This window comes from Periophthalmus magnuspinnatus, chromosome 17 (assembly GCF_009829125.3).
Source record: "Periophthalmus magnuspinnatus isolate fPerMag1 chromosome 17, fPerMag1.2.pri, whole genome shotgun sequence".
Taxonomy (NCBI): Eukaryota; Metazoa; Chordata; class Actinopteri; order Gobiiformes; family Gobiidae; genus Periophthalmus; species Periophthalmus magnuspinnatus.
Genome location: NC_047142.1, coordinates 6,728,318 through 6,952,998, shown reverse-complemented (window position 1 = coordinate 6,952,998; position 224,681 = coordinate 6,728,318). Strand labels below are relative to the sequence as shown.

Below are 224,681 nucleotides of genomic sequence, written 5' to 3'. Positions count from 1 at the left end.
CTGGAATGAGCAAAGCACAAAATAGACATATTTCATGCAGCATACTGGTAATGTGCATTTGACTGAATAAACAAGCAACCAAACAAACAAGCAAAAACATAGTATTAAGAAGCCTGCATTATTTTATTTATTTATTTATCTTTATTCATATAGAGAAACCCAATGAGCGCACACGGACTCTCTTTTTCATGTCTCCCTTGTTCAAAATACAATACAAACAAAACAAATAAATATATAAGTCCATATAAAACAGGTACAGGTGTGTGTATACTAATGTTACCAGATTATTAAATTGCAATGGTGTCACCAGTGTATCCAATTTTGCTTTTCCTTGAAGTATATTCCATTTTGTGAGGCAAAACAGATACAAACCCTCTTTCCTATCTCAGTTTTGGTGCTGCTAGTCTTTATACAGTCATGTGATCTGGTATTAAATGTTCTGGTATCAAGCTGGTGAGATATTCTGGCAGTCTTTGAAGTAGTCCCTTATACATTTAATACAGTGCAGAATACAGTGATGGGTTTCATATCCTGTAGTGACACATTTCAAATCCATTTCCTGTAATGAAACAAAGAGCTGATTTTACTGCCATTTTTTTTTTGTTTTAAGGATATTTTCATAGCCTATTTAACATATCTTTTGCATTTACATAAAACATCGCCTCATCAGAAGACATCAAAGCATGCTGTATGAGAGCATTTTCCATCTTTGTCTCACTGTTCTTTCAATAACTGTAAGCTGTTTGTCTAGTTCTGATTCATTTGGTTAAGTCAGAGGCAGTTCACGTGTTTACCACAATGAGTCACAACACAAATCCTGAATTCAAATCCTATAGACTCTGTGTGATCTATTTTAAAGTGTCAGTAGGGTGCTAAGTAATGAATTTTTCACACATCTACAAATCATATACACAACGATAAGAAGCCAGAACAGGAAGAACAAGACTCAGACTTAAGACTCTGTGGTTTCAGACCAACACGGAGAGCAAAAATAAAATAAAATTACAGCAAAATAGGTTTGCAAAACACCAAAATATAGCATACCATAAGTATTTGTGTCGAGTGGAAGAATGTCACAAGAGGACTTCCTGACTGCAGTGTGAAATGAAGATGTAAAACTAGGTAACACAATGATAACAATATTATCATCAAAAATGTCTTTATCCTCCATCATATCTATTGCAACTAATTTTCATGTCCCTCCTACCTAGCACCTCTCTAGTCTCTTTGAGTTTATTTACAAAAAAATCACTGTCCCTCTGCTATACTCAATCATTCCTATAGTCCATCCATTTTTGTCAGTCCAGAAGATAGCAGTCTGTTAAGAATACTATAATAATTCCAGGACTTACAGACTAAATGGCAAGTAATTCACAACATACACTCCAAGAAGCTACCCAGCCCGTGAAAAACAAAGTACGACAGTGCAAAGTGGAATTAAGTGTAATAGGAAAATTACAATGCTAACGTTTGTTGTGTTGATCATTCCTTGGAAACGGACTGACATAATTAAATTCAGCTGGGAAGGGCTTGTGCATGATGGAGCATTGACTGAAAACACAAGTAATTCAGGTTTTGACTTTTGATCCTGTACACTGATTATAATTGTTTGTATTGTATATTTGAAGTAGTTATTAAGCTAAAGCAATAATCAAGTGTATATCCATAGGAGTTTTATGAATACTATACAAGCCTAAGACTATTAATATGTTATATTATCTAGTCTTTGCTGCCCAGTGGTGAAAAAGGTATTAAAAGTCATCACAAAACCATCTAGCTTCAGCGCCATATTAGTGTGCTATTCCTATTACTAATCTCAGCTTGTGTTTTTATTGCTTTTCCAGCCCACTTTATTAAAAACTGCATCTGCGTTGTCCTCAGCATGAAGGGCAGAATATAATATAGCACAGGAAATGAGAGGATTAAGTGTTTCAGTGCAGTCTGTTGTTGTATTCATTTTTGTGAGATCCCTCCAGGCTCTTGCTGTTTTCACTCACATAGTTCCCAGGTCTCATCAAATCTAATGTAAGCTGCATTGTAGAGAAATAAGCACAATGTGATAACTGTGGTAAATAGTGCAATAACAATATAGTCTGTACATTTGGGAGAGATGAAATGGAAACTTAACCACACACTTTGCACATATTAATAATACAGGGCTAAAAACAACTTCAAATGTAATCAAATCTAAGACCAGACTAAGCCAAGGATAAAGGCTTGTTTGTTTGCCCAACCTAAACAAGGAGTTAAAGATACACTATGTACCTTTTCTGACGACCCATAGAGTTGCCCTGGATTGTTCCACGGTATGGCAACTCCATGGGATAAAGCAGGTGAAACCACCAGGTCAGACCTGTGGAGCAGGGACCCCACTCACAATGAGAATGGACATTTTTCAAGATTTTTTGTGAGCAGTAAAACACTAGAACCAATGACATGTCCATGGAGCCAAGCAGGTAGCAGACTCTCCACCAATAAAATTTAAGTTTAAGTTTAAATTTAAGTAACCACGACCAAACTAGGTTCAGCAGAACTGAAAAAGCATATAACAGATCAGAACCAAGTATATTTGTCAATGTAATTTATAGATGGAGCATGGGGATTTATCTATAGTTACTTGTGACATAGCTACACAATATTACACATTTAATCTTTCATACTTGTGCACGTCTATTGCAGTGCTCAGTTACTGTGTGTTTGTCTAGCTATACTTGCCATGTCTGCATCTGGTTTTCAAAGTGCCCTTTACACGTCAGTCTGCCGAGGCGGGTGGGGTGCGCTGGGGTGGGGTGTCTGAATGTAGGTCAGTGAAGACACACCCCTCTCCCCTCGCGGTGCCCCTGCTTTCCTATCTCCTCCATTTTTCCCCCCTCTGCTCTCTCCTGCTGTGACGCAATGCAGACATTCTCAGCTTCTGCAAAACACCATATTTCCCATTAACAAATAACACAAAAGCTTGGTGAGTCAGCCATCGCCATATGGAGGGCCTAATGATGAGAATGTTTGGAGCAGTATTTTGGGCAAACTTTGTATTTATTTTTCTTTCTTTTTTGTGGAAGATTACATAATGTTCTGTTGTTGCATAATGGGTGGGATATGCACCGGTGGTGGCACATTTTGTTGAGAGGCAAAAGCTGAAAAGTGTGTCATGGCTTCTCAGGGTGTGTTTGCTATGGAAACAGATTTTTGCACAGTAAGAAAACAATGCGTGCACAGTGGTAATATACTGTGTGCAAAGTGTGTGTGGAAAACTTGAATTAGATACAAAAATTATCAGAAACTGTACTTGGAAGATATATTTCCTAAATTTACTTTAACTATAATTTTAGATAGATAAGCAATTATTTGCATGAATTTAAAGAGATTTACATTAGGGTCTCGGCATGCTATCCTACATGGTAAAGCTGTAGTGTGTTAGTGTGTGGTCTACTCTTTCCAGCTTTGACTAATGTATTTGAACACTGACACACCTTTAATTCTCAAAGCATTTTTTTTTTTAAACTTGCCCAAAACAGTTAAGCAGTACTGTGTATACATATAACTTGCAATTACCCTCTACAAATAGCATGGTGTCTTCTCTATATGGTCCACTATTACAGACCTTACAAACTATACAAAGTCTAAACCCACACCAACCTCCGTGTATTATGTAAGTGAAACCTGTTCTACCACACCATGCACACTAGAGGGCTCTGCATCAACTTACTCACACACACAAAGCTGCGTTGTGACAAAAAAAAAAAAAAAAAAAAAAAAAAAATCTATTTTTGAGCCAAGATTTTTACATACTGGATGGTGAAAGGATAAGTGAGAATTCGTGACAGACAGCAGATGGTTGGACAAAAGGTGCAAGGAAGCTGTGTGAAATCAATTCGGAAATAAAATAAATATGAGACAAATAAGACAAACTGAAATTACAACATAGTGAGGAATAGTTTGTGCAACCTCATTTATTAGTTGTGCTAATTCATACCAATTTCCCAAAGAAGCAACAAATTGTGCCATTAGAGCAATGCAACCTAAAATGTACATCACAGTATTTTAAAAATGACTCCATTTTCATAGAAAACCTACTCAGTTGTGGAACATCCTTGTGGATTGTTGTAAGAATACATAAATCAATAGTGAGGCAGCTCACATGCAGTATTTTCAAGTTAATAACAAAACATTCATATGGAGTGGCATTGTATAGTTTTACACCACACCTGACGCGATCTTCTAAGAATTGGTGTTAAGAATACATTGGTTGGTTTGTAGATCTGTATTGTAAATATTATTAATTATTGAAAACACATTTGACACAATGGTTGTGCTATGAGTTCTAAAAGCTGAAGTCATAAGTGGTTTTGAGGAGACCTCTTGGAAACTGTTACGTTTGTTGAATTTTGTCTTATATAAAGACATGTTACAAGCTGTAAGAGCGGGTGTGCAGTGGTGACCACAGATGAGGCGACAATAGATGTAGGTCATAGGGCCAAATGTGACTCAGGGCAGGAAGCAGAAATAGTGCCATGTTGTTGAGCAAATTATGCGGAAGGATGAAACATGTCTTTCCTGCTGATCAAGGTAAACATCTTGTTTTTGTGTCTGCACATATGTACGGACATGTGTGAGCCCATCACTGCTGTAAAGTGGGTCACATGGCAACGCACACAGATTGATCTTCAGATAAACACCATACTGTTACCATGACAACCCTACAGACAAAAAAAAAAGATTTGCATCATAATTTCACGCCAAAACAGATGATTGCTTATGTATTAAAATGTGTTAAATAGTGAGTGCTATAGTGCAATTAACAACACATAATTAGTCACATTGCTTACGTTAAATGTTGCGTAAAGACAACAGAATACGCCCTCTATTTAAACAAGACCAAGGTGTGGACTTCAACTTGATCTGCAACAAGTAAAGAAAAGACAAGTGAAAGGGTGGGGATGCTTTAGCATGTTGGTCAAAGCAAGCCTGGACAAACACATGAATAAGTCTCAAAGAGTACAAGATGTAGCATGTGGAAAACACAACAGGCTACACAGATGACTGGTACAGATGGAGGGAACAGACTACCACTATAAGTGTCTATAAAAGTATAGTATTGCGTGTGCAGGTTGTCAAAACATGTAGTTCCTCTAAGCAAATACAAAATTGTCAATTTAATAGCATATAAAACCAATATCAAATGACACAATTTATTTTAAGACAAAGTGTGTCATTTTTTGGCCAAAAATTGACTACAATAACAGCATAATAGTTTTTGCACTGAAAAAACATCTGTGCTTACTGTGAGTGGCTTGCATCTCCACAAACCTGACTCTTATTTTTCCAGGAGGAGTACCTCCTCCTGCTTGTTCCCATGGAAATGTTGTTCCTTTGGCTATAATCTTCCACTATATGGCATAAAACTTATGTATCTCCATGGAGAATATTCTGAAGTATGGTTTTAATTTTCTATTTCCATGGAGTCATGCAGATGAGTCACCTCCACAAAGTTACATATTCTACATTTAAGGAAGTAAATCAAGTGTGGAATTTGTTTTTGTTACGTGTGCAGTAGGTCTAATTACCTGTTACATAAAATTAATTAAAACGAACATGAGATTCTCCAACACATCAATGTAGTGTCTTTTTAGGTCCAAAGTATGTATTTTTTAAAACATACTTAGGTCTTTGCGATTACCAATTTTTTATACCTCCATTTATTATTTCTTAGCAATATTGTTTTAATTCCTGGTTTGGTCAAGAGATATTCAATAGGTACAAATATTGTTACAATACTTCTGACCTAGCTTAACCCATATCCTGAACCAATCCCTTATTGTTTTTCTTGGTGTGCTCCAATGTATCGGTGTTAGTTTGGTTATTTTTATGTAGCACCGATAGATCTGTTTAGACTTGTACTGTCAACACATTACAACAAGTGTCTGTGAATGGAAGAAAATTTCAAAGATCTTGTAGGACTTCAGATACAGACAGAAAGGTGATGGTGAACCAACAGAACTAGAGAAAAACCAGGGTCCCAGAGAAGAGCTGGAAAAGGCCTGGAAGGTGAAGGTATCAGTGGTGCCCGTGGTCACTGGAGCAGCCAGGGCAGTGACACCCAAACTGGAGGAGTGGCTACAGCAGATCCCAGGAAAAACATCAGATATCTCAGGCCTGAAAAGTGCAGTATTAGGAACAGGAAAAATACTGCACAGAACCCTCAAGCTCCCAGGCCCGAGGGTGGCAAATTTAAATTTAAATTTATATATATATATATATATATATATATATATATATATATATATATATATATATATATATATATATATATATATATATATATATATATATATATATATATATATATATATATATATATATATATATATATATATATATATTATACATATATATATATATATATATATATAAATAAATAATAGCTAGTTCATGGTTAGTTTTCATTTGATAGTGATCATCTGTTAATGATCTGACCTGTATTTTCATTTGATAATGGTCTAACCTGTATTTTCAATTCATAGTGGTCTAACCCGTCATTGTTGGGAATAAAACATGGCATTCACAAGGGCACAGTTTTCTTTGTCCTAAGTGAACTAACTCGCCATATCTATCATATTTATCCATCACTAACCGGTCTAACCAGAGTTTACATCATTGCTGCTATTAGTAGACTCTTTACATAATGGAGATTGGTGCCAAAAAGGACAGTGGAGTTGAGGCTTGAGCCTGCGTTCTTCAATGATTTTAACCTGAGTGAACCTGAATAAATAGTACATAGATCTGTATTACTCTTAATTAGATTATTTAAATTACACTACGTTAGATGCCAGTTGTTGGCATCTAAGTAAATACGCATACCCATTGATCCAATTATGAGTAGTAGTTAATCTGGTGTCTTAGTGGTTAGATTGTTTTCACTGGCAACAAATGTAAAGCCACAGAGTGTGCAAAGAGAAAGACTTTGAGAGGCTTGCCTATCTTTTAAAGCAAAGACCAATTGTAAGCCATGGATTATTTTTCAAATACAAATATATTCACAACTACAATCAGCAGTAACAAAACCAGTAATAATACAATGGTAGTCTAAAACAAAACCAGTGGCTTTAATAGATACACTAGTAGTAGTGGATGCAACTGGAAAAAGTAGTTAATAGTGCTGGTTGCATTAGTAATACTAATAATAGTACCACTAGTAGTTGTAGCCATTACTATTTCAGCAGAAGTAAAAATAACTTATTTACTGTATGCTGACAGGGGTACTTTTTACAAGTAACAGCACATTTACTTGAGTACCCTTGCCTTCACTGAACAGTACAATGTACAGTATGATTTCATACAGTATCTGAAGCATTTAGGTATTTGGGATTAATTAAGGATCAGATATAACCCTAGATTACTTTTGAACCACACAGTGCGTATACATATGCTCTGGTGGAAGGGATCCAAAAAAGGCAGAGGAAACTGAATGTCGAGCTCTTCACATTCCTTTCTGAGTGTTTCCATACATCTCATTGTACTGTACACGGACAAGTGTTTATTTTAATGCTTTTACGTTTCCACTGGATAGTGTTAAGGCTCTCATACAATATTAATTGGCGGTCAAAAAGAGTATAGGTGGAAGCACTTTGGAAGGCATTCTGTATGTATTCTAACATCACCTATGGATGTTATTGCAAATAATACATCCCAAATTTTGAAATCAGGTTGCTGTGCTCTATAGCACTCGATTAATTGTAAATGGTTGCAAAAATACAAAAAATACTATTTTACTATTTTATAGATAAAAATTCCTTAAAATTACTTCTATTTCAATCCTGATGGATTTAATGAAGATTTGCAGAAAAGATGACACTTACAGGATTAATGTGCAAGCCTAGACAAAAGGTTGAGTGTGCAGGAATGACTGTAAAAGGCATTAAAAGCCAGCAGTGAGGCGATAAAGAGAGCTGCAGAATGGAGAGTTATGGAGGAGGCTGGCTGGATGTTGTTTAGAGTCAATCTGACACACTGACCTAGTGACGCGTCAAAGCTCTCCAACTCCAGATTACAAGAGCCTCAGGCAGGGAGGGGGAGTCATGGATTAGCGCTAGCTCTCTACAAGAGAAAACAAGGAGATTAGCCACTCCGTGGATGGATCTGGAATAATCTCAAAGCAAAGTGACTGGCACGGACTATAACACAGTAAGAGGAACACGGCCTGCTATTAAAACACATCTGAGCGGTGATATGAATGGGTGTTTTTGTAATAATGCATGTCAGGGGGTGAAGGATAGCAAGAAGTGGATACAGTGTCTATGTGCACAGACTGTCCACACAGCCCGGGTGGACCATGTGCACCCAATCAGTTCCAGTCTCTCCCTCATCCCCACAAAGGGCCTTTGATGTGAACAGGCCTGTACATTCTGCCACAGGGAGTCACAAGGCCACAGTGGCTTTGATGTAAGTCAGGAGGACCGTATGCTGTTCAGGATGATGGGACAGACCGCACAATGTTTGATGGAAAATCTGTGACAAACGCAGATGGACTAAAAAGCAAATACAGCTGAACAAGTAAACCGAGACCTCTTTGCACAAACTTGATTAACAGAGGTTGTGTCCAGATTAACCAATTGAAACTTCACTGTGCAATCCTAGAGAGAAAATGACAAAAATGCTAACACACAGGCAAGTTAAGGTGCTCTAAGTTGCTTCTCCATTTTAATGCATTATTCATACACTCACCACACTTGGTGGTGGCAAATTGCTTATGTAACCACAACTGCCCTGGTGAAGTGAGGATGGCAGCCCCTTTGGCCAGTGCGACCAGCAATCACTTACTCACACACCTGATCCATTATAAAGGTGAGTGAAGAGTCTTGCCCAAGGAGACATCGATAGTATACAATGACTGATAAAGAACCTTCTGGTTTTGGTATATTTCAGCATATAATTTTAAACCACTTACAATTAGTGATCAGAGGTCTGTTCAAGCGAGTCTGTGTATTCCCTGCACAGTGGTCTGTCAGTGCCTATTTCTTTCTATTAAAAAAAAAAAACCACAACAAAGGATAATAAAGTTACACAGATATATCTGGTCTGTGGGTTTTGGTAATGCTTGCTGTGCACTTAGACATAAATCTGGACTGCAGTGCTGCTTGTTGTCACACAAGTTATGATCTAAACATCCAAACATTTCTGCTCCATGTCCCCTGGCCTCCTTCAGCTGCTTTATCCTGTTATGTTGTCATTGGCAACCACCCAAAGACTGGAAAAATCCCCTCTCTGGCTTTCTTTTTCCTTTTTCCTTTTGCTTTATGATCAGGAAAAACAAAATGTCTGCTGAGTAGAAGTATTCCTCCAACAGCCTCAAACCTCCTCCTCTCCTTCACTCTTCTCTCTCTCGGTTCAACTGCAGTTACATAAGAGCTGAGGTCAAAGTGTCAGCGCTGTTGTCAAGGGAGACGCTGAACAGAGGGGCTTTATGGGAGAGACAAGAGGAGCGGGCCATAATGTAAACCAGAGGAAACCTGGAGAAAATTATGAAAAATATCATAAAGTATTTTTTAAACCTTATTAGTTATCATTTTAGAATATATAGAAAATTAGTGTTTCCTACTAGAGAAAGTAGTGTGATGGACTGCATTCTGTGCTCATATGAATTTGCATCGAGTAACACTATAAATATGGATTAATTTCTTCATTATGTGTGTAAGCAAAAGTTATGTGGAAATGAAAAGGAAGAGGGACTGCCGAGCAAAAACAAAAGACTGTAAGAGTCTATAAAAAGTGAGAGGCAGACGGAAAAAGAATGCCTGACTGCAGCCACAGTGCGCCGCTGCTCCAGTAACCTAGTTTGAGTAATCTCTGCCTCGGCGCTGTTTCATAACACTGCTGCCAGAACATTGCATCATAAAAGCCCCCTCTCCAGCTCAAACCTCCCTCCACCTTCACCTCCTCCCCATTCACACCACATCCATCCACCCACCTCTCACCAGCAACCACAGTCACACACTGTCCCAAGAACACGGAGTAATCCAAATCTCTGTATTAAACTACAAAAACAGCCCACTGCAGTGTAGTAGGACAAAAAGGTGAGATATGGCCAAAAATAACCTCAAACTGTCAAATGATATAATCCAAAAGACTGTTAGGAAAAAAGAACAGATTAAATGAAACCAACTCTGTAAGGCCATTGGAGTGCAAAACAAAAAAAAAAAAAAAAAATTGGAAGCAGCCTGTTGTTTTATCCTGCTATGACTTTCCTGTACTAAACTGACCTGCGATAACTCTTGTGCCATTCAGCTGTATATGCAAAATTGTATTGTACTGAGAAAAACAAAATATAGAAATTAAAACATTTTCCATTTTTGTTTTAGTAACAAAATCTAGAGGCCTACTTCACAATGGCCTCACCAATAAGTAAACTGCATGACATTTGTGTAAGGGGTTTCTATTAGGCCAATAGAAACTAAATATATGATCATCAACTGTTTAGTAAATGTGATCTAGGCCTAAAGACACCAGCAAAACCTGTTATGAAAAGTACTGTAATCGAAACTATGTAATTAAGTATGGAGGAAAGAACTTCAACAACAATTTAACTCCTCATGCTTAAATTCTCAAGGACTAAGGATTTAAGAATGATTTTCTTAGATGAAACAGGATAGCAAATTAGTAGACATCAGTACATAATGTTGAGCTAACACCATTAAGTAACCACACCTTGGCCTTTTTTTTTTTTTATTGTGACTCGACTGTGTATTTCCCCAAGTTTGTTAGGCAATTGAAGTCCACCTTAAACTCGCTCCCGTGCGCGCGTTCCCGAGAGCTGCTGCGAGAGGAGCTGTCGGCAGTGAGATCATGTGAGACTCCACGCTTAGAGAAAGTAGGTTAGCAGGGTAGACTGAGGAGGAGAAGAACGGGCGGAGAGTCACAGCACTGAGGGGGGCCCGAGCGCACCACTCGAATACCGTGGGACTATTCCATCTGAAAAAAAAAACAACTTCTATCCAAATCCACTCGCGGCGGATCCACGCGCGTTACCATGCGAGCGAAAGCGTCTTTTTTGATTATTTTATTTCGCTTGGACTTGACCGAGCGATAAAGGGCACTTTGAGGGTAGTTTCTTTTTTTCTTTTTCCAGCCCTGCAGCCAGGGCGAAGTTAATATTCAGGGCTACTTGTCACCAGTTTTTGTTGGGTTTTTTTGCACGCTTTTTTATTATTGTCGGTATCGTACAATCGCCAACCACATGTAGTTCCCGTCGTGGTAAGGAACCACAATCAAAGAAAAATATCACCATGCGAGGTAAGTCTGTATTATTTTGGACTGATTCTATACGTGTTTACTTCAGCCTGTCGTTTATATGGCGTGTATGGTGCGTGCATGTGCGTTTAATCCGTGGTTGGAATGACCACATGTGTGCGCACGGGGCTTTGAGTGCGCCTGTTTTCCTCCAGTGCGCATTAATCCCGCATGACTGGATTAGTGCAGCTCTGAGCTTCAGTGGTTGTATGGACGTCGTGCGCTCATACAAAACTTGAACACTCATTCACTACTGAATGATTTATTACACTGGTTTTACTAGTTTACTAACTTGTTGCTAAATGGTTTGGATAAATGTATGTGCTAAACTGCGATATGGAGATTCGAAACAATCGCTTACATCTTTGAACAAATGCCTTCTATTACAAGAGAGTCTGCTTCTCTAAAATTTGCAAAGGGATCCATGGTGTTATGCAACGTGGAGGGGAGGAGCGTAAGAGGGGGTTGTTGTTAACCAAAACATGAATTATGTAATCAAGAAATTATTGTACTCAAAAGTGAATACAATTTCTACCTCAATGACCAGTGAGCCCTGCCTGTGCATATGAAAGATATAACTTTTACGTGTACACTATGCAATGACAATAACATTACATTTTCAGCATAATTTGGGTCTAAATTAATCATTTTAAATAAAATGTCTTAATGCATTTATCTCATAAACAATGTAATGTACAAGTTTGTGACGTTCTCGTTATTATGTGGTGGTGACACAGTGTCCGCATGGCCAACAGTGTGAGAGCAGAGAGGGAGAGAGGTTCTGGCTGTTCCACTGACCTAGTTATGTCACCAAACATTATACAGCAGTCAGCGGCGGGAGGGGAGGGCTGCATTTGGAAGCGCCATGCCGAACGTGGTGCACTGCCATGTGCTGAGAGTAAGGCTGGAGGGCTAAGGATGGTACTACATTATGAATGGAGAAAAGGGGGATTAAAAACACATTTAATGTAGCCTACCCTTATTTCTTTGCATAAAATTGTAAATTGCAACTATAGGAGATAAGAGACTATACCTGGACAATGTTGTACACTGGAATGTAACTACATGTCTTATGCTGGGGAGTAGCTTCATCAGTCAGAGCATAGTGTCCTGTCAGAGGGAGGAAAGAGATGAATATTTGAGACATAACTAAGGGGGCCTCTGGTGGAGGGAGGGAGCCAAACTCTCAGGATATCCAAATGTAAACAAACTATGGCCTAGTCTGAGCTCACTGTTCTCAAATGTAGGTTGTTCAATCAACCTGTCCATTCTTGATTAGAATGCCCAAACACATTTTCAGCCCAAGTGGAGTTTGATTTCACACATAAGCCTTCATATTTGTTTAATTCAGAAGAAATTAGTCATTCTTACAGACTTGACCAGCGGACATCTTGGGACTGAATAAATTATCTTCATAAGAGCTAGTTTTATGGAGTCAGGGATCACAAGACAAGTTGTTGTCACAGACAAACCCCTGTACAGGAGGCCCATGGACTCCTCAGTCCTCTCCTAATCCCCCTTCCCGGGCCCCAGCCTGGCCTCTGCTGGTATTTGCATCTTTGAAAGTAAAGGCTCTTTGATTTGAATGCTGGGGCAGCTGGCCAGCTAACATGATTCTTTCAAACACAGTGTTAAATATCATAAGAGTCAAATAATAAAGTTATGATTAGTAAATGCATTTACAGAATTGAATTCAGCTATGTGAAAAATATTTTGATATATTTTGGTTCTTGTTTTTTGTTCCATACTTTCTATTGAATCATGTTAATTGAAAATAGTGAAGACCATATTCAAATGACCGATGTGCTTTGTCCTTGTCTTTCACAAACTCTTTGAAAAAGTCTAACAGAGGAGAAAAGACCCCTGAGCCTACACCCAACAGTGTAGGCATGACTTAACAAGTGCCCGGTGTAACATGTCAAACTGACAATCTTTCTAATGACAAAAGAATGAACTCAACATGCAACAATGGGTGCCATTAACCTGTTGCTGGAGGCCAATACTAACTACACTTGTTTAATAAGCAAATAAGAACAGCTTTATTTTTTAACTATTGCTCTACATATGTACTTGTCAACACTGTGTACCAAGGCTATGGAGATGACATAAACTGAACACTTAGTGAGAATGTGGAGGGTCAAAGGTTGTCTCTCCTGACACACTGACATACTGCCTCTTAAAACAACGTGGTCTAGAGAGTTACAGAGAGACTGCCACACCTCTGCTGAATTAGTCCTTTGTTCAAAGATCAGGTACAGGCAACAGTAAAACAGGCTGATTGCACGGGGCCCTATAGCTGAAAAAATAAAGGGTCCATGTCATTTTGTAAAATGTTTTGGGTGTGGCATGCTAACTCTGTAAACATTCTCCTCAGCAAAGAAAATGTCTGTATTGTAAACTTCTTCAATATTTGCGGCCTTAGTTCAAGATGACAGAGAAGCGCTCAAATGGTTAGTTGGTTGTCGCTCTAGGAATGTATGCCAAGGGAGCAGATTGCTGAAACTGATGTTGTAGTCCAGGTCAGTGTTTAAGATAAATAATAATGCTAATATGTCAACCCTCTTGTGTCAGCATGAGCATACTGCTGAAGTCTATATTACCACAATTTACAAGATCAGAGCAGTAACTTGCTGTAAATGACTTTTTTATGCCTAGTTTAAGACAGACTAAAGATGATATAGTTATCAGGACATCATTTCTTATTTCTGTTGGTTGACATGGGTGTAGAAGCAGTAGACATGATGTTTGTGTGGTTGTGGCAGCAGGGACATTTGGGCCTCTGTGTAATTCTGTCTCGCAGCAAAGACCAGAATAGACTGCACCAGAGCAGAAGCTCAGTGCCATTGCCTGGGCAGAGGGTGGGCCACAGAATAAATGACATTCACTCCAAAACTCCTCTGCCGGGTGCACAGAAGCCAGCTGCCAGCAGCAGAGTCAGAAAAAAGGTCAAATTATACAAAGAACAACAACAAGCTATAGTTTCAGGCTAATGGCTGTATGGAAAACAGTATGTTTGTGTAAAACCTAGTGAACTTGAGAATCTTGACAGTAATCTGTTAATATTTTTTGTTATTATGTAACAACCAATTTCCAGATGCAGGCAAGGAGCCTTTGGGGAAATGTTTTATAGGCAGTCTGATGGTGGTTCCACCTTAAAACTAGTCTGCGGGTAGTCGGGATTGCGCCTGACTCCCTCCTCCCTCTCCCCCTGCAGTGGGAAAGTGTGTCAGTAGGACAGAATGTCCACATGGGCTGACAGGCTACAGGAGGTGAGTGACATATGAGTCAGCCAATAGCAGAGCGAGTCGGAGGAGTGTACAGCCAATTGGAAGACAGAAACCTGGGGAGGGCAGGGACTTGGTGTAGCTAGAGTGAGCTTGCTGAATGAGTGTTGTGAGGAATGCTTGCAGACAAGAGTTATATAATCATGAGGTGCGGGAGGGGTAGGGGAACCTGAGAGAAAGACAGGAAGAGAAGGGAGGGAGCCATTTTTCCATTGCATGCCTGCAGCTGCCCTCATCAGTTAGAGTCCTTTAGTCAACACTTTTCAGAAACAGACGGCTGTTTTATAAAGATGGAAAAGTAATGGAAATTATTATTTCAGTTCTTAACCAGAGAACAATGGCATGCTGATGCCAGACATGAATGCACTTTTCACTAGTTTCATAAAATAGATTTTAAAAAGTCTTAAGTAAAAGCAACAATAATCAATAACATGGTTGCTTTGTTACAGGTCAGTAGAGGCAGCGCCTGTGTTTGTATGTGCAGCTATCATGTGATTGTCTGTTTGTACACTGTGTACTTACTATGGGGGCCACACTCAACACAGACTTAGAAGAGTTCACAGCCTGATCACGGTGTGAAGAATAAGGCAATCAAGGTATAGAAAATATAATATTCTGAATGTGTACAGTGTGCATTTTTTATCTTAATATTCACGATCTATTCACTCAATGTGCAAAGAAAAAGCACTGTGTTCAGACTAGAAGGAACTCATAACTAAACACTTAGTTGAAAGAGATGCTGTAATCACTCACAGACAGCGAGTTCAAAATAGGGATGCACCAATCTAATACTGGTATTGGATATCAACAGCAATACTGAAAATTTTGCTGTATTGGATACTGGTTTCCAAATATCGGTTCGACAACCTGGTTGGATTTATAAATTGGTGTAATAAGACTATTTACTATTTTAATGTTTGAATTCATATTTATACAAAGTTGTACTGTAGTTACATGAGGAATAGATAAAAGCTAAATAACACATTTGGATCAGTTCAGTCTTATTTCATTTTTGGAAACTGGGAATTAAATGCTGTTACTAGTCTCTGCCCTGGTATCGCTTAATATAGGGTATCGGCAGGTACTATACAAAGGTAGTATCATAATAGGGATGCACGGATGCAGCTTTTTCAATTCCGATACCTAATTCAAAATGAAAAAAATTAGCTGTCTTTATTGTGAAGGATATAACTAAGATGACTCAAATGAACCTATGACCACACTCAAGACACACAAATTAATGGGGCCATCTCTCAGTGTGAGGCTCAAAGAAGAGTACTAAGAAAACGTGACACCTTTGGTCTGGCAGTGCAGCAGGTCGCACTTGCTCAAAAGACTTCAGGACATGACTTTCTAATAATAAAGCTACAGAGAATAATAAGTACACAGAGTGTCAGAAGTCTGACTGTGATGAGATAAAAGCATCATGACCTTTGCAAGGCCACTGCAGATAACAACGGCCATGGTTTTGATAAGAGGCTGTAAGTGAAGAAAAGTCAAAGATACTGAATAATTAAGCTTAACTACTCAAAAATAGGTCTCATTTGAATTAGAATCCATGTGCTTGGAAACATTGGTAACATTATATTAGGTCATATTCTATCATATAACACATGGTGATTAATAGATTGTAATAAGTAATTCTACATTTTTTTGTGTTTTATACTTACAGCCCAGATTGAGGTCATCCCCTGTAAGATCTGTGGGGACAAATCCTCAGGAATCCACTATGGAGTCATCACCTGTGAAGGCTGTAAGGTAAGGAAAAAAAAAAAACAGGAAAAAAGATAAGAATTTAACTGTTTTTCAAAAGGCATCTAACTTTGCATCATTCTTGTGCAACTGTGTTTAGGGTTTCTTCCGTCGCAGCCAGCAAAACAACGCAATGTACTCATGTTCCAGGCAAAGGAACTGTCTCATTGACCGAACCAACCGTAACCGCTGCCAGCACTGCCGTCTCCAGAAGTGTCTGGCTTTGGGCATGAGCCGAGATGGTAAACATGGCTAATCTTTGCAGGGACTTTATATATTATTTACAGTTAATGTATAACTATAGCTGCTGATAATGCCTCATGTCAGTTGTCATTAACCAGCCTCACTGTCAAGCAGTAAATAAGTATTCTGAAAAGTAAATTCTATGACTGATAATGCAAACACAAAAACAGTACCAGCTTTCCATCAAATTATAAAAAGAACATTGTCGTATTCTGATGATTGAAACATTGCCCAAGACATTTCACCCACATTGCCTGCTACTCCATGTGTATGCACAGTACTAATCCGCCAAATCACTGAGGAAGGGAGAACATTTTAGAAAATAAAAGTAATAATATAATAACAATGTATTTAACTATTTTAATTTGTTAATGCTCTCAACAGCGGTGAAATTTGGGCGCATGTCAAAGAAACAGCGTGACACTTTGAACGCTGAGGTCCTGAAGCACCAGAATTCGCAAGAGTGTGGTGGGTCTGGAGGAGCAGGGTCCACTGCTCTGTCTTTACCCAGAGAGGAGGGCGTCTGCAGCAGTGCGGGAGAGGACGTAGAGGAGGGTCTGAGCCGCTCCTACAGCAGCGGAGGCTCCAGCTCCACTCTTAGTGACCTAGACGACATTGCAGCACTGCCAGACCTCTTCGACCTGCCGCTGACGCCCGAGGAGGCCAGTCAGTACTGCAGCCTGGACCTGCTGGGCGGAGGAGGTGGGGCTAGTACAGGCAACACCTCCAACTCCTCCTCAGCGTCATCCTCTTCCTCATCCCTATCCAATCAGAACTCGCCGCAACAGACCATACTAGATGGCCCAGACAGCAACGGCATCCAGCACTCTCATTCGCTGCTGGACAGTCTGCCAGACGACTGCTCAATAGCAGACCTCGGTGAGTGGGAACAGATGGACAAGAACGCCAAGGGTTGATTGTGTAAATTAGGATGCCTGCGATCCATTCTTTCAGAGAAGCTTAAAGACATTTTAAATGACATCATTTTCAAAATTGAATATGTGGCTAATACCGTTCACAAAAAGAAAATCTGCAAATCACCAAAACTTGCAAAACTTATGCACAGCCAGTGTAGATTATATTATTTATATATACTATATATATTTTCCATTATGCCCCAAGGTAATGACATTTTTGGGTCCGATATTCAGTAGTTTGATAAGTCAATGCAGTGCTTAAGTGTGGTGTGTAGTGTAAATAATTAGCTGTGGCCCATTGCCCCTCTTTTTAAAGAGAAGCAGGTGACTTGATTGTTTTGTGACATTTTTATCAAATACCAAGCTGCATTTGATGGATGAGGCATCAACACAAAACATTAACTACAAAGTGACACATTAAGTAGAGCATAAGTAGTAGGAATGTTTTGGTTAAGACAAGCGAAAGGGCACAGATAGAAAACCAGGCTTGATTAATAAAAAAGCCTTGAATAAATTGAAAATAAACTGATGGGAATGACTCCAGATATGAAACTTCACTTCAAGGACGTGCAAGTGAAGACTGATGAGATAGTGAGACCTTGACATACTATATGTAGCTGTATCTCTATGGTAACAGGCATTAGTATTTTGCATTCTGAGTAAATGTTGATTTGAGAGTAGGACTGCAGCGAGAAATTAAATGCGTTTGTGACCAAGCTGATTACAGTAACGCAATAATAGTATTGGCGGTACAATGGCTGAGTGGTTACCACTGTTGCCTCACATCAAGAAGGTTTCAGGTTCATCAACCTCATCAACCCAAAACATGCACAATAAATCCTCTAGCTGAGGTAGTTCCACTCAAGGATAGCTCAAGATCTAGAGATGGGTCCCTGAGCGCTGCACTGACAGGTTGCCCAGTAGCATTGAAAGATGGGTCAATGCAGAGGTCAAATTTCCCTATGGGGACAATAAAGGCTAAGCTTAACCTGCCATGGTCTAGAGTTGGCAGCACAGCTTGTATCTGAGCAGGCCTTTTTGGTATCCACTGTGATCATCAGTGTACTTATTTGTGTTCTTCACAGAGAGAATCACTCAGAGCATTGTGAAGTCCCACTTGGAAACATGCCAGCACAGTGCTGAGGATATGAAAAGATTCACCTGGGTGCAATACACATCTGAGGAGGCACGGAGTTTCCAGAACAAGGTAGATAATGTTCTTGGAAGTGAAAATATATGTATTACTGTTACTACTGAAACTTATATATATGGTTTCTTTATTTCTCTAGTCAGCAGAGTGGATGTGGCAACAATGCGCTCACCACATTACTAATGCTATCCAGTATGTGGTAGAGTTTGCCAAGCGCATTGCTGGCTTTATGGACCTATGTCAGAATGATCAGATAATTCTCCTCAAAGCAGGTCAGTGCATATTCTAAAATTGTACTGTCATATTACTTCAATAATTGTAGACTTGCATTAAGTCAACTCAAATGAAATATGCTAACTTAAGTTCCCTTCTGTTTTGTCCCCAACCTTCTATCTACACCTATTTAAACCATCTTTTATTATTTTTGAAACTGGCTAAAAACATGATTTAAAAACTTAAAATAATGTATGAACTGCATATATATGACAATGCGTTTACTTACCACAAATGCTTTGAACTGAACAAAACTTGACGGATATACTTAATATTCTGTTATTTGTCAATTTTTTAATGGTTCAAAAACGTCTAATATATGCTCCAATCTGGGTCAAAATTATTTACATTTTGTTGTGTTGTGTATTGTGTGCATGTTGGAGTATCTTGGGCGTTCTGTGTCCCTTCGTCCCTCTGCTCTTCTTCTTCTATCTCTCCATCTCTCCACGTCTTTGCCTCTATCTGTGGCTCCCCTTTCAGGATGCCTGGAGGTGCTTCTCATCCGCATGTGTCGAGCCTTCAATGTCAACAACAGCACTATCTTTTTCAATGGGAAGTTCGCCCCAGCACACTTCTTCAAAGCACTTGGTGAGGACATGTATATAGTTGCACTATTAAAGCTACCATTACTGACAGCTTATACAGATTCCATGATACTCTACAAAGTCAAGTACAAATTATGTAGTTTATAAATGAGAAACACAGACTAATAAAGACTATGGTATTCGCCTGTTGCCTATTTTTTACCCTCATAGTCTAAAAGCATGTTGAGAAAAAGTTGGTAAAGTCCCTTTTGTCATATCATATGTTGTATTAAATCATCTTTGTCCAAACCTGTGGGTAACAGTGCTAGTAGCAGTAATTAGAAGCGCAATAGCATTTCAGTGTCAATTATGAATCTTATTCTAAACATGTTAACAGTTACCACCATTAATGAATAACTGAATATTATTTTGGTTTGCACAGGTTGTGATGATCTGGTCAGTGCTGTGTTTGACCTCGGTAAAGCACTGTGCCGTCTACAGTTATCTGATGAAGAGATGGCTTTGTTTAGTGCAGCCGTTCTCTTATCACCAGGTAATTATTTCTGTTCCTCTTGTTGCCTGAAATTTACAAGAACATAAACACTTGACCAGGAAGTGTCTGCTCATGTTACACAAGTATTTCATTATATAGTCCAGGGCCTTGTGGCCATTACAAAAAAATAAATACACCTACAATAAATGCAGATATACAGATTAACTGAAAAGTTAAATGGACACGTATCATTGTATGTTTTATGTTATTCTTTAATTAACATTCATCTATATGTTTCTTGCTGTATTTAGACCGACCTTGGCTGTCAGAAGGCCAAAAGGTTCAGAAACTTCAAGAGAAAGTCTACCTTGCTCTGCAGCATAGTCTAAACAAAAGTGGAGCCCCTGATGAAAAACTGGACAAGGTAAGAAGAGACTGTCACTGGTTGTACTGGCTTCATATCGATAGATGTTTGGAGCACAGTTTCTAAGTAAATAATTTGTTTTTCCTCTTCTTCAAGATGGTGTCTAAACTGCCTATAATGAAGTCCATCTGTAACCTTCACATTGACAAACTGGAGTTTTTTCGATTGGTCCACCCAGAGACCGCCTACAATTTCCCACCACTTTACCGGGAAGTGTTTGGCAGTGAGATGTCCCTGCCAGACTCTACAGACTGCTAGATGCACAACTAGAGCTGAAAGTGTATTAAGAAGAGGTAGTGAGGCGAGGTGAAGCAGAGAAGGACATAGATGTTGAAGTTAAACAGCCAGCAGTACAGAGACAATCCAGGACTTTAAAAACTCCTTCTCCTTTGATCCCAAAGTAGTCCTTCACTTTCCCAGCAGGCAAAAGCACCTTACACTACAGACCACATAAACTCACGGTCCTCTGCAATGTAGCACTAACAATAAGTCAATGGGCATGTGTATAATAATATATTGCCCTTTATAGCACTAGACAGCTCCAAGCTCTGATCCACTGCAGATCAACCATTTGAATGTACCTCAGTCATAAGCAGCACCAGTGGGCATGTCAGATTACACCAACCGTGAATGTACCAAACCTGAACTTCACAAAATTACAAAGTGTTTTGTAAAAATGCACAATGTGGCAGCCATGCAACAATTACCTTGTATCGACCACCATAGGGACCAATATTTACTCATTATTCTTTAGATAATACAGTTATGGTTTGACACACGGCTCAGGCTGATTCAAGCTCGCTAACATTGAAACAGTGTTTGGTGCTGCCTTTTTATAGGCTCTTGTAATGCAATGAGAAACCTCAGTCCCGCATACCCCTACCCTTGTAAATGCCACTTAGAGACAGGACAAAATAAAATTAACTTTAATTTATATACACATTTATAAACAAATATTTTAAGTAAGAATGTAAATAAATGATTATATATAAGTATATGGAGAGTGTTAGCTTGTGTGATTTCAGAGTGGAGCGCGAAGAAAAGCAGATAGTGAGATAGAGAAACCAAGATGGATCAAGAACGATGATTTTGTGGACTATTGTTTTTATGGACTACTTTCCTGTCTGACAGTACTCTCAGGTTTCTATGGCAACAACCCCTCTTATCCTGAGGGAGACCCAGCAGGGCAAAGCAAGACACTTGGATGAACATTTGTTGCAGATGTGAGACATTGGACTGGGGTATTATGCAGCCAAGACAATCCGTTGTCTTGCATAAAAACTAACAAGCTTTGAATGACTGCATCACTGCTGCCCCCAATAGTAAGAAGACGAAAAGGACAGGAAAACAAGAAAGGGGTGTATTCTAACTCCATGGACCGTAGAGTTGAAGTGAAAAGACAGCATCTCCTGCTAGTCTCTAACCAGCACTCTGTTACATCAGTGTGGTAAAACGGTATATCACTTTTGTTGTTTCTGTTGCCATAACAAACCAGTCTATAAACCCTCCAAGCTGGTTGGAGCAACTGTATTTTTATGTACATTTGCTGTTCCTCTTCCTTAAACCCAACACTTGCCAGAAGAAAAAGCACTTATTGTATTCCTCTTTCTCAGTGGACACTTCACCAGACAGAGTTACCAGCTGCCCCCTGGGTTGGGCATCAATGCCAGTAAGACTTGAGTAAATCCTTTGTTTTTTGATTCTGCATTTGTCGTTCAGCTGTACACTTGTAACATACACAGATAACTCACTTCTGGAAAGTTATGAGATGATGATGATGATGTCTTACCTGAGTGCTGTGATGTTGAGAGCAGAGTCCTCGGACCTGCTGCCTGCCTCTCAGGGAGCTAGCTGTGATCCTGTCCCTTTATAACCAGTGTCGTCTTTAGCCTTGTACTTTTCACACCTTTTGCACCTAAGATGAGACCCATAACCATAATCACTGTGGACGTAAGCTCTATTTTTGTGAATGTTACTCACAAAGTGTCAAAGCCCTTTTCCTCTTATCCTAATATTGTAAATGAAATTTACGAGAAATAGGAATAAATAAATAAATCACTTAGAGTTCATGATAAATTTCAATATTGGGGTTTATTGTTTGTTTTGCTGTGATTTTCATTTATTTGTCAGTCTTATATCCACAATTCTCTTTATGTGTCACCACTCTGTCTTGTAAAGTCAGTGATTTTTTTTTTTTTATTGAAAGGTTAAGAAAACACACATCAAAGAAAAGTTTGTCCCCCTCTTCTTACTGTATGACAAAATGTACAAAAAGTAGGCTATATTACTATTCCAGGAGTAACGGAGTCACACAAGTTTATATTATATTGTCGTCCATCAGGATACATATATGTGGTTTTAAGAATGTAATAAATGGTTTCCTTTTCTTTTGACTCGATTCTACAGGAGTACTTGTCTTATTGAAAAAGCAAAAGCAAATCCAGGTCCCTGAAGGGATGTGGAGGTTAAAAAAAAACTGAAATGTAAGTTAGTTTGTGTAGTTGACTAGCTCCCTGCACACGTCAAACTAGCTAGCCATAAGACACGTGCCAAACATCTTACTCAAAGTTGCATCAAGTGACTGCTAACTCTTTAATAACGTTATTTATGTAAAAATGTAGACATATAAAACTTAAATGCCGTCCTTACTCACAGACAGGCTTGCTTTGTGACCCACTTTGGAGAGCGCGTTGGAGCCTCCCACATGAAGTTGAGTCCAGGAAATTGTGGTTACTTGGCGAGTTCCGCGGTGCAAAGTGAAGACGCGCTGCTCTACTTCTCTTTGGGTCTACGTGTAGCACAACTTTGAGGAGAAATTCACCTAAACGTGTTACCATCAAGGCTGCAAGATGTCAGTCGCGGGATTTAAGAAGCAGATCTATAAAGCGACTCAGGTAAACACACGACTTTTTAAAGATTAGCTTCTTGCTAGCTTAACTACTAGCCTGTTAACTTCCACAGCAGCAGCCACCCAAGTTAGTCAAAACTACAGTTCTTAATAAAGTCTTGATGACCCGAGCATTTTATGTCATATTAGTTAAATAAAAACAAAACCTACAACTAGAAACTGCCTTAAATGTATTGCGCATACACTTTATGAACAGTAAGCTATGGTACTGTATCATCACTTTCTTTTCTGCTGCTGTGTTGAGGCCAGACCTGTAGTGCTGCTTTATAATGATCCATGGGATTTATTAAATACATACAGTGGCACATAATTTATCATGTTTACGACCTGATTGTGCTTATTTCTTGCAGATTGTCCAAAATTATGTATTAGAATCAAATAAAACAATTGTAATGGCCATTCACTGATATGGCTGTACTTTAACTTTATTTTTTATTATTATTTTTTTAGTTGTTTAAGTGGATTCTGGTCCTGATATTGGGCGTGTATGTTATAGTGGAATTTGAGTCATTTGAATACTCTGCTCTAACCAGTTCCTGTCACTTAAAAAACAAAACATACATGGTCAATGCAAACATGAGTGTGCAGAAATCAGTCAACCCGAGCAGCAGTGTACAGTGGTTAACCTTACCTAGAACAATAATGCCAGATGCCTTATCTTATCTTATTATAAAAATCATGTATCAATACAACTGAACGTTGCATAACAAGCGACATGATCACAGTATTGCATGTATAAAGTTCATGGTTTTTAACATCCTTGATAACTAGTTTAATAACAATCTCATAGTATTACTTAATTGGTTTGATTGTATTACCAACATCAATCGGTGTGGATAGTGTAAACACTGTCTGAGGTAAACATAGTGGTATGGTGGTACCCTTTAGAGTGGACATTTGGACAACATTGAGTTAACAACAACGTCGCCTGGCCCTGTGTTATGTTCCATTCAATATTCCAAATGGAAAAAAAAAAAAGTTGTTACTTACTAAGTGCATGCATGGATGTATGCAAGTTGTTATTTTATATTATATGTAAAAGTGAATGGAATTGAATATCAATAATCCAAAAATTAAAATGTACATGATAACATCACAGTAATACTGGCAATTGAATTTTATTTTTTCAGATGATGAGTGAGAAAGTTGGTGGAGCAGAGGGAACCAAACTGGAAGAAGATTTCCAAGAACTTTTGAGAGTAAGTTCATTCTTTTTAAAATAGGATATACCAAAGTTTTTCTTTCTATTTGTCAGTTTTAATTATTTCATTAAATTTTTTCAGAAATCTGATATTACCAGCAAAGCCGTGGTTGACGTCATGACTAAAACTTCTGAGTATCTGCAGCCAAATCCTGCTACAAGAGCAAAATTGACAATGCTGAACACGGTGTCAAAAATTCGAGGGCAGGACATAAACCCTGGGTACCTTCAGCCTGAGGGGGTCCTGGGTGATTGCATGATTAAATATGGAGAAGAGATGGGCAATAACAGTAATTTTGGTGAGAGAAAACACTAGATTTTAGATGAATTTACAGTAGTTAACCATTTGTTTATGTTCTAACTTTTCACTTTATCTACAAACCTGATGGGAATGTTAACAAAATATCCTACATTTGTTCATGCTGGTGTTCTGAATGTGTGAATACAGGAGGGGCCCTAAAAGACTTTGGAGATGCAATGAAGAGGATGGCAGATGTCAAGGATTCCTTGGACATTGATGTAAAGCACAACTTTCTTGATCCACTGCAGGCAGTTGCAGAAAAGGATATCAAAGACATTCAGGTAGAGACACAGTTACTGTATGCATCTCCATCTGCAACATTAGGGTTTACTAGGCTGAACACTGTTTAAACATACCACTACTGTACCAAAAACAAACAAAAAAAATGATACAGAAAAAAAAATCTCTTCTGATCTCTTTTGGTGGGTCTGGGAGAGCACAAAAAGTACATGAAATGGCAATTGAATTTATGATTCCGTTTTGTGGTGTTTTGTGGAAGTAGAAGTCCTGTAAATGCCAGTAACAAAAAACAGATATTGTATGATACCAAAAACAGGGAAAGGTACCAGCCCTCGGACTTACTCCTAATTGTTTAGTAAACCTGTCTAAATCATAATCTGACCACCAACCGACTGCATCTTATTCAAAATTCAGCTTCACGCCTTTTTACTCACACAAAAAGAGGTCATTACAACTGCTTTAGCCTCCCTAGACTGGCACCCTGTTGTTTTTAGAATTGCTTTTCAAGTACTTTTAAAAATTTTGAAAATAAGAGATGCAGCTTTTATAATTTACGCCTCAATGTTGTAGAAGCCCCAGATATTTTTATTTTTAAAACCAAGCTTAAAAAACACTTTTTTTAAATTAGCTTTTTATTACTTACTAACTAAACATCAATAATTTTAACAGTTTAATGCCACCATTACCGTATTTATTGTTGCACTGTGTGTTGTTCCCACTGTTCAATATTGAATATAATACTTGAATATTATTCATTCAAATAATAGTAAGAATAAGAATAATGTATTTATTTATAATATTTAATTAATTTAGTTTTTATTATTACACCACTGACAAGAAAAAGTTTTGTGGCTGAAGTCAGTACTTCACTTCTTTTTTGTTAATTCCACAGTTTCACTTGAAAAAGCTGGAAGGCCGGCGTCTGGACTATGACTACAAAAAGAAACGTCAAGGCAAGATACCTGATGAGGAGATCAGGCAAGCCCTGGATAAATTCCACGAGTCTAAAGAAATGGCTGAGAGGTCCATGCACAACCTCCTTGAAACTGATGTGAGTCATTAGTAGCCCTGACTACAGCACACATACATGGCATCTTTTTACACTTAGATTACATTTAGATCAGTTATTTAGCAGACATTTGGTTACAAACAACTACATTTTCAATAAATTCTCTTAAGTCTTATTGATTTCATTGTTTGGTGAAAGGCTCAAGACGTTCCATTATAAATTGATCTGCTCGGTAAATGGAGTTAACCAATCTCATTGAAATGTAGACGCTCAGAAGAGACCTACTGCTTGGTATAATGGTTTCAAACTCTGTATGGACTCTGTGTGGTCTACTTTCAAATGCTGTCTATTATTGGAGTTATACAGGCCAAAACCTAAAGAAAACTGTTTAAATTATGAAATAACATTTATTTAAATTTTGGGATGGAACATCAAAAAACATCTGTTACCATAGAAGTTGGCCATGTTTCTAGCTGTAGTGCAAAACACTCAGAGATATTAGGCAAGATAAGTTAATTTGTATAGCACAATTCGCAGGAAAGACATTAAAATCACAATACAACAAATGAAAACATAAATAATCATTGTAAAATGTACATTAAAAGAGAAGAGTACAGATTAAAAAAAATATTCAGTATATGCACAGCTAACCAAACTCTTTTGAGGCTGGATTTAAACTTGTCAAAGTAGAGGCCAATCTCACATCATCAGGAAGACTATTCCAGGTTTTAGCTGCATAAAACTGAAACGCTGATTCCCCAAGTTTAGTTCTGACTCAAGTGATTAGGCTCAAAATTCTATGTTGTGTGACGTCACAATTCTGAGCTCTATTGCACAATAAGATATTGACTCCCAGTGTTCCAAACCATAATATAACATAACATAATTACGTAAGTTAATATCATGACAGGTTAATTGCATCTTACATGCTTACTGCCAAAAAAATAAGCATTTCAACCATGATTTATCCTAAAGTCTGTGACAAATACAAAATCCCTTCTTGCCATCAGGACCCTATTTGAATGACCATTTGCTTTTCCTCTGATAGATATTGTGAGTCTGTAAAATAACACATTTTAGGCTACTTCAGCTGATTATGTTTTTATCTTAGTCGCATTTTCCAATGCCTTTTGAGTAATTGAAAGAACAGATTTTCTCACTGCTGTTGCTCCAAATGCTGTGACATCATGTTATTGACTGCTGTTGTTGTTGCTTTTTAATTATTATTTTCCAAATATCTTTCTTCTCAGCTTTACAAGAGCTTGTGTTGGCTGATGCACCTTGTTACCTCCTATAATAACGTGCAAAACAAGAAGTTGTTAAACCAGTTTGGTTTGTTTTGTATTATCCCAAAAAATACAAGCTAGAAGTTACATGACCATACCATAAATAAGTTTAGATTCATGTTACATGTTGAAATGAGTACAAAAACACCAACATAAATAAATACTGTGGTAACATTAGTGTCTTCTAGCTGTAAATAGACTATGTGTTTGTGTGTAGGTGGAGCAGGTGAGTCAGCTGAAGTTCTTTGTGGAGTCTATGCTGCAGTACCACAGACATGCCACAGGGATCTTGGAAGACCTCCAAACGGAGCTCACAAAAAGGTCAGTGATGCTGAGAATGTTTTGTGTGCTGGTTATGAAGGGTGATACTGTAGATTTTAAGAGCGAACGTTAAAAATCTGATATCTGACATTTTAGAGCACTGAATAAAGTGAAAAATGTATATGTTAATGTGCTAATTTTAAACAGGATGGATGAGGCTTCTGCACGACCAAGGCGTGAATACACACCAAAACCAAGGCCTTCCTTTGATTATGGTGAGGTGAATAACTCCAATGGTGGCTACTCACCAGCTGTGTCCAGCCCTCCTCCTGCATACTCTACAGGTAAACCCCATGTTGTTTTTGCACCAATTGCTGTGTGTAAGGCTCTGAAGTAGAGCCTGTCAACCACTTTTTTATTATTCCTATTTGTTTCATTTTGTGGCATTAATTGACTCCAGTTCAATATCCAGGTCCTCCATCCTTCCACAAAACATCATTCAAGAACAGACCACGTGAGTGAGGCATATGGGAACTACATATGTGGATTGTTGCTCATAAACAGACTCATTCCTTATTGGGATTTCGGTCTCTTATGCCATTGTTAAACACAGTACTGTGCAAATGTTTTGGACCTTAGAAAATGCTGTTATCCCTCACTAGCAACATCCATAACATTTGCAATAATATTTAATATTCCTTAATAGGATTGGTATAGTAATGGCAATTGTGAATGTAAAAAGATAAAACCATAGATTGCTTTGTTCACGGTTATTAAAGATTTTTGCACAGTACTGTCTAAACGTGGTTGGGTGCAACATGTTTGCAACAAGCTGGCACTTTTTAGATTACTGAAAATCTAAACAAGGGAGCTGAGGTATAGAGGATTTGGCTTAAAAACATGTTGATAGTTTCTTAACTGCCATACCTATGGGCCATACCTGCCTTAAGTAATTTTGCATATAAAATATTGTATGCAAACTTGGATATATTTGTTCTTGAGCTCTAGATATGTGCAACTAAATTAGTTGTTTGATTTGCTGTCCTTTTCAAACCATGGTTCAAACTAGCATAATGGGTTTGGTTGACTGATTTATCAAAGTGATTTTTTTTCCCCAAAAAGTTTAATTTTTGTATTTTCTCTTTGTGTTTTCTGTGCAGCTCAGCCGTCATGTAAAGCCATGTTTGACTTTGAACCAGAAAATGAAGGAGAGCTTGGCTTTCAAGAAGGCGACGTCATCATCTTGACCAATCAAATTGATGAGAACTGGTTAGAAGGGACACTTCATGGGAAAACGGGGTACTTCCCAATAAACTATGTTCAAATATTGGTGCCACTGTAATGCTGACAGCACAAGGTGTATGAATGAGGACCAATGGCCTGGATACAAAAATCATATCAATAGGGAAAATGGTGATCTAAAAGCAGGGATCATTTTAAGTGGGACCATTCTTGGTGAAAGTGGAATTGTTTTATACAGATTAATTTAAACATACCAGGGTCATTCACTTGTAGGTGCCTTTTCCACTTGCCAAGACATTTGATAATGCACTTTGTACACTACATGTTTATGACACTCCAGCAGAAGAGCTGTTTCTTTTAATAATATAATCATGACAACACAGAACACATGAAGTGGCTGGTCACAACCATGTAGTGCAGTTTTACATTTAAATGTTGTGCTATATGAACCCTGTTCATGTCATTAGACAAGAAACACTTAAACTATATCACATCAACAGCAACAGATGCAATTCAAATAGAATTTAATGCTTATTTTGTGTTAGGAAAATGTGCCTCCTAAGGATACTCCTTCTGGTATGACATGTGCATGCATTTTTCTAAACACTAGATTTATGCCTTTTGCTGCTTGGAGTCTGCTTATAGTGATCATATGCTACCATCTGGTGGTGGTTCACTATACAATAAATAAATTTGCTTTAATTTTATATGCTACATTTTAAAAATATATAGAAGTGGTTGAAGTGCAAAACCACAGCTATTTCCTCAGGCTTGGATACTACAGCAGTGTTTCCGGTGTTGTTTCAAGCATAGAAATACCCCATATTTTAAAGGATAGATTGTTTTTGCCATTGTTTGAGGCATAAATTGTGAGCGACACCTCATTCAAAAGGCTCAAAATAGTGGACTTCACCTTTGATAAAGCCCTACAAAGATGCAGGATGAGATTTGTTCCTCTTTTAAAACAGTATCTCCCATTCCACTCATCCCGAACATCACTGTTCAGACTAGAAGTGGAACAGACAGGCCCTTTGAGCAGAGGAGGGCCCAAAGCAGTGGATTATGCCCTCCCCCACTAGTTTTTATTCAGCACCTGCCTCTGTACCCCTAACCCCTTTCTCATTATTATCCCCATCCCTGTCCCATGGTGCCTTGGGAGCTCAGCCTCACTGGTTCATCTCCAAAATAGCCACTTTCTTGGTTTGCTAGCATAAGACCATATTTGGTTCCTGTTGTGTGTTGGGTCAGGGCATTGGCTCTCATACCAAATCATTGCTGTGGTTCAGGTGTACGTTTACATGCCTCATTACACTAAATCAAAAGAATATAGTTATAGAGGGGAGAGTGAGGGCAGCAGGGGCTCAGCTTTGGCTATTATCCACCTTGTATAATATTGATGGAAAGCGCTGCTGAACAAAAGGGATAAGATCAATTTGACTCTGCTGCTGCCATGGTTAAAATAGTTGGTCTGAAAACTGCAGCTGTCATTTATAATAACACTAAAATAATGATAGTGATAAAAATCTATTTAAACAAATGAAGTATTTACATGAACTTTTTCCTTTCTGTACAATGTCATTATATGAACTGTAAATATGCTTTGCATGTGTCTCACAGCACCCGCTCTCAATTTATTTCCTTTGTGGCAATGATGCTGGAGATTATTCTGGATTATCTGAGCAGGATCTACAGATTACCTCTGTAATCTTTAGTGTACTATAATAATATTATTGTAAATGGGACTGTTTGTTATTTTTGTTCCAATAAACATTGCAATTTACACTACACTCAAGACTGTTTCATTCATACCGTTGTATATTATCAGATTTGACGCACTATCCTTATTAACGGATTGTAAACACATCAGCCACATTTCAGTTCAGTTATGTTCAGAGATTTGCCTGATTTATGTGAATGAGTTAAATGAATTTCCTCTCTACAGCTATAAACGTGAATGAGCCCCTCGGATATAGACTACACCAGCCAGCTGTATTATAGCCAGAATTATAACCACAGCTCTATCTCATCGGGGAAGGCGTGTCACTCCCCGAATTACTCAGCGCCCCTTTGTCCTCGGTGGATGCCCAGCCCGCGACACTCATGGCGGCAGCACCCGTCAAGAATCGCTCCGGGCCAGGGGGACCCCGGGCTCAGCTCCCGCCCTGTTATTATGAAGGCTACCTAGAGAAGCGTGGACCGAAAGAGAAGGTATGTCGGGACGGTGAGCGTGGGGCGAGTGTTCTGTTGCAGTGCGCGCTGTAGACTGGTGGTCGGTGCAGGTTCATGGTACCGGCTGATCCCCCATTCCCAATGAGCTGTCAACTTCCTCATTGTGTGAGAATGGGCGAGGCGTCTGTTCACTGCCTCTGCACTGGATTTTTACATCCACATTATCGCTTTTTCAGAGTAATTATCATGCCTCTCATTTTACGCACGAATTGCATCGATGATGGCATCCACCACTGTCCAACTTGTCATTGTTGATTATATCAAACAACAACCAAATTTCATGTTTTTATAGACTATTATGTGTAATTCATTGAATTGTTTGTCAAACAACTTGTATTTTCGCCTAGGGGAATTTCACAAAAGATATTTTGTAATTGGAGCTTTGCTCGGGTGCTGGATGCAATTGCAGATTGGCGGAAAATATTGCCTGGTTATCTCATGGGACCGACAATTAGACCCATAAAAAAGATACTCTACATTTCACAAATCTTAACAATGATACGGCTGTATCCACATCGACTTATGTATTTTTCTGGTAATGTGTTATAGGCATCCAAGCGTCTGTGGACCTGTCTGTGTGGAAACACTCTGTATTTCTTCAATAATGCCAAGGACACTCATGTAAGTTTCCAGTAAATCACATGGTTACCTTACCTTTTGCTCCATAGATTGCTGCTTCTCTGTAAATGCTCTTGTATGCTGCAGTATGTTGAGAAGCTGGACCTTGGTGGATTTGTGTCTCTGAAGGATGACTGCGGTCGTGACAGAAATCTGGAGGCAGCTCGTCTCATCCTGAGGATGAAGGATGGGGAGACCAAACTTACTGTAATTAATATGCCAAAACCACTAGACCTTCATTCATTTATGTGTAGGCTTCTTGGTAACATGTGTTTTCTAGGCCCCTAATTTGGAATCTAGAGAGCTATGGAAAGGATTCCTCTACTCTGTTATAGATGTAGGTTTATTGCTTATTCTTTTTTGTTTTTTGTAAATTGTTCACCCTCAGACCATGTTTTCTCTTATTCTTATTTAGTTGAATGTACCATCTTGTCTAACATTGCTACCTGGTCAGTTGCAAATGCTTAAAGAAGTTGTGGAGAAAGAAAGATCCAGACGTAGAACTCGTACTCCAACGCGAGCTCCTCCATCACCGCTCTCAGTGCCTTTAGTTGGGGAGATCCCAGCGTAAGTTACATTACTTTTTAAGGCCCATAATAACTAAGGACAAAAGCTATACTCTTGTTTGTGCCACGCAGGTGCTTTCGACCAGTTTCTCGAACAGAGGCAGAAGTGCTTTTGGAAAGACACCCTGATTGTGGTAACATGTTACTGCGTCCAGGCAGAGATGGATGCTCACTGGCTGTCACGACACGCCAAGACCTTAATGGGTAATTCTCAACCAACCACTTAAAAATTTATATTGAGTTAATGCACTGCATTTAAATTTGTTTTTTTACATTCATTGTGAAATTAAGGTTAGATTGTTGGGCAAATCTGAATACTTTCTGTACTTTAGGTCAGTCTTCAGACATTATCGAGTGACTCAGAGGGATCAAGGTGGATATGTCATTGATGTGGAAAATCCAGTAAGTCTTAACATTATGATTGTTCATCATGTTAAAATAATGGACAGTGATTGCAGAAGATTTTTTTTGCTTTCAATTAGATTCCATGTGCTACTCTACATGAAGTCATTGATGCACTGGTTGAAAAAACTGCTGGAACACTGCAACCTTTCTTACTTGAAGAGCCTTATGAAGAAAATATCAGTGAGTAGCTATGCACGTGTTTTTCGCACCTTATTACTCTTTTTTTTTTTTTTTTTTCCTAAAGCTGTTTGTCTCATCAGCATATGTTACGGCCAATGATGAGAATGGAGAGCACATGCTGCACACAGCTCCTACGAGTCCTCTGCCAAGAGCTCCTGCTCTGCCTCCAAAACAAGGTACTCACGGTAAGCCTAATATAAAACAGCCAACTGCACTGCTGAGAACCGCCTCTGTTCTTGTGTAGATCGCTGGTGTACGAGCCCCCTGTCCCGATCACCTGCTCCAGACCGGCGGATTCTGACATCGCCTGTGCCATCTTCTCCCACCAACCCAATGAGACGACTCGTCCTCTCTCCGTCTCCTCTCACCCAGTGTAAGTAATGGCTCACGCTTGGGCTTTATTTGTTAAGAGATGCAGATCATTTGTATTTGTTTTTTTCTCCTTAACAGCTCTCAACGAGGAGCTGAAAATAAAGCTGGAGAAAAGACGCGCCAGTCAAGACTGATATACTTCAGTGTCAGTTTAAGTACTGCATTAATGACTCTTGGACATCAAGATTGTTCAGATCAGTGTTGAATCTGTTTTCATGCGGATTGCTCTGAATGTGATTTTTTTCATTCATGTTGCACTTATATTATGAACTCAAGTGAAATGGTCAACATTTTGGTTTGTCTGCAAGCAAGAAGTGCTACTCTTGAAAAATCTTTGCAACAACCTTTTAGAAAACATATCAGAGTCCAAGAAACTGACGAATAGACCCATGGACCCCTGACTGAGCCTTTTTTTGTCCAGATGCATTCATTCAAGACTGTGAGCCGAATTTACGGATTTATCTTGTAGCTTACATGACAAACATTTTATATTCCAACCAGTAACTTGCAGAGTTTGTCTGCTCAGATTTATTGCATTATTGTTTGTGACTGATAATGTTACCACTGCACTCAAAGTGGTAACTTTAAAGACTTGTTTACAGCGTCATGCTACTGTAGGTGCTTCTTTGTTGGGATTCTCTTTCCTATATTACCACTTCATGCTGCTTTGTTGACCAGTCCTCCCAACCAGTCTTTATAGGAGTCATTGTACTGAATGTGATGGCGCCCTCCAGTGGGTTACTGTTGTAAAATCTGATTCATAGAGGGACGATGGAAGTTGTATCATTATTGGCACACACGGTGCACACAAAAAAGAACAAAGCAGCCTACTTTTTCATTTTTACACGGATTTCCATTATACCATTGCAGAATTAATATGGTAATCTTTCCTATATCAAAGAGCAGCTTTTGTTTACTCTAGCCTTGTAGGCAAACAATCTGTTCATAGGTTTCTTCATCATGGTCAACTTGAGTTATAAGTGATAGATACAGTGATCACGTATCTTTGTATTTTTATCACAAACTATTATATGGTACATGACATATGGTTAAATCACCATATAGAGACTGGAGGGATGTGTAAAGAATGGGCATTGTAGCATGGACCTATTCGACTGGCCTCACTTATTGCAATGTTTTGGCAATGGCCATACAATGATTTTTGATTAGACTCTTATGTATTATGCATTTTTTGGTATTTATTTATTTATTATTTTAATATTTTTATGTGTCCTTGCCTTCTACTTTAAATAAATTAGGCAACAAATTCCCACAATACACCGCTCACTTGTTTCAACTTGAGTGAAGCATTTCCACACACATCTCCTTCACACTCACATGTATCTACAGTGTATTTGTTCTGACCAAAGTGAATGAGCCTGGGTCAGGTGGTGAACTGGCAGAACACACTCACTTCACTGGGAAAGCGGAGGTGACGGAGGATTAGCCCCGTGAGGAGGTGACGGAGGAGGTGACGGAGGAGGTGACGGAGGATCAGCCCCGTGAGGAGGTGACGGAGGATCAGCCCCGTGAGCCTCTCTGCACCGCGGGCTGTTTGGAGCGCTCCTCTGCATAAGTGTCTGCAGATCACACGATGAGAGGCGTGCTACTAGAGTAAAGGAAGTGTTCTACTACTAGAGTAAAGGAAGTGTGAACCTGTTCTATTTCCTCAACTTTAAAATAACAGGAGAATGTAAGTAACGTTGTGCCCTTTGTGGTGCGTGATTTACATTAATGCGCTTCGTTTAAACATAAAGGACGCTCACTTGTGTTTCCGGACTCGCGCGGTGTTTTTTGATCATTTTGACACAGCTTTAACATATCTGACAGGTGCTTGTGACATTTTAAAGCGTGAGTAGTTCTGGGTGTGTCTGTGCTCAGGTATTGTTTAACTAGCTGTTAAATAAGTGCGTTGTTTTAACCTTGTGGCTAATAATGAAGTGCGCTAGCATGTGCGCGCTTTTCACTGTTGTTTACAATAGGCTCAAAACGGCAGACACCAGAAGCTTTAACAATTGAGTTAGTTTCCACAATTTTAAATATTTGTGCATTTAAAGTTGTCTTTGTGCTCTTGGAGGGCTTTTTCTTGCCAGGAGCCTTTTGTGAGCGCAGTGCATGTGTCAAATACTGGAGTCCTTTGGCCCCAGGCGATATGTGAAACATCTTATAAGGACTGCATTCTTTGACAAGCCACAGCAGCTCATCACCAGCACAAAGCACAACTCACACATTTGCCAACTCGTAGTAGAAGGATCACTTTGAAGGATAGAGTAAAGCCAAGCCCTGGCACTGTGTTGGTGCAATCAGTGACCTAACATTTTGTATGCTGATAGTAGGCTATGTTGTGTTAGTCTGGAGGTAAAGGTTGTTTCATTGGCTTCCTGTATAAAGCATTCATTGTGCGCCTGTGTTTGGTGCTGGAGAAGAGTTAAAGTTGACGTCCTTGCGCCCTGCTGAATGCCTTTCATGGCCCTGCATTAACATCACTATGGCACTGACAGAAATATTGCTGTCTTTGTGTCTTTTACTTTGTTCTTTACCTTGTAATTGTGCCAGCATTTTTCTTTTTCTGCTGGTTGTTAGATGCACAGTATGTTCATATTTCAAAGTTTTATGTAATATTTCACAGCTTTGTCCATTTCAGGTTGTCTCTTCCTTGTTTTTTGGGTCTAAGTCATCCATCTCACCATGGGCAGCCTGCTGAGCGGGGCCAGTAAAGGGGCCAGTGGCATTCAGTCGGCACAGACCTCATCACGTCACATGTGCCACTCGATGCTTGATGAGAAACAATAAAGCTAAAATTCCCGCTGCCCCAACAAAGGAACCATGCATCCGCTGCTGTCCCTGTGTGTTGTCTGGCTGCTGTCCATGGCCTTGGCACTAGAAGAAGACTCCCCAGTGGACTCTTTTCCCCGTAGAACTGTCCCCTATCACCGTAAGTGGTTTCCTTTTCATGTGAAATCATCTATTTTGTTCCAGCAGCTAACTTTGTTTATTGGTTATGATACAAACTGATGAAGGCTGTTTGTAAATCAGTCATGTTTTGCCTTCAGGGGACACTATTGGCTTGTTTCATGAGGAAGGTGTCTTCAACTATTCCACTATGCTGTTAAGAGAAGACTTGGGCCTGTTGGTCATTGGAGCCCGGGAGGCAGTTTATGCTGTAGATCTCCATGATGTCTCTAAAAAGTTGGCTTCAGTAGGAAAACATTTTGTTAATACCAAAAATTGTCAATGACAAAAATAACGGTTCTAGGAGCATAACAATTCTCAATGGCAACACGGAAATTGCAACAGTTGTCCTTGATTGAGACTAACCACTGTTTAAATGTACACTTAGGTGAAATGGGAAGTGACACAAAAACAAAGACAGGATTGTGGAAACAAAGGGAAAAACCCAGAGGTATGACATTGTTCTATTTTGCTCTTATTTTGGCACATGGAGGTTTTTTGTTTTTTTTATCAGAGATGTTTGTGCCACAGACTGAGTGCAAGAACTACATTAGAATCCTCCATGAAATGGAAGACAACAGAATGTATGTGTGTGGCACTAATGCATTTGACCCAGAGTGTGACTACATGGTGAGTTATATTTAAAACAGCATATTTTATACTTATTTGATTTATTTTATTTAATTTTTTATAAATTAAACATCAAATAAAATGTGACATAAAAACAAAATGTGGCTTGTGTTTACCAGTCCTATACAGATGGGCAGTTGACTCTTGAAAAGAAGACTGAAGATGGAAAAGGCAAATGTCCATTTGATCCATATCAAAAATATGCTTCTCTTATGGTTGGTATGTGGCATTCATAACTTGTTACAGTAAGCATAAATATTTGAATGAATCTAGTATTTTGTGGATTTTCATAACACTGCTCCCATGTTTTATAGATGATGACTTGTACTCTGCCACTTCTATGAACTTCCTCGGCTCAGAGCCTGTCCTTATACGGAGTCCTGAAGTTATAATTCGAACTGAGTTCAAAACCTCATGGCTCAATGGTAATTTCTTACCATTCTTACCCTCTGAAGAGTTTATTTGTATGAGGATTTTTTTTTAAATGACACTGAACTCAACAGTTATGTTACACATTTTACTATCTATGACAGAGCCCCACTTTGTGTCATTTGCCCATATGCCTGAGAGTGTTAACAGTATTACTGGAGATGATGACAAGGTCTACCTTTTCTTCAGTGAGACAGCAGTAGAGTGTGACTGCTATAATAAGCTGGTAGTGTCTCGTGTGGCCCGTGTGTGCAAGGTAAAAGTATCTTCTCTTTTGACAATTCTTTCATAAATCAAAACAGATGTGGTCAGTGGCAAGTGTGCAACAATGGCACTTGTGCAACAATGCCATCTGCAACAATGGCACCTGTCCACCATGTGACCTGTCACTTGTGCTTGGCTGTGTTCCCTCACACAGGGTGATGTAGGAGGGGAGAGGACCCTGCAGAAAAAGTGGACTTCTTTCTTGAAGGCTAGACTAGAGTGTCCCGTTCTGGAGTCTCAGCTCCCTTACATTATCCAGGATGCTTACAGCTGGTGTGACCCAGAACAGCCCTGGACTAGCTGTTTGTTCTACACCATCTTTGCCCCGCAGTCGTATGTTGCAATCCTTTGTGGTTGGTACATTTTGGTGCTATATGCTTCACTTCTGTAATCCTGTAATTCTGTGTTGTAGAGACACGTCAGATTTGTCAGCTGTGTGTGTGTACAAAGTGTCGGACATCAGCAAAGTGTTTTCAGAGGGCAAGTACAAGACCCCTGTCACTGTAGAGACGTCTTTTGTTAAATGGGTGATGTACAGTGGAGAGGTCCCGTCTCCCCGACCTGGAGCAGTGAGTTTTGCCCAGCACTTGCAAAAAAAACTCCTCAAAAGAATGTTTAAAGCAGGCAGTTGTCTTTTTGTTCTCTGATCCTATTGTCTCTGTTCTTTGCCAGTGTATTGATGATGCAGCTCGTAAAGCGGGCATAAATCAGACTTTAGACCTCCCAGATCAGACACTTCAGTTTGTCAAAAATAGGCCTCTCATGGACCAGGTTATTCAGCCAGTTGGAGGAAAACCCAGTTTGGTGCGAAAGGGGGCCATGTTCACACGAATCATTGTAAACCAAGTGCGGGCTGAGGACAACAAAACATACAACGTCATGTTTATAGGCACAGGTTTGTCTAAGACAGAAAAGAACTTATTATCTGACTATTTCTTCAACACATTTTGGTCAATATGTAGCAATACATTACAGTATATTTTATGCAATAAATGCAGAAAATGGCACCATAGTGAAAGCTGTGAACTACAATGGAGAAATGTTCATCATTGAGGAAGTACATGTCTTTAAGTCACCAGAACCCATTAAGATCCTTCGTTTTTCCAGTGTCACCGTAAGTCTTCTGACATGCTTGTCATTAATTTGTTCTTTTACAATGAATGAATGAATCTATCAAACATTATATGGTTTATATGTACAGAATCAGCTCTATGCTGGCTCAGACTCTGGAGTAGTGCAGATACCTCTGGCCACCTGTGAGAGGTCTTCCACCTGTATGGACTGTGTTCTTAACAGAGACCCATATTGTGGTTGGGAGAAAGAGACAGGGAAATGTGTGGCTTGTTCAAAATCACAGAAGTAAGTGGCTGTGTTCTCATACAATCTGACTGAGAGAGTAAATATATACCACATTTATTTACATTTGCTTAAACTTTTTTTTCTTAGTAAAGTCATTCAAAGTGTGCAAGATGGCGATGCATCTCTTTGCCCAAAACCAGGTGAGTACAGTGACGGAAACAAGGATAATATTTCGGTATAATCACAATGCATGCACATTTTATACTGCTGTTAAAGAGGTAACAAAAGTACAAGTAGCAGTGTCAAAGTGTCAAAAGTGTCCAAATAGAACACATTAGCTCCACTGTTGTATCAAGCAACAAGTGTTTCCAGGGAGCTGGAGGGAACTGTTTCACAAATGGCATTCCATGTTTGGGTCTTATGCCCATTTTTGTACAATTCCCTTGCCATCAGTCCCCAAAGAGGTTTTAGGTAGCGGCCTTGTCCAGGAAAAAGCGATGCTGTTATTCTGTTGAAGAGTGTGGCAACTTCCAATCATGGAGGTTTATCAGCAGCATGGGCTAGTTGGGGGAGGCTCAGCAATTGTCATATTGTCTGATAAGTCAGAACATTTTCTATCACAAAGCATTGCTTGCATGAGCACGTCACAAAAGTAAAGATAGATCTTATCAGAAATTCCAAGGGCTATAGTTTTGATTTTGATCAGTTGTAGAAGTCTATCGTTACATTTAAGAAAGTATATGGCAGCTTCAAATTGATTGTTTACTTAAAATGGGCGAAAGTGGCTCAGTGGTTAGTGTTGGTCCCCCAACCCGAAGGTTGGAGGATCGAGTCCCGCTCGGACCAAGTTCTGTCGTTGTCCTTAGGCAAGACACTTCACCCACATTGCCTAGTGTGAAAGTGGTGTGTGTGCGAATGATAGGTGGTGGTCGGAGGGGCCGATGGCGCAGATTGGCAGCCTCGCTTCCGTCAGTCTGCCCTAGGGCAGCTGTGGCTACAATAGTAGCTTACCATCACCAAGTGTGGAAATGAATGAATAATGACTATAGTGTAGTGCTTTGAGAGGCTTTGAAAAAGCACATTACAAGTGTAAGCCATTAAAATCTCTTGATCCAGCAAAGCAGAATTGAAAAATGTATAATTTTCCTGGATTTTAAGATGTTTATTGATATTTTATTAAGTTAACGCTGGCTCTGGTTACTTTCAGCTCCATCTACACCTGTTAATCAATCGGTTTGGGTTGGTGGAAACCTCAAGCTTCTCTGCACTAATCCATCCAATCGTGCTGCGACCATTTGGGAGCAAGACAGACAAACACTAAGCCCTACACGTCGTCACCATTTTTTAAAAGATGGTTTGCTGATTTTAAACGCCTCAGACTCAGATGCTGGTGTGTACCGTTGTCTCTCTGTTGAACGTTCCAAAACAAATGAGTACACAAGCACTGTAGCTGAGTACCAGGTTACCATAGCCTTGTCTGGAAAGGGTGATGACATTCAGTTTCCTCATGCACAGCGGGATGGCCCTTCTGTTGCAGGTTTACAGGTTGCCATTGTGTTCTTTGCTATTGCTTTTTTTGGCCTACTTTCATGGAATATATACAAAGGACACTTTACTCGGTCATGCATATGCAGAGACAAGAGTGCACAACTGTCTCCTGAGGTCCATGAGGAGATGGCCTTAGACTCCAGTAACAACAAGCAACGGACAGGGGCTGAAAGTAAGCCCCTAGTGTGTGACACAAACAATAGCAGCAGTAATAATAACCACAATAATGGAGAAGCCACATAGTGTTACTTGATATTTTTAAAGTTTCACTTTTAAAGCATCCCTAGTTCTAATAAGTTAAAAATGTTTTTTTTATACAATGAACAAATTTTTATTTTCATCAATGCAACTGCTTTTTTTTATACATTAATGTTGTGTTCATGTGTGTTATTGCATATTTACAGATACTGACTTGGACTGTAAAAAATGAACAGATATTGCCTCTTGCTGTTCATATTTGTAGTTATTTTGGGTTTCAGTATATGTTGATTAAAATTGATTTGGTGAGTACATGAAAAACTTTAATGTTATAACTTTATTTGAACAACAAATGTGTGTGGTATAAAGTCAAAAGTTCTTGATTTTGAGGGTCTGGGATGTTGGTCTTGTCTTATCTTCTGTAGCGATATCTCTTGAAGTGGAACCACAGCTGAAAGATCCCATTGGCAAACTGACAGCGGAAGCCATGTCTATGGGAATATTCCCATTCTCTGTTAACAATCTTGAACGCAATATCCTCGTACGGAGGTCCGGCATGAAACCTCAGAATCCCAAAGTCTTTATTATCTGGGCATGGCTCGAGGAAGTACTGGGGAGTAGAGCGTTTATCGATGAGATCTGGGTAAAAGATATTGAATTTGTAACCCTGGACAATCTTAGGTGGAGGATTGTCAAAGTCATAATGTGTCTGGTTGTATTTGTTCCACTCAAAGCCTGTGTGTACTCTGTTAAAGAAGCGCGGTTTTCTGGGGCGGTATTTATCTGCCCACAGGTACATTTTTCCTGTGACTGGAAATTCCACACTGAACTGGGCCTCATCGTTTCCCATTCCCTCTCTGGCGCGCCGTACAAAAGCGTCTTCTGCACTTTCACTGGCATCACCTGGAAATGGACATTACATTAATGTTTTCAATTATACAGTGGTTGCTCAATGTTTGTGTGAGACCTCTTACCTGTCACCTGTAACTGTCGCCGTGCCAACTGCAGCCTGTGGAGGTCCTCTTCTGGGGTGGTGGTGTGAGAGTCAAGGGGCAGCTCTGAAGAGGTGAGTAGTGGAGGACTATAACGACCAGAGTCATATTCTGCTTGACTCTGTTGAATCAGGTCCTCCTCAGTCAAAACTGCTTCTGCCTCCTCTTTATTCTCCCCTTCTTGATTGTTGTCATCTCCTCCCTCATGCTGATTTTCTGCAGTAGATGTGGATGGGCCCTCTTCTTCTACCTGATGTGGTTCATTGACAGTGGTTGGGTTTTCCTCAGTCACTCTCTGCCTGATATAAAAACATTTAGTACAAAAGTGATTTTACTCTTGGCATAATCATTTCTAAAGTACATACTCATGCTCTGTATCCACAGGCTCATCTTTGATAATGGGAAACAATGGTTCACTTTCAACACCCTGCTCCTGCTTCAGCTTGAACAGCTTCTGACGCAGCACATCTTGGTGGCGCTCTCTAAGCCTTAGATAAAAGGAATTTTACAAATCCATTCACACTTTAATTAAGGTAAATGTTGATGCATGATTTAGTGTTTGTATTTATACCTGGCTCTTGCCATGTAGACTCTGACTTGTTGCAGCAAGCTTTCCCAGTAACCAATATCAAGATTGGAACCCCCAGATCGAATTTTCGATTCTATGTTCAGGTGCAGAGCCTGCAACTGGCTGTAAGTTTTTCCCTTGAATACAGTTTGGACATCTGTACTCACTGCTGTGTTGATGCCCTCACGACGATCGCCTGTATCATATTTTCAAATTTCAGTTCTATGTATAACTTAAAATTATGCTATTCTATGTATAACTTAAAATTATGCTATTCAATATTTTAATATACAGTACCTGGTCCCTTTCCAGAGGCTTCAAGTTTTCTCAGCTTGCAAATCTCATCCTCTGTGATGGTCGTCATGTCTCGCCAGAAATCTACATTTTTTCCTTGTTCCAACTCCATATAAACCTGTGTAAAAAGCAACAAAATTATTTATTCTGCTGACACTTTGTGCCAGCTAATACTTTTTTGAAGTTATATGTATCTAAATGTTTTGAGGAACACATGCCTTGATGTCTTCCAGCAGGTCGTCCATGTCAGTTACAGTCAGGCCATTAAGAAAAGTATATGGCTCATGCATTTCCACAGCAAGATCATCATCTTCTGCACTAATGTACTTTGCCAAAAGGTCAATGGGTTTAGCGCGACCATCACGAATGCGAATCTTTGACCTAAACATTTGTTTAAAATAAGTAAAAAAAACCTCACACATTTGTGCCATTATAACATTTTTAAGAGCCTTGTACCGTAATTTTGCCTGTTGTAAATGGAAATTGTCCTCTTGCTCTGCCCATGTTTTGAAATGCTCTGCCTCCTTCTCTCTCTGCAGCATTTCCAACTCAGTTTCCCTCATGGCCTTTTCTCGTTCCCTCTCTAGTCGCAGCTGTTTCACCTGTAAAAATGAAAGGGTAAATCTCAGAAAAATATTTACTGCACACGTATTGCTTTAGTTTTAACTCCATAGTAGTAATTTGTATTCAATCAGACCTTCTGAAGTTCTCTGCGGTTCTCTTCTTGAATTAATTTATTTCTCTCTTTAAGTTCTTTTTCTCCTAGGTGGCCGATACCTTTCTTGTCCAATGCCTGAGAAAACATACCAGTTTCACTTAATCATTCTTACATACAAGAAAGGGCTTTCTGTCAATCTTAAACCTTGCCTTTTGCCATTTAAATGTGCCCAATAAGTTGTTATCGCCGAAGGGATTGTCAGCATTGGTGTATCCCATGTACTCCTCACTCCAGCCCATCTTTTCCCTTCTTTTTTTCTCCTTGGTTTCCTTCTTGGCTAACCTCCTGGCTCGCTTTTCTTCAGGCGTTTCAAGGGCCTTCATCATTTCTTTTTGTTTTTTCTTTGCCTCTTTCTCTTTGCCCGAACAGCTGGGCCTGGTGCCTGAGCTGTCAGAGGACTCTGAACTTGAGCGTTGTCTCCTCCTGTCCTTCTCTCTCCCCCGTCGTTCCCTTTCTTCACTCACTCTCCTCCGCTCCCTGCTACTTTTTCTTTCTCGGTCTCTCCTTTCCCTGTGTCTGTCAGAAGTCGATTCTCTTCGTTTTTCTCGGGAGCTACTACCATCAGATGAGCCTGAGCGGGACCGCCTCCTTCTGTGTGAGGTTGTCTTCTTCTTTACATCGGTTTCTGTCCTTCTTCCTCTCGAATCATCAGAGTCGGTACTGGAAAGAAAATACGTGAAGTTAAACAACTTTGCATCCGCTCAAAGGTAACGTTTGGCCCACGAAGAGCCAGTTTGTGTGCCCTATGTCTTGAAAAGAATGGACAGAAAAGTATAATTTTGAACCTGAAAAAATACCTTGTAGTTCGATCCCGGGGCTTGCTCCTACGGCCAGTATTTCGTCTTTTTTCATCGCCATCTGAGCCACTTCTGGACCTGCCGCGGTGCTTGTGTTGAGGCCGCCGTCGATCAGGGGAAGCATCGCTCGAGCTGCCACCGCTGCTGTTGGATCTCCCGTGCGGCCGGGAGTGTCGTTTGGGCTCTGCAGAAGATGATCTACTCACTCTGGATCTGTTTCGCGCCTCTCGGCTCCGGTTTCTTGAATTGGAGCGGGACCGACGTCGAGACTTCGAACCCATCATGAACTTTCCGTCAACGCTGGGTCCTTTGAGCTTTGAGCAGTTGTCGCGTAAATAAGAGGCACGCAAAACCAAACGTATGTCCTTGTAAAAACAGCCATAGAAGAAATATTTGTAACTATGTATAATACAGATAAAACAGAATCATAGTACAGCCAGTCCCGAGGGCGTAGTTTCAATGTTTTTGTTTATTGTCAGGCGGAGAAGGGACACCTAAGCTTGAAGGTTTGTCGCACAATGACGTCACATAAATATGTTTAATTAGTACAGCCTACTAAAATCTAGTGTTCACAGATTGTGGTTTTGTCCACTAAGTGATTTGTGTTTAGATGAGTTTTGCATTAAATGTAAATTACGAGGGTTCGGGATTCATCTCCATGATTTGAACATAGCTCATTGTTGTTATTGAAAAACACTTAAGATAACCATTTTTATAAATAATGCTCTTACACGCCCTGCATATTTTATATTAAATATATACCCCACTTAAGCACTCAATTGTGTTTAATTATGTTCTTTGCTTTTGTTTCCTGTATGGACTACAAATCCCATGTGGAGGTGGTACTTGATAGAAGAGACTCCTCTTTCAGCAACATTCTTCTTCCAGACACTTGCCCTGGACGAAAACGTTTCGCCCGTGTTAAGTCGTTTGTTTCGCTTTAGTAACGGATTTTATAGCACTCGCAAAAAGGGTACTGTGAGTTATAACCAACTGCTGCTTGACTGGTTGTTTATTTCGACTAGGCACAGCTGGTCGGCTAACGTGCTAGCAGCTACTTGTAGATTTATCCTACCTACGGCTTATTCGTGGCCGCTTTGCCAGGTGAGCCAACATAAGCTGAAAACGTCACAATGGTCTGATACAGGTCTTTTGTGAATTATATCCAGTATTAATAGGCGGTAGGTCGATATTGGCAAACAACACTGCACGGTGTTTTGAGTGTTCGTTGATTGTGTAAGTTGGCCTGTTTGTATTTGGCATTAAGCATTGTCTCTGTTGACAGGCTACGTAGAGTAGACTCAAAACACAAACACTGTCCCTGTAAACAAACTTCTCAGCTGTTGACTTCGGATAATCTTGAAAAATACCCGATTCAGTATGGCGCAACACGACCCCTCTCATGTAGCCAGCTCACAAAAAGCACTTATGCTGGAAATGAAGAGCCTCCAAGAAGAACCCGTGGAAGGATTCAAAATAACATTGGTGGATGAAGCAGATTTGTATAACTGGGAAGTAGCCATTTTTGGACCCCCTAACACTCATTATGAAGGGGGGTATTTCAAGGTAAGAGATGTTAAAATGTATTAAAGTTCCACTGTTAAACAAGCAACTGTGTAAATAAAAAACCTTAATCCAAAATGATGCTAAAAAAGATTCTATTTGTTACCCGCCTTATGAATGTTCAATTATCCAATTAAGCACAGTAAAGTATACGTGAAACCTGCTTTGTCTCCCAGGCTCGGATCAAGTTCCCAATAGATTACCCATACTCCCCACCTGCGTTCCGTTTCCTCACAAAGATGTGGCACCCAAATATTTATGAGGTGAAGTGTCACATTCACATGTTGATTGCTTTAGGAGTGGGATGGGTAATCTCACTAAAATATAACATCCTTTTGTCAGAATGGAGATGTGTGTATTTCTATATTGCACCCTCCTGTGGATGATCCGCAAAGTGGAGAACTTCCTTCTGAAAGGTGGAATCCAACTCAAAATGTCAGGTATGTCCACATTTATTAATTGCAAAAGAAATAATATAAACAAACATGCATGGTTTAATACTTTCAAAGGGGGGTATTTAGTTTATTAATTTTGAGTCATGACATGATATTTATAAAATGTAAAACAAAAATGTAAACATAATTGGCTACAAATATTTGCTTATTGGTACTGACTAGAGATTGTATAGCATACTAATCACGTAGAAAAAGAGAATTTAGAGTGAAGATGTTTCACCGAAGAAGCCAATTGGGTGGGGAAATGTCTTCACTCTAAAACTTGTCCAGTTGACAATTACATTTTCTTTTGCTATGGAACATACCTGAACAACTAAAGGATGTACACAGATATACTAATCATGCTTATCCTTTTATAGAACCATTTTATTGAGCGTGATCTCACTTCTAAATGAGCCTAACACTTTCTCACCGGCCAATGTGGATGCCTCTGTGATGTACCGCAAATGGAGGGATAGTAAAGGCAAAGATCGTGAATATGTAGAGATCATCAGGTGAATTGTCACATGTTCTACTGCAATTTAACAATTAAATTGATTCTGCAATGGGCCATCATCTTTTCTTTCTCTATTTCTTTCAGGAAACAAGTTTTGGCTACAAAGGCTGAAGCAGAGCGTGATGGTGTCAAGGTACCCACCACTTTGGCGGAATACTGTGTTCGTACACGTGCTCCAGCTCCCGACGAAGGCTCTGACCTCTTTTATGACTATTACTATGACGACGACGATGTGGACGCTGAAGGCGACTGCTGCTATGATGATGATGACTCGGGCAATGAGGAGTCCTGACATGTTTTGCATAATTTCTAGCATTTGCCCAAGAAGCCAGATCTTGTAGGTCCTCAACCAGGATGGTTTGAAGCCTTTTATTTTTAAACAGTTTTTCTCAGCCTCAAGGCAGAGAAAAAAATGGGTGCACCTTTTTAAAATGGTCAGTGTGGCAAGATTTGCACCAGCACAAGTCTTTACCTTGTTCACATGTTCCCACTATCACCTGACACATATAGTAATTTTATTTACAGTACATTTGGGTTAAACCACTGTTAAAAAAGACAACTTTCTGCACTGGTGCAAGCCAACCTTAATCTTCTCTACTTTGCAAACTTTAATTTCCTTCAGTGTATCTGACTGAGGTCATCTCTGAACAACTGAACTACAACTGAGAACAATGTGTTTGTGGAAAGACCACATGGTTAACAATCTGGCTTTCTGACTGTGATGTTGTAACATGAGCTAAGTTTAACCCGACAGTGTTAACAAACTTTTATGTGCATGCTGTATCATCACGGGAGCTGTTTTAATCATTTCACAGATGGACTGTTCACCTGCCCAATTTTAGAAATGACTTAATTATGACTTAACTCTGACAAACTCTTAAACATTTTAACATCCAATTGATTTTTGCTTTGTGTGTCTGTGTGTGTATTTGTGTTATTCTTCTGGTCAATGAGAATGTTCTTTTGAATGCTGAGATGCAGTTTTTTGACTTGGCTTGTGTTAGGATGAGGGATCATGATTTTTTAGGAGCTGAAGGCTACATGTTCATTTGTTTTTTCCTATCAGGTTGACTAAAGACCTGAGGGAGCCAAAGATATACTTTTTCCACTAAAAGAAAATCTATGTATAGTTTATTTACTTATTGCTCTTAATACTTGTAGCAACCTCATGTTTGCTCAAACATCACGCCTGCAATCTGTAAATGCAATTGAAATTGGTAAATCCACAAGTCACAAAATAATAGTGAATAGGAAAACAGTCATCTAACAAGTGCACTGAGTGGACAGTTTTGATTTTTGATCAGAATGTGTCTGAATATTGCTCTGGCAATATGAATTGTTACAGTTTTGACATGAATACAGAAATTCTCAGGATGAAATGCATAAAAGACTTATTTTTCTTTCTTTCCCTTCTGAATGGATTTATAATTTCAACACTCAGATAACAGATACTTGTAGCTGTATCATATTAGTTTGTGTTCTTTACTTTGAGTTGTTACTTTTTTATTCTGTGCTATTTAACAGGTAAATAAAGAGGTATTAAAACGGATGTAGTGGTTATTAGTTAATCTTTGTAAATGTATTATGGATTGCTGGTGTCATTAGGCTTTTACGACGATTACAAAATCCTGGTGTCCTGCTGTAACTTTCATCCTGTCTTTTGATTCATGGATGAATCAAAATAACAGAAATCGATCACTGTTGTCGCTTACATATGACGTCATCCAAAACACAGACCTCGGAAGCTTCGTGAATATCTTTTCTTGTATTACTGGAAAACAGGACATGAGCCAAACTACGCTATCTACACTATTCAAGTCTATAAAATATACTTTTCACTCCCATAATGTCTGTAAATTATGCTGCCGGATTGTCGCCTTACGCGGATAAAGGTGTCTGTGGACTTCCAGAGGTAAAACAATGCTAACAATGCTCTCAGTGCTAAGATGCTAATAGGCAAGCCTCATAACATCAACAGCTACACAAACAGCCATAAGGCAACAAAGCATGTGCATCTGTGTTTTTACATGTTGAAGATTCAACGTATCTTTGTCTAGACAGTTGGTCTGTAAACCTAAAACCAATTTGTTTTTTTATGTTTTATTAATTTGATAGTAACAAGACATTGCATGTGGTTATAATTCAACTTAATTCAAAGTAAAAATTTCCATCGGCTTAATATTTGATTCTGTTGTTTTGATTCTGTGGCAGTCATTTGATGGCCCCGAGGAGCTGAAAGCCAAAGTAGTGACTCTGGCTAAAATGATCAAAGAATCCAAATATTTCGTTGTTCACTCTGGAGCAGGAATCAGTACCTCAGCTGGAATCCCTGACTTCAGGTAATTTTTAAAAATCTATAGGCTACATTAAAAATGTATAATATTAATAATACACACTGAATGTGCCTGTGTGGTCGTTTCTATTGTTTCCATTTCGTCTGACTCATACTTCAGCTTTGTGTTGTAGTACCTGAATTAGGGCAGTTGAGGGAGCTGTGGTCACGTTGTGACAGCAGCATTTATTTCAACCGTTTGCCCATTAAATACTCAAGCGCTGCCACCCCATCAAACCATCTCACATTTCTTTGAAAACATCAGTCTGGATACTAGGATAATGTGTTTCTGTTAATGATGTGTGTATGCATGATCATTTATCATTACCTGCCTGTTCATTTAAACTGACATTAAGTTTTCCCACTGCTTTATGTAATGCAGGAGTTTACATCTTGGAAATCTAGCAATATGACAATAATATCGCATACCGCGACATTGAAAAGCATGACAGTGTTACCTTCAATACCGTCTATAATACATGTACGAGTGAGAGGAGGGGAGACGTGAGGCTTGTCGGTCAATTAATGATGCATTTTTCATTGAAATCACTTAAATTCACATTCTCTTAATAAATGAGCATTATATGCCAGTATAAAAAAATGGTTATTGCCCCACTTTACAACACATTTGCCTGGCGAGTCATGGATGAAATTTAAATTTTGATATCACCCAATTTGGAGAGATAATAAAATTAGGGATAGGTAATATGGTGGCTCCAGTGATAAATGATATCAGAAGGTTTCCCCGGATATCGGCAATGATCAGATGTGTAAAATGTATGATTTGATGATTGCATAAATATTTTTTGTAAAGTTTCCCACTCTCTGTGACCTAATTCTTGGGATTAATCAGTATTTGGGTGATCTTGGCCAGTTTGCAACACCAAGCCTCAAAAACCTGGGTGCCATCTTTGACAAAAACATGTCTTTAGAGCACCACTTTAAACTGTTAGCAAGGAACTGTTTCGTTCACGTGTTTTCAGACCAGGGGGGACCGATCCTTCCAGGCTGTTGCTTCCAGGTTCTGGAACATTCTCCCGTTCTGCCTGCGTTCACTAGACTCTGTTGATGCATTCAAAGGCCAACTGAAAACATTCTTATTTGGTCAAGAATTTAAAAGTACAGTAGTTTTATGGTCTGCTATGACTGCCATATTGTTGTGTTTTGATTATTGTAATTGTCTTATCTTTTATGTGTTTTTAGCTTGTTGTTGTAACACACTTCATGACTTCTTTGTCTGTGAAAGGTGCAACAAAAATAAGCGTTGCTTATTGTGTGCCCATGTGGCATTTCCAGGTTGTCCTAAGTTAAGTGCATCAGGTGTGTCTCTTGGAGCAGACAATGGAATGATATATATATATATATATATATATATATATATATATATATATATATATATATATATATATATATATATATATATATATATCAGATACATACATTTTGTTTGTTTGTTTTTTTACAAAAGTCAAAAGGTAATATAGTACCTTTTAGTATAGTATAATATATATAATATAGTATAATATTGATTATCAGCCACAGGTATTGGCTCCAAACATCCTTATCAGCCCATTACTACATTAATATAAAAACTAAATAAATAAAAACTTGAGAAAAATCTGTCACAATACTGTTTACACACAGCATTGACTCCCTGTGTATTCATAGCTTGTTTATTTAATGGTAGTTTGGTTGACATAATAAGGTTTTGTTTAATTTTAGGGGTCCAAAAGGTGTGTGGACTTTAGAAGAAAAAGGTGAAATGCCACATTTTGACACAACATTTGAAGATGCTCGTCCCACTTTGACACACATGGCCCTTCTGGGTCTGCAGAGGGCAGGCTACCTCAAATATTTGATCAGCCAGAACGTGGATGGACTCCATGTCCGATCTGGTTTCCCAAGGTAACTTTCAGCTTTTTGCTATCTTTATGCACACTATGCAGGTGTTTTTCACACAAACCACTTAATGCTCTCATTATGAGCTTTATGAACTGTGTTGTTTGCCCTAGGGATCTATTATCGGAACTTCATGGAAACATGTTCATTGAGGAATGTGGAAAGTGTGGCAGGTATAATGGGGTTTTATTTTAAATATCAGATTTCATTATGTGTTTCTTTGTTTGGAAAGCTTGGACTTTACATTTAAAGTTTGTTTTATCTATGTTGCTGAACTATATAATTTAAAGCCATAATATTATTTCATATAAACATCATTATGGATCAAATTCTGATCTATCAAATGTAGTATTTACTTGCCATATCATTCTGCCCTATTTATAATTCATGTGAATAATTTTTTGCCTTGTTTTACCCTGTTACATAATAAATACATACACATTTATGTATACTTTTTAATTTCAGTACAGGTTTGAATGTGTAATATTCTGATTCAAATGTTATCAAATGTGTTTTAATCACTGAGATTCCCTCAATACACTGCACACAATATAGATTAGCATGAATGAACTGGTGTAAATTAACCTCCTGCAATTTGGTAACCCTGGAAACAAATCTCAGACCATATGTTTAAGGAAGAGAAAAAGTGCTTATTCATGATCTACCAACAGCTCAGAGAGCTCCTTTGTGCAAAGAAAATGTGTTTGTGAACATTAATTGTAATTGACATTTTATTTTTTCTAAACTAGAGCAAGGTTTGGGGAATATTATAAAACCAAAATGATAGCTTTTTTATCCTCCTAATTTTAAACTGTTTCAAAATTGTTGATAATAATACATCTGGAAATGTTCCGTTGCAGGCAGTATGTGAGGGAGAAGGTGATTGGTGTAATGGGTTTGAAGCCAACTGGACGTTACTGTGAGTTTGTTCGCTCTAGAGGACTCCGGGCTTGCAGGTAAAGCAAGTTCTTTAGCACCTAAACCTCAACAACAGGCCCCAAGATCAAACTGAATGTCTGAAAACTAATGTCTCAATCAGGGGGAAGCTGATTAGCACCATCTTGGACTGGGAGGACGCGCTCCCTGACAGAGACCTGAACAAAGCAGATGATGCCAGCAGGTAATCTAGTCCCTCTAGAAAATATTCACTCCAGAAATATGGTTGTTGACACTCAGGGACAATGCATGCAGGCCCAGGTGCAGACCAAACTGAAGGAGGAGATGTCAGGGTATCAAAGGACTGCAAAGACAATACTTTTCCATTAAATGCCATTAATTTATACACCTAAAATAAGGTTGCAATGCACCCTTTTGCACCTCTGCGGACCCGGGCCTTAATGTATGTATTTTTGCAGACAAGCTGACTTGGCACTAACTCTTGGCACATCCATGCAAATTAAACCAAGTGGAGATCTTCCTCTCCTAACCAAGCGTAAAGGAGGGAAACTAGCCATTGTCAATCTGCAGTCTACCAAGCATGTGAGTAAGAATCTGTTGAGCTCTTCTCTTCAGTACAGACAAGTTAATATATTTAGCGTACATAATTACTGTACATGAGTAAGGGCTTTATGTCAATAGCACTTTTTGTATTGATGTTAAATTTGCATTTACTCTTTTCCCATAGGACAAACATGCACATCTGCGGATCCATGGATATGTGGATGAAGTCATGAAACAGCTCATGGAGCTCCTCGGGGTCGATATCCCAAAGTGGGATGGGCCATCTGTGTGTGAGCGTTCAACAGGCTCTGCAGAGTTCAAAAGTGAGTTAAAGGCAGAAGAGGACAACGTCCCAGACAGAATAAAGAGTGAAAGAAAAAGAGGGGCTGCTGCACCAACAGAAGACAGGAGCACTGTGGAAGCAACAGTGCCCTTAAAGAGAGAGAGAGAGACCAGTCCACTGTAGGGATGTAAGGGTATTGTGTTAGCAAAATTGCCTCGATACATCCCTTGTCCTCAGTCAAGAGAGGGAAAAGAAATAACCCCAGGTGTGACATTGTTACACAGGCATCTTCTGTTGAAGACATTTATCAAAGAAGACATTTCACTTTTCTTACACTACCTGGATTTAAGGACACAGAGCAAATCTATGTAAAAGACAGAACTACTTAGGTTGTTTTAGTGTCTGATTTTGTCTAAGCTGTTTTCAACACTTTATATAAGAATCCATGTGAACTGTTTTTTGGTTGCCGTTACCAACAACATGCATCTCAACATATTAGTAAAAGAAAATTCTATTCTGTCAACTGGACAAAAAGTTTTTTTGAGTGAAGACATTTCATTACTCATCCAAGCCACTGGTCAGATTACTGGTGGACACTCCCTTATATCTATCTGAAGAGAGGAGCTAACTACACTGAAACTAACACACCTGTTGTTTCTGTTTCTTAGCTAGGTCTATTGAGCTACCTTAAGTGTGAACTGTGTCTGAGTCATACTAGCATAATCATTCAGGCCTCATTAGGTGTTAGTTTTAGTGCAGTTATCTCATCTCTTCAGATAGATATAAGGCAGTATCCACCAGCAATCTGACCAGAGCTGAAAAAGTGTCTTGGCTTATTGCTGAGTTTTAGAAGTTCAATTATATGAACCCCTCTTACTTGCACAACATTTTATATTAGCTTACCCATGTGTTTGGAGGACTCTTTTATATAAAATCTCTAGATGTTATGTGTTATTCTTTGAAGGCAACTGTTGTGACATCCAACTTCTACATAATCATATAGAGAAATAGCATGGGGAATCATCACTGATCAAAGGAAGAGTGGATCTAGACACACATGGTGTTAAAGGTTTGTATGGTAGCTGCACACATTGCCTCAAAATACCTGCTTTTCATTTAAATAAATATTTTATTTTTTTACTCAAGCCTCAAGTCCAAATTGAGCTAGTCACGTTTTCTTAGGTTCAGGCACAATTTCCAATAAATATCTACCTATTTTAGTTTACAAAGTTTTTTTTCATTTGCTTTGGCGTTTTGCTATATAATATGCAGAAGCTGTTAATTCACTGTAACTGGACCACTATATGTGTCAATGATTTAGTTTCCAAGAAGAGAGCTTTTCACAGTTAATTGCTTTATTTCATATGTTTTATAAATCCCCTCAATACATATACACTGGATGTGGTGGTGACCTTGCTCCAAATGAGTGTCCGTTCACACTGAAAAGAGTGAAAATTATGAACAGTGAAAATCCATATATTTTCTATGCACTGAAGAGTTTAGCACTCCCTTTAAAACCCCTCAGACTTCAGTCCAAAGGGGAAGAAAAATTGGCCTAAAAGTCCCCTTTTTCAGTTGACTTCACCTGGAGTAGATCAGATGGGGCATTACTCTGCCACAGGTGTGCTGTTAGGTAGAGGAGTGAGTGTGATCCATGTTCCCTCTGGACTGTCCCTCTCCACAAAAATGGAGTGGGCTGTGTAAATTGGTGTAATAAAGGCAAAGCAGCTGCCACTCTAATGGCAGCATGGTATAAAAGGAACGTGTGTGCTCCCTCCTGTTTCTGTACTTGAGTGTAACATTGTGGACTTCCTGTGGCCCTGAAACTTGGCATAGACGGGAGTGAACAATAGCGGTAGAAGTAGTCGGGCTGCTCAAAAGACATCTACAATATTTTGTGGGGGAAAAAGATATGTACCAGACATGTACCTGCATTGAGGAACTTTTTGTGTAGCTGAATAGAACATATTTTCAGTTTGCTATTTTTCTGGACCATTGTACTATAGTGTACTTTCCAACCAATGCGCTGACAGGACTGCAGATTATCATAAAAAAATATTCTCACAATTTGAAGAAGCTCAGCAATTGGATGACCATTAAAAACATCCCACTGATGTCACAGAACAAATGTGGTCTAATACTTTGCTTCAAAGCCTTTGTGGGTTTGACAGGAGCAGCATCAAACTCCTAGTGTAACTCCAGGTCTGTGTGAGGAGGAACGTCTTTGCAGCTCATTAACATTTTAACATCTGCTCCTCAGCACAGCACAAGGGACAGCATCACACAGGGCACTTCCTCAGCTATTAACCACTGCACTAGGAAGTCCAACAGCTGGCTCAGTCATCCTGTCAGTGACACATTTACAGAAATCATGCGTGAGGTGGTCTAGTCTGCATGTTTGAATGTGCTTTGCCCCTTTCATACAATTTTTTTTTTTTTACCTGATGTGCCTAAAATGCAGGTGCAAAGTGACTGCGTCTGCATGTTATGTCCACACAGTATTAACCAATGTATTGAGATTCATCACCACAGTCCTTAATGGAACCTATTCTCCAGAGAGAAAATATATTGTGTTTCGCAGCAGGGCATGAAAACACTCAAAATGCTCTCAGAGAATTGCTGCAAATGATTTTGTTCCAGTAAAATAACAGGTAGTTTAAGTCTACCCAGTCTACCCAGGGCTTAAGGTCTCAAAAATACATGGGGTAAGAATGCACTATAGCTTTACCTCTGTGGGAATTCCAGATAATAGTAATAATAATGTATTGGATTTGTATAGTGCCTTCAAGACACACAGAGCAGTTTACATTATCCATTCACTTCACATTTCAGCTCCAACCGCACCATTTACTCACTCACTCATTCACTCACCACATACTAAGCAGGTAGGTGAAGGACAGAGCGTTAGTATGCTCTGGAGCAGTGATTCTTGACCATAGGGTCGGGGCCCAAAGTAGGGCAGCCATCTAAAGGCCATGAAATCAGAAGATTATAATACATTTAATATAAGATTGGGCCCCAAGTTACCTTTTACAGAAAAAGCCCCAAGGTGAAAAATGTCAAAAACCCTGTCCTAGACCAACTGCCCTTCCACTGTGGTAACTGGTATTTCTAGCTGTCTCCCATCTGATGGCATTCTCACTGTGTTCTGATTGATAAAATTGGCTTGGCAAATCTTTTAATTAAGGCAAATTGTAAAATGTAAACATTTTTCAGAAAAGCTGAATGCTGCATAGAGCTTTTCTTAGTTATTGCACTCCACTGAGACTAGTGCTGTTTTTTGGGTTGCCTTTCTTGGATCCTACACTCACCCAAAGAAAACCTTAAGACCTATGTAATTATCCAATCATGTTGCACTGTGAAAGGAAGAGTTATGTAAAGTGTGTGGTGCCTTGAAAATGGTTGAAGTTTAAACCAAGTATCAGACTGGGGGATCTCTGTGACATATGACTATAATGAAATACCACCCCAGAATGTTCTAAGCATTATACGAATGGCTGCTGTGAGATAAAGATGCTTTATTAATATTAACTGAAAAAATGCAGTGAAAAGACTGCATCCATGTGTGATTCTATAACAATGATGCCATTAGATGGTAAGTGCTATATTAAGATGAAAGCTGCCTGACCTTTTCCACAACTTCATTTAAATTATAATCATTTCCACACTGAAGAGACGATGGTAGACATGTTGATACTGGTCTATCTGCACTGAGCACACTTATAGGACCCTTTTAGTCGACTGTGTGCACTTATGGTTTTGTCTAGTCAGTACACTGAGCAACTTTTTGTGTAGCTATATAGAACATATTTTCAGTTTGCTATTTTTCTGGACCGTTTTTACTATAGTGTACTTTCCAACCAATGCAGTGAGAGGGCATAAAAAATATGCAGAATATTCTTACAATTTGAAGAAGCTCAGCAATTGGATGACCATTAAAAGCTGTGGTCAATATCTCACTGATGTCACAGAACAAATGTGGTCTAATACTTGGCTTCAAAGCCTCTGTGGGTTTGACAGAAGCAGCATCAAACTCCTAGTGTAACTCCAGGTCTGTGTGAGGAGGAACGTCTTTGCAGCTCAATAACCTTTTAACATCTGCTCCTCAGCACAGCACAAGGGACAGCATCACACAGGGCACTTCCTCAGCTATTAACCACTGCACTAGGAAGTCCAACAGCTGGCTCAGTCATCCTGTCAGTGACACATTTACAGAAATCATGCGTGAGGTGGTCTAGTCTGCATGTTTGAATGTGCTTTGCCCCTTTCATACAAAGATATTTCTTTTTTTACCTGGAACACAAAGTGAATTTGCACCTGCATGTTTGATGCTAGTCCATCTCTACAGTGCACACTTATTAGTGAACTGTGTGCAGTTATGGTTTTGTCTTTTATTAGAGCTCCATTTAACCACAGCCAGTGCCTTTTTTTATTATAAAGCTCTTTGATGGTTGATGTGGTGCATCAAGGTCACAAGTGATGTAGAAGAAAAAAGTTACAGAGCCATTTTTATCCTATGACACTGAATTTCCTTTGGGGTTTGGTGGACATGATTTATCACTTGGACCTGTCATCCGCTGTCTTTTCTTGAAGCTATTGTGAATAGAAAGAGCCATCTGGGATTTCCTCTCATGCATGTTTTATTTTCATTTATTGTTAGTACAGTAATTGCATCACATAAAAAAAAAATAATAATAATAATACTTAAGTTAAAATACTAATGCACCCGTTTAAAAATGTACTTAAAGATTTTCTGGTTTTATAAAGCTTCAAATGTAGTGATTTTGATAAAATATTTGTGCTAAATTTATACATTTTTTATAGCTGTTTTTATTTGTTTCTTTTTGTTTTGTCTCTCAGCCTTTTCAGTAGGCCTCAAACAATAATAGAAAATATTTTAACTTTTCAGTAAAAATAGTAGAAAGCACTGATACCTGCTCTCAAGTGTAGTAAAGTAAAAGTAAAATGTATCCACAATTTACTTAAAGGTCCTATATCATGCAAAATTGACTCATGTGAACTTTTAGACATGTTAAAATGTTGTTATCTCATCAAGAGTTGTGTCTTGTTTCATCCACGCTTGCTTGGTTGTCATGTATTATTATTAGTCTGTCTGTATCTCTAAACTCAAAATGATCTGTTCCACCTTGTGATGTCATGAAGAGGTAGCTTTCATTTTAACAGCTACCTTTTACTGTTTGTTCAGTAGAGATTGGCAATTCCAGGGCTAAAATCATCCAGTGATTCTAGTGAAGGTGTGTGGAGTTTAAAAACACAGTGGAACACTTCCTGTATTACCAAATGACATCACAGTGTGGATCAAGTGGAATAGAATGTTTTCTGTCTGAGAAAATAACTCAGCCTAGATATGCAGGGTTTGTGTGTTAAACATGTGTGAATGAAACAAAACACAACTAAGGGCATGTTTTGGATGAGGAAACAACATTATAACAGCTCAGAGGGTAATATAGGTTCTTAAAGTAAAGCACAGATAACAAAAATTTGACTTAAGTACAATACTTTACTACTTTTACTTATGTTCCACCACTGTTATGGTGTAGGTATACTTAGTCGTTCCCACAGAGAATGTCCGTGGCATTTGAGCCATCGATCAGTTCTGTTGGGGAAACTTGTCAGAGAGCCACAGGCTGTTGGTGCAGTTATTGAGTACCTAGCTGGAGGATTAGCATATTCTGCATGTTTTAGCCTGATGGGGAAGTTAGAGCACCTATACCACACACTGAGAACATGCTCTACTGCACAGAAAGGCTTTAACTGACCCAGGAATTGTACCTGGAGCATTTTGTACTGACGCAAAAGTGCTATCTCCGCGATGTCCAATTTGTTTGCACTGTCCTTTGTGCAGCTTTTGTCTTTTGGATTGGATCACATTATTTTCCTTCTTTTTGGATCACTTTGCCCATTACAGATCAGGAAACACATTTTGATATTATACTGTTAATTTTCAGTACGCCATGCCCCATTCACAATCTATTTTCATCTCATTCCTCCCATTAAAATATGATCCTCATGATGGATGTGACCTACACCTTGTCCCTTCTAATTGACCAATAAGCTCTAATTCTGATAAGTGATGTAATTACAGAGCATAAAAGGACCGCGTGGTATTTGCTTATCAATGATTCTGAACTGAAAGATTGTAAAAGGGCAAAAACGCGTCTGCGCTTTTGTGCTAAAACCAGTTGTGTGACCAGATAAAAGTAGAAAAACCATACAAAATGCATTGTCCTTCTAATGTATTTTATTTCATGGTACACACATTATGCTGGATTCTGAAGCTGTTACCAGCAGTGCAGCACTACATATGGACAATAATAAAAGGAACTGTACAATCAAGCACCAAGTCATGCCTCTGCAGATCCTAGAGGGCACATATGTGATGGGGACATGGCTGCGAACATCACAACATATACACTCATAATGCAAGTGTAAGATTGAGTTTACTTTGCTGTTTGTGGGAAGCCCACTCCTCCTGTACTTCGCTTGATTTGGCAAAGACTCACTTAACTGTTGTATTTGTAGATGTCTGATTGATTGCTTTGATTCAGACATGGAATGGAATAATGTACTGACTTCATAGGTGGTATAGTTTTTATAAAGTGTGTATCCTAAAGTGAATTTAAGGCTAGTCTACATTCATATGGAGTTTTCTTTGTTAAATGTACAGTAATACTGCATCAGTAATACTGCATGCTCAGTACCCATAACAGAATATAATATTACCCAGAACATGTAAAAGATACTCTATCAATTTGGCTCTATCCATCACAACTCTGTGTGGACAATGGGCATATCAGGTCTCACAAGAAAAGAATGGTTTGAAACCAAATTACTTTTTTATGGACAAATATAATATTTTCACACTCATACAATCTTAAGTGATGTTTAAATCATTGCCCTCACATATTCATTTCTGTGCGTACCATGACCAAGTTTGGGGGAGTCCCTTCCACTCTCCTGCCCCTCAGAGCCCTGGTGAGGATGGTGTGGACAGAGCGGGACACTCGGAGCAACATGTCCTTGAGCCCAGCGCGGTACTCCTTGCGGATGAGGCAGTAAAGGACTGGGTTGAGACAGCTGTTGGCATGAGCCAGACACACAGTCAGAGGGAAAGCATAGGCCTGTGTGTTGTAGAAAGCCTTACTGAATGGAACCAAGTCAAACTTAATGAGCACGCCCCACAGTGTGAGCGCCTGGTTGGGGAGCCAGCAGATGAAAAAGGATAGCACCACGATGGTCACTGAGCGGGTGACTTTGGAGCGCCTCCGGTGCCGCCCCCTCTCACTCTCGGTCTTTTCCATCACATTCCCATTCGTCACACTGGCCACAACACGCCGACTCAGGATGAAACGAAGCAGCAGGAGGTAGCACACACTGATGATGGTCAAGGGCACTACAAATCCCAGAAGTACTTTCTGTGTCTGATAAAGTCCAAGCAAGACCTGCGGGTCCCACTGCCCTGAGTCTGAGAAGCGCACCAAGCACAGCTCGTCTTCAGCAGAGACCTGTGAAGACAAGGGCCACACACAGTGTATCCTCACTAGGGTGTTTACACTATAAAGAAAGGTTTGTGATTATGTGAACAAATATTAAAACATGGGCCACCTATACATGTTGCAAGCTTTAAATGCTACCCTAGGAAAGAGATGGCCATAGATGAACAATTCCAAAGTGGAATAATAATTTAATGTTCTCACCAGAGAGAGCTGGCTCTGCATCACCATCCATATGCATGTGCAGATGAAGAGTGAGTTTGAAGTTTTCATTTGTTTTCATGTGACATTTTCAAAAGACAAAGACACAGCTTACATAAAGTTTGTGTCCAATTACCGAAGAAATGCACCTACCAGCTGTCAACATTTAATAAATATGTGAAAGAAGATCCCATCTGTTCTTCCATATATGCTCATATTTTTCATTGTCCTTGTGTCAGTTTTGCAAACTAAACATCACAAACATATTATCATGTGTGTATAACTAACCTGGACTGTTGTTGAATAAAGAGCATGGGGTAGAGTAGCCACCAGTGACACCACCCATATGGCCAAACTAGCCCATTTGGCACGAGCTATGGCAATCCTGGGGCTCTCCATCTTCAAAGAGGTCATGAGAGAGTGGTAGCGCGTCATGCTCATGGCCGTGAGGAAAAAGACACTTGCATACATGTTGAGAGTAGTTACTGAGCTCACTATCTTACACATGATTCTGCCAAAGGGCCAGCGAAAGTCCAGCACTATGTCCACAGCCCAGAAGGGCAGAGTTAGCACAAACTGGAGGTCTGTCAGAGCCAGGCTCATCACAAAGCTGTCAATGGAGGAGTGGTGGTGTCCACGGCGACGAGAGTGGAGCAAGAACAAGGCCAAAAGGTTTCCCACAAGCCCCAGCACGCACACCACCAGGTAGACCGAGGCAATGACAATACGCACCTGTCACAGATAACAACATATGCTCATTCTCTGCCCTATAATCATCCAGGGGAATCTGGTTCATACATGAGTCATTTATATTTTATACAAGTCTAACTTAATGGTACTTGTGTGATAAACCTAAGGATATTTAAAGTAAACTCATCATTCTTTCCTTTCAGCCACTGGAAAGTCACAATACTCACAGCTTTTTATACCCTCCCTTTTACTCTACCCGTTGTAGATTAACAGAACTAACCCAGAATGTCCCTCCAGAGTAAACCATTATAGCTTATTGATATCTTCTTTGAAATCTATTAAAAAGAAAATGAATAGTATACATACTATTAAATAACGTTTGCTATAAGAATAGTACTTGGGGCTACATCAGCTTTGTTTTTTGATTGTAATAGGCTTAAATATCAACAGTCTTTTTCAAGAGATGAAGTGCACACAGTCCTGTTCTAACTCGGTTTGTGAAAGTCACTTACCGCCAGGTTTGCACTGTCTCCATATAGATCTGAGGTGGATTCCTTTGAAAGTATCTGGAGCCAGCAGTGGAGTGACAGGTTCAGTGTGCCCAGGTTGGTCGCTGCGTTTGTGGGGTTGATCAGTTTGGAGATGTCGCCTTCATCCTCGTCCCCCCTGCACGCGCTGTAATCTCCAAACAGGTCGGATCCATTGCTGTTATTCTGCATACTCTCTTAATAAAGTGAACTACTAACTACACAGGAAAAAAAAAAAAATCCCATTGTCTTGTCCCGTAATAGTCGTGTTCTGCAGTTGCATAGATCCCATTACGCGCGTCTCGTTCCTGTTAACCCAGAATAGAGTACTTTTTAAATGAATCTACATCCAGCTGAGATGCTCCACGTTACTTCATTATTCGCCCTCAGTGTGTGCTGTGAGGAGCAGGTGTCAGCTTCGTGTTTAGACTTGTTCCGTCGGATGCTGCGGGCTTTTAAAGAGTCGCTCTACTCCTCTTCACCACCGCGCGCATCTGGACCAGGGAAATGCGCGAGGAGCAACACTTGAGAGCACTGGAAGACGCTGTACATCCTGGATATCTGATTTTAGAGAGATCGGGTCAGAACAGGAAATAAAACAATGTTTGGTTGTAATTTATGACTAGATAGAAGTTAATTAATGCAACACTATATGAATAGGGCTATTTGTTCATAAATTAAAGTTAGTAACAAAAATTGTCTATATTAATTATGCTGACCGGTAGCAGCTTAAAGGCAGAGAAATGGGCAGGCTGTAGGTTGTGGAGAGGTTGCCCATATATAGTGTTGCTGGAATATCATTTGAGCCAGTTAAAACAACTCTTTGTCTGCTTTCATTTAAATGTCTTCAGTTAAACATCAAATATTGGATTAATATGAAAGAATGCTGCAACTAAGTAGTCATATATTTTAAATTAAGTTACTAGTAATGTAAAAGCCAAAAGTTAAATCTGTCAACTGGACAATGAAGACATTTCACTGCTCATCCAAGAGCTTCTTCATTTCTAGTCAGATTGCTGTGTGACACTGCCTTAAGAGAGGAGCTAACGACACTGAGACACTGAACCTGGAAACAGCTATTGTTTACAGTTTCTGTATGTAGGATAGGTCTATAGAGCTACACTAAGTCTGTGCCTGAGTCATAATTAGTATATTCATACAACTCTCAATGAATGCTTACCCTCCTACTGGCATCCTGGCAAAATCTACTGTTCTCTTTGTTTCCTTTGTTTGCTTTGGGTCTGAGGATGGAGATATAGATGGAGGAGAGATTGTGTCTAAGGCCCCCATTCCTGTTCAAGGAGAATTGCTTCTTTAACTCCCCTCTCAAACCATTTATTTTCTCTGGCTAAGATTTGTAGCTCATCATCTTCAAAGGAGCGGTTAGTGTCTTTGAGATGGAGATGTACAGTGGACTGGCTTTTACTTTGGATCAGACCTGGACGACTGAGAGATTACACAGACATCTTTACTAGTGATGTGTAAATTCCCTCAACACTGCCTTTAGGCCAGTTAGGTAACTCAATGGAACATCTGTATTAACAGAAGCAGAAAAGGGAGAGGGATCAGATGAAACCCTCAAAATTCCAACTGAACTTACACAGCCCAGTTTTTAAATCATACTGGGAATTATTTCTGTAAGAAGTAGAATATAAAAGATTGAACTTGAGAGATTGACAGCTCATTTTAACAACCCTTTCTTTGAAGATGTACTTCAAAACGACTTTTTAGGTCATATGAGTCATCTTATTGAACTCAACATTGGCCCCTCTTGATGTGAGAATATTTTGCAAGTCTGATCTTCAGCATTTTCAGCTAATGCTATAAACTTGATCAATCTTATAATATAATAAAAATAAGAAAAAGATAATAAGAGGTCAGTTGTTTGCCTTTGTTTGAACGGTTTGTCCACCAAATGTTGATGTACAAAATCTTGTTCTTTCAGCTCAGTGAAGGTTCCTTTATCTTATATTGCAGTTGTATATAAGTATTACAGTACATACTCATGATGTTTTCTTTGACTGTATGTTCTGTTGTCTTCTCTGGTTGTTGTTGTCTACCCTTACAGACTAGGCTCTGTCCTGTGTACCAGCAGCATAGATCTTTTAATTAGTAGTCTGCATCACATTATTTAAAGGAAGAGATAATTGCTTTTTTAATTATCCTGACTAAGAAGTGATCTTGTATTAACCAGCATGAGACACCATGATGATATTCATGGTGTCTCAGTGGCCTTATTTCCTCTGTTCAGTCACTTCTGAACAGCAACATTGACTCTCTTCCACTTTTCAAATCCAGACTCAAAACCCACCTGTTCACACAATCCTACACCACATAATCAGTCACTCTCACCATCTTACAGTTTTGTATCTCTGTTTTATCTGTAAATATGTGTTTTTAACTTTGTCTTGTACAGTGTCCTTGAGTGTCCTGAAAGGCGCTTTCAAATAAAATGTATTATTATTATTATTATTACTTCTGACAGACAAGCCACGGAGACAAGCAGGTGCCAATTTGCAGATCAGATTTTTGGAAGGGCAAGTCCACTCACAGTACAAATGTATGTTTTTCAAAAGATTTTATCAATATACACACTCAATTGGAAAAAAGCATGACAGCTATGTAACTATGTAGCAAGAAAACAGCTACCAAAAAAAGAGAGAAAAAAACATTGCAATGAACTTTAACTATTGCACCTGGTCAATATTGAACTTGAAACTTCTGAAGGAAAGGGTTTTTGTAATGCTAGAAACGTCAAGAGAGTTATAAGAAATAGTATAGAAAAAGTAATATCATAGAGTTATTGCAGTTATTATATAAGTGCTTACATTTCCCAAGTCCATTCTTCCATATCCCACCACTTTCAACAACTTGTCCCTCTTTTTCTACAGTCTGAGGTGGTCGCCTTAGCTGCTTCATTATGTTTATTTATTTTGTCATTTAATTTTAATTATAATGAGCATCACAGAAACTACAGGGTTGTTGGGAGTTAGTCTGACTGTATGCAGTGCTAGTCCAGAATTTATAGCTGTCATTTCAAAAACTGACTTCAAAAAGCCCAAACCTCAGAAGAACTTGAAAATCCCCAACAGCCTCATTGATCCATGGCAATCAGGGCTGTGTTTATAATCAATATTTTAATCGCAGAATGACAGTATATTTTGACATGTGTTAATTATCTGCGTGTTTCATGTGATGATTATCAATTTTTTAACCTATCTGGGCTATATAGACACTGTGCATGTTGCAGATTGCTGGGAATACTGGTTTGGAATTCCTCTCTTTTTTGTATATATAATTTATTCAGACTATAAAATAGGTCCTTATACAACTGGCCTCAATGTTGCCCTCAATTTTTTGGCATGGGAATGCCATGAGGTGAAGTTACGGGCTATTTCTGTGGTGAGGAGAACCCAGCAATCACACTAAGAATTCATGTTTTCAGGGTATGCTTTTAGCAAAAACATCTGTAGTTTAATAAATGCAAGATAGAAAAGTTTATTACCATACTGTAGAAAATTTTAGAAAAGCAATACTAATTTGAAAAAAGTAATACAAGCAGATTGTCTCTAATGTATTGAGGACAAATCAGCCAATATATCTTATTAATGTATTTAATAGACTTTACTCTTAATTTCACATTTGTGAAAAATGCATCTATTTACAATACAGTGACACAGAAGTGTCTCTTTCACCTTTATCATAAATACATGGCATAGACTGTCAACTGCCAAGATATAGAGCTGATGATGACTATTATCCCAGGCTCCTTTAGGAACAGGCTTAGAAATGTGCTCGTATGGATGCTGCATTTGCATTAGCAGCAGGCCAACACTCGGACTCCCTCTTGGGTGGTAATGCGGCAGGGTGGAGCTCTTTGAGATCACGCATAGTCCTGGTGCCTGTGATCCACTGTGGCCACTTGTGCCCAGGACCAAATCCTCTCCATCCCACTGCGCAACACCTCTACCCCCCTGAGGGCAAAGAGGGGCGGCCGAGCGGGGGCGTCCTGCACTTGGATGGACTGCAGGGAACGTGACACCACTGTGGAAATCAGACAGTTAATTAGTATGTATGTGTATGTGTATGTATGTGTGTGTGTGTGCGTGCGTGCGTGCGTGTGTGTGTGTGTCGGGGGGGGTATGTTGAGGGGACCTTGTGTCTCTGTGAAGTCTCTCTGGCTCACTTGGCTGGAAGGGTCTGGCTGCAGATTTGAGGAAATGATGAGGGAGAAGGACAGGAGCAAAACCTAGTCATGGAGGAGAGGAGACACAGATAGGGGGGTCAGAGCCAGAACGGAAGAGGATAACTGATCTTGCATGAATCACTTTTCAAACAGAGACTAGATTTAATCCCTGAAGCCCAATGCAGCTGAACAGAGAAACACGAGCCGCACCTTTTAATGATGTGCTCGGTTTTAAATCTATACCTCCATGTATTTGCTATTGACCTGTCTATCATCTTGACATAGGCACAGTAACAATTCTCTATGGTGCAAATTACCTTGAAATTGAGGTATATGTCTTACCAATATACATGTCCCTCTGTGTGTTGCCTTCTTAAAGCTGTTAGCAAGTACAGCCTGTAGCTGGTTTAGCTGATCTAACAGAGCCCTGTAGATAGTGAATAATGAAAATCAGACATTTGAGAAAACATTCTATATTATACAACCTGGGATAAGCAGTGATCAGCACATGTCACTCACACACACACATATGCTTGTGCACACACACACACACACACACACACACACATACACACATACATATGTTGGGAGACTGATCCTAAACCATGTTGTTGATCGAATAATAAAACGCTGATGTTGGAAAAGAAAGCATCTATATGGATTTTAGTCCCCACAATGTGACAAACACCCACCGATAGCTTCTTCTGACTTGTGTGAAAAAGGTGCCCTTATTAGGAGGACCTCAAACAGACCAGCATGATAAAGGAACAAATATCAAAAGGTTTAAGTTTTAAATTGGGCATGCTCACTGCTCTGGAAATGCTACACCGTGTACATAAGCACTTTTAATACAAACTAAAACTTTTGAGTCAAGACACCTGTGGGTTACAACAACAAAGGAGACAAAAACAAAATCATTATAGATCAATACAACTTTCACCAAACAAAAAGGATGAGTGGGGCAAATGCAACAGTTCAATAAAAACAATCTTTGAGGCGATAAATGCACCACCATAACAACCCAGGCCTAAAATATTAACTAACCACTTTGTCAAACAAGCGAGATTTTCCCACAAGTCATTCATCGTTTATTAATTACCAGATTTGAAAATAACACACTCACTTGTTAGTTTCTTCTAATTGCTGGATTCTTTTCTGCAGCTGGAGGTTGTGGGCATTGCTGGCAGACATCCTACAGTGACAGAGATTTTGAAATTGCGTTAACACAAAGATGGGAAAAATAACATAAAGATAGACTTATGTAGAAGAATATGCACATATAAATATAAATAAACATGTTTACATTTGCGATAGTTTTGGTAGTGACTGTGAGCCATGGGCCTGTGACACAGTGATAAAGTCAAATCATTATACAGACCTAATATGATATAAAGTGTCTATTTTTGTCACAAATACACACAAAAAAAAAAAAAAAAAAAAAAAAAATAGAATCTGTATGTGCAGGTTTAAACAACAATTAGTGCTGAGGTTGCACAGAGGACAGTCTCTTCCTCAGAATTTGACTTTTGTGATACTGAGTGAGAGTCAGTCAAGTCCTCCTGTAAAGTCTGATATTATGTGTACTATTTATTTTTGGAAGACATTAAGGGACTTGCGTGCCATTTTCAGCTAGTGTAGTATTACGTGGGTGACCTGCCTTATAAATATAAATTATATTGTGAATATTTGGTAGTTAATGCTTATATGCAATTCATATAGTTTTCTTACTCTGCAGAGAGAGACAGTGCCTTGGTTATTGTGGGTCAAAGTTAAGACTTGAATGAATTAAATGTGTATCCTCAGCCTTCTCTTTAATTTTCTATTGTTTTAGTTTCTTTATATTATATTAGTTCTGTATGATTATTTTACTTCATTCTTGTCAGAACATTTATTTTGATGCGTTAAACATAAAATGCAGCCATCACTACTGCAATAGTACATCATGGATAGAGAGGACCTAGGTCTTATGGGTTGTCTTGACAACTAAACAAGTATATCGTGGAAAGTGTTTCCTTCACATTCACATAATCATCTGCTGCTGTTAAACACAAGGTCATCAAGACATTAGCATGGGATTTTTTTTACTTTACAATTGAGCAGAAGGGCAGGTGACAATTCTATAAAAGAATTTGCCATTTAACTGACAAGATATTTTGTCCTGGTTTATGGTTGACATCTCTCTAATTACAGCGTCTGTTTTTCATGGGAAAATTGCATAAAGTTTAACATACTCTCTATTTTTTCCTATCAAGAAAATTTAGCCATGAGATTACTATGGCAAGATTTTGGAGTCAACCCTCAACAATAAGTATTAAGGTGTTTCAAAAATTGCACCTGTCCTACATTTTAAATAGTGACGTCAAATTACTGAATGTCGTGAATGCATTATAGAAACCTTGTGTATAGCTCATTTTAATAAGACTTTGGATAATAACCTCTATTGTGGGAATTGCAGCTCCTTCATACAAACTGTTCTTTTGTGCTGCTGGTTTTAAAGTACTCTAGCCTTATGCAGCTGACCTCAAAAGAGACAATAGAGGAGGCATGTGAACACACACTTTAGTCACTGTCACTGCTCCAATCTCCACTGGTTTGGATTGTAGGCCATAGAGCTTTACACTGCAGGTAAAGGCTTCATTACTTACATCTGAAACAGGACTGTTACCCACCCCCTGACAGCTTTTGTGTCTAAATTTTGTACTCGCAGAGCCTCCTTTTGTTTGTTTTGTTTGAAGTGTAACTTTAAGTTTTAGGGTCATTGTACCCTCATTTATCACCACACTAATAAAAAAGCTGCTTATTATTATTTTGTGTTACTTCCTTTCTCCCTGGGAAACGGTTGTAACAAGGACATACTGACAATATTTATAAGAACTCAGATGTGACAATGGTGTAGCAGCCTGTGACAGAGGCCTGGATGGTTTTTTACTGGTTTATTTAGTTTTGACCTCGTACAGGGCGACTCCTGATGAGCATCCTGATGCATCATGGTGCAGGTCATGTGACTTTATTTTCACGCACCAACGTTTTTTTTAAACATAATTTCTTCTCAAAGTAAAGTTTAATCATTTCAACGTTGTAACAAGTCACAACCTGATATTTGCATATTTACATATTTTCTTCAACAAATTCATAGAAAAGAAATTAAACAAAAATTGTTGTAACACATGTCTCTGAGCCTTTAGACTTATATGTCACATTTTTATATAAAGTGACTGATAATGAAAGTATTGCTCTATCTTTTTACTGTCAATGTATTTGACAATTTTTATTTTATGTACTTTTTTTTATTATAACGGAGTTATATCTCTATGTACAATATCTCTATATTGTCAAGACATAAACAAGATTTGAGGGGAAAGTGTCTTTTTTTGAAAACAAGTGCTACAATTCCTCAGACTTCATTATCTAGGTCATGTGCAGTGAAGCAGTTTTGTTCTGAAAACTTTTTGTCAGTATCTTTGTTTTGGTTTAGTCAGCCAAATAGTGGCTCTGCCTTATTCCAGAACATTTTAAGTACAGTTTCTGTCACTGGTCTTAATCTTTCGAATCATACCTTTTGCACTCCAATTGCAATTGCAAAATGAGTGAAACTGAATGAGTTATATTAGTATAACGAAAGTGCTGCTAGTGGCTTTGTGTTTGTGACACTGAATGAGAAAAGGATGCAAGATGTCGCGTCTCATCATACCTTCCCTCGAGACTATCAACATATTCCCGCTTCTTTTTCCGACTTTCCTGAGCAGAGCGCTTGTTACGGATTTTCCGACGGATCTTCTTCAAAACCTTCTCTTCAAACTTGCCATCGAGATGAAACAGTGGAGAGGACAGAAACAAGATTTTTTTTTAAAGAAGAAGAAAATGGGGTGTAAGTGAGGAGAAACTAGGTAGGAAGAAGCAGATTTTTTACAGATAAAGATAAATGACACTTAGTGACAGTGGATTAGGTTTGACCTACATACAGTATATCTGCAGGTTTTCATACCTTGGTGAGGGGCAATTTACTGGGAAGAGTCACTCCTTCTTTCGCCAGAAGTCTTTTCTCATCTTCATCAAGCACCAGCTCTGGTGGAGACTGCTGTGACATGTTTTGGCCCTGTGAACCAAACAAACAGAATTTTCCAGTTTAATTAACCATTGGCCAGCTTATCCAAAGTTTTGAAATGTTGTCAGAATCAGTGCTCACCACAATAAGGTTTCTCTTTTAAAACTGAACCTTCAACATTGTATTCTAATTTGTATTCAAGTCTGAAATTCGCCTTTTTATAAAAATAAATAAATAAATAAATAAATCCTCCAAAATTAAATTGGCTGACACTGACAGTTTCAGTCTGTAAGCATGTCCAGCACTTCTTTTGTACTCACTTTGTGTCCGAGGTTGGATAGGAGCAGGTCCTTCACAGTGACAGACTGACTGGATGGCCGTGCAGACGGATGATTTGCTTTGAGGTAGTACACCAGTCCAAATTTCTCCTCCAGGTCAGTACAATCACAACCTACAAATCATATAAAAAACAACATAAGTATTTAAAAATATGTTACCCTTACACTTACTCAGGTATTCGTATTTGCTTTGCAAAGCCCTTAGATGTCCAGACCAGTGCATGACTGATGCTGCAGTTAGGGGGTAAATGTGCTGTTGAGCTCATTGCAATCAGGTCTAACACTATACCATTTTCAAATGTAATGTTTACAGTGCACAGTTATACCTCCCCTCATTGTTAGCTTTGCTTTAGCAGTAAATGTAAACCATCACAAGTCTGGTTCTGCAATGGATCATAATTAGGATGTTTTCATTCAGGAGTGAGACAATATGCCAAAGCTGCTCTCAAAAGTCTATCTGCATAGTGACTCGCGTGATGAATGATAATCATGCCATTATTTATCATTAAAAAAAAACTAAAAACAAATATAAGGCTTTGAGAGGATGCAGCATAAATAACGATTTGGTGTAGTAGTTACCCTGGTTTACTATATCATTTCTAGGTCACACCTCTTGCATTGTGTGATGATTTTGACAGCAGACAGTGTTTGTCCACTGATCCAAAGGTTGGCGGTTCAAATCCCGCTCTTGACATAAACATCATTGGTTGAGCGGTCAGATCCATTGATCTGTAGGTTGGCGGTGCAATTCTAACTCACACAGATGAATGCTGTCATTGTGTCCTTGGGCAAGACACTTAACCCACCTTGCCCTCAGTGTCTGCATACACTGGTGTGTGAATGTGTGTGTGAATGGGTGAGTGGTTCCTTGTTGTAAAGCGCTTTGAGTGCCTTGAAGGTGGAAAAGCGCTATAGAAAAATGTGACCATTTACCTTTTTTTTTCACATATGTTGTTTAAATTTGTTTTTCAAAGTCCTTACCTGAGGAAGGTCAGAATTGCTGTAGTAATAAAAGTGAATGGAGAGTCAAACAGTTTGTAGGAGGCTTTTTCAAAGACCTTACAAATATGTGCCACAATATAATCAATTTTGTGCTTAACTGCTTTTGTTAAATGCAGGCTATGCCTCCTTCTGTGTCATTTTAATAGTTAGCCTAATGTAACATTCTAATATGGCTTTGTAAATTTACCACACTAGTTACACTGGTCACTTAGAATCCTTTAGGGCCATCACAAATCAGCACCAACTGCAGCTCAGTATTCAATGATTGACATTATTTTGGCTTTTGTTTTACACCAACTGTCCTACCAGAAGCACTCTGGCTCAGTGGCTGAACTGGAATAAATAATGAATTTTACTGCAAACATGAACAGTTGGCACTAACAGCCTGTGGTCTTACCTAGATCAATTGCAACATCAGAAGTCCTTTCCATCTTCACTTTGCTTGGAGCTGGATAGATGTCCATTTCGGAGGGCCACAGCGTAGCACATTCTGATACAGGCCTGAGGGTAGCCTGGTTCTCTGTAGGACATCCGATGTGGTCTTCACTGCTGGCCCTGTAGGAGGTGCAGGGTGACCACAGGGGGGAGGCAGGAGCTGAGGAGCAATCGCTGCCACCCAGCAGGCTTTCCAGGAAGTCATTACCACTGCTCTCCCCAGGGCTGGGACTCTGACCGAAGGGGTATGTTGGTAAGCACACCAGATTATCATAACTGTGAAGCTTAACTTAATCATATCATTATATTCTCCCACGCACCTCGCTTAAGGGATAATTAAACTTCATTTACATCCACACCATTTCTACACAGGCACTGCCATGAACTGTCATATTATTCAGTTACTCAAATGATATTCAGAATAACCCACCTGACTGACATGACCTACTGTGAAAAGGACAGGAGTAATTCTTGAATTAATAGTTACAGGTGCTCACTCACGTCTTGAATGTTTAGGGCCCACATATGGTTGTTATTGTGATAACTGTTGGTCTGCTCATTTGTGCTTCTGAGCAGCAGGTCAATTACATCCATCCCAACTTGAACCTGAAAGTACAGCCTCATCTGAATGCAAGACTTTACACCGCCGAATACATTAACACAAAAAAGCCTCTTTTAAAAGCACATTTATTCTCAGGCTTACCTCTTCTGTTGTCAATGTCATCCCAAGACTAAAAAGCACACAAAATCCAGTGCCAACTGTTACTCTTTGGTGTCAAGAGAGGAATGATCAAGTATGTTTCAGAGGACAAAGTTGAAATGCCATATCTTCATTTTGCACTTTCACAACCCAGCTGATCACTGTCCAATAGGCTGTAAGACAGGCTCTGAATAACCAATAATGGAACACAAGAAGCAATCAAAACATGACAATACGTATCCCAGTTTCAGATAGTTTCACATTCAATTCACCTCATGCGTTTTGTCATGACAGCAAGTTGAAGCAAGATATATTTCTACAGAGACAAACTGCGACAAACAATAATATTAAAACTACTTTATGCCACTGATAGAATAACAATAAAGCAGGATAATCCCAGTAAACAATTTCTGAAATAGACAATATAATTAAAAGGCCTGTGCTGTAACAGATACATAACAGAATGTACTATTATTGGTCAAAAAATTGCCATAGAAGTCACTTTTTCAATATTTTACAGGTCAAATTAAATTGTATTACAACAAAAATAGCACAAATGTACACACAATAAATACTGAGCCCCAAAATATACTGTTCGAGCGTTCATATATTGGCAAGGTAAGTTTATTTGTATAGCACAATTCATACACAAATTAATTCAAAGTGCTTTACAGAATAACAAAGACATTAAAATCACAATAAAACAAATCAAAACGTAAATAATCACAAATAATTATCATAAAATTAACATTAAAAGAGAAGAATGCAGAATAAATTGAATGCTAAGCCGATATAGTATTTCTTGTGACAGACCTAGTGGGTTATAAACAGCTTTTAAAATAAAATGTCACATTACTTAACCAAGATATAAAACTAACTAACCAAACTTCATTGTAATTTTTATTAATATTTACCAAAATTCTGCTAATTGAAATGTGTCACAAACAAAAACGTGTGGTTTGAACTTGCTGCGTTATCATAGTCATAAATATTTGCAGCTATTTGCATCATGTTTGCCATCATAAATCAGTGAATTTCATAACAGCACAGCCATATTTTACATATTTTAAGTTTGAAAGAAAATAATGTGTAAAGTTCATTCAGTTATTTATCACATATTCTTATATCTTGCAACTATCTCAGCAGGGAAGGCCATGTTTCATTCCGTCCAGTTTTCTTTAAAAAAATAAATCCTCATCTACCATCTGCAGCACGAAGCAGCAGTCACAGCCTCCACTTCAAAGCACTGTTACACCTCAAGATTCATCACAGGCAATTTTCTCTTCATTGAAAGCGAACATGTCTTTCTACCTTACACTCACTCTCTAGGAAAACCCAGGCTCACTCTTTTGATTTTTATAACAGTTAAAATATATTATTTTAACTGTTATAACCCCATCAAATTTGCCAAATGTATGTATGCTATAGAAATAATAATCCTTACATAATATCAAAACAGCCTGATAAGTAGTGATAATTGAGATATTTGTTGACTCGTGAGCAAATTTGTACAATCGTAAGCCTGTAATGGTTTAATTGCCTGACAGCCGAACTCTGCTATCTTTATATCTGCTATCTTTGTTCCCTCCTAAGATTACTGTGCCAAAGTACAGGCAGCTATTATCTCTACAGGACAAGCACATCTCATACCAGGAAGAGGGCGTAACTCAGAACTCTACACATTAATTTCCCCCAGACTCCTACCTGATGTCATAAAAATGAGACTTTTCAACTTTGGATGTAACAAAAGCAATTCATGCGTTTGTGATGTAAGAATAGCCTGACTACATGGCTCCTCGAAATGGCTCTAGTGTTTGTACCCTTATAGAGCAATGTGTGGAACCATTTAGCTGATGTCTTTTCATATTGACTCAAAAGCTTTGGAGAACGCACCAGCAGGCTCTCTATTTATACTTACTGGTTCAGTAGTCACGAAACACAGCAAGTTCAGTGATAGATGTAATAGCCACCTGGGAAATTTTACAGCTTCACAAGCATGGAAAACATGAGATCATTATCAATAGGTTTCTTCTGAGTAGAGGTGGGTAGTACTCAGTTACATGTACTCAGTTACATTTACTTGAGTAACTTGTTTTTGTATTTACTTTTCAGAGTGCTTTTCTAACAGCATGCGTTTACTCCTACCAGACTAATAATTTTAGTGGAGAAACAGTACTCTTACTTGAGTAAATGTTTTAGTTACTCTTCCCATTGTAAGTCGACAAGTGACAAAAGCTTTATGTCAACATTATGAAATTATGAAACATTTGTGTTCCTTGCACTCCTCCTTCAGATATGATTTATCTCATTTATGTGTCTATCCTTAGTATTGTGCCATATTCAGTGTTTTGTCCTTTCAATTAGGCCTACATTAAGTTCAAATTATAAATCAGATGTTATGTCCCAACAGTTTAAATTGCTTAATAGTAGTTTTCACAAATACTGTTTTACTCTTACTTGAGTAATTACTTTGTGGACCTTCTTCTTCTTTAAATTTTATTTTATAATCTTACTTGAGTACAACTTTTGGCAGCTCTACCCACCTCTGCTTCTGAGGCTGTCCTACACTAACCTCTTTGCTCATTAGATCTTTGAAATCAGATCAGTGTAGCCCTGCTCATTAATACTGCAGAGTGTGTTCTCCTTCCATCTTGAAACATTGGGAAATGGGTTTCAAATAAAGTACATTTGTTATTCTGTGTCACTTACATGAAGTACAGACGTACATGAAGAGTTTTTCCATGAAAGCAAAAAAAGAGGACAAGCTCCAACCTCAATACTATTGGTGCTATAATGGTGTGGAGAGGGACGCAATAATGCAGTGATCATCAAAGCAAAATAATGTCTCCCCATATAATCAAAATACAATTCATCTAATAAATAAATGAGGAGCAGTATTTTGCACTTTGTCCTTCTGATTTCTCATTATCTGTCTTTTATACCCAGATTACATCAATATTTATGCAGAGTGGCAGCTGGAGATAGAATATAGTAGTAGATAAACTAACTTCCATTGTGGAATAATTATTTATTAATCATACTGTAGGAAAAACAATATCCTCTGATTTCACTAAAGCCTTGTCTTGTTAGAAAAAGCAGCCTTGCCCGGACCGTGGCTTCTCTCCAAAGGCCCAATTATATTCCTGTTTTCGTGCCATAGTGCACATGTGAACATGGTTTTGTCAGTACACTTTTATTGAGACTGCTGTTGTACTACAACTACTACAACTGTCCTGCTCAGCCCACATTCATAAGAAACACATGGATCTTGTGGTCCCATTCTACCCTCTTCTGGTCATGAACTGTTACAGCACCCGAGTGCTTGTGTGTGATGTCACACTCTCAGATGGGGGGCAAGAGAACTCTTTATCCAACAGTATTAATTAAATTATTATTAAAGCACTGCGGTGCTATGTATGTTGTAGTTTACGCTATGGCGTTTGTATAAAAGTATATTGTTCTAGACTTAGATTATATTGGCTTCAGTAGTCTATATATGTGCGAGACTGTGTGGTGTCATGACTGACACACCGCACAGTTTTGGCACACACCTGTGTACTCCATGGTGCACTCACAGCCACTGGACATTCATGCTGTAAAATGATATGGGACGAGGAGCAGCGCCTCTAGCTGGTGGTATTTTGTACTGCACCCACCAGGAGCATACACGGCCGCTGCAGAAACAGCTCGGTCTCTTCTGCCCTGTCACCACCGGGACCGGCTGTCCTCAGAGGCAGTGCTCACCGCAGTAAACCCTAACACGTGAAGACCAACCGACAGCGGCCAAAATGGTGAGTGAACGTCCTGGTCATGCTTAGGCTAGTCAAAGGTTACATATATTTTATTTGTCATCCTTACCTTGCACAACCTTCAGTAGTACAGCCATGTAGAGCGCGCACATGAATGAACAGCGGGACACTGTTATCTCATTATAGCCCTAGCCTCTTCTGAAGCGCAGAATAAAACATTCATTGACCGTGAATAGCAGGTCTTGATGATCAGCTGATAGGCCTGTGATGGAAAGTGTGTCGCAGTCTCCCAGAGATGCAGACCGTACCCTAAAAACGCAGAATTGAGGGGGATATGAAAATGACACGCCCATATAGGCCTAAATGTTATCTCAACTAGTCAGTTTTTCTAATCAGTTTTTCCTTACAAATCTGTCCACCATGTGCACCTGCTTGAGGCTAAGTAGGGACATGTAGGCCTGTAGCCTGCACCATGCTGCGGTCATCTATCCACCCGATAGATGGTCCCTATAGTAAAAAAGAAATACCTAAATGCGCTTGGAAACATTATTGCAGGTTATCAGCTATGTATTTATTTCTTATTCTGTTTCACTGTTAGGTAAATTTCCCTCCCACGTGGGTTAGATCAGGAGCGTTTCTTGGATAAACGTTTTAAAATAAAAAGTCAGAACCTGTTTGAAAGAGATTACTCGTGCGCCTTTTGTGTTTTGTAATTAACTTGAAGCTGTAAGTTTGCAATGTCAGGCCATTCTCCTGCATTGAGTGAGCGGTGGTGACTCACTCATTTTGTGATCCATTGCCTATTGGGAAGTCAAACTCCTTATACAGGGAGTGCATAGCACTGCCAAGCTGCGGGATTCAATTTCCAACATGCCTTTCTTTTTATAACTGCACTTGGTACAGAGCTAGGGAGCCACTAGAGTGCATAAACAACACACGCATGTCATGAAACAGAAGTCTGTTGAAAGAATGAATACTTTACCTCATTTAACTCATGCCCCTCCCATCAGGTGAACTTCACCGTGGACCAGATCCGAGCGATCATGGACAAAAAGTCCAACATCAGGAACATGTCTGTGATTGCTCACGTGGATCATGGCAAATCCACTCTCACCGACTCTCTGGTGTCGAAGGCTGGAATCATTGCCTCGGCCCGAGCTGGAGAGACGCGCTTCACAGACACTAGAAAAGACGAGCAAGAGCGCTGCATCACCATCAAGTCCACGTAAGCCTCTATAAAGGGCTTTTACATAGACCCTAATGCCTGCACTGTTGAACAATAAAAGTGAGCTTTAACTTTTAAAATTAATTTTCCATGTGTCTCCTTTTCACATGATTCGCTTCCCAGGGCTATTTCTATGTACTATGAACTTGGGGACAATGACATGGCATTTATCAAACAGAGTAAAGATGGAAATGGCTTCTTAATTAACCTGATTGATTCCCCGGGCCATGTGGACTTCTCCTCTGAGGTGACAGCAGCTCTCAGAGTCACTGATGGAGCCTTGGTGGTGGTGGACTGTGTCTCAGGTAGGTCTTGAAATACTGAAAGATGTCTGTCCTAAAACATATAAACCACATATCCTGCCCCTGTCCCAGGCGTGTGTGTGCAGACAGAAACGGTCCTGCGCCAGGCCATAGCTGAGCGCATCAAACCAGTTCTGATGATGAACAAGATGGACCGGGCCTTGTTAGAGCTCCAGCTTGAGCCAGATGAACTCTATTCAACATTTCAGAGAATTGTAGAGAATGTAAACGTCATTATCTCTACCTATGGAGAGGATGAGGGAGGACCCATGGGAAGCATCATGGTTGGTGTCATAAGACTATTATTATTATTATTATTATTATTATTATTATTATTATTATTATTATTATTATTATTATTATAAATCTTCTTAGATTGACCCAGTTATTGGAACAGTTGGTTTTGGCTCTGGACTGCACGGCTGGGCCTTCACCCTGAAGCAGTTTGCTGAGATGTATGTGGCAAAATTTGCTTCTAAAGGTGCTTCTAAAATGAGCCCTGCAGACAGGTGCAAGAAGGTGGAGGACATGATGAAGAAACTGTGGGGAGACAAGTAAGCATGTGTTACAGGACTGAATTCTCTTTATAATAGCACACAAGTAAATACACTATGTTCCTTTCAAGATACTTTGATCCAAGTACTGGAAAATTTAGCAAAACTGCCACAGGTCCTAATGGACAGAAATATCCACGTACCTTCTGCCAACTGGTGCTTGACCCTATTTTTAAGGTGAGCCTATCTGGCATACATTGTTTTTTGTGTGTAACAGAGATGGTTTTAACAAGTAAGACATCCCCCTTTTGCTTTAGGTATTTGATGCCATCATGAATTTCAAAAAAGAGGAAACAGCCAAACTAATTGATAAGTTAGATGTCAAACTTGATGCTGAGGACAAGGAGAAAGAAGGGAAGCCTCTACTAAAAGCTGTAATGCGGCGCTGGCTTCCAGCAGGTGAAGCTCTCCTACAGATGATCACTATTCACTTGCCCTCTCCAGTGACGGCTCAGAAGTACCGTTGTGAACTGCTCTATGAAGGCCCAGGGGATGATGAGGCTGCCATGGGTCAGGACAACACAAAGCTCATTTGATTATATGCATAACTGCTCTTTTGTCATTTAAGGCTCTTTCCATCTTTAGGTATCAAAAACTGTGATCCCAAGGCTCCTCTGATGATGTACATTTCCAAAATGGTTCCCACCAGTGACAAGGGGCGCTTTTACGCCTTTGGCCGAGTGTTTTCTGGCATTGTGTCCACAGGCCAAAAGGTGCGCATCATGGGGCCCAACTTCAGCCCAGGCAAGAAGGAGGACCTTTATCTTAAACCAATTCAGAGGCAAGTCTGGGATGTAAAATAAGACACATTACTTTAGGTAAACATAGGTAAACAATATTAACAAATTATATCTTCAATGCAGGACAATTCTCATGATGGGTCGCTATGTAGAGCCAATTGAGGATGTCCCATGTGGTAACATTGTAGGTCTTGTGGGAGTAGACCAGTTCCTGGTTAAGACTGGGACAATAACCACATACGAACAGGTCAGGCGACAATATTATTTGGGGTTTTTTTCATGAAAATTGTCTGTGTTTTTTTATTTTACAGAAAAAAACCTAAACTTTTGCATTTCTTTGATCTGCAGGCCCACAACATGCGAGTTATGAAGTTCAGTGTAAGTCCTGTGGTCAGAGTGGCAGTAGAGGCCAAAAACCCAGCGGATCTGCCTAAACTGGTGGAGGGGCTGAAGCGCCTGGCCAAGTCTGACCCAATGGTGCAGTGTATTATTGAAGAATCTGGGGAGCACATCATCGCTGGAGCAGGAGAGCTGCACCTGGAGATTTGCCTGAAGGACCTGGAGGAGGATCATGCCTGCATTCCACTGAAGGTGCATTATTCTGTCAAACATATAGGGCAATGCTAATGATAATAAAATAACTACAGTATATCAATAATTGGCATTGTTGTCATGGAATGTAGAATTGTAGATATAAAATAATTATATTTTTTCCCCTTTTTTGTCCTTCACAGAAATCAGATCCAGTTGTATCTTATAGAGAAACTGTAAGTGAAGAATCGGATCAACTGTGCTTATCAAAGTCCCCAAACAAGCACAACCGACTCTTCATGAAAGCTCGCCCCTTCCCAGACGGCTTGGCTGAGGACATTGAGAAAGGTGACGTCTCAGCCCGCCAGGAGCTCAAGACCCGCGCGCGTTACCTTGCCGACAAGTACGAGTGGGATGTGACAGAAGCCAGAAAGATCTGGTGCTTTGGTCCAGATGGAAGCGGGCCCAACCTGCTCATAGACGTGACAAAGGGTGTTCAGTACCTCAATGAAATTAAGGACAGTGTGGTAGCTGGTTTTCAGTGGGCGACAAAAGAGGTAGCTGTTACTGGCACATAACAACAGCAATGAACCACTTCATTATTATGCTGTAATCTTTTTCCTCTGTCTAAAGGGAGCTCTGTGTGAGGAGAATATGCGAGCCATTCGTTTTGACATTCATGATGTGACACTACATGCAGATGCTATCCATCGTGGAGGTGGACAGATCATTCCCACTGCTCGCAGGGTTTTGTATGCCTGTCAGCTCACTGCACAACCCAGAATCATGGAGCCTGTTTACCTGGTGGAGATACAGGTGAGTTATACATGTTTATTTCTACATGTTGTTGAGCAGATCTAACACTTTTTATTACTTCCTGTTGTAGTGTCCAGAGCAAGTGGTTGGCGGCATTTATGGTGTGTTGAACAGGAAACGAGGCCATGTATTTGAAGAATCCCAAGTGATGGGCACCCCCATGTTTGTGGTTAAAGCTTACCTGCCCGTCAATGAATCCTTTGGTAAGATACAGCTGATGACTGGTTTAAATTTTTAAAAAAAATCTTTCATTTAAAAACTATTGCATCTGTTTTCTGTAGGCTTCACTGCAGACCTGCGCAGTAACACTGGTGGACAGGCCTTCCCTCAGTGTGTGTTTGACCACTGGCAGATCCTCCAGGGAGACCCCAACGATCCTGCAACCAGACCCTCACAGGTTGTCAATGAAATCAGGAAGCGTAAAGGTCTCAAAGAGGGTATTCCTGCTCTTGACAATTACTTGGACAAATTGTAATCACTGTTCCCAGATAAAATGCCAAATCTATCTGTAAACCCTATCCCATGGGCACTTTTTTGCACAAGCCTAAGAATACATCGCACACATTCTTTTGACTTGTTAGAAACAGATATAGAATTGTTAGATGGTTAATTTCATGGCTACAGTACACTAAGTGCCTAGGGCCAGGGTTTTGCAGGATTGGAGTAGAACATTGTATTATCGCTTTCCTAATTCATTCTCTCTGAATCATTGGCCAGATTGGGCCTGTAAAGTGCACTGTGACATAGCTGCAATATTTCTCATTAATAAAATGTCATGTACAAAAAACATTCAATCACAATCTGGAGTACACATTATTACAACTGAACTGCACTTTTGTTTTGTGTATGTAACAAATAAACACATCAAACCAAATTGACTTTGAATATAGATATGTGCTGAGGTAGCTAGAGTTACATAGATGAGAACAGAACACATTTTCTCCACTCTTTAATCAATAGTAATTTGAAGATACATGTTATTAAATGACATAATATACAACCCTTTTCAAAGCAAGAGGGAATGTCCTCTTAAACCCACACTTTAAGAGCAAAGCAAAGAAACAGTGTGCGTCCAGAGAAATAATGAAATAACATATGCAAGGCCAAGAAGTGCATTTATCTTGAGTTTAGGCAACTACCAAGCAAGGTCACAAGATATAACATATTGAACTTGATGTATCCTATTTATATTGAGTTAAATATAATACAGCTTTGCCACTATGCCCAAAAGCCTATGAGGTCTGAGTTGTCGCAAGTTACAGTTTGAGTGTAATCAAGTGCTGTTAAATGCAGGTTTGCATAAAATGTTGACGCGGACACTTTTCTTGGCAAGTCAGTTTTACTAATGCTGTGAATTTCTGAAGAAGAGATAATTATAAGAATTAGCAAACAATTAGCAGTTATTTGATGTATATTGACAGCAGTGAGATGCTGTGGTTAATTGAGGTTCTTCCATAACTTCCTGCATCCTTTGTGGAGTCTGGTACAGTGTTTATGACACAAAGGTTTAAAGGAAATGACTGCAAAGGAAACATAACAGTATCTCAAGTGACAGGTTATGCCCATGTACTGACTCTTTACGTAAAGCCAACAGCAGTTCATTAGATGGAGGATGGTGTGTGACAGATTAGCTCCCAGGACGCCAGCGTCAGCGTGACCCCCGTGCTGGTGTTAACATGTCAGGCTTGATGGAAGATCGTGAGCACATTGGGGTTGACTATGTGTAAAAGATGACCTCTGGGATTTGTCCGTCCTCTACCGAAGTGCCGTTGTTGTTCCCTGCCGCGTAGCAGAAGGTGAAACAGGTCTTTGTGCCAGTAGTTGATGACTCATGGGTAACTTTACGCATCCCCTTAGTGCCATAATGCGAGTCTGGACCCTGCAACAGAATAGTAGTGTAATATCCAATTCCAATTTTTGTGAAGTTAAACAGGGATATTGCAAGAGCTGTAAATGATTACTACGAACCTTTAGTGTAGCACAGGCAGTGTAGTTGACATTAGGCAGTATCTCCACTGGTTCTTTAAACATGACCCTAAAGGTGTTGGCAGAGCCATCACAGCTGAACCCTGTATCATTCTGTCCCAGCACCGTGTTACTGTCCGTGTGTATTATCTGATGGAATCAAGCACAAAAAACTAAGAGGGGCAATAATAATGGGGCATAGGGGCATAATGTGCCTGTGGCTTTGGTTTGTACTATTAACGACAACTACAAGAATAAACAAACCTGAATGTTAACTTGATAGTCTGTTGGCCCATGTATTGATCCATAAAGACCAAACCCAACCACAAATATTCTTCGATTTACAGAAAACCTGGCAACATAATAATATGTATAAAATGTAAATACAGAAAAATAACAATGCTGCTGTAAATGTGCATTACTAGATGCTCTCACCGTATACGGTCACTGGTCCCACTGTATCCCCAACGACTTTCCACCTGTGCAAAACGTGTAATGCTGCACTCCTTCCCGCGGAGGCAGCAGCGAGGACGGTCAATGAAGTCTACCCGTGGCTTTGGGTTGACAGTGAAGTGAAGGAAAAGGCTCACAACTTCTCTGTCAGTCAGAATACTGGACTGGGCGGGACCTTCATTAAAACAAAAAGTATATATATAACTCAAACTAATTATTTTGACATGTAAAGAAAGACAGATGATCGTTTACCTGCAGCAAACTCTTCTATGGTCATGAGAGGAAATCTGATTAGTGACAAAGCCTTGCCCAGAACCTTGCGTTTGTTTTCTGGGGTGGGTTGCAGCTGCTGTCGGTGGGCTTCAGCCTCTGCCCAGCGCACTGCAGCACTGAACAAGCGAACCTCCCGCACACCCAGAGTGTCCCTCTCCAGCACCGCCACCAGTGTATCTACAGTAAAGAGGTTTAGACGAAGCTCATACAGATGAAAGAAATGTACTTAAAAACTTCTCTGCACTACCTAGGTCAATGTCTGTGAAGCCTTCTGCAGCAAGAGCATCTCCTGTGTTTTTATCTATGTTTTCGAGACAGAGACTGGCAAGTTGAGGTTCATCAAACAATCGTGCCTGAAACAACAATATCCATATTAAGTCCATATTAAGTCTACATCTGCATTGGAGTTACTCAAGAAATGTTCAACTCTGTTGTGGTTCTGACCTGTGTTAGTAGCATGAAAGCATTGTCTGCTCTCAGGTTCTTCTTGAGAAACTCCACACAGTGAGCCTCCAGGGCTGGCACTGCATACTTCTTAGCTGTGTATAGTGTGGTCATTACGGTTTCAGGTCCAATCTGCACTTCGTCTGAGTACAAGAACCTGAAAAAGACATGTTGTTTCATTACTCACCCACAAATATGCATGCACTGAGCTATACGACAATTATTATAAGACTACAAATTCCTCAAAAAATGTTTCCTACTTGAAGCATTAAAACCACGCCCACCAGTTTCATTCACACTCTGTCAGACAGGTGGTCTTACTTGAGGAGGGCCAAGAAGGCAGCTGGCTCCACGTCTGGCAGTTCGATCTCCGTGGAGGTGGTGGCCATACCGCCGTTAAACATCGCGTCAAACACGGCACTCCCCACAGCCAACACAAACCTGACACGCATGACAACACAACACGTTATTATGTTCACGAATATTCGTGTCTGTATTTTTGTGTACTACTCACCTGTGCGCAGGTATCCTCTGGACCCCCATGCCTTTGCCCACTAAAAAGTGCACGTCACTGAGCACTTCGTTGTTGAAGAGAAACGCAAACCTCTCTTTGACTGTGCTTTTTGTCGCTTGCCAATTGTACACAGGCTCTCGGTAAACCAACACGGAAGCGGCGGCCATCGTGGCTGTCGGTGCGGTGGTCGGAGTAGCGTTGGAAGCAGCGCTGGATGTCATGTTAGACGCCGGGGCAGCCATGGCTCCCGCTGCTGCAGCTCCTGCCGCAGAGGACTGCTGCAGGGAGTTGTGCGCAGGCGGCGGGGCTCCGCTCGAAACACCGCTGCTGTCCGCTCCTCCAGGCCCCAACTGCGGGTTGGGCCGCCTCGCTGCACCCTGAGCTCCGCCAGCCGCACCCACAGCTCCGCCATTGGAAGCGGGCATAGAGAAAACGCTGTTGCTCGGCTGGCTGTTTCCCAAAGGACCTGGGCCCGAGAAATTAAGACAGGGCGGCCTGCCACTGTTGTCTCCAGCAGCCATCTTGAACCTCACGTAGGCGTAAACAACACACTTCGTCTGCTGCTGGATTACAGGCGTGTAAGCAAGGTGACAAGCATTTTCTGCCCCCTAGTGTTTGATTCCTGGTGTTACAACTTTGCTTAGTCAAGTGCAACAATATAAAACGTGTCACTGATTTGAAAGTCGGACGAGAGCAACAGGATTAGGATGAAGTCGTATGTTACGATAGTTTGGAAAAATACAAAAAACTTAACCTCTTTATTATTTATTACTTTTCACAAAGTATTTTAGAACCCTTTTATAGTAACATAAACACAGCCCCTTTTAAATAAACTAGTTTCTCTTTTCAGCGCACAAGAGAACAGTGAATTAAATTCCTCATCCATTCTTCATTGAGATCAGAGCATCACTGAGCTCAACATAACGAGCCTATCCCTCCCCCTGCTCCTCAGTGACGTCAGGGCGGCGGGGCACCGGGGAGCTGTCCTCGGCTCGGGGTGCTGGTGCTGCTGCTGCTGCTGCTGCTCAAACAAGATGGCTGTGCGCGGCGCAGTTGGAGCAGCGGCGGAGCGCAGAGCGAGTTGAGGCAATGCAGAGGAGGGAGAGTGGAGGGGGGCGAGAGTTTCAGTCTAGTGTCTCATCCTGCCAAAAGAGCAACAGTCCCACAACGAAACAACACACAGGCGGAAACCAGCTCTGGACATGGAACACTTTGGGTTGCGTTAAAAACGGGCTGATTTTGTGAGTTTTTACGCGTAACCAAGACGGACAGACTGAGCAAACAAATCACGGAGCAGTAGAGGACAGCCGGGGACGCTCGCACCGCTGATAACAGAGATGTCCCTGCTCTGTGTAGGAGGTAAGACGGCATGTTTATGTGTTAAATGTGTCCTGGTTATCACATGAGACTGCAGCACTGGGTTGACAGCTGTTCGCCTAGAAGGAAACGCGCCCGGGTAGCTCAGGTTTTCTGCTGAATTGTCATTAAATCAGAGCGGAAACCCAACTCTTAAACCCTCGGACACAGCGGTGTAAAATGTTTATATGTATAACAAGTAACAGGCTTCGATAAAGTAATTAAACCAACGCACGTTAGTAGTATTTTATTTCCCGCCTTTGGATGAAGATTAGCCTCTTTGCTAACGTTTGAATCTAAACTGCTGGTCTACTATCACATCAACCGTTTGTAACTGATAAACTGATTTTAGCATAATTGTTGTTAGTGTTCATAGCTAATCTGACATAATAGGCTGTAGCAGTTGTTCAAACACTATGACATCGTGTACAATTGGCTATTTGACCTTGTATGCTTGTCTTACGTTATAATTCACATTGATCCGTGCCTTGACAGTGGGCTTTTAAGGTGTGGATGCCTAATTTCTTCACCGTGAGTATGTGTCATCTTGTGTTCATTCATGCGTGGGCACCCGAAGGAGGAGTTGGACCAGGAAAAGCCCCTGTCTCTCTGCCTTTCTTTGCCTGTCTGCCCCTCCGTCTGTCTCTCTTACTGTAGGCGTGAGGGAATACTCGCGGGCGTGTACACTCCCCAAACGATGCGTCACCGCCCCTGCCTCTGTCCCACTACCCAGTATCACCTGATGCTGCTGATGCTGCTCATGCTGCTGATGCTGATGCTGCTGGTGATGAGACACCTCGGGGTTACAAATGAGCGTGTGGTGTGACTGTTCATTCATTCAAACAAACCATGTCATTAAAAGTGAAACCTTAACCAAGCCTAAAGTAAGAGCCATATTTAATTAATGAATAATCTACAAGTGATGAGAATAGCATTAATCACATATTGCTATCTTATTACCTCTAGTAGTATTTTTACTACTTATAAAGTCAGCTACTTTTTAGCCAGTTTCTTATTTTACGGTTTTGGCTACCACAACCCCCTCCATAAAAGGCCTTCATGGGATGAGCACAAAGTAGCTTCTGAAGACTAAAATGTTTAAATAAATACATGTCACTTTTTCCATTTAAATATACACACTTAAAGTTTTCATTCATACATATGTTTTTGGAAAAAAAGTGACACATTATTACATTTTATTTTAAAATTATAATGTTATGATTCTAACTGTTTCACTCTTTACTTTTTATCATCAAAATATACTAAAATGTGCAAAAAGGTCATTTAAGAAAGTGAAGATATGTTACAGATGTGAATGGGGGGCAAAGGGGCACCTTAGATATGTCAGCGCCTCTGTAAATGCCAGTAGCAGTGGGGGCAGGTCCACTGACTGTGCGTCTGCTCTGAGCCTCTTGGTGCCTGTCGGACTCCGACCTCATTCATTCATAAACTCTGCAGTTGTCAATGTCGTGCACTGCCAGACTCACTTAGCAAAGAGCTCTCGCTCTCCCTCTTGTTCCTGTTACATCATTCATCCTACCTGGCCATGAGCTATTTCGAGTCTATTCACAAACAACGCCCGCCTCTTCAAAAATCCATCCTTTCTTTATCTGCAGACAGCGCATTTGTGACACAGAATACACTTTATTTTGTCTTGTGGATATTTACTCGCCAAGTCTTGCTTTTATTTGGCTGCTGAATCAGGGAGTAAGATGTCAGCTAGACACATATCAGCAATTCTTTGCCGATATAAGCCAATTTCCCGCTGTTGCATGCTTCCAATCTTTATAGTAGACCATTTTACAGTTTTGTTTTGAAGTTTACATTCAAACTAAATTTGCCCTACAGAGCTGCATTTTCGCATTTCATTTTACAGTCCTAACCAAGACATATAAAAAATATATTGTCCCAAAATTGTCCAGTGAATTTCCTAATCTTAAATGTTAAAACTTCATAGGTGACCAGTGAATGAATGGGACAGATAATCATTGTGGCCTAAAACTCCATTTGACATAGCAATATACGTGTATCCTAATGAAGTTTGTCAAGTTTTCCATAGTTAAAGTTCCATGTTGTAACATTTTGGCTAAAAAATATTTATAATGTTTTATTGTTTAAAAATAAATTCTATCACTTTTTATTCTAAAATGATTCAAATAAGGATCGCTTGTACAAGTTTCCATCCAATATGTAAAAACAGTACATTAAACATGTAACCTGGGGCAACAGTAGCTCAGCTTGTTGAGTGTTTTGTCTACTGATCTGAAGGTTGGCAGTTCGATTCCTTGACCTAAACATAATTGTTAGAGTGGTCAAATCCAGCCACAGGTTGGCGGAGCGATTCCAGCTCTCACAAATAAATGCTATTGTTGTGTCCTTGGGCAAGACACTTAACCCACCTTGTCCCTAGTGTCTGTGTCCTCTGGAGTATGAATGTGTGTGTGAATAGGCGAGTGGTTCCTTGATGTAAAGCACTTTGAGTGTCTTGAAGATGGAAAAGCGCTATATAAAAATGTCACCGTTTACCATTTAACCTTTTACTAAATAGCATCATAATCATCCTAAATGATTAGACCATTTTATAATTCAGTTAAAATACAAGTATATGTTTTCTTTTATCTAAAAACAAAAATGGCTCAAATAATAAGTCATGAGCTGCTTCTTTGCTGAGATGGTAATACCCACCATATTTATGCAACATCAGGAACACAGAACAAGAACATTGTCAGTTCATAGTTCATACATAATGGTGGAGAAAACGCCTGGTCTGTTTGTCGTGGGGTGGCTGAAATCAGCTTTTACATTTCCGGGCATTTCAGCGAACAGGCTTCTTGTCTTGATTTGAGTTTTTGGCAGCCTCCTTAGCTCCCATGAGTCACACTGTGCTGTGTCAGAGGTACTTCCTGAATGAAGAATGGAGGAGGAGGAGGAGGAGGAGGAGGAGGAGGGTGAAGATTTACAGTAAGGCATGCTGTATTCTTTCACTGATTAAAACACATCTTGATTGGTTATGCTATGCCCCTTTCATTCATTTAACCAGCAAGTTTAGTTATGACTTTGCCCTCATTTTCGACTGCCAGGTTCTGCACCAATGACCTAGATCCTGAACAATTGATTCTATGTGTCACCCTTTAACAGGTTTATTACATATGAGTTATAGGGCATATGTACAGCGCATGTATGTGAGGAGAGGGTCATCCTGTCTGTTTGTGGATACATGTAGTTGAAGCTAAATAATTACCCTCTATAACTCACACTGTCACAGAGATTTATGGCCTTGCGTGATTATTAAACCTCAACTTTCCGCTGTCAAAAAGCCAATTCCCTTTTATTGATCCCCTCCATGTACCAATATATATGCTATGTGCTATTTTTGGAGCAGAGCTTATAGTGCTAAAAGGAACAAGCAGACTCCAGTGCAATGTGTTTTAAGCTATAGTGTAAAGCCTAGCATTTTAACACCACTGCAATTTTATGAATCTTCTCCAATGTCTGAAAATAGAAGCGGTCCTCTATAACCTATATCCCTCCAGGCTCAGTGATAAATCAACTGGATCACTGCAGAACGGCACGGCTGTAAGACTGCTCGAGCTGCTCCTGAAGGCAGTGCATTTTCACATATACATATTTCATGTTGTAGCCTGGACTAAAGACTTCAGACGATGGAAATACAGTGAAGTTTAGATGAAACGTGTGCTTTAATAAGACTATTATACCTTATTATATTTAGGATGGAAAATGTCTGCTGTTTGCTGTATTTATTTTTGTGTTTGAACCTAAGAGCTCTTTTGTGTAGGGATGCACCGAACCAAGTTTTTTCTTTCCCGATACTGATGCCGATACTGCCAATACCCGATACTGATGCCAATACTAGGGCAGAGACTGAAAATATAATTTATTTTCCTTAAAATTATCCAAATGTGTTTTGTAACTACAGAACAACTTTGTAAACATACAAGTTTAATATTATGAGACATTCTGGGTCAACATTTACACCAGTTTATAGACCAAAATGGGATATCGGCTGAATCAATTTCTTGGAAAACGTTATTCGATCCACCAAAAAATGTTGATATTGGGGCTGATATCCAATACTCGTATCGTATCGGTGCATCTCTACTTTTATGCCTAGTTGTGATGTAACAGTGTGCATGTTTGGTTTGTGTTTGATGTGTAAGTCCAGAGAACAGCTCGAAACAAAAAGCTCATGCTGAGTCAGGCCATTTTCCAACCACTTTTCACTTGATTCCTGTTACCATGGACACCAGCCTGACCGACCTTTGGGGTATACTTTGAAAACCAGTGTTGTTCATCAGAAAGTGATTAACAAAAGACTCCTCTTATGTGGTGGGCTGGAAATAACAGGGTCACTCACAATTTAATAGAATACGAAATACATAGCTCACGATAATGTCACAATATGGCAATACATGTGATTATCAACAAATATAATATCATGTTCCTCTTTTAAAAGGAACAAATACACATTTACAACAGTATTTTTGTTAAATCCATAGACTGTAAAGTCTAAAACTACTTTCCCTACATCACATAAATGTGTTTACTTTCTGTAAATAACCAGCACAGTTTTACTGCTGCCACAACTTACGTTGTGAAATATAATAAATGCAACATCATGAATCTTATTCTGTATTCATGATATATCATATGGATACATACATTTTTTGGCACACCCCTAGTGATGATGGACATGAATATCACATTCATTACACTACAATATTACATGCATTACACTGAGACTGTGAGAGCGGTGAGGACCTTTAGAGCAGTGTGTAGTACAGCATTAAAAATGCATGTGGACATTACGTCAAAGCTGGTAAAAGGTGCTGCAGTGGGGAAGCCTGGGCTTTAACTCTACCCTGACAAACCTCAATCACATGAGGATTTGGACAGAGACAGGAAACACAAAGTGTCTCTTAAATATTCTGCAAGACACATGACACTGTGCTTCACATGTGCACGGTGGCATATAATAAACTCTACTTTCTCTGTAGTCCGTAGTTGTTTTTATGTTGTTCTTTTATTAGTATCAGGGCTGTGTTAAAAGAGGCTAGAGGCTGCAGGTGTAGGAAACAGACCAGATGGTGCTTCTGTGTGTGACTGTGTCCCTCTCTGTGTGTTTCCACAGTGAAGAAAGCCAAGCTGGATGGACCCCAAGGTAAGACATGGGAATCAGGAGGCACAACATACACTGCACACTGGTGTCTTTTTGTTCCCATTTCTATCTTATTTCCTTTATTATTATTATTTTTTTTTTATTTTAATCAAACCAAATGGTACATATGTTTTTTTCACCGAAAACATTAAAACATACATTAAAATATTTGAACAAGATACACTCCCTGGCCAAAAAAATAAGTCACTATCAAAAAAAAAGGTCACACACTCTAATATTTCTTTGGACCTCCTTTAGCTTTGATTACGGCACACATTTACTATGGCATTGTTTTGATAAGCTTCTGTAATGTGACAAGATTGATTTCTATCCAGTGTTGCATTAATTTTTCACCAAGATGTTGCATTGATGATGGTCGAGTCTGACACTGCACAAAGCCTTCTCCAGCACATCCCAAAGATTCTCAGTGTATAAATATCGTGTGGTGGTCAGTGAAGGTAGTCAACACATAAACTGACTATTCAAAATTAAACTAAATAGAATCTTTTTGTTTAAATCTGTAATTTGTTAGTTATTAATAGAAATACATTATTGTTTTAAATCCTGAAACTCCTAATTTACTGAATCCTTGTCTTATTCACAGAAAAGTTCAACACCTACGTGACTCTGAAGGTACAAAATGTGAAGAGCACAACCATCGCTGTCAGGGGCAACCTGCCCAGCTGGGAGCAGGACTTCATGTTGTGAGTTTTGTGCTTAATCAGGCCGTTGTAGTTCTTTCCAACCCAAACAGCATTACTGCATTGTTTCACCGTGTTCTAAGTTTCTTCAGCAACATCCTCCTCCTCTCACTCCCTTTGTTCCCTCTCCCCGCTCAGCCCCTCCTCCCCTTCAGCCTGGGCTCAGTCCCACTCCCTTAAACATCTCTCATTTATCTTCATCATCTTAGCTACTTTACCTGTCTTATATTGGCATCTACACACACAGCGTTAGGCCTTTTTGTTAATTTGGTAATAGTCATTTGCAGCCTTTCTACTATTATATAACCACATTGTTTGGGCTGACAGTGCAGTGGCATATGGATAATAATAATGCTGGTTGAGTATCATTGAGCCTGTGGGATGCGGAGGGCGGGCTGATGCGGAGCCAGTGCACTTGTGTCATGTTTGGGGGCGTTGAGAACTGTACTGGGCTTGCATCAGTTAGACCAATGTTATGTAATGTTTTTAGGCTGCAGAGCTAACTCCCCTCCCTCACGTCACTGCTCCCTCCTGGATGAAGCCATGAATCAAACAAGAACTTTTTAAAAAGAGGAGTCACCGTCACTGAGGAGGGAAATCCAGTCCTCTATTCCTTAATTAAGTTGCCACTCTCTCCCCTGGGGCTCGCGATACAATCACCTCCTCCAATGCCTTCGTCACACTCTTATTCATAGCTCTTTACTCCTACTTTGTATTCTCTTGTTAATACGCTGTGTTTGATATGCACTGGCTTAAGCCCAAAGATTTACAAGCCCCTAAGTAGGGTTTGTATATGAATCATAGTATGTATGTATTATGATACATTTGTTGACTATTGTTATAATTGTATGATATAGACACAGCTAATGCTATTTTAGTTCTTGAAGTTTTTCTTTAGACAGAAGTGAACTGAAACAAACAAACTGATCAAACATAATTAAGTTTTAGTTAGTTAAGTTTTTTTTTAAATTTTGATTAGTCAGAACAGGAAACTGTGTAAAAGGAGTGTAGAATGAGGAGGGACAGTCAGAAAGTAGTTAGAGGCAAGAATCTCATGATGCTGAGGCTACAACAGAGTCTAGAAACCTCCAGCAAGACCCTGGACCCCTTCTCTTTCTTGTAATCCATTTTCATTTCAATAATTACATTTACAATACACTGTGCAGTTTGGTTGTGATTACAAGTTTGACTCCCATGCGTTTTCTGTGTGCAGTGAAATTAACCGTCTGGACTTGGGACTGACAGTGGAGGTGTGGAACAAAGGCATGATCTGGGACACCATGGTCGGTACAGTGTGGATACCCCTTCACAGCATCCGACAGTCGAACGAGGTACACAACAACAAACGACCACAAATTCCATGTTGTTCCTTTCACTGTTGCTGATTCGTCTTTTTCATGTTGACAGGAGGGTCCCGGGGAGTGGCTCACGTTAGACTCTCAGGTCATCATGGCCGACAATGAGATCTGCGGCACCAAAGAACCCACTCTCCACCTGGTGCTGCTGGACACACGTTTCGAACTGCCTTTGGGTAACTGCACTCATCCATCACTTCTACTGGATCAATGCCAAATCAAAATCAGGCTGCACCAGTGCAGAGCACACTATGGAAAAGTGCTTTAGGAAAAATAGAGGACTGATACATTGTGATTTATAGCTACTAGTAAATATTTAGTTGACCGATATTTTAGTTATATTACTCCCCTGTGTGTCTGTGACAATGGTGTTTGTGCTTTTCTTCTCACCTTTCCGTTCTGAGCATTGATTCAGTCTCATTTTTCCACTGTTTCTTTCCCTCAGTCGATAAGGCACACCTGACTCTTCACTTTGTCGACTGGCCTATTTATAGAGGTCTTGCTTGAGTGCTCCTTGTGTAAACGCCAATTTTCAATGTCACAATGTTCTTTGAGAGATGTTCATGTTGCTAAAATAGGTTTTCAAGGGTTTCATCTTTGTGATTAAACAGTGCTCTGTAAAGTATTTTAAGCTCAAGGTTTTTGCGTATGAACTGTTTTTCACTGTTTGTTTGGTTTGTAATTTTTAGATATCCCTGAGGATGAGGCACGCTACTGGGCCAAAAAACTGGAGCAGATTAATGCCATGAGGGACCAAGATGTAAGATGTCACTGTGTTTCTGTGCACTTACAGAATATGATTCATTAGAGGGACAGTGTAAAGCTGCCCTGCACAGGTACATCATGGTTAATATGTGGTCTCTCACTGACTGCAGTACTCGTACCAGGAAGAGCAGGAGAGGCCCTTACGGATACCAGGAAGTCAGTGCTGTAAGTAACAATTCAATTAACTTTTTATTTAATGAAATTATGTTTCATGCAGTGGATTACTTAAGTAAATAGTGTGTGTATAAAGACTTGTGTGTGTAAAGACACTACACCTCTGCACTGAGTAAGATCGATATTAGTATCACATTTCCATTGTTAAGTTTCTCCTGAAATGCTTCTGTGTTTTCACTATTGGTCTCGTCTGCCTGTCCTGCTGAGCAAGCTGTCCTGGGAGGGTAACGAGAGGCCTGGTGTGCTCTTTCAGGCTACTTTCCAGTCACTGGTTTAGGAAACTTTCAAAAGTGTTCTCAAGCTTTTTTCAAAGAAATCTTGACCGCTTGTATGTGATTTGTTGCAGGTAACTGGAGTCTATGGGGAGACCAACAAAGTAAGAGCACATTGTGATAGCGACTGTTCTCTGTGTTGACATGTCTCTTTAGTGATTAGCAGATTGCATTAGTGTATTAGCCACACTGAGTAAATGAGGGATGTCAAGCTAAAGAGCTGAGAGAACAGCAGAAAGAACGATGTGGCTGTGGGGACATGCTTCAAGTGAGAAACAGCCCAGTTCATTTAATTAGTGTTTCCACACCCACACAGATGGAGATGAAAGCATGGACTGTCCTCTGTCACAGAGTTGGAGCTGATGGGCAGCAGCGAATAAGAGTATCTGATCCTCTGGGATGTTCACATGTGATGTATTGGCTCCATGAAGAGGGAAAGTGTTTCCTGTATGAGTAGGAGTGGATTTATGTTCACTTATGATGAGGGAGAAAAGGAGCGTGGATGGTCGTCATTACGTGTTTCATATATAGATGCACTCTGTGTGACCTATTGTATTCACTTAAAGGGCTGGGCTGTGGCAGGCACCCAGCTCATCTATAATATCTACCATTATTACAGTACTAAAAGATTAGTTCACTGCTGATAAGTGCCTCTTACCACTGCGTCACATGACACAGCCAACTGAGAACTTCACTCTAACCTATTTTCTTATTCCTTTTACATAATTTTTCTTTTTAATGTATTTTGTTTATGCTTGTGTAGATGATGACCAAGACAGTGCAGTGGACGACCGAGACAGCGACTATCGGAGTGAAACCAGTAACAGCATCCCTCCTCCTTATTATAGCACATCACAGCCCAACGCCTCTGTCCACCAGTATCCCATCAACCACCAGCACCGCAGCTCCAGGAGTTACTCATATCCACGCACAGGCAATAGCCATGACCATGACTACCACCACCAGAGAACGGTCAGGTAGGCGTCTATGGCTGCTCACAAATAAAACTCACATTTCTTATTGGCAAGCTTCAAAAACAGAGGTTAAGGCCATTGCTCGAGCTGTATGAATTATTCAAATGGTAATTTATTGGTCAATACTTCATATAAGATTAGCTGTCTGTGTGAATGTATTGGATCATGAGACCTCCTTAAAACCTTAACAACTGTTCACTATCTGCTCCTTTTTTCTGTCTCTTAATTCTGTGCTTTATCTTTGTATGTTTTCTATCTGCCTTTTGCTCCAAACACCGTCTCCAACTTATGCTCCTTGTACATGATGTTGTCTCAGTTTAATGGAGCCATTCATCAAAGAGCATAAAAATCGCTTTAGAGGCTCTTGTAGCTTCTTCTTTTGTCACTTTTCCATTTTACTAGAATGTTTTCAGCAAGAGAACATGATTTAATTAACAGAGTAATTTTCAAGCCTGGTGCTGCATTGATGGAGTAGGTAGTGTTGCCTCTCAGTTCGAAAATTGCACATTGCACCAAACTTACAGTAAACATCTGGTAAATTGATTAATCTAAAATAAACTTGTCTGAAAAATCTGTGATTATTAGGAATTGGTTATACTACCTCATTTTCATAGTAGTTCCCAGCTCCTTAAGACTCTGAATAGTTAGAAAATTAATTTCCATGGATGCCTTACTTTCAGTGTTTTTGTTTCATTAATGGTCTTATTTTTGTCTTTAGTCCAACAGGGAGCTATGCCTCGTCTGCAGAGCTCAGCCGCTGCAGCAGTCAGTTGAGTGAGGAAGACTATGGCGGGGAGTACGGCGAAAGGGACCCCTACGATGAAAATGACTCATACCACTCGTGCCACTCCTCTGTCAGCTACAGCAAAGGCTCTCCAGACTGGGACGAGACACAGGGAGCATACAGTGACGAGGGCGGCTACAGCAAAGATGGTGGCGAGGACACTGCTCTGTATGAAGAAGAAGATGGAGAGTTGTACGAGGAGGGTCTGTATGAAGATGATGAGATTATGTATGACGATGAAGATTTATATAATTTAGATGGCACACTCAGTGAGGACATGGAGCCCCCGTTCACCCCCACTCCCACATCTACAGCCCCACCTTCTCTGGATGTCCCCAGCACTAGACCACCATTGGAAAAGCAGTCTTCAATAAACCAACAACAGCCACCTACGCAGCCACCCAACCAAACATCTAACCAGGCACATCCTCCTAATATGCCCCCAACGACACAGCCAAATCAAGCAGCTACGCAACCCCCCAAACAACCACAAGCGCCGCCACAGCCAGCACCTTCTGCCACCTCCTTCTTCTCAATGGCCAAACCATTCACATCTGCAGTAACTGGTTTGGCCTCCTCTTTCTTGTCTTCAGTCCCGACAGCTCAACCTGCCCAAACACAGCCCCCTGCATCAAATATGTCCCAGCAAAAGCCCAATGCCGCTAGCACTGTCCCACCATCACACCCAGCCACCTTAGGGACCTCGCAACCACCCTCTGTGACTCCAGGCCAAGAGCAGACAGTGAACCACACTCAACAACCACAGGCCGGCACAGAACCCGCAGAGCCCACTTTCACAGAGGAGGAGGAAGCTCTGCAACTGGAGCAAGAGACCTGGAAAGAAGAGGAGGCGATGAAGATGGAGGAGGAAATCAGGACACCACCGGCACTGGCAGAGGAGGACGCTCCCACAGAGGAAGTGGAGGAGCGAAGGGAAGACAGCAGGCCCCTAACACCTGTGGAGGAGAAGGAGATACCCACTGAGAGGTATAATATATAAGTTAACATTTAATGTGTTTTTGTGGCAAACTGTTTAGGAAGCACAGATCATTTTAAAGAAGATGGGCCACAACATCTTGCCTCTACTTAGCCCATATTAGGCTATTTTCCGATCTATGTTATAATGTTGCTTCCTTTTCAAAGACATGTTGTGAGTTGTGCTTTGTTTCATTCACACGTTTAACACACAAATCCAGCATATTTAGGCTGACGACTTCTCTCAAATAGTAAACTCTGTGTTCCACCTTGTGATTTCATGCGGTAATACAGGGAGTGCTCCACTGTGTTTCTACACTCCACAACTACATATACAGTTGAAACCAGTTTACATACACGAAATAAAAAGACACATATGCTTTTTTCTCACTTTCTGACATGAAATCAAACTAAACTTTTCCTGTCATAGGCCAATTAGGATTATCTATATTATTTCTATTTGCTAAATGCCAGAATAATGAGAGAATTTTTCATTACTTCAGACATTTTGGATATCCTTCCACAAGCTTCTCACAATAGTTGGCAGCAATTTTGGCCCATTCCTCCTGACACAACTGGTATAACTGAGCCAAGTTTGTAGGCTCCCTTGCACATGCCTTTTCAGGTTTGCCCATACATTTTTAATAGGACTGAGATCAGGGCTTTGTGACGGCTACTCCACAACATTAACTTTGTTATCCTTAAGCCACTTTGTAACCAGTTTAGCAGTATCCTTTGTGTCATTGTCCATTTGGAAGACCTATTTGCATCCAAGCTTTAACTTCCTGGCTGAGATGTCTTGAGATGTTGCTTCAGTATTCCCACATAATGTTCTTTCCTCATGATGCCATGTATTTTGTGAAGTGCACCAGTCCCTCCTGCAGCACCACAACAACCCCACAACATGATGCTGCCACCCCCATATTTCACAGTTGAGATGGCGTTCTCAGGCTTGCAAGCATCCCCCTTTTTCATACATAACAATGCTCATTACGGCCAAACAGTTCAATTTTAGTTTTGTCAGACCACATAACATGTCTCTAAAAATAAAGGTCTTTGTCCCTGTGTGCATTTGCAAACTCTAAGCTGACTTTTTTATGTTTCTTTGGGAGTAATGGCTTCTTCCTGGCAGAGTGGCCATTCAGCCCATCTCAGTAAAGAACTTGTTTCACTATGGATAATGACTCTTACCAGCTTCAGCCAGCATCTTCACAAGGTCTTTTGCTTTTGTTCTTGAGTTGATATGCACAGACCAAAGCACCTTCCTCTGTAGGACACAGAATCCGTCTCCTTCCTGAGTGCATGGTGTCCCCATGGAGTTTATATATGCGTATAATTGCTTGAAAAGATGAACGTGGCACCTTCAGGCGTCTAGAAATTGCATCCAAGAATTTCAGCCCTGGAATTTCTCAAAAGGTAAAATGTAGCTGTTCACTTCAAACTACTGCTTCATGACATCATAAGGTGGAACAGAGCATTTTAATCTTTGGAAATGTAAACAGACTAATAATAATAAATGGTTGCTCAAACATGCGTGAATGAAAGAAAATACAACTTCAGGTATGTTTTTGATGAGGAACAACACTCTAACATGGCAGGAGTTTTGTGTAATATAGGACCTTTAAAACTAAGTAAATTCATACATACTTGCTAAGAAATTGTAGAAGTGGGGTGTTAGACTTTCGATCACATGTGTAAAATTACAGTAGTACAAAATAAATATGAACGTGTTACCTTCCAGTGCTCCTGTTGTAGAAGAACCCAAACAGCCCGTGGATCCAGCCATAAGAGCCAAGGAGAACTGGTTGAGACTCTACAATAAAGTTTTAGACCAGCTTCGTGAGGTAAGTCATCAATCATCTGTTTTTATGGGCTGGTTTATGATGCCCACTCAATGCAGTGTTACGAAAAAAAGTTGAGGCTAAGGCTTTGAAATTGTGAGTTGTGTAATTCAAAAGGTCCTAAAAGTGTCTGCTAAGTCTTTGAAAAATGCATGTGTGGTGCATTATTTATGATCAAAGACGGGGAACATACAGTGGGTTCTATTTTGATAGTGCTTTAGTGTAGACACTAGAAAGCTTTCCTAATGCGCTTCATATTGTATAATTTATAGCGTGCAGATTTCTCTCTTCCAAAACACCCAGAAAATAGTTTGGTGTTTGAATTTCCACAGCTTATCACACATTTTATTCACATGTTAATTTTGATATTCATTGCCTTTGATATTTTGTTATGCTGAAAATAATCATTTGCTTCACTGTTTTTGTATGTATTTTTATGTATCTTATTTTTGTACACATTTTCATTCACCCTTTTTGTTTTGCCACACAACCTTTCTTTGCAGTTTTATGTTTTTGCCATTGTGACACTCACATGCACTTTGCTCGGGCATCAGTGGAGTTTGATGAAAGGTAAGTAGTACTGTAGCTAGAAGTAAGGACAAAACATGCAATAGATATTCAAACTTAATATTTACATCCTTACATGGTCAAACCAATTACTCTGATTTTAGCTTCCTAACTATTACTAAACCTTTTGGGGGACACTCAGAATAAGTTTTAGAATTTTATAGAAAAAGACACAAGGCAACGTAAGTGATATTCATTTATAAATTGTCAAAACTAATTAGAATTAGAATCGACACACCGTATATGTAAAAGCTGTTTCACTCAAATAATGACAAAAATGACATAATTAACAAAAATCATTTGCTTGTTGCAGGCACGAGGGGAGACCTCCAACTCACTGTGGTTCGGTAAAGGAGGGTAAGTGTTAAACGTTTTGTAATTGTAATGTAATAGGAAACAATGTGCTAATTCGTTAACCACACCACTTGCTGTAAGAGAGAGGGAAGCCACTCTGGAAAGTCTCCACTTGTGCCTGAATGAAAACAGCTGTCTTTCCTGGGAACCCTCCGTTTGGCTGCTTTTGAATCAAAGACTTTCCATTATGGCTTTTGGCCAGTCTGTATCGAGCGGTGGGGTTTTACAGCCAGAGCAGGTCATTTTGTAGATGAGGAAAGCCTCCAGTAATGCTGCGTACAGAAAGTTGGCTAGAAATAAACCAAGCAATTACACTGATATGAGCAGCATCACTCACTCAGGAAACCTTTGTAAATAAGTTCCCTGGCAGACGCCCTTGAGAATGCCCTGGGACATGTATAAATGGAGAAGGCAGCACATCAGATGAATTTTAACTACAGTAATGTCATTACATTACATTAGCCACAGTTACAGTTTCGGTGTTTGTGTCTTCAGAATGGGCGGTGCACTCTACAGCATTGACAGCATGCCCGACCTTCGCAAAAGGAAAGCTATTCCACTTGTCCGAGATTTGGTGAGAAACACAGTACATGGCACATACACACACAGCACATCATAGTGCTCATATTATTCATGTGTGATTAATACCAATTTATTTCCCTTCTCTTGTCTACTTCTTAATGACCACACCAGGCCATGGTAAGAGAAGTTACATTTGTGCAATTCTTTACATGCTGCCATACCATTGTTTACAATAACAAAACCGTTTTTTGGTTCAGTCTTTAGTTCAGAACTCCCGTAAAGCAGGCATTACTTCAGCCATGGCTTCCACCACACTGGGCAATGAAGAGCTGGTGAGTTCCCCATTAAAAAAAAAAAAAAAAGTAAAAAACATAACCAGTTTTTTGGAAATGTGTATCCAACAGTTTCCATTGTGTTTTCCATTGTGCATTTGCAGAAAAGCCACGTTTATAAGAAAACTCTACAGGCTCTCATCTATCCCATCTCCTCCACAACGCCACACAACTTTGAGGTGTGGACCGCCACCACTCCCACCTATTGCTATGAGTGCGAGGGTCTGCTGTGGGGTATCGCTCGGCAGGGCATGCGCTGCTCCGAGTGTGGAGTGAAATGCCACGAGAAGTGTCAGGATCTGCTTAATGCGGACTGTCTGCAGAGTAAGACTTAAGCGTTTTTATCAGTTCAGTTTTGTAGATTACAAAATCACAACAGCACCATTGTTTATTCAACCAACAGAAAGTTAGAAAATGAAACAAGGAAAGAGGTCTATAAAAAATAAACGGATTAATCATAGGAAACAAGCAGCCATGTTCCCTTTCGCATATAGTATGCATGTAAGAATCACATTGGACTATTACACCTGTAACACAGTAGAAAACAATTGTCTAGACATTAAGCTACTCATATAAGCCTTATTGGCAAAAAACACATACCGGTACATATTTTTATTGCTACATATTTTTATTTCTATTTTTATTAAATGGACAGATATATTGGCACTGCCCTTCTACAAAAATGTAAACCTGCTGGCACCTTCCTCTCCTTTGACATGCTATTATTCTTGTCCTATATCCTCTCTCACTTTCTCCTCCCTCTTCCGCTCCCATTTATCTCCTGAGTAATGTACTGTCATACTCCTGAATCTCTCTCCTCTTATGGTCTTAGCATTCAGGCTGCTTTGTCTAATTCTGCTCCACAAGTGAAGACTCTGATCCCATACAAATTTTAGAGTCAATCCATGCAATGTATAATTCACTGGTTTCCTGCCACTGAATAGACTTGAAAGATCTTGGTGCTAAGAAAAGATGCTCCAAACCCAGTGACATTGCATTTGTTTATAGAAATATGACTTTTGAGCTTAAAACTAAAATTGTGTGTATTATTAGGAGCTGCAGAGAAGAGCTCAAAGCATGGAGCAGAGGACCGGACACAAAACATCATCATGGTCCTCAAAGATCGGATGAAGATTCGTGAGAGGAACAAACCGGAAATATTTGAACTCATTCAGGAAGTGTTTGCCTTGGACAAGACAACACACGCCACACACATGAAGCAGATTAAACAAAGTGTGTTGGATGGGACATCCAAGTGGTCAGCAAAGATCAGTATTACCGGTAAATGAAGAGTGCAACATAAAAATATACAATCACTGTAAAGTCCGCAGTTGATCAAATTGTGTGTTTTAGTTGTATGTGCTCAGGGTCTGCAGGCAAAAGATAAAACTGGCTCCAGCGACCCCTATGTCACTGTCCAAGTTGGAAAGACCAAGAAGAGAACTAAGACTATTTACGGCAACCTCAACCCAGTGTGGGAAGAGAGCTTTCATTTGTGAGTACTGGAAATACTAAAGCCCTATGGAAGTGTACTCTATCCCTAACTCTTGTGTGTGGCTCTAGTGAATGTCACAATTCAACTGAACGCATCAAGGTCCGAGTTTGGGATGAAGATGACGACATTAAGTCTAGAGTGAAACAGAGGTTTAAGCGTGAGAGTGATGACTTCCTGGGACAGACTATCATCGAAGTCCGCACTCTGAGCGGAGAGATGGACGTCTGGTACAACCTAGGTGAGATTTTAGTAAAAGCACTGACAATTAAAGGACATATATTATACAAAATATACTGTTATGAGCTTTCAACAATTTTGCAGTGTTTTTCCTCTTTATTTACTTAAACAGTGTTGTATTTTAAGTGACACATCCTCCATATCTCTGCCCATCTCTACTCCCTATTTCTGCCCACTCCTCTGTATTTAGTTCTGATTATTTTAGCAATTTAGACTGTGGATCATAGACAGATGTTGCCTAGCCATTAAAAATGCATAAATGCAACTATCAAGGGGCAGTTTTGAACAGGAAGTTCCTGAACCTGTTTCTAATATTGTGTCACTTTAGATTAATATTGCGTTTTGCAGAGTTCAAAATGTAAAGAAAATAGCTACGTGTTTATCTGTGTGTTTATATTAAACTTCAAGAAATAAAGTATACGGTAATATGTTTTCTATAGGATCCCTGTTTTTACTATGAAAGCATATTCTTGTTATTCTTTCCTGACAGATAAAAGAACTGACAAATCTGCTGTATCTGGAGCTATCCGGATGCACATAAGTGTGGAAATCAAAGGAGAGGAGACTGTTGCACCTTACCATGTTCAGTACACCTGTCTACATGAGGTCAGTCTGATCATGTAACTCATTACAAAGGGTGACAGTAGCTCAGTTGGTAGAGTGTTTGTACACTGATCTAAAGACTCTCAATGTAAACATCATTGGTTGAGCGGTCAGATCCACTGACCCACAGGTTGGCCATGTGATTCCAGCTCCCACAGATGAATGCTGTCATTGTAACAAGACACTAAACCCACCTTGCCCCCAGTGTCTGCGTACACTGGTGTATGATTGTGTGTGTGAGTGGACGAGTCGTTACTTGACATACAGTTCTCTGAGTACCTTGAAGGTGGAAAAGCGCTATGTAAAAATGTGACATATATAGTGTTTATTCAGTTTGACAGTGAATCTTACATGTTATGTTTTGTCTTTAGCATCTTTTCCAGTATACCACAGAGGAGCAGAACAGTGGTGTAGTCAAAATCCCAGATGCCAAAGGAGACGATGCATGGAAAGTGTATTTTGAAGAGACTGCTCAAGAGATTGTGGACGAATTTGCCATGAGATATGGAGTAGAGTCGATATATCAGGCCATGACGTGAGAGCATAAAATTATTTAAATTATTAGAACCGTTATTACACAAATTACTAAGGTACATGTAAGTATACTATTTCTTTTTGTCTGTTTGCAGTCACTTTGCCTGTTTGTCCTCGAAGTATATGTGCCCAGGAGTCCCGGCAGTCATGAGCACTCTTCTCGCCAATATTAACGCCTACTACGCCCACACCACACAGTCCTCCAACAATGTCTCAGCTTCAGACAGATTTGCTGCCTCCAACTTTGGTGTAAGAACAGTACAGATTTTTTTGTTTTGTGTTTACTTTAAAATATTACATATTTTACTTGGGAAAAAAGTTTGCCTAAATTGCCTATAGTTAATTAAACCCCTTCTACTTGACTTGTTCTATTGACACAAGCTAGTGACAAGTCTTGCAGTCTGGGTTCACTGTGGAACTTATTATAACTGTTGTCTGTATTATGGATAAAATACTCTAATTTGTGTTTCTACAGAAGGAGAGGTTTGTCAAATTACTGGATCAGCTGCATAACTCACTAAGGATTGACTTGTCCATGTACCGGGTGAGTGTTTTTCCCTGTGTCTGTCCATAATTGTCCATTACTTATATATTGTGATACTTGCTTTTGAAAACATTTTAAGATGAATAGCTTTTAATTAAATTCAAACTGTCATATATTTACTTTCAGAATAATTTTCCTGCAAGCAGCCCTGAGAGACTACAGGATCTCAAGTCGACAGTTGATCTGCTCACGAGTATAACATTTTTCAGGATGAAGGTAAATCAATAGATTATTATTATTAGTTATTAATACTTTTTGAAGCATTTTGAACCAAACAGAAAAACGCAGTTCTTATTTCTAGTACTGTCTGTAAAGTAACCTCAGGCACATTTGGAAGACTTGCATGTCACTGAACAAACAGTAGCTAAGAGCCTTAAACATCATATGTGTTTATTTGTATTTAGGTCCAGGAGTTGCAGAGTCCTCCGAGAGCTAGTCAAGTGGTGAAGGACTGTGTAAAGGCCTGTCTAAACTCCACTTATGAATACATCTTTAACAACTGCCATGACTTGTACAACAGGGAATACCAAACAGACCCTGTAAGACCACGATGGCAGTGCTTGTTCTGCATATGTACCGTTGAACATGTTTTATACATGACTTTCCTGTCTGTCCTTTGCCCAGTCAAAGGCTGTGCCTCCAGACGAGCAGGGCCCAAGCATCAAAAACCTAGACTTCTGGTCTAAACTCATCACTCTCATCGTGTCTATCATTGAAGAGGACAAAAACTCCTACACACCTTGCCTTAACCAGTAAGAACACTTATTTCTATAGTACTCTCACAGAAAAGACCTAAGTTGCCTGATGAATGCCAAATTAAAATTACATTTGATGAGAATATTTGCATTAAGGTTTTAGATTTCTTGATCAGGATTTCCTTGGATATTGGAGAGCTGCAGCTCCCATGATTATATAAACTGGGCTGGGTTAATAAATAATACAACACTTTTACTAAATACAGAGCTGTGTTTAAGAGCAAGCTCTCTTCTGCCCCCTGTAGGTTTCCTCAAGAACTGAATGTTGGCAAGATAAGTGCAGAAGTGATGTGGAACATGTTTGCACAAGACATGAAGTACGCCATGGAAGGTTAGTTTGCATTAAAAGACACACAAAACACAAAAATAAAAAATAACTTTAAAAATGTGGTTCTTGTTTTCAGAGCATGAAAAGCACCGCCTGTGTAAAAGTGCAGATTATATGAACCTGCACTTTAAGGTGAAATGGCTGTATAATGAGTACTGCAAAGAACTGCCCACTTTCCAAAAACATGTGCCTGAATATCCAGCGTGAGTGTTTTTGAGATTGATTCTGTCATAGCCTAAACTCATGTGTGATGTAGAGGCTCAAACAGACTTATTTTTGCAGCTGGTTCGAGCCATTTGTCATCATGTGGCTGGATGAAAATGAGGAAGTATCCAGAGATTTTCTCCACGGAGCTCTGGAGAGGGACAAAAAGGACGGGGTAACTGTTTTATGAAATATTTTATTCAAAGCATCAGTCAATGAGGATTCATCACAGCCTGTTGGGGCATTAGGAGGTGACTAGCAAAGAGCGGGTAGTGAAATGGAACTAAAGTTAGAATTCACTTCTGCTCACACAGCAATAAAAGATAGGAGCTTTTTGACCCCCTACCTGCTGCAATCCCACATTTCATGCATTTCTCATGCAAATCGGCCGCTCACACCGTCCCCCTGACTCAGCACATTTCACACTGAGAAGAGAAGCCTGAAGCCCTCAAGGCAATCAATAAAGACTCAATACTAGAAGCGAATGCAAAAATGTACGGCAGAGAACAGCCAATGCACACACACCCTCTTCGCCTCCATGCTCTTCACACTCCACATATCCACGCAGTGAAAAGGTCGATACAAAGCAGCTGAAGATCCTCCCAACTCGTATGTCAGAAAATCCTTTGGGTCCAATTACCGTCGCCCTCGGCAGCCTCTGCTTTCCTGTGTCAGCGGAACAGCACTCCAAAGACCCAGTCACATACCATAACACCACTCACTGAACTAATGGTCTCACTGATACTAAGGGTCTGCTCCCAATCATAACCCTCTTAATGTGCCATCGCATTGATTTTCACAATACACTTTATCATTGGCAGCTCCATAATACATTTTATTGTATCCACAAACCACATTTAACTTTTGAGTCATTCTCGCAATAACAGTCACAGTTTCACTGATACAAATTATATGACTAAACAATATGCATAATGTGAATCAATGTCCATCCATCCATCCATCCATCCATTTTCTTCCGCTTATCCGGGGCCGGGTCGCGGGGGCAGCAGTCTAAGCAGGGACTCCCAGACTTCCCTCACCCCGGACACGTCCTCCAGCTCCTCCGGTGGGACCCCAAGGCGTTCCCAGGCCAGCCGAGAGACATAGTCCCTCCAGCGTGTCCTGGGTCTTCCCCGGGGCCTCCTCCCGGTGGGACATGCCCAGAACACCTCCCTTGGAAGGCGTCCAGGAGGCATCCTGAGCAGATGCCCGAGCCACCTCAACTGGTTCCTCTCAACGTGTAGGAGCAGCGGCTCTACTCCGAGCTCCTCCCGTGTGACCGAGCTCCTCACCCTATCCCTAAGGTTGCGCCCGGCCACTCTGCGGAGGAAGCCCATTTCAGCCGCTTGTATCCGCGACCTTGTCCTTTCGGTCATTACCCAGAGCTAATGACCATAGGTGAGGGTAGGAACGTAGATTGACCGGTAAATTGAGAGCTTCGCGTTTGGGCTCAGCTCCTTCTTCACCACAACGGACCGATACAGCGATCGCATCACTGCAGACGCTGCACCGATCCGCCTGTCAATCTCCCGCTCCATCCTTCCCTCACTCGTGAACAAGACCCCGAGATACTTGAACTCCTCCACTTGGGGGAGAGACTCACCACCCACCCGGAGAGGGCAAACCACCTTTTTCTGGTCGAGAACCATGGCCTCGGATTTGGAGGAGCTGATTCTCATCCCAGCTGCTTCACACTCGGCTGCAAACCGCCCCAGTGCCTGTTGCAGGTCCTGGCTCGAAGAAGCCATCAGGACAACATCATCTGCAAACAGCAGAGATGAAATCCTGTGGTTCCCAAACCAGACCCCCTCCGGCCCCTGGCTGCACCTAGAAATTCTGTCCATAAATATAATGAACAGAACCGGTGACAAAGGGCAGCCCTGAAGGAGTCCAACATGCACCGGGAACAGGTCTGACTTACTGCCGGCAATGCGAACACAGCTCCTGCTCCGGTCATACAGGGACCGGACAGCCCTTAGCAAAGAGCCCCGGACCCCATACTCCCAGAGCACCCCCAAAGGACACCACGAGGGACACGGTCGAATGCCTTCTCCAGATCCACAAAACACATGTGGACTGGTTGGGCATACTCCCATGAGCCCTCGTGGACCCGATGGAGAGTATAGAGCTGGTCCAGTGTTCCACGACCGGGACGAAAACCACACTGCTCCTCCTGAATGCGAGGTTCGACTATCGGTCGGATTCTCCTCTCCAGTACCCTGGAATAGACCTTACCGGGAAGGCTGAGGAGTGTGATTTCCCTATAATTGGAACACACCCTCCGGTCCCCCTTCTTATACAGAGGGACCACCACCACAACATCCAGAGACTTGAGGTACTCAGGATGGATCTCATCCACCCCTGGAGCCTTGCCACCGAGGAGCTTGCCAACCACCTCAGTGACTTCAGCCAGGGTGATGGACGAGTCCGCCTCTGGGTCCCCAGTTTCTGCTTCCTCCTCGGAAGACGTGACAGTGGGATTGAGGAGATCCTCAAAGTATTCCTTCCATCGCCCGACAACATCCCCAGTCGAGGTCAGCAGCTCTCCACCCGCACTGTAAACAGTGTTGGTGAAGCACTGCTTCCCCCTCCTGAGGCGTCGGACGGTTTGCCAGAATCTCTTTGAGGCCGTCCGATAGTCCTCCTCCATGGCCTCCCCGAACTCCTCCCAACCCCGAGTTTTTGCCTCTGTGACTGCCCGAGCCGCGGCACGCTTGGCCCGCCGGTACTCATCAGCTGCCTCAGGAGTCCCACGAGCCAACAAGGCTCGATAGGACTCCTTCTTCAGCTTGACACAACAATGACACAACAGTGAGAGACCTGTCCCCGACCCGAAGGCGCAGGGACGCGACCCTCTCGTTCACCGGAGTGAACCCCAACATGCAGCGGCTGAGCTGTGGGGCAATAAGCAAGCCCACACCAGCTCGCCGCCGCTCCCCGCGGGCAACGCCAGAGAAATGGAGAGTCCAACCCCTCTCAAGAAGTTGGGTTCCAGAGCCCAAGCTGTGCGTGGAGGTGAGGCCGACTATATCTAGCCGGTAACGCTCAACCTCCTGCACAAGCTCAGGCTCCTTCCCCCCCAGCGAGGTGACATTCCATGTCCCCAGAGCTAGTCTCCATGTCCGGAGATACGGTCGTTGAGGTCCCCGCCTTCGACTGCCGCCTGGATCTCTCTGCACCCGCCCCTCATGGCTCCTCCCGCAGGTGGTGGGTCCACGGGAGGACGGCCCCACGTCGTTCCTTCGGGCTGGGCCCGACCGGGCCCCGTGGGGAAAGGCCCGGCCACCAGGCGCTCGCTGCCGAGCACCCACCCCAGACCTGGCTCCAGGGTGGGGCCCCGGTAACGCCAGTCCGGGTGACGTAACTGGCCTTGTTCTTTTTCTCTTCATGTAGGGCTTCTGAACCGCTCTTAGTCAGACCCGTCTCCCAGGACCTGTTTGCCATGGGTGACCCTACCAGGGGCATGAAGCCCCCGACAACATAGCTCCCAGGGTCATTCGGGTGCTCAAACCCCTCCACCACGTTAAGGTGGCGGTTCGGGGAGGGGTGAATCAATGTGGTCATTTCTATATTTGGAGAGAATAATGTCATATTTATCTATCTCCTAGAAGTGCACATAGGCCTGTCAAATTTTTAAGTGAACAAAAAATATTAACATTGAAACTACTTTATGCCACTGAAACAACAACCCTAAAGCTGGAAATGCCAGGGAAACTCTGAAGGCAAAATATTGCAACAAATAAATAGTAAAATTAAACACTAGTTAGTAAGCATCTATAATCAGTCATAGAAGTTACAGATACAGCTCAAATTTCAAAATAAATGATTCTATCGAACTTGATATAGTAATTTTGTGAGAGGCTTAAGTATTCACAGACCAAGTGTAACATTATGACCACCAGTGCACTCTCTAAGGGTTTGGTTGTGTCTGATAAGTGTGTTAGCTGGAGTTGTCTGGCTGGCTTTTATCTGCACTGTGTATCAGCCGATGCTTGCTCACACATGTCCCTCTGGTCTTTTTTGTTTCTTTTCACGCTTCAGTTCCAGGTCACATCGGAGCATGCTCTCTTCTCCTGCTCAGTGGTGGATGTCTTCTCCCAGCTCAACCAAAGCTTTGAGATAATCCGCAAACTTGAGTGTCCTGATCCTCAGATTGTTGGCAACTACATGAAGAGATTTGCAAAGGTAGGAAAATATCTGTCCTAATCCTCATTTATCTCTTGAAGAGTGTGATATTTTGAATAGTGTGCATTAAAAATGCCTTTTGTCTTTTTAGACCATTGGTAATGTTCTTCTGTCATATGCCGACATCATTGCCAAGGAGTTTCCAAATCACGTCAAGAAAGAAAAAGTGGTAATTAAAAACATGATCAAACATGCTACTAAAATGCACATAAATAAATTAAAGATGTGCTATGTAACTTTTCTGGGGGACAGTACGACATCTGCTCCATGGAGATGTTATTTATTTTCCTAGAATGTTCCACTAGGCAAGCCCACGAGAGGCAACCCCACTCACAGCAGAATGCGTTTGAGTGGGCAACACCTGTAACTGATTAAATGCAGCATAGATAGATTTTAATGGCATACTGTGGAACATTCTAACCTAAGCAAGAGCATCTCCATAGAGACAAGCAGGTGATGTACCCTCCGCCTGAAAAGTAGACTATAATGTTGGATGTACAGGCAAATATTTCAGTCTAATTGATACCAGCACTATAAACCACTCTTTAGGCTAATAGCTGTGCCCAGGTTGTAGTGTTTCAAAGTGAATTAGGGTCAGCTAATTAGCGGAGTGCTATAGGCTGTAGAGAGGCTGCACTCCCAGAGATCAAGACCCTCAGAGGAGCAGTAATTACTGAAAACTCCCTGCTCTGCATCACTGCCGTGTGCCAAAAAGCAGCCACTGAAAAGTTTGGCTGGTAATCTTGATTGACCATGGTTTAAGCCTGAGGCAGACACAAAGCTACAGAGAACAGATGTAATGATGATGTTGTTTTGTCCTTTAGCCATGTATCATCATCAATAACATTCAGCAACTGCGGGTTCAGTTGGAGAAAATGTTCGAGGCCATGGGAGGCAAAGATGTATGTAGCAATTCACCGAAAACAATAAAGGTAGTCTTAGTTTTATGAAATGTTTTATCTAACTTTAACTTAATCTGTTTTAGCTCAATCCAGAAGCCAGTGATTTCCTTAAAGATCTACAAAACAAACTCAACAATGTTATGGATGATCTTAGCCGCATCTTTTCTGTCAGGTTTGTGTAGTCACCAGATATGCATTGATTATTTATTGACAGATTTGTTCTTACGTGTCATTGGTGTGTGGTCCTGCAGTTTCCAGCCGCAGATTACCGACAATGTGAGACAGATGGGGGATATTCTTGCACAGGTCAAAGGTCAAACTGTTCCAGCTAATGGTAGCGTTGTTCAGGAGGCTGACAATGTTCTGCAACCCATCATGGACTTCCTGGACAGCAAGTAAGTTGAACCCAACAACAGTGGTTTACCCAATAATGCTTAGAGCAAAATTTAAAGAAAACATTTTTGTGTTTCAGTCTGTCGTTGTTTGCGAAGATCTGTGAAAAGACCGTGCTGAAAAGAGTGTTGAAGGAGCTGTGGAAACTGGTGATGAACACGATGGAGAAAATCATTGTGCTTCCAACACTCACAGACCAGACGGTGTGTGAACCTAACACGTTCAGAAAGCTTTCATGTCACTTTTCATTAACTCTTTACATTGACCATGTCGTCATTGCTTCATTTTTCTCTCCATTCCTGCTTTAGGTCATAGTAAGTATGATGCAGGCATATGTATGGTTTATGTGTAACATCACTTAGCATGAGGAAACACAGTTGTTGTTCAGTGTCCAAAACTCACTCTCTGTTAGTCAAGTGCACAACAATCCTCTATGTTATACTGCAAGCAATGTCAACTGGTCTTATAGTCCAATTTCCTCAGCACTTGATTCAGAACAGAAAACCCCCTTTTTAAAAATACATCAATTAAGTGGTTAGCTTAGCCTTGTGCTAATAGTTATCCTCCCATGTTTCACTCATACTCTTTTGAACACATTCACTTTGTCCTACACCAGTCCAAATCTGTGTCTCTGTTGTTAAACTTGCTGCTTTCTTAACAGGGGACTCAGATGATTTTCAATGCTGCTAAAGAATTGGGCCAGCTTTCGAAACTAAAGGTGATTTCAATTTCCAACTCTCAAAGAACTGCCAAAAGAACTGGCCCTGCAAGTAAAAACAAAAGCTTATTCAAGCGTTTTTTTTAATTTATTTTTTGCATTCTCTATGTCTGTTCGGCAGGAGCACATGGGGCGAGAGGAGGCTAAAGCTCTCACTCCAAAACAGTGTGCAGTAATAGAGCTGGCTCTGGAGTCTATAAAGGTAATCTTAATTTTAAATAGCAGCTGTTATATTATATTGTTTTGTCATATTAATCATTTTCTTCTTCATAACCTACAACCACGTCTTTTGTTGTAAATATCCATAGCAATACTTTCATGCCGGTGGAGTGGGGTTGAAAAAGACCTTCTTGGAGAAGAGTCCAGATCTGCAATCTCTGCGTTACGCTCTGTCTCTGTACACACAAGCCACTGACAAACTCATCCGAAAGTTTGTCCTCTCTCAACACGCTCAGGGTATGACACTCTTATTTGGGGAATATAAATGGCTATTGTATCATTGTCCTGTCCATATTAAAATGAGAAAAATATGCTTATAGAGTCTGTTAGATCATTTCATTTGCTGCTCCATTAACTTGACAATGGCAGAAAATGCAAATCTTTTTATTGCTTTGCAGTGCACGGAGGGAAGGGGATCAGGTACACAGCAAATGAGGACACACCACCAGAAAAACGTAAGTCCTATCAGTATGTTTTTATTGTGGTCTGTGACAGGTTTAAACCATTCACTGTGTCTCTGCAGCTGCGGGAGTGGATGCTGTTGGTGAGGTGGTCATGCATGTGGACATTCTGCCTCAACCAAATGGAGAACACAAAATTGGCATCAAAGGTGAAAACGAAGAGGCTCTGTGTACTGTTTAAAACACGTGTTGTGTGTTTACAATTTGTTTCTCTCTCAGTGGCAGCGGCGAATGACCTGAAATGGAAGGCACAAGGGTTCAGACCTTTTGTGGAGGTCTACATTATTGGCCCTCACCTCAGTGACAAGAAGCGCAAATTTGCTACTAAATCCAAAAACAACTGCTGGTCTCCTAAGTTTGGCGAGAGCTTCCAATAGTATGTATCTGCTGGTTTCTACTGTACAACACTTTCCATAGGATTTTATGCAAACCATAGTATGTACAAATACTTATTCCTTAACCTGTGGTAAAGTGACGGATAAATGTTTTCCTCTCCTATGCAGCTCCCTGGGCACAGAGCTGGGTCCGGAAAACTACGAGCTGCAGGTTTGTGTTAAGGACTACTGTTTTGCTCGTGAGGACCGCTGTGTGGGAATGGCTGTCCTGCAGGTCAGAGACATTGTGAAGAAGAACAGCATCACCTGCTGGCTACCGTTGGATAGGCGTGTGCACATGGACGAGACAGGGCTCACTGTGCTGCGAATCTTGTCTCAGCGCAACAATGACGACGTGGCCAAAGAGTTCGTCAAGCTCAAATCAGACCAGCGCTCGTCCGATGAGGGGCGCAGCTGAAGGGGCACACAGGCACAAACCCACTAGAGACAGAGTATTATAGTAGGTCACCCTAAATGAATATGTGCAATCACAAGCACACACAAAACACTGTTGTAAATACAACCTCATACATTGCAATGTTACCAATGCAAACATAAACTATGTTTATAATGTTCATATGGAATACTCTCAAGAGACCTCTAGGCTTTTGTTGAGCCTTCCATTTAGCACTTGTGGATGCCTCATTACTTTTTATACACTGTACATTTAGATGTGATATATTGCAACACTGATAATTCCAAAACCATGTGAATAGTTTGAGGAGAATGACCACTTTGCACTTTGCTTCTTCTTGGTGTCAGGAGAGCAGTCTAAGCCCATAGCTATGCTCTGTCCCTCTGTCTGCCTGCTGCTTGACTGCGTCTTAGGTCTGATGTTCTTTCTCTTTCGTCATTATTGGCTCTGTGTTGTAAGTCAAGGCCCCAGCAAGAGAAGCACCAAAATACTGATCAGTCTCTACGGGCACTACTTGTCTGTCCTGTCACGAACGTCCTGCATGTAGACCCCAGGATCACTGTGAGTTACTTGGCAATTGGCGACCACCTACCTTTCCCCAGTAAAGATGGGTGTCTGTAATATGTGTGTGCATGGTGCATAATATAAACCCTGGAACAAGAAGGTCGAACAATAACCTATGTGACCTTCCTTATCAGTCACATGACCTGTAGTAGTTATAGCACTGGCATCTCTTCAGTTCACTTTAGTTCATTTCACTACAGCAAAGCAATACATCAGATTCTAACGAACACATCCACGGAGCATTACCTTTGAAAAGGGCTATTGGAAAAGTGGACTTGTCTGTTTACACTCAAATGCATACTGCCCAAGCTTTTATTGGCAAATTGACCACACATTTCTGCTTTTTCTGTTCACTCTGTTCACACAAACTAGAATAGAATATTTCAACAAAAAGCATGTTTTAGAGCTGGGCGATTTTCTATACAAAGCCATATGATGGTAAAATAAGTTTTAATTATTCCAAAACACAGTTAGAAATACAGGATTTTAACCATAAATTGGAAGAGATTTTGAGTTATCATAGCTTGTTGAAAATCAAAACGTTTCAATAGTTTGTGCAGTGAGGTTGCTCAGTGTTTGAATCAGGAATAGAAGACAGCTTTAAGAAAGTATTTTTGCTTGCACATTCTTGGTAGTCTGATTAATTATATTTGTTTACATGTTTGTCCATGTACACTGCTTTGCCTTATGTTGCTGTCTGTAATGATCTGCGTAGGGTGTCTTGTTTTCTAAGATTGAGAGCAATATCTTCCCATAAACTTTATGCGCTGTCAACAACAGGAAAAAAACGCAATATCTTCATCCTGGAAATGGAAAACATATTTTTGATACACCCATAAACACTGTTTCCCTCAGCATGTACATAAACGGCAATAGACTAAAAACATTCACCGTTAGGACCAAATTTGCACGAGACAAGCATTATTTTTGGGGTATTAACAGAATAAAAGCCATTGGTTCATTGTACAGTGTTAATTAATGTATGTTCAACAATAATTTGTCCAACTGTTGGTGTGTTAAACAATCCCTTTACCTTATGAAGCTGAAGGGACTCAGATATCCTCTTGATGAGTTGACAGCATGATTGGTCAGTCACATGTTGTCCTTAATACAAACCAAAAAATACTGTTATGAATGTGATTTCTTTCAGCACGGCCTTCCTCGGATCACTGGCCCAAATGCCATAACTAATTAAAAACACCAACCCCTGCCTTTGGTATAGGCATCAACACCAGTGTTTCCCCAACGTATCAAATGTCAAGATCAAAGTTCAAGGGTTAGCACAGCTACCTCTTGGTAAGAAGGTCTTGACTTCGATACCCGGGCTGGCTGAACTACAAATTATCCAGTATTCTAGCTTCTTCCCGCCGTTAATTTATTAAGAAATTCATACTTGTCTCAGTGGATGTGAACCCTGTGACTGATAATATTAAGTTATTCCCCACCTAAGACCCAGAAGCCACATCCCAGTTGAGTTTGGGAAACACTGGTCTGACTCCTACATATTTCTGTTACTCACCTTTCCTTATAAGTCATGCCTAGAAACTGTTTGGAATCAATGCCATACCATAATCGCACACACCTTACACTGACCTATCTTCACAACAGTGGAGCTCAAGCACAAAAGGGCACTTGTAAGAAGACTGTCCATGCATGCACGCTGAGACACACCAGTGGAGACCAGTGATGCCCGATCTGTGAATAGTCAACTATAATTGCATGATGGGAAACTGTATTGTGTCGGCACGTGTCTTTTTGATGTAAACTGGAGTCTGGACATAATGCTTTTTCTGCTCTTTCAATTTCCAAAATGATGTACCGGTAACTACTTTTTTTGTTCAAAGCAGCTTGTGAGTTTGTCATCTGTAATCATTCTGAATGTAGTGTAAACACAAAATTTGCATGAGAGAAACTATTTTCTACTAAGGATGTTTATAATTTGACTTTCATCATGATGAGGTGGATTTGGAATGCTGATTGTGATCTGCTTTCAATTAAAAAAGATGCATTTAAGTTGCAGTACATTTACATTGTTAAAACGTTTTTTAAGGCAAAATTGGCTTGTAATTTTAATATTAACCCTAAAATGCAAACAACACCTTTTACTTTTAAAGGTTCACTAAGTGAATTTTCTGGTGGAGGGACTTCGTCTCATTACGTGTTTGGGATGTTCTGCAGTATGGAATTAACCTAAAATATATAGCATTTATTCAAATTTAGGCATTATGCTCAAAAACACTCAGGATTAGATTTACCTCTGTAGATCTGGCCAATAACTTGTTGTGGTACACATCTGCTTGACTCCATGGGGATATGCCAATAATGCCATACTGTGGAACATTCTAGGCAAAGCAATATTATCTCCATGGAGACTGGCAGATAGCAGACCCTTTATCCTTTCATAAGGTGTACTAATTAGTCTATTGACACATGCTTTTGAAATGCCAAACCTTTCCATTCTTAGCCATTTAATGCAGCTTAAAAGACGTGTTAGGGACTCTGAATTACTTCACTGCCCCCATGTGGCCAAAGGATATATTAGATTCTATAGATGTGAGGAGTCTACATAAATCAGTGAGGAATGAAACACTGTATACGCAATTTTTTATTTTACAGTAAAAAATGAAACCAAAAAACAAGACTTTATTAAAGAAGCATAAAAAATAAAACTCTTATTACATTTCTCATAACCGTAAAGTCAGCTCAAATTATATGATTATACAATTATTCCCGGCTCACGGTTAAAAGGTCCATAAACTTTCAAATAAAATATATTTCAATTTTAAAATTTCTCAATAATTTTCTCATTTTGTTATAAATTGCCTATATGTAGTACACAGGAAATAAAGCAAATAATGGAAAATAAAAATAAGTTTGAAGTAATAAAAAAGGGTCACATTATTGTCTGGGATATTTAGGTATGCAAATAAATCGTAAAAAATAAAATGTGTAAAAACTTTTTTTTTTACATCATAAAAATTATTAGCTAAAGCCAGATGGCTTGAAGACATGCAGATGGTTAACTTACAAATAATGATACATGTTCTTTAGAAACTACACTTTTGAAAACAACATCCCAATGATTGTATTCCAGATATTTACACAGGTTGGGCCTGATCCCTAGTTTGGTTCTGCATACAAAGAATTAAAGCAAAAGAAGAGAGCAGAGGCTGGAGGGGATCAGTCACCCCTGAACTGTGGCTCTCTTCACTCCCCCCACAAGTCACAAAAAGGTCAGAGGTCACTGGCTAGCATGCCTCAAGAAACCCTGTTTTCATTTTTTTTAAGAAAGGAATGGGGGGAGGAGATACTTTTGGCTAAAATAAAAAACAGGTGATCTAAAAAGTACCTTTTCTACAACTACTGTACATGAATTAATTCTAACATTCACACAAGAGTCAGATAAACCTGGTGCATCACCAAATATCTGGCAAACAACACAGTTGATTCTTTTACATATTCGCTTGGATATTTTAAGTTAGGCTTTTGGTTGGCCTCAAGAGACAACTGTCCTGACTGCTCTGTATTCAAATAACTCACAGCTCTCTGTGTTCTGAATGAATAATGCTGCCAGTATCAACACAGCACTCCCACGACAGAACTCTGAGATGTCTGGTCTACCATGTTACCATTCGCTCAGCAGTGCGAATCAAACAAATGATGGCTAAAGATTCAACTTCTGCCAAATTTGACCAATGTGTTTAGAGCTGTGCCGAACTAAACCGGGTCCCCAGTCACAGACCATCAGTCTCACACCTAGAGAGCGCAAAGCACAATCAATTCAGTTTTGCACAGAATCTCCAAAGCACAGTTTTATTATTACTCATGTAGAGTTACCCTTTTTCCTTGTTCAAAAACCTCTTAATACTTCCTTATGTGCATTCATGTCCACAGGAGGACACACGTTAATTATACTTCTATAAATAGAGGGGGAAGAAAATGTGTGCAGGGAATGGGATAGACCGATTCAAAAAGAACATTGGAGCAAATCTACAGGACTTTCTGCAGCCACTGGAGTTTGAACACAAAGTGTCTGGAAGCCCTGGATGACCTAGCTACTAGCTGCCATAAAGGAGTTGGATGTTCCTACTGAGAGCCTGAAAAGGTGGTAAAATCTGTGCAGTCGGAGGAAGCCCTTAAATCTTTAGCTGTGTTGTCTGTTAAATCACGTGTCATGGCTTGTCTCATTCTATGAGCTATTCCAATAAGTTTAGTGTGGCCAAGAACACCAACCATCAATGTCACCCAAATCATACATACCACATAAAAGTATTAACACTATTGAGGCAGTTACTGCAAACTCACACAGAATTCAAGAAAACACAAACACAAAACAGGTGTAACCGCCCTACTCAGTAATGCTAAGAAACACAGGACAGGTCTCAAACTACACTTGTGTTGCTGCTTTTGGCCAGGACAGCAGCTTTGTGAACAGCGTGTCGTCAGAAAGAGTGCCTTACAGCTTTGCTGTGAAATCGGGGTGGAAGACCGTAAATGAACGATAACAGTTAAGAGCTGTTTGAATTTTAGAGGGGCAGGAAATTAGTCAGTGCATTAGAAAAATAGTTTCATCAAGCCCCTTGAAATGGTTTCACATAGAGAGGCAGCCACTTCTCCCTAATCAAACCCCTGTGGGCAAAACATTCATGTGTGACATCAGAAAGCCCTATCTTATCCTAGAGATCAAAATATGTCTGTAAGCCACACACATGACAGTCAATAGTCATAAAACTAGTAGAAAAGACTAAATACACAGATCTAAGTGTAACAGACAGAATCTACATAGTGGAGGGAAATGTTCAAATGTGGATGGATTGCCTTTCTAAGGATGATGGGGAAGCAGAGGAGCAGTGGGACAAACGCTGCGCCTCTTTGTGATGAGGACACAGTGATGTCAAGTTAAACATCATGGGCTTCTGATTTCTAACAACCCCAAATGTATGAAGACTGAAGGGGTCGCTGGCAGCCCAAAAAGAGAGAACTAACCTCAGAAAAGCCTTCATTATTAGTTTCTCGGTTGTTACAGTATTGAGTGGCACTCACTTGTGTACATTTACATTAAAATTAAGGTAATGCTAGGTGTTCCTTTCACAAGCATTTGTTTGGCATCACCATTGGCTAAGCTCACCACATGTTTATGTGGCAGAGAATGTACCCATCAGACATATATTGTTCTGCTCAGTGCCTGACTACATGCCGACCTTTAAAGAAAAGTTCAGAGCTTTAAGAAAATGGCAAACTGTCACTGAACACCACAAACGGCATGAGTAAGAAAGTCAAGAAAGCAGAGAATTGCAGAACAGTTTGTGTTCCTTTAGGAACAATAAAATTAAGTAGTAGAGTAGAAAAAGTGCAGGCCTCGCTGTCAGCTTCATCAAAAATATGTTAAATACAAAAGTGTCAAAAGGAAAGGCTGTGAGACGGAAAGCAGGCATAAATCTGAAAAAGCCAGATGGAGAACTGTCCAGAAAGAGCCATGCATAGGCCCATCCAGGTGAAATGAAGGCATGAAGATAGATAAGACACTAGTTTGTTTCCATAAGCTCACTGCTAAGAGACTGTTAAAGTCCCAGCCATCTGTTTAATTAACTTCATTCTGAAAATAATTGTCATTATTATTATTATTATTATTATTGTTAATATCAGCAAAAAGTCAGTGTCTGAATAGCATTATAATGCATTTATTTTAGTTGAAGGTTAAGATTATTAGTGTCAATCTTTCCATTTCCTCTCCCACCGGTTGTGCCTCTCCAGTCCCCTTCCTGCCCTCATATTGTCCCTGTTTCCCTTTGGGCATTAGGAGAAAATTCGGATGCACTGTGTGGTGGGGGTGTGGCACACAGGGCACTCTGGCTCAGCAGATTGGCAGATTTGGCCCGCACACTCCATGCAGAAGAGGTTATGACCACAAGGTACCAGAGCGGCGGTAACCTCACTCTCGAAGCAAACAAAACAGTCCCTGTTGACCGCTCCACCGACGCCCACCAAGCCCACACCTGGGAGCGAGCTCTTAAGCCTGCTCAACATGCCGGCGCTCAGCCCACTGCTGCCCCCCTCGGAGTCGGTGGGCGAGCCCCCAGGCAGTGAGGAGGCCGAACAGGATGAGTACCCAGTGGAGGACGCACCTGAGCTGGAACTGGACGCTGCCGAGAAGGAGCCGCTGCTGCCACCCGACTGCAGCCAGGACAGGGTGCTAAGCGGGTCACTCTGAGCGCGGCGGGCCAGCGGGTGCTCCAGAGATCCTATGGCTGTGTCCTGAGGCAAAGTAGGCGACAGACGAGGTGTAATGGCCCCTCCGCTCAGACCACTGCTGTTCCTGCGCAGGGGCTGCTGTGAGGAGCTCGACTTGGAGGCTGTCCCATTCACAAAGGGTGCCCAAATGTTGGAAGTGCTGAACTCGAAGCCCAGTTCATCAGAGGAAGGCAATCCTGGTGTAGAGTCACCCCCAAAACTGAGCCCCCCTCCAGCACTGCTGGAGCCAGTGCTAAAAGGACTGGTGGGGCTACCCCCTTCATTGCTTTTGCGACTGTTAGTAAAACCATCAGAGTTCAGGGTGCCATTGTGCGAGTGGTATGTTGCAGAGGACAGCTTTCGCCCAGTTGAGTGCTGCATGGCCATGGAGAGGGCTGGGGGAGGAGAGGGGGGAGAGGGGCCTGAATGGTGCCCAGTTGCCCGGGACCACAGCGAGGCTCCTAGGCCAGCACTCAGTGCACCCAGGCCCTCCAAACTGACATCAGTGCCATTGGTGTGGAAGTCGTTGTCTCCCTGCAGATCCACAAAGGTGCCAGTTCGCAGAGTGATGTGTGTCTCGATCTCCTCCCGGGCTCGGTCCACGTTCTCGGGCATCCCGGTCACCTCGAAGACAGGGTCCTTCTCTCGACTTGGAGTTACAATGTAGGTGTGCGTCTGCTGCTGGATGCGCTTGATAGTGGCTCCTTTCGGTCCCACAACTAGGCCCACAACTCTGTATGGCACCCGCACCTGTACACAACATGGGATATGCTTACACAGTTGGCTTGGGAGGAGGGGTGGGGCACAAGAGTCAAAGTAAGTACTTTACCTGTATGGTAGTCTGCCCTGGAAGGTGAGGTGGTCCAGGGAGTGAGCCTCCGCCCCCTGGACCCCCTGCTTTACAGCGTGAAGCTCGGATCATGGAGAAGTGCTCAGCTGCCGACACGATTTCCCTCTTCGCCATTTCAACATCCTCCCTTCGACCAGTCACTATAAACACAGGATCTTCACCCCGAACTGGAGTCTTTATGTAGGTATTTGTCTTTGCACGTAATGCCTTGATCTTACAACCTAAAAGAAAGGGATAGACAATTAGGTCCTTAAAGAAATTAAAATAAAAAAAGAAGCAAAACAACAATGAATTATTTATCATAGCCTCCATAACCAAGTTTTAAATACTAGCCCCACCTAAAATTGAAATAGTCCTACATTATACAGTATTTTCATAATTTAACAATTATAAATATATAAAGCATTCTCTCTCCAGACTACATAGAATGTGTGTAGTCTGCTGATCTGTCTGTGTAGGCTTATCGCCAGTGTGAACATTCAACGTGTTCTGTTTCTTTAAAGACAGACGCGTCGTTCCTATTGACCAATGGGGCTCGTTGACTGTGATGTCATTCTGGGAAGCTGAAAGCATGGCTTTTCAAACAAAGAGAACAATGACCCACCGCTATAGATGCTGCAGGTGTCGTTATAAATTTAAAAATATGACCCAGACATTATTTATTAGGATACATTTATAAAAAAGATAAAGAAATGACCATTCTGAACGAGCGGCTAAGGCACAAGCAGTAGCTGAGGCAGAGGCAGTGAGAGCAGGGCGTAACACCGCCCAATCCTGTGTTAGTGCGCTTACTGTCTATTCATCCCAAATACACCCAAAACAATAATAGCGCATTCATAGCGTAACATCACCAGGAGGGCTACTTTTGTTCTTGCAAATACTAAATCAACCAACTGCACGAACCATGTCAAACATTTTATGGCATTTTCTTTGTTTGGTGCAAGCTCTGAGACATGTCCAGACTCCCGACAATCTGCCGCTTTGTCTGACCCTCTCCCACCCCTCCCCCTTCATCCTACTCATCAACCACACTCCCTTAGCCCCTTTTCTTGTCAAGCTATTATCTAAATAGAGTCACATGCAAAAGCCCAGAACATGTGCAGTTTAACGCTCATTAGATTATTTCTGTATGAAGCATGAAAACAATGAGTCCCTGTTCAGAAGCAAACTATGGTAGAAAAGTTACAAGTCTAACGTACATCCAAACAAAGAAGAACAGACAGCATGCAACTGAACATGTTGTCCACTAAGACATCACATTATTAGTAATCCATCTTGCGCTCACCTTGCCTGCCCACGATCTCCGCCACATGCTCCGAACTGGGCACTGGGACACACTCGGTCATGTTTACACTTCTTTTCCTGTTACAGAGCACCGAGCTTTGTTCTCCGTGAAGCATGGTGTGAGAGCCAGCCATGTGGTAGCCGCCAGACCCATAATATTCCGGGGAAGGGGAGCAAGATGTGGGCGAATCCCGCGACCCGCTGGGGTGGTCCAGCATCTGCAGATCCACGTAGCCTCCTCCGCCCACTCCATTACAGCCTTCAGAGCCTGAAGCCGGGGTCCCATCCAAGGCGTCCAGTCCATTGCCCCCGCCACCACAGTCCACTTTGTCCAGAGCCATGAGTGACAGCTGGTCCAAGGCAAAGCGGAGTGCCTCCTGGTGCTCCTCATCCCGGGACTCCTGATCCCCGCTGTGCTGGCTGCTGATCACCACGTCGTGGTCCATAATTTCGGGGTGGAATAAAGGGCTAGGCATAGTCTCCGGGATCTCACATCAGCTCACAAAAGCCTGTGTTGATGAGTCACCCTTTCAAAAGACAAAGAAAAAGTTTAGATAGATATACACACATAAGTTGTTAAGACATAACAAAGACGGCAATAGTTGGAGCGCTTGGCTTTGTTGTTGCTTTGTGCCACTGAACCATCCTGGGGCTGCTTGTTTTGTTGGATACAGCATGTTCACATCGTGGATAAATACCCTTTCCTTCAGATGATGCCACAGATAACGCAAACTAATAATAGTTGAAAACGTGCATCAGCTTTAACAAAAGTGGAAAAGAGAAAAATGGATGTAATCGCGATAACAAAAAGAGCTAGCTGTTAGCTGCACGGAGTCGGCTCCAGTCACGTTGTCGCCCCTTTGTTTGGGAGCGCTGGGGCTAGCTGCTAGCTGTACACAGACAGCCGAACTTCTACTCTTTCTTACAGCAGATATGTTCATTTTCAAAATTAAACAAGGGTGGAAAACACTTAAACTTACTTCGTCTTGTCCTATCCAAGAAAGCCCTCTTCCTCTTTGAAGCCAAGTTGTTGAGGGTAAGATGAGAAGAAGGCAATAGGAGGAGGAGGCGATCAGTTGTGGGCAGCACTAGTAGCTAGTGTTAGCCACTAGCAGCTAAACGGGGGGCGTAAGAGAAAACGATTAAAGCGAGGCTGTGTTGTTTTTCCCACTTACTGAAAAATCAAAGCACGCCCCCAAAGCCGTCACTTGGCCCCGATCCTGCGTGGCATCCCCAGACCTGACTGAGACCCAGAAGAAGCAGTTACCTTTTTTTAGTTGAAAACGGAGCTCCTCACTGTGCGCTGACCCCGGTCCGCCGCCTTTGTCTCGCCCATAGACTTTACACACAAGAGGCGCGCGCCGCTTCAGCACCGCACACGGCACTGACGTCACCCGCGACACAACAATGGGTTCAAAGGCCATCTGCAGCACTGAAGCCCATCTGCAGCACTGAAGCCCATCTGCAGCACTGAAGCCCATCTACACACTCCCACTGCCACCCTGGGTCAGAACCACAGACCTATTCACATGGTCAGCACCTGCCTGGGAGCATCTAGGAGACAAGTATTAAAACCTGTGAAGGAATCCTGTCTGTAATAGTCCTCATCACTCACTGCACATCACCTACAAGCACATGTATTGTCCTGGCTGTTCTTTTACGCTCACTAACTCATGTAGACAAAGACAAACGGTACAGAAAACAGCAGATTATTGCCTGCATATTTCTAAACAGTTCATTGCTATTTGTACATTTGGCATTGTTGTTTTCATAGGAGCACGTGGAAGAACAAGTGAAACAAACAATATACAATCAAAATTTATTGTAAAAAGTGGCACAGAAAAAACACGTTTCTTACATGGAAAATAAAACTGCTCAAATGAAAAGACTCAAATATAGCCAGGTATAGGCGTGACCTGTTTCTAGGACATCTGGTACATTTTGTAAACATCCAGAGACCACCTGACTGCAATGGCTGATAAACCAAATACACATTAATCTAGAATTTGATGATATAACTTCAGATGGAGGGATAACTCTATGGGAGATTCACTTTTACAGAAAGAAATAAGCTATCCAATCTTGTGATCTACCCATGTTTAACCGTATTACTTTTGTTAGGCTCCACAAACCGTTAAAAAGGATCTGGCTCATTGTCATATCAAACATCATGGAGCAGCAGTCTGAGCAGGGATGGCCAGACTTGCCTTTCCACATCAAAATCAGTTTAGACCAAAAACACAATTTAAAAACATAACTTACAAATCTAGAAATCAATTTTTTAGAGGCAATGTTTTCATCTTTGAAATGTGAATTATCACAAGGGACTGCAAATGCTCAAAATCTAGTCTCAAAGTCTGTATCTGCCAACAGCAGCAGCTTTACTCTTTATATTTACCAAATAAAATTGAGCTTACACTGATTTGCCTCTGACAGCAGAGGCAAAAACTTCACACTTAGTACAGCCATATATAGCTTTTCTTAAGACCTGGAGAATAAAAGGTTATTTGCTGATTTATATAAAGAAAACCAAACCCCTCTTTTAACCCTTAAATATCCACTTAAACAGCCAATTCTACCATAGAATTCTAACCTGCCCTCCATTTCAATTTTAACCTATGGGCATTCTACAATATTGTGATGTCAAGTGAATGAAATTTGCAATGCATATGAATAGAGCATGGGACTGAACATAAAAAAATGTTTTTGGCCAAATGTCCATAGAGATACATTAGCAAAAACAATGTAAAAAGTGAACAAAGCTTGATAAGCTGCTGGATCACTACTGGTAAATTCATGTATTGTACTATAGTGTTAGAATACGTTTGAATGAACACATTTTTAGCATAAAGTCTTCATTGGTTTAACTAACATGAGGCAAACTGAAAATTCAAGGTGTGATGCCACAATCTTGAGGCTATATTTTTATACCTAGGTGGTTACTACAGTTATCACCATAACTATTAAATGTAGATATTTTGCCTGGCAAATCCAGAATGAGATCTCTGTATGTTTTAAACAGATTGAAGAAGTGTGTATTATAGATCCCAGGCAGGTAGATTAGCACCAATATATAAATCTACAAACCTAGAAAAACCTAAATTTCAGAAACACGCAGCAATCACATAGCAGGATGGAAAGGAACTCCTGGCATAATATCCTAAATGCATTAGCAAAAGCTGTGTTTAGTTGGTGGAATAGTCACACCATACAAAGGATAAATATTTTCTGCCATTATTTGTAAAGAAAAATGTATTGAACACATACAGGAGAAAAGAACTAACCATGATAACACACTCAGTTTATAATATAACAGCACCTTTAACCGTCTAAAAGTAAATGTAAAACCAAAATGAGAAACAACATCTCAACAGAAAGCACTTTTGACATTTAGATAGAAAACGCAAGACTGTCGAGGTATTTGTCATGAGGAATGTAGCTTCAGAAATATGAATGAAGGTTTCTTGATTCCAGCTACGATATCTTTGGGTCCATCTGCATCACGGTCTCATCCTGGCCCCCAGCTGTTTCATCTGAAGTGAGGTCATTTAAATGAGCTAAAGAGTCAGCCATCAGTGCTTCCTCCAGTCGCCTTCGAACACTTTGCACTTGTTTCTCTTGTTTCCTATCACACAGACAAATGGCACCAAGAAGAGCCAAACTGAGTCAAATTATCAATAGTGAAAAACTAAAGAAAGTAGACCTGATAGAAAACAAAGCGAACACAACATGTGAAAGGTACCTTATGTCCTCATCTGTCACAACAAAAGCTTTGCAAAGTGGCTGGGCAGTATTAAGCCAGACTCCAGGATTTTTATCCACTGCTGTTGTCAGCTGTCCAGTGATGGGTGAGCCGCTTGTGTGAAGGGCACTAGCGATGGCAGACAGCAGAGTTTCATCTGAACAGGCAAGCCCTACACCTGCAAAAAGATTTAAAGAGAGGGACATAACAGTCATCATAAATATCAAAATAGTGTTTTCTCCGTGCATTTTAAAAAACAGGGAAATTATTTTCTTACCCTGTAAGCCTTTGGGAAGGTCAATAGTTTTGATTAATTCCTCTGCAATATTAAACGCACTTAAACCACTTAGCTTCCTCTCCCAGAACAACTAAAATGGCAACAATACAATGAAAGTTAATGCATGCTTCATATATAAGCTGATCATGATCATTAGCAGCAGCACCTGTTTGGGTGGATCTTTGGCCTTTCGCAGGTCTGTCTTCACAGTATTTTTGGGGTGCTTCGTCACCTTAGTTACCGGTTGTTTGAAGATTGAGGCTGTTTGCCTCACTGGTAGTGTTGTGTTTAGGTCAAGTCTGGTCTGTTTTTAAGGGGAAAAAAATACATCTTCTCTTGTAATATTGCTCGGGAAATACAGTCATGTGACATGTGATCTTAGAAAACTCACAAAATAACATATTTAGCTAAAAGGCAAAAAACGTTCACACAATGAAACAAAAATAAACTTGTGAAATGGATTAAAATAACGCAGATTTGTACTTTTGTCTGCAATCATTCAATCGTCATTTAACTGTCAATTCACCCTTGTAACCCAGATGTTGATACAGCTGGATCAGGTTAATAGAAATTCATTCTTTTTCAGTCACTATATATTCTCAAATTCCACTCTTACGTGATTTTGTTGTTATTATTTGTGCTGTGTACCTGTGACACTGTGAAGAGCGTGTTTTGCCCTCAGAGCTCTGTAACTTTCTCTGAGGTAAGACGCACTAATTTTAGGTCTAGACAAAGCTGTTATTTTGCTAATCAATGTTTTATTAACTTACTTTTATTATACTTTTCTTTCAAAAGGGATATGGAACCCTCACACTCACAACTGTTTGTGATTTGTTTTTTATTAAACAAGTATGATATTATTATGAATTAATTAATTATTCATATTATTCAATTCATAATTATATTCTATATGTAACCATTAGAAATGTACAGTGCCTGTTAAATGCAGTTCGGTTACAAAATGTAATGTGTTCACATTTGAATCTGTCATATTTTTGAATGTAGTGTATTGTTGCTATTTGAAATCAAATGCATATATTTACGATATGAGAGCTTAGCAACTTTCTCTGAGGAATATTGTTTGGACTGCCTCACATCAGTTTCTACCTTGTCCTTTTGCTGAACAGTAAACCTCCTAAACCTGGACTGAGCCTCTGTCATCTTCACAACAACACCCAGAACACAACGCAGAGCCATATCAAAAGGGGTGGACCGGTTACACAACTTTAATGTACACATGTATTTGTAACCTTGTTTTTAATTTATGAAATCACTGACCTTTATTTGTGTGGGGTTATAGGCATTTCTCTGCTTGTAGTGCTGTGCTTTGGTCTGAAGGAGTCGTCCAGCCCCCACATGGCTGCTGCTGTCAGCATCTATCTGTGAGGCATTTCCAAAACCATGGATGATCTGGGGCTTGTTCAGAAAATGTTTCACAGGAATGCTACAAAATCAACAACACATTGTACATGTAAGCAAGATAAAAATAAAAAATAGGCAAGAAATATCACCTCATATAAGAAAATAAATACATTTTTCTAAAAGCCTTCTAAGGACAAGTTTTGAAAATTTGCATTGCATTTCTTGCTAGAACAATGCCCCTGGTTTGTCTAATGTGTATGTATGTATATATATATATATATATATATATATATATATATATATATATATATATATATACACACACACACACACATTTTAAATAAATACTATACCCTTTTATATAAAATTTCTTTGGTCACTCAAAGACACTTTACATTGCATTATTAATTTACTCCACACCTGGTGATGATAAGCTACTTCTAGCTACAGTTGCCCTGGGCAGAAGTGAGGGTGCAAATCATCAGCATCATTCGCTCTCTAACCTCCATAAACCACTAACAAAGCTACTGGAGTTGATACTGAACTGCCGTCCTTTAGGTTGGGTGCCAAACGCTCGAATCACTCAGTTAGTGGAATTTAAGGATAAAGACAATATATAGATCCTGAGACAATACTGAGATTCTGTGTTTTATTTATAATGCTGCTTTATGCTCAAACAACTTTCCCCCACTGACTCCTTCTACTGGACAGCCTCTGTTGTGAGTCTCTGAGTGGGTAACAGGCAGAGTTAACCAATCACAGTGAAGTGTGAACTCTCAGGCAGCAAATGGCTTGGGCTCACTCTTGATGGCATATATAAAGAGAAATATCTACAGGACGCACTAAGACACACAAAGGAAAATTAACACATGAAGTTTCCGCCTGCCACTGCAACAGTCTATGACCACTCCAGAGGCACTGTCCAGACAGATGGGCACAAAGACCCATTTTGTTCTCACTCATCATTTGTCAAAACTTCTAAAAGTGCATATGACCAAGTAGCCTCATTACTAACATAAACATAGGCTAAATATATTATAAACAAACTGTACCTGATATTGGTAAATGAATGAGTCCAATATAGCCTATAGCTCTACATAATATAGGCCTAATATAATATTCAAATAGCATATAAACATGACATTTCTCAGAGTCTAGTCTTGTAGTCTTCTCTGCTCAGTGTTTGTATGGCCTAAAGCTGTATCATTGTCCTCTGTCCGCCTTGCAGCTGCTGTAATTCAATAGAAGGTGGAGGCTGGAGCACTTTAGTACAGTATTGTCTTCAGTACAGTATTATCTGTCGGCTAAACTCATTCCAAATAGTGCACGTGCTTTAGTTTCAGAGCAGTTTTGTTTCATCCGTGGGCAGATGTGCTACAGTTCACGTGCACAACTTAATGCCCGAACAGTTTGTTTTACTGTCACAGGCTCCATCGTTACTGTTCCTCTGCTTTACACTGGTGTACATGTTTTTATTCATTTGTACAGAGTTACTACTACTTAACTACCTGAATACAGACTCATGTCCTAAACTGGGACTTCCGTTTGCAGAGCTCATTGTTTGTCTTTATGCAGAGGACATAGAGGACTGTTGTCGAGCAGGAGCATGGTGTCCACGAGGTGGTTTCACGCTACACATCCGCGTAACACCCACGGAGACAACGCGACACTTCTGTGCAACGAACATTTAAATGCATCAAACGTGATTAATCTGAGAAGAAAAACTAAACGACTAATGTACGCATCCTGTGCTATAAACAATAATACACGATCATTATCGTACATAGGTCCATGTGACCATGGACAACAAAAAGACAAAGACATGCTACTCGTTAATTGTCAGCACATACCACTTTCTGTCCATGGTCTCGTGTCTGAAGAAATGTTTTCGTTGGCTTCAAAAGTAAATACTTTGAAAGCTTTTTAAAAGTTGGGTTTTCCGTCGACAATGGCCCCCCGTGACATCCCCAATCACTCCGCATACCTACTACGCTGTAATGCGAGGTCTACATCCGCCAAAATCTAGTCCACAAGCGTGACAAAAAAAAACACAGAACAGTTCTTGATGCTTATATATTTTATATACACTGGATAATGGCATCCTATCAATAAAAATGCACTGGACCAAAATATATATTTAAATTAATTGAACTAAAAAAACCCCAAAACTAAAAAAACAACAACACACAATTGTGTACACACTTTAATTCAAAAACAAACAGTACAACAAAGAAATATTAAATTATTTGGATTATACACATCAGCTATAAGAGAATTTCAGCCAGAGCATGGAGTCCTGCTGTCAGTGATGTAGTTGTGTCACAATAAAGATCCTCAAGCAGTTGGCTTCAGTCTCCAAAAACCTAAGAAATAAAGAACAATGACAAAAGTGTCAGTTTCTTCTTCAGTTCCAGATCTGACGTGATCATACAGACATGATGTAAGCAATAATATAATCACACAAATATGCATTTATTTTCCAATCCACTTTACTTGTAAAGCACATATTATAAACAGTGCTGCACATAATGTTAGGCAAAATAATTAATTAAATATATAAACAAACAATGAAAGCTGCAGATCATTCCAGATTTTAGGGCCAGCCACAGAGAAGGCCCTGTTCTGGTTTTAGATCTTGTCTTATGCACCACGAGGTGGAGCTGCCACTTGGATCTTAAAGCACATGCTGGTGTAAATAAATAAGGCTGTGAACACTGAAATTAAGACTGATTTGAGTCATACATTAGTAGCAAAAGAAAATTCAATTTTGTCAACTGGCCAAACCTATTGAAGTGAAGACATTTGGCCGGTCATCTAAGAGCTTCTTCAGTTCTGGTCAGATTGCTGGTGAATACTGCCTTATATCTTCTTGAAGGGAGGAGCAAACTACACTGAAACTAACACATATTTGTTTAAACTTTCTGTTTGTTAGCTAGGTCTACTGAACTACACCAAGTGTGAACTACGCCTGAGTAATTTTGCGTAATCGTTCATGGGTGCTTTCAGACCTATTAGCATACTGACCATCACTATTGTTTTCCTTGTTTTGATTTAGGTCTGAGTGTGGAGTTATAAATAGGAGATAAGTTATATCCAAGGCTCCCATTTCTCTTAAAAAAAATGATTGTCTGTCCTAGCAAGAATTGCCTCTTTACCTCCCCTCTCAAGCCATTTATTTTCTTTGTCTGAGATTTGTACTTCATTACTATCTTCAATGAAGTGGTTATAGGCTTTGAGATGGAGATGGAGATGCACAGCAGATTGTGGTCCCCAGCTGCTCTTGTTGTCACAGCGTTGTATATTCTCTTATGGAGTGGCTGTTTTTTTTCTCCAATATAATTCTCATTGCAGTCTTCACTACACTGAATGGAGTAGACCAAATTGATTTGTTTATGACTCAGGGTTTTGTCCTTTGGGCAAATCCGTTTCTGTCTTAAAGTGTTTGTAGGTTTGAAATGTAGCTGGATTTCATGCCGTCTGAAAATCCTCTAAAGTTTTTCAGAGACACCAGCTGTATAGGGAATAGTTACATCTTATATCCTAGGTCTGTTGTCCTGTTTTTTAGCACTCTTTGATCTATTGAAGGCCCAATTGGGATATCCACAAGCAGAGAGGGGTTTCTGCATGTGTTGTTCTTTAACTTACCTCTGTGCTTGTAGGAATCACTTGAGCCCTGTGTTGTAATGTTCGAATAACAGAATTGAATTTTCTTTTGATTACACAGGCAGTCATACATTACTCTTTTCTGTCCTCTGAATGGAACCTCAATATGAAACGCCTACCCCGTCAAATGTCCAGAATGCTTTACTATATGACAGCCAATGGCATAGTACAATTGTGCTGACTTGCAGTGTATAATACATACCAGTACATGTCATAGCTTAAACTACTTTGATAACTAACCTTCATGGATTACTCCTCCTTTTTAAATTTACCACTGACATAAGGAACATAGTCCAATATTAGTCGCCAGTCGGTGAAGTGGACCAGTGCTACGCCTCCCGCTGTGCCCCACACTGCCATAGTTGGGATCCTTAAAAACAAGAGCAAGAGATGAGACTACATTATAAATGAGTCGGTGATATAAGGGCATTTGTGTCTAAAGCCAAAGCAAATCCTTTATTAATGAAAAATTATATACATCTAGAACCACTACAGAATAATATGGTTAATCAATTCCATTAAATATTTTATTTGAGGTAAAAAAAAAAAAAAAAGTGACCATCTAGAAACATTTGATAGTGCTCTCCCAGAACCAACCATGCATCAAAATATCAAAAAGAGTAATGTTTTCAGATTTTTGGTATCATAGGATGACACTTTGGCCATTAAAAAAAAAAAAAAAAAATCACTGATGCGATCAGAGCTTCTGGTTTAAAAACTTCACAACAATCACGGCTTCAAACTGGAATGTCAATGTCACGTAAGTTGGAAATAAATATACTGATTTAACTTCAGAATCTGGCAACCCATCTTTGATTTGAACATGTTTATGCCATGTCTGGGACACAGATATGATATGGAAGGTTTATGAAATATTGTAAATCATATACACATACTTTACAAAGCATTGTTAAATAAATAATATAAATAATAAGTAAGAAATAGTGTTTGTGGTTGACATCATTTATGAAGGAAAAAAAAAAAAATATATATATATATATATCCCCAGTAACACTTATTATCAATGATCAAAAATGAGTTTTCCTCATAATTTAAGGGAAATCATTAGAGCCGTTTGCCCTGGAGTGTATAAAGCCAAATCATTATAGGCTATGCTCTATAATGAGGAGTAAACTATTTACCAAATAATTATGATGCTGTGTCACAATAAGCAATTCAAAGTTCTGCACTGCATATATCCACCAGTTGGACAGGGAACGAGCAAAGAATAAAAAGCAGCTAATATCTGCCCCTTGGTAAATGGGTCGAAGTATTTAGCACAGTACAGTGTTTTGTAGGCCTGACACAATAATTACTATATCGACTTATCACTCAATATATGTAAGTCAATATTTATGGCATGTGCATTTTACTACTGAGAATTTATTTTATTTTTTTTGTAGTACCATACGATTTGAGCTGCAGATGGTCAAATAAGTTATAAAATATTTTATAACCCTAACCCATTTATTTACTGGAGCATTACATTTTTAAAAAACACTATTCCACATTAAGAAAACGCTTTACTGCGATGATTCTGCGTCATGGATTTTGTGTCAATGACAAAGTAGTTTCAGTATTATTGTTTGTGATATTTATGTGGCAATACATCACACTTCTCAATGTGTTATTGCACAAGGCTTATTGTTTTGAGGTTTGTTTCAAGCACTGCAATTGGGTTACCAGTTTCTATGTTGAAAGTCCAATTGTTTTAAACCCAAAAGGAAACTCTGAACCACTGCCTAAACACACAGCACATGCAGCCAATCATGAATCTGTGCTAGTGCAGCCTCTGCAGCTCAGTGAGTGAATTCTGGAGGTTATGAGCGTTCACATGAGGCATGGCCTGTCCATATAGAAAAACGTGTACATGGCCCCCCATCTCCAGGTTTAAGCACTGGAAATTCGGGTCCAGTGACTGTTTTAGCATAGCCTTCTTTTTCTTAATCGTAAAAGTGCAGGCTACTTGACCATTAAGAGTCAGAAGTCCTGGTCATTAAATATTACAATCTATAGTTTGTTGCTGAACATGTCACTTAGCCTAGTATCCAAAAAATCCTCCTTGCAGGCAAGCTTTACGTCCTGTGTTTGTATACCTTGTAGGAAGAAATTACTACCTTTACCAACAAGTAATTTCTAAAGCTTACCAACTAAACTTGTCGTGACTTCTAGCTCTAAGCGGTGGTGACCTCGTCTTAGCTATTAGCTAAAAGCTAACGTCTACTAAGGACATAACATGATGATACCCACCCAGTCACATCCAATAAAATTGATAACGTTTAGTATTATTCTGTACTAATACACAACAACCGACTTACCACGACTTGGCGATAGAAACATATTTCGAACCTAAAACTTTACTAAGCATTTTGACCCGAACAGCTGAAGCGCTGGGATGAAAATGTAGCACTTTGCCTCCTGCTGCCTAATGCGCATGCGTGGGGATGTATATCCGGTTCTTACAAAATAAAAGGAAAAGGCAAGTTTGTTTTTGGAGAATATTGTCATATGATGTGTAAAACATACATTATAAGATCTATAAGCTGGCGGCCATACGCCTGGGTACTACTATACTTCGATGCGTACTAAAAAAGTTATTTGGACCTTTCAACAAGTCAATATATTTCTGTTACTTTTAGCATTACAAAATAAGACACAATTAAATGAACTTTTTAATGGCACATTTATTGCTACATTACTGTTATATACACAACAGCTCTGAATTTCTACTTTATATATAAAAAATAAGAAACTGGAGGCACTTTGAGGACAACCTGTAGACATTGTCCCCAAACATGAGTGAAGACACTTATCTGCAGCAGATATCTGTTATGAAGATATGATAAGCTGTTGCAGTTTACATTAGAAGTATGCATACCTCTTCTGTTTGATAAGTAAAATAATTAACAGAATTAAAGGAAAGTGGGCAAAAGTGGACAAAGGTAAACCAAATACTGTCAGAACAGTGCCAACTTACAATGGTAACTCTGATCAAACATCTTGTATAGTTCAAAACAAAACAGATGTTAGTCAAGGACATACTATTCAACAAAATAAGCACACAAAATTTAGGGCAATTGTTTTTGATAAAGTGTCCGAGGTGAACACCTAAAGACTAATTATTTAATCATTCAGATGGTCAGAGACACAGTCAGATATATCACTGTACAACAAATAAATCCACAGATACATCTTCCACTATGTAGTAGAGATTTATGCAGGCACTAGTGAGAAATCGGTATGAAAAATATCCAATGCCAGGACAAAGGCCACCCTGATGATTCGAGTTTCATTTGCCTTCATGTGGTTATAGGTATAGACCCGAGAACAGTATCCCACAGAATATGCAGATATTGCAACAGTGTAGCCAATTACATGAAAAAGCAAAAATTATACAGGAGCTGAAAATGTGAGGGGGAAAACTACAGTGGCAACTGTTGATCCCTTTTACATAGGAAGGTTATCATATATATCACTAGAATCCAATTAACTGGCCAGGTAATAAGAGGCAGTTCAAATACCAAAAGAACAACATGAACATTAGATTCACATCTGAGCACCTGGCACAATACCTCATTTGTTCTGTAATCTCAACTGAACTTACAATGCATTGAAAACATTTTCAGCCCCAAGCAAACACAAGACTGTCAGTCAAAGATAATCCAATCAATCTGTGAGTGTGATTTTCAATAAATTCAATTATCTGAGTGATAATATATTAAATAGTTTGTATTTTTTTATTTGATAAAAATTGATTGTGGCAGAATATATTTTCAATGCAATGTATGTAAACAAAGATCATTTTGAATGAAAACTTCAATTATACACAAGTATTTTACAAAGTAAAAAAAAACATCATACAAAAGGAAGATTCTCATACAGGCAATTGTTTAAAAATAAGAATGCAAAATGCCTCCACATGGTCAGTCAATGGCAATACAGAAAATTGTCCATTCAGTTCAACTTAAAACTCATGATCCCTTTAATTAACTTGCACTTCAGCTGGTAAAGAGGCAACAGTCACCATAATACAAATGCTATGACGATTGTATGAAGTTTGAGCTATTAATAACAAAGTGAATTTATTCAGGGCACTGCTGACATAATGATGGTGAAGATGGGGCAGAGGTGTTGTCATCTGCACTGGAGTCCAATAAACGCCTCACAGAGGAATAGTTTGGAAATCCATTGACAAGTTTGATTTACTTTAGACGCACTTTTTTTCCAGAGTCTCTGCTCAGGTTTGTTTATGCGGTGGGTCTCTTTCCTTTCTCTATTCCACTTGCATGGCAGTGACAATAACAAATGTACAGGACGCTTTGAGGTAAGACTCAGGATCCACAGTACAAAATAATTCACACTTAGTGAGTCTTATAGGTTCATTCAGTCATGTTGAACAATAATCCATACTTTTTAAGTTAGGAATGCCAATCAAATGATCCAATAAAACATTTCTTTCAGTTTCCTCATATAAGCAATTGATCCAAGTAACATTTGCTCCCAACATGTAACAAAAAACTAAACAGAATGTCATCCTTGTCCTTTTCTCAAAACTGTCATCCCTATTTTAGTAACATGTTTTTTTGTAAATCCAAAGGAATGTGGCCAACTGCTTTTCAGTATGGAAGGAAGTGTGTTTTGTAGAAGTTGATTAACACACCATTGAGATGCACAACAATGATATACTGTATTAAGGCCACACGATTTCAGCGCTGTACAATCAACCATAACTGCAAAAGATTAAGAAACAATCACATTACAAAAAACATATTAAACAGTGTACTTTATTTTAGGAATAACATAGTAGACCTCACCTGAGTATTACAGGTGTCCATCTCCCCCCAAGCCTGGGTGAGTCCCTCGGTGAAGCTGTTGGTCCACCCCAGAAACTTTCTCCTCCTCCCTTCTTTTGAGACACGCTGCCTTAGGGTTTAGATTTCGCTCTTTGGAAATAAAGAATAAAACTTCATAAGTTAAACTGCAATAAATGACATGTTTATAGAGTTTACCATGAAAATCAAATCAAACCCAGAAATGAAAATAGTAGGATGAAAACTTGGCAGAAAAGCAGTGGCACTTCCCCTCTCTTTTCCATGGTTCATTATTTAAAGAGAGGAAAGCTGAAGCGGATATAACACAAGTGAAATGTTCAGGAGGGGAAATAGCTTCAGTAAAATGTGTTGAGCTTTGAGATGTCTATAGGAGACAGACTGGGCCTTTCTTATCTTGGGTGACCTACCTCGCACCTGCTTCTCCAGGCCCATTATGACCTGGACGGCCTGCTGTAGGATTACCAGCTTGGTCTGGGCTTTGTCGCTCTGGAGGTGGACCTGACACATCCTGCCCAGCTCTCTGAAGGCTTCGTTAATGTCTCGGACACGCACCCTCTCTCTGGCATTATTAGCTAGGCGGCGCTCTCGCTCTCTTTGCTCCTTCTCTTCAGCAGTCAGGTTCTCATCGCTCACTGAGACCACACTGCTGCCAGGAGAAAGGGGGTTGAAGCAGCTAGGTAACAAAACCAGATGAAAAGCATGATGGACCTGTACTACATCTTTGCACTTTTGGCTGCATATGTCTACTCTGTTTTCTTTAATTAAAAATAACTGATGAAGAAATCCAGTGGAGTGGCCTTCTGGGTAAGAGAGTGCATGTATGGGAAAAATGTAGATATTGTATGAATATGTGGCGCCAAATTGAAATTCTGAAATCTGATCAACGGATTCTTGTGACAGTAATTGTTCCAACACTTCACCTTAGTGGTCACTGGGGTCCAGGGCGAAAGTTGTAGGTATAAAACTATGTAACAGGACAGAAGTTATGAGGGAGGGAAAGAGAAAGGAAGCGCACCCTCTGCCAAGTGCTGCACAAAGACAGAGATAAAGCCATTGTGTTAAATACATCAGCAGCAGGAGATGTATTTATTTGAATGCAATAGAGAAGATCACTGTTGCCATCTGTGGAAGGGAAATAAAGGCAATGGAAACGAAACAGCGCAGCAAAAACAATTAATGCCTGAAAGGCTGAGGCATGCATTACACAGACACTGCAACCAATTAGTGAAGTTAGTAAAGATGAGAGCAGCTACTGGGATTCAGTCACATAACACAAAGCATGTTGAAAAGACACATATAAGCTCTCTCTATGCTATACAAAAAAGACAAAGGCTGTGACAGTCTGAGTCAGTTATGAAGAAAACATGGTTATGTGCAGAATAAGAAATGTTAATGGCTAAAGCGAAAAAATTTGACAACCTGACAACACATTGTGAGTTCAAATGAATGTACTATGTGTAGGAAATAAAGGACATTTCACTGAAAAAACACCCACACGGCTTAATTTCTGTAATAATACGTTCACTTGTTTTAGTGTAATTTTAAAAATCCATTTAATTTTATTTGACAATAATGTCAGAAAAAAACAGAATTTTAAAAACGTAGACAGTGGATTGGAACCGTGTGGATGTTTTTTGTCCCCGTCTCTTCCTTTGGTCCTGGACCCCACTGACCTCGGACTTGCTGCTCCAGATTGAGTATAATGTTAACAGCCTGTTGCAGTACGATCAGTTTGGTCTGAGGTTTTTCATAGCTTAGATGGAGCTGGCACATGCGGCCGAGCTCCTTGAAAGCCTCGTTGATGTCCCGAACACGGAGCCGCTCACGTGCGTTGTTTGCCAATCTCCGTATTTTTTCCCGTTCAGCCTTAACCTCCACTGGCAGGTCTTCATCATCCTCTTCATCATCTAGGCTACTATAGTGCCAATGGCCAAAAACGTTATTAAGTTAATAACATAACAGGTCCTAAAATATAAATAGTAACTACAAGTAAATTCACAGTGTCTATCAAGAAAATTACATTTTAACCAGAACTTTTCAGATGCTGTTGTTATATGGAACATTGTCAGTAAACAATACCTTGTTCGAATACGGTTCCTTAAGTCCTTCTTCTCGTCGTCTGACTTATCGGTGATAGAGCAGTTCTCATCATCCTCCTTTCTCTCACGCTTGATCTCAGGGACACTAGAGTGGTTTAATCCACCAGGCAGGCCTACAGACAAAAAAGTGATGTTATTGTTGAAACAGACTGTGTCACCACATTATGTGATCCAAATAAAAACACTTACTGCTAAAAGTTTCAGGTTGAGAACCAGACTGAATGGGTGCAGGACCAAGGTGGCTATTCAGCAGTCCACCACTAGAGGGCAGACTTACTGAGTCCTCATGGTGACTAGACCCCTTCAGAAAAAGTGAACATTTTATTAAAATATAAAAATGACAGAAAATGGACCAAATGTAATAATTCCATACCAGTCCAGAGAGGCGGCTGCCGAGTCCTAGTGTGCCACCAAAGGCCTGTGCTAACCCGAGACTAGATGAAAGCAGGTTATGCATCTCACTAGGTCCTGGCCCTCCTTGTCCACTGGCATGACGCTGAAGAACATTGAGTGCTTCCTCGAGTCGATCCATTTTATTTTGCTACAAAATAATGAAAAAAATAATAATAAAGCATTATTTCAGGCATCTTCAAATGATCTTAAAACAGTAAGCAGCAGCTATAAACTACCGCATTAAATATTTTGACAAAATTTATAAGGCATTAACTAACTAAAATGAAATTTGTACACAGTCTAAAATGTGATGCACCTCTCCTACATTTATAGATTTATCATCACAATATTAAATTTTTCTTACCATGGGCTGTATTGACTCTTCAAAATTAGGGGAAGGAGTGGTTTGGCTTGAAGACCGAGTCCATTGGGAAGCAGAAGCTGGGGACACAAAGAGAAAACACCTCATTCACAATGTCTCCTCCACTGAGAAGAGCACATAACCCACTAGTGGAGGCCATGACATAAATCTGTGTATGAGCAGGTCCACAGAAAGTACTCCAAATTTAAAACAAACTACATTATGTTGGTGTATCATATTAAAACTATAATTTAAAAACATCACATTCTAGGTTAAAGATAGGTTTGATATAGAAAAATAAAACAGCAGGATGTTTTGAAGCTGTGCTAAAAACAAAGTCCAAATCTCCAAACTCAATGAAAACAATACAACACAAGATTTTACTGCAGCCGTCAACAACAGGAAACTCTTTATACAGAAGGCCTGATGACCTTGGGGCCAGAGGAAAAACTGAGCCGTCTCTGCACTCACCTGATACAGCCTCGGGCGAGCCAGAGGGGGTGGATGGGGACGGAGGGAAGGCACTACTGTTTGGGTCCGAAGGATAGATCTGAAAAGGCATCACAATCAATCAATAAATCAGTCACTATTCAAAGTAATATGTACCCATTTTTTATACTTACAGAGGCCAGAGCTTTTCCGATTTCATCACCAGAGCTTCCAGGAACTGCCCCACGGTTACCTAAAGAGATGTCAGCTTTTATGAGTGCATCAACCTCAGCCTGTTTTAGATTTGACTTTCTTTCTGTTTTTCTCAAAGACATTAAAAGACAACACATGAGACATCTTCAAAGAATTGCATTGAACATTCAGAAGAAACGTCTTCTGTCTTCTCTGTATTTCTCCATCACCTGCTAATCCTGTTAAAGTTTGTGTTGCTGCTCACTTAATCTATGTGATTTTAATTTTTTTCTAAAGCCATTTTAAAAGCCATTAAGTTCCATTATTATCTCTATCTCAAAATAATTAACACAAACATGTTTTTATAGGCCCAGAGTATATGCTTGCAATGCAATAAATCCAAAGAAAACTGTACCCATTAGAGTGTCAGTGCCGGCAATGGGAGGAGTGTGGCAGGGGACTCCAAAGCTGCTTGAGCCGGATTGGAAGCCAGCCGGATGAGCTCCATTGACTTCACTGCCATGCAGAGGGTAGTTCTGTGGAGACAAGGGCAGTGGCTGCCGCTTCTGTATAAAATAAAGCAAATTCAAAAACTACATTTATAGTGATAAATCAAAAGATCCACTTTTCCACTGGTCCAGCGTTTCAGTAATTCCTGTTTTCTAGTTACAGAGGCTGGAAGTAAAGCTGCTTTACTACTTACAAACTACTTACAACTGTTAGATTACATTGCTAGTTTTGTGATGATTAGAACCTTTTGGCTGTTATTTAAGTGTTGATTCTTGTCCAGTTATTGTGAAGCTTCTCCTGAGGCTAACTGGACAAAAGCAAGCTCAGGGCTAAACCACTTTACAAGAGGGTTCAAAAACGAGTCCAGCTAAACCCCTTTTACAGCGAAGACCAAAATGGCCACACCTGCACAGTGCCACGCTAGTGGAAATGTGGCTCATATGAAGAGTCCCAAAAAAATAAGCACTGACCATTCTGTCCTGGGGGTTGATGGCGGAGAAGGGTCCGTGGCTCAGATGAGGCGTGTTGCCTTGTATGGCAGGATAACCAGGCTGAACCATCGACCCACCAGAGCCCCAGGGGTCTGAAGGAGGATGAAGACCTTCTGTCAGGAGGCAGCCAGTGGACGAAGTGGGCACAAGGTGTGCGGAACAACCAGAGGTAGAGGGAGAAAAATAAAATCTTAGACTCATAACAAAATTTTTTTTAATATGATTATCCACTACTTTTACTATGAGTCTTATTATTTGTCTGATTATGTTTAATAAAATAGAAATGTTACAAGCTCAAGTATTCAAACCTTGCATGTAGTAAGATGGAGGGTACACATTTCCTGCTTTCGAGCTTGGGTAAGCAGCGTTCTCTCTGTTAAATTCCTCTCCAGTTGCTGATGCATACACCTACAAAAGTGCATAAGGCATAATGCAGTATGAGGTTACAATTGCTGCATTAAATCTAAATTCTTGCTTCATGATGTACTATTGATTTTGCAGTGTATCTAGTAGTTTGGTTGGTTTTGGACTGCCTTAAACATACTCATTAACACATGTGAAAAAATATACAGGAGACACATGAAGAGCCCAGGAGATATACATAACTATGCATAAGCATACGCATTTTTGTAACGACACACCCCCTCAATCAACGCTATTATACATAAACAACAAGTAACAAACTGTGTCTATAAAACTAAACTCAAATGGACTTAAGTTTTCTTCTGTAATTTGATTAAACAAAAAGAAAAAGAAGAGGAAAAGAAGGAAGAGTCGAGCAAACGGAGAGATGCACTACTAATTACTGAACCATCTGCCGAATCCTGGACAGCAGCCAACTCCACTGGCAGCTGGGATAGAGAGATGGGGGAGGGAGGGGGAGGGCTGTTGTTCATGGCGGTGGGGGTGGGAAGAAAGGAAGAAACCGAAGAGGAGGAAATAGGGTGCAGTGGTGAAGTGGGAGGAAAAAATGAGGTGGAGCGAAAACCATCAGTGATCTAACTTGGCTCAAGCACAGAACTGTGGCCGTAAAGTAAAGGCTGCACCAATACTGCTATAAATACAAGCAGCGGATCACAGAGCAGCCAAACGCATGGGTTTGTGCTTTTATTTTATTTTTGCAGCAGCACAAGCTTCATTGCATGCGCAGACTATATTCACTTTAATAATACGAGAGCAGAGCTACATAGCGGTATTGGTGAGAGCAAATATGAATTTGAAGTTTAGAGAAGGGAGTGCTCACCGAAGATGGGAGTCCAGGGGGGACCTTCCTGATCTTTTTTGGCTGTGTGTCTAATGAGAGAAAAATGTGAGATGTTATCAAACAGTACATATATAATGTTAATACTTTACAACACACGTTGGAATTGTAAAAAAGAGCTTTTAAAAGGAGACTTACCAATGGGTTCTTGTGCGGGTCGTCGACGAAGGTTGCCTCCCCCATAAGAGGAATAAAACTGTGAGTTTGACTTGGGGCCGGTGGGTGAGAGAGCATCAGGGCTGGTCAGGGGCATTTCACTGGGCATAAATCCTGGCTACAGACGGGGCAAAGGTTTAAGAAATATTCAGTAAAAAGTTGTGAAAGTAAAAATATGATGCTGTAGTCGAGTGTGTGTTCTCTGTCATATTATTTACCTGTGTTGCAAATGAAGTGTATGCTCCGCGATCAGCCTTCCCTGTGAAAAGAGGGGGTCTAATCAGGTCATGATCATAAAACATATTTCATGTCACTGTTAAATCACAGCATGTCCTGCCCCTTTTTCAGTTTGTGGGCTCGCCATCTGCTGTTTAAACGTATATGATGCAAGTATTTATGGATCTGGACCAAAAAACATCAACAAATTGCCCCATTATAAATGGTTTGGGGGCAATTTCACCCAACCTCTGGCCCCTCCCTTGACAGTTAAACACAGAAGAGCCATAGGCTGTAGTAATCCCAGGGGGAGCCTCGTTTGTGCATGGGTGCCCTTTACACCCAACCCCCTCTATCAGTAGCACACAAACAGACCCTCCTCCTACCTCCCTTTCCCATTAACCTCTGCTTCAGCCGTCGCCATCTCACCAGAAAAGGCTTTGCCCACAGTTGTGCTTGGTGTTTAACTGCATTTTCAGGCAGTAAACATACTAGAATAAGATAGAATATTTTTAAATCAACTAAAACATACCAACAGCTCCTGAGCCAAAGAGAGGAGCAGAGGTGATGCCATCCTGCTCACTGTAAAGACTGCTTTCACCATAACTCTGAGAAAAAAAAAATTGAATTCAAAAGGTTGAAACAGAAACAAATCTACTTTATGTGTTTTTGGAGAAATTACAGTATGCAGAATCAAATAATCATCGATTATTGTTTGTTTAGAGTAAATCTTGCTTAAACAACATTTTAAGCATGTATAAAGTATGTAAAATTCCATTAATATACAGGTAAAAAAACATAGTATGCATGATGTCTATATCAGAACATAGTTTTCAAGATATAGGTTATAATGTGAGTTGTTAGTATTAAATCTACTAAATAACTTAATATCTACTTTATATTCAGGAATTAGCCGTACCCTTGTCTGGTTAAAGGATTGACTGTTCTGTTCTCCTTGTCCCCAGGGACCGGACCCATTCCTCTCATCTAAAAGACAAAGAACTAGGTTAGGCCAATTAACAAATAAATGGCACAGAGATACACTTGTCACAAAGTTAAGTCAAACTTGAAGTCCTCAAGTTGACCTGCTTTGATCCAAGTTTCCGGCTCTCTCGAGAGCACGCTGCATCGACGGCACATGACAGTGACGTGCTGTCACACAGCGAGGAGGTTATGAGCTGTAGGAAGTTTGAATAATTAACACTGTGTGTGAGCCTCAGAATCCTCCTTCTCCCACTCCTCACATTTTCCATGGCAACAGTCGCTCAGGCCCATTCTCTCACTTTTGGCAGTCACCTTTAGCGCCTCGGAGACACAACGTCTCAATCAGGCACAGTTGACACTGGCGCTGCCTGGCCAAAGCACTTGAGCTCTCAAAGAGGTGAATGTGTTTGAAAGGCGAGATTTTAAAGATTAGTGGAGCAGAAATTTCTGCCTGTCCTCTTTTCCTCAATTTCCTCTCATACTGCAACACAGCATCTCTGGGGGAAAGCTGAAGCTTAATTGCGTGCTGATTTGCATAATTGTGCATATTAATGAAGCTAGTCTCTATGAATATTCATATTTTTGTTTTGTTGTCTAATTAAAAAGCGGAGATGGGAGAAGAGAGGGGGAGAAGGGTTTGAATCATGACAGGATCAGCAGTAGAACAGAAGAATAGGTCCACAGTGCGGAGAGCAGCGAGATTGTCGTGACAACTATGATCTATACGTGCGGTGGCAGAGGAATAAGAGATGGAGACCGTGTCTTGTTTTATCACTCTCGCTGACTGTCACTCAACCTGCCAATCAAACACTCCAGAGAATGAGTCCTGTTGGTACAGAATCATTCCAACGCAGTCTGACAACAAACACGGCCAATGTTAAATACTGTTCAAGCAGATGCCACTGTAGCTACACACACAGTCAAAGGTCGAAGTGAAATACCTAAAATCTAACCTACCAAATGACTGTGACATTTTTGTCATGTCACAAAACCCACATCAACATAACGCATGTTCCTGACCGTTAGCTTGGATTCACAAAGTTATTCACAAAGTCTCGTTTTTACTACTACTAATATCATCTGAGATCCTTAAATCAGCATATAATTACATTTATTTGGTATGTAATGTTTTGGTTTTTTTTGGGTTTTTTTTATCTCAAAGTAATATAGAAATAACAATTTGACTAATAATTAATTGTAGTCATACTATCTTTAATACAAAAGCTTTGTACAAAAAGTTATACTAGTCTAAATTACTTTGAACTACACAACAAATAAACATACAGTTCCTGTTTTCTTTCAAATTTCATCTGTCATCATACTATAGTAAAATCTCTCGGGCTAAAAGTAGTTAAGTGAATAATTGTAACGTAATTTGTAACGTATATAATAATGAAATAAATATAGAAATTGTTATACACAGACTCGAAAGCCTGTAATGCAGTAGCTAATCTAGGTCAAATTTATTACAAAATCTAACAGTCACAGGGATTTAATAATTGAATCACTAATTGATTTATTGATTAACAAAACAAACAAAAATAACATCAGCTGTAGCCCTAATAATCTTACTAACTTTAATTATCAAATAAACTTCTGAAACGATTTGATTACACCGTTCAATGAAAAGCTAAAAATGTAAGCTGTACTCAGACTGTCAGCGGGGCCTGGAAAAAGAAAAATGAAGAAAAGGGTGAGTAACATGAGACAAACACTCTGGCGAACCCCAATGCACCTCTCCCAGCATGCAACGCCCCTTTGAGCACGGCCGCTCTATAATTACACAGGAAGAGATACTGGAAACAGACAAGCAGCCTGAGTCACCCACTTCACGAACACATGCGCTGGCCAAACTCGCAGACAGCACTGGGTTCGAACAGGAATACAGCCCCGGGCGCCTATAACTGCGGCGCTGCGGAGTGGAGCGATCGTCTACACGCCTTCTTCCTTCCCTGACTCACACAGACACAAAGCATGATGTCAGCCCGCTCTCAAGAGGCCCGGTGCTCCTAATGAAATGCTCAACAATGTACAATAAGTCTGGCCATTTGAACCTGTGAGTCACTAGAGACACCTTACACACCACGGGGTACCTTAACAAAACACAACGTGAATAATATTTGAGGTTATACTACTCTAATTGAGCACAATTCAATTGAATTAAAAAAAGAGAAATTGCTATTTATCTAGAAATGTAAAAAAATATATATATATCTGAAAGTAATCATGCAAATTTCTAAGTTCTCTTTTTCTGCATTTTTGGTCATACACCGTTTATAAATATGTTTCATGATTCTCAGTTTCCAAATGTCAAAAAATGAAAGTGTGCTGACAGATTTCGTGTGTCGGCTTAAAGTAGTTAATGTAACAAAAAGCATAGATGAACCCATGTCCAACTAGAATACTGTTCATTTGAACAGTTTCATCTTTACAATGTGTCAATAATGCTTTCAGCGTTTCAAAAAGTAATATGTCATAACAACAACAGAGTCAACTGAGTCAGAAGAGAGGGAATTAACAAGTTTCACGTGAAATTTAACAGGAAATTTAAGATGCATTGCCATTTAAATTTTAAATGAGTGAGCTTAGACTTTGGGGTGGGGTGTAAACTTAATAATCTCTAAAGACAATGGCGTGAGCGGACTCGGGGTGGATAACATCAGCGCGTGTTTTTAAGCGAACACCTTTCTGATACAAAAGAGTGAATAGAAGAAAAGGAGCTATGGATCCCACCCTGCACCATTGGCCTTGTCTTTCATCTCACAATAATATCCTGTTTCACTCCTACAGCCACAGAAAGGCCTACATTACCTGTAGACAAAGTGCAATAAACTGTGTCTAGAACCTTGATATATTGTAACAGTGACTTACAGACAGGATATGGTACTGAATAAAAATTTGATAAATGTAACAAGAGAGCTGGTTTTCAGAAACTATGTTAAATCAATGGGAAAAACACAATCGCTGACAGTGTCGACAAAACAGTTTAATTGGTCTTTTTCTCATCATCCCCCACTCTGTTTCTGTCGTTAGTGATTGAATGACAACAGCTGAGGAGGTGAGGGAAGGGACACCTGTAAGGCACGGACGAGGAAGTGAAGCTGCGGCTCGGGGATCTGCAGGAGGCCAAGCCACATTTTTAAAGTCGAGGGATAATCTGTGAATGGACACGCTTTGAAATGACATGAGCGGGAAACAACTACTGCCATTGGTATTCAAAACGCCAGACAGCTTTTCAGAGCGTGTTCAGTACTAAGCTATGTTTTACAAAAAGAAATGTGGACGACTGCCTTTTGAAACTAGCCAGGATATTAAAGGAAAGAATACCGAAAAGAAGAGAAGGAGAAGTGAAATTTAAAAAATTATTTTGTCTTGGTCTTACCTGCACCTCCAAACTGGCTGGCGAGAGTGGTTGGACGATTTTTGCCATTTGAAACAGGAAGCTCAAACATCTAAAAATAAAAATGTAACCACTGTTATTACAAGAATCTGCAAAATGTTTATGCAAATAAAATGCTGTGGTCCTGTATTTAAAATGCCCAAATGGAATTTCTTTAAGATTATTACCCATTCATTAGTCTACATTTAGGGAAGCCCAATTATCAAAGAAGCCATTTTTCATACATAAAAACTAATTTTTTGTCCAAATTTGACCCACATCTTACCGCAGTAAAATCCAGCAAATCGCTGAGCTCCTTGTCTGTTCCCACCGCAGCCATTCTGCGCGGCTGATCACTGGGCCCTTTCAGTCTCAGCAACTGACTAAGACAGAGGAAAGGAAAACATCAGTTAGCACAAAGCACAAGAGAGACACATGCTATCAGTAATAACATAACTTTTAATGTTCAATAAGGAACATTTACTGGGTAAAATCATAAGAATTGTAGGGGCAAAATAATTCATTTCAACTCAATCTATAGTCCAAAAAGTAAAGTAAAATATACATGTATGTGTTGTTAGTATCTGCCTGTATGTAACATTGTCACATTAACTTGATATTAGTTTATCATTCAGAGAGTTACTGTAGATTTCATTAAACAAATCACATACAAGCTTTTCTATGAATCGATTAGGGGGATTAAGGATTCTGCTGTTGTTTGTCATGGTGCCAATAACTATACATTTGTGCTGTTTCTTCTCTCTCTAGACATTTGTGTAGTATTAAAACAGACACACAAATACACTTGATGGTTCACATAAAGGAGCTTGTGGATAACACCTAGAAGACAACAAAGCAGACATGATCCAACACTGTGAAAAATGATAATCTAGATTTATGTTTGAATATTGAGCTGAATCTTAAGGTTAAGGCTTTCACCCAAAAGTCCACCAGCTGCAAATGTTTGAAGGTTGAGCCACATCTATCAGAGGCTCAGAGCGCAGCCACAGGCCACAGAGGGCTCACTGTTAGCCCCTTTCTGCTGTCTCCACCTCAAACCAACCTGCTACAACCAGAACACACGCACATGTGGCAAGGCAGCCACATCTTTAGTAATACTTTGTAATAAAGCCTTCATTACAGTCCATACACTTGGCTTCTGGTGACACAATAAAGAAAAAATAGTGTCCATTTTTAGCCCCTGAATGTTGTTAGATATTGGTGCCAGTAATTAGTCAGTATTATGTATAGGCTCATAGGCTGTGAAAGTCTTTGTAATAAGCCTCCAGAAATAGACAGTGAGTGTGTTAACGTGATTTGCACCTCTAAGTACGTGTGCCCAAATAAACCATCATAATGTATTAATAAGACTATGACACTATACCAGTCAAAACGTTTGGAAACAGGTATGGTCAAGGTAAAAAGTCAGACAAATGTAGATACAAAGGAGTGACTAATTCTTTCTTTCAGCTGAATGAAACGCTACTAAATCCTTTGACACAACAAAGTCTCGCATTTTCTGCGTCTCGCTGAGCTGAGGTCAAAATGGGGGATTAGCCCCTCCTAACAAATGGAAGTTCGCAGCCTGGTCTTGAACACCCCCACCCCGGACAGGCCAGGCGTATTCATGAGGCCAGGGACCAAATACCACAACATCACGATCTGGCACTAGAACAAGAGATGGAGACAGTCCCCACTTTTCCCCCACTGGCCCTAGAAAAACTACAGACACTGAAGACACATGTGAAATAGTCAAACCTGTTGACAGCCCCGAGTCTCGCAGGAGAAAAGGACCCTGATGCACACAAAGACTGCCCCAAAAAGTTTACTTAGGTGTTCAAAATGTGACACACAAAAACACAGCCCCCGTGAGGTCTGGACGGACAGAGGAATACTGTGGATTTCCTGCATTATTGAACAAAAGTGCACTTTATGTGACGATATATTAGTGTTTTTCAGGATGTGTTTCACGTCTTGTGCTGAAACTTAATAACTGTACAATTTCAACCCAATTAACAGTCACTTAACTAACACGTTTTAACACTATAATGAACAGAAAAATAAAACAAAGAATCAAAGGCTGTTTAAGGTGAATAAAAACACGGTGTATTTGACTCGTGTCTTTGCTGTTTTAACTGAATGACACGATAAACGGTTAAACACTGAGACATACACGGCTCAAATTTAAATAAAACACTATGTTTAATCAAAACCAACTTTAAATTGCCTTAACGTGGTACTAAAAGTGCACATTTAAATGCCACATGGCCCAGTACAAATGAAAAAGGAGCAGGTTAAAGCTGAAGCCGCAGCCAAAGCAACTTGAACCATTTAACGTCACTCAACTTGGTTATTACTCCAGTAACAACACTAGAGTTACACTCCAGCTGCACACACGTGTAACAAACGCCTTTTTATAAATGCATTTACCTGGGTTTAGTTAAACTGCATTCAAGCTGAAGACGGGGCTGAGTGGAAAACGTAGAAAAACAAAGTTATGGATCGGATCCTTCCTTTCCCCGTGCTCCGGACTAAAGGCTTTTTCATCAAGATGAAGAAAAGCAAGTTCTACAATCCGTCGTCGTCTTGTTACGATATCTTCATAACATAATTCAACTTGCGTCCTTTACACGTTTCATGACGTTCCGAGGCGCCCTGTCTCTTATACTTTAATTTGTGAGCGTTTCATTTTCCAAGTACAGACATTACAGCCTCCACATTGTCGGGTCCACCGCGGTATCACTCCGCGGCACAGCCTACTGGAGGGACATGAACACTAAAACATCAGCGGTGTCCAATTTCACTCAAACTCACACAACTTTAAACTAACTCACAGCCGAGTCTCCTAACAATCTACATCAGCACGATCTCTAAATAATATCACTGTTAATTCGTCCAAAAGGGACCTGAACCAAACAAGTTTCGCATCAATGAACCCTATGGGGACTATATCGCTTCGCGGATGTCAACGTCGGAAAGCACTGCAGAACAGTAGAAGATGGAATGATATATTAGAGGGAGGGCCAATTGGATACGACCACATTTTGATTGGCACTATGGCACATGAAACGCCCTAATGGGGTTTGAGCTCGCCTGCTTTTAATTGTAGGTGAAGTTTGACTGAAGCCGACTGTCTATAGGCCTAATTGAATGGGTTTATGATCGTTTATTTAGTGATGTATCCTGATCTAAAGTCTGGTAACACACTTATCATCAAAGCACCACTTAAAGAGAGATGAACTGTGATGGTTTGCAAAATGCAGCCATATATAGATGATCTAATTGCAGTTATAGGAGTGCACACTGTGGAGGAGGCTATGCCCATGGGCTGCTATAGACTAGACTGACAAACGTCTTTTGTTTGTTTGTTTAATGAGATGTTTCAGTGGTTTAATAGACGACTTAAATTCATGTCATGCATTTGTGAGACTTTGAGGAGAAAACCTCAACTGGTTTGAGGGGAAACAACGTAAATAACATCTGTACTGGTCTTTACGAGAAAACTCTGCCATTCACTTTGCGGTTCACAGCCTCTCCAGCACACACATGTTCACCATCACACGCGTGCATCTGCACACACACCTGTTTGTCATTAAACACATGCACAACTATTATTATTTAATCTTTTTGTACAAAAAAGAGACACATTCTCTAAAGTCCATCTAAAACAGCATTCATTTATTTCAATCATATCATGGACAGTTACAGCCTTTTGACTGAGTTCAGGTCACATCTTCAGGTAAAAGTGTAAAGGGAATCTCAATGGAGCATACCCCTCATATACATGTAATCATAACACTGCAAATACTGAAGGGTGGTTGGCTTTTAAAGAAGAACAAATGGCAAGCAAAAGGAAAAAGAAACTAAACAGAAATAAAATGATATTTAAAAAAAAAAAAAAACAACTGCAGCTATTTATAGATTGGAACTCCTTTTCCCCTAACCCCAAAGAGTTCACCCTCCACTCCACCCACACTTTCCTGGGCTCCCTCAGTTCTACACAAGCATTGCAGCATCTTAAATGGGTTACCCCAAACAGCCACCCACGCATCAGGTACAGTATAAAAACCTTAGGCATCCTGTTATGACTGCTGGTTTCCTGTTTCCTGCAAAAATACCCCCCCTCTCCCTCCCCCTCCCCTCATACACACATGCACGCACCAACACACTAGAGCACTAACCACTCGTCACATAACAAACACCAAGGCATCAGCTGCTGTTGCCCCCATTTCAAATACATAAAAAAGGTTTATATATATATATATATATTTTTTTTTTTTTCCTCCCACAAACACCAGACTTAGGAAAGTGACATACCCCAGTGCAGTGTGTGGTGTAATGGCATGTCATTGGGCCAAAGATGTCAAAAGCAGCTGTTCTTCCCCATTCAACCAAATAATTAATCGTGTTTCACATATAACGTGTTGTTTTCATATGCCAGAGAGGAAGATGTACAAGTGTCGAGGGACTACTAAAATGGCAATAACACTGGAGGGAGCTCAAGTGTAAATGGTAGCAACGTTTCCCGAAATGAAATGAAAATAACTGTGACACACTGCACCACCTGCTAAGATACCTGAGCGTTCCTCTCTACAGGGGTCAGCTCCATCACTCTTAATTACCCCAAATCATCCTGGATTCATGCCGTGGTTCTTGCTCAATTCACGCTAAATGCTTACTGACAATGTAGATAGTGACTATACATCAAATACACGGACACATTTAGTCTCAAACTTATGTCTCGAGTCTTTTTTGCTTACATATTTTCTATTGTGACTACACTTTGAAAGCATCTGCCAAGTGTCATCACATATAAGGGAATCAAAGTGTTTTTTTCTTGACATAAACGTGTTATTTGTTTTCTTTTTGTATAAGGAGCTCACTCATTTGCTCACTTTAGGAGCAGACATGGGACAATATCCTGTTCTTCTTCCAAATTTTGAGCTTCTCATCCCATCCCCCCTTTTTCTTGCAGATTGGAATTCATCAGCAATCAAAGAGCCACTGACAAACGCCCAATCTTAATTACGACCTAATTTGCATATTTGCATATTAATGACTGCAGAGTTTGCTGTTTTTCTGCTGCAGTAGACCCCCTCCCCATCACCCCATCACCAGCGCTCACACTGCCACCCACATTTAGAACACTACAGCTTTCTCCCCATGGTCAAGGCCGGGCACTATCAGCCTCAAGTTGATAGACATTCGTGGGAGACATTTTATTTTGGTTCAAACACTAGAATCCCTGTGCAGTTATCTAAACACAGTTGGTTTGTCTTGTCTGGTTTTCTTCAACAAATGCTCCCCCCTAGTGGTAAAAACAAGAAAAGAGAGAGTAAGAGTGAATTATATAAGGAAGGGTAGAATAACAAAAAGGCATTTTCAGACTGATATTTCTTGTTGTTTAAGATCATGATGTCCTTCAGTCCATGTTGCTTAAAACCTTAGACTAAACGATGCTAATCTAGATCTACTGCTAGTGCTATTACATAATTACAAATTGTAACACATTAATTATTATTTACATCTCTAAATCTTTGACAGGTTGCGATAAAAAGCTATAGACCTACAGTAAGATTATTCATTATTAAAAATGTATGTATACATTTATTTTTGTCTAAGACAATTGATAAAGTTGGGCAAGGAGGCACCTACAAACAGCATTTTCTGATATTTCCAATAAAAGTCTAGATAACATTAAAACATTATTTTTTAAAAATGTCACGTGTGCTTAAAATGCCTCCTTGAAGTAAGAGAATTCTTTTTGTTGTTTGTATTAGTACATTTAGTACCTGGCAAGACGTATTCTCAGTAGTCTATTGACGCCCCCTAGTGGATTTAAACTGTAATCCACTAATTCTTTTTGATTGGTATTGTTTAATATTTGTCATTTAAAATCACTGTAAGATATAAGATACAGTACTCGTACACCTATGTAACTGGCAAGAGGCTGAATCGGATACTGAAATGTTATGCTGTTTGTGATGTAAGTGTAATTTAGGCCCACATCAATAGTCTTGCTTAAGCAGGTTTTATTTTAGTAACCATATTAAGTGCAATAAACAGTTCAAAATGTAATTCTGCACGCACCCTGTACATGGCAATGTTAGCAATCAGCCTTCAAAATAAAGAAAAACAAAACAGTAATTACCAGTGAAATGGTGCCGTTGTTTGTCAACAGAGGGAGCTCTTCTCCACTTCCCAGCTCTCAGATTTGGACTGTGTGCAGACGTACCCTTGTTTGGACAGCAGTGTCTTAAAACGAAAAGAAAAAATGACAAAGAATAGTATAACTAAAGGTCACACATTGATTTGACCTCAGTAATGTGTGATCAGTGCTATTATCATAATAAATCATAAATCAGTTCACATCGATGCTACTTAATGACAGTAGGTTGACACTAAGAAATGCAAACATAAATAGAAGTTAGAGCCTACCTATGAACTGGTTGCACCTGACTGATTAGTTCGGGGAGTTTGTTGTTTCTAGTGTCTGGCAGAAACAACGTGAGGACAGAAGCCACAATACTCATGGACCCAAAAACAATGTATGGAGTGCCCTTGTTGTACACTCCTGTAAATACAATACAATACATTATTTATAAATATACACCAAATTCTTATATCATAATGTTCATTACCTAAATAAATTATATAAGGGCACAGAATACTGCCTATTCGTCCAGTTGTAGAAAAGATTCCTAGTCCTGTGTTCCTGACTACGGTGGGCATCAACTCAATAAAAAACACAAACATGATAGAGTAGGCAGCTGAAATCCCAAACCTTCCACTCAGGGCCAGTGCCTGGAACACAGTGTCCATGTCTGTTCAAAAGAAAATTTCTGAATATTTCTGTTGACCAGCAGTTGACACGTTAATGCACAATACACACCGTCAGGCACCAGCTGAATTATCAAAAGCAAAATGCCACAAAACATCATGGAGGAGAACACAAAGATAGGCCGTGACATTCTGCTGACCATGACCCAAGTCATAATATAAGCTGCGATGTCAATCACAGCAGAAATGAAGCAGTTTAGATACTTGTTTCCATTTAAGTTGCTTGTATTCAGAGAGAGGCCAGAGAAAACCAAAATACATGTAAACCTGCAAAATAAAACAACAGTTTGAACTCACAAACAAGGTAACATGTGGTTCTAATATAACCCTGTTAGATTTGATTGATAATGGTTTAGCTATGTGTTACTCCAAATAAACAAAACAATAAAAGCAGCAATTATTATTACCACATGAAAATTCCCATTAGTGTAATGATTCTGATGTTTGATGTGCGTAGTAGATCCAAACATGTGTAGGAATTTCTTTCGTCTCTATTTGATTTCTAAAACAGAAAAACAAAGTAAGTAAACAACAAAATGTTTTTCTTCTGAGCAAAAACTCATTAAATTACAACATCACCATCTGATCTAAACACTCTTTAGATGGAAATATGATGTCAGGGGTAGACACTTGGTTCATTTTGGCTGCTTTACGGATGACAGCCTCAGCTTCTTTTAATCTATTTTTCTGCAAAAGCCATCGTGGAGACTCTGGTACCACCCTGAAAAGAGAGAGTGCTGTTTTTGGAGCAGTGATACTGTAGTTGTTCTGTAAAAAGTGTAAATTCAAATTGAACTCACCACCACAATGGCATAACTAACAAACCAGGAATGGCACAAGCTACAAGCAGCATCCTCCAGTCCCTTATGAAGTACCCGAACAACGGTAACAGGGCATAACCGAGCCCAAACCCTACACTCTGACCCAGGAGATTGTAGGCCATACGAGGCTTGGGACTCAGTATCTCACTCCCTGAAGGCACACACGGAAAAGGAAGTGCAGATACATGACAAATCAGTGACTTATGTTGACACTTCAGTCGACACTTCAGTCATCAGTATGTGCATATTATGAGCTTAACAGAAATGCAGAACTCATAAACATATTAATTACTCTACGACCGTGGCTCATGGGCAACGGATGAGATATAAAAATGTATTCTTTACCCAGAATAAGGGAAGTAGTGTAGCAGGATGTCAGTCCAAATCCTCTCAAACAGCTCAACATAGTGAACATGCCCCAGTTGACAGATGCCGCTTGGATCAAAGCAGTAATACACTGCATGGCCATAGTTAAAAACAAGACAGGTTTCCTCCCAATTCTATAATCCAGAAGAACATGTATCAGTAGAACATAGAACATTTAAAATTAGATCGATAAATAAATTTATGTTGAATAAATAAACGGTTTCTTATCTTATTATATAAAGAAAGAAAGAAAGAAAGAAAGAAAGAAAGAAAGAAAAATAAATAAATAAAGAAACATAAATAAAGAAATTAATTAAGAAAGGAAGATAAAGAAAGAAAGAAAAACATAACAATGAATAAATAAATAAATAAAGAAAGAAAAAGAAAAAGAAAGAAAGAAAAACATAACAATGAATAAATAAATAAATAAAGAAATAAAAATAAAAAGAAAGAAAGAAAAACAACAATAAATAAAGATAAAGAAAGAGAGAAAGAAAAATAACAATAAATAAATAAATAAAGATAAAGAAAGAAAAATAAATAAAAAAATAAAAGATAAAAAAAGAAAGAAAGAAAGAGAAAAAGGAAGAAAGAAATGTACAGAGCCTAAAGGTGTATTTGGTCTTCCGATATTTTATTTGAATAGTTTCTTTTTTCAGACCAAGTTTCAGTTTCTCTTTATATCTGATCGGATCAGACGCGTCACAGCAACGTCACGTGACCAAAGAGCAGGCGAGCAGATACGAAAACAAACTACACTTTGGTCTAAAAAAAAAAACCCCCAAAAAACCCAATCTGTTCAAATTTAGTGTGTGTTTACCTATCTGACAGGTTCCCACACACAAAAGATCCAGTCAAAACTCCAACAAAATATAATGAGGAGGAAAAGGGCACTTTCCACGCATTGTCACACACCAGCTCCCACTGCAATGACACGTGTCCACATTATACACACAAAAATACTCTATGACTTCTTAAATGATTGAACTGTTACCTCGGACACAATAGTCGCGGTGTAGATGTCTTTACTAAAGTCCCATCCGTCTGCACAGGCCTCCGTGTCGTTGCTCGGTGATACTTGGGACGAGTTGAGCCTCTCTTTGTATCTGCTGCAGCCGTCAGGTCCCACGGAGCTGCTGCGCTCTGTGAATGTGAAGTCCTGCACATAACTACTGTTCAGATTCCACTTTTCATTCACTTTGCAATGAAAATCTGGCGTGTCCGATACAAAAACAAACACCACACCCATGTAACCATTAGGAATAATAAATAAACTCAGCAAAAATATTAAGGTAATCTGAAAAGGGCCGTAGTCACCGAGGAACAAAGTCACGTCGTCAAAGTCTTTTTCTTTTTTGTCTGGCATGTTGCAGGCTGAAGAGCAATTAGGCAACAAACACAAGTGACCTGAGTTGCTCCGTGAAGTCTAAGTGAGTGTGAATCATGCTGTTTGCGTATATGGAGATGCTGCTGGTGCCAGAAATATTTGGCAGGGACATCATTATAGGCGTAGCAAGAGATCAGGTAATAAACATGATAGCACTATAGACGTGTTATTGAGTTAACCTACACTTATTGTTCCTAAATACTCTGTAGAAAGACAGGCTATGGTAGATAAATCTTTCAGCATGACAATGACAAAACAGAAAACAGGGTTAACCTCTTTTGACAGTCACAATCTGGGCTTGAATCCAAGTGAATCTGTAGAGAACAAAGAAATATAAAGAAGGGTGTGAAGGGCATAAAAACATATAAACTTTCCCAGCATTATACATTTACATACATACATACATACATACATTTGGTTACTATAGAAACCCTCCTCTATCCTCCTGTGATGACCTCTGACCCTGAGTGAGCGACCTCAGGCTGAAGGGTCATTTGAGGTCACGGGTCAGGTCTCATGAGAAGACTGTAAAAGCACTTTGCTGATTGGCTATCATAATCTGTGCTTTGTGTATAGGTGTAACTGGCCTTTTGGCACAACCAGGAGAATCTGAGGTCTGCTCTTGGGTCAGTCATGTGGTCAGTAATGTATAGTTAATAAAAGGACGATTATACAACATGAACATGGAAGCACATTTACCTGGATTCATATTCTCATATCGTTTTGTTTGTTTTTGTCAGGATCCCTGTCTGTCCTGCTGTTTTTTTGTGTGGTCTTTTTCCTGTCCCTTCTACGTCTGAGCCTGGAGCTGGGGCGGAGATCTTGGCATCTCCCGTGCACACCTGGAGCTAATCCACAATCAGCTGCACCTGGGGAGGATAAGAGGAGCCACGACCTGACACACTGTATCTCTGTGGTACTCTCTGCTTGGCTCAGTTCGTGTTTTTCTGCTTTTTGACTCTGCTAAACTAGATACTTTTGCTCCTCACCAGATCTCGCGCCCTGGACCCTGCTCTTCTCTACCGGTACATTTTCTGACAGTATGAGATTCCTGTCTTTTTCAAACCTACAAACACTTTAAGACAAGAAACGGTTCACCCAAAGGACAAAACCCCGTGCCATAAACAAAGTAATGTGGTCCTATTGCATTCAGTGTAGTGAAGAGTGCAGTGAGCGTTACATTGGAGAAACTAAACAGCTACGCCATAAGAGGATGCACCAACACCATCTTGAGAGCTCCTCTGGACCCCAGTCCGCCGTGCATCTCCATCTTAAAGCCACTAACCACTCCTTTGAAGATAGTGAAGTTCAGATCTTAGCCAGAGAAAAGAAATGGTTTGAGAGAGGAGTTAAAGAAGCTATTTTTGTTAGGAAAGAGAATCCTTCCTTAAACAGGAATGGAGGCCCGAGACATCACCTGTCTCACATCTATAACTCCGTCCTCAGACCCAGAACATTGAGAACAATAGCAGGGTCATTAAGCGCCGAAGAGGGTAGTTCCAGCTGAAACTGGAGACAATAGATGTTTACAGTTTCAGTGTAGTTAGCCCCTCCCCTCAGATAAATATAAGGCAGTGTCCACCAGTAATCTGACCAGAACTGAAGAAGCGGCTTGGATGAGCAGCGAAACGTCTTCAATCCTGCAACGATTTGTCCAGTTGACAGATTTAACTTCGTCTTTTGCTATAACTACCCCTAAAGTTAAAGTATCAATGAGACTATTCAATATTTCTTTACTATTACTGATTGTTACTATTACTTTATTGTTTAGGTAATATGTTAAAGTCTACTGAAATGTTAGTAAAAGTTCAAACTTCCATTTGAAACCTAAAAATGGTAAAGTTAATGTCTGGTAGTAGATAGTACAACTCCTGTGTTAGGCTTCCTCAGCTCCTCCTCATGATGTATGCCTCTCAGGTCCATCACATGTCAATATCCTACAGTCATTTGAGAGACTGTGGGTGTGGGGGCAGGGCTGTGTGGACAGACAGGGGCTCATGAAGGAGTGCTGTGCCACAAAACAAACAAGGGCATGAGAAGGAGAAAATCTGCCCATAAAGGAGAAAATAAACTGAATACATGGTAGCAGAAGCAGAGTCAAAATGTCATAACAGCAGCCATTTGTCCTGCAATCCCCCACATCACAGGACACACTGAAAGCCCACTTCATTTGTCCCAATGAGGAGAGAAATCAGCGCTATCAGTAATGATAATGGGTGTTTGAGAGTTAGCTCTGATGCAAGGAGAATACATCATTCTCTGTCAACAGATCGCCTGTGAGAGAGTTCAGTTGATTTATAAAGACCAGAGGAGGAGGGAAAAACTTACAAAAACATTGAAAACTAAAATAAATAACATGTACAACAGGTAAAATCCGCCAGCTATGTTAGTTCTCACGAAGCCCAGCTCAAGATATGGATTTGGGTCCCTGACAGGTTGCCCCGGCATCATTGAAGGATGGGTCAAATGCGGATGACAAATTTCCCAATGGGGTAATAAAAGCTGATCTAACAAATGTCACTCAGACTATTATATTTAGGCTGTACACACTTCACATGTATGTTCTTTTGCCTGGGACACTTTCAAGGTTGTGACCCCCTCTTTACAATACCCCCATTGGTGCAGATTACACAGGGGAGTGTCAAACCTTGTAACACTATGACCTCTTTTGTTGGCACACATGTATCAATAAGCTGAATGTGCAAAGACAAGATGGCCGCTGGAGTGTCATATTATTTGTTAGCACCACTCGAAGTCATTTTCTCAATGTATATTAATATTTCTCAGTTGGAAAGAGGCCCAGGGGATTGTATGCTTAATAGCCGTGTTTGTCACCACCTCATTATTTTCACTAGCTTTGTTTGCTCTTTAATCACTGAAGACACCTTACAGTTAAGACTGCATCACGCATTTATCTTTTCATTGCTGGGAGAAGTTATGTACAAGGGTTTGTTTGCATCAAATTTGTCATCCGATTTAACACAACCATTGTAGAGCATTTAAAAGGGCTTTTGGGGGGAGTATTGAGTGGGACTTGCTCCAGTGAATATTTCAGCCTGGAGGAACTATTTGAAGTAATGGTCTGCTAAGTAACTTCTCTGCATCTGGCTCGATATATTTCTCCGCACACCTTTACCCACCAAAATTATTTCTTTTTAACTTTCTCGCAGCCTTAAGTGAAAGATTTTTCACTCTACATTTTGCAATACAAGGTAATATTTGACTTACAAAGAAAGCATGCCCAAAAAGAATTTCCACATTTTCCTCACAATCTAATGGGTTATTTGTCATCCGCAGAGTAAAGGATTTTTAAAAGTCAAGCTAGAAGCGACTCCCTCCCTATCCTTCCTTTCACCCTCCCTCACTTTCCCACTACCCCCTTGACACTCGCAATGGGAGATCGATAGGCTATTGATCAACTCTCTCTATCGCCAACCCACCAGACTAATCACCTTAACACCAGCACCACTCTTTCTCTCCCTCTGCCTCCATCCTTCTCCACTATTCCCTGTTGCTCCACCTCTGTTGCTCTACACCCTGCACTTTCCCACATTGGAAGCGCCCTCAACACAAATTTAAATTAAACGTTCATTGTCCTCCTCTGTCCAATAACTGCGCCGAATCTATGTGAGCCGTTTACAAAACCATATTCACCATTGGTTTCTTCCATCCAGGGTTCGTTTCCTCTGCTCGCCTCCATCTTTCTCTGTCTGTCTTTGTTCCAGGGCAAAATCAATCGAGTGTATGAAAGCAGCATATTTCTCCAGCTCCCGATGAAGGAGACCTGAGGGAGAAACAGAGCCAATGTGGAGGTAGAAGTTTAGGTTAAACTCTGCTTTTGTTACTAGGGTAATAAAATACCAGTTTAAACTCTGGTAACACACAGGGTTTCATTTCATTCCCTGTTTTTCCCAGATTTTCAGGGTACAGGATCCGGTAAAAACTTATTTTATTTTGCATTCTGAAATATTAAATTAGTGTTTAATGGGAGTAACTGTTTTGGTCTTTTCTCCGCAACTCACAGCACCGGTACAAATGTGTGCCATACCTATATTATAGTAACAAATTAAACTCTAGATTGTGATGAAAAAGACAAACAATGAAATTATACTTACAACATACATGCACCGACCATCTGAAACACCTCTAAAGGCCTTAAATATATGTCAATAAACCTCGGATTAAACAAGGCTAACGTTTGTGTTTAACTTCATCTCCAGTGCGTACAGACTTTCTATATTATATATTTTTCAAAATTGTGTTTATTTAGTCTGGCAACTAGACAAACGTTGACAGAATTTGATCTTTCTTTTGCTATGGATCATACCTGGATGACTGAGGGATTTATTTAAAAACATATTACTATTTTCTGGGTGGCAAAGGACGTAAGGGACTATTACATTTGGAGAACTTCATTGAAAAGAAATTAAAATATGTTTGATGACACGTGATTAAAATAGAAGAACAATATACACACTTTACCAGATCGTACAGTTGTGTTCGTTAAGTGTAGTGTTGAACGTTAAAGGGGTAATTTAGTCAGCATCTCAGCGGAAATATACTCGGCCTATAGTTTCCAAAAATGAGTTTATGCATAGCCATATAACAATGCAATAGGAAGACAAACAGTCCCCACATATGCACACACAGCTCGCAGGAGAATTGATTGACTATTCTGTCTCAATACATCTCTCCTTCTGTTACTTAGCAACCTGAGCCAGAGAGAAGTTGGACCACTCAGAATTTTCACTTGATAAAGAGATATGATGAATGTAAATGTCACCGCTGTGTAAAACATATAGCCCAAAGTGACCAGGAAATGCCAAAACTGTGCTTGGCTCAGTCTAAGTTAAGTGTTCATATAAATGCTTAAGAAATATTTTTGTCACAGCCCATTCTTCAAACTCCCGGGAAAAACGCAACGGTCAATACATCAGAATAAAGTTTGTCAATAGGGTGGTCTAATCAAATCTATAAACATGAATTCATTTTGAATTATTTTATTATATCTTTATATCTCTTATATCTTTAAGTGATGTAGGCTCATATTACTTCTTCTGAAAGTTGCATGATCCTTTCAGGTCAAGAGAAGACGATGATATTTATGGAATAAAAGTACTGCACCTTTGCAGAAGGTACTTCATTTAAAGGAGTGACTTTTATTTTACCTGCACTAAATTAACTTTATAGACCAATGTTGGAATTAGGTAAAATTGAAATCAAATCAGTATAAAATTGAAATATTAGATTTTTATCCAAATATTTTGAATTCTTTGTTGCAGGACATAGGCCTATTTTTTCTTTTATGAATAGATAGTTATCAAGCTTTCTCTTTAAGTAGGTTTAAGTAGGCTATCAATTAGTCTCTGCCTCATCATCACTGTCTCTCTCTCTCTCACACACACACACACACCCCCCCCCCCCCCACACACACACCGACCCCCCCCCCACACCCCCCCCCACACACACCCCCCCCCCCACACACACACACACACACCCACCCACACACACACACACACACACACACACACACACAAAATAAGCTAAGATCAATATATTTAAGTATCCCATCTGCCTTTTATTTTTACTATTTGTCAAACATGCAAAGACTGCAATGTGCGCAGTTAACGCACGTTATTCACTCAGGCGCTAATGACGCACGCGGCGCACTTCAGCATGACACTTTGAGCCATCTCCGCTTCGTTTCATCATTCACCGCGTTTTCTCTGCAGACGTAAATCGTTGCATTATTTCAGTTTATGTTTTAAACTTTCTTTTCATACATTCATGTTAAAGGAAATTGTGGAGACATCAGTTTAACAGACTATTAGACCAGGGGCAGAAAAAAACAAAACTTTACTCAATACTTAATACTAATGTAGACAATCTCTCCCTCACGGACGCAAATGAAGCAGAAGAGACAATAAAATGTTTTAGTATGAGCTAATTAAAATAAAAACAAATATATAGGCTAACAAAATATTTAAAAAGGTCAAATGACTTAGGCCCACACGCACGTGCGAGGCACGTAGGCCTAGAGGCTTTTTGTTATAAAAGGGAATAATCACACACACCAGGTAAACTGTCCACCCAGGCTCACACAGTGACCATGCGGGTGCTCGAGGTAAGAAACACCATCGAGTCACGTGATTTTAACAATTGGAAATCAATATATTGATCACAGATACATTTGCTGAAGACCGTTTTGCGCTAAAGATGTTCTAGATAATTAAAATACCAAACTGACCTATGTCTAAAGTAGGACTACAATTCTACCACATTGTATTTTACACATTTTACACAGTTTAAAAAAGAGAAAAAACTAAGTCAAAACGAGCGCGTGCTCCTATTTTTTTCTTTTTTTTCCTTCACGCGTCCTCTTAATGCCATATTACGGGATGGTACAAAACGTTACTCGTTAAACCATAGTGTTAGGTCTACTGGCCTAAAGCCTGTATTTTATTTAATTAAGTCATAACTTTAAAATACATATTTTTTAATGCAGGATGGGAGAAAGGATTTATCAAAATTATAGGTTGATGGTTTATATGACGCCATTTCAACATCAGTGCACAAATGTAGGCTATTTGAAGATCTTCATATTATTATTATTATTATTATTATTATTATTATTATTATTATTATTATTATTATTATTATTATTATTATTATTATTATTATTATTATTATTATTATTATTATTATTATTATTATATATGAGCATTGATATTAATATTAAGGCCTATAAACTGCAAAATCCTATTTTCCTTTTTGTCTGAAAGCCAAGGGAAAAAATAAATAAAATAGGCCCATGTGTAACTCAAGTTGAAATCACTTTGTTTTGTGAGTTGTACTGAGATGATACATGCGACTGTAAAACGGCAGATTAAAGAAACAGGCTCATGTTTGAAGGACTGTTAGGCCAAAAGTAAAAAAAAAAAAGAAAAGTGAAAATATGAGGTCAATCATACAGAAGAAATTGTCGTGACTGAGACACTTTTGTGAACTTTGTGCGGGTCCTGATGCAGAGGGATCCTAACTTTGTGACCTGCCTCATCCCTCGCGCCCAGCCCCCTCAGGCACGCGCCATGTCATTAATCTCTGTCACTCAATACTTCGATCCGGTTTATCACTAAGCGCATAAATGCAAAACCATACAGTCCGTGGGAAAACAAAGTTTAGATAAAGCACTTCACATGCAGCTCGGACCCTCATGGTTTCCACACGGTCCCGGGGCTGACTTGATTTGAGCGGCACACGTCAGGAGAAATGCGGCGTGATAGTGACACACGGTGGCCTGTGGACTGAAAGAGGGGCATACTAAAAACTTTTTAATCCTACACGTCAAATAGGCTTTTACAAACTAAGGCAGGGGGACGTAAACGTGAAGGGAAAATGCTTATCAAAACACTCCTAAAATATGTAATATAATGTTCAGAAACGTAAACATTGGTTTGTTCAAAAATGACAGACCACTAAATAACTGACTCACGTGCATTAAAAGGTAACCAATAACAACAGTTAAAGAAAAAAAATACCTATTTCATGACTTTGGCTCAAATCTCAGTTTGACCCGCCCCATATGTTTAATACATGGATGCGCGCGCCCCCATCTCTCTGCCACGCGCTCGATCAGCTCATAGGGGAAGCGCTACTGGAGTAGAGATGAGACCCAGCCCTGGACAGAGCACATTCACAGGAGCGCGTAGCACGGAGGACAAAGCACGCTGATACAGTTTGGAGCCACAGGACCAGAGTGAATTCGGATTGATCCGGAGTTTTATGATCGATGGATTGGTGCCAAACCAACGTGGCGGTTTTCGGCTGAATTAAAAAAAAAAAAAAAAAAACAACGCACGAGGAGAGACCGGGGAACGGGCTGGGAGGGCAGGCCGGGGCTAACTTGTAGATGCTCTCCACAATGGAGCTCACCATGGACAGCCTCCATCCGCAGCAAACGGGGGACCTCATGAGTTCCCCTCACTCACGCCCGTCGCCGCCTCCTCGGAGCCTGGTGTCCCACAGTGCGCGCTCTTCGGCCATGGTGTCTGGAATGGCTTCGCTGTTGGATGCTGGGGGTTCCGGCGGCGACTACAGGACTGACCCCTCCGCGCTGCCCGCACACATCCACGGGCCGTCCATCAGCATGTGCGACTCGGGCATGAGCCTAAGCAACACATACACCACACTTACCCCGCTCCAACACCTGCCCCCGATCTCCACGGTGTCCGAGAAGTTTCATCACCCGCATCACCACCATCACCAACGGCTGTCCAGCAACGTGAGCGGCAGTTTTACCCTTATGCGGGATGACCACCGAGGATTGGCTTCCATGGGGAACCTCTACAGCCACTATCCCAAAGACATGTCCGGCATGGGCCACAGTTCGCTGTCGCCTCTGTCCAGCGGCTTAGGTTCTTTGCACAACGCCCAGCAGCCACTCTCGGCATACGGGCCGAGCACGCACCTTTCCACGGAGGCGAAGATGCTTCCCCCAAGCTTTGAGTCCCACGCGTCTTTGCTCTCCCGAAGTGACCAAGAGCACCTCGCTCGGAGTTTAGGCGGCCACAGCCACGGCATGATCTCCAACTTGAACGGCATGCACCATCACCCGCACAGCCACCTCCACTCGCAGTCTAATGGAGCGGTGATGGAGAGGCACCACCACACGCATGGAGGCGGGCAGGGGACAGCCGGGTCGGGGATTCAAGCAGAAGAGATCAATACGAAGGAAGTAGCGCAGCGGATAACGGCAGAGCTGAAGAGGTACTCCATCCCACAGGCCATTTTTGCCCAGAGGATCCTGAGCCGCTCACAGGGGACTCTCTCCGACCTGCTGAGGAACCCCAAGCCGTGGAGTAAACTCAAGTCCGGCAGAGAGACCTTTAGAAGAATGTGGAAGTGGCTCCAGGAGCCCGAGTTTCAGCGGATGTCTGCTCTCCGTTTAGCAGGTAAGACTTTGATAAGAATGAAAATTTACATAAATGTAGAGCCTTTCTAAATTTAAAAACAATACAATGAAAAAGGTAGGCAAGGAAAGGTTAAGTTATACTTGTTGGTTAAACTGCATTATTTTCACTTCAAAATTTGAAGTGTGGCAGCCAAGAAGGGAAAAAGCTGACAGACCTGTAGCTCGCTTATGAATTCTGTTTCAGGAAGAAGCTGTACTTTCACGGGAAAATTTGTATTATTCACTTGGACCATAAATATCTGAACCATTTTTAGATGACTATCCATGTATCAGCCATGTGTTTTCACAGAAACAAGAACGCGTAAAACCTGACAATGAACTTTACGCAGGCCTCATAGTTTCAGCACCTCGGACAGTTCCGCGCACAGCCTCACGGCGTGGAGGCAACGAGGGTTTGTCCCAACAAACATTTAATATAATCAAATATATGACATTAAAATACAGCTAGATAGTCTACCATGCAGGTAATTATATGTAGACAAATTTAAAACAAACAAGAATAGTTATATTTATACAGGATTGTAAAGGATCTACGCATTTTATTCGGTGAATAAAACTGCAGGTCTATTTTTGAGCCACACACCATAAATCGCCATTGATTTGCAATAAAAACAGTTCCCTTCCGTCCTTCTGACACCTTTCTTTCTCACGATTTCCCATTATAAACAGTAGTGGCCTCGGTGCGTGCTGCTGTGTGTGTGGGGCGGTAGACAGTTTCGCGCTGGAGAAGCGGGTGACCCCAGGCTGCCTAATCAATACGCCAGTTCCCACTCTCCCTTTTAAATGTGGCGCACGGATCGATTCTCGTATCGGGAGCTGAAAGACGCAATAACCACACGCGCACTCTGGCTTTTCATTTAGTATAGTAAAAGCTCTAAATTTAGCACTTGCGCCGGTGTGACTGATGAGCGCTTTTTACAGAAGACGCGCTTTTCCTGGTTTGATTTAGGCGTAAAAATATGACCGCAAAGTGCCTTACTATAGTCTGAAGCACCAAAACATTGTCTACCTACAGACACCTCCCAGTCCAGTTTAAATGAGAGCTGGGTGCTATATGAACTGCTCTGATGAAATATTGATTGTAAGTGGGACCTGTGGATTTAGTAATATAATACAAATAATAAACAAGAAAAAATGATAATATAATAATGGAGTGAACTCATACAGCCGGGCAGGTAGTAGGTCATAAAGCAAGGATTAGAAGCTGAGGCTGCGAGTGTCGTTAATAGTGTAGCTGTGTCTTCCCAATGTTTGCCTGGCTTTGCACATAAAGATCAATACGACTCTTTCCTCTCCCCAACCCCCTTTGCTTCATCCTCTCCTTTCTTATTTCTCCTCTCCTTGCAAGAGTATCTGACTGTATATTTTTGGTTAACCTGGCAACAGCTTGGTCTGAATCCATCATTGCTGGGAGAGAGTAGAGCGGTTTTATAAAGCCAAGCTATGCACGCAGCCATTTTCCATTCTCTTCCCTTAGCCATCTTTTAATGCCCATCAAACTTGCCTGCCCATTAAAGATTCATACCAGTGTGCTGCATCTCATATTTTCTAAAGAACACAGGCAAAATCACCATGTACAAAACTTCAGTCGACCCTGCTTAAGTGCAAAAGCGAGAAAACAAAACTGACACGTGGAAAAAGGAGTTGGAAGAACCAGGAGATGCCATTGATTGAGAGAGGGCAAGGCAGGTTTGGGCTTTGTGTGAACAGCCAGATAGAGGCAGTAGTGAAAGGATCAATATCTACCTTAATAATTGATAAGTCCAAGAGAGACGGAGGGAAGAGGGCCGGAGGCAGAGCAGGGCTAGCTGCTTGTAACAGCATCTCCTAGGTAAGCAAAGTCTGATCATGTGGTTAACGGCTGAGGACCACACACCGCCTCACCGCCTTAAAACAACCCACAACGCAGGGTGTGTTAGCGGTTTTGGAAACACACTGTTTACGCCCCAAACATCCAAGGAAACATCAATAACACCCAACCAATAGCCACAAGGAAGGTGTAGACTTCCCACAAGCATCCAAAAACGTACATCAGAACACATCAGAGAGGTTAAAAAAGACTGAGAGGCAGACAGTGCAGAGGAATTTACTCAAAAAATCAAAGTTTGTTCTGAATAAATATTGAGCGCCCTTAAAGATTGAGCAGCACAAAAGAGGTCAGGCATACAATTCATAGCTTCTTCAACTGCTTTAATTAAAGAATTCACTTTTTAGATCATTTTACAGCACATCCTCAGATTATGTGGAGAACCCTTCAGCAGTTTCTACCCAAATATATAGAATATTGTGGTTAAAAAAAAAAAAAACCTTTTCAGACAAAGCAGAGATCATGGCATTCTATTGAGTAGTAGTAATGAGTGGTTTCTGCCCATGTCAGCGAATCCTCAAAGCAATCCAAGGTTGTGATGTCATTTGATTTTAGAGGTTGCTATGCTTTATGGGGTTTGTAATGCATCTTTATAGAGGCGTGCGGGCATCTGAGTGCGCGTGCACCTTCACGTGCACATGTGTGTGACTGTGTTATAGAGTGTGTCTGCACTATACATTGTTCAGGCTTATCTGACTCGCTCTGAATCGGTATTGATTTCCTCTCTCCTGCTCTCCTTCGCTCCCTCCTTCTCTCCTTCCTTCCTCCCCCTTTTCTCCTCCTTCGTTCACTCATGGCGTTGCATCAGCAAAGCACAGCCACTGCCTCCCAGCCTTATTTCATCTCCGCTTCTTTCTCATTGAAACTGAACTAATTTGGCACAGTGCACTTTTGGCACAGTATTTTGAAATGTTTTGACACGGGGAGTGAATGACAATAAATATGTCATGTTCAAACTAAACCTGGGCTCTTTTGCAATAAAGAAAACAGCTTTTAATAACCTCACAATCTGCCAAACAACTTTTTAACTAATGTTACACCTCATAACCCCGGCCAAGCTCCCTCTCAAATATACTCAACAAAAAGCAGAGCAAAGATTGACTGTAGCTTTGTGTATGTAGAATTAGAGTGCCTAAGTCAAACTGATGCTTCAGCAGTAAAAACATGTATTTTAGTGGTACCTTTTATGTTGTGTTTTAAACAGTGAATTCTTAAGCCCATAAAGCATGAGGAGATAAGCAAGTTTGCATCACTAGTGCAGATTTTATGAGGATGATAGGCCTATTCTGAAGTTGGACAGGCGTTACAGACTTTATAGACTGAAACACTATCTAATCGGTTGTAAAGCTGCCGATCACTCGTCTCAACAAGACAAAACAAGCCTAGCATTGACAATTTAACGAAAGCTTTCAAATAATCCAATGCTGATCAATGGGGAGGATTTTAAAAGGACGGTACAGTTGGATTTGTATCTACAGTGCTCACAGAAACAACAAGAGATGGGTGGAGTTATTTAGTCGTTTTTTATGTCCCCCAGCAATGAATAGGCCTATAATATGATCAATACAGTCAATGAGCATACATCTTGGGAGAGGTGTGACACAGAGTGATTGACACCCCTGTTTCTCGCCTGCAGTAGTTCGTCCAGGGCGCGAGAGGGCCCGTCTCACCGCACACAAAGCCCGATCTCAGCAGTCTGTCCAGGCGTCGGCTAACAGCAGCACGGTGCGGTTAGTTCACCGTCTGCCCCTCATACACCCCCCTCCCTACACACACACACCTCACTTCCATCCATAGTCAAAGTGTAGCTAAATGTGTACATGTTTATGTTTGTCTTCTGTCACTTTCGAACTGTTTATTGTTGCATTATCAGACTCTAAGGAACCTCATCTTAGTGATACCAGATGCCCTTTGACAGTATCTAATTTCAACCTCATCATGACTTTACAAAATAGGCCAAACCAGTGCGTTTAATGTGGAAGAAAAACAAGAAATTAAAATCCTCTCTGTCGTTTACATTATCTAGGTTAGACTATTGTATATTGTTAAGTTTCCATTAACTTAGAACACTGTAAATTTATAAATAACTGATAGAAAGAATAGAAGAAGGAATAGGCAGTGGATTTACTCACAGTATAATGCATTCGTCAATAGAAAATATAGTATCATAATAATCAATAATAACAACATTAACGAGCCATAAAAGATCATTTTGGCTTTTTTGTTCATCTCATTGGACGTCATGGGCCTAACTAAGCACTCATCGTAGACTGACTCACTTTCGGAGTGAGCAGAAACAACAGGCACTTAAGTGAGCCAGAGCTGCTCTCAGGACAAAACACAAGTGCATCTTAACATGCTGCATGACGGGCAGGTTAATCATTACATGAGCGTGAGGTTGAAAGTGGCCGTTCCTTGATGCCTATAGTGTTGTTGAGACTGTATGAAAAGCTGTACCTTGAGTGGAGAACACTTAAGACGCCGTCACAATACTTGTCTCCTCAGAAAAGCCCATTTGGTAATGAGACAACTAAAGATAGCAGCTCGGCTTTGGATTCTGTCTCTGGAGAGGGTGCTTTAATGAGCAGCCCTCCTCCCTGTGGTCCAATTCATTGCAGTGAAGGGAAGTGTTCAGGGTCCTCATTTGAAATAGACCTATTGATTATCTGAAATATGTATTGACCTGGTGCTAACTCCTGGCTTTCACTTGGTTAGGAAGGTGGCTGCGTTTGCTCACAGTCCGCCTCTACTGCACTGGTGTTGGCATTGTAAAATAGCCGGCAGCAAAACTTGTTGGGAAACAGGCATTACATATTAAATTATCACTATATTAGCACTAGCATTCAGTCATTACATTAGGGAGTATTGAGTAGGGTTTGAGGCGGCACTTAGAGAGCCGCGAGGAGATTCTGGCATGGCCGGGACTGAACCAATTGAATAAACGTTCCATGAAATGCTTCTGAAGTGCGGATCAATCAATGCAGGAGCTATCAATCTGAGGGCAAATTAAAACAATTGAGGAAAACAACAAGAGGAAAACAGTGAAGGAAGTCTAGGCTTTGGAGTGATGTGGAGGGGAAGCTGTGATGTTGTAATCAAAAAGACGCAGAGGCAGATCCATAGGTTTGTAATGGGCCTTTGTTTGCAGCTGGAACAATGCATGCCCACATACAGCCCTGTATCCACATGTGCACGCACGCATTCGTATTGATCAAACCTCACAGTCAAATCTGTTTACTGCTGTTGTCTAAACCTGCTGTAAACTCATCAATCATTTGCATACACCACCTCCACACCACATTTCCTCAGAGCTGCCCATGCTCCTCCATCATCACAGAAAGAGCACTGGGTTCAATCACATAATGTCAAATTGTCTGGCCCCATGCAAGTGTTGGCTCAGAGGAAACCACCAAGAAGAGCAGAATTGATAGGATTTGCCTTTGTAAATCATTCCACTGCTAAATACACACCAGTGGAACATAACCAACAAAAATCGGGATGCCAATAAGAGAAAAACTAAACAAAAATGCATATAACCAGTGTTTGTAATGCATATAAGCACTGTATAGTTTCCCCAATAAGTGAGTAAAAAACTGAAGTAGACCTGTAAATATACAAATACAAGTACACAAAGTAGGCCTACAGTACTCCACAGTCCGTTTGATTTGGGCTCTACATTAAAGCTGGACTGTTGCCATTTGTCTATCACATCCCTTTGTTCTGCCACTGATAAACAATTTCGTCTACGTCTGTCACAACGCGCGCTCCCGCTCCGCTCCCCAGTGCCACAGACACACGCGCGCGTCCACACACACCTCGGTCTTGCGGATCGATATGGATCGATATGGTGGGGAAGGGAGCCCTGATTACTGGACCACGTGTTCGAGAGAAAACCGCGGAAAATCGATCATTGCAGCTTTTTAGGGCAGCAGAACAGAACGGACTCCCTCCAGTCTCCACAGCCAGATCCTTGGCTCCTGACGGTGCATGCAGCCACGGCACAGCGCCTCTTTGTCAGCACTTCCCATCACGCTCCTCTGGTTTCAGCCCGGGCGCACGGGCTGCGCACGGACAGAAAGTGCAAACTGTTTACTGTGCAGAGAACAGCGCCTTTTTAACAACTCGTTTCGTTAAGGTAATAACTCAAAAAAAAAAAGAGGCAAGATGCAATCTCAGACCTTAATTAGTTGCGAGCACAGCTCCCTGCAATAATAATATTTATTGTCAAGTAGGCCAATAAAAAAAGGCTAAATACACAAAATGAAAGAGTAAAAAATAAAATAAAATAAATAAATAAATAAATATATATAATATATATAATATAAATAAATTGATTTGGGGTAATCATAAGTTGTTTATATTTAATAATTCAGGCTAAAGGCTTTTTTCTTTCTTCGTAATAGCCAAACGATCGTAAGATAACAAAAGTTTTCCTTTGAAGTTGTTTTGGATTAATGTTGTGTTCTTGAGCCAGCTTTAATATTGGAAGAAGCCTCGCGCACAGAAGCGCAATATAATAATAATGTGGAAAAACTGAAAACGTGACCAGATCCTTTATTGCCAGCTGCTCTGGTCTTTAGGCTGCTTTGCTGCGGGCTGAGTGTATTCCATATCTTCAACATAAACAGGGCTGACTCGACACATTGCAAATGTGAAAGATTTTGACCATGTCTCGATGGAATAAATGAGCCTTTTGGACGTGCGTGGCAAAACTGCCAGAGGACACAAATGAGGACAGTTATCCTGAGACAAATAGGCTAAATGTTGCGGTCCCTGATTTAAATGGTCTATTCTCTAATGTCAGGCTGATTTTTTGTGTAAAAATAAGGCCAGACATCGGTCTCCCATGGATCTATTTGAAGCTTGGAGTTCAAAGTCAAATATTTATACCTCTACACCTTGTACTCAGCAGGTGTGTGCGTGTATAGCACTCGATGATTTTTTTCTTTCTAATTTCGTTTGTGCCGTGAGTTGGACTTAGAGCACAGGGCAGTGTGTGTAATTTCAACATGATGCGAATTTATTCAGAGGTTGCTGCTATAGGCCTGTATGTAGAGACAATTGGGCTATTGATTTCTTATTATTCTCCTTTTTAAAACTTTCAGTTTCCACGTTTACACTCAAATCTGAAGGTGCCTACAGCTCACTGCAGCAGCCAGTAGGTTTATTACGAGTTTAAACGTGTATCCATGTTCATACATTATCCATCTTTGTTCATGTGCAGTGTGTGGACTTGTTGCCTGCATTACTTGCTAACTTGTTATTAATTAAGCCACTATGGCTTTGTTTTGTGTCTGCAGCATGTAAACGTAAAGAGGAGGACCGAGGACGCGAGCGCAGCCAGGTTCCCAAGAAGCAGCGGCTCGTGTTCACAGACCTCCAGCGGCGCACGCTGGTAGCCATCTTCCGAGAAAACCGGCGCCCGTCGAAGGAGATGCAGCTGACCATCTCACAGCAGCTGGGCCTGGAGCTCTCCACCGTTTCCAACTTCTTCATGAACTCCCGCCGCCGCTGTCCGGACCGCTGGGACGCGGACGAGCACGGCCACGGCGTGCACGGCCACGTACACGCGTCCCACGGGAACAACGCCTCACCAATCCAACCCGGGACCTCATCTGCGACCACGTTCTCCAAAGCCTGACTGACAGCAGAGATAGGTGCTCTCCAATCATTTCTGATGCTAACTTCACAGTGAGGTCTTCTGAAGAGGTTACTGGGTGTGTAATCTGCTCGGATTTAGTCCGGACCAGTCTGGTAGTTATACTTTCACTTTACTTATACACCAAAGATCCGGTAGCTTTAAATTGGCCTACAACATGGGGCTCTTTAATTCCAAAGATGCGTCTTACTGCAACAAAATGCACTGTGTTGATAAGAGCAAAATTTCAAATGCCTTTTGTCGCACCAAAGAACCACTTAAGCTTTAAATCAGCAACAACAACATCAACAATCCTGATTGAGAGGTGTGTGTCAAGTGTGTGACCTGCTAACCGCCTCTCAACCCTCAATCACCGCATGCTCGTGCAACGTGCGTGTGTAACTCGTTTCCACGTTCAGAGATGTGTTCTGAAGTAAGAAGCTAATTGTGTCCAAGACGGCGCCATCTGCTGTCTGTGTATGGATATGCTCAGGGCATGTTTAGGAGCATGGTTTGGGTGAGTTAAAGGGCTGTGATATGCCCTGTACTATACAGGCCACAGTTGGCTACTGTGCAAAATATAGTTGTGTAGCCCAACTTGTGGCCAAAGATAATTCAAACTAGCAGCACCCAAAGCAAAATTATACCGTAAAATATGGGCATATCTAGGGGCCAGACATTATTTGTAAAGAGAAAAGTGGCCAATCCTTCTTCCAATTCCTTCCATTGATCTACAAAATATATTTTGAAGTAAGCACTGTGTATTTAATCTCAACATGTCACAAATTCATAGGTTTTGGCCCTGGACACACTTAAGTAACACAGTAGATGTTCAAATTACAACATACTGTTCATTTGAATGTTGCTACTATAAGACAGTGTCATTGGATCGAGGGGTTAATTTCAGGTTAAATAAAAGCGAACAATCAATTTGGGGATGTCATGATAGCAGTGTCTCCCCAGAGGTGGCAGTGTGGCGAGGGTCCTGCCCTGTTCTAGTGGCCAAACGCAGAGGTCAAATGTCACAATACAGGATCCCGAGTGCCAATGACGTTTGCCTCTTTATGATAATCAGAGAACAGGTGTAGCGTACTCTTTCTGCACATGCCCCACTCATTTGACCTTCACAGTGCAAGCACCAGGGGCACACTGCCCACACCATACCTCAGAAACACCCCAACGTTATGAACACAAGGAAATGTAAATACTGTCTCCCTTGTCTATTTATTCCCTATTTATCTGTCCCCTTGTTGTGTCCTTCCCTTTCCTTTCTCTTAAATATCGATGCGGGTAAACTAGTACCATAGACACATGGTTTCTCTCGTGACTATTGTGCTATGTCGTGCTGAAACTATATGTAAAGAAGCACCTTGTTGACGAAATGTAAAATAATTTAAATCTAAAAAAGACAAATGAAAATGTCATAGACTGATCCTATGCACAAACAAGGAATGGATAAGACAAACTGTGCATATTTGTGAATATTTGTGTTGGACTGCGGATGTGGAGGACCACCTGGTCTCTCCTCCCTTGGACCTGGACTATCGCTGCATTCCTCTGCTGATGATGTTATGGTTACACTGAGAACCGCCTCATTCCTTTTGTCCTTCTTATTTCGGTGGTTTAAGCCACTGTTTGTGTAGCATCTTTTAGCGGGAGATAATCATATTAGAGACATCCAGCAGGCAGAAGAGGACATCAGAGGCCCAGAAGAAATCCTCTAAATGACATTCCTCCATTGAGCGGGGCCGGTTCGTATGCAGTGCACTATACACTTGGAGCTGTCATTTAGGACTTCTTCTAAAGTCCAGAAAGAAAAACCTTTGTAAACGTCTAGATATTCAATACAGTGTTGCATTCAAATCCAAAGAGTCAGTGGTGGGCACAGCTGTGTGTTTGGCTGTACACAGCCATTCAAACCAAAGACACAAGCAGCTGAGACATGCACACGTCAGTTATAATAGATGCACATTTCACACACGTCACTGTTTGTTATGTGGGAAGAGTTGAGTGCCTTTTTCTTTCAACCAGGGGTTGGACTGCTCTGAACACAAACAGACACGGGACAGTGAGGGGGCACACTCCAGTGGAGGCAACACCGGAGAGGTCCTCATGACTTTAGGGGATTAGATATGGTGTTTATAATCATATGAGGACACGCTACGTATGATCCCTTTGTACTCTTCAATCAGTTAAATCTCTTCTAGTGATAGAAAGTGTCTACCACCATTCGGCTAGCTGAGGCTCTAGGTTAAAGTCTTAAGATGCACACAGCACACACACTCCACGCAGAGTTATTTTTGTGTCATTTGTAAAGTGGGTGGAGATGCGCTCGTGTGTACCCAATTGTTTACAATGCCGTGTGATCTCACTCTCCCATTGGCCGGCAGTTGAACTCACCAATCATTGAGGATGATGCCGTCCAATGAATACACTCCCAAACCTCTTCGTTGGTCCCTCCGTCCAGGGTAGCGCCACAGACTGGGAGGCATGTGTAGACAATTCATCTCGATATACCTCAAATCTTTATTGTAAAGACTATGTAGTGAACAATAAATACAATGTTTAGCAATGACAGAACGTCACAGCAAAATGAATGTTCTTCTAGAATTACATTTATTTTCAAAGTGTATGACACAAGCCGTATTTGTGTTGACTTTGTCTGAGTTGGTTTGGTTTGTAGGTACCTACATTTGTGCTCTTAAATCAAACTCACAAAGGACTAAAACAAAACAGCAGAGGTAGCTATTTAAGGATGATTATACTAGAGCTGCACAATATATGAACAAAAAAACAAGCAATTGGAAATTAAAAATTGGAATTAAAAAATTTAATTAGGCCAAAAGATGCTGTATTGGAGTTTTAATAATATTATTTAATTTATCTAGTTAAATATGCTTATTTATTCATTATTTTACTATAGTATTTAGCACTCCATTAAAAATAACATTATGGCATTATAGTCCAATATGGATATTTCTGACCACGTAAAAACATTTTAAAAATCTCTATTGTGCGACTCTAGTTGATGCATCACCAAAGATTCTGTTTCCCATCTTTTGGCTTTTGTCTCTTCTCTGTGTTTAAGTAGTTTTCATAATACAAAAGAAAATCTACCAAAACACCTCAGACATTTGAGGTGGGATTCTTTTATGCATGGATAATATATAAATGTATATAAACTGCAGGATGAACTGTACCTCGACTGGTATCGAGGAGAGGGAGAGAATCGGGAGACTAATGGCTTTGATTTCCACATATTTCTGATTGTTGTGTCTTGTATTCTTTGATTTGTTTGTTGAGATGCTGCTATGTGATATCTGTTTGTGCACTGTCTTGAGTCGTGTGTCCTGGCTCCTCTGTATTTAATCCTCTAAACTCAATCCCGGTGTTTGTCTGCCTTATAGACGCCGGTCGTCGGCTGAACAAACAGGCAGCATCAAAACGGTATCATTTGCTTCCTTTCAAACAGACCTCCAGCATGGCAGCCCCAGTTCTCTCCCTCTCCCTTACCGATCAATCAATCAGAACCAAGTGTCTTTGTGATGGTAGAAGACAATCAATTTCAAATAGAGCAGAGACAAAGAAAGGACAGAGAGAGCGAAGGAGGATGGCAGCGATACGCACCGCCCTAAGATGGAGGAGGAAGGAGGGCCCTGTCAGTGCACTGGTGCCCTTTGACCTCTGCAGAGTGACCTTAGGAGGTGTGGGGCACGCTGGAGGGAAGGGGCAGAGGGGGTCAGACTTGTTAAGTGGACATCTAATCGAAGATGTTGATCAAATGCCTGCACACTAAAGCCCATATGTCCACACAAGTCCACCTGGGCATTCCACAACGGCCTTCCTCCTCCATCCCCATGATGCAGTGTCTGTCAGTCAAATTGTTCTGCCTTTAAAATGATGGAGAGTGAATCGAGTAACTGGAACAAATAAGACAAGTTTGAAAAACCAGTATGGGTAAAATGTGTGTTTTGACTTAAATAAATAAACAAGCAATTGGCAAACCAGTTTTCTCTTTTGTTTGTAATGCCTTCCTCTGATGTTAGTTGACTCTCTGCTGCCACCTGGTGACAAAAAATCTACAGTGGAATGGGAGTGTAAAGCACCTTTAACAAATTTATGGCAAGTTCAAACGCAATTATAAAGTATAGATATTCCTATAATATGACGATACACTCCAAAGTGAGCATATTTAAAAATAAATAAATACATAATATATCCAGATAAGCAAAATATGAATATAGTTCGTCATTTAAATTTCTTTTGATTAAGCTACACATCTTATCCCATAACATTATTCCCTAGAGACTTTAGTTATATCTCTCTGTTTGGTTTAATAGGGAAAAACAAAATGAAACCAATATTTCATAACTTACTATCTGCATCTTAACAAACTCTCCTCTTTGTTTCCACATTCAATCCACTCCGGTCCCTCTGGGCCCTGGTGCACAATTCAGTTTCTCCTATTGCATTGACACAAATTACATTTTGAGCATTAAAGAATAATGCAGTTTAGTTTTGCACATAGAACACCAAGCACATAGCTATAGAATATCTTATTATTTTTGTGTTATTTATACAATATTGTTTATTTTGTATTGTACATGTATCATAGTTTAACATTTAATTTAATACATGTGATTTCATAATTTAGCTAAAATATTAAAGTAACATTTGACATAAGACAGGACACTTGTGAGAGTCACATCATGCTTTTATGACGAAAAGGCGTTCTTTTACAGACAGACACCATCTAAAACATGTATTTTTTAAAAAAGTCATGTGTTTTGTACAAGTACAGTATTGTCTTTCTCTGACACCAAGCAGCCATGGGACTGACCAGGACAGAGGCCGATCCCTGGACTGAAGAAGCAGCACTTAAATCCTATATTACTCTATGACTACACTATTTACAGTTAAACAGTCATTTCCTCTGTCAGACATGGCAAAAGGTCTACACAGATTGGATGACATGATATGGCTAATAGATCTATATACATTTGTGCTCTTCACATCCAAGGATCCGTTTTCAACCATTTACTAAGTACAATAGGCTATGTAATAGTCTATGGCAGTATATCGTATTCTCCAAACTCATAACATGTTTGCCCTGTGCTTCATTGGAGTCATTTGCACTCATTCCTGGGTTTGATAAAAGTGTTTTACGAGTTTGGTGCCAGGTTGAGAGAAAGTGAGAGAGAGAGAGGGAAAGAGAGAGAGAGAGAGAGAGATGGAGAGAAAAAGAGACAGAAGTAAATAAAAATAGTTTAGAAATGTTGGTATGTGCAATATTTTCAAAAAGACTCCAATTAAAACAGGGCAATGTGAAACTTCTCTTTGGAGTAGGAGGAACAAACTGTGCAGTTTTATTCTCAGATCTGGAAAAAAGTAAATTATCAAACTGGCACCATCTCGTTTTCAAAAGTGCAAACCCAGGAATGAGTGCCAAGTTTAGAGTACATCTGAGAGCAGTGCACACCGGCTCCTCCTTCCCCAGAGGGATTGTGGGAATGACACGGTTCATGACGGATCAATGGAAGTTTGCCATTAATAATCCTATCACCACACAGCATTGATCAGGCCCACCAAACCTGCTTGGAATATCAATCTCTCCACAGTGCACCACGAGCAGATCAGCTGAGTATATATAGGGTTAGTACTACAATCATGAGAGACAAACAATACACAGTTGTCATTTTACACCACAAAGCTTTTGGGTGCAGTCCCATGGCACCAGAGTCTGTGAATGTGAGAGTTTGGCAAGACTGGTCTGATATACGTATGAAAAGCATGCATAGATTAATCCAGCTAAGACCAGAAAAGGGGGAGCTGAGAGAACTGGCGTAAACAAATGATGCGGTGGAAATAAAGACCCCCAAATAAGGGAGCTGTTATATTTAAAGGCTAATACTATGGCAAGGTCATCCAGTCCCATTGGAATCAATAAGTGTGATCATGAAATGGAGTTGAGTGTTATGGGTATTTTCCGCCATTGTCACTCTGGCCTTCACAAAACAGTAGGCCCATAGTTACCTCTATTTGTCAAATGCTGCTGTGTGTTTTAAGATTGGGACATTTACTTGCTTGTGGGGTGTAATAACTATGTGCAAAATGATGTGAGTAATTTGGGTGTTTTTTCCTGCTTTGTTCTTTAAAAAAATCAGCATCATTACATAGATATTTTACCATTTGTTGCTGTTACTCCCTGTGACCACCGAGGGGCAGTAAAGTCACATACTTAGATCCAATGACAGCAGTTTGGTCAAGGTTAAAAAGAGGCAGATGTGTTTCAACAAAGATGGTTTTAAATAATGCATTTCAAACAATTACGCCAGATAACTGATAAAAAAATAGCCTCACTTCCAATTTTTGTTTAAATTAGACTCTAATTAATTGAAAGTCAGTACAACCTGGATCTGATTGTAGGTGCATTGCAAAGCCTATATGATGTGATGACAAGGCAGGGGCTTGTAGAGGAACGCTTTGGAAATAGGTTTAATAAGCCAAATTATCACCCAATCAGCCACAGTCACGTCTCCCTCATCCCATTACGGCCACTCTCAGCTCTGATCATTCAAATCAAGACTAATCCAATCAGACAGGCAGCTGTTAGTCTGAAGCTGAAGATGAATTCATTACAGGCTAATATGAAGTCACTTTTACTCAAAATATGAAGGCACAGTTACAAAATTTCAAATGTGCTTTTTGTAAAGTCAATCATCGTATGTCCTTCAGTGTTCGTTTTCACCAAAAACAGTGTAAAATGGGAAATCTAGACTTGGCAAGGACAAGTTGTGAAAAGTATGAGATTTCTAGCCTAGTTTTTCAAGGCTCCAAGATGAATCGGAAGGAGCTCCACAGAATCTATAAAGACACAGAGCCAATGTCTTGGCAGAAGCAGAGGGAGCTGGCACCATTTTCTTGTGATGGGAGCAGCACAAGAATTGTTTGGCAGAACGTCAGTAGAAATAATTAATATCATTTTGAAGGCCTTTGAAAGAAAAGTAAAGGTGAACAGAACAATGGTGATGCTTGTTTTAACCTTGACCAATACACACAAATCAGGCATAATATTAAGACTGTGTTGTTCCGTGAAACTAATAATATATATTTTTTTATATCTAACACAGAAAAAACTACATGTGGACCTATAATTCAAACATTTCCACTGACTATAAAATATGAATATATGTAATCTGTGTTGCTCAGTCCAGCTGTCAGTAGTCCCAATGTTATGCCTGATTAATCAAATTACTCCAGAATGTTTTGCAAAATGTCTGGCCATCAACACTCTTCTCTGGTTTTCAAGTTTGAGTCAGAAGAATGGTTGCAGTTGTTGGGTTTCCATAACCAAAGTTTCTTCCAGAAGCAGCACTGAGCAGAGCTGGAATAGTCCAAGAAATAAGTGAATAATGAAGTTAGGAAAAAAATGTCTTCAGGAACCTGGGTCACCCCTTTGATATTTTAAACCTCCACTGTCCCAGCTGATACTTGTTCATATCACATCAGAACAACACCAAGCACTCGTTCTATGTGTCTACTACCACACAACCATAATCCAGCCTAGTTTAGTCTACTGTGAACAAGGAAAATGGAGGTAAAGAAAAGTGCAGAAGTAAGTAGCAAACTATTGCTCCAAATGAAAGACACCCTCATCACGCATTACACCTGTGACTGATGTTTACACGATTACAGCATCGACGATCACAACGGACATTCTCACTGTCTTCTAAACCTAATACAGAAATACAGGGATGGAGAGACAGAGGGGATCATTTAGCCAAAGTCTATGAAACTCATGTTCTGTTCTCAACACTATGGGAAATGGTGTAAACAAGACCATTTTGCTTCTCTGTTTATAGGGGATTGAAAGTTTAAAAGTTGATAAACAAGAAGATTCATAAGGCCTCTTGCAATGGTGTACTTTTGGAATTCTATAGTTTTAAGTGAAATTCTCTGCTATATTTATATTTTGTGCACACATAAAACTGCAATTTAATAGTTAAAATAATGGTTTCAACAAAGTGGGTGCCTTTTGTGCAAAATGAGGCAACAGTACCATGGAAATGAAGAATTGAACCTTCTGGCACACCTTTTAGTTCATGCATTAACAAATCACCCAACTTCAGTTCTTAATCACATACTTAGACCTACATTCTGAAATGGACTATCTCCATCTTAACTCAGTAATTTTAAAAAAGATTAGATTTAGTACAGTCCCACATTTTTACATCTATACAATACAGAATGTTTGACGGCAAATATTTCCTGTTTTTATGAGCAAGCGATGAAAAATGCCAAGCATTTTCATTTGAACATGCTACAATCACCACGATTCATCAAAAATCAATATCTGTCTGCACTTCAGAGTAAAACTTTGGGGGAAACTTTTAAATTTATAACAAAAGAGCAAGTTAATTGGCCAAATATGGTAGCACGTAATACATTATGAAGCACGTTATTACTGTTGCTCGTAGGCATTCATAAATCAGCGTGTTTGCACATGCCCACCTGTAGGACAAGTGTTGAGAACAGAGCAGTGCCACAAAGAAGACAACAGCTGAAAAGTCAAAAGGTAGCAGAGAACAACAACTCCAAAAAACAAAATCAAAGACAAACAAGAAGCAACAAAACACAACTCTTTAGTAGTTTTTTGATGAAAAATCACAGTAATACTCTCCACTATACAATGCACATGGCGTGGGTAGGGTTACACAACTTCATTTACATTTAATTCTCGGTCTCCAGCCAGGGACCCCTCCCAAAGGAGGACCCAGTGGGGGCATGTGGGGATGGGGTGAGTAGGGGGATGCACTGGGTTAGGGGGGCAGAGACATTTGCACACCGACCGCCTCAGAGACAGACAGCAGACACTGTTTCAGTCTATCCACATGTGGTTACAAACCTTTGTATTTATATTTTATATATTTTATATATATCTCTCTCTCTCCCTCTCTCTATATATATAATCTGTGAGTGTATGGACCACAACTATATGTAGCCCAAAGACAGCACATGGTCTTTTAGTCTTCATGACAGATGGCAGTAGTAATAATCATTATTATATAACAAAATCATGCACAAATCTACTTTAGAAAAAATACCTATACATACTATGGCTTTCGGTGTCACAAATAAACACATTTCTCTAGGAAATTTTGGTTTTATGGCTCTACGTAGAGTATTGCTGGAATGTAGTCTAGCAGAGTAATAAATAGACTCTGTGGCTAGTGACTTCACCTTTCCTGAGAAAAGGGTCTTGAATGTGTGTGGTGTATTGTGCGTTGGAATGGTTGTGTACATAACAGACTGAGCACAGTCACCTGTCTGCCTCTGAGCAGACCTAACGCTCTGCGCCGCTCCCCCTGGGCAGCGCTGAAGGTCAGGCATTGACCAGCACAGAGGAAGGAGGGGCAGGGGCCACACTGGGGCTCTCCTGTTGATGAAAGGCCACGATCTAGGTTTGTGATTGAGGCGACTGAAAGGAGAGGTCACACTGACTTCTTTGTTCCTCTCAAACTCTTTTACATTGAACTCTCGTGTGACCACCAGATAGACCCCCCCCTTTTCCTCTGCCCTGGTTACTATGGTTACCATAGCAGTCCATGTCCGATGGGTGTCTTACCAAATCCTCTGGGACATGGGCAGTCATGGATGTCGGCCAGTGCACTCGTCCCAAACGCACACAGCAAATGTTGCAATGCTTCAACAAGACATGCCAAATTATGTTGCTTTTTTACATGCAAGATGCATTTAAAAGTGACCCGGCACAACCTTCCTTACTGTTGAGCTGTGGTCAGAATAAAAAAAAAAGCTTGCCAATATTCTACAATGTGTTTTATTGTGTGAATTGTACAACTTAACTACAGCGCTACATGCATATGGCTTGTAACAAGGCAGACATTGAAAGATGAGAGCTACAAGTACGAGTTATGGATGATAACTAAGTCCTCTAGCTAAGGCTTTCTTTTGGTAAAAAGAAGACTGAATGTTTATAGTATATATATATATATGATGAATGACAACCTAGATACAACTCATGCCAATTTCTATTAAAACTCTTAATAACAGTTTTATTCTTACCAAGTACACAGGATTCAAACTGCATCTACCACAGCAAGGCAGAAAGATCAGGGTCATTCTTTACAATTAAATCAATTTGAGTCATGGCTCCTTTTTGGTGACATCCAATGATTAAACCGAGCCATGACTGCAACATTTCAGACTTGTTTTGAAGTTGTGGGCTGTGTGGGTTTGTGTGTGTCAGACACGTTTATGGGACGTGCTCATGCCTCCCCCGAAGGACCCCTGGCTGCGTTGTTTCATATCATTTTCATATTAAACTTCCTGGTCCCTCCTGAGGCGCCAGAGGTGGCAGGCTCAGATTTCCTGAAAGAGTACTCCACCGTGAAGTTATTCCTTCGTTGGCCACGGCCCCGGCTCCAAACAAACAGCAGCAGAAAGCAGAAAAGCACAACTCCCAGGAAAGTGATGCAGCCCATTGCCGTGGAGACCAAGATGGTGGTCAGATCCAAGGTGAATTTGAGAAACACTCGGGTGCTGTTCATATTAGTATCATTGAAGAATTCTCCACTGTACATTGAACGATTGAGGAAAAAGGCTGAGGCAGCGTCCAGCGGCTGGCCCCGGACTGTGAGTGTGGCGAAGTAGGTGTCGTTGCCCCCGGCATTGCTGGCGATGCAGATGTATGTGCCGCTGTCCGTGAGCTGGGCGTAGCGGATCTCCAGGGTGCCACTGGGGAGAACAGTGATGCGGCCTGAAGTGTTGGATGTGATTCGTCTGCGCTGAGGGGAAATCCACACAATGGCAGGTGGTGGTTCTCCTTCAGCCCGACAGAGGAAACTGACTGGCTGCCCTTCACGAGCAATGACCTGAGACAAATCGAATAAAGAAACACGGGATCTAAGACTTTTCCTATTTGACACATATACTGTATGTGTAAAAGCTGTACTTACAGAAGTCACTTACGATTTTTAAATTTGTACAAAACAGACCATGCAAAACGTACCACTCACTTTTCAGTGTTATTATAACAATTTGTTTCTAAATTTACACAAACAATTGAATACCTGCTGCATTTTGCGGTTGCGTATCTTGGGCTTCTGACAGGTGAAGTGGTCAAACAGAGCAGAGTCGGTGAAGGAGCTGAGGCTGACGCCCTGCACCTCCACCGGCCCCGTGCACACTGGCACTCTGCCGTCAAAGTTGAGGGTCTTGCGTCGTTGCAGGATCCACAACAGACGGCAGTCGCACAGCAGAGGGTTCCCATCCACTCGTAAAGTCTCCAGGCTGTTGACTGAGTGAAAGGAGCTCTCTTCCAGAGTGTGCAGGTGATTGGAGGAGAAGTTTAGGACTCGGATCTGCCGCAGACCGCCCAGGGCATGATGCTCCACTGTGGTCAGTCCAGTGTTCACCATGATCAACTCCTTCAGCCTCAGCAGGTCTCTGAAAGCCCAGGACTCCAGAGTGGAGATGGGGTTATATGACAGGTTTAAATGAGTCAGATGAACCAGATTTTTGAAAGAGGCAGATGGGACAGATGTGATGTTGGTGTGAGTGATGGAAAGCCAGTGCAGATCGAGGCCCTGGAAACTCAGAGGAGAGATAAACTCGAGGTAAGGCCAGTGATTAATCTCCAGGCCGCGCAAATTGGACAGTTTGCGGAAGTTCTGGTCCTCTAAGGAGGAGATGCTGAGGTGATGAAGGCGGAGAGTCACCAGGCTGCGAAGGTAGGACAGTGTCTGGCCTGCAATGGAGGTCAAGTTACAGCGTGCTATTGTGAGCTCCTCCAGCCCCACCAACCCAGCAAAGGCCTGCAAATAAAGAATATATTAGCACAAAGTGAATAAATACTGCATGTAGACCAACTGCTGTGGTGTTATTACAGTGGTATAATTACTATTACTGAATCTGGAGCACCTACCTTATGAGAAATGTAGACTAAGTCATTGTCTCCTACTTCGAGATGTTTCAGACTTTTAAGGTCTTGAAAGGTGTAGTCGAGTAAAATCACCATTTTGTTCTCACTCAGATCAAGACTGGTTAGGTTGCCCAGCTTGGCAAAGGCTCCCATTGGCACTAGTTTAAGCTGGTTTCCTCTGAGCTTGAGCACTTTGAGATTGATCAGGGTGGCAAAAGCGTTAGGCTCCAGTGTGGCAATAAGGTTTTCACTCAGGTCGACTTCTTCCAGTCGGGGGTAAGGGGTGAGATCGCCCGCCTGGATCCAGCGAAGCCGGTTCTTGCTGAGGTCCAGGAGTCGCGTCTCCGTGGGTATGCCCTCTGGAATGTTGGTCAGACGTCTCCGCTGGCACGACACTGACCTGAGCTGAGCCGAACATTCACACCGAGGAGGGCACGCCAGGCTGCTCCCAGGGAGAGTCAGGGCCACTGTGGCTGCCAGCGACACTGCCAGCACCCAATGCCACACCCGCAGCCATGGCACTAAGGCACACCCACCAGGGCCAGGGGAGCCAATCATGGCCCTGGGCTGCTGACTCCTTGCCTGTACCAGGCAGGGTCAGTACACCACCCACCTGAAAGACACAGAGGGAGAAAACAGGTGTCAGAACAAGTGTTAGCAATATCATACCACTTTGACAACTTTGACACAGTAAGAAATAATAAGATTCATCTTTACAAATGTGCTGACTGATGTATGATTGATTATATATCGATAAATAAAAGGTGTACTATATTATAAATAAAAAGGTGCTATTTGTACAAATGAAGACATCCCTCTAGTCTTCATGGAAAGATGAATCCTATCCTCTCAGTTAGGAAGCCTGTCACTCTCCCACACACAGTCAAAGAGCACCTGGCACCAGATCTACCATAACTTCATGTCCTAATCAGCTTTAAGCGTAGGGGACTTTTTATACTGAAAGAAAAAGTTTGGAAATAGGAAAGTTTACTTAAAGAAACTTCTGTTCAATTGAAGGGCTGCAATTAAGAGAAAATCTAACCACCAGGGAGGGAGCATCATGTTAAGATGCACTTGGCAGCAGAGCCAAACACATTAATAATGTATGCACTGGTTTGTGCCTAATGGACAGAGCTGAGAGAGCAAAATGCAGTGACCAATCACTCATTTTGGACAATTTTCCCCCAGGATACTTTTCACACTGTTATTTACCAGAGATCCATGCTGTCATAAAGCCCAAGAGATCATGTACGAGAGTCCGAAGAGAGTCAGTCTAGTAATTAAATGTATAATATTTAAGAGGCTGTTTGCTGAGCCTATATGAGGTGGATCTAGTTAAAAGTGTGCCATATTTTTGCTGGAGTGTGGCACAGAGCGACTGCTGTGCACACACTGACCCAGATTTCAGCACAGCTCACTCACACTGACAAACCAGCTACTCACCACCACAACAAGAAACTACACTGTCCCCAAAAAATGGAGAACAGAGGAGCCAGGGGGAACTGAACAAACAACAGAGACGCGTGGACACACAAATAATACTATACGGGGTATCAGCTGGTAATACTCAGAAACACAGACAGAAAAATGCAATTGGTGCATTAACACATCACAGCAAAAAGTAAGGAAGGATTGTGGGTACTTTACAGACTCGATGATAAAAAAAAAAGTTTTAAGCTGTACTATGTAACTTTTTTGGTGGAGGGCCTTCTACCCACTTATCTCCATGGAGATGTCATTGCTTTGCCTAGAATGTTCGCCAGTATGGCATAAAATGTATTTGAAGATAAGCAGGTCACACCACCAGGCCAAGTTACAGGTCAGTATATGTACAGTGTTGGTTAAAAAATGAGATATTAGCCCCAAATCACAACAAATATTTGCATAAAATTTTTGTAGGAAATTCTGTCGTAAAACTATAGTTCCACTCTTACACTTGAGCCTCTTAAATATTGTGGTATGTGACGAGTCAAAAAGAACAGATCTGAAAAATTGTGTTTTATTTTAGCTAATAACAATAAAAAAACATAAAAACATAGCTCTGGTGTCAGTAATCGTTGTGTGCCTGCTCAGTTGTGTGATGATGGATTTCTACTGTCGCACACTGGCCTCTCCACGTCCCACGGTTGAGTGCAGAGTCACAACCTGAGTCACACAGGGTTGACTCTGCTGCACTCAAGGACGACCGAGGACCCTTCAAAACACACAGTCCAGTCCGCCCCGCAGCGAACACACACACATGCACGCACATACTCCCCCAGAGGACGGCATTATCCAAAGAGTGCCCAAATGAGTGTGGCTTTCATTGTTAGTCCCATCAGATTTTGTGCACAGGTGAAGCGTTGTAGCTGCTGTTGTTTTGACACATACACAGACACTAAAACACATAATCATAATGGGACTCCTGAAAAGCACACCTGTAAGTTAATATTAACCAGATGCTATGGCGACAACACTTGCAAATCACTTCCAACAGCACTAGAGACAAAGTTTACATGCAAACAGCTGTCCAGGGAGAAATGAGGAAGAACAACAGCAAAAATGAGTCTTGTAGCTAAAAAAATACCCCCGTTTAAGGTAGCTGACCTAATGAATAGACAGATGTTGGGTAAACAAAAATTCCCAAGTCCCAGACACATCATTAGCAGATTCAACAGCCCTTAACACTGATGACTGTGGCCAGATGTCGGCACCACAAGCACTTTCATCCAGTTTCAAGTATGTTTCTAAATGAAAACATGTGGTTGTGGCGCTTTATGCCATAAATAGGTCATCTATAAACACTGGAGTCTTTATGTTTGGCCAGCAGAGCGTGGATCTCATCAGAACAAGCATCCTTTTTGAGCACAAACTGGGACGATTTAGCAGCAGTGGAGCATCAGCAGGTTCAATCCACATAATTTATATAGCCCCGTTTATGAACAAAACAGTTTCTGGAACACTGCATGAAAACTTAAATGCACACATTTAAAAAAAGAGCTATTGTGCATGTGTCTGCTATATAGTTATAATCTATGACACCCGTGGATCATTATGTTATAATTTGGACATTTTAAATCACAATATTCATCTAAAACAACCGAATAAAAAAGCTGACTTCTACTTTGGAGAATTGCAGTACCCAGTGGGAGCTGACATTGCTGTAAACGTCTGTGTAGTCCCTCCTATGGATAGTTACAGATTTTTTTTCATTTGCACCAAAATGACTATGCAATGCTGCCAAATCCCACATGTATCATCGGTTAAGAAAATTAAATTGAAGAACTAAGTAAGTAGAGAGCAGTGGATGTATGCCGGTGGCGGTGAACACAAGGACTGATCAGCAATATGTCTCAACCATGCACGAATCACTCCAAAAACAACTTTGAGAAGGGGAAACAACTACAACATGGTTAAAAGCTCTGAAAAGTCAAATTCACAAAATATGTCTGCTTTAACAACAGTACAGACTAGAAATAAAATATGTAACAACAAAAAAAAAAGCCAGGAAACACATGCTAACTGGAGCTAGTGCACCATTTTAAATCATAATGCAAACCTCACTTTTACATTTCACAAGAAGGCTGACAGTTTGTACTTGCCTCTGCTAAGTACCTCTGAATCCTAGATTAAATATGTGCTTAGTCACTGTAGCTTAGTGCATCCTTGCTGGAGCGGCCCCTGGGAGGTTGGAGATGGGAAAGGCTAGTATCAGCAGTAAAAGATGACGTGTGCAACTGCAATATGACGCTGGAGGTTACGATGCCAGAATTATAGACATCCAGTAAACTAACCTGGCATCAAGTTCTGTTGCATTTATTAGGCCTGCCACAAGACACTGAGTTCTAAATTATTACGCAAATTATATTTTTCTCTGATTTTGCCAAATTGTCAATATAAATGACAGTCATCATAATTTTGAAGTCATTGGCACAGGTGTCTGAGGTTGATTTCACTGACCCAAAGAGCCCTGAGACACAATACCATCCATGAGTTTCACTGGAAAACAAACAATTTTATCTTTATCACACGTAAACATCATTTGCATAATAATTTGGAACGTGGTGTAAAAATTTTGAAGAAGGATTATTAATGAAGAAAGTATATATACTGTCTACTATTATGCCACTGATTCAACAATCCGACAATCCTAAAACAGGATTTCACCTCAAAAAAACTATTCTATTTGTATTGTTAATGAACATAAGCTGCAATAAATAACACAACACTTAATGAGTCATAAAAGTTATTTATTCAAGCCTCTACAACTCAAATCGTATCATAGTACTGAAAAATAATAAAAGTTCCCCACTAGCACAAAGGAAACATACCCGCGAGAAAAACTGCCCCCAAAAAATAATTATATTTATCGTGTATTGAACGATAAGTCAATATAGTAATTAGTGCAACAGGCCTAGAATGTATTATAATTAATGAATTGTGTCACTGGGTAAGTCATCAGCTATTTTGCTCACTCCAGTGATAGTGAACATGTGGCAGAAAGGGCATCTGGCATAAAAATCATAGCATAATTTCTCTTTACATTTTGCTTGAATCAACTGTCAAAGCTCACTCCAGATGGTCTTGTTCAGTACACATTAGATTCAATGTTGCATCAAAATATAAAGGACATATAGGGCTCTTGGGGAATCCTTTGAACATATATATTCTTTAGCTCACAGCTGATTCACTGGAGCAGCCTGTGTGACCTGATGGACACAGACACGCTCCCTGCTCTGACCTTTAGCTGATCACAGTCCAATGTGTGAACATCGCACTTGATGGCCGCTGTCATGCTGCCGGTGACAGTGTGTTCCAACAAGAGAAAAATTATTTTAAAAAGACAACTGCGCGAGCAACAAGAACACTGTCTCCTAGGAAACAAACTCAAACCAGAGATGACCTCAAATACTAGTGCTGTTTTGGGACTGCTCTGATGCTCTGAAAATATGGACTACAGTTTTTTAGAGAGCAAACAACTGACATGACACTGACCCGGTAAATAAAAACTATTAAAATAAGATAATACATATAAACATGGACAGGACAACTAACCTGAATTTCATGCACAAGAAGCAAGAATTAACAAGCATAGCAATATATAGGCCCTTGATTTAATTTAAGATCTTATATTCAGGGAGGAACTAATGCTAACAGAAGAGATTGATAAAATATATATAGAAAAACAGGCCAAAGATATCTGAAATCATCCATCCAAACACCATAGTAATGACGTAACACTAAGTATCATGTGCAAATACTATACTTGTACACTGACAGCTGTTATTAATATGAGGACAAAAATAATAATAAATTTGGATTTAATCTGTATTACTCGCCAGGTGATCCCCAAATGACTTGCCGATGGGTTTCTCTGCTACGCCTCTTGAGTGCAGAGATGTTTACTAAGAAATCCAGGTGAGACTTGCAGCACATTCTGTTTTAAGTGCATCAAAGCAAAAGCTCAGCCCAGAGGAAAGATCCATGCACACAGAGAGATGATGCCAACAGCCACAAAGAAACAGCAAACAAAACCAAAATGAAGTTTGAACACCCAGAGGAAAATGAGGCAGTGGGTCTTTGATTCCTCTCACCATGCTCATATTATTACAACCACACAAAGCTTTGTTACCTACTTCACTTAGACCTTTAAAACTAATTACTAAAAGCCCAAATCTTAATCCACCTTCACCAGTTCCCTGGCTATGTCTCCATGGACACAAATCTGATCATGATCTGATTTATCACATCAGTTAAATGGTCACATTTTTATATAGAGCTTTTCCACCTTCAAGGCACTCAAAGCGCTTTACATCAAGGAACCAGTCACCCATTCACACATATTCATACACTAGTGTACACAGACACTAGGGGCAAGGTGGATTAATTGTCTTGCCCAAGGACACAATGACAGCAGTCATCTGTGGGAGCTAGAATCACAGCGATAACCTGTGTGTCTCTGGATTTGGCCTGTTAACAAATGATGCTTATGTTGAGAGCGGGATTCGAACTGCCAACCTTTGAATCAGTGGGCAAACACTCTACTACTGTTGCACCAAAGAGTTATGATGTAAACACATCTGATGTGAATAACTCATATTTTTCTGACCTGTGCAGGTTTTGACCAGGAAAATTATACAAAAATGACAAACCAATGTGACAAAGGCAAAAAAAATAAAAAATAAAAATAAAAATTGAAAAAAAGATTGAAAGTTAATTTAAATCCTTGTAATTTGTCTTCCAAATAAAATTGCTCTAAAAATGTATATTTAATAAAGGAGATGTATCACTAGGTGTTTTTGATGTTCACATTCCTCGTGCACATGTAAACACACACAAAAATCTGATTGAATTATTGGGTTATCTAGTCTAGTAGGTGATTAATCTAGTTATCTAGTTATCAAATTGTGCACAAACAAACAAGACTGGTCCTATTTCAAATGTGTGCAGGAGGAGATAGAGAGCACAGAGTGCATTAGAAGTACACAAGAGCTGAAAGGTGGTCCCATTTCTATGTGCATGTGTTCACTTTGAACAACAGTGAGCGCGCCGTGAGGGGTGGCGGGCGCAGCAGGGGTCTGACTGTAGACTCCCAGGGCGCAGAAAGTACAGAGCGTATCAGTTACACCCCCAGGTTCCTACAATTTCATCATTACTGCAAAAATCCCACAAACAGAAGGATAATTAGAACGGAAAAGCATTGCATTTTTTGTTACTGGAAAAAATAAAGTAGAAGAATATACAATATACATTACGCAATATATTACGCAAACAGTCATCATTAGCTTACTCAAAGTTGTATTTTGATTGAGTGATCTGATTTGAGTCATTCTGTACTGTCCTGAATTTAAGGCATGGGAAAATTTCAGTTTTCACCTACCCCCTATCCCCACCCATGCCCTTGTACTTGCAATCATACATGCAGTATTCAAACAGCCATTTTCTTAAAACACTTGTTACAGTGAAACGTCACAATTAAGATTTAGTTTTAGACGAATATTCCAGATAATTATTATTGACGAATGCTTGTTACAGTTAATTAGTAAGTTCAAGGAAAAAGCATACTACACCTTCTTTAATCTCTACATAGAGCCAAGGACCTTTATGTTGACTCATTTCAGAAAACAAACCTTTCCATCTCTTAGTTTTTACTTATGTTCAAAAAATTAATTAAAAGAGATACATAATAACAAGACAGCAGACCCGACAGACCCCCCCAATCAAGATTTTTATGTTGTGTGCGGAGACGTAGGCTGAGCTGTCATCAAACATGCAACAGAGACGTGCATATTGATGGAGGCACCATGTTCCCGCTCCTTTGAAGACTGCAGTTCTTTGTAGACTCTTTCATTTTCCTTGCTCTAAAGACAGCAGTTGTTATTTCTCTCTCTTTCATAATAACCAATTGCCGTGAGCATTCCCTAGCCATCAAATATGTGACAAACTTGAATGAATATGTGTGAGTGTGTGTGTGTGTGTGTGTGTGTGAGAGTCCGTGTGTGTGGGCTCCTCATGGTGTAATTATTTTGCTCAGTGCTGTCCACCTGTCGAAATAAAAATGTCTAACTGTCCTCTATGATAAAACAGGACAAAGATGTGCCTCAATCCAAACTACCCACGGCGAGTTTTGAGAGCGACTTAATGAGAAATCCCAAGGGTGTTTGAAGTACAGAATCTAGACCGTGCTGTCTTCTTCTTTTGAGAGCTGAAGGAGGGAACTCTTTTTGACAGTTTGGGTAAATATACAATGTAGGAGGGAAAAGAAAAAAAACTAAATAAAAATACTTGCAGCACAAAACCTCAGTTCAAAAAGCAGAACATGCAGTTTTCAGTTTCTTCATGAACTCAAAGCCACACATCTGATTCTATTATATCCCAATTTGACACCGACGCAAGCTGCAAGACACATTTGCCAAAACATCAAAGGAGAAGTATAATTATTTCAAAGTGTTAGGTACTAGGTTTTTAGAGCATCCTTTATAAAGTTGGATACAGCAAGACAGACTGTGTTGTTGTTTTGCCGATTTGAAAGTAAGTATGATGTAATGTGCAAATGAGTCGGGGGAAGTTGGGGAAATATATGAAGTGTATTTTAGTTTACTTGAAGGCCTGGCAGTTTTAATTAGCAGAGTAGTTTTCCGATCATTCTCATATCCAGCGGCGTTTTGACCTGTTTTTCTCTGGCTCAAAACAAAGCATGTGGAGAGGCATACTGCGAGTGTGAAATCCAAGACACATACACCCACACTACACGCATGCACATCACACACACACACACACACGCGCACAGATGGCGTATACAGTAAATATATATAAGGGTTAATTAAGGTGTAAAAGGATTGACTCTGTTTAAATGGTAAATGGTCCCATGGTTACATCAAGGAACCACTCACCCATTCACACACAGATTCACATACCAGCGTACCCAGACACGGGTGAGGTGAGGTGGGTTAAGTGTCTTACCCAAGGAAATGACAACAGCAGTCATCTGTGGAGGCTGTAATTAAACTCCCAAACTGTGGGTCAGAGGATATGACTGCTCTACCAATGGTGTTTATGTCGAGAGCGAGATTCGAACCGGCAACCTTCAGCTCAGTGGGCAAACACTGCACCACCTGAGTTACTGTCATCCCCGTTGCATTGACCATATCTAGATTCGCACCAGCCGAACATCACGCCCACCTGCTGGCAAGAAATTATGTATGTGAAATGATGCTATCAGAACCACCAATAATTTCAAGAATGTATATACAGGAGATATAAGCTACTGCCACATGCATCAAATAAAAATGATAAAGAAATCTAGCTTGAGGATATTTTACTTGTTTTCTATTTTCTCCTCTCTGTCCGGGAGTGCCATAGCAAACAATGTGCAAGGACAGCAACACTTTAACAACACAAAATTTTGCCTGACACAAAACTCTTACATAAAACACACACATCAATTATTGACCCATGTTACGCCATTGTCTGATCTATGTTACAATTGTTTCCTCATCACAAACATACCTGAGGTTGTGTTTTGTTTCATTCACACGTTTAAAACACAAACCCCACATATTTGTTCTTCTCTCAAATGGAACATTCTGTTCCAACTTGTGATGTCATGTTGTAATACAGGAAGTGGTCCACTGTGTTTTTAAACTCCATACACCTTCATCAGAATAATTTGGAATTACCCAGCTCTACAAAACAAAAGGTAAAAGGTAGCTGTTAAACTGAAAATCACCACTGCATGACATCACAAGGTGGAACAGAGCATTTTGAGCTTTGGTGATGTAGAAAGACTAATAATAAAAGGCTATGAAACAAAATACACTCCAGATATGTTTTTGAGGAGATAACAACATTATAACGTGGCTTAAAGCTCACAAGAGTCAATTTTGCGTAATATAGGACCTTTAAATAACAGTAAACTAGTGAACACTAGTCGTCTGTATGCTCATGTTGCTAACTTTGGTTATTTCTGACAAATGACATCACACATTCCCCTCCAAAAGCCAGATGAGGTCATGTGATGTTCAGATCAAAGGTCAAGCTTTATTGTAAATCTCCAGTCTGCTGGTCATTTTAGCCCATAGGCCTCCGGCATTAGTAACATGCCAGGCTAAAAGAGGACAAGATTGGTTTACATTCCTGAAAAAGTCACCCATCACTAAACATAAACTTAGACCATATTATGTTCAGGGTGTATCTCACGTGAATAATAATACAGTTCATACCTACACATACTGACCTTTTCAGACGTTATCTGACAGGAAAAGCAATTATGTTTTTTATGTATATTAGACTGAAACAATATGCCTATGTAAATTAGTATTATCACATTGCAGCAGGTGTCTAGCACATTATTCCTTTGTATTTCCCAGATATCTGTGTTGTACTGTTAGCCAGGCTCATTATTGTAGAGGCTGGAGGTGCTACACAAACATTCTTCAGTCTTTGAAATGTAACAAAACCATCTCTCTGGTCTCAGTTCAGCTCTGAGCCCAGTCGCTCTGATGTCTTCACACGTTTCTCCATGTGTGATGTTTTTAGGAGCTAGCGATGCTTCGGATCAGAGGTCTGGACACGCGCCAGGTGTTCTGCAAAGTGAGAGACTTACACATCATTAAGTCTGCTATGTGCACCTCTAATGCACAAATAAGCCTCTATTTACATGGGCTGTTTTAACGCGGCAGAGAAAAGCATTTCATTTTGTTTTTCCTGGGGCGTAATTAACCAGCATGTGCAGGGATTATTACACTATTAGCAACAGCAGCGAGTTACACACGTGGGTAAAAATAGAAGCAACAAAGATGTTAGCAATTGGTCCATAGGGAACAAAGTCTTAACCAATGTAATATTTATGTGGCCTTGCAAATAAAGTATTTGCTCATGAACTTTCAGAAACTCTCATGTTACCATAGAAACATGTTCCAGCTAATATCAACAGAGGTCTTGATACGAAATACAAATAACTGCAATATCAATATTCATGTGGTTTAATTAAAATAATGTAAATCAAAGCTGGTCTTTGTGTGATTTTTTTTGAGTTTTTGTTACATCTGTGCTCAGTATTTTTATATCTTTCTATACCATGCAAAATATATAGGGCCAAAACACTAACGCTGATCTTATTATTTACACAAGTTACACAGATTGTAAAAATAGCATTAAAGATTTAATCAAACATGACCAGTCTGGGAAGGAAAAGAAATAGTTCACAGCATTCATTTTGAGTGGCATCTAGTTTGACAAGTGAGTGACGAGGCTAGAATTAGCCATCCCCTCCGGAGCTGTGTGCCCTTATTACTGGTGTGGTATTAGAATGACTCATTAACGATAATTCTCACATATACATCCCAGTCACTTTGTCTAGTGCAGAGGAAACCATATTCGGAGGTGTCTGCACTGAAAATTAGAACTTACTTCAAGGTCATGACTATTATTGGACGTTATAAGAAGATGGTAAACAGCTTTAGCAGAGGTACCAAACTGTTCTGTCATGGCTGTTCGTGTTGCAAAGCAGTAGACAGGATATAGAGTGGGGTGTCAGTTTCCTAGCTGTTGGTTAATGAGCTTGCAGATAAGAAAATGGAGGGACGACCCGTGGGGCAGATGGGAGCTAAAACACGCATCTACGCCTCATAATAGCTACCAATTCTGAGAAGAAGGAGAGCAACTCCCTAGACACAACATCCCTTATACCCTATAGACTACAACTGAATGTATATGGTGTGTTTTTCAATCTATTTTGTGTCAGTAGGAAAAAAATTTATTCAATTCTCTGCTTGGTTAAGTAAGTGCGAGGCAAATAGGGGGATCTTAAAGCAGCTCCTTGATGTCACTGTGAATTTGAAAAGGAGATGAAAGGCAATGGAAGGTTGAATATTGAAATGGAAAGAATAGAAGCCTTTGCATAATGTGATGGGTAGTGCACAGGGCGGACCATGACGGACAGTGAGGACTCTAAAGTGCATGTGCGAGATGGAGAGGAGCAAGGGAGAGGCAACATGGAGCAGAGGCACAGGGGGCAGTGTGTCTCCGTCTGTCACTAATGATCGAGGAAGGTCAAAGCCATTCCACAGTCAAGGAAATCTAATGATGCAAATTAGCCTGAATGCTAGGTTAGATGGCACATTGAAGGCTGGGGATTCTGACGCAGTTGAATTCAAAATGCACATCCACATAAAGGGTTAAGAAAGATCACATGTTCTGAAATGTCAGAACATCTAAATATGCAGACATACATCCGGAGGCCACATGCTGACTTCTATTAGCTTCTTTAAATTCCATTAAATCCTTTCTAGGGTTAGGATTTCCACTATTTGTAAATTAAAATTCATGATAACCATCCGCAACTGAAGTTAGGAAAGCATTAAATTCTTTAAAACTTAGCCTCCCAGCATAAATGCCAAAGTCAAGTTTTTAAGGTTTTTGGAAGAATAGAAAAATAACCTGGCCAAGGCAATCAGATGACTTTGGCTGTAAAAATCCTTCTGATTTGATGAGGATGGAGCTAAGGACATCAACAGATGCAGCAGGCTTTGGAAAGTAGAGTGTTCAAAAATGACTTATGTTATGTGGCTGGTAATATAACCAAACTACAAACTACAACCAGACCATTAGGAAATGGATCTTGCGTCATTGCAATTAATCTTCACCAGTAGCTCAGTGGGCAGAGTGTTTGTCCACTGATCCAAAGGTTGGCGGTACAAATCCCTTGGGCAAGACATCTTGCCCCCAGTGTCTGTATACACTGGTGTGTGAATGTGTGTGCATGGGTAAGAGGTTCCTTGATGTAAAGCACTTTGAGTGCCTTAAAGTTGGACAAGCCCATTTGCCATTTACCATTTAAAATCCAAGTCATGTTTGTTAGGGAAAAAAGGTGTTGTCCTAACAAGTCCTAGAGCTGTAAAGAGAGGCGGGAGACTATGGCTGTCCGAGGCAGGAGAAGTTTATTTACCATCAATCTGAGACCTGGTGACATGAATACTCAACACTGCAGGTTAGTATCAGCCATTCAAGCCTGACTATGCTTCCACACAAGCAGTTTAAACAGGAGCTAAGAAGGACAGCCTGGAGACAAACTGGCTGAGATAAAATGATGCAGTGCATAGCAGAGCGCTTCTGTGAGACGGTAGTAAAAGAAAAATATAAAATCTGTCAACAGGACAAAAAGTTGTAGGAGTTGACAGATTTTATATATTTTTTATATTTTTTGTTTACAATGGCTCATACCTGGACGACTGACGGATTACAGACTACTGTGAGACAGATTGACCAAGAAAAATGATAATGTTAAGTGTCTGTAATAGTTGGAAGACGCCATAACTAGAAAAAGAAAAATTTAATTCCGTCAACTGGACAAAAAAAATTGAATTTGAAGATTTGAATTTTATAAATTTTTTTACTGTAGACTATACTTGGATGACAGCGGGATTACACAGACAAAGAGTCAACAGTAAACAAGAGCTGTCCTTGCTAAGACTATGGACGGGATGCAAAATTCCACAACAATGATTCACAGATTATTGTGGATTTATTCATGTTGAGAAGCCCATATACTAAAAGATATCCCTGTGTGCAAATATTGCATTCAGTCAAGCACAATCCAGGGAAGGATTTCTATAACTGGATTAACATAAACTTGGAAACCCGGCATCATTTGCACATGTGAGAAAAGTGGCAGACCAGTTTGTGGTATAAAAATACACCCGTCAACAGCGAGAAGAAGAGCAGAATGGAGTGAGAGATAGACGTCTTGTACTGTCTTTGAAGAGCAGCATGCAGCCTGATCTACATTGGGGTAAACTTTATAATTAAACTTACATTGTTTTGACCTGGATGCATAAAGTCTACTGCAAAATGCACAGTCTCCTTTAGTCCTTGCTGGCTCAAAATACACCAACATAGGGCTCCTTTTTCAAGTCGAACCGCTGTGAATAAAATATGCACAAAGCGTATTTTCATGTACATAAGAGATATATAGGCACTGGGAATGGAGAGGCGCTGCATATGCAAACACGGCTGGGAAGACGACAGCAGAGTAATTGCATAGCTTCATGGATAATAGTGACCCTGATATCCTGCAAGCTCATTGGCTAGCTCCTTTCCCTGATTTGTCCGAAAGAACCAATCAAAGCCAGCATTTACACCGTGTAGATGAAAGGTGAGAAAGAGGGATGAAAAATGGAGGAATAGTTGACACAGAGAAGAAAAGAAAGAGGGAGTTAGCAGAGGATGGAAGAATGGGCGCTAGGATCTTTTGTAATACTGAAACAAAAGCAGCAGTCCCAAAGCACTGATAACAATGTTGAGCATGTCGTGTTGCTCACCAATGGAGCATGAGTGAGCGCGTGTGGAGCGGGTGTTACAGAGGACAGAAGGAGCCAAGACAAGACTTCCCAGAATCCTCTTCTCACTAGATTCTCCCATGGGGGCAAATATACCTCGCTCCTTCCGCACATGTATGGCTTACACGCAAAAAAGCTGTGAAGTCTTAGTAAACACGCTGAACCGAAAGCCAGAAAACACAGATCGTAGTGGGAGGAAGAGGAGGAGGTGTCACACGGGACGTTTCTGCAAAGGTCACCAAACAGGCAGAGCAAATATTCTTTAAAATGAAGGAGTGATGAAAAGAATAGATAAGAGTGGATAAGAACAGATCAAAAAGGGGACGAGTCTGTTGAGAGAGGTGTGAGCAGCTCGGGGACGGTTAGGGACAGTTCAGGGTTAGTGCGATGATTGACAAGCGACGTGGTGTAATGCTGTCTACATCTGGGGTTCACTGCTCTGCCAGCGTGTCTGCATAATAATGTGTAAGAGACAAAAAACACTTTAGCTCACGCTGTCTTCGCGAGAAAATTATGCCTTTGAGAAATCAATGAGTCGAGAAGAGTTACCCAAGATGCTTTGTGTTGTGCTCGCTGCTAGTGTAGTGGTTTCATGCGTTGTACAAATGCTATTGTTCCCATCTTAGTGTTGTGGGTTCGCTTCCAAGCCTCCACCATTTGCTGAATATCTCAACTCTCTCCCCAGGAATGTAGAAAAAAGGTACTCTCTTATCGCTATTACAATATATTTCCAATTTCTTTTACCGGTAGATACCATTTGGGGAAATAGCAATTAATCTGTAGTGTACCAAGATTTGACATAAGTTTAATGACAAATTGCCCCGATGCACCGCTACAAGCTCACATTCCCTTGTGGCTTCATTAATTTGTTGTTCTTTCGTATAGGATGCATACACACACATCAACTAAACTAAACTAACTAAACATGCACCACACCTGAACTAAACCAGGGCTAAAACAGGACCAAACCAAGTCTATATCTGGACTAAACTGCTTAAAACAAGACTGCAAATGTGAACGCATCAACAGGAAAGAAAATTAACCATGTGTTTGTATTTTCTTGCCAGTCAGTAAACTGTATTTTACAAGTAACTCACCCATCACCGGTTGGAGGCTGAGGCATCCACACAGTGAGGGAACAGAGTGTGAAAAGTCCTGCTGGGTGAATGATCTCATTACTGACAACTGTGATATTTGTCCTGTGGTACATCCTTGGCTTTTGATCTTATCGGCATAGCTCCCAGAATGTCATTATCGTTAACTAAAACTTAGCCAAAATCGCCTTTTACAACTGATTAAAAAATTTTTTATTCTCTTTTAATCATCTCAACCGTGAGCAAGATTTCCCAGGAGGATAAGGAGCTGAGAGATGGGCCACTCCTGAGCCAGCCGTGGGACTATGGCTGGCACACTCCTCCCTGTGGAGTGGAGGGTACAAATTCAAACACTCATCATTACACTTCCATTACTGAGCTCTATGGTTCCTTATGCGCGTTCACCGGGTCAGGGCTGAAAAGTTTCATGGCCGCCGTGGGACAAAGACCACTCGAGTGTGTAGATGCCTGTGTAAGAATGTATCCGAGCGTATGATAGACCTTATGCCCATATGTCTGCGTGTAGTTGTGCCTGTGCAGATCACATACAGAACATGGAGGCGGATGATTTTACAAAACAATGAATGTACTGTCTTACTGATGTGCCATAAAATATGATATGTAAATATTATAATAATGGTGTATCCAAGTATCCAGTATATTTTTGGTTCATGTAAAAAAATGAATACAAATAAAATACAGATATCTTGAACATGTTTCACTAAGAACATTGTATATTGTAGCCACATTACAGTGAGCATGAACACTTTTACTTCACAGACTGGGCAAAGGGGCATAAAGAGAAGGGGTAAGAAAACACATGACACACGATAAGAGGATGTGTAGAAGGCATACTGTTGCTACGATATGTTACAAAATCGTGATAATAATATTACATTGGTTATATTGTGATTAGATTACTTGGTGCTACAACAGCCCTAAATGTTTAACACCACAGTTTGAGACGTGAAGCAGGCTGCAAGGTGGTTTCACTTTGAAGAAGCACCAAACGCAAACTAGAGTCTGATTTAGAGCATTCAATAACTGCCTAAAATGCCAACTCCAGTCAAATGTTCCAGACTGCTCTGTAATAAGATCAGTCGAGGTCTCTGAGCGAGGGCTGACATGAGCTGTCTCCTGCCTCCTTCATCATCAAAGCCATCAGCCACAGAACACCACCTTTAATCACCACTTTAAGTAAGTATTATGTACTAAATCTGACAAACAAGATAGAGGGAACACAGCTTGCAGGACAGAAATGCATTACGGGTAGCATAAGGAGAGTAAGACCTGTAATGAAACATTTAAACAACAGCACAATTTCTATAATTATTTTGGACGTTTGTAATCCAAAGCTCAATGTCATTAAAAGTGGTGTATGTAGCTTTTCTTGTGGATAGTCCCTGACCTGCTTGTCTACATATAGATGTTACTGCAGTCAATGTTCCACAGGCAATAAGGCAATAAACATTTATCGCCATGGAGACATGTAGGTGACGCAACAAGGTCAAGTTACAGGCTCAGATCTGTGGAGAGACAACCCTGCTCACAGAAATAATGTTCAGTTTCAAGATATTTTTGTAACATTAAAACACCTGTAAATGAATAAATTATTGACATACACGTTTAATAGCATACTGTGGAACATTCCAGGCAAATTAATAACATCTAAATGGAAACAAGCAGGTGACGGAACCCCCACGATACTGCACCTTCAAGGAATATAATGGGAAATCATGGTCATTTTTATTTATTTGATATTGACTGATTTGTCTAGAGAAGACCAACAACAGATAAATCCACAAACCATGTAAAACCATATCTTTTTTCATCCACTGGAAGTCCATATTTCCATGTCTGTTCTTTCAATTTTCCATTTGCCGTTAACTTTGTGATATAGTGTGTAGTCCTAGTAGAGCTGTGCACACCAAATGCCCTTTCTATCTGCTTAGCATGCAGTCTCATCAAAGCCTAGATGAGACAAAGAAGAACTTGCTCTATCGGTGTGAGATAGGAGGCAAACTGGTGCGAGGAATAATACATCCAGACAAGTGAATGGAGAAAAGAATGGGCGCCGCGGGTAAGGTGTTGACAGCTTTTCGTTCTAAAATAGCTTCAATTGTGCTGAGCTCCAAAATAATTCCTTTTTCAGACCAATCCTAATTTCAACCCCTGGTGACTGAATTATTTATTTTGAACCAACGACATGAAGCGGAGGGGACAAAGAGGCATTGCTCTATTTTGATTTCCATAATAAATTCATGACTGCCTGTTCTAAAGGGAGGAGGAGAGGAGACAAGACACTGCAGGGCAATGTGGACAGATTGCGTGAGGCTGAAAAACTCATATAAGGTAAATGAGAGATATGAAATCATAGAAAAACAGCTCCCCCACACAAAGCCACCACTGACACAGCAATTAACCTGGGCAGAGATGACAAGCCCAAGAGGGAAGAAATGAATAATATGCTAATAATATTAATTCATTTTCTGCATGAAGTAAATGTGCCCAAAGAAGCCACCACTTTTGAAAGTAATGAATGTTGTCACCAAAACAAAGACAAACAAAAGTGTATATGATTTTGAACTCCAAGATGTCCTCCTATGTGCTCTATTGAAAAAAACTTAAGTCTAAAGCTTCTCCATTTTTTTAATTTTTGCAAACAACTACTAGTGTAAAATTTAGCTAAGCCATATAAGTATAATATAAAGAATAAAAGAATCCTTGAGAATAAATCTCAAGAATAAGTATTTCTGATTCTGATCCTACACGCATTTAAATAAGCAAAATACTAGTTACTGAGCTAATGTTTTCGATATAGTCACAGACATTCCACACATACAGTCTATTATAGATGCAGTATCCTTTTGAGTGTCCATCATTTGTTTTGACTAATACTCTGTTGGAATTGTACTAGCTAGGACGAGAATTTAAGAGCTGCACTTGATTTAGTTTTGACTTTGGCCTTTTTAAAGAACGACACTATATAAAGGACATACATTTGGCCGGGCCTCCCCAGTGACCGCTGATACAGTAGTGAGGCTGACGCACACGTGTGGCTCTGAGAGTGCTGAGTCCCCGGGCTCAGTGCTGTTTGTGTGGCAGCCAGGCAGAAGTAATGTCAGAATCTGTGCTTCCTCAAAGCCAAATATACGTCTGTGTGGGGGAATGGGGGTCAGCACTCAAGGACTTTACACAAAATAAAGCCAAAATCACACCAGACAAAAGCCAGGATAATGTATAAAATAACATCTCCAAACACATTTAGATGTGATGGAACAACTGATGTGCATAGGCCTGTCACAATAACACATTTTCAGGGACATTTTGCTACGAAGGAATATAAACAACAATATTGAAACTATATTATGCGGTGACAACAGGATAATCCCAGTAACTTGATTTTTAAATATGCATAAGCTGCAACAAATAACAGAATGAACTAATAATTGCCATATAAGTTATTTATTCAACTATCTACCGCTCATATCTCATCATATTACAACTAAAATACCAATCTCCCCATTATTTCAAATAAAATCTACAAACGATAAATACTGAGCCTCAAAATATCTTGTTCCATCTTTTATATATTAAAAGATAAGTCAATATAGTATTTATTGTGACAGGCCTAGCTAAGTGTTTAAACTGTGACTGTGATTTAGTTGTAAATGACTTTCAAAATGAAACAACAGCAGACCCATCCAAAGGCCTGTCATGATAACAAATTTTGAAGCACAACATATTGCTACAGAGAAACAATGCAAGATACTCCCAGTAAACCATTTTTAAATAGATCGTATCATTAAAAGGCCTGAGCTACAACATATAATGTACCGTTATTGGTGAATAATTAGCCATAGAAGACACTTATGCTGTCTTTTACAGCTCATAGATATAGTATTGTACAGGCCTACCCATGCATTAAATAAATCAATGCATGGACCAGCAATATTAGAAATAAAGACGGTATTATTGATTCCTTTAAATATAAAATTATATGAATTGTCCTAAACGTGTAAAACACATCTTGCATAGTATAAGGTAAACTACTGTAGTGCTATGTTTTATTGTGAATGATGAGCTTGTTCTGGAATATCATCTTAATATGTTGTAATTCTCTGTAAGTGCTCCTACTGATAAAACACCCTTTAAGGTATTATAGTGCAATTTCCATCGAAATGCAACAGCCATGTTCACATAATAAATTCAGCTCACGCAGGAAGCCAGAAATGATATTTGAATCATTAAAATCCAATTTGCAGGACTAGGTCAAGGCTCTCCATCATTGGCATCAGTGTCTCTAGAAATGTTAGGCCTAAACCAAACATAGATCAGCAAAATAATCAATAGCAATATGGCATTTATTAGATTCACATATGAGAAAGGCAGAAGATGAAACAGGGATGGAAACAGAGAGAATCAGACGAGTGAGAGTGATTGACCTTGTGTGTGAGCGTGAACAAGGTGTTGGACTATGCAAGTCATATGGTTACAGTTAATGAATAATGTCCCCTAACCCCCTGTGTCCCCCTAGGTCTGTGCTGCAATTGGCATTACTGTAACAAACATGAGCTTGTGTTGAGTTTATGACAAAATATATATCACAAATATCACTTCAAAGAGATAAGAGGATAAACAGCTAATTTAAACAATCCCGTGTAGTACTGCTTCACATATAATGCTGCACAATATTGTACTACAGCCTCAGATCACAATTAAAATAAAACATGCTTGAATAACTGTGATATAAACGTAACCATGGAAACCTTTATTCATTATATTCCAGTTCATCGTTCAATTCAATTCATTTCTGAAATTTCTAATATTGTTAAGTTTTTTTCCAGATTTTTTTCAGATGTGTCCCAAGTCTTTTATTACTTTTGAATACTATTTTATTTCTGGGACACTGCAGCACTGTTGATACTGAGGGGGAAAAAAAAATGATGGCATTGAACAATAACCAAGCTCCTTTTAGCTCCAGAGACAAACTACCAGACCAGACCCTGCACCTGCGCAGTCTGAATCAAAGGATATACTAGACATTACCAAGGGGCTTAGGAGGAGGTGACTGATTACCTGGGCTGGAGCTGTGCATTGAGATGGGTAAGTGGTTCCCCATCAGTGACGGGAATGCAGGTATTTTGTCTTTGGATCGCAGAGACTGATAATGCTGATCTCAGATGCTGTAGTAGAAACACTCAAGAAACACTCCGTTGTTCTAGTCGGGGCAAGGTATCTATCCGTTTTTTCAGGTTAATGAACGATTTCTGAATGTGTTCGTACGTATTACTGGTATTAAACGGTACCTAGACCTACAGTAGATGCCATTGTTGCTTCAAATGGCTCTCTAATCTCCTCATAAATGTGTGTTATATTGAATTCAACACCATAGCTAGGATAAATGGAAAGCGTCAAGCCACCTTTACCTGCTAAAATGAATTAAAAACTGGGGTTTGTTATGAGGCCAACAGAACCATTTAAATGTGCATATTTAACGTTTTAGCAGGATTTGTGAGCTTTATGATTGGTATACTGTATAGTAAAACAAACTGACTCCATACAGCACAAAAGGCTTTGGTTGAGGGTGGCTATTAATTGAGCTGCATTATTAAAACATAAGGTGATACAACTTAACCTGTATTAACATTCAATTAGCAACAGCAGCCAGGTATAACTGCAGACTGAACAATCACTGCATACACACACACACACACGGACACGCATATACGCATACTCACACTGATTGAAAAGGGTAATCTCATTGACCTGCATTAACATTTGCAAAGGGAAGGGTGGCATAGGTGAGACAGGGCCAAAAACTTCACGACCCCCATCAACATTTTATGAAGTCTGGGAAATTCGAGGGCTTAATTCAACCAGGGGCCTGTAATGAGAGGTACCCAACACGGGCAGTCACACACAGACTACTGAGGCCGGCGAGAGAGCACTTCACATTGTTAACAGCAACACATCGTTTTAATTACTCTGTTCATTTAGATGGCTGCAATGAGATGGATAGTTTTAATAGGTCAAATTCTATATTCACATTTACTTTCATTTTTCCCATCTTGGACTATAGGGGTGGGTGGTATTGACAAAAAAATGAATATCTCACATTACCTCGATTGCAATATGCAGACAATATTTTAACAGTGCATCAGGAATGTGGTAAATGCGCCTGTTAATGTTTTGGTTGAGGTTCAAATCTAGCACAAAACTTGAATGGACCAAAAAGTTTACCACAAAAGAGCAGAAATATCACTTTATAGTCTTGAGAATACTTGTAGGCCTCTCATGATAATTACTATATCGACTTATCATTCAACATGTGACAAATGGAACAATATTTTTTGGGGTTAATATTTATCGTGGGTACTTTTTCCTTTGCAGTAATGGGATATTTTTCGTTTTTTCGTTTCGGGTTATTTTCTTGAAATATGGTAAGATTTGAGCTGTAGAAGGCCAAATAAATCACTTCTATGACTCATTATAGACACAAACTAATTACTAATTATTAAGTGTTGCAGTCTGCTATTTAGTCATTTCAGCTCATTTTTATTTTTATTTTTTTATGTTGTACAGTTTAGTTATTTAGTTAGTTAGTTTTTGGGGGATAATTTTGTAATGCTGCTTCATTGTTTGGTTTCAATATTATCGTTTATTGTCTATATTTACTTCATTAATATATCGCACTTCAAAATATCGTGACAACCCTAAATACTCGATATTCAAATTTTGCATATCTCCAAAACAATTGTCATATTATTTACTTTTCAATATATCTCCCACCCCTATCTTTGACTGATACCTTTATCCCCAACATCAAAATATGTTTTTGTTTTTGCCATGTTGTTACTCTGCCTCCCTGTTTAGTTCACAGACACGGCCAGTGTAAGAATGATTAAGTAATAATTTCTTTTCACACAGCCAATTTTCCAACAGCAAATGGAGATATGCCTTTTTATTGAAATCCAATCTATCAATAAATCCTTTAATTTGTTATGGTAATGTTCTGATGACATATTGATACACAACGGAGATGATTACTTACTCTTGATAAAAATGATGCTACAAGACTCACTGATAAACACATGACATATTGCTTCCTTACGCACCTCTGTGTTATGGCTGACTACTAATTAGGAGAAAGTAATTGAAGTATAAATGCAAAAAAAAAAAATAAAAAAATCATTAAGATCTTGATTGTATTCTCACTTGTATTTTAAGCAGACAACCAAAATGAGCCATTCCACCCACACAAGCTTATTAGCAGAATTAGAGGAGATATCAGGTGACCCTGAATCCACTTTCACTCCCCCACAACCCCACAGAGAGTGTGAGGTAAAGTGAAGCCGACGGCCCGGTGAAAGCCACAACAAATTGAACAGCAGAATCAGAAAGGCCTTGGGTCACTTGTGGGAGAATGTGGTGCAGAAAGTAAATTAAACAAAGTAAAATAGGAAGTGAAAAGGGCAGGAATGAGGAGAGAGAGAGAGTAAATAATCCATAGCAACAGAGAGCAAGATGGTGAGGAGAGAGGGAGGTCAAAGGTGACTGTACAGTGATGGAGGAGTCCAGGATGGAGGAGGAGGTAGACTTAACCTGGTTCAAACTTAGCCCCAGGTAGTTGCATGTGCTCATTATATACTGCTGGGATCGTGCCCTTTACTTTACATTGTAGGAGTTCAACAAGCAGCCAAAGCACCTCTGTGGACACAACTACTTGTCATGATGTCAGTTTCCCTGTCCTCCCGTGCTCTCTCCCCCTCCCCTACCTGTGTGTCTGGAGCTGGGTGGAGTGCCTGACTCCTCCCGTGCACACCTGGGGTGCATCAGCCTAATCACCACCACCTGCTGCTGAGTACAAGAAGGCTTGGCAGTCTACACTCGGTGCCAGACCGTCCGCGTGTAAAACGTGAATGTTTCTTGCTAAGCTTTGTTATATGGTACTTTCCGGCAAATGCTCATTTGGATTTATGCACCCTCCAGATTCCTGCCTCTACTCGCCCAGCTCCTGCCGCCACGTTCCAGTCCCGGTATCGCTTCCAGCTCGTCTTGTCTCCTGCTCGTCTCGTCTCCTGCTCGTCTCGTCTCCTGCTCGTCTCGTCTCCTGCTCGTCTCGTCTCCTGTCCGGTCCTGGTCTCTGGTTTGTCACCCGCTCCCCGCTCTGGTCTTCGTCTGATCCGCCTGCCCTGGTACCGCACCTGCTTCTATCCCCGTCCTGGTCCTGTCCTGCCCGCCTCTACCTGCACCGCACCCGCCTGACCCGTCTCCCGCTCCCCGGTTCCTGTACCTGCTCTTGTGACCTGTTTAAAGACTGCATTTTCACCGCTGTAAATAAACACTGTTAAAACTGCTCTGGTCTGCATCCTTTGGTCCTATCCGCACCGTTACGACAGAACGGTCTGGCCACTATGGACCAAGCAGGCTCAGATCCGGACCAGACGCGCCGCCTGACGCACTCTCACCCCGAGGCGGTGCTGGGTCAGCATGAACAATCCATTCGAACTCTATTGGAGCTAAATCAGACATTGTCCCAGCAGGTGGCACAGCTTAACCACCAGGTGGCCGCGCTCCTCGTCACCCCGCCTGCTGCAGCTGGAGCGCCGCCACGCCTCCCGGAGCCGAGAGGCACGGATCCGGAGCCGTATGCTGGACAGCCTCACCTCTGTCGCGGATTCCTGTTCCAGTGCGAGTTCATGTTCCAGCAATGCCCTTCTCGTTTCAGCTCGGGGGCCACCAAGATCCGATATATATGTGGATTACTCCGGGGCAGAGCTCTCCAGTGGGCAGAGGCGCGCCTAATGAAGACGTCTGTGGATAGCCTGGATTTTAATGAATTTGTGTCCACGTTTAAGCTGGTGTTTGACCACCCGCACTACCAGGACAATGCTGCCTCCCGGTTATTGACTCTCAGCCAGGGCTCCAGGACGGTAGCGGATTATTCCATTGAATTCTGGACACATGCGGCGGAGCTGGACTGGACGGACAGCGCGCTGCGGGCTGTGTTTGTGCGGGGCCTGAACGAGACTTTGAAAGATGAATTGGTTTCCCGGGACGAACCCCCCGACCTGCGGACCCTCATCTCCCTCACTCACCGTATAGACAACCGCCTACGGGCTCGTCGCCGAGAGAGACGCCGGTCACCGGTCCCGCCGGAGCCACGCGCTGCCCCGCCCCCGCCGGATGAGCCCATGCAACTCGACAGGACCCTTGTGTCGGCCGAGGAGCGTCAACGGAGGCGTCGTCTGGCCGGGGCTTGCCTCTACTGCGGTGAGCGCGGACATTATGTGGTCACTTGCCCAGTTCGGCCAAAAGGGGGGGCCCACCAGTAGCACTGGGAGTACTGGTGGGCGAGCAACACATCCTGGACTCTTCTAATAGACTGCGGCTCAGCGCCACCCTGTGCGTTCGCACAGAGACCTTATGCGTTTCCGCCCTTATCGACTCCGGGGCTGAGAGGGACTTTATTGATGCCCAAGTCGCGGAGCAGCTCGGGGTCTACCTGGAGCCCCTCGAACGCCCCTTAAATGCCCAGGGGCTCAATGGACGTTTTCTGGGGCACATCACTCACATCACAGAACCTGTCACCGTGATTCTGTCCGGCAACCACCAAGAGAACCGTCAGTTTCATGTCCTGTCCTCCTCCGCTTCTCCTCTGGTCCTTGGTTACCCCTGGCTACGCGCCCACAACCCTGTTTTCGATTGGGCCAGGGGCGGAGTTTCGGGCTGGAGTCCCGATTGCCACGCCAAGTGCCTTCGGTCCGCCCTCCCTCCGGCCGGGAGGTCCTTTCCTGTCGCTGATCCGTCCCCAGACACCCCCAATCTGTCCTCGGTGCCTGCTGAATATCACGACCTGGGGGAGGTTTTTAGCAAGAGCAAGGCCCTCTCTTTACCGCCCCACCGTCCATATGACTGCGCCATTGACCTCCTGCCGGGTGCCCCACTACCATCTAGCAGGCTATATAACCTGTCTAAACCTGAACGCGAGTCAATGGAGGACTATATCCGTGGGTCCCTGGCTGCCGGAATCATCCGCCCGTCCACTTCACCCGTGGGAGCGGGGTTCTTCTTTGTGGCTAAGAAGGACAAATCCCTGCGGCCTTGCATTGATTACCGGGGTCTGAACAATATAACCGTAAAGAATAAATACCCGCTTCCCTTACTGGACTCGGCATTTACGCCCCTCCACGGTGCGACCATCTTCTCAAAGTTGGATTTGCGGAATGCGTACCACCTGGTGCGCATCAGGGAGGGAGACGAATGGAAGACGGCCTTCAAGACACCCCTGGGACATTTCGAATACTTGGTTATGCCCTTCGGTCTCACCAACGCCCCTGCCGTATTCCAAGCCCTCATCAACGATGTGCTCCGTGATTTCCTTAACCGATTCGTCTTTGTTTACTTGGATGACATCTTGATTTTCTCGCGGTCCCCCCAGGAGCATCATCAGCACGTTCGCCAGGTTCTCCAGCGCCTCCTCGAGAATAAACTGTTCGTGAAAGCTGAGAAATGCGAGTTTCACGCAGAGGAGGTCAGCTTTTTGGGCTTCATTGTGGGGCGGGGCCAAGTAAGAGCTGACCCTGAAAAGATCCAGGCTGTCACTGAGTGGCCCGTTCCTACCAGCCGGAGACAGCTCCAGAGATTTATCGGCTTTGCCAATTTTTATAGACGTTTCATCCGGGATTTTAGTAGGGTTATCTCGCCCTTAACTAAACTCACCTCTCCTGCTTTGCCGTTTGCCTGGTCTCCTGAGGCGCAGACAGCCTTCGAGAAGCTTAAGAGACTATTTACCTCCGCTCCCATCCTGCACCAGCCCGACCCTTCACGGCAATTCATCGTGGAGGTCGACGCCTCCGACTCGGGAGTGGGGGCCGTGCTTTCGCAGAGGTTCGACCCCCACAACCGCCTCTGTCCCTGCGCCTTCTTTTCCCGGCGACTGTCCTCGGCCGAGGTCAATTATGATGTGGGGGATCGGGAGCTCCTTGCCGTAAAGCTGGCCTTGGAGGAGTGGCGCCACTGGCTCGAAGGGGCGGAGCAACCATTCATCGTCTGGACCGACCATAAAAACTTGGAGTACATCCAGTCCGCCAGGCGCCTCAATCCCCGTCAAGCTCGTTGGTCCCTCTTCTTCAGCCGCTTCAACTTTCTCCTCACCTACCGCCCCGGATCTCGGAACGTCAAACCGGATGCCCTCTCCCGCCAGTTCGCCCTGGAGGATAGCCCGGTCACCGCAGAAACAATTATCCCCTCCTCGTGTGTGGTGGCCGCGGTCCATTGGGATATCGAGGACACCGTCCGAGAGGCCCAGACCAACGACCCCGACCCAGGTAACGGCCCTCCAGATAAACTGTTTGTTCCCGATTCTGTCCGGTCTCAGGTGCTCCAGTGGGTCCATGCCTCCCGTTTCGCCTGCCATCCTGGTGCCGGTCGCTCTCTCTCCCTCCTCAGGAGACGCTTCTGGTGGCCCACGATGGACACAGACACCCGGGCTTATGTCGCCGCCTGCCAGGTATGTGCTCGGGCCAAGGCCTCCCACTCACCCCCTTCTGGTCTCTTGCATCCTCTCCCAGTTCCTCGTCGCCCTTGGTCCCACATCGCCTTGGACTTCGTGACGGGCCTTCCCCCTTCCCAGGGGAACACGGTGGTTCTCACCATTGTGGACCGCTTCTCCAAGGCCGCCCATTTCGTTGCCCTGCCTAAGCTCCCCACAGCCAAAGAAACTGCCGACCAGCTGACCAGTCATGTCTTCCGACTCCACGGCATCCCGGTGGACATCGTGTCCGACAGAGGGACCCAATTCACCTCTCAGGTATGGCGGTCTTTCTGCGACAGTTTGGGGGCCACGGTTAGCCTCACGTCCGGGTTCCATCCACAATCTAATGGGCAGACGGAGCGGGCCAACCAAGACCTGGAGTCGGCCCTACGGTGCACAGCCTCCGCCAACCCCGCGACCTGGAGTACTCACCTACCCTGGATAGAGTACGCTCACAACTCCCTCGTGAGTTCCGCCACTGGTATGTCCCCCTTCGAGGCATCGCTGGGATATCAACCCCCTCTCTTTCCCACGGAGGAGAGGGACCTCGCCGTCCCGTCTGTTCAGCGCCATCTCCAGCGCTGTCGCCGGATCTGGAAGAAGGCCAGGGCGGCCCTTCTTCGGGCTGGAGCGCGCACTAAGGCGACGGCCGATCGCCACCGTGTCCCGGCGCCCGTATACCAACCTGGCCAGATGGTTTGGCTCTCCGCCAAGACGGTCCCGCTGAAGACGGACTCCCGTAAGCTGTCCCCCCGATTCCTGGGACCGTTTAAGATCATGAGGATCATAAATCCATCGGCGGTGCGCCTCCAGTTACCCCCGTCTCTCCGGATTCATCCGACCTTTCACGTCTCCCAGGTTAAACCAGTCCGGACCAGCGACCTGTGCCCTCCGGCCGATCCCCCACCGCCCGCCCGAGTCATTGACGGCCACCCGGCGTTCACCGTCCGCCGCCTGATTGACGTTCGTCGCCGTGGTAGGGGCCTCCAGTACCTCGTCGATTGGGAGGGTTACGGTCCGGAGGAGCGATCCTGGGTGCCCAGGGCACGCATTCTGGACCCCGACATGGTGAGAGACTTTCACCGCGCTCATCCTGACAAGCCTGGGGGTCCACCAGGAGGTGGACCTTAGGGGGGGGGTACTGTCATGATGTCAGTTTCCCTGTCCTCCCGTGCTCTCTCCCCCTCCCCTACCTGTGTGTCTGGAGCTGGGTGGAGTGCCTGACTCCTCCCGTGCACACCTGGGGTGCATCAGCCTAATCACCACCACCTGCTGCTGAGTACAAGAAGGCTTGGCAGTCTACACTCGGTGCCAGACCGTCCGCGTGTAAAACGTGAATGTTTCTTGCTAAGCTTTGTTATATGGTACTTTCCGGCAAATGCTCATTTGGATTTATGCACCCTCCAGATTCCTGCCTCTACTCGCCCAGCTCCTGCCGCCACGTTCCAGTCCCGGTATCGCTTCCAGCTCGTCTTGTCTCCTGCTCGTCTCGTCTCCTGCTCGTCTCGTCTCCTGCTCGTCTCGTCTCCTGCTCGTCTCGTCTCCTGTCCGGTCCTGGTCTCTGGTTTGTCACCCGCTCCCCGCTCTGGTCTTCGTCTGATCCGCCTGCCCTGGTACCGCACCTGCTTCTATCCCCGTCCTGGTCCTGTCCTGCCCGCCTCTACCTGCACCGCACCCGCCTGACCCGTCTCCCGCTCCCCGGTTCCTGTACCTGCTCTTGTGACCTGTTTAAAGACTGCATTTTCACCGCTGTAAATAAACACTGTTAAAACTGCTCTGGTCTGCATCCTTTGGTCCTATCCGCACCGTTACGACACTACTAGAACTATTTCCACTGTGAAGAATGCAATCAAACACTTAATTTAAAAATGCCTAAGTCAAAACAATTTTGCTTTGAAATATTTTTTTTCCTTTTTCAGTGGCCTCTAAATATCATCCAATGCAATACTGGACTATTACAGTTCAGAAAAGAATTTACCTGTTATGAAACATTGATGAATCCAACCACAAGCCAGGCTGTGCTTGAGTGTTACACAACCTAGCATCTATTGCAAATATGTAAAACTGATGCATATACGTTGAGTAAGTGGTTCCTATTGGTAAGTCAAAGCAAACTGATAGACTTCAAAAACAGTTTAAGACATTTAAGTACATTATAGTTCATATGAACTCAATACATCCTACATATTTTGGGTAAATATTATTAAAAGTGTTGATTACTTTGTAAAACAAGTGCACCATTCAGGTTGAAATGGAGGATAGGACATGGATGTGGCTCTGGTGCCATAAAACCGGATTTCAGAGCCAAAAATTAGTTTCAGATTGTGACACTGACATGATGCCATATGGTGAGATTTGTACGATTTGATGCATTGCAGCACAGTGTTTGTTACAGCCAGTCATATCACGCTTTACTCATATACTTCCTCTAATTTGTCTGTAAGCATTCTACTGTATGGCCTGGTTTGCCCTACCCTCAAGCACACCCGAGATGGATACTCGAGCAATAACACTATGGCCTAACCATTACATGCAGTTTGGTGATTGACCTCTGAAGCCAGGCGTTGTAATTGCACACTCTAATAAAGACTTGTTTTATTGTGTCGGTGTATATATGGGAGAGGGCTTTGGGCAATTTTGTTGTGCTCTCGTCCCGTTGCCCTTGTCCACTTCTGCACCTCAATCACGTTCTGCAGCAATCTAATCGCAGCAACCCCCTCCAAGCATAACGTCCTTAAGAAGAGGATCTCCCAAGGTCAAACATCGTCCTAAAAGACACACACACACAGCACAGAGATCAAAGGCTCCTCCAGCTCGTCCATGCATCCTCGGTCACCTTCACAATCAAGTCTTGTGAAGATCCTCCCCCTCCTGGTTAAAACATCTCATCTGTGTAAAACTGCTCTTTATCAACAAGAGGCATCTATAAGCCATAATCACGACCCTGACCTAAATATTCAACCACAAATAAATACGTTTACAGAGGGTTATTATGTATTGCAGGGACACATTATTAAATCAACTGACTCCATGTACCAAAACAAACTTGATTTTTAATTACTGGCATAGATTAAGTGCAGTAAGGCTAAAAAAAAAACGTCTAATCACAGAAAATGTCCAGCTTTTAGCATTATTGTGGAAATGGTCATCAGGAAGTACATCAAGAATAAAAGCAAGAGACAAATGTTATAAAAGCCATAATATTGCAATATAGTAGACCTATACACTGCCTGTTTTTCTTTATTCATAAAATACTGAATACTGTTTAATCCATTGTAAATATAGTTGAGGATTTGAATGCTCGTAGCTAAATAATGTACATGTACAAAAGTCTAAAATAAAACTATACACTATATAGTGTTATACTGTTAACAGGTGCAAAGGCTCTCTCTCTCTCTTTGTTGATTTCTCTCTCTCTATCTATCTCTCACTCTTTCCTTCCTCCTGCAGGGCTGCCTCAGAACCACCACTTTGCTTCTTCTGTGTCCAGTCAGGGAAAAAGACATCAGCATCTGTCAACGCCAGCCCATCACCTCCACTGCTCCATAGCCATTTATCTGCCCCTTAACTTTCTGTCAGTTTGACCCTGCTCTCTCTTTCATTATCCCCTGACACTTTATTCTGTATGATTTCAATTCTTTTGCTGTTTCCATGTTTTTCACCTTATTTTGCAGCTTCAGAGAAATCCATTTAGATTCTCGAAAATGCAAAGTTTCAACACCTTCTTTATACATTTAAGTAGCCATTTGTTTTCCTTAGGTCAAAAAGCAATTTATAAACCCAAACAACATAATGAGATGCAGGAAATAATGAGCTGATAGCGTGCATAGCTGCAAAAACAACATCTATTCTATATTTAAACATGAGGGGAAAAAAATACTTCCTTTTAAAATCCATTACTGTAATCACCAGAAGGAGGTTGTAGCTTGGCACGCTGACCACAGTGATCAGTGGAAAGAGTCAGGAGAAGGTAATTGCCAGAGAGATAAAACAGAAGATAGGATGTGTGTCTGTAAGAGGCGATGAGAGACAGCCTATGAACTGAAACACAGGGACAAAACACTCTGAGTCAAGGAAAGATCTGTGACATACATCGAGACTAGGGGATGGTAAAGGGTTTAGTGCACGAGCGGTGTCTGACTGATCAAGCTCGTGCATACCTGCTGTCGCCAGCCATATGCACCCTGCCACAACGTGACATAACACATGGCCCGACATGTCATGTTTCACCGTGGCATCCTGCAGTGCCGCGTGGGTAAGCTGAGACCCGCTAATATCCAAAACAACTCCTGGCTTTTGGCCTCAACTTATCCATTTAAATTTATTACACAAGAGCGATTTATGACTCAACGCTCTGCGCACAGCAAACAACTCAAGCAAATGTAATTCTAATGTTACATCAATAAAGACCAGCGTTTCATTTGTACAGCAACCTTCTACCTTAAGTACAAGCATCAATGTGACAGCGAAGGCAATACTTACAAAATGGTGCGTAACGATTATGTGGCATTAAAGACATTAAACTACAGACACATACAATAGCAATGCCTTAAGTGTCTGAGGACAAGTAGGGAGACTTGTCAGAGTCAGTAGTCGTCAAGGCTGGAGATCTGCGCTGTTGCTTCTCCTTTATAAAACACGACAATAAAGCGACAAATGAAACCGCACAAAAGCGTGCATACGTACCCAGAATTAAACCGCGCTCCCTGGAGCCTCCTCATCTGTCCAGCTGTTTCAGTTTACAAAATTGTGACCCACAAGTTGGTGTCCACACGTGCCTCTCCTCCGCACGTCAATCTGTCTCACTCCCTGGGATCAAACCTGTCACTCATGCCCCTTTCTTTCCCCCTCTCTCTTGACGTCTCCAAAATTGAGTCCATCCATTCACAACGGAAAGAGACGCGGCTATATTGTCCTTTCCCCCCGCACAGCGCTGCTCAGAGGGTCACGGTGCCCTCCATCTCTCCCCGTCGTGAATCTCGGAGTGCGTGTCGGAGGGGAGGGAAAGAGCGAGCTGTTGCTGGAGCCGTCGCCTCTCAGCCTCCGTCTCTCTGTGCGCGCCTCTCTCTCCCGCGCTTAGCATGCCTTTCATCTCACGCCTCCCTCCCCTCTGAACCCCCTCCATCTCTTTCCCCCTCACTCCTCAGTCTATCTGCTTCTACACCGGCTGCTTAAATTCACTATTCGCCCATGGAACGTTTACGCTTTGAGGGACACGCTCCAAATACGCATCAGGGAAACCTTACAAAGCAGGCAGCGAGTCACAAATGAAAATAACCCCAAGGAATTCCTCTAGATTCCAGTTTGAGTAAGACATTTGAACACATCATAAACAAACAGTTGCTTTAGGTGGCCAATTTGCGTTTTTTCTGATACGAATTTTGGAAATATGCGCATTTTACATGGTGAATGCGCAGTTACTGAGAGGTTATGCAGATGACATCACAACCTTTAGAACTTAAATAGTGCGTGGCAAAGATATATGTATGGTGAGTGATGACATTTTCTCCTGTAAGAGCTAAACACAGACCTAAACTGTGAAAGAGCTGTCTAATAATAGATACAAAAGTCTACAATTCTACTTATTAACCTATTAAGTTTGTACCAGGTATTTAAAAACATGAAAATAAAGTAGACTATTATTATTTTTATTATCATCATCATTATCATCATCATCATCATCATCATCATCATCATTATTATTATTATTATTATTATTATTATTATTATTATTCACAGACAAACATGAGGCAATAAAAAGCACAAAAAACCTCAAAAAACACACATTTTATCTGTTATCTGCTGCACATTGTTCTGCCTCAGTCACTCAGTTGGAAAGCTGAGGATAATTTTTCGAATAAAATGATGTCACGGCATATCCTCTATTATTAGTTTAACTCTTAAGCCGCTCTTTTCCATTGTATCTAGTTAGTGCTCGCTGCCAAGTTGCCAATAAGTTGCTATGGCACGAGTGATGGGCTGTTTGAAAACATTGCAGTGAAGCGCATTGTCGGGAATAAACTTAACGCTCCACACTTCCTGGAAGGGGTGAGAGAGTGGCCTATTAGAATTAACTGTTAGCACTTAAGCAACAACTGTTCGGAATCTTATTTCCCTTCAGCTTTTCCTACCCAGGGCTCTCCACAGGAAATCATCTGCCTTAATTAGACGGGTCGAGGTATTACACTGGACACATAACACAAAGCTCGATGTCTGTGTAGTCCCTCAGTGTTCCAGGTCTGATCCATAACAAAAGACAAAGTTTAAATCTGTCAACTGGACAAATCGCTCCTACAACAATTTGTCCAGTTGACAGATTTAAACTTCATCTTTTGCTACAAATCTCAATGACTGACAGCATCTGTTGGTCACTTTATATTAACTTGTCATTCATAACAATCAGTGCAATGGTACATTTGGCAATGCTAAAAGATGCTAAATGAATCCTAGAAAACTGAGTTTATATATTATAAACTTTCCATGAACTGTCATCTGGGCATCTTGCGTCCCCATATATAACTGTTAGTTGATGTAGTGGACTTTTGTTGCTTGTGTGCTGCAGCCTCAAATACTTTGAAAATCTACTGAATAATGCAGAATGACAAAAACAAATTGTTTTTTTTAACATACATGATCATTCACACACAGTGGCTCCCTCTTTTCTGCATCACTCGAGAAAAAACAAAAACTAAAACACCAGAGATATTGGAAAGAATAGCTGTAATAAAACTACATCGCCAGGAAGTTGTGAGTAGACATATAAATATATGTGAATGTTAGTGTAAGCCATGGATACATTATTCCCCGCTTCCATAGAATCAGATCATGCTGAGAAATACTCACTTCCATCCTGGTGATCTACCCGAGGCCAGCTAACGGCTTGTTGCAGGAGTCTGACCTTTGACCTTTGATGCCAGGGGTCATGTGTGTCATGATGCTCCGGGAGGACTGCAACCTGTAAACACACAACACACTGCGGAGGCTGATTTTTACCAGCTGAAGCCAAGGAGCAGAACAAGTTTAGCGTAGGACGTCGATGTTAGACTATTTATATGCTAACCTACTTTAAGATGCTGTAAATTTAAGAACCTGTCTGATCTGAGACGTCATTTTAGACAGACAGGCGTGACAGATAAATCCCAACATTTGCGGCCTATTTTACATGTTTCAAGAAGTGGATCTGGAGTGTGGTTCTTTCCAGTATATGTTGAACTCCTATCGATTTCATAGGCATTAGTTTGATAAAACACTATGGGCTCACATTTGTTATTTACACATTTTTGGGTTGATGCTTTGCTTTACTGGTGGGTGCAGCTGTAGCAGGTGCACTGTTCCATATATGCTATCATGATAAAGTAAAGTAATTTCCATGAGTGTGGTGACTTGCTACAGGTGAATTTAATGTCATTGTGTCTCTCTCACCTCTTTGGGGGAAGTGGCATTTAGGACAGAAAGGGATGGCATTTGAGGGGTGAATGCTGCAGGGACCAAAGTCAGTCAAGAATGAGTTATTATCAGAAACATTTACCGGTAAAACTGGTAAAGGAGTCAGTAAAGCATGTTCTAATTGGGATAAAATCAAGATATAGCAAAAGTGTAAAGTAGTGACAATTATTTTATTGCTACTGTTGTTTGAATATTAAAATACTTATACTACTATGGAGGCAAAATGAAGACAATTTCCTGCATTTGTTCTGTTAGTACACCTCAAGTAGGGGTGTTGATTTTTAGGTGCACTAAAGTAAAATTAATTTAAAGCAATAGTAGTTTTTACTTGAATAGAAGTTGTTGTGAGTACTTTTACCACCTCAGAGTATGACAGAGCAAAACATGATGTAACTGTGGGCACTATCTTGATTAATTGTGTTTTGTTTTGTCCCAGAGAGTTAGCTGTGCCATCACACTAATCACAGCCTTGTTTGTTCCTGTTTTTGGCAGCTTCCCTGCATTTTGGCCAATTTAAAAGAGCCACTGAAGCCAAGCAGAATTACCTCTGACTATACTCACACATGGAAAATACCAGCCATGACTCGTATGACCACAGCAGTTCCTCTTGCAGTAACACTAAACGGGGAATGCAGGATCCTCATATAGAACATACATAAAGCTGGAACACACATGGGAATACACTTAAATTAAGGAACTTACACGTCAGAGAGATACAGTTTTCTATGTGGGGCTAATGTAAACTTGAATGAATGAACAGATGAGGACTTCTCTGTGACAGACTGTGTGTCCTCATGTTGCACAATGTAATTCTAGTTTCATCTTTGGCAAAAATGATGAAACAAAATGAAAGACTCAGAGGTGGTTAAAGGGCCTGTCCTCTGATTAGTTTCACATAATTCTCTGACATGTGATTTGAACCAAATGAAAGGGACAATAAATGTAGCTTTTCCTCTGACTACATTTTAACAAGGCCACAAGCAGGGTGGCTGAAGGCATGTGGAAATACAGTCCACAGTCAGAACAGTCTCTGCAACAGAAATGCAAGTGTTCATGGGTCACAGGTTATTGGAGACACAATTTTCAAAGATGTTCAACCAATAATATGTATAATAAGTCTGATGTTTTCATTAAAAATGTAAAAAAAAAACACAGGGTATTTTGGGTCAGTTTGACTAAATTTGACAACCTACACTCCTTATTATAGATGAAAATGTGTCATGTTCAGTTTTACAATGTAGCCTATATGGAATTCAGACTTGCTATTTCAACAAGATAAAGCAAATTCACTGCACCCCTCTCTACCTGAGCTGACATGACAGGTAATAGTTCTGTTTTCATTTCTCCTCCGAACAAAATGGATTTTGAGAAACTAGACAACAAAATTCACCCTGTCCCCACGTCCCTGTCTTTATTTTTCCAATCACCACCGCTTCACAGATTGACGACCACTTTATTAGAAATTATATTGGAGCGAGAAAGTGGTTAGCTGTGATGTTAACTATCACCGTCATTATCTTTTTTTCTTCCCCTGTGTAAGTGAGCGCCTTATCAGTGGAAACAGACCTGGACGTGCACGGCGTAGTGAGCAGAAGGGAGGGGAGACGAGGCAGAGGTTTGAAGGAACAGTAAAATAGAAGGATAAGGAAAGAAATGTGACAGTGACAGCACAAAGCAGTGGAGGGATATCAAAGAAGTATAGTGCATCGTAAGTGCAGAAAGCAGAGGATCAAAAACTAAATAGAATGTGAGAGAAAAAGTGTGTGTTTACAAAAGAAAAGTAGGACACAAGCATGAAAAACAATGAAATTGGCTTGAAACAACAATTGTCAGCAGGTGATTTATACTATCTTGTTTTGTCTGTCATGATATTAGTTTTTTTTATTTGTTTGATTTGTCTAATAGTGCCTTTTTATGGGCTTTTCTTTGTAGCCTCAACTGAAAATGTGTATCATCAATAACAGATAGTGTTAGTGTTAGATAATGTTTCGATATACAGCCATTCATTGTTTGTGTATTATAGTGCCTCCAACAGCTTTAGAACTGACCCTTATATAAGAGGGGGTTTATGCAAAATATACTTTCTTAGCTGTAAGATTCTGTGCAATGCTCAGCCCTCAAGCCTATGTCATCTATGTTCCGACGCACAATTCTCCATAAATATACAGAAGCAAAAACTGTACAGAACAACTTAACGAACCAGATGCAACGTGCTTTAGTTTAATTAGTTAAATGCATGTCGATTGTAATTTGATAGTGCTTTAATATGTTGTTTTTGGCAAATATCACATTGCAGTGCAGCTTTAAACAATAAAAAGTCTGTACTGATGACAAGTTAAATTAAAGTGCACATTTGTGACCTCATTTACAACATAAGGCTGATCAGCTGCTATCGCTGTTTCACTTTAGGCTTAGAGCCCTGCAGGCTTCAAGCTGCCTTCTAAACTTGGATCTAGGTGGATAAAAGACAAAAGAAATAACACACGACCCTCCTACTCACTTTATGTTATGTTAAGAAATGTATTGACATCAAATCCTCTTCAAATTCACTTCGCTTTGATCCAGCTATTTAATGTACACTGTTCTCTTTATCGATTGAATGACCTCTCTTCAAAATAAAGTCAAACGCATTGCAGTGTTGTGCAGCACATTCAACAGCGTAATGATTTTGTGTTCACCTGTCTGTAGCCTGGATGTGTTTCTTCTTCTGAGGCGGGCTCATGGTAGCAGGTGGTTTGTGCAGGCAAAAACGACAGCGATGGGAGCTGTACAAAACAGATTCACAAGTTTAAACAAGGCTCACTGGTCAGAAAGTTAAGTCTGACTCAAACATCAAAAAGATACATGTAGAGCATAGTTATCTGGGCCAGGTGGATTTATTTTATTTTGCATGAATGACTGTGTGGACAATGCCAGAAATAATATGATATGAAAAACATTCGATATCAGATTCTCACTTTACATTATACATTCATTTCCTATTTGTTTCCATGGGCCAGACAGTCTGTTTGAGTGGGGTCCTATCAATGTTCTGTCCACACATATCCCCTGTCTAAAGCCCATAGTTGATTTAAAGGTTTAGGCAGGATAAAAGAATGCAACTCATGATCAAAACTCAACCAGCCTTATAGCATTTAATGAGTCTCTTTTGTCTTTATGTGTAATAAATCAGCTTTATTAATGACTTAACCTCTAAGGACTAATGTACGATCTACTAAAGTTTATGCAAGCATTAAATCAGCCCATTTACTCTCTCTCTTAATGACATCTTTTGCAAATTCTGCTAAGTCATGTAGTTCTGCGTTTATTGATGAGTTAATTATTGTGCACAGACAGTTGTTTGGCCCCATGTATCACCATGCTCCAGAGTTGTGTGCATTGCAGGCACTGGAGCACTTAAACGATAAATTACTAAAATTGCTGTGAACTTCCACTAAGCTTTACTTGATGAAAAATGCAAAGAAATAAAAGTATTTTTTTCAAGACAAATGTGTTTTTACTGCAAAACTGAAAATGGAGCAGAACTGCAGGTTAACTATTATTCATTTGATCAGTGCTCCTATCTGTACTGGAGTATAAAATAATAGACTTGAGGATTTCTGATCTTATGACCTTGAGACTGGTTCATGCATTATTGATTTGTCACGCCAGTATTATTGTGCCTCAATTGGAAGTACTGTAGTGTGTTTCAACAAAACAAAACCCGCCAAATATACCCTGTATGGGACATGTCATGTAGAATTGGCTATATAGACACTAAGTCATGTTATAATAGTGAGCTCACTGAGAGTTGTATGGATTGATTCACGCATGTCTGAGTAATTCTGCATTGTCCTGCATTTGAGGCTTGAGCACTCAGAAGATTTCAGTTTTCACCTGGCCTACCCCCTGCTGTTTTCTATGGTGAAATTTCACTATGAAGAGGATTATTAGGAAGTTAGAGCATATTAGCTCTACAGCTTAAAACTAGAAGTCCAGTTTCTATGATTAAGCCATTATATATAAGTGATAACTGCAGTTGAATAATGATCCAAGAACTGTATGTTAATACAAAGTACACAAAAAATAAAACTACAGATTGCTGTTCCAAATGTAAGAGAAACTTCTGGGGCTGTACTGCAAGCAGGGCCAGTAAAGGCTTGGACATGAAACGACAGGAGAGATGAAAGCAAGTGTCAACCGTGTGTTTGAAAGTGAGTGGGACACAGCTCATGAGGGTTAGCGAGCACCATCTTTCCAAGAAGAGATTAAGAATAATCGTATCCAGGGGCAAGACAGTATGTGTGCTTAGAAGTGAGTGGTTTATATAGAATAGAGAAGAGAGAGTGAGGAAAGTGCATCCAACCCCAAGGTGGAAAAGTGCAAATTAGAAGATTGGGAGATATGACAGGGAGCAAAAATCAATATGGTTCGAGTGATAAAGTTACAGAAATGGGCCAAAGAAGCCAGCGACAAAATGCTCTGGAGAGGTGCAAAAGAAGAAGCATGAGCTGTTGTTAGTCTTCAGGCTCTTCCAGAAAGGACAAGAATGTGTGGGTGGAAAGCAACATTTACTGACACAAACTCACCAACTGTCTGTGTGTGTGTGTGTGTGTGTGTGTGTATGTATGCGTGTGTATGTGCATGCACCCAGCTACCAGTAACATTATATAAGGATGATCAAAAAACAAGAAACCATGGCAACACAGTAATCCTTCAAGCCTTGCCACAAAACAAGACAAAATAATCAGGTGCGACAGAGCAGTCACAGAAGCAAATGGGAACTTTTGAACAATATACAAAGGCTGCCTGTGATGTGCCCTGATGATGACAGTCAAGTAACAAGCCAATAACAATAGTAATAGTAATAATAATATATATCACCTAACAATTTGATATGTCACGTGACACAGCTTGCAATACCAGCGTTATCACAAGCTGGTCATATAGCAAAATTCAATATATATCATATCTATGGGTTTCAGAATGATAAAGAATTAGTTGTTGCTACAACAATTAATAATTTAAAATAAATAAATAAACTCAAAATGTCACATATAACAGGAAGCTGAAAAAACATGAATATCTATCATCTAACAGACACTGAGGGCAAGGCGGGTTAAGTGCCTTGCCCAAGGACACAACAACAACATTTATCTGTGGGAGCTGGAATCACACCACCAGCCTGTGGGTCAGTGGATCTAATCGCGCTATTAATGATGCTTATGTCAAGAGCAGGATTTGAACCGTCAACTTTTGGATCAGTGTACAAACACTCTACTCACTGAGAAAACTTTTGAATGAACACCAAGTTTATTATTAAGCATCTTAAAATCTCCATTGGTTTAACATCAGGATCACTGAATATTCTATGAGGTGTGATGTCACAATTCCGAGCTCTATACTTTGCCCATAAATAAGACCATACATTTTAAAGGAATGTTTGAATAGGATTTATCACAGTCCAGAAGAATACCCTTTGCCAGCCCTCTAGCTCTTCCCGACAGCAACAGTCATGGCTTCAGCATATTTCAGGCCTACCCTGGGGATGTGACAAACCCCAAATCGAGGCATCCAGGCCAATGCCCCAAATGTCTACAGCCGCTCCACAACTCAAGAACGACGCTCCCCTCTCTGTCTGAGTGCACAGCTTAGGAGAGGATAAGGGGATAAATGAGGTAGCTTCGGTGGATGCCTTTTCACTGGCCACAGCTTAAAAGCTCATTTGCATCTGTCCCAGTGCAGCACAGGGCTAAACCCTGACTCTGGTCACCTAAATAACAGCAACACACCTGTCATTTTTCAGATTCTCATAGCACCAGACCAAAAGCTTTATGATAAGGCCAATTACAGATGGTCTAGTTTGAACAGAATTTATAAAGTAAATACTGAAGAATGTTAAATGTGTGATCCTGGTGATGATATGTATAGACTCACTACATGGTATTCATGGGTTTTAGCTTTCTGTTATATGCAACTTTTTCCTTCTCAAAAGTTCAGTGTTCAATGCACATATAATGGGCAAAAATAATGTATTCACCTTCTTCTGGAAGTTGACGTGGGCGCTGCCACTGTCATTGGAGTTGTATTATTTTGCATGGGGCTGCCGATAATTCTATATGGACTACATAGTCATTTTAAAGCCTCCAGAGAATCGGTGTTAACTTGTTGGTCACATGAACATTGAACATTTTACATAAATCAACCTATTTTATGTAATATTTTTGAGGCACCAGAAAGAAAGTGCGGTTTGGAGCATTTAGAGGAAAATGTGTGAGGGGTGAAATAAGGTCAATAGAGTATTATGTAGTATCTTGGAAAGAGAAGAAGACATTTGTCAATACTTGTCAATAGTTAAAATGAATAAATGTTGATAGAATAGAAAAACACAAAAGGGATATTATATGAGTTTGAGGGTTGCAAGAGATAATTTTGAGATGAGAAAAACAGTGGGTAGTGCTATGAGGATATTAAAAAATAGCATTGTACTGCTGTGTCTCCTTTCAGTGTAGTGTCATTTCCAGAGGCCAGGGATCATGAGCTCCCGAGGGTGCTCTCATTCAGATAATGAAGCACTGCCTGAAAATGGAGTGAGCCGGCAGACCCAGAGAGACCTTTTATAGCATAATTAAAACTTTACTATCAAATCTCCAAACCACTTCTAGCACAGCAGTAGAGAGGCAAAGTGCTCTTCCTGACACGGGCTTGGATTTCATATGAGATCATATGTGAAGCAACCTATCTCACTCTCTTAGCTCTGGGATCAGGGGCTGGACCGAGGAGACTGAGGGCTCACACAGCAGTCAATATCACCTGCTGACAAATCCACATTATCACAAATGTGTGGAGAGTAAACAGGAGGCATCCACTCCACAGCAGTGTCTCATAACGAAGCACCTGTCACCGTGGCTCATGCAACATTACATCATGTTTTCAAAGCAGTTAGGCTCTAGGCAACTGTCTGAGCATGTAAGAGAATTTACTAGTAACTGAAACTGACATGTATAATAAGACTGAAGTCCATAGTAGTCCCATGCTAATAAAAAATCCACGTAGACGTTTATGTTTTTTAAAATGTATGCAATTGTTGATAAAATTAATAACTGATCCTGCATCATAAATAATACACAATTTGATAAAACAAGCCAGTAAATAATAATGTACTGTTCTCAAATAAAAACCTATGCCAAATCAAAATGCAAAAACAGTACCTTTACCAAGCCGGCTGCACCTCAAGAGAAAAGCCACTGCAGGAAATGAAAAACAAAGATAGTGCTATATTGTTTCATGATCCTGCAGTTTTACCATCTCCATATCTCACATATTTACTTATACAAACAATATGCCATGGAATTACTGTGAACATAGACTATACAGCCTCTATGTGGATGAACCTCCTATTATTTTGAAATAAGAGAATTGCATGCTGTTTAATCTCCCTGTTGACCAAATGCCAAAATTATAAATAGCAGCTCCCTGTACAGTAGGTGCTTGTGTGTACCTAAAGATTTCATTATATGCTTTTGCAACTGGTGTGGATAATGACCTCATTTCATGCAGGTTTGATTGTACAGAGTGGCAGTGCATGGTGCGCAGGTGTGCACTGCATCTATTGTGTCTGTTGTTCAATTGAACTTCAGCCCATCATTATAAGAAAACAGA

The 224,681-nt window shown here is 40.7% G+C and overlaps 19 protein-coding genes and 1 long non-coding RNA gene across 29 annotated transcripts; 9 read left to right on the top strand and 11 right to left on the bottom strand.

Annotated features, from left to right (window-relative positions):
- The first annotated feature begins 10,809 nt into the window (after nt 1-10,809).
- Nucleotides 10,810-22,741, top strand: LOC117384928 (nuclear receptor ROR-beta-like). The gene is made up of 10 exons (XM_033982108.2): nt 10,810-11,286; nt 16,240-16,325; nt 16,420-16,561; nt 16,947-17,441; nt 18,565-18,686; nt 18,769-18,901; nt 19,383-19,490; nt 19,869-19,979; nt 20,231-20,343; nt 20,440-22,741. The coding sequence occupies exons 1-10, from the start codon at nt 11,280-11,282 to the stop codon at nt 20,599-20,601; spliced, it is 1,479 nt and encodes a 492-aa protein (XP_033837999.1). The 5' UTR covers nt 10,810-11,279; the 3' UTR covers nt 20,602-22,741.
- LOC129457047 (uncharacterized) lies at nt 12,002-16,321 on the bottom strand. The gene is made up of 3 exons (XR_008649057.1): nt 16,238-16,321; nt 12,317-12,393; nt 12,002-12,207 (listed from the first exon to the last, which is right to left on the bottom strand). It is a non-coding gene; the product is annotated as an uncharacterized LOC129457047 (long non-coding RNA).
- Nucleotides 22,742-22,858: 117 nt separating the features above from the next.
- On the top strand, nt 22,859-30,577 carry LOC117384933 (endophilin-A2-like). Of its 3 annotated transcripts, none has more exons than XM_033982116.2 (9): nt 22,859-23,237; nt 24,382-24,450; nt 24,535-24,751; nt 24,901-25,034; nt 25,886-26,044; nt 27,506-27,609; nt 27,757-27,893; nt 28,022-28,063; nt 28,710-30,577. In XM_033982116.2, the coding sequence occupies exons 1-9, from the start codon at nt 23,193-23,195 to the stop codon at nt 28,889-28,891; spliced, it is 1,089 nt and encodes a 362-aa protein (XP_033838007.1). In that variant the 5' UTR covers nt 22,859-23,192; the 3' UTR covers nt 28,892-30,577. The 3 variants fall into 3 exon arrangements, with proteins under 3 accessions (XP_033838007.1, XP_033838008.1, XP_033838006.1); XM_033982115.2 differs by having other exon boundaries at nt 23,038-23,237; nt 28,010-28,063; nt 28,710-30,571; XM_033982117.2 differs by lacking the exon at nt 28,022-28,063.
- Nucleotides 30,578-30,732: 155 nt separating this feature from the next.
- stap2a (signal transducing adaptor family member 2a) lies at nt 30,733-34,435 on the top strand. The gene is made up of 11 exons (XM_033982829.2): nt 30,733-30,999; nt 31,570-31,641; nt 31,726-31,845; nt 31,919-31,975; nt 32,054-32,205; nt 32,277-32,408; nt 32,537-32,606; nt 32,687-32,789; nt 32,870-32,965; nt 33,034-33,162; nt 33,240-34,435. Exons 1-11 carry the CDS (start codon nt 30,892-30,894, stop codon nt 33,293-33,295), a joined length of 1,095 nt encoding a protein of 364 aa, XP_033838720.1. The 5' UTR covers nt 30,733-30,891; the 3' UTR covers nt 33,296-34,435.
- Nucleotides 34,436-34,440: 5 nt separating this feature from the next.
- sema4e (semaphorin 4e) lies at nt 34,441-40,697 on the top strand. The gene is made up of 15 exons (XM_033982092.2): nt 34,441-34,854; nt 35,806-36,096; nt 36,215-36,360; nt 36,502-36,564; nt 36,645-36,743; nt 36,863-36,962; nt 37,058-37,168; nt 37,277-37,428; nt 37,591-37,769; nt 37,849-38,005; nt 38,109-38,331; nt 38,435-38,550; nt 38,638-38,795; nt 38,883-38,935; nt 39,943-40,697. Exons 2-15 carry the CDS (start codon nt 35,988-35,990, stop codon nt 40,524-40,526), a joined length of 2,250 nt encoding a protein of 749 aa, XP_033837983.1. The 5' UTR covers nt 34,441-34,854; nt 35,806-35,987; the 3' UTR covers nt 40,527-40,697.
- Nucleotides 40,698-40,840: 143 nt separating this feature from the next.
- Nucleotides 40,841-44,197, bottom strand: cactin. The gene is made up of 10 exons (XM_033982091.2): nt 43,851-44,197; nt 43,203-43,713; nt 43,033-43,128; nt 42,792-42,937; nt 42,554-42,716; nt 42,339-42,453; nt 42,045-42,237; nt 41,839-41,961; nt 41,456-41,772; nt 40,841-41,384 (listed from the first exon to the last, which is right to left on the bottom strand). Exons 1-10 carry the CDS (start codon nt 44,132-44,134, stop codon nt 40,894-40,896), a joined length of 2,439 nt encoding a protein of 812 aa, XP_033837982.1. The 5' UTR covers nt 44,135-44,197; the 3' UTR covers nt 40,841-40,893.
- Nucleotides 44,198-44,672: 475 nt separating this feature from the next.
- LOC117384941 (ubiquitin-conjugating enzyme E2 R1) lies at nt 44,673-47,907 on the top strand. 3 transcript variants are annotated; one of them, XM_055228758.1, is made up of 6 exons: nt 44,681-44,954; nt 45,136-45,416; nt 45,590-45,676; nt 45,756-45,853; nt 46,228-46,362; nt 46,449-47,907. In XM_055228758.1, exons 2-6 carry the CDS (start codon nt 45,231-45,233, stop codon nt 46,654-46,656), a joined length of 714 nt encoding a protein of 237 aa, XP_055084733.1. In that variant the 5' UTR covers nt 44,681-44,954; nt 45,136-45,230; the 3' UTR covers nt 46,657-47,907. The 3 variants fall into 3 exon arrangements, with proteins under 3 accessions (XP_033838017.1, XP_055084733.1, XP_055084734.1); XM_055228759.1 differs by having other exon boundaries at nt 44,681-44,997; XM_033982126.2 differs by having other exon boundaries at nt 44,673-45,416.
- A 163-nt stretch (nt 47,908-48,070) lies between these two features.
- sirt6 (sirtuin 6) lies at nt 48,071-53,223 on the top strand. Its single transcript, XM_033982119.2, has 8 exons — nt 48,071-48,276; nt 48,576-48,703; nt 50,419-50,601; nt 50,709-50,768; nt 51,456-51,551; nt 51,635-51,715; nt 51,951-52,074; nt 52,220-53,223. The coding sequence occupies exons 1-8, from the start codon at nt 48,211-48,213 to the stop codon at nt 52,499-52,501; spliced, it is 1,020 nt and encodes a 339-aa protein (XP_033838010.1). The 5' UTR covers nt 48,071-48,210; the 3' UTR covers nt 52,502-53,223.
- A 6,015-nt stretch (nt 53,224-59,238) lies between these two features.
- On the bottom strand, nt 59,239-61,442 carry LOC117385538 (relaxin-3 receptor 1-like). The gene is made up of 3 exons (XM_033982828.1): nt 61,236-61,442; nt 60,322-60,765; nt 59,239-59,844 (listed from the first exon to the last, which is right to left on the bottom strand). The coding sequence occupies exons 1-3, from the start codon at nt 61,440-61,442 to the stop codon at nt 59,239-59,241; spliced, it is 1,257 nt and encodes a 418-aa protein (XP_033838719.1).
- Nucleotides 61,443-64,909: 3,467 nt separating this feature from the next.
- On the bottom strand, nt 64,910-72,063 carry LOC117384932 (cyclic AMP-responsive element-binding protein 3-like protein 3-A). 2 transcript variants are annotated; one of them, XM_033982112.2, is made up of 10 exons: nt 71,960-72,063; nt 71,758-71,862; nt 71,219-71,489; nt 69,802-69,932; nt 69,422-69,532; nt 69,128-69,234; nt 66,560-66,628; nt 65,779-65,863; nt 65,406-65,499; nt 64,910-65,294 (listed from the first exon to the last, which is right to left on the bottom strand). In XM_033982112.2, exons 1-10 carry the CDS (start codon nt 71,978-71,980, stop codon nt 65,134-65,136), a joined length of 1,155 nt encoding a protein of 384 aa, XP_033838003.1. In that variant the 5' UTR covers nt 71,981-72,063; the 3' UTR covers nt 64,910-65,133. The 2 variants fall into 2 exon arrangements, with proteins under 2 accessions (XP_033838003.1, XP_055084730.1); XM_055228755.1 differs by lacking the exon at nt 71,960-72,063 and having other exon boundaries at nt 71,219-71,376; nt 71,758-71,834.
- A 3,526-nt stretch (nt 72,064-75,589) lies between these two features.
- LOC117384917 (elongation factor 2) lies at nt 75,590-80,747 on the top strand. Its single transcript, XM_033982090.2, has 14 exons — nt 75,590-75,747; nt 76,716-76,930; nt 77,054-77,235; nt 77,305-77,516; nt 77,608-77,786; nt 77,858-77,963; nt 78,044-78,296; nt 78,372-78,567; nt 78,650-78,773; nt 78,875-79,117; nt 79,261-79,614; nt 79,691-79,873; nt 79,944-80,076; nt 80,155-80,747. Exons 1-14 carry the CDS (start codon nt 75,745-75,747, stop codon nt 80,346-80,348), a joined length of 2,577 nt encoding a protein of 858 aa, XP_033837981.1. The 5' UTR covers nt 75,590-75,744; the 3' UTR covers nt 80,349-80,747.
- Nucleotides 80,748-80,805: 58 nt separating this feature from the next.
- On the bottom strand, nt 80,806-84,071 carry LOC117384926 (BTB/POZ domain-containing protein 2). Its single transcript, XM_033982106.2, has 9 exons — nt 83,523-84,071; nt 83,330-83,449; nt 83,009-83,165; nt 82,812-82,917; nt 82,544-82,741; nt 82,274-82,466; nt 82,103-82,190; nt 81,842-81,988; nt 80,806-81,752 (listed from the first exon to the last, which is right to left on the bottom strand). The coding sequence occupies exons 1-9, from the start codon at nt 84,041-84,043 to the stop codon at nt 81,591-81,593; spliced, it is 1,692 nt and encodes a 563-aa protein (XP_033837997.1). The 5' UTR covers nt 84,044-84,071; the 3' UTR covers nt 80,806-81,590.
- Nucleotides 84,072-84,582: 511 nt separating this feature from the next.
- Nucleotides 84,583-113,874, top strand: LOC117384914 (protein unc-13 homolog A-like). The gene is made up of 42 exons (XM_033982086.2): nt 84,583-84,881; nt 90,028-90,057; nt 90,659-90,758; nt 91,969-92,086; nt 92,163-92,286; nt 92,800-92,870; nt 92,986-93,040; nt 93,396-93,425; nt 94,085-94,298; nt 95,014-96,066; nt 97,796-97,898; nt 98,776-98,819; nt 99,312-99,390; nt 99,510-99,515; nt 99,596-99,670; nt 99,775-99,994; nt 100,724-100,951; nt 101,024-101,165; nt 101,234-101,403; nt 101,893-102,008; nt 102,377-102,540; nt 102,635-102,788; nt 103,015-103,083; nt 103,210-103,299; nt 103,488-103,622; nt 103,708-103,835; nt 104,084-104,169; nt 104,243-104,369; nt 104,449-104,545; nt 108,412-108,555; nt 108,647-108,724; nt 109,380-109,457; nt 109,541-109,629; nt 109,709-109,852; nt 109,930-110,053; nt 110,512-110,568; nt 110,690-110,770; nt 110,877-111,024; nt 111,186-111,242; nt 111,311-111,397; nt 111,468-111,624; nt 111,752-113,874. The coding sequence occupies exons 1-42, from the start codon at nt 84,860-84,862 to the stop codon at nt 112,038-112,040; spliced, it is 5,583 nt and encodes a 1,860-aa protein (XP_033837977.1). The 5' UTR covers nt 84,583-84,859; the 3' UTR covers nt 112,041-113,874.
- A 1,328-nt stretch (nt 113,875-115,202) lies between these two features.
- LOC117384922 (RNA-binding protein MEX3B) lies at nt 115,203-122,300 on the bottom strand. Its single transcript, XM_033982099.2, has 5 exons — nt 122,234-122,300; nt 121,947-122,081; nt 120,968-121,493; nt 119,662-119,903; nt 115,203-119,582 (listed from the first exon to the last, which is right to left on the bottom strand). The coding sequence occupies exons 3-5, from the start codon at nt 121,440-121,442 to the stop codon at nt 118,398-118,400; spliced, it is 1,902 nt and encodes a 633-aa protein (XP_033837990.1). The 5' UTR covers nt 121,443-121,493; nt 121,947-122,081; nt 122,234-122,300; the 3' UTR covers nt 115,203-118,397.
- Nucleotides 122,301-122,768: 468 nt separating this feature from the next.
- mbd3a (methyl-CpG binding domain protein 3a) lies at nt 122,769-128,342 on the bottom strand. Of its 2 annotated transcripts, XM_033982124.2 has the most exons (6): nt 128,198-128,340; nt 126,264-126,429; nt 125,152-125,289; nt 124,986-125,076; nt 124,709-124,886; nt 122,769-124,591 (listed from the first exon to the last, which is right to left on the bottom strand). In XM_033982124.2, exons 1-6 carry the CDS (start codon nt 128,209-128,211, stop codon nt 124,441-124,443), a joined length of 738 nt encoding a protein of 245 aa, XP_033838015.1. In that variant the 5' UTR covers nt 128,212-128,340; the 3' UTR covers nt 122,769-124,440. The 2 variants fall into 2 exon arrangements, with proteins under 2 accessions (XP_033838015.1, XP_033838014.1); XM_033982123.2 differs by having other exon boundaries at nt 124,173-124,591; nt 124,709-125,076; nt 128,198-128,342.
- A 194-nt stretch (nt 128,343-128,536) lies between these two features.
- Nucleotides 128,537-132,422, bottom strand: LOC117384946 (cytochrome b-c1 complex subunit 10). Its single transcript, XM_033982132.2, has 3 exons — nt 132,329-132,422; nt 130,251-130,380; nt 128,537-128,710 (listed from the first exon to the last, which is right to left on the bottom strand). The coding sequence occupies exons 1-2, from the start codon at nt 132,376-132,378 to the stop codon at nt 130,260-130,262; spliced, it is 171 nt and encodes a 56-aa protein (XP_033838023.1). The 5' UTR covers nt 132,379-132,422; the 3' UTR covers nt 128,537-128,710; nt 130,251-130,259.
- A 252-nt stretch (nt 132,423-132,674) lies between these two features.
- tcf3a (transcription factor 3a) lies at nt 132,675-148,029 on the bottom strand. 3 transcript variants are annotated; one of them, XM_033982101.2, is made up of 20 exons: nt 147,744-148,029; nt 145,600-145,696; nt 145,317-145,386; nt 141,870-141,937; nt 141,483-141,558; nt 140,953-140,993; nt 140,717-140,852; nt 140,561-140,610; nt 139,626-139,725; nt 139,297-139,430; nt 138,732-138,882; nt 138,319-138,377; nt 138,167-138,245; nt 137,699-137,775; nt 137,315-137,482; nt 137,131-137,242; nt 136,922-137,054; nt 136,516-136,757; nt 134,825-134,953; nt 132,675-134,740 (listed from the first exon to the last, which is right to left on the bottom strand). In XM_033982101.2, exons 2-19 carry the CDS (start codon nt 145,651-145,653, stop codon nt 134,832-134,834), a joined length of 1,872 nt encoding a protein of 623 aa, XP_033837992.1. In that variant the 5' UTR covers nt 145,654-145,696; nt 147,744-148,029; the 3' UTR covers nt 132,675-134,740; nt 134,825-134,831. The 3 variants fall into 3 exon arrangements, with proteins under 3 accessions (XP_033837992.1, XP_033837994.1, XP_033837991.1); XM_033982103.2 differs by lacking the exon at nt 136,516-136,757 and adding an exon at nt 135,250-135,488 and having other exon boundaries at nt 147,744-148,028; XM_033982100.2 differs by lacking the exon at nt 136,516-136,757 and adding an exon at nt 135,250-135,515 and having other exon boundaries at nt 147,744-148,027.
- Nucleotides 148,030-149,600: 1,571 nt separating this feature from the next.
- On the bottom strand, nt 149,601-154,716 carry LOC117385536 (solute carrier family 22 member 4-like). Of its 2 annotated transcripts, none has more exons than XM_055228282.1 (11): nt 154,335-154,716; nt 154,161-154,264; nt 153,320-153,474; nt 152,954-153,125; nt 152,733-152,874; nt 152,561-152,655; nt 152,206-152,420; nt 151,955-152,137; nt 151,752-151,887; nt 151,465-151,568; nt 149,601-150,621 (listed from the first exon to the last, which is right to left on the bottom strand). In XM_055228282.1, exons 1-11 carry the CDS (start codon nt 154,704-154,706, stop codon nt 150,605-150,607), a joined length of 1,695 nt encoding a protein of 564 aa, XP_055084257.1. In that variant the 5' UTR covers nt 154,707-154,716; the 3' UTR covers nt 149,601-150,604. The 2 variants fall into 2 exon arrangements, with proteins under 2 accessions (XP_055084257.1, XP_055084258.1); XM_055228283.1 differs by having other exon boundaries at nt 149,601-150,624; nt 151,468-151,568.
- A 7,932-nt stretch (nt 154,717-162,648) lies between these two features.
- On the top strand, nt 162,649-171,206 carry onecut3b (one cut homeobox 3b). Its single transcript, XM_033982109.1, has 2 exons — nt 162,649-163,678; nt 170,866-171,206. The coding sequence occupies exons 1-2, from the start codon at nt 162,649-162,651 to the stop codon at nt 171,204-171,206; spliced, it is 1,371 nt and encodes a 456-aa protein (XP_033838000.1).
- A 10,094-nt stretch (nt 171,207-181,300) lies between these two features.
- LOC117384925 (leucine-rich repeat and immunoglobulin-like domain-containing nogo receptor-interacting protein 3) lies at nt 181,301-214,624 on the bottom strand. Its single transcript, XM_033982105.2, has 4 exons — nt 214,281-214,624; nt 183,148-183,757; nt 182,294-183,037; nt 181,301-182,095 (listed from the first exon to the last, which is right to left on the bottom strand). Exons 2-4 carry the CDS (start codon nt 183,700-183,702, stop codon nt 181,526-181,528), a joined length of 1,869 nt encoding a protein of 622 aa, XP_033837996.1. The 5' UTR covers nt 183,703-183,757; nt 214,281-214,624; the 3' UTR covers nt 181,301-181,525.
- Between the last annotated feature and the right edge of the window lie 10,057 nt (nt 214,625-224,681).

Coding starts and splice junctions, on each gene's coding strand:
- LOC117384928 (XM_033982108.2), top strand. Junction 19,980..20,230: donor AGCCGTTCTCTTATCACCAG/GTAATTATTTCT, acceptor TGCTGTATTTAG/ACCGACCTTGGCTGTCAGAA. Junction 20,344..20,439: donor CTGATGAAAAACTGGACAAG/GTAAGAAGAGAC, acceptor CTCTTCTTCAAG/ATGGTGTCTAAACTGCCTAT.
- LOC117384933 (XM_033982115.2), top strand. CDS start 23,193: ATGTCAGTCGCGGGATTTAAGAAGCAGATCTATAAAGCGACTCAG. Junction 25,035..25,885: donor AGGATATCAAAGACATTCAG/GTAGAGACACAG, acceptor TTAATTCCACAG/TTTCACTTGAAAAAGCTGGA. Junction 27,894..28,009: donor TCCTCCTGCATACTCTACAG/GTAAACCCCATG, acceptor AATTGACTCCAG/TTCAATATCCAGGTCCTCCA.
- stap2a (XM_033982829.2), top strand. CDS start 30,892: ATGGCGGCAGCACCCGTCAAGAATCGCTCCGGGCCAGGGGGACCCCGG. Junction 31,846..31,918: donor ATGGGGAGACCAAACTTACT/GTAATTAATATG, acceptor TGTGTTTTCTAG/GCCCCTAATTTGGAATCTAG. Junction 33,163..33,239: donor TCCGTCTCCTCTCACCCAGT/GTAAGTAATGGC, acceptor TCTCCTTAACAG/CTCTCAACGAGGAGCTGAAA.
- sema4e (XM_033982092.2), top strand. CDS start 35,988: ATGCATCCGCTGCTGTCCCTGTGTGTTGTCTGGCTGCTGTCCATGGCC. Junction 37,429..37,590: donor GTGTGGCCCGTGTGTGCAAG/GTAAAAGTATCT, acceptor TCCCTCACACAG/GGTGATGTAGGAGGGGAGAG. Junction 38,332..38,434: donor CGTCATGTTTATAGGCACAG/GTTTGTCTAAGA, acceptor CAATAAATGCAG/AAAATGGCACCATAGTGAAA.
- cactin (XM_033982091.2), bottom strand. CDS start 44,134: ATGATGGGTTCGAAGTCTCGACGTCGGTCCCGCTCCAATTCAAGAAAC. Junction 42,938..43,032: donor ACCGCAGAGAACTTCAGAAG/GTCTGATTGAAT, acceptor TCATTTTTACAG/GTGAAACAGCTGCGACTAGA. Junction 41,773..41,838: donor CCTGTGGATACAGAGCATGA/GTATGTACTTTA, acceptor TTTTTATATCAG/GCAGAGAGTGACTGAGGAAA.
- LOC117384941 (XM_033982126.2), top strand. CDS start 45,231: ATGGCGCAACACGACCCCTCTCATGTAGCCAGCTCACAAAAAGCACTT. Junction 45,417..45,589: donor ATGAAGGGGGGTATTTCAAG/GTAAGAGATGTT, acceptor TTTGTCTCCCAG/GCTCGGATCAAGTTCCCAAT. Junction 45,854..46,227: donor AATCCAACTCAAAATGTCAG/GTATGTCCACAT, acceptor ATCCTTTTATAG/AACCATTTTATTGAGCGTGA.
- sirt6 (XM_033982119.2), top strand. CDS start 48,211: ATGTCTGTAAATTATGCTGCCGGATTGTCGCCTTACGCGGATAAAGGT. Junction 50,602..50,708: donor GTCCGATCTGGTTTCCCAAG/GTAACTTTCAGC, acceptor TGTTTGCCCTAG/GGATCTATTATCGGAACTTC. Junction 51,716..51,950: donor AAAGCAGATGATGCCAGCAG/GTAATCTAGTCC, acceptor GTATTTTTGCAG/ACAAGCTGACTTGGCACTAA.
- LOC117385538 (XM_033982828.1), bottom strand. CDS start 61,442: ATGCAGAATAACAGCAATGGATCCGACCTGTTTGGAGATTACAGCGCG. Junction 60,766..61,235: donor GAGACAGTGCAAACCTGGCG/GTAAGTGACTTT, acceptor TATCTGTGACAG/GTGCGTATTGTCATTGCCTC. Junction 59,845..60,321: donor TTTATTCAACAACAGTCCAG/GTTAGTTATACA, acceptor TTGTCTTCACAG/GTCTCTGCTGAAGACGAGCT.
- LOC117384932 (XM_033982112.2), bottom strand. CDS start 71,980: ATGACATTGACAACAGAAGAG. Junction 69,933..71,218: donor TGATGTTGCAATTGATCTAG/GTAAGACCACAG, acceptor TATGATTTGTAG/GTTGTGATTGTACTGACCTG. Junction 69,533..69,801: donor TATCCAACCTCGGACACAAA/GTGAGTACAAAA, acceptor TTTGGTTCACAG/GGCCAAAACATGTCACAGCA.
- LOC117384917 (XM_033982090.2), top strand. Junction 77,517..77,607: donor GACCCATGGGAAGCATCATG/GTTGGTGTCATA, acceptor AAATCTTCTTAG/ATTGACCCAGTTATTGGAAC. Junction 80,077..80,154: donor GCCCGTCAATGAATCCTTTG/GTAAGATACAGC, acceptor TGTTTTCTGTAG/GCTTCACTGCAGACCTGCGC.
- LOC117384926 (XM_033982106.2), bottom strand. CDS start 84,043: ATGGCTGCTGGAGACAACAGTGGCAGGCCGCCCTGTCTTAATTTCTCG. Junction 83,450..83,522: donor CAGAGGATACCTGCGCACAG/GTGAGTAGTACA, acceptor CATGCGTGTCAG/GTTTGTGTTGGCTGTGGGGA. Junction 82,191..82,273: donor GGGACCAGTGACCGTATACG/GTGAGAGCATCT, acceptor TTATGTTGCCAG/GTTTTCTGTAAATCGAAGAA.
- LOC117384914 (XM_033982086.2), top strand. CDS start 84,860: ATGTCCCTGCTCTGTGTAGGAG. Junction 103,084..103,209: donor TTGACTTGTCCATGTACCGG/GTGAGTGTTTTT, acceptor ATTTACTTTCAG/AATAATTTTCCTGCAAGCAG. Junction 110,054..110,511: donor CAACACTCACAGACCAGACG/GTGTGTGAACCT, acceptor CTTTCTTAACAG/GGGACTCAGATGATTTTCAA.
- LOC117384922 (XM_033982099.2), bottom strand. CDS start 121,442: ATGCCTAGCCCTTTATTCCACCCCGAAATTATGGACCACGACGTGGTG. Junction 119,904..120,967: donor GGAGATCGTGGGCAGGCAAG/GTGAGCGCAAGA, acceptor CCTTTCTTTTAG/GTTGTAAGATCAAGGCATTA. Junction 119,583..119,661: donor CAGGGCAGACTACCATACAG/GTAAAGTACTTA, acceptor TGTTGTGTACAG/GTGCGGGTGCCATACAGAGT.
- mbd3a (XM_033982123.2), bottom strand. Junction 125,290..126,263: donor ATAACCCCACACAAATAAAG/GTCAGTGATTTC, acceptor CCTTAAAAACAG/ACCAGACTTGACCTAAACAC. Junction 124,592..124,708: donor GTGACAGATGAGGACATAAG/GTACCTTTCACA, acceptor TCTGTGTGATAG/GAAACAAGAGAAACAAGTGC.
- LOC117384946 (XM_033982132.2), bottom strand. CDS start 132,378: ATGCTTAGTAAAGTTTTAGGTTCGAAATATGTTTCTATCGCCAAGTCG. Junction 130,381..132,328: donor GTTTCTATCGCCAAGTCGTG/GTAAGTCGGTTG, acceptor CTTGTTTTTAAG/GATCCCAACTATGGCAGTGT.
- tcf3a (XM_033982100.2), bottom strand. CDS start 145,653: ATGGCTGCGGTGGGAACAGACAAGGAGCTCAGCGATTTGCTGGATTTT. Junction 135,516..136,921: donor AGGAACCGTATTCGAACAAG/GTATTGTTTACT, acceptor TTTGTTACCTAG/CTGCTTCAACCCCCTTTCTC. Junction 134,954..135,249: donor CCTGGAGAAGCAGGTGCGAG/GTAGGTCACCCA, acceptor TTATTTCCAAAG/AGCGAAATCTAAACCCTAAG.
- LOC117385536 (XM_055228282.1), bottom strand. CDS start 154,706: ATGCCAGACAAAAAAGAAAAAGACTTTGACGACGTGACTTTGTTCCTC. Junction 152,875..152,953: donor TTAGTTATGCCATTGTGGTG/GTGAGTTCAATT, acceptor CTCTCTTTTCAG/GGTGGTACCAGAGTCTCCAC. Junction 152,421..152,560: donor CTAATGGGAATTTTCATGTG/GTAATAATAATT, acceptor TTTATTTTGCAG/GTTTACATGTATTTTGGTTT.
- onecut3b (XM_033982109.1), top strand. CDS start 162,649: ATGGAGCTCACCATGGACAGCCTCCATCCGCAGCAAACGGGGGACCTC. Junction 163,679..170,865: donor GTCTGCTCTCCGTTTAGCAG/GTAAGACTTTGA, acceptor TTGTGTCTGCAG/CATGTAAACGTAAAGAGGAG.
- LOC117384925 (XM_033982105.2), bottom strand. CDS start 183,702: ATGATTGGCTCCCCTGGCCCTGGTGGGTGTGCCTTAGTGCCATGGCTG. Junction 183,038..183,147: donor TAGTCTACATTTCTCATAAG/GTAGGTGCTCCA, acceptor CTTTATTTGCAG/GCCTTTGCTGGGTTGGTGGG. Junction 182,096..182,293: donor GCAACCGCAAAATGCAGCAG/GTATTCAATTGT, acceptor GATTTGTCTCAG/GTCATTGCTCGTGAAGGGCA.